At 40.9% G+C, this 233,040-nt stretch overlaps 5 protein-coding genes across 9 annotated transcripts; 3 read left to right on the forward strand and 2 right to left on the reverse strand.

Annotated features, from left to right (window-relative positions):
- Window positions 1-1,834: 1,834 nt before the first annotated feature.
- Window positions 1,835-148,080, reverse strand: cacna1ha (calcium channel, voltage-dependent, T type, alpha 1H subunit a). Of its 3 annotated transcripts, XM_046415589.1 has the most exons (40): window positions 147,908-148,080; window positions 145,208-145,293; window positions 115,756-115,875; window positions 104,727-105,169; window positions 55,993-56,104; window positions 55,262-55,395; window positions 54,320-54,417; window positions 49,020-49,179; window positions 46,133-46,457; window positions 42,667-42,759; window positions 41,200-41,438; window positions 40,016-40,557; window positions 36,072-36,238; window positions 35,567-35,761; window positions 30,564-30,715; window positions 29,907-30,092; window positions 29,713-29,830; window positions 28,034-28,189; window positions 27,434-27,521; window positions 27,001-27,278; window positions 25,914-26,273; window positions 24,756-24,859; window positions 24,399-24,522; window positions 23,791-23,859; window positions 23,425-23,609; window positions 23,102-23,228; window positions 22,460-22,585; window positions 21,281-21,370; window positions 19,901-20,093; window positions 17,010-17,161; window positions 16,631-16,740; window positions 16,231-16,364; window positions 15,894-15,964; window positions 14,257-14,335; window positions 12,105-12,226; window positions 10,276-10,434; window positions 10,012-10,152; window positions 9,655-9,823; window positions 7,554-7,711; window positions 1,835-7,438 (listed from the first exon to the last, which is right to left on the reverse strand). In XM_046415589.1, the coding sequence occupies exons 4-40, from the start codon at window positions 105,143-105,145 to the stop codon at window positions 6,029-6,031; spliced, it is 7,545 nt and encodes a 2,514-aa protein (XP_046271545.1). In that variant the 5' UTR covers window positions 105,146-105,169; window positions 115,756-115,875; window positions 145,208-145,293; window positions 147,908-148,080; the 3' UTR covers window positions 1,835-6,028. The 3 variants fall into 3 exon arrangements, with proteins under 3 accessions (XP_046271545.1, XP_046271544.1, XP_046271546.1); XM_046415588.1 differs by lacking the exons at window positions 115,756-115,875; window positions 145,208-145,293; window positions 147,908-148,080 and adding an exon at window positions 106,350-106,840; XM_046415590.1 differs by lacking the exons at window positions 54,320-54,417; window positions 55,262-55,395; window positions 55,993-56,104; ... (2 more) ...; window positions 145,208-145,293; window positions 147,908-148,080 and adding an exon at window positions 52,692-52,771.
- Window positions 148,081-148,169: 89 nt separating this feature from the next.
- Window positions 148,170-151,176, forward strand: b9d1 (B9 protein domain 1). The gene is made up of 7 exons (XM_046415595.1): window positions 148,170-148,386; window positions 148,550-148,618; window positions 148,994-149,105; window positions 149,267-149,363; window positions 149,450-149,512; window positions 150,064-150,131; window positions 150,612-151,176. The coding sequence occupies exons 1-7, from the start codon at window positions 148,324-148,326 to the stop codon at window positions 150,764-150,766; spliced, it is 627 nt and encodes a 208-aa protein (XP_046271551.1). The 5' UTR covers window positions 148,170-148,323; the 3' UTR covers window positions 150,767-151,176.
- Window positions 151,177-151,222: 46 nt separating this feature from the next.
- Window positions 151,223-173,644, reverse strand: epn2 (epsin 2). Of its 3 annotated transcripts, none has more exons than XM_046415591.1 (10): window positions 173,424-173,644; window positions 165,944-166,697; window positions 164,097-164,251; window positions 159,295-159,407; window positions 158,629-158,733; window positions 158,031-158,154; window positions 157,335-157,487; window positions 156,900-156,992; window positions 155,227-155,454; window positions 151,223-154,758 (listed from the first exon to the last, which is right to left on the reverse strand). In XM_046415591.1, exons 2-10 carry the CDS (start codon window positions 166,372-166,374, stop codon window positions 154,406-154,408), a joined length of 1,755 nt encoding a protein of 584 aa, XP_046271547.1. In that variant the 5' UTR covers window positions 166,375-166,697; window positions 173,424-173,644; the 3' UTR covers window positions 151,223-154,405. The 3 variants fall into 3 exon arrangements, with proteins under 3 accessions (XP_046271547.1, XP_046271548.1, XP_046271549.1); XM_046415592.1 differs by having other exon boundaries at window positions 156,963-156,992; window positions 173,424-173,643; XM_046415593.1 differs by lacking the exon at window positions 156,900-156,992.
- Window positions 173,645-181,521: 7,877 nt separating this feature from the next.
- Window positions 181,522-208,271, forward strand: grapa (GRB2 related adaptor protein a). The gene is made up of 5 exons (XM_046415818.1): window positions 181,522-181,943; window positions 186,898-186,995; window positions 188,122-188,241; window positions 197,527-197,695; window positions 207,027-208,271. The coding sequence occupies exons 1-5, from the start codon at window positions 181,866-181,868 to the stop codon at window positions 207,210-207,212; spliced, it is 651 nt and encodes a 216-aa protein (XP_046271774.1). The 5' UTR covers window positions 181,522-181,865; the 3' UTR covers window positions 207,213-208,271.
- Window positions 208,272-211,499: 3,228 nt separating this feature from the next.
- Window positions 211,500-224,285, forward strand: LOC124073451 (serine-rich adhesin for platelets-like). The gene is made up of 5 exons (XM_046415684.1): window positions 211,500-212,688; window positions 213,811-213,978; window positions 217,400-217,524; window positions 217,819-221,047; window positions 222,606-224,285. Exons 1-5 carry the CDS (start codon window positions 212,236-212,238, stop codon window positions 223,230-223,232), a joined length of 4,602 nt encoding a protein of 1,533 aa, XP_046271640.1. The 5' UTR covers window positions 211,500-212,235; the 3' UTR covers window positions 223,233-224,285.
- Window positions 224,286-233,040: the final 8,755 nt, after the last annotated feature.

Consider the following 233,040-nt stretch of genomic DNA (forward strand, 5'->3'; position numbering starts at 1 on the left):
ACATATTGGAACTGACATTGCTTTGCTAATAAACACTCGCGCACTCAAAGACATGCATGTTCTGGTACACACACACACACAAAGTGCTTCACCAGTAGAGGTTAGGGTCACGTTGTTCATCTTTGTATATGATGTTGAGCAGCACCATCTAGTGTTGTACTGGTGTACAGTCTTGAGGAAAGCGAGTGCAGCAAAATGATGTGAGTTAGAGGGCTGAAAATGCATCTTTGTAATTTTAAATGCTTTTTACTCATCTCTGTCCAACCTCTTCTATTACATATGTATTACTTTTATTTCTGATGAAAAATGTTTTGACTGCCTTTAGTTACTTTGGAGAAAGATTTACAAACATATCTCATGCAATCTCATTACACTAGAAACAAAACCGGGAAGAAACCCGATTTACATTTTACATCTAAAATCTGCAGTTGCCCTTGATTTACAAATTAGTACTTTGATGAAGACAATCTCTGCTGATGTTTAAAATGACAGCTCTGTGCGTTCTGCATGGGGCTTTCACCTACTCTCCTCTCGGACTCCTGACTTGACTATCGAACATCGCCACCCAGTGGTTGTGACACTTCCCTACAGAGATAAGGCAGGTTTAGGTATATGACACTATATATGTATAAAACTTATACTATTACCAAAATTATATACATACAGTCACTTTATATGTTTTACACACTCAGTTCACTGCACCTTACATTCTACTTTATTTTGCGCAAAATTACACTGCTTATTTGTTCTATATACAATTTTTTATATTGCTTTGTATGTTGCTATTTTTAACATATTTTATATAGATTATTGTGTGTAATGCTGCTGCTGCACTGTAATTTCCCAGCCTGGGGTCAATAAAGTATATCTATCTATCTATCTATCTATCTATCTATCTATCTGTCTGTCTATCTAAAACAAGGGGGCTTTCAGCAGCCTGGGGTCACCAAATGGTGTCCGAGTAACACACCAGATACTGAAGTCATTTCATGTGTAATTAGAATGCCTTTTCCTGGTTTTGTGTGTCATTTCAAACTATCTACTTTAAGCTTTTGTTGTCTTTTGGGCACAAATGTCCTATAAAAGAGATGTATCAGGTGAAAAAGGATAAAAAGCAAACGCAGGACTTTCACATAGTGCGCAGAGGTCGCCAACTTACTGCAGAGTCAATCACTACAGACCTCCAAACTTCATGTGGCCTTCAGATTAGCTCAGGAATAGTGTGTAGAGAGCTTCATGGAAAGGGTTTCCATGGCCGAGCAGCTGCATCCAAGCCATACATCACCATGTGCAATGCAAAGCATCGGATGCAGTGGTGTAAAGCACACCAACACTGGACTCTAGAGCAGCGAAGACACATTCTCTGGAGTGACGAATCACGCTTCTCCATCTGGGAATCTGATGGACGAGTCTGGGTTTGGCCGTTGCCCAGTGAACAGTACTTGCCTGACTGCATTGTACCACGTGTGAAGTTTGGTGGAGAGGGAATTATGGTGTGGCCTTGTTTTTCAGGAGCTGGGCTTGGCCACTTAGTTCCAGTGAAAGGAACTATGAATGCTTCAAGATATCAAGAGATTTTGGACAATTCCATGCTCCCAACTTTGAGCAAAGACTGCAAGCCAGGCCTTCTTGTCCAACATCAGTATCTGACCTCACGAATGCGCTTCTGGAAGAATGGTCAAAACACACTCCTAAACTTTGTGGAAATCCTTCCCAGAAGAGTTGAAGCTGTTATAGCTTTTATATACAATTTATAAGTCAGGCTCTTGTGCAAACAATAGAACATAATCATGAATGGGTAAATCAACATAAGAAACAAGGCAGACAACATGTGTCAGGAATAAAAAAATCTTGTATTTTTTAATTGACAGGGAAACATCCTTCAGGACAACGGTTGGTCATCACACAATAATCAGCAACGATACAATGTAGAGAGTCCGACTGCGTGTCAAGCCTTAAAACACCTCCTCTGTCCCCTCACTTCTCCCTCTGTTACAGGGAATAATGGAGGGCTTATTATTGCAGACACATTGGCTCTCCTCTGACAGACAGAACACACCTCCTCCCCTCCTTGTAAGGCTTAGGGGGTTTGGGGGTGGGGGCGCCTGGGCCAATCACTGAAGGGTTATAAAAAAGAAAGAAAGAAAGAAAGAAAACACAAGGCTTCTGATTCATCAAAGTCAAGTCCTGTCACAGTTTGAACTTTCTGGAGTCTGGTCTTGTGGCGACACTTGTGTTAGGAGTGTGATCGGCTTCAGCGCGAGGCCGGACGCTCAGTGCCAAACCAGAAAACACAACTTATTACCATCTTTATTTGTCCATTACAGAGCATCAGGGCTGAGGCTACTCCTACATACAATATACATTAGTTAATTAGTTCCACCAGTACCAGAGTTCTACCATGTTTAGAGTATCAGGAGATAAAGTGAAAAAAAGGTTCACCTCAACATTAAATAACGTTGGTTCTGAACAAAATAGAACCAACTAGGTTTCCATTTCTCTCTATAAAACTGTATAAAGAGGAGTTCTGTCCTCATACAGTAAATAACCACCCAGTATTGCATTGGACAATAAAGAATAGGGTCACTTAATTAGTATTTTATCAGATACCAATTAATCAGAGCCCAGTGCAATTAGGTAGTCAATCTACAAATGGAAACGTCTGAAAATGCAAATATCAAAATCTCTAAAACATCCAGATGATTCTTTCCCAAAAGATTTTTTTTCTTAAAGCAGAACATGCAATAGTCAAAACTGTTTCCTCAAAAACAGGATTTAAATACTAAGATCCAAAGATCTGTAAATGGTAAGAACAATTATGCAGTCACTCTACCAAACTGTGTTGATTAATATGGCAATATGCAGTAGATTTGGGTTGTCTGCACTGAGTCAAATAAGAGTGAGACACAAAGAGGCTGTCTTCAGACAACTTAAAACCTCCCATTGCTGACAATCTGTGCAGGAAGAGGACATGAAACAAGACAAAGCATTTGCACAATAGCAGTGTGTTCAAGCACATACCGTATCAAAATTATTTTCAACCAGGGAACGGCTAACTGTGCCATGTACAGGAGGGAGGACAACATCCAACATCAGATGTGCTTCTGCATGTCAGAACTGGAAGAAGAGTGCTATCAAAAGATGAACCAGTCATGTTCATCAGCAGCAGCATTTTCAAATTGTGATTTCATTGTCCAAAGACCTCTCATTTTGCCTTTGCAAGATGCAAACCATTATCCATCTTTGTTACTTTTGCCTCACTGTCACCTGGACTCACAGCAGCAGCCACGTCCTGCTGAATGTGGGGCTGCGCTATTATATACAAAAGTCAGAGGTGTTGTCCTATGGCAAAATGAAGCTATAAGACAACAGTATCCTTTTATGTTTCATCTAACAATTTCTCCCTCAACATGTATACTGCCTGGGAGACGTAAAGTTGATGAGTGCTTCAATGGAGAATGATAATCTGATGATAATCTCTGACAACCTGGACATCCATCTGTTCATCACTAACTTCATGTTTAAAAGGGTTTCTGCAAGTATCGTCGCTCTCTTGAAGCCTTTTAATGTGATGTAAGGCCAGTTTTACATTTGAAAAAAATCACACAAAAATCATTATTATTGAATGCCCTCATATTAATAAAATTCAAAGCTTTACTTGTCGCTAAACTCGTTTAATACTATTTCAGAGTTGTCAATGACCTCCAGAGACCCTTTATCACCCAGCTAATCAAGCACAAACACTTTGAATTTGGCTGGTATTACCTATCAAGACGGATACGATTTTCTATTGCACAAGCAGAAGAAATATGGGGCAAGTACAGCATCAGAGCACTTTGGTTTTCACTCATGTTACTGAGGAGTTGTGCATTTTACATGCTGATCAGGAAAAAAAATAGACACTGTTCCAGCCAGCTGCCTTTAAAAGGGGAATCAGAAACAGCTTACAGGCATGCTTCTAGTGTACCTGTGCTGAACGAGACTGTGCACAAAGTAGAATAAAATAGACCTTGTGCTGTGTCAGAATAAAGGTATGGCTTGGTAATAAAACATTCAACCACTGGAAGAATAATGCTTATCTTTGCCATTCATACACTGGGGGGGGGCGGCATGATTCAATCGGGAATGGATTCCTTATACATAACTGATATGTGTTATGTTGATCTAATGTGGTTGTATAAAAAAATAAAGTTGAAAAGTGATAAGTGGGTTATTAAATCCTCAGCGAAGATGCATGTCACTCTTCTGCTTACAATAACACCATCAGCGGGTGGGCCTGAGCTTTTAGAGAAATCTACAATACCTAACACTGCATCCAGCCACACCCACGCCACCGCAGCCACGAGGGAGGCAAGTACCTACAGTAGCATGAACACTAGAGATAGAAATACTCTCAATCATCATATAAAAATGGGTTTATATCATCATATATAGTAGCTCTACAGTATGTACGAACACAACAATGTGGTTGGCTTATGTAGTGTGGATGTTACTATATTTTTCACAAGTATATATTATTATTGCACTCTGGCTACACATATTTAGTAAGTAAGTTAGTTTGGTTGTCTTTAGATGTACAGAACACTAAGTGGTGTCAGAGCTGATCCAGCTTAAAAACAGATGCAGAAGCAGGGCTCAGTGACAGCAGATCATATGTTCCTTTTCATGAGGCGAGTACTGGATTTTGATTAAAATATATTTTCCCATGGCCGGCAGCCCACAAAAATTTTCAGCTGCTTGCAAGCTGTTATACAATTATGTATTTGGACAAATAAATAAACTTAAGTAGACTAGCTTCATGATTTTATTTTTTGAGTGTGTGTGTGTTGGATATTGTTTTAACAGCTACATTTAGATCTGAATTTTTTGCAGGTTTGCACAAAATGATGAAAATGTACTCTCTGTAGGGATGTCAATGTAGAAAAAATGTCCTAAATTTGGCTTGCATCACTGAGCCCCCTTCTAAAGACTGTTATATAGACATCAAATACATAGAAATCTGAGACAAAGCTACAGAAATACATCGCACCCCGTTCTCGTCTTTCTCTTTTTCAAAATAGAAAAATAAAATGCCTCTCCTCAACCTCAGCTAGCCTGTCGAGAGGAGGGTTGATCTCCACTGTTTCTCTCTCTGTTTTCAAAAGAAACATACATTCACAAGAGGACAACAGAGGAAAAAACAAGCAAGTTGAAATTCAAATCTGTGTGCAAAAAACATTTTAGATCTCTATAAAAATATGTGCATATGGATAGAGCTATTTTTAATCTCACCAAATACAGTATTTTCCTTTATTTACACTGCACAGATACACAGATAAACATACACTACAGGTCTGCCCTGCTTCCCCTCTCTGTCATTGCAGGTGTAAGAATAACATGGCCAACATCAAAGACAAAAGATCTGACAATACACACACATAGGAAAACACACACACACACACACACACACACACACACACACACACACACACTTCTGCTCTGATCAATGTGATCGACGAGCAGAGGAGGGGCAAGCAGAACTTCTGTAGAAAACCTGAAGTTGCATATCCCACAATTCCCCCCACGTTCGCATTTCACAAACCACTTCCTGTAAGGGTCAGAGGTTATCAGCCAGACGCTGCTTCCTGATTGGCTTGTGTGGGTGGGGACAGTGTGTCAAAAAAAAACTTTGGCTACGGAGTTAGGTGGCTTTAGTCCTGGTGTGTTATCAGTGTCCTAAACACACCATGTACAGTGGGAACTGTTTGACTGGTACAGCCTCAGTGGATCTGCTGTCCTTAAAGCTGGGTTTAGGAAAATTGATCCGTTGTCTATTATTCTAGGAGAGGACTGTACCAGTGTCTCTCTGGAAAGAATGATTAATGTCTTTTCAGTATTCATGTTACAAAAAAACAAACAGAAAAAGTAAACTTCTTTCGCTCATTTTCTTCCCAGCACCAACCTCTGCTGCAGTCGGCAGAGGGCCCTCTATTCCAACTTCAGAGATTTTGGACCAATTAATTCACATCCTGAAGGCAATGCTCGATGTTCACTGGGCGGTCCTCCGATTCTTTGCACTGAATCCTGCACTGCTTCCCAGTCTGTTGTCGAAAGGGGAAGAGCATGTGGCTGTTTCAGCGTCTGATAGGCCAGCTGACAGGCCGCTCATGTATCTGGACTGTGGTTGGTCAAAGGTGAACTGGGGGAGGGGCACGTACTCCCCTGTGAGAGGGGAGCGCCTTGCAGAGGGGGAGAGGGAGTGCGTCTGCGAGAAAGGCATTGCGTTTGGGAGAAGAGGTGTATGGGGCTGGATGAAGACGTTTGGGCTAATCGGGATATGTGGATGTGTAGGTGTGGGTGCATGCGGCGGAGTGTATGTTGGAGTCTGGGATGGTGTGGATGCCCGTGAGGGTGTCAGCGTGTGTGTCGGTGAGTGCACACAGTGCATCAGTGTGTGCGTTTGGGAATCTGCCGAGACGTCCTGCGTGTTTGACTGTGTGTGCGGGGTCAAGTCATAGGACGGTGTCCTGCGTCTCAGCATCATGCTGCAGTCAGCCAGTTTTGGAGGTGAAGCAATTTGAGCGTTTTCCCTCTCTGAGGGCGGGTGGATGGATATACAAGGAGGGCTCATCTTCTTCTTTCTGTGGCCACCTCCAACTGACTGCACCCTTACTGGAAATGCCTGGCTGCCCCTTTCCGACCGGTGAGCCTCGCGTGTAAAGTGTTGGTCATCGCTGCTGCTCGCATCCTGTGGGAGACAGACTTCGATAGAGTGGCGCCTCTGGTCCTCGGGAAAGCCAGCAGACAACGATGACGGCTTGTCAAGGAAGCCCTGGCGGTCAACGTTAAAACCTTTCCTAAAGTCACGGTCCTTCAATCCCACCCCAAGCAGACTGAGTGCACTCCTTGAGGAAGAAGGTGGTAGTGGGGGAGGAGGAGGGGAAGAGGTGGAAAAGGAGTCGAGAGAGTAAGGGCTGGTGTAGGGGGAGAGGGAGTGACTGCGGCTGGCCTTCCCTCTGCTCTCCTCCTTTCCCCCCTCCTCGTCTCTCCACCTGTGGCGGGCTGAACTGGTGATGTGATACACCTCTTCGTCGGCAGGGTCGCAGAAGGAGGCAGCAGAGGGCGGTCTAGGTCTTCGAAGGCTAGGAGGGCGCAGGGGAACTCGGGGGGAAGGAGGGGGAGGGAGAAGAAGTGAGGGGGAAGATGGTGGAGGAGGGAGGGGAGAGGGGGAGGACAGTAGAGGAGGCAGGGGAGAGGGAGAAGGGAGCGGGAATGCAGAAGGGGAGCAGGGTGGGAGAGACAGGGCTGAGGGAGAGGAGGGAGGAGGGGGAGGCAGGGGAGATGGGGAGAGGGTATGAGGAGAGAGAGGAGAAGGGGAGGGGGGAGGCAGATGGATTGGGTTTGGGCGTTCCTGTTGCTCACACCCCTGGGACTCCACAGAATCCACTTTAACTGCCACCTGCAATACAAAAACACACCATGACACTGTCATCAATACATCTGAATGGATGTTGACTTTGTAATATGGGAATGTGTCTGTCTATGTATGTGTGGAAGCAGCCCAGATCTCTCACCTGTCTGCGCAGGGCCCGCGGGGAGAAGGTGGGCGAGGGCGGCGCGATACGTGGAAGGGTGAGGGTCGAAGGTGAGCGGGGGTGAACAGGGGAAATGTCTGGTACCTGCAGCAACGTGCGACTATCACATGGCTGGGAGTGGATCGACGTCACTGAGCCTGAAGGTACAAACATAAAGCGTTTGAATCATATGCGTGATATGATCACGAGCACTGTACACACTTTCAGTGCAAACCATGCATTTTTGCAGAAAAGACATGCATATTTGGGCGTACAGACTAGAAAGACTATTTCCTTTCACTTTTGGTTTAATCTAAAATATGTTTAAGCAATTTAACATCACAAACACTCTATTTTGATAGGATATTTGGATGTGAGCAACAAGAATTCAATTATATTCATTCAGTTAAAAGGTTTTTATATTCATTTACGGTTGCCTGAAATTTGCTATCAAAATAGAGTGTTTTCTGGACGAAAAACCTTTAGCACACACAGGTTAGTCATCAAAACAGAAATTCTTATCAGCGAAGGAGCAGCACTGAGCTGACTTGTCAGTGATGGAGTCATCTAAGGCCAGGTTTGCTGGCTGTAACATTCTGCATTAGATCCTGGTTACATTTCCCCGCTCTCCCTCTATTGTATTCAGACAGTCATGGCAGGCAGCATTAAGGTCCTGAAAACTTACAGCACTCAAATGCAACATGGCCATCAAGTCCAGAGCAGACAGGTTTAAGTATACAATTGTGATTGCACAAAGATGAGGAGGAAGCAGCTCCAATTTAAATTGAATCTGTGTTCTCTAACTGCCGTGAGATTGTGTGTAACCAGGGTCTGAGGCACTCTGCACAAACAGGTCCAGTACACCTGTGAGTTCAGATGTAATCACAATAAAACAATTAACAACACTGCAGCAAAGTCAAGAGTTCATTTCAGTTTTTACTTTCAGGCCAAGCTGTAAAGCCAGTTTATCATATATCTATAAATCCATAAAAAAGTGAACAATCAACAGAGCATTACAGCTGTGATGATTACATTGTTTTTGTATGTAGTTTTCTGACTTTGCAGCTTGGCAGCAGTAGTATTCAGCCATTCCACAGCTGAGCAGATGAGCCTGTGTGAAGGTTGCAAAGATTCACATGAGCCGGCTCATCCACTACAGTGAGTACCTTGGGACAGAGCAGGGCCTGTCCACAGCCTGGCCACAATATGCCATTAGAATCTGACTGCAGATAAAACAGTGCTTGTGAGTGCTTAGAGTAGCGTTCTCATCATATTTGTTAAAGGCTCAAGCCAGAAATAGAAAGAAAAGTGCCACCGTCGTCATGCAAAATGAAAGCGGTGTGTATTTCTCACTTAACTGAAAACTGAAATTTGAGGATTTCAATCTGACTACAAACAACAGAGCTCTGGTTTTATGTAGGAGCGTTTTTGCTGGACAGTTACTACTGCTGATGAAAATGAAATTGTTTAACACATATAGAAAACATGAATATATAATTACACAGCAAACAAAAAATGGCTGTGTAATTATTCACCTCCTGCTATGACACATTGGGATCATCACTGTTCCATCCAGCAGTTCAATTTAATTTATTTGAAGTGTGACAAGGGATTTTAGGTTAAAAAAAAGTACCTGGAAGGTCCAGCTGTTCAGTTCTTTTACAAATATTAGAAATTTTATTTTCTTCATATTTTTCACATGACGTGCATCATATTATTGCACGTACATAATATCTACATGTAATGAAAGTAGATAAACAGTTCTGGGGAATAACATAAATTTTTCTCATTCGGCATAAAAGGATGCGAAACTTGCACATTGGGGCTCGTAACTTAAGAGCTACTGGGGAACCCAAAACTCCATACAAACCACATACCTGAAACTTCAGTCCTTCGGTAATACTCGCATTAACAAGCTGTAGCATTAAGCACTGATTTTAGTCTGTCACCAAAAACATGCACGGATCACTGAACAGTTTTTATCCATGTCCAAGTTTATTGAAAGGATTAAAAACCATGTCTGTTAGAACAAATGAATTGGCTGTCGAGTACCAAAACTCCATCTCATGTCTAATATTTAAAGCTGTAGCAGATAAGTTACCTGAATGCTGGTGCTGGGGACTGCGGTCTACCTCCTCCAAAGGGTAGGGGGCGCTGGCGGGCCGTACAGGTCGGAACATGTAGCTGTCATTAGGCAGAGAGTGCATCCTGGATACAGACATCTTCCTTGGCGACAGCAGGTCCTGATCACTGTACTGCAGCTCTTCCTCCTACAGGGGGAGACAGAGACCACGCAGCTGAATGCAGTAACACTGCCTGTTGCAATGCATATTTTTTTTCTTATAATGAGTGAGTTAAATGAAAGGACATATTGAGAAACACCTAGCACATGCAGCCTAATTTTCTTCCATTACACCCCTGTTTACATTTACCTGAAGTTTCTTAATGTCATTCCTACCTGTCCAGGCGAATGTGGACATGGTCCAACATAAGTCCCTCCCACCGAACTGTTGTTGGAGGTTGTGCTTAATCTGCGGTCCCTCTCCATCGCCATTTCCAAGGCGATCTCTGCATCCATCTCTGCATCCTCTTTAGCCTCCTGCAAAAGCAGATGGATTTTACATAACTACAGCTCGACCACATTTTATGAGAATGTCCCCAAAAAAGTACCCACATAATACCCATGTTGCTTTCTTGATGCTGGCTTTTCAAGTTACTGTACCTTGTTGCTTTCCTCTAGATGTTTCATCAAAACAGCCACCACCACATTTACCAGCACAAACTGGGCCATGAGAACAAAGGTGACAAAGTAAATTGGAGAGACCAAGGGCAGGTAGGAGAGACAGTGGCGGTCCTCTGGAAGGCACTCTCTTAACGTGTCCTTAAAAGGCACAAGGACAGATTCAGGAAGAAAAAGGGACAGAGTGGACAGAGAGACAAGAAGAGAGAGTGAAGTGAGAGTGGTATACTCACAAACACACACACACAGCACCAGTTATTGCAGGTGGACATGGTTAATTAAACAAAACCAAATTTAGAAAGTGCTGAAAGTTGAACTGTTTAGAAAACACAACGGTGTAAGGAACCTCATTAAGAGCTTTAGGAAATTAGAAATTTGGAATTTAATTAGAATTTAAGGAGAAACAAGGACAGTGGGAGTGATGTAGAGCAGCAGAGTAAGTGCTGAAAGTGCAGCTGCTGTAACTCTTTAACTTATGCAGTGAAGGTTGTCATGTACCAAACTGATCTGATCTGAAAAAAATAACGGAACAGCTCTCCCCTGTGGAAAGTCTGCAGCTTGCTAAATGTGAGTGAAGACAAAGCAGTTCACTGGAAATGAATGAAGAATGTCGAATTTTGAAAAATGTGTATCAAAGATCAAGTTTGCACAGTGTGCCTGTTGCCTAATGATGCTGCAGAAGATCAGATGAATAACCAAACACACTTTGTATAATAACTGTTCCAACCCATCGCTCCTATCAAATTAAATGTGTGCTTAATTTCAAATCTGGGTGATATTTCATTGGTTTAATAATTGTTCTCGGTGTTTCGTCGCGCCTCAGCATCCACAGTGAACAGGTGTCATAATAACAACAGGGCACGGCTGCTGCACATCCAATGTTTGACTGTTTGACTGTTCTGAAATGAAACCACAACATAGCCAAACTGGCCAGTATGTGCACTTCTTTGACGTAAATATGAACATTATTTTTAAATCAGGGTGACCTAGTCCTCAGTCCTTCAGTACAAGCTGCAACAGCCCCCCTGCTGACACTCTGGTGCAGCAGCATCATCCTCACCCCAGGATGGGGAGGAATAAATAGTAAAAGAAACATGGAGGTTAGGAAAGGAGAGGAAAAGTGCATATAAGACTAATGCTCAAAAAAGTGAATGGATGTGAGGTTATATATGTGGAAGCCCGTTATTTAGCTGGAGGTTAGCAGTAGCAGAAGTGTGCAGCTTTGACTGGCCAGCTGTGACTTCCCTCTGCTGGAAATTAAGAGGTATGTGATTGGATTGTATCTACGTTTACGTCACATTATAAACTATATCCCCAAATGTTAGAAATCCATATCAAAAATCAAATCACACATCCATACAAATTCAACATTTTGTCATGAAAAATCTGCCTGAAACCAACTCCAATATTCTTACGATTCATATTATTGTGGTCATTTAACATGAATAGCCAAACAAGAAAAGGTTATTCTCATTGTCCTCATTGGTCTGCTTATAGATATTTAGATATTTTTTATTTGAGTCAGCTAATGATGATTATATCATTCATCACATTTTTAATAACGTAAAAGTCAAGATGTGAGAGTGTTGACATTGCTCAGCTCTAAGCCACTTTATTTTTTCATAATTGGTTTTAGAGGTCATTGCTCTCTCTTTGAGATAATCTTGTCATCCTCTCTCTCTCTCTCTCTCTCTCTCATTGTGTGTGTGTGGCTAAGACTGAAGGCTACTTTCAGGGACTCAGACTCAGAGTCTTTGTAATTTCCCCCAAAATGACAACAAGCTTGTATGTTTGTGAGTGTGTGTTCATACTTTCATAATCCCATTCCAGTTGTCTCCGGTGGACACTCGAAAGAGTGTGAGGAAAGCCATCCCAAAATTCTCGAAGGTTGCATGACGACTCAGACCCTCACATGGGTAGTTGTCTTTGCACACTAATCAACACACAAACACACAAAGACATTAATTACACTGCACTGTAGATATGATGCTTAGAAAAAAAAAACAGGGATAAAAGTGAGTATAAATGACTGTTTAAACGTTCCATTAAGAAGGTTCCCTTGCAGCGAAAGCAGTGCGCACTGAACACACAAACAGACCTGACAGAGGGGAGACGATAGCCTGTCCTCTGGAGGACAGGGAAAGTCCTCACTCTCAGGGTCAATTTGACAGAAATCCCTCAGGAGTGTGTTAACAGAATCAGAACAGCCACAAGAAGATATCTTCTCTTGTTTTCAAAGCCCAGGCCACATTAGCAGGAAGAGATGGACGAGACGGTCCTTGGAGGATTATGTACCTTGTTTCTTACTGAGTGTAGTGCAGTGCTAGTGAACACTTTGTAAAATGCAAAATGGACTCAAACTTTAAAGCTCTTTTCATGTGAGACCGAAGCACACAAACAAACAGTAGCCACAAAATTAAGAGAAAAACAACAGTATTACCATATATCATATACAACTGTAAAAAGGGCACAGTGAGAAAGTGGGCTACATTAATACAAAGTAAAACCAGTATGATAAAGTATTTGAATGTAAATGTGTGTTATCTACAGATCATCCAGTAGGCAGAAATAACTTCTTCTTCCCAAGTCTGAGTCATGGCCCAGCGGCGAGAGGACAGGGACTCATCTGACCATTAGGTTTCAAGAGATCTGTGATTTGATTTAAATTCAACTTCAAACTGAAATGCTCAAAGCTTGAATGGAAAGCTGCGAGTATTAACATTCAAGCCCTCATTCCAGCTCCTTTCATATTTCTCTTGCCTATGACCTTGTCTCCGTTCAACCTTCTACAGCCACCACAGTCACAGAGTCCAGACTCCTGGCGTGCCAACATGCAGTATCAATCGTCTCTTAGGTCTTCCAAAGGAATTTCAGATCTTACTGCAAGTCTTTGTTCCTTTTTAAGGGAAGAAAGATTTCATGTGCTAATTAAGACAGTTATTGATGGCCAGTTATTTCACAACACATGCACAACCCCTCCAAAAAAGCTCACATGATTGGAGGTCTTTGGAGGCCACCGCTTTATAGGTGCTTGCTTTGTGTTCTCTGTCAACTTATGCATAATCACACACATCATCCGTCTGACAGAAAAAGCGAAGTTCAATTACTAAAAACCTTTCCTGGGAAAGAGAAGTGTTTTGAACTACCAGGCACTGCTTGCAGCTCAAAAATGTCTGCGATGAGGCCCGACACACTTAAACCTGCACTGAAAATTGGTTCAACGCAATATGACTGTGGATGAAAAGTAATAATAATGTTTACTGTTCCTCACCAAGCTGTACTGCAATATTCTCCACCAAAATGTTCTTCAAGCCTGCACCAAAATATGAACCAATCCTCCAGGTTTGCATGTTTTTTTAAAAAAAACAAAAAAACGTGTGCAGTCAGGCAGGCAGGGGGAAAGAAGGCGTTAGGAACATCCAAAAGCTTCTGTCAGCAGCTTGACAAAAGCAAAAATCAGAGCAAAAAATGGAGAGATTTTTACTTCCTAAACTGGAAAACATCCACTGGTTTTACAAAATGTGTTGAGTGGAAACATCGCACAGGAAGCAACCTCTTCATCACTAAGTTGGTTTCATTTTGTTTTTTTGGTTTTTTGTTTTTGCTAATCCTCTTCACTCACACATTGTTGCATTCTCAGAAAAAAAATTAATTGGTTGGAGCTGGCCTATGGAGGGATAAATATGTAAATAACAGTGATCATGCAAATGTGTTTTTTTTTTCTTACTTGAAACAGGTCTCTGATGTGAGAGTGGTGGACAGAGAGAGACAGCGAGACAGATGGGGGTACAGAGTGAGGACTCAGCAGAGACACTTCAGGCAGGGAAATCTGCTGTAAGTCGAGTCGTGACGGTTGTAGTAATGAATGCATTCAAAAACCTTTTTTGCTGAAGCTTGTAGACCCTGGTATGTGTGTGTGTGTGTGTGTGTGTGTGTGTTTTTACTGCCAGTAGTGTGACTGACCCAGTTTGCCAAAGAGCTCCACTCCCAGCGCAGCATAGATGAAGAAGAGCAGCATGAAGAGGAGTCCAAGATTTCCCACCTGGAAGGAATATGCATGTTAGAGCCTCCTCTGCATATAAACACTGCAGTGTACATGAATTTCCCCCAAGGGTTCAAATAAAGTAACTATTAAGAAAACTGTTATCAAAAGAAAACCCTTCTTATTTAATCCTGTGGGGAATAGAAGACATTAACAATATTATGTACTGTATTTATTCCATTTGACACTAACCTAACCATCCATGAAAAATGCATTTAATGAAAATGTCTTGCACCAAAGTGAACCTTTTGCTGTTGCTGTGTGCTCTGAATACAGACTGGCAGACATTAAAAATGGACCTGATACAAGCTGCACTCGGTCACACAATGACACAGCTCCAATTCAAACAGTGCTGACAGGTGTATTCAAAGCTTTACTTCTTCATCCAGTCTTTGTTTGTCCTGAAAAACCGCTTTTACAAACAATACTACCTGAATTCAGTTTTATTTTAATTAAAAAGCAAAGACGTTTTCTGTGTTCTTGCCAGTAAAAAAAAAAAAAAAATCACTGAAAGCTTTAACATCATAAATCTGGTCTGAGTTACTGGCAGCAGCTCTCTGCTGAGCACACTGAGAAATCTGCTGGTGAAGCTGGAGTGTTCCAGTATAAAAAAAAAAAAACAGTCATCATGAAGGATGTCTGGGCAGACTCTGTGAACTTTATGCACTTCTTACAATTACATCTGGATCATACAGTCAGAAAGATCGTAGCATGTTTTCTTTTATCCAAATCTTTTAAATCTGTTCTTGTGCACTCTGTGCCCTGACGGTTATATGTGTACACTTGACATTTAGAAAACAGCCGAACGATGGAGTCTGTCACTGCATGTGCATCAAAGTCTTTGTTGCAGCTGTTCTTTGCCTCTAAGAACTGTGCCAGGCAGAGGGAGAGAGACCTGAGGTACTCCCACAGCATCCGTGGACGTACTTTAAAAAGAGTAGACAGAAAAAGAGCACTGAGTAACAATGCAGAGGAAGTCAGCCGCACAGGCTGACTCGTAAAGACAGAGCAGCTCCATCATCAAGGTCCATTCCATCCAAAAGTGCTGTATGAAGTGAGTCGCTGAATCATTAATTTAACTGATTTCTTTGAAGCCTCCACGTCCTCTGCAGCACCATCTGCTTCTATTGCACCTTCACACATTTGAGCACATTAATACCACAACAGATCATTATTGCCTCATTGTTGAAAACTGTCACATTATGTCAGATATTTTCAGATGTTAAAACACCAATAGCAATAGCTTTATGTGCTTTAATTTTTATTTGATTGCATCAGATGCTGTTCTGTATTTGGCATCATTATCATGCCCATATGGCAAACCACACAGAGAAGCTGTAGAGAAGTAGGAGAGGGAATATATAAAATGAAACACTTTAAGGTCAGAATACAATTTGTATAATGTGGACAGATATAATTTGATTTTATTATTCATCAGCAAGAATAAATCTTTCACAGAGCTTGGTATTTACTCTGCATTCCTACGAAATAAATCACAAATAAAGAATAAAAATCAAATGAACCTTTCGTGATTGAGACCCGCAAAGTCTGTGTTTACCTGTGGCAGCGCTTGCATGACAGTATCCAGCAGAGCTCTCATCCCCGTGGCCATCTTCAGAAGTTTCAGCACTGCAAAGGGACAGAGGAGCAGTCTTAAACAGCCAGCTGTGGTGGGTTTCAGCTGGCCTCACATGCTGCAGAAGTTACGGTGGCGCGGCATGATGCTGGCACAGCAGCAGGGCACACAGATTTGTAACTGTATTTATATGTAGAGTCTGGGAGGAATCTGTGAAATATTCCTTTTAATGCTGAATTCACAAGAATATGTAAATAGTGTGTGTGTGTGTGTGTGTGTGTGTGTGTGTGCATGCGCGCACGCGTTTGTGTGTTTCTACCTCTTGCTATTCTGAGCACTCTCATGATTCTAATGATGGTAGGATTTATTGGCAGGGATGCGCTCATCTTGAGCTCCTCCAGGGTGATGCCCATGATGGACAACGCCACGATAGCTATGTCCAGCTGATTCCACCTAAACACACAAACAAACAAGAAATGATAGATAAATCTCGGGCACATGGCAGCAAAAAGAGTCATTATCATGTGTTTCTATAGTTCATATGACAGTGTACATATGTCACCAGCATACTTCAATAGGACTATACGTGCAGTCATGGAGCAGGAACTATTATTTCACACCCCACTATACTATATATTGCAATTAGAAAATGATGGTATAAATTCAACAAATAATTAACATTTTCCAGCACTGGATGTTACCTCATCCTGCTCTCTTACCTGTCTTTGAAAAACCTGTGAATGCCGAATGCCACAAGTTTGAGCAGGGCCTCGATGATGAAGATGAAGGTAAACACGTAGTTACAGTACTTCAGAACCTCCTCTAAATACTAAACACACAGACAAAGAATTATTTCATAACATCTCTCACAAACCGGATGCTTTTATTCCGCAAATAAAACAGGGAACACTTTTGATGGAAAAGGAAAATAGATTACAATAACTGAGTTCATCTTTCCAGGAAGAGTGTGGCATCCCTTCTGTTTAAGAAAGTGGGCCTTGAATGCCAAGATATTTCATCTGATAAGTACTATGTACATTAAAGTTTATTTTACAGTGGGCACAGTGAAAATGCCAAAATGCCAGGCAAAAACATTACCTGTGGCTGATTGTAGTGCTCAATGCTCATGGTGAAGACATTGATGCAAATGATGAAGGTGATGAAGAGGTCCAGGTAGTGGCTGGTACACAGTGTGTGTATGGACAGACGCAGGGGAGAGTAGTCCGCATAGTAAGGCCTCTGTTTGGCCTCTGGAGCGCACACACACACAAGCACACACACAAATAACACAATATCAAAACACAGACAGACAGAAAGAAAGAATGAAAGAAAGAAGGAAAGATTGCAACTGTGAGCATCTGTGCTCTGAACACTTCATAACATGTTTAGTGGTGTGCACAGGAAGGTGCGGGGCCCAAGGGAGGGCAACTGCCACTGGTCTTCACGCTCAGGCTGCGAAACTTTACTTCACACGCCTTTAGTCAACCAAGATATGACTGAGCCTTAATGGGATTCCACTCTTTTTGGCATCTCAGGTACTATTCAGCTGTGAATGAGTCCTGACTGTAACTCTGCTCACTGTGGCAGTGTCCCTTTTTTCCATTATCACCCCCACCCTGCAGACACTCTGTGCACACCATGGCCTGTGTGGAATGCTTAATTAAGAGAGGACATGAGAGTCACAGGTATGCTGTATTATTAATTTCGGACTATGTACGTTTCACGGGGATCAAGTGTTGTAACGGATGGCAGTTCATTATCTCAAATGACTCTGATTCTTGGATATGTATTACATCTTGTGTATGAAGAGTTATGGTACATGACCATAGCATGTATTCGATGCTAGCTAAAATATCTTATTCTGTTGTCTTATTCTAAGATTTTAATTTCCCATGTGCAAACACAAGAAGAAACCAGGTGTAACTAAAAACACCTGGGAGTAAAATGCAGTCGTTGGTAAACAGACCGCCGTATTGGACTAAAAGAAGGAAGGAAGGAGGAAAAAGGCACATTTCTGAAAAATAAAGGAGTGCTCCTTTAATGGAAACATTTTATAGGATTACATTTTCTTCTTTTTCCTAATTTTATTTCTGTCAGGGTAGAAAGGTCTCTGCTGTATATAAATGGGAGAGTAAAAGTCTCCATTATAACCCAGACTACGGTCTATACTCTTTGACAGGTGAGATAGTCCTTCTCAGAAGGGAACAGTGAGATTCTGCTTTTGAATACTAAAGCCACTTTAAGTGTGTCTGTTACCACGAGTAAAGCTCAGAGATGGACAGTCTGTAGTAGTATTAATATCTGACCTTCACTAAGAGGCACTTAGTGCTCAAAACAGTGTGTATCTACATTAAGTTTTAATAGACTGTGCACTCACATGTCCATATTTGACATCTGATGATTTTATTTGCATGTGTGCGTGCATGTGTATGTCACCCTCTCAAGTACATCATGCTTACATGCCTTTGATGTAAAGGGTAATGTCTGGTTGACAGGTGCCGCACAGGGGACGTTCAACAACACAATTTTTCACAAACATGGTCACTAATGAATAGCATGTTTTTGGGTAAAACTCTTCGGATCAGTGAGTATTTATTGCTTTTAACAAATGGAAATCCATTCACATTTCTTCACAACGTAAGTTGCTAATCAACTGTAAAAGCTGCAGAACATGACTGTGATGTTGAACGCACACTGAAGCCACACTTCTATTTAATGATGTCACTACAGCTATTTTTAATCCATGAGAAAAATCTCAATAGTCTAAAACATTTTTTTTTTTTTGATTGATGAGTAGACTGATTACATGCCCAATGGCTGATGAGATTAGTCTTTGTTAACAGGATTTGTCTGGATATTAAGCAGTTTTAGACCAGTGAGACATGTTACTAACACAAGATGAAAAGAATGGCGCTCTGCTCACACCAAGTACTGCCTTCTAACATCATATTTTGTTCAATGTGTCGGGTTGCTGGATATAATTTTTGTGCCGTGGCCAAATCTTCAAAGTTTCTGCGTACTTCTACCAATTCATTTTTCTCCTTGCTTCAGTTCAATACATTTCCACAATAAAGAACGAGTCCTCACAGAATACTGGTTTGTATCGCAAGCATTTGGACTCGTTCTTGCAATAGATGGTGTGTTTCTGATGTCTCTGCCAGCATGTACCACTAATGTCTACAAGCTGTATGTAACTTAACAATGTTTTACTGCACTATCACCCAAGATATTTGCAGGTATAGCAGCCAAAACGTCTGCTATGTTTCTGAGTCTGCCAGTCAAAGCATGTTAAGAGGAAAAAGCCCTTCTTCTACCCGTGTCGAGAGACGCCTCAGGGTTGTGCATGCACTCAGGGGAACGAAAGGGGGCATCATTTCACTCATCATGTTGTGAGCAAAATTTCCCGAGACACATGGAGGAAAGCGTCAACCTCGATCAGTTTCACATGCAGAAAGGTGCTGCAAAGGTTTCCAACAGTAATGTAATCTATACTTGTTAGTGCTCTCATTATGCATTAGAAAAGGTATCAAAACAGGATTTGGTGTTAAGTGTTAAGAATTTCAAGAGAAAAACAGAGATTATCAAATACTGTACGATTGCTTTTTGCAATTTTTAAAACTACAGTGGTGGCAGCTCTGTTGTTGCGAGAGTGAGCATTCGAATGTTCAGATAGGTTCATACTAATGTAGAGGTTGGCTGGTTGGTTTCAAAACTTCTCCATGCATTGTTAGGGGAGGGTTGGGGGGGGGGGGCTGCAGTCATGCAGTTACATGCAACAGACTGACGTAGCCTACGCCTTCTCCCAGTGACCAATCACTGTTTGCGCGAGCTAGCCAGTCTTTCAAACTCTCCCTCGTTTTTATGTTCAAGTCTGAATACATTTCCCTGTTTTCTCTCTTTCTCTCATTCTCTTTCTCTTTTTGTCAGGCTCTGAAAGCAGGCAGTGCTCAGAAAAATAGACTACCGACCAGCCCCTCCATTCTCCTTACTCCTGCGCTTTTTCTCTATCATTTTGAGCCTCTTCTCCTCCCGCAGTCGGGCCTCCTCTTCTTCCTGGTCCTGTCTGCATTTGTGGAAGTTCTCCACCACAACCCCGACAAACATATTGAGGACGAAGAAGCTGACGATGAGTAGGAAGGAGATGAAGTAGAGCAGCATCCAGGGATTATGGTTCCTTACAGGCTGAGAAAAGAACACAGTAGAGAAGATAAAGAGTTTCAATATTTCCTGTATGTGCATCTTGCTCAGGAAAGACAAACAAAAAGCACAGAAGACAACTGCATTTAATCAAAACTACCATACTGCTGGTGCACACCCTCACATATCACAAATAGGACAATAATAAGTTCAAGTTCTCTTTCTTTATGATATCATGGATAAAGGGCAGCACGGTGGTGCAGTGGTTAGCACTGTCGCCTCATAGCAAGAGGGTTCCAGGTTCAAATCCCGGTCTGGACCCTTCTGTGTGGAATTTGCATGTTCTCCCTGTGCCTGCGTTGGTTTTCTCTGGGTACTCCGGCTTCCTCCCACAATCCCAAAGACATGCACATTAGGTTAATTGGCTACTCTAGATTGCCCCTAGGTGTGAGAGTGTATGGTTGTCTGTCTTTGTGTGTCAGCCCTGCGATTGACTGGCAACCAGTCCAGGGTGAACCCTGCCCCTCGCCTGTAGTCAGCTGGGATAGGCTCCAGCTCTAGTGCGGTATAGAAAATGGATGGATGGATATCACAGATAAAGGTTTTAATCCTTTGGTTTCTAATCATTTGATTTATTATGAGTAACAAGATACGACCACGATTACAGTGTTTCAGCACATTACACCACAGGCAGTCCTGGATTTGAGAAGAGGCTCATCAGTTGAAGCTTTGAAGTTCCTGTAACAAACTCACCTTTTGAGCCTCGCTTTTGCTTGGAATCCGTTCTACATAACATTCCGCTGTGATTTATCTGTGCTCTTTCTTTTCAAGAAATATAACTTAACTGATCACTTTCTACGCGGGCTCAGTGTATTTGACAATTCTTCCACTAAGAATGGTGGTTCTGCAGTTTGGCTGTTTTTAAGCCAGGTATTTGGACATGTTGATGTCAAAATTTCAAATGGAGATTGCAGTGCCGCTGTTCTGTATCACACGTCCAATAGTTTCCTGTATTGATTTGCAAAGTGACAAATAATGTGTTGTACACATTATTGTAACATCTGAATAATAATATGAAATGAATAATAAATTGTTGTAACATCTGAATAAAATGGGTTGCAATACACACGGAACTGGAAATCAGTCAGGTTTTATGTAGCTGAGGCCGAGCCATCAACAAATGTTTGGCATCAGTTATGCAAGATGGCGCATCACACTCCCCACATCATTACCTGTTGATCCACTCCCACAGCATCCAGCCCATCATACATGATGTTGACCCAGCCATCCTTACAGGACAGCACAAACAAAGACATCAGAGCCTGGATTGGAAACATAGACAAATAATTAATTACACAGGATTTCCCCAACTGTAATATTATTACACCCAAAGACACTGATATTGGATTGAATGTAAAGCTTCTATTTCAAAGATTAACCACTTTTTAACACTATAGAGACAATAGTACTGGGACAGATATCTTTATTACTGAATTCAGGAGTGGTATGGGGACGTTTTCAGGGGTTGGGCTGGGTCCCTTACTGCTTGTGAATTCAAATCTTAATGCTTCAGCATTTGGACAATGCTATGCTTCAATCTTTACTATGCTTGCGGAAACAGTTTGTTAAAGGCCCTTTTCTATTCCAGCATGACTGTGCCCCAAAGCACAAAACAAGGTCCACAAAGACATGGTGGGTAAGTTTGGTGTGGAAGAACTTGACTGGCCCACACAGAGTCCTGACTTCAACCCCATCCAACACCCTTGGGATGAACTGGAACGGAGACTGCGAGCCAGGCTTTTTTGTCTAACATCAGTGCCTGACCTCACAGGAAGCTGTCTGTCTTAGTATTTAGAATGTGCTGTCATTAAAGTCTCTGTTGGTATAATGTCCCAATACTTTTTGTCCACAAAGAGTATATCATGTTTAAAATCTTCTCAGTGAAAATTAAGTTAATCAAAAGAACCCAATTTTTAATGATTTTTAACGGTATTTAGACCACCATCTGAGCGTCTTTATACTTGAAGTGTGCTGTACTAGAATGTAAGACAATCCAATTCGGTCTACATCATCTATGTGGGACAGTAGTTACTCAGTGAGGCAATTTGTGTTAAATATGAACACACCATACAGAAAACATACATCACCAACTGCATTGTACCTCTCCTGTCACTATAGATTCTTATGAAGAACCTAACTTTACCATGTGTACTGTTGTACTGCAGGTTACAATGAACTCATGGGCTACCACATTTGACGAAAATTCCTTAAAAGTGCTTAAAGACACGGCCTATACTCTAAATGTTGAATGACTGAAATGAGTCAAAATAAGATACTTATTAAGTAGTTTTCTGTCTGGTTAATTTGTTTCCCCTCCTTCCTTTTCTCATCCTCAGGCCATCAATCCATACCTGAATGAGGTTGTCAAAGTTGTACTTCCTTCGTATCCAGCGGTAGTTGGCCTGTAGACAGTCAGACTTGTTGGTGATGTTTTTCGTGTCCAGACCTTCACAGTGGTAGAACTTCCCTTTGAACAGCTATAGAGTGAGAGAGAGAGAAGAAGCTAGAGGTCCGTATTTGGCTGACACTTACAAATTATCTCTATTGCACCGGAGCTTGTGGCTTTTTAAACAACCAATTATTAATGCCAGGAATAAAAGGACATTTCATAGAGCACAACTTATCAAATGGTTTCCTGAGTGCTCAGCTAAAAGCTGGCCTGGGGGTCATATTGTCCCTTTTCACACTTAACATAATTGTCATTCTTTCCAAAGTCATACTCTTAAGGAACAAAAGCTTCTTGTTCATTGGATATTTGAGACACTTGTAATGCTGGCCTAAAGCTACAACCACATAAGGAGCCGCTCAACCAAGAATGACATTTAAGCTACAAAAGGTTAAAGGCTCAAGCTCAGAAAAAGCAAATGACAAAGCGGAATAATCAACAGTCTGCACTGGATCTCTACCTCATTTACATATCTGTGTTGTGAAAGTGTGACTTGTTTTAAGCGAGCACCAGTTTGTGTGAGTGACTGCATGTGAATGCAAACTACCTGCACCCCTAAGATGCCAAAGACAATGAAGAAGGCGCAACAGATAAGAACAATGTTCCCGATGGGTCTAAGAGAGGTGATGAGCGTCTCCACAACCAGCTTCAGTCCTGGAGCTCGGCTGATCACCCTGGATAACATATCAATAACATGTAGATGTTAGTGAGTCCCAGCACATACAGTCCAGTACCTACAGATGCAAATACAAGTTATGCAAATATGAAATAAAGTGAGATGCTCCTGTACAAATGGTACAAACAGACATGCAGTACATACGCATCTGCCCAAAAACATTAGCATGACACACACTCAAAGGCACTATGTACCTCAATGGGCGTAGTGTTCGCAGCAGGCGTAGGACTCTGAGTATGCCCAGGATCCTGTTTCCTCCCGTGTAAGCCAGAGAGACCAGAATGTCGACTAGAGACACAAACACCAACAAACCATCGAGAACGTTCCAGCTGGACTGGAGGTAGGTCTGCTTCCCAAAGCAGAAACCAAGCGCTACAACCTGATAAAAACAACATTAAGGAATTATTAAAAAATCACTAGGAAGTCACTGATGCAAAAATAGAATGTTGGTAAGAATTACGCAAATGGTCTGGTTTGGTTTGGTTTGGTGGTGGTTTTAAAGCACGTATAAACTGCACCTTTTTCCCCCACACAGACTGAAAGAAAACCATGATGTTTACCTTAATGGCCATCTCTGCCAGGAATATCACAGTGAAAACATAGTTGGACACGCTCAGAAACACTCGCTCCTAAACAAGAGAATGAGATTAATATAAAAACATATGAAGATGATAGAGACAATGTCAATGATTGAACATTTTGTTTTCACAATGAACCTGCTGTTATACCTGCGGTTGCTTTATACACCTTTTTATACAGTTTATTAGCCTGGCATCTTAGCCAGCATTGTATTATTGCTAGCTTTTAGCTTTGATGTTGCTAAGCTAGTGAGTTTCTATCTGTGTGTCTACAGTTTTTCTACTGTGAATCATGTAAATAATGTAAATCAGCCCCAAAAGCCTCCAATCAGTTTAATGTACAGGAGGTACAAGATATTTCTGCTTTAACGTGGAAAATGGTGAACCCAAACGACACCCAACAGCCTTGGAAGCTATAATTTTTCAGGTTTGTTTATTTTTTGTATGAGTGATAACTCCATTTCAAACAATTTTAAAACAGTTAGTACAGAAAATTGGACTGAATATTGAGGAAATTTTGAAATTTCTATCAATTCTGAAAGACAGGCATGTAGCTTGTATATAAGTGTGTTTGTGCGTGTGTGTCTTACCGTGCTGTGAGGCTGTATATCCGGTCTCTCCAAAGCGATGGTGATGCAGTTGAGGAAGATGAACACCAGAACCACATGGTCGAACAATTTGTGAGAGATCACGCTTTGGCACCATGCACGGCATCTAGGGACGGACACACACACACACACACACACACACACACAGAGAGTCATCTATAAAATGTCTATGGCCGTTTAAAACTACTGACCAAACAATTTGCAGTGAGAAAGCAGTAAATGGGAAAAAAATGACAGAGGGAACTACAATGGCTAAATAAGAACAGGAAAGAGGGAAAAGGGAGTAAGACAGCCACCTGATATCGGCATTTTGTTTGTGTGTGTGTGTGTGAGACTCACTGGCTCTCTGGAGAGAACAAATACAGCGTCCAGTCTTCGTGCTCTCTGCACCAGCGGGGCTTCATGTTCCGGAGCTTTTTTTTGAACCAGTTGCACAAAGAGCTCTGCAGAGGTCAGAGGTCTAACGTTATTATTATTTATATTACATTTCTTACATCATATTCATGCAGTCACTAGACCAGTCATGGTGAAGAACAGTAATTTTGAGTCTGATGAAAAGATAACATACACCATGCCCAGTTACACCATAAAAGGTATTTAAAAACAATACATAATTGAATCTCAGTTTCCAGTGTTGCTGATGAAAGCCCTTCCACAATGAAGTCTATGGGGACACAATAAACAAGTGTTTTTTTTTCTTGCATAAGTAGAGATGGAGGCAACTGGACCATAACAGGCAGACTCCCAACTTAGCAGCTAGAAAGTGTTGTGAAACTCATTAAAGTTTATAATACAACAAACATTAGAAAGCTTAGGTGTGCAGCTTCTGTATTTCAGGATTCTAATTAAAAACAGTCCAAAGTCAAGCCTCTGAGGCGCTGATTATTTGGCAAACTGCTGCTGGTGTAAGCATGTGTGCATCTGGGTGTGTCCTTCTGTGTGTGTGTGTCTAATAGTAAGTGTGTGGGTAAACTGGATAAAAAGAACCTACTGCTCAGATATCCTTGGAGCTGTAATCTGTAATCCCTGAGACAGATGTACAAAGAGAACCACATGCACACACACACACATCTCAGCTGACAGGTTACACACACACATTGACGCATGGTTTTGCACATACACATGCAAACACACACACACGCATACTGGTAGAGTTTTAAGCCTCTCGTATTCAGTGTGTCCAGGGAGAGGCCTTTTGTTATAGTGGATTTCATGGCTTTGTAAACTCAATTTGGAGCCAATAAAACCAGCAAGACAGACTCAACAGAGGTCATCCAAAGCCAACCCTGAGTACACCCTACTCCACTTCATACAGACACACACACACACACACAATTTCCATCACTTTTGACTTCTGACATCACATAGACTTATATATATTTTTTTTGGATTTGCCAAAAATATCATGGAATATCATGCCGGTTGACCTTTAAAACCCGTGAAGAGACCCCACATTTCCAACTGTTATTTTGAAAGTTATGATTCATGATAACTTACGTCATCATCCATGTCGTCCTCAGGTGAGGAGTCTTCCTTTGGGTCTGAGTTCACATTGAGGTCATAGGTCAGTGTCCTCCCATTACAGTCGCCATACTCTGCCACAATGGAAGGGCAGAGAGTAGAAACCTGCAGCAGCTCCAAGGGCTCCAGCCGTAGTCTGTTGCTTCCTCCAGCCTCCCCCTTATCCTCCCCGCTGTCTTCCTCCTCTCCTCCCTCCCCCGACAGCAGGCTCTCCCTTTCTCCGCTGGTGTCTCGCCTTTTGAGGCTCGGTGCTCTTCCCAGACTGTTCCAGCTGGAGCGCCGACTTCCCCAGGAGCGTGGAGGAAGGGGGGAGCGCCGGCCGGGACTTGAGAGGCTCTGGAAAGACAGCAAAACTAAGTAAGCAGAGTGTATGTGGATATGAAAATGTCTCTGTAGTTTAAAAAACAGCATGAGACCAACTAAAAAGTCATCAACAAAAGTTACGGTTAATATTATTTAATGATGTTTCAAGGTTCAAACTGAGTTTTAAACTGTAGATTTTATTCACCTGTAAAACATTTGATGTCACTCTCTTCTTTCTAGACAAAGGGCACATTTTTCAAGATATTTGCCACAGGGGTTCAACATTATCCATGGAATAATAAAATGTAGGCAACGAACGAGCAAGAACCTCTCAACTGATTGCTGCATTTTTGTCTCTAACTGTTCACATGCTAGTTGGCTACTAGATCAAATTTTATGCATACATTCTCAGCTTACTGAATATGTTCACTTCAAAGGAATTCCCCTTGCCCCTGAGCTAACAGCAAGTAATTATTGGCTTCCTATAATTCCAGATTTTGGTTTGCTCATCCATGATTCACTTGTGGAATAAATCACTGTCTGCATGGTTAACAGCATCCTGCAATAAATAGTTACATAGACTGAAGCTATAAAGCTGCAGTCTTTGGTGTTGCTGTTGGCAGCCATCCTCCTCCTCCTCTCTGCAGGTTGCCGAGATACAGAGGTTTAATAATAAGGTCAGAAAATACAATATAAATACAACATGCTGGGCTGTGAATGGACAGACAAACGGCCCCTGGGTGTGTTTGATGCAACTCACCAGAGAACGCTGGTCATACGCTAAGGGGTCCATGGAGGTGGAGCTTCCACGGCGAGACTCTGTGTGACTAACTTCTGCCTCGGAAAAGCCCAATCCCGCATCGCCAGGTGCCCCCTCTCTGTACATGAGATCTTCTCCAAGCATAGACTCAGGTCCCAGGGAGCTCTTCGGAGTAGGCATGGGTGTGGCGGCTGTGCGCATGATTATAGGAGGAGCCATCGAGCCACGAGGGTCAACGTGTCCATTGGCAGTCATCATCAGAGAGTACATTTTTAGCTCTGTGGTGGACAAGGAAGAGAGATTCATCATTATCTTCTTGATTTATTCATTCAGTTATTATGTTTACAGTATACAGTTTTTAATCGGTCATTACACAATCAGAACAGAAAGACAGGTAATTTGAATTGAAGATCTGCGCTGTCATTTAACCTACCAGTGTCTCTGAGTTGTTCCACCTTCTCGTCCTCCTCAAAGTTGTCCGATTTTTTCTCATCATCTGACTCTGAACGATTAGCATCACCCTACAACACGCACACACAAATAAGCATTTTTTTCAAGGCTGGATGAGGAAGAGCTGATGATCTTAAACAATCAGTGGGTGTGTCAGGGTCTCGTTATAATTCTGATTCCCTCATCTTCTTTAAAAGCAATAATGCCTTGCATGACGTGACAGTTTGGTAATTGAGAGTCCAGACCTGCAGCCCTCAAATGGGTCCATTGGGGGTTAATTAAAAGCAAGAGAACATCATCATGCTGCACTCACACAATTGTGGATGAGAGATGCCGTTAACAATTAGACACTAATCTTTATGCCATTTCCCTGACACTGAAACTGTAATTGGATTAAACCAACTTTTCCAGGCAACAACATGAGTCCAGTGGTCAGAGAATGGATAACTAAAGTGATACTAACTTTGACAATATGGTGTTCAGTTGTTTTCAGTTATGTTGGCCAACAGTGATGTAAAATAAGCTGTCTTTAAATTGAAAGACAACGAATTAAAAGAAAAAACAAAACAAAAGTTGTTCTCACCTCAGCCTGAAAGCCCTCAACTAAGATAGCCACGAGTAAATTGAAGAGCACGTAGTTGCCAAAAGTCATAAGGGCAACAAAGTAGAGAGCTGCCCATGGAGAGGTGGAGGCCATGCCATTATACAACACCACATTCCAGTCCTCCTGAGTAAGAATCTATAGATTGAGTGAAACACAGACAAGAGACTTAGGCATAAATAAAGAAGAAGTAGAGCTCAGAGGGAATATTCAGTTTAGTGAGGCGCAATTCAAAAAAAGAAAAAGAAAGAAAAACAGGACAGGCCACAGAAATGAAGACACCAAGAACAAGAAGAAAAAATGGTCAGAGGTTAAAGAAAAGATGGCACAAATGACAGAGAAAGTGAGAGAGATGGAAAGAAGAAGCAAGAAACTGAGCTTTATTGCATATATTAACCTATAGTGCTGTCAGGGGTTCTCTATGCTTTGTAAAACCCAGCAGTGGGCTACTTTTATTGACATACTGCCACAATACTTTAACTTCATTCACATAGTTAACATGCAGTGCTGTGTGTGCCTGCATGTGCCCAAATCAGTGTGAGTGATGAAAGCATTTTTAAGTAGGACGGTGTTCATGATGCAGCATGAATGCTCACTCCATCTCTGCCCACTCAAAACGCTGTAGCAGGAAGGCAAGTCACTGTGCTGTCTATGTGAACGCATATATGCATGCGGGCGCAGGTTTGTGTGTACTGGAGCTACTCCACCAGCAAACTATACTGAGTACAGAGCGTGTCTGTGTATGTGTGTGTGTGTGTGCTACACCTTCACATGACACGTCAGTTCTGGGTAAAATGCCTTTTCAGCATCTTACTCCTAAACACACACCAAAGCGAGACAGTCCACTGCCTTCTGTGTTCTAGCTTTGTGCTGACACATCCAGTATAGAAAAGAGGACAGCCTATCTGGAGCGATTGAACAATATATCCACATAAGAAGAGCAAAAAATAGAAATAGTAAGAGGGTGTGAAAGAGGGAGTGCATAAGCAGAATTTCTCATTTCACAGCGTTTGAAGGATGAGCAGAACACATACACACACTCACACACATACACAGGTGCACATACGCATAAGGACACGCTAGGCTAAATTTGACATTTTGGTTTGGGACATGCTGGGATAAAAATGTACATACATTAACACTCTGGCCAGTTTATCTCTTACATGTACACTGTGTGAAGGATGTGACTACAGCTGACGTTTTTCTTACAGTCATACATTTCCACTAATGTTCACTCTGTTATAATACGAGCCAGCAAGAAGCTTGTTTGAGCTCTCATTTTGAAGTTAGGCAAGTAACATATCTGTCGACCCCTGCAGGAAAGTTTTTCTCTCTTGATGGTTTTGCTGTACAGGTCTTTATACTGCAAGTTCAAATAAGTCAGCGGGAAACGTTCAAGGACATTTCTTAAAAGCAACGTCTTTCTGTCACAGGTATTAAACATTCGTGTTTCAGGTCACAGGTTTGCCAAACAAAAAGAAGAGAACGCACTTTTGAATCACATCATCATCACAATCTGTAAAAGTACACAAATCAGTTGAACTGCAGATAGACAGAGCAGAAATTAATTATTGGTAATACATACAGATCTAACAATATTAATACAACTAACACAGCAAAAACCCTAACCAACAATATCACAGTTTAAAATGAAAACTAACCTGGAACACAGTGACGATGGCCCAGAGTAAAGTGTCAAAGTTTTTGCGGTCAGGGATGGTGTCTCCGTTCTCTGTCCGAAGGCTGAATTTACAACCGAACAGATGCATACCCAGTATACTGTAGAAAACAAGAAAATGTTTTTACCATGATTTTAACGGATGCATTTGGATGAACTTGATGAATTTGTGCATACCTGAATGTGAAGATGAAAAGCATGAGCAGCATGCAGAATGTGGCCACGTTGTCCATAGTCTTCATCAGCACCACCAGTTGTCTCCTCAGGGCGGGCAGGAAGCGAACCAGCTTCAGAACCCGCAGCAGACGAAAAGTTCGCAGGACTGACAGCCCGCCATCTGCTTGACCAATTATCTCCCACACACTGAGAACAATCACACAAATTTGTATTAAACCACTATTGAACATTTTAAAAATTGGAAGTTCTATTATTATTTATATAATATATATTATACTATATTATTATGACATTACAATATGTTGCACACATTTTATTTTGAAAGGGATTCACTTTGAGTGAATGTGGAGTAACTACAAAGGTAATTCCCCCTCAGTAGCAAAAAGTAACATGATCACACATCAAAAGGTCTCCTGATCCAATGACAGCCACACAACAGCCCTCGACTCCTGACAGCGTCAAGAATCTGCTGTGGCAGCAAGTAAAATTGCCTGTGTGTGATTTATCATCAAAGTGCCAATCTTAGCCACTGTAAAGATGGATAGCGTGGCAGTAAACCTGATACTCCAGACACAAGGATCAGAGGAATTCAGAACATGGGGTGTCTCTGAGCTTAGCAGTGGTCTACTTTGTGAAATCTACATGGATTAATATTACCTGATAATAACAATGATGCTGTCGAAGATGTTGTATGGATTCCTGATGTATCCAAACAAGCCAAAGGCCAGCAGCATGAAGCCCATCTCCAGGACAAACATACTGGTGAAAACGATGTTACTGATCTCTAACACATCAGTCAACTCTTCAGGCTGGAGGGAAAGAAAGAAAGATAGAAAGAAAGATAGCAAGAAAGAAAGAAAAAAGACAGAAAGAAAGAAAGAAAGAATGTTAATATCTCCACTTTACTATCACAGGGTAGTAAAACCACTCTGGTTTTAGTGCCCCTAGTGCAGAGACGTTATCAATTTCAGAGTTGCGGTCAGGCTCAATCAATCAAATAGGACCAGCAGCACCGATCCATCGCTGCTGATCTACTCCACTTACCTCACAGTACAGTCACTCATGCAGCAAGATGTGACTGAGTCCCTCTCACAAAGCATCTGGTCAAGTCTTTTATGAAAAACACAACAGCTTTGTGTTCTGGTAAACACATTATGTAGCCATGTAATCTGAATTTCTTGACAGAAACTGTTTGCTAGAGCTTCATCATTGATCAAAATGTACCCACTCGGATCAAAATTTGTAACCTTTGGCTCTCATTGTGGCACATTTGAGTTCAGATGGTGAGTTTCTCTCTTGGCCATGTAAATCAAAACATCAAATGGTTCATTAAATGGCAGCAGATTAAGTTTGATGCTTGTCTACAAGGTGGAAAATGTATTGTTCCAATGATCTCTTGCAATAAACATAAAGCTTTCTAGTACTCTTTCTTCTTTTTATTCCAAGTATGTACCACGTTTCAGTGCTAACAAACTTTGTGCATTCACAAATACGTATGATCCCCAGACAACTAAATCATTCTAAACTGTAAATTTGTATACTCTCTAGTGAGCCTTGCAGTTTGTAAAGCCCTTAAGCCTATAACTTTTATTCTCATGTCATGCATGGCAGTCTCAATAAAACTGTGGCTCTTTTCACGAGGATCAACAAGCAACATGCTCAAAGCCCATTATGTGTCCTGGCCCACAGTGTAGGAGAGCAGGCAGTGCACTAACAAACACAGAGGCAAGATTAATATATGAAATCCCAGATGTCGTGCTACTGCCAGAGAGAAGAGTTAGCCTTCAGCATGGGCTGCTCTGCACTATCAGCAAATTGCAGAAACATCCTGAGTTGTTTCTGTGTTTACTGCTGTTGAAAATTCTAACAAATTATAAATTATTTAGTTATATTTGTATAGCGCCAACTCACAGTTATCTTTCCAATTAGACCGGGTTTAGACCAAACTCTTTAATTGAACTGAATGGAATTTACAATTATATGTTTGATGACAACGAGCAAAATAAAACATAATATTAAATACAGTTACATAAAAGGACATTTTGATGAAAAACAACTTTTCATTTCAGCTGAAGTACAACTGAGGATGATGATCACAGATCACCTCGCTCCATCACAGACATACAGAAACACAGAATATCCTATGGAGAGTTAAATGTCAAAATTTTGTTCGCCACCTCTCAAGGAAAGAGGTGTCTGTCAGCTATGCAGTAGTTACTGACTCATACAAAACATATGAGCAGTTCATAGAATGCGATTTTAGCCAGCAGTTGCTACAAATACCTCAACCAGCGTCATAATAACACACACATTAATGGCCCATTCTGCATTCATGCAAAGTGGATGTTATGCAATGAGATCCTGGACCTCACTGCATAACAAACTGGCTTTTTGTACCTTGCAAGGATATTTAATTTGTTGTTAGAAAAATACATCACTGTCTGATTACTGACAAGTGTTTCAATTTTATGCTGTCGTTGCTAAGACAAAACAGCCTGTTGGACATTCTGAAATGGAGCTTGTCTAATCCATTTCATCACTGGCTTTATCAACTACAGGAAAAGGTGTGTGTGTGTGTGTGTGTGTGAGCCATGCCTATCTACTGATCCAATAATAACATTACAGCATTGGTTTGACAGCAGTTCAAAGATTGACTGCTTTTGCACTGGCGACCTCACTGTCAATATGAACTATGTGGAGTATTCTGTGCAGTGCAAGGACACTATATCTCTCTTTCTATAACTTTATTGTTTTTGGGTGATAGGCTCTTGAGTTAACTGGGACAGTCTTGAAGCTTGAACACCGAAGCAGAAATGCCTGTGCAAAAATAAAAGGGCACAGAAGCAATATCAGGGGACTGGATCGCAGCTTTTGTTGTGAGAATGAGACTTTTTTTAAGAGCCAGACAGACAATACAGAGACTCTTTCACCATCCAGCCAAAGCATAAAAAACTTTAAAACACTTCAACAAAGCCTTATAGGAGCCCTTAGCCAGCTATATCTTAAGAAGTCACAGTACAGCAGGCTCCCATACATTATTATTTAACAGTGGACCAGTGACATTTTCATTACCTTTTGGCTCAATGTCATCACACCAGGCAATAATTTTCATACAAAGCTGCACAGTCCTTTTTATGCTGACAGGACGACAAATTTATTTTTACTTACTGCCTTACAGAGTGATCAGTGGGCAATATGGCTGACAAAGTAGGTTTAAACAATACAGTAATAATAAATACAGCAACAGCTGAAGGTATGGTGACCCTGACAGCTCAATGCACTGAAACAAGTAGACAACAGTAGTAGTAGTATATCAAAGATAAGTTGCAGTGAGATGAGCTCTCAGGGCCACCGTATGAACGCATCAAATTGTGAGCTGAACATTTGAAATGCTAAATGAGGCTGCATAAGCATACATCAACATCTTCTCTGGTATTGTATTTTGATGTTTGATGTTAAAACAAACTAACTCAGCACACTGACTTTAAGTTCCAGTTCTGGCTCGTGACAACATTACGGACAGCAAGGTGGAAGGAAGCAACAGTTCAGGGGTTGTAAAGTTTAAGTGTTAGAGAAGCAGGTTCTATTAAAGTCTTGTGACCACAGATAAAAAATGTGGGAGGGGAAAATGAAATGAAACACTCTTCCCTCTATTAATAAATCCCCTCAAGGCCACCTTGAGTTGTCTGCTGTATCCCATGTTATTTTATGGGAGCAGTTCTAGATGGCCATGATCATTAGCAACTAAGTGGTTTCAAAATAACTAGAAGCTCTTAACCATATGTCAATATGTACTGCAGTCCCAAATGAGCTTTTTGAACTATCGCTTTATATGTAGCTTTGCACTTCTGTTATTATGTGTGACAGGCCAGGTGATCAATCAGAAGTAAATATTGTGTCGGTGCCTGGTAGAAGACATTTCAAATGAGTCTTTGGGTGTTTGAATACAACAGTGCATATGACCTTGGCATTAAGAGTAAGATGAACAGAACAGAGATTTGCACTGACACACGTATGCACACACACACACACACGCACAAATGCAGCCTCTCTGGCAGGGAAGAAGAGCAGCCTTCACTATAAAGCAGGACACCCACATAAATAACCAGAATTACCTTGCAGTCTCCGTCAGCCAGTCGAGGTCTAGTTTACATCCATGTCTGTCCAGACTCATATAATAAAAGTAGTGAAGGAGTTTAATAAAAGAATTAAGTGTATTTTTGGCTAAATTTATCACTACATGAATATATAATTCCAGTGAATAATTTCCAGCGAGAATCTTGCCTTCCTCATTTAGAAACTATTTTCACAGAGAATTTCCGAGGACTGAAGGAGAGCTTCGTCACACGGTGCAACCACAACCCCTTGAAGCTCAAGATCATCAAAACCAATGATCTTGTGGTGTATTATGATGCTTTAAATATTGCTGTTGCTGCAACGAAGCCACAAATTCTAAAAGATCGATGTTTCACACACATCTTCAACCCAGCAGCAGAGACGATCTACACAATCAGCACAATTTCAAGGTTGACACCCATGATTAGGATCAATTCAGTATCTGACCAAACGTGAAATATGGCCAAAGTCTACCCTTCCTGAGCTATGGTGTTGAATAATGAACCGAAAAATGTTTTTGCTGGCTAATGATATGTAATGTCAGTGTGTTGAGATGTGTGTGTAAAGAAAATCAGATTACCGAACGATGTATTTGAGATCAATTTTTACATATCAGTTCACACATGGACTTTTAATTTCTATGCAGATTTGGTAACAGCGATCTATTCCCAATCGGGAATTAGTATAAACGTAGACTAAACAAGCATCGTCCCTCTCTCTCTACACATACACACACATCCACACGCATTGTCTACACTGGGCCACCTACATTTATACACCTCTTCACACACTCACACACACAAAAAAACTCATCCCATAAAGTTTGGCTAGATGTCACATAAGAGGGATGACTAGTGGTGAGGGGAGGAGGAACTCTTACATAACATTTCAATCTGTGTGTGTGTGTGTGTGTGTGTGTGTGTTATTGGCCCAATAAGGCCATGGCTCTCCCAGTCGTTCCTTATGTTTATACCACAAAGACAGAAACACACACACACGCACACATCCCCTTGAGAGGGAATTAGAGACAGAGAAGGGAAAGGAGGAAATGGACTGTGTGCATGCACTAGAATCTTCTCATTGGATTTTTTAGCCATTTCCTGCACTGGTGGGAAATGAAAAGGTTGTGTGCGTGTGTATGCATATATAATACACCTACTTGGGTGTAAAAACTCTGTTGATGAACGTGTGAATGTGTGTGTGAGGGAACGGGGAGTTGTATTATTAGGCGGATACTTCCCAGATGTTGGCCACACAGGCTAAAATAGAAACATAATCCTGGACTGTGCGTGTGTGTGTATGGGTACCGCTCCTCCACTCCCCCTCTCTTTCGTCGTTTCCTCAACCCAGTCCACCCCTCCTCCGCATCTTGCCACACTCTCATTTCGACTCTCAGACAACCAAATGTCATTTCAACAAACAAAGGGGCATGTCTGACGGTCAAAACTTCTCATCACACTAGCTCCTCACAGCCCTTACAGTTCTGAACCATAGATATGAACCAATGAGGGCTTTCGTTTATTCATACATCTTATTATTCTTACCTGCTCGTGGTATTCTATCCCCATGCTGAGAGTATTGACCAGGATAGCGATCATGATCCCTCGGTTGAAGTATTTACTTTCCACAATCCTCTTCAGTTTTTCCCTGAAGCCTATCCAGGCCCCAACCACTCCGTTTTTGTATTCCACAACCCCTCGGCGTCTTCCGCGACCTCGCCCACCTCTTAGATCCCCACCCTATAGCAAAGATAGGGGAGTTTCACTTAGCAGTTATGGTAGCTTTAGAAGATATTCAAAATAACTAGTAAAAGCATTAAAAAACAACAGTATGTTTATATGAAGCATAAGGATTTTCAAATACAGCTCCTTAAAAATATATATGTTGCATTATTTTTTTGACAAATCTATCATAATTGGACTTCCATCAGCCCTGAGTTTTTACTTGGCCACCATCGCCACCAGTATTAATGCCAAATGCCACCACTCCCACAACCTTCACCCCCACTGTATCCCGTCTTCATTAGTGCATCGCCCCATGCATTCTGACCTGGGGGAAGTCATGCAGTCCGTCAGCCTCTCCCCTGCCTCCCTCAAGGTCTCCCAGTTCCAGCTCCAAGGTCTCCAGGCTACGGGCACACAGAGGGCAGCTGAGTAGCTCCAAGAGCAGAGGGCTGGGCACCACGCCTGCCAGCTGGTACAGCAGCCTCTGGCGTCCTGCAGGGTGGAGACGGGTGGGGATGGTCAGATTTTGCAAAGGGTTTTTAATTTTAGAGCTGCTCTAATGTGCTGCTGCTGTCTCGTTATCTTCGCTGACAAAGACAAACAAGTTAGAAGTTCTTTTTTCTTCAACCAGTCACCTGTTGCACCATTCCCCACTGTGAGAAACTAAATGCAAAGTTTGCTTTAAAAAAATTATTTTTGATCCAAGCCAGTAGTTCACATTTTGTTCTGTTTTTTGGGGGGACATCGGTTTCATATTTTTATGATTATTATAATACAACATCTATTATTAACTTTTAAATAATAGCCTGATGTCTTTTCCAGCAAGCTCCACCAACAGGGCACAGTGATAAAGAGGCCAAACAAAGGACAAAAGCAATCGGCAAATCATTCGCTACTGCTCATTAAGCTTATTGCTTCGAGCACCAGAATAACTGAAGGTTACTCAAATGAGTACACAAACATTTTAATGAACTTCCCTCTTCACTTATTTTGAATATGGTGGCCAGATAATCAGAAAGATGAAAGATTTTAGCAAATAAAATCAAAATCAACCCAAAAGAATATAAACGAGGGTGGCAAAAACAGTATTAAAAAAAATAAGGAAGACATGTCCTCTTCACCAACAGCATATTACACCCTTGGGTGTTTGTACTTAGTTATGACCTTTATCCATCCACATTGTAGTTTTATTTGAACTCTGCATTGCCATCAAACAGAGCAAAATACTTGCGTTTTATGTCAAAGAATGACAGAACGTTATAACACTCATTAAAAAGCATAATAGGAGACAATGGAGACAGTGAGACATCATGATATGTAAATAAAGGTAAAGCTGGAGGATTCTAAAGTGAAATTTTGCAAATTTCAGTGTCCTATCTGAGTAAGCTGAGTAAGCCAAAGTAAGCTGGTTTCTGCAGTGCGTGTTATGAGCTCACCCACAGCGCTGTACGAGAGGCTGGCTGACTCCTTTCACCCTCTGTTCTCTGACTACATCCTCTTAAAATCTGTACAGAGGAACTGCAAAAACACAACATGACTTCTGGAAAAATCTGCTCTTCAAAAGCTCATTCGACATGTTGTTTACAACTCTATCTAGTACCTCGAGCTATAAAAAAAGGGATGTGAGGGTTGTCATCGTATCTCATCGTCTTTCCTGTTGTCTTGAATATCATCACTACAAATAAATTTCCATTTCTATTTGTCTAATTTTTGACAGATCGCTTTTATTCTCACAAATTTCCTCAAGGGGACAACACCTCTGTCTGGCATATAGTTTTATCTCATTAAGTTATATGACATTAGATTAGATTAGGTTACATTTATACTAATAAATGAAAAATGTTCTCAAGAACATTGGTGCTCTTACAGTAGAAAGGGGCTTTTCAGCTAAAAACAGCATTTAAGCTCATTCCATTAGAAGGTTTAGCCAACACTGAATCATCTGACAGAGCTGAAAGCAAACATTTAGAAACTCCAGATCAAGAAATGCCAGACCGTGAATGGAGACGTTTACTCATTTAGACAAGAGCATTCAGTCAACTGCAAAACATTAAATCCCAGTTCATTAAAGTCAGTTTAAAATGTGTGATCTTTAACACACATTCGTAGCAGAGGTGAAGAGTTACCCTCACTCCCCAAAGGAATCATACTGACTGTGGGCAGATCAGAGGTGTATTGACTGTATTGACAGTTTAACACATTAAACAGACCGGTGCTGTTTTTAAGCCTTATTTCAGCACTCCTCCTCATTGCTGTCTTTTTTGTATTTATCACATGTCACAAAGTAACTCTTCACTCCAGCAAGGAGCTAATTTGTGTGTGCTTAATTAATTTTGGAGTGTCGGCAGCCATTAGGTGTTAAATATCTGTCTGTGTACGGCGTGTGTGCTTGTTGGCAGACAGTGCTTTTTCATTTTCCTTTGCAACTAACACAATTTTATGTTGTCTCCTCTCTGTCCCCATGCTCTTGCCCTTGCCTTCTGTCTTCTCTTCTTCCCATCTCTCTCCATGTTTTTTCTCTCTTTTGAACAAACTTATTTTCTCTCTGTCTCCCTCTCCTATCCTTTCCCCTTCTGGATCTGAATCTGTCATACTTTATGCTTTTCTTCTTAACACCTCCTAACACTAACTGTGGAGTCTCCCTCAATTCTCCCCTTTACCCACCTTTCTGCACTGATGACTGCAACACTTGAGACATGGATTTCCTGTCAGGACTCACTAAGTGCTGCTTGAAACAGGTACACACACTGTGATGTGTGGTCAAGGTAGGCAGAGCCTCAGCAAGACTTAAAAGAAATGCTGAGATTACACGATAGCTGCATCTGTAAATCAAAATTTGGATTAAAACTAAAAGCCAGGATAGTTCCTTTAAAACTATAGTATGCTCCCACCTCCACAGCTTGCTCCTATAACTACTTCTCCTGAACGCTGAGGCAGATGCTACCTGTTCCTCTGTCTGTCTTAGGGTCAGGAGTTTTCGTCAACGTGCACATGTAAACATAGTGGAGTGATCAGGGTTGAGGCTCAGACCGAGTGTGATGTGGCATCCGCCTCCTCTCGCTGCGGACCCGGCTAGCAGTGCGCCTGTTACAGATGAGTTTGTATGACCATCTGCCTTGTCTGAACTAATCAGTTAGCTTGTTACATGGCATCCATGGAGTAATGGATACCAGGTTTTAAAGACTTTTTCCAACAATTTAGACAATTTAACTATGCATAATGGAATTCTTTCTCCCAGCCTGTAGAACCTGTAGGATCATACCCAGCAGACAGGGAAAAGATTACACAAACTTTCCAATCTGACTTGTACCAGAATAAGGAATGCCATGGTCATGTGTCTGCTGCAAGGCTTCTTTGCTTTCCATTCCAAGCTACTCTACTCCTCTGGCAGCAACAGCCTGAAGGTGAGTTGTGTATGATATAATTCTTTGTATAAAACATACATCAGGAATAATTTCCCACATTTTCTTTCATGACTCTATCTCCTCATTTGTGTTGATTGTGTTTTTATAAAGTGTGCAAAGATATGTCCATTGATTAGGTTTGCATTAGCTACTGCAAAAGCAGTCAGCTCCAGGCATATCTGGTGATTTAAAGCCTTACTAATGTACACTATATTTTGCCTATCCATGCATGAATGAACTAAGGATGCTGCCTTAATTAAATGTAGACATATGTCACATTGATCGGTCACTGCAAAGATTTCACCGCATGTTACTGCACACACAAACATAAGAAACGTAGCCAGAAACTACCTCGGGTCAAACTTGGGAGGAGGACAGACATATCTGTTAAAAGAAAGAGCACAAAATGAAGATGAAAACAGGAGATGAAAGTGAGCGTGGAGACAAAAACATAATGGAGCCCAGGGGAAATCCAGGGCATGAAGCACAGACTGTGAAGGGGAATTAAAGGACAGTGAAACCTATTAGAAATGCAGGTAGAAGAAAGAAAAATAGCAAGATAAAAAAAAGATTAGTGTTCCAATAAGAAAATGTAAAAGGACTACACAGTCTTAAAAAGGTTAAGTTTGGCTTATTTTCTTAGTGGTTATGTGACTGAGGTGTTTGCTCCTTCCTCCTGCCGCCTGAGGCTCCAGTAATGTAACCTAAATTGTGACTTTATGGCGATTAAAAGATGATGTTAATCAGTAAACTCAAACTCAACCAGAAGTCTTACTGTCCCACACATGTAACAGCATCTACATTCATGTCAGTCTGTGGTCCTTAGATGTGCTGAGGGTGTGTGTATGCGTGTGTGTCCTCTTACTGTGCTGTCCCATGAGCTGGTAGAGCTTGTTCAACGTCTCTGTGTGCTCAGACACTGGGTGGTTTGTAGGGTGCTGCTCCGGACTGGGCCCACACTGCTGGGAGTGGGGGGGTGGCGTCTTACTGCTGTAGCTGCACACAAATGATGGCAGAATGGTCGGGTAGTTCATCCCCCCGTTCAGTCGCCCGAGCAATGACCCCATGCCCTGGCTGACAACGGGCGAGTTGCTGCTCCCGCCACAGCTATTTCCATTTGTGCTTCCTCTCCGGACAGAAATCGACTTCATCTCCAGCTCCTCCGCTCCTCCTGCCCGCCCTCCTTCTCCGTCTGTTCGCTCGGCGGTTGCAGCGCTGATGGTGTGCTGTCCCCCGTTTGTGAGGCGACAGTGCTGGTGCTGATGGTGCTGCAGGAGGTTATGGATCGGTCTCAACCACAACGCGTTACCTGGCCCGCCGCCCCTGCTGGAGCCATGGCCGTGTCCATTACCACCGCCATTACTGCCTCCGCCACTGCCATTGGGATTCACCTTTTTACGCCTTTTACTGGTTTGAAGTGGATAAAAAAGGTTTCAGTACCAGGTTTAGATAAACTTCTAATATTTATTCTTTGTGTGTTTATGTTTGCTTCCTCTAACATGGCTCTCAGTAACTTTGGGGCTTGTGCACAATATATGAGATCCAAAGCTACCAAAGAACACTGACACAAATGCATTGAACAAAAACACATTTTGGTTGCCCCAAATGGCTCATACAGAGTTGGAAATACACACAAGAGGACCATCAAAGACTATGACCTGTCGAGGAATGCCCTGATGAATTTAATCTGGGGAAAAAAGTGTGATTATAATTTCAATGAAGAGGTAATAATAACAACAATAAGGGATTATAGTATCACAGAAAAAATTCAAGCATGTATGAAATGGGTCCACTACAGGCCCAATATGTTTGATGTCTCAGGGACTAGCGGGTTTAATTGTGCTTCCTGTTATATTGTTGTCTCTAATATGACACATTACTCCCCCTTTGGATGAGGAATCAACCCAGGTGCAAAATGTTATGTTTAGAAGGAGATCCTGACTCTTTGGAGTCTCTTGTAAAAAAAATATTGACTTACTTTCTTGCCAGCTATGTTTGACTAGATATTCTTGGACATAGAAATAGAAAAACAAAAAGCTCATGTCTGACCTGTGCCATCCAGAGTATATCCTCTGCAGTCTGCGTGTGAGCTTGCGATAAAGGTGACTGATGTAACGCAGCATCTCCTCATAGCACGAGCCCGGTTCGCTGTAACTGGCGAGCGTGGAGTCGTTGGACATGTAGCGAGCACGCTGCTCCCTCATGAGAGCGTTCTCCCTTTGCTTCGTCTCGGAGAACTGCGTGGCGATGACCACGAGGCACAAGTTGATCATGAAGAAAGAGCCCACCTGTTTGGGGAGGTAAAGAATAATTCGAGTGATAAAACGGTTCTGTAAAAGTACTCTCATATATGTGAGTGAAACCTTTCATCTTGCTGTTAAAATATTAACATTATTTTATATGAGGAGCAACGCAGTGTTGATGTCATCCCCCCTCAAGATATTAATAAAACACTGTGTAAACAGGAAACCACATTAAGGCTTATATATTACAAAAAAGCGGCCTGTTTGGCCAGACACTGGGTTGATTAAAAAAACGACTTTGTTTTTATCACTAATTACAAATTCTGATTTAAATTGTGCTATGATAATGGGGCCTTGGCAGGAAGTTAGAAATATCTATCAAGTCAATAAAGAAAAGTCTATTTTATGTGCCATTACTGTGCGTTACCGGAAGAGCACTTTCTCCATCTTTTTTACTGATGTTTTCAGTTATATTAATTTCTGCCTCACTCATTTTCTATATGAATCATTTTGTTTTTCCTTTGAGCCTCCCTCCAGTTCGTTCTCTCCTGCTAACTCCTTCCTCTCTCTCTCTCTCTCTCTCTCCTTCTTGCTCTTTTCAGAATGCATAATAAGCACTTTTACATCAAACGACAGGCAGGCAGCGAGCTCATACAGCATTGTAAAATACAGCCGAAGCTGGGATCTTTGAAAACCCCCACAACAGCATGATGAGAGCAAAATTATACACGATAACAAGTCCTCAAGTTTCAACAGAGGGAGGTTATGCTTCAAAGGTTATTCTGGTTCTCCAACGCAGGAGTGAAAAGCAAGTACACAAAGATATCTTTCAAGAGCAACACATCACACATATTTGTTGAACACCATAAATCCACAATACTGCAGACTGTGTAGAGCTGTAAGGTAAGGAGCAGTATTAAAGAAATAGCTCTGAGTTCAGAGTGGTTCTGTTGCTACGTTTTCTAAAACAGAGCACATAAACAGTTTGTTATGGGAGTAGTAGATTGAAATATAATGACAAACATAACTTCACATTCTGAACAACTTTTCACTGGCAATTCATGTGCAAAATGCCGTTTTTTCATTTGCTTGAGTCACATTCAATTAATACCCATGTTGATCCATGAAAGTCTGTGCCAGATATTTTGGATCCAATCAAAAGTGTTTTTTTTTTTTTATGAATTTTGTTTCTATTTTGGAGCTTGATTTCTGAGGCTTAGCAACACACTCTGCTAAAAGATTAACTAAAAAATAAATATAAAAGGGTACTTACAATAATGAGCAGTATAAAATATATAAAATTGTAGAAGGAGTGAGCATCCATGACATAGTACATGATATCTACCCATCCTTCCAGTGTGATGACCTGGGGGTGGAGAAAAAAGGACACAGAGAGATGGAAAGGGAGACACTGTATTATAATGAGCAGGGAAATAGAAAAACATTCCTCCATAGCTCTGCCTGTTGTTTTTTTCTTCAAAAACATATGACAAACACACCCACGTATGCACACACAAAACTGTGCACACGGGCATCCAAAGCACGCAGTGCTCGGATGCAGTGCATTCCCAATTCTGTTTCTAATGGATATTCCTCAGAAGAAAGCCTGTGGTGTCCCTCCAACTTCTTCTATGTGCGTGTGTGTGTGGGTGGGTGAGTGTGTGTGTGTGTGTGTGAGTGTGCCAGGGCACCGATGCGGCTCTTTCATGTGGCCACTATGCTTAATGAACAGTGGAGATGCCGAAACGTGAAAGCAATGGCTCAGCTCAGCCAAGCCAATAATACGCTCACACCTCAACATTTACACCTCAGCTGGCATAACACGTTACAGATGCCAGCACACATGCAACAATGACACAAGCAAACACACACTAAACACTAAAGTGTCTGAACACTGTCCTCATGTACACACACACACACACACACACACAGACCCAGGGGAGACTAATCCGCTCTCTCATGGAATGCTCTCCTTGCACCAGATTAACACAAGAGCCGAGGATTCTCTTTCCAAGATTAAACACACTTGTAATCATTATGCATCTTTTTATCCTACAGAAACAGATAGAGTACAAAGCCATCAAGCAAACAAAATACATATTTAGGTGAATTAATATTCTGGCAGCTAATATAACAACTAGAATGCAAGAGAACCAAGCAGCTATCCATTCATACAAATCAACAAGAACTGGAATTTTTGTGTTTATTGCAAATAAAACCACACATTCACGAAGGACCATCAACGCTTGAGCAGCAACTGTTGCTATAAATCATCTCTGTCAAGCAATGTTGTGAAAGTTAATTATATAGATCGCTGACGTTAATTATATAAGAGAGGCGTCAAAGGCGACAACCTCAACAAATCACTAATTCCCAGGCCATCCCCTTCCTCAGTTTGTGACCCACCTTCAGAGATAAGACACCGGAGATCGGAGGTCAGAGATCAGGGATCAGGGATCAGGGATCAGAGCTAGCAAATCACCACATCCTGTAATTCATGAGTACATGACATACATGTGGAGTAGAGAGCACGTCCTCAGCTGTCACTGGAGAATAACTTAACCTGCACATTGTTTTTAAACCCTAATGGACAGTCTGGCAAAGCAGGTGTGTGTGTGTGTGTGGTCAACAGTCATTAACCTGTAGGTAGGTGTTAACATTGTCCTGATAGCCCTAAGATGCCTGCTCTCTTCCAGTCATCCTTTATCTCTCTACTCAGCCTCCTCTTCATGTCACCTCTTCTTCTTTCTCACCTTTTCCGCTCTTATTCTTCTTACTCTTACTAATCTGTTTTTATCAGGCTTTGAGTGACATCCTCCTTTAAAATTAACTGACACCACATACTACCGGATTCTAGTATGAGCCTTGACGCCATGAAAAAGAGAAAAAAGAAAAAAAAAAACCAAGTAGTAAACTAGTGGAACTAACTAACCTAAACAAACCTAACTTCTTAAAGATGGCTACATTGTATAATTAGCAAAATTGGAGATACTTTCAATTTCAGTCAACAAAGGGAAGGGGAAGCTGCCATGCTATATTTGGCATATGGAGAAACCCTTTGCAGGACCCAGCATGACATGTTAACAGCTTGTTGTGCTCTGCAGGAGTCCCAGGGTATCTCTGAATTAACTCAATTTGGAACCAAGGGCTGAAATGTTTTCAAAATCCCGCACTGACATATATAATTCATGGTCCTTATATTTACAGACACTGACAGAATAAAGCTGTAGATTGGGATAACAAGCCACAAAGCTCATTGAGCATTCAAAATAGCCCTATATTTTATGTTTTTCAACATACTCTCTCGCTTTCTCCCGCTGTATCTCAACCACTGCTTTATCCTCTCTCACTTTGGCTCTCACTGTTCCTATTCCTGTGTCCATCCACCTTTCAAATAGTCTGTGCAATGTTTAAATTGTTTTGCCAGGTGATCAATGCCTGTGCCATCGTTAGTGTAAATGTTTCTATAACTACATGCCATTTATCTCGCATGCATTACATGTATCACATATCTTGAAACTTTTCTCTGTTATGATCACAGATTTTAAACACACATAGTAAGAACCAGATGATACAAACTTCAGCTTTAAATTTCTTCTTCTCATTCCTGCTACACACGAATGTTACAGGCAGCAGCCAAACTAATCGTATCCAAGATTCAAATTGATGCTTGCTAAACAATCACAAAAGAAAAAAAAATCAGCAAAATCCAATCTTTAAGCCTCTGACTGTGAGCTGAAACCACACCCACTCACTCACTCACACACACACACACACACACACACTCACCGAAAAGTGAGTATGGATGTCCTTGTGCGCCTTTGTGCTGTTTGGGGTAATTTGAAGGTAAGACTCTATTTTGAGAAAGTAATGTTGTGCAGTCTATTAGACACGCAGTCAGATCTATCGTTACATCCTGGACAGATCTATTAAAAGAGCTGGAATCATATCACAACAGCACAGACACTGTTAGCACAAAGAGTGTGATAGGGAAAAGCCTGTCACGGCTCCTGGGGGAGCTGGAATCAGCAAGAGAGAAAAAGAAAAATAGATTTTCACAACCAGCGAGTGGGGGGAGAAACAGTTTTCATGACACATGGCCTCTGATGGCCGGAGTGGAGAAATTTCTAAAAAAAGGCCATTTTGAAATTTTAACACACCTGAAAAAAAAAAAAAGGTTTACAAATTTTTTGACTGATGACTGATTTGTATATGCAAACAAAGAGCATTTATACTGGCTCGCGGTGTGGCATCAGCTCAGCATCATTGCTTTGTTGGTAAACCCTTAATTATACCAGTTAATGCATGCAATAGCAGCTTGTGTTTATCCTCATATATATATAGAACAATCTCCTTGATAGCTTTAGTTTTTAGAAACTCATCTCACGTCCCACTGGGCTTTCAGCCCAAAGGGGCCTATAAAACCATGAAAAGTCACTTCTTACTTTTAGGAAATTGTAAGCTCACAGTCTAGTCGGACATATTATGTTCACAAGCCATGCTTTCTATCAAAGTTAACTTATGACACACGACTTCTTTCTGCATGACTGGAACCAAATGTAGCTCACTGTTTCTCAGTGAGATGATTATGAAGGAAGATCTCTCTTCACTACTCTCTCATCTTTCACCACATCCATCTCAACTCAAGTCTTTAAATTAAAATCTGGATATAAATTCTTAACACCCTGCTCTCCATGCTTTGCCTACACATACAAATCTGCACATTAATCCCATCTCACCTGGAATATGGCTATCCAGGCGTAGCCGATGTTGTCGAAATTGACAGCTCCCTTGTGAGGGTTCAGGTCCCCAGGGCGACACACATTATAGTACTGGTTCCAGTTAACACAGCCGTTAACACTGGCCCCACCCACCACAGAGGCTGATCCAATCAGAGCTGAACTTTGGTGGGAAGCAGCCAATGAGCACTCTTCCCCGCCCTCTGTGTGTGCCGGCACATCATGGCAGCGCAGCATCCCGTTCTCACGGGCGGCCGAACAGATGAATGGGCTGTCTTCACCTTCCTCGGACATGTAGTAAGGACTTATGGACAAGTTGTACATTCTGGATTGACAAAGCATAACAAAAACAGATGACTACTTTGTTACGATCTATTGACACATTTAGCTTTTAGACAACTCAATAGCCTTTTTAGCTGTTTGGATGCTTCTTTGCTTTTGCTGCTTGTTCTATAGTAGGTTGTATTAGCAATATACTTTATATACATTGAAAACTGACTGATTGCTGTTTTGTGAGGAATGAAGCAGTCCTTTGAAATCAGTCAGGAATGGGTTTGTCATCATCGAAAAGTGCAAAAGTTCAAAAGTGCTTGTAAAAAAAAAAAGAAAAATAAACAAATCCTCCTCAAGACCTTGACTGCAAAAGATAAAACCATCTGGCTCCTCTCAGAAAACTGCATTACTCGCACTGAAAATAAGCACGATCAGATTATCCTTAGCGTCATTTAAGGTGAGCTCCCACATAGAAAGCTGGTTTAGATGTTAACTAACAGTGTAATCAGTGAGAGCAGATGTATAACTCAACAGGCATGCATGTGATCACAGATGTTATCTTTGAATTTGCCACAAAACACCTCCAGCAACAACCACCAACTAGTACTCCCACATTATTTTCTCACTGCATCAACACTGTGTTCTCTTCTTCCACAGCATATCAGTGATTTCCATTGTAATAAGAAATCTTCTGAACAACATAATAATGGGGTGGATTAACATTCTGTCTTACAATTGCTCAGTATATAAAAAAAAAACCAAAAACAAACTACAGCTGCAACCAAGAGTCTTATGCATTTAACGCATCTTTACTGGAGGCTGTGAACAGCGTAACTGCTCACTTCTGTCTTAACTGTCATGAAGTTATGGCTACAATCATCACTGTAGTCTAAACTGCAGCTTGTTATTTAACAGGAGCCTGAGGAGCTTTTGCAGCCTGTAATCCCTTGGAGACAAATCTCTATCATCAGATCTTTTTATTTTAATCTTTGTTGCCTTGGTCGAAGCTGTCTCTATCCAGTCAATTCTCTTCCTCAAACAGTTAGAGTTTATAACGGGGAATTCACACTCACTCCGTCTCATTTTGGCTACAACATCCTCATCCTATCCACTCCACCTGTGTTTGTGCATTTGTATGTAGGCTTTGTCAAACAAGAGCTATCACAAAGTGGGGAGTGGAAGTGGCCCCTTCATCAGTGTGTCTGCACTGGTGTTCACTGCTTGAATGAAAAATAGAGGAATAGAAAATGTGAATTTGTTCTTGCTACATTCTCCCTACACAGACAGATGTCACTGAGTATGTAGGATGAGGGAAATAATCAATGAAAAAACCTGAATGACTTTTTCTTTTAATTTGAATTTGCAAGCCTTACTTAAAAAGAGAAAACATCATCTAGCACATGGTTATTACTCTGAAGATAATTTGCCTTTAAAGTGAGACAGAAAAATCTGAGCGAGCAAGGCATCTATCAGTATCAGCGCCGACAGCTGCTGGTAGAAAGTGGTGAGCGCATCCTACAGTTTACCTGCATATTTATATCCTCCCCTTTAAAGTGGAGAGCCCTCCACAACAGTGAAAGCGCCTTTATGCGGGGTGACATTCACTCTTTGACTACTAGTGGGAAGCGACCAGTTTGGGAAAGAATCTCACTCTTTATGTTGAGTATCGAGTGGTTTACTCTCTTTATGCCTCAGCCATTTCTGTCTAACAGAACATGTTAGCTTCCTTTTGATCTCTGAAAACTAAACTAGTAAGAGCTAATGCACATGCTATGCTGCATTGCATAGTCTGGCTTCATGTTGTACTGGAAGTCAGACAACTGTTTGTTCTGTGAGAGAAAACACAGCGACCTTGGCCATGAAATATTAAAGTGCTGTGCTCTCTTTCTGTCATTCTCTCTCACACACAGGAAGGATTCAACAATATTAACTCTGGTACAATTTGTACCATTACATCAAAAACAGAATTATTTTAAGGATGTCTAAGGGACAGTTTTGGCTTCCTGAGGTTGTGGACACTGAAGAAGTTTTTCTTTCTCCTTTGTAAAATTTAAGCATCTACTCTGTCACAAGATAAACCTTAGAGAACAGGTTTATTTAATGATTTCATAATGTGCACTTTGTAGATGGAAATGCAGTTTTTTCTGTCTGTCATGTTAACAAAGTGTGCATCTTGACTGAATTTTCTCTATTTTGGGTCAGTCCCCATGTAGTTGCCCATTTTGCCAGCCCAGAACAGGAGCGATCACAGCCTCTGGGGCTGACAGAGGCCTGTTTGACGATATGGGACACAGTATAAAGGTGATTTACAGTGGTTTTGAGTGTACATGGTGGAGGCAGTGCTGGTCACCAAATGGATGTGGAGAACAGCAATTGCAGAGCAGAATGAATGGTATTCCATTTCTGAGAGGAGATTCAATATTTATTGCAACTACCCTGAATGGAGTGTATTTGACTAATCTTTGTTTTGCCGAAAAAGAACTCAGATCTTATTCTCACCAATCTAACACAGATTCGACCATGGTCTCAAAGAGGCAATTTCTAGGGGTCATTTTTTGGTACTTCCAGCCCAAAAGAAAAGGAGGAAATGCAAACATTTAAGCAAATTCCTTACGTTCTGATGTCCTCTCCCAGGAAGCAGCGGTTGCGCAGTAGCCCCGCCCACAGCTGGACTCCCACAATGCCAAAAATGAAAAAGACAAAGAAGCAGAGGAGAAGCACATTTCCCAGCATGGGCAGTGTGTCCAACAGCAGCGTCACCAAGATGCGCATACCTGCATGGTGGGACACAAAAAGTACAGATGTCTCACATGCATGAGCACATACACGTTTAAAGTTCACATACATAAATGACTGTTGAGTTCTGCATGTGGCATAGCAGCCAGCCTTTTACTTGCCCTCTGGTTACCATGAAACCTGACAACCTTTATTGATTTTGTGAGCATGGAACCTGCAACTTCATCCCCACAGCCAATATGATTACAAGTGATGACAATACTGAAAGTGACAGTTTGACGTTATTTTATCCTCTGGGATTTGAATTCACAGCTTCCCTGTGGCTAGTATTATCTAACCACATGCATTCAGCATCCATCTCGAGTTGTCAGATGTGTTTAGCATCAGCAGAGTCAGAAATCCAGTCCCTGAGGTCTTCACAATGTGTTCCCTCCCCTTTTGCTTATATCACAGCTTTGTCACATTGACCGCACTTACAGTATGACAGTTACACAGTGTCCCAGTTGCTTTTGACCATAGCAATACTAGCTAAACTTTCGTAACTCTAAAATTTAATCTCCAGACTGTTTGCGCTGTGCAATTGCAGGAGAAAGTTGTTTTTGAATCCATCTGGTGAAAAAAAAAAAAAAAAAAAACGCTCTGATGTGTTTTATCAGAATGGGCCTCAACTGCACTGAGCTCGCTAGTTAATTATGTATTCTAATTAAATTTAGTTCCAGAAGCAAAATACTATCAAAGTCCATTTCCACTAAGTGAAATAACACTCACGCTATTCTCCAGAAGAGTATCATTAATTATTTATGCATGTTTGGAGGCACAGATAAGCAAAATATGGATAATATTGTTTTTCTTCTTTCTTTTCTCCACTAGCAATAATTTCAGAAAAACAGTGAAAATTCTATTGGAGCCTTTACAAGACAAGATTTCTACCTACTGCTGTCTGTTTAGTGGAGACAATAAAGTAAATACTGGACATAAAATTAACAAGATCTTCACAACAACATCTTCTTTTTTACAAGTACAGAAAATGTCATGAGGTTGGATTTTGACGTTAATTGTCCTCTCTCAGGGGGGCATTTAGTGTTCTTCATCTTATTTGTCTTTGTCAACATGTGCTTCTGTGTATGCTCATGACCCACAAAGCTGTTGTCCAAAACATATTTTTAAATACTGGCACAGCATTACATGTTCTGTAATGGATTTTTGGTAGTGAATGCGACATAAAAATCTACTGTAAAAAGTCCTTCCATCATTAATCAATCCATTCAGTCATCCATCCCTCCTTCCTTAATGACTGACAGACTCACCATTCCACAACATTAAAACAGAGGAGTTATTGATTAAATGCCCAGTTTAAATTATTGCCTGATCATTTATCTGTCTCATATTATTTTGTGTTGCTACTGAGGTATCCAGTTTTAACATACCTGCCTTTTATATCTGTTCTCTTTTGCTGTTTCCTGTTTCTCAAAATAAAGCTTATGTAAGGGCAGGGGGTAAAATGAGAAAACCTTGCACACACTTGCACGATGAAGTGTGCACGATATTTCTCATAATACTGAATAAAAGACTGCATCTGTGTTCACGCTTGAGGTCGACAGCAATACTCCAGAGAGAGTACTGCATACAGCACATGGAAATATACACATACACGCGAGTAAACAGTACACAGATGCCTTACTATAGAGGCAACTGTGTGCAGTGAAGTCTGCTCAGCAAACACAAACATTTCACAGCACTGACATCCCCTAAGCAGAATACTAATGGATTCTCCATACACCATTTTGTGATGGGAATATTATTGAATTTCAGAACAAACGTTTTAGAACAAAGGGACGAAGGGAAAAACAGGCAATCTAGACTGATACTGCGGTCGCTCCCAGAGATACAAGGCACTCTAATAATAATACCACAGGCTTATTATGAAATAAAGAATCTCTCCAAAATACATATAATGTAGTATACTGTAAGTAGAGTGGTGACTAAATGTAGCATTACCGGGGTTATATTGATCTCTGATATCTGATATGGGCGACGATGTGATCTTGAAGTGGTAAATAGTAAAACATTACCCTGTTTGTCGCTCATTAACCATGACCAACAAATATTCAGTATTTGTACCATAAGTTGTTCCAGTACTTAAAACAATCTGCCAGCAAACTTTGGCAACATTAGCATACAAAGACTGTTAGCTGGATGAGTTAGCATGAATCAGCAGTGACTGCAGTGTTTTGGAGCACAAACATGTTAAATGGTAAGCTACATATTCATACAGGCAGGGTTCAACACTGTGGCTCTGACAGGCCGGTATGGATGCTGATAACACCTGCCATAACGGTTATATGGAAGTTGCAAAATCTGGCAGATCTATAGAGTCTGTGCTTGAAAAAGTAAGAAACAAATTATTCCAAATATATCTTTTGAACTATTAGTGTCTGTGCTCTCCTGATGGTATAGATGAGTGTATGCACTGTGTCCTGAGCCTTTCAGCAATTTTAAAAAATTGGCTAATACTGTTGCTTATTCAATATTTATGTCTTTTAGCTGCCTTTAATAAACACCAGTTCCCATAAGCCCAAGACATTCAGAGGCTCAATGTCCTCACTCAACAGAGGAGACACGTCCATGTGTGGGACGAGGTGTCATGGCTAGTTAAGACATGTCCTTAACAGCAGGATGAAGAGGACAGAACACTGTAGACATTTTTCAGATATTTTATCTTATAACAAGAGATTTGAAAAAATACCCAACAATTTTGGTGAGCTTAGCTTGCTGTCATTTGCACATGATTTAATGAAGGTAAACACCATAGCAGAGCCACGTGTAACGGCAAGGAATGCAATAACACCATGGTCTAACAGTGCACATGCTGCCGATTTGTCAACACACGTGTCCTGCTGCCTTCAGATTTCTGCAGGGGTTTAATGAACTGAAGGAGAAGCTTGTCAAACAGTGTAAAGCAGCTGTGCACAGCAGATACTATAGGGATCGCTCATATTGATTGTTAATAAGACAGATTCACCAATGTTTCCACTTTAATCACATCACATTAGTTCATTTAAGAGTGTTTAATTAAAATGGTTTATTTACATTTTGAGCATTATTTCTCACTTATGCGCATTTGCTCTGCACTTGTTGTTGCACTGCCATGAAAATATAGAGTCCAGTGTGGTGCTCACCGTATCCAGGCTACAGCACAAAAACACATAAACATCTGTCTAGCACTGGAGGCTTCCCATCCACTTAAGCAGAAAGAAAAACAGAGAGACTGAGTGATAGCCAAACGGTTAGAGACAAACAGAGACGCCGAGAAGAAAAATTTTAACCTGGCTGTTAGCCTGGCTGGACTGGATCCACAAACACTCCATCTCTGATCACAAATCAGATGAAAAAGAAAAGATGAGATGGACTATAAAAGAGATAAAGTAAAAATAATAAAACAGAAAACAATGAAGGAAGAGAGCTGGTGTTTAGCACCTCAGGGTCTCTTCGAATTCATGTACCTGTGAGTCTCTGGGGTATGTTTGTGTGTGTCTCTATCGAAACTGACCTTGAGTTTCCAGCCCCAAGTAATACCTTTCATTGTCACCCTCATTGCACTTTTCTCCATCTCCCTCCCTGTGTCAGACCCTTCGGGGAGCAACGGAAAACTTGTTACAATAATACAAGTTTTACCTCATCTTGTCCTCGGCTGTAACGATTGCTTCTCAGGGCTGCTGTTAGCTTGACGATAAGGTTAATGTTACATTTTCAGTCCTCACAGAGGTAGAACAAAACAATGAATGTGTACATGTGTGTCCATGTGTGTGAGAGACTGTTTGTGCTGATAGCCTGAGAGAAACAGACAACCTGCCATGTTTTATGATAGTGTTTGGGTTATGTTCAGTGTCTAATGCAAACCAACCCACACACACACACATACTAACACTGACTTCCTGGAGGCTTAACCGCCATCTAACCATAACAATAAACATTACTTGCCTAATCCTAATTTACCTTAACCTAACCCTAACCTCAGCCTAACCTTAAAGCAAGTCTTCACCCTAATATCTAATGATTTATGTTGTGAGGACTTGCGTTTCGACCCCATAAGTAAGGCGGGTCCTCACAATGTGACTGTGTAAACAGATTTTTGTCTCTACAACTACAGGAATACACGTACACACACTCACACATACACAAACTTGTGCATAACATCATCATTGGCATTGGAGAATCTTAGGTCACCCTCTGTCACATGCTAACATCTGGCTTTTTCTGGGAAAGTGGGGTATTCATTCAAATACACATATATACACACACACACACACAGTAAGACAGCCAGACAGCCAGACAGCATCCAGACATCTATTACACAACATGCTTAGTCAATACAGTATAAATACCATCCATGTACCGATAATACCCCCACATGGTTTCTCCACTGTTGTGAGAATAGATTTTTTTTTATAAGAATTTGTGCTTTATAAACAATAAATTCTGTTTAGCTGGTTAAAATATTTAACAGGTTGAAATGAGAGCTTTGTTTTGAAGAGAGGTGTATCAAATGAAATGGCTGCCAATAGTGGCAGCCTGAACCTGAAAAACAGCTTGGCCACTTGCCTAATGTATGCTGGTTAATAATCTTGTACGTTGTTATGACACCATTGTCTGGTGATCCTCTTTAGCTGTAGATTCATGGCCACTGCTGTCACACAGCTTTTAGGAGAATGACAAACTATGTGCAAGTTCTCTCTCAGCACTGGTGCAGTATTATATTATGTCTGGAAGTGAGACGAAAGCAAACAACACCTCGTGGGTAATCGGTCAGCTTACCGTTAAGTAGTGAGAATTAAGACACCACAATATGATATATTTTTTTTTCTGTTAAGTACTGCTTATTGTCAACTTGTTTAATGATAACAGGTGGCCAACATTACACCGCACATCATCACAAAAATCTTGGTTAAATGCATATGCCTCTTACACCCTGTGGAAAATTATAAATCCAATGCGAAAGTTTTGCGTATATTGAAAGAAATGAAAAATGTTCACAAAAATAGTAAAAAAAAAAACATAAAAAGGAGTCCCATCTCGTTAACCATATGTTGTACTAATGAGTATAGACAACATACAAACATGTTTCTCAACTTATTCCTTTTCAAACCTTGTCATCAGGGTGTTCAAACACGGACTTACTTGGTACCCTGTTGATGGCTCGCAGTGGCCTGAGCACTCGGACGGTACGGATGGCTGACAGACTGGCATTATGGCCATCCAGAGAATATTCCATCACTCTGCAAAAACAGTCAGAGAAAGGCATGAAGACAGTTTTACTTTGTGTTCTGTATGTAAAATAGATTTGCACACACAAACAAAAGATATATCTACACAAAACAACAACTAGAAGACTAAGAACAATATAATGATGCTTATTAATGGCAGCTACCCACATAATTGCTGCACACATGACATTTAATTACATAGAGTCAGGAGCTCTTTTTCCTCTACACAGTCGGTATAGCAGCACCCAAACATCATAAATGTACAAGTAGGCTTGGTGTGTGACTGCTGGCTGCATGAGGAAAGTGTGTGTGTGTGTGGTCACACTGGCTCAGCACTTGGAGCGTGGGAGCATCTAAAGGGATGTCTGCTGCTGATTGGATCCTGTCCTCACCTCAACCTGCAGTATACAGGCATAGTACCCCCTGACTTAGGTGAAGCTGACAGCAAGAGTCACACGTTCTCCTCCAGGATCCAAATTAAAAATGTTGGTTCCTGATAAGTGCTGCTGAAGCTGAGGCTGCTCAGATTGTTGAATCGCTCTTCTCTCAGAAGAAGTAAAGTAGTAACTTTTTCTTTACATCTGCTCTTCTCTTACGCCTCTCTTTGTTTTCACTAGGTTCAATTTTCAACTTAAATCTGGAGGCTTTTGCTTGCCCTCACCCTATCACCCTGAAGGTAAATTTAAAGGTTTGACTGCAGTATTCTTACACTTCTGAACAAACTCATGCTTGTCTGACTTTATTTCCTGTTTAATAAAATGTTACTTAATGCTGAGCAGACTGCTAATATCAGGCTGCAGATGACAGAAAATGGAGCAATGTGTGGGGATGAGCAAAAGCATTGTGGGATACAAACCCTGCCATGACAATGACGAAGTCAAGCTGGTTCCACTTGTCACCAAGGTAACAATTAGAGCCAAAAATTCCCAGGGCCACCATCTTGATGACCATTTCTACAGCGAAGAAAGCAAATATACAGTCGTCCAATACCTGAAGAAACATGGTTGGGGGAGGGGGGGAGGGGACAAACATGCACAGAATTAATGTTTCACAAAGGCAACAATAACTAACTTTTTGTCAACAGAAGGTCAGATCCTTTGTAAGTTTCCCCATCAGTATGGAGAGACATTTTGGAACAATCTGGGGAAGCGCCAGTGGAACTTGTCTCAAAAGAAATCCTTCTCTCCATTAGTCTCATCCCAGCAGGGAATAACTCTGGCTTTGCATGGTTATGGCTGTGTCTCAATTAATTAGACATCTACCACAGTGGAAAAAAAAAAAAGTCTGTATTTGAACATAATGAGCACATCTCAGTGTGCCAAGAAGAAACAGTATACTGCAACAAGAGCATGTTGAAACAAATGAGACATAGGAGACAGTAGAAAGAAAGAAAGACATTTTGACCAAGAATATAGCATTTTAGGTTTGATGATTGTTATGGCTCTTCTACTCTCTTCACAACAACAGTTAGTTAGTTATCCAGCCTTATTTAAATATGTCATTGAGATTTTATAGAAACACACAAAACTTGCAATAATATAATGAGCTTATGGGCTGCACTTACAAGGCTGAGGGCATGACACTGACCTGTAGGATGCGGCACCACTCTGACTGGCAGCTGACGTCTTCACAGGGCTGGAACATCCCCAGAGTCACGCAGTTGAGCAGGATCACCAGCATGGATATGTGTTCGAACCACGTGCAGGAAGTGGTTAAGGTCAAAACTTATCAGATGTTTTTAAATCATTAATGATACAAGGTGTAGGATTATGTACTTAACATGTACAGTAGGAAGAATAAGCAAGCAAACACATCCTGTTGTTACATAGCACCGTTCGCCCCAGGTCTCACACAATGTCCTTCACAGAAAAGCAACTATTAAAGAATCAGATGGCCTTGAAAATGAAACAAAATGTTTTCAGTCTGCTGATGTTAATGTTGCACAACCAAAGCTGAACAGCTTTTTCGGTAGCAGGGCCGGCCACAGGTGCATGGAGGGCAGGCATGATCAGGTGCAAGCCACAAGCAGGAGCAACATGGTCTAAGCAGGCCAGCTGACCTTTTGCAGAGTGAGACAAGCAGTGATGCTTGCAGAATGGGAACTGGCTGAATCGGTGAGCAAAGGGAACAGAACACTTCCTTCTACTTTGTATCTACGTAGTCTCTTACACTGGAGGAACAAAACAGACCAATGTCTTGTTCTTCATTACAGCTGCCTGAAAGCGTGGATCCATGTGAAGTCCCAAATGGTTGCTCTCAATGAGTCATCTGTAGGCATGAAGGGGCATCCTTATAGATTCAGCTACTGCATCATAGAGACAAAAGTACTGGGACACACCTCTTTAGTATTGAATTCAGGTGTGGCATGGGGCTGTTTCTCAGGGGTTGGGCTGGGCCCCTTACTTCCAGTGAAGTGAAATCTCAATGCTTCAGCATAACAAGACATTCAGGGCAATGCTATGCTTCCAACTTTGTGGCAATTTGGGGAAGGCTCTTTTCTATTCCAGCATGACTGTGCTGGTTAATAAAAATATGGTTGGATGAGTTTGGTGTGGAAGAACTTGACTGGCCCTCACAGAGCCCTGACCTCAACCCCATCAAATACCTTTGGGATGAACTGGAATAGAGACTGCAAGGCCCCTCCCAAACTCCATGCCAATACTCATGCACTTGAGATGTCACCAAAGTAAACAAACACACTGGAAGCAGATGCCAATATAAAGTTCTGTGTGTCGAATGCACGAAATGGGTCTAATAATGACTCAGTGGGCATGGCGTTTTAGCTGTTAATCTGCTTACAAGCCTTTCACAATTGTTCACATACACATGTTGATGGGTCCATGTCTGCTGTATATCCTGTTGCTGACATATCAGTGACAGGAAACAAATCCTTCGGAAACAAAACTATACCACAACTAGAGATGGGGAATTTATAATTTGACATATTTATGGCAATGGATTGCTATCTGAAAGACACAAGTATGGCATACTATATATGTATTACAGTGCGTAGTATTCATGCAAATCTTTGGTGTGCCTGAGATTTTGTTCTGTGAAAACCTCTAACTTTATTGTCTCAAAGTGGATGCACAGTTTCAGGGGTAGTGACCTGACTAAAATAACATTTTGGAGTACTCTGCTGTTGATTTCTGTTGCATGTGTTATCCTTTCTTTATCCTTTTTGGACTACCAGTGAGCTTATCTGTTGAGGACAAAACAGCACAGAGGGCACTGTCAACAGAGGATTTTACAGCTTCTTTGTTCACATTGTAAGAGCTCCAAATATAATCTGTCTTTAAAGAACGTCTTAATAATGTGGCCCATTGGTGACTCAGTGCATCAACAGACATCTGATGGAAAGAGTTTCTATCTGCCTGGGTTTGTTTAGGGATTCCATTGGCGTAACCTGAGCGTAGCCACATGTGATCTTTTATGTGGACTAAAAGTGCCAAAATCCTAACTTTTATATTAAGTCTCAAATCTTCTAGAGATGCCCTGCACAGTCATTTAAAACAAAGAGATACTAATCATGACAACAAACATGGATGGGCACATTCTTGCTGCTATCAAATACAGAATGCATCAAAGTAGCACTGACATGTTTCAACATGATGTGATATTTAAGATATTCCTTTATCATGATGAGAAAACAATAACAGATACCAAGTAATCAATGAGAGCAAAGAGAATATGAGAAGAGCAGTTTTACATCATGTCTGCTTAACTCGCAAAAGGACATTCATGTTGCTTTTTTCCCTACTTTAGTTTGGCTTTTGTCCCTCATGCACACACACAGTAATCTGGTGTGTGCAGTGAGCTGCGGTACTGAAGTATTCCCAGGGTGAAGTACTGTTCTAATTAGAAAGGCAGTTAAAGTAGAAGACAAATGGTGATCACTCTCTTCTGCACTGCACACACACACAGAGTTGCAACAAAGCAGAACTGTAGAGACACATGTGTTGTACACAAATGACATGATAAGTGTGTAATGTGTAAGTCCCACACAAAAACAAGGGACTTACTGCCAGGGCAGAAGGACAGACGTTTGTATCGGAGACCTAAAACTTTTTTATTTTTCTCCAGCAGCTGTTTCCTACAGCCATGGCTACAAACATTCATTTATCCTTTACTGTACTGACAGCTGTGTTTTTTCCCATATCTTGAGCTAAATACATTGCTTAACTAAACCCTGGTGCATAATGCAGAACCACAATGATAATATTGAACTTCTGAACACATCTATACCAAGAAACCCATGAAAAAAACTATGACACTTTGCTTCTTGGGGCAATTTACTTCCCATGTGATCAGCAATAGACATAAAAAAGAGACTACTGTCAATGTCATGCAACTGCACGCTGAAAATGTATTTCAACATGTCTGGAGCTCCTGTAGATGTGAATAAAAATCAATTCAAAAAGCAATCAGGCGCTCAAGACTGAATACAAATGACAGAAATTAAATATCTCAATCAGACTGCAGTGGCAATACAAAAGCAACTTCCTGAATATGCATTTTATGTCTCAGAACAAAAATGTAAGAAAAATTGGCCTGTTCTCTTTGCTCTGCTCCCGCCCACATAACATCTATCATCTGTATGCCGGCCCATTTGCAAGTCTGACGGAGAATTTCCTGATCCCTGGCTGCCACTACTCACCTATGTCAGGAGGCTTAATTAACCAATCCTGACACATCTGCAATGTGCTCTGCCAAAATGCCACGTCTTTATTCTCTCCGCTGAGAAAGGCTTCCCTCTGTGCAGGGTAGTTAAAAATATGGATCTCCAAAAAGATAAGATATGTAGACTAATTAAAGCTTAACTTTATTAAGCTACTTTATATGCAGACCATGTCTATCCAGGGCTGCTATGCCTACCTGAGCATGAAACTTTTCATAATCTCATGTACTCACACCGCTTATCTCCTGTTTCTAACAAGTTGATGTGATGATATCGTGATATTGAGTAAAACTGGACTGTCAGTGTGTCAGGCTCCTATTGCTACACTATGCAACAGCTGGATATTCAAACAGAAGCAGTACTACCGAGGGAGGCAGGCACATCGAAAACCCTGCCACTTATCCTCTGCAGACACATTTAAAATGAATGACAGGAACAAATAAACCAGGGAGATCTGAGAAGTTAACATTTGAGAGGGTACAAGGTGCAAAATGATTGAATTCTACCAGGCAGTGTGAAATATGAGAGGTATGTTGGCTGGAAAGTCCAGTTCAGAGGCCATGTTCACACAGGAAGCAACAACACCTCTGAGACATGATGGCTGCTCACTGCGACGCATGTATCCAGTCTACAAATGAGCTTGATGTGTATTTATCTATTATATCGGTGTTAAACATGAACTGTAGTGCCCTCTGGGGACTAGCAATAAAGCAATGCTGATAGCATTGTGTTAAGTTACAATGTGTTGTTGTTGTGAGTATGAATACAAAGAGAAAAAAAAACACATTTTCAATCACTGGAAAATGCCTCAAGCCAGTCTGTCACTATGCATCTTTCAAACCAGACACACACACACTAATTCAAACAACCTAAGGTCGATCCTTCCTTCAGAGATGAAAGATTCAGTAATCTTCAGCAGAATTAAAATGAGAGATTTGAATATTCAGAGAATCTCTCTCTTTCTCTCGTGTTGCTCTGTGACTCCCTCTGCTCCGCTCTCTCTAATTCCTCTTTAATCTCCACAGTCAACACCTCCTGAGCCCCCTTCTGTCTTCAGCTCTCCCACACACGTACATTCATACACACACACACACACAGATGCATGCATGCATAGACACACACAAGTCCTCAAAGTAAAGCCAGTCTGTCGTTGCAAAGCGAGCGCAGCATACGCATTGATTTGCAGTAAACAGAAAACAACAAAGATCCTGGTGTTTTTAAACATTTTGTTTGCTCTCACTCATTCTCTCTCACACGAACTGAAATTCAGAAATAAAGTCATGTTTTCCCTATGCTGCTATGAGCTAGATCAAAGATAGCGTACATTGGTGGGTTATCCTCCTGCGGCAGAGACAAATCCAGCCCTTGCCCACAGTACCCCCCAGTTTCACTTGTTAAGGTCGATTTATGCCTCAGCATTGTGAGGGGGAGAAAAAAAAATGGTCTGTGTCGTGTCACACTGGATGTAGGGGGATTGTGGGTATTCATAAGTCTGATCCAACTGTCTTTATTTCCATATTACATTGATCATCTGTATATATAACAAGGCTCTGCACACACTAAAAATCACTGGGTCAGTACAGCACAGACGTATCACATAGGTCCACGCTTTACCTTTAGCTTTACCCAGAATGAACAGGATGTTATTTGCCCAAACTAGAATATGGTTGTTTTGAGTAAGTACTGATTGAGTATGATTATTACCTTAGAACTGTGTTATGTTTTGTTAGTTGTGGAAAACAATGTGCATACAACAAATTATTACTTTTTATTTTTTATTTTTTTCCACCAATTGAAGTGAATGGCTGCTCTTTGTTAAATAAAATTAGTCGACATAACAAGAGATGGGCAATTAAAAACAAAGCACTCTTCTGCCAGACCAGAGTTCCAAGATTACTTTTCTCGACCTTGACTACTATTTTTTAGTATTCTATCAATGGACACAATATTTGTTTACAAGAGCAATGTGGGGTCTTACTTAAGGGCAAGGGTAAATAAATGACATTATTTATCTTTTATGCATTCATAAGAGTATCTAAATAAACAAATGATAAGGTAGCCACACACATGCATGCACCACCAACTAACGAGAAACCAACTCTAGAAAATACTGGAAAGCATGCAAAAAAGACAGAGACATGGCACATCAATTACATTCATCTGTTACTGTATAATAGGTACTTTATGAGTCAGTGTTTATCTTTAGCCTCTGCTGTGCAAGTATCTAACAATATGAGCCTTCCAAGGTAAACAAGACCCAAATATCACAATGCAATCTTGTGTCTTTGTAAGAGGCTATTAAATTTGTACTATGCTCTGTCATTGCAATGTCTCACACCTACAGCAACTGTGATAACACTTACACACATTAAGTGAATACACACACACGTGCACGCACACAGAGGAATGCATAGTACTGGTATATACATGCACATCCAGGGTGAAGCCTGGTTTGCAGGTTGTGTTTGTCCTCTTTCTTCAAATGGACATGAGAATCACAGTAGTACTGCATCGGTCAGAAACATTGTCCTAACACACTACTCTAACACACACACACACACATTTAGACACAAGCGGCTGCTGATGCAAGACAACAATAACTCCCCAACACAACCTCTTAGGCATACACGGATGCACACAAGCATGAGTACACCAGAGAGCTCTGAAAGCACACACAGAGTGTCCAAGCCCGCTCCACAATGCATACTCCAGTTGAGTTGTCAGGTTGGTGTCAGCGTATGCAGAGGAAGAACAGAGAGGGAGGACGGAGGGTGCAGCAAGCAATAAAGAAGCACTGAAGCACTACAACCAATTGTCCAGTTGTCTCCCATCACCACAGTTCACCTACAGTCTGTCCACTTCGGTTTTATTAAATTAATGTTTTGTTTTGTGTTCTTACCAATTTCCAGCTCTTTCCTCTGTCTCCTTTTATTCATCCCCCCTTCCCTCCTTCTCCCCCCTTCCCTCCTCCATTCTCCCATGGTTCTCTATATGTGTTAAAGAGGAGCTGCAGTCTCAGCTCACAAGCAGAACTCATCCCTATCTGCTCCACAGCTTAGCACTCTTTTTTTCTGCGATAAACTACAAATTTGACCTGTCACGTCTGGTTAGTGGATCTCAAACTTCCCTTTGCTTCAACATGAGGAAAAGTTTTCTGTCTGACCACGTCACACACTAGTCCAAGTTTAATTTGAACGGAAAGCACAAAAAGAAACATTTAATCACATCACTTCTGCACCATTCCTTCACCCCACCGTCAGCCAGTACAACCAGAATATCTGGCTTTTAAAAAAAAAGGCAGATGTCATCGGTCACAGTTGGTGGTCACGATTTGCGGAGCCTGATGACTCCTGCCTGCAGCTTGCTGGCTGTCGCTCTCTAGTGTCAGGTAGCATTCCTCAGCCAAGCAGATGAATTTCAACCTGTCTGCTTTGCCTCGTTTGCCTCATCCCACTGAATTTGGAGCTAAAGAAGAGGCAATTAGTGTGAGAGGTTCAGATCAGTGACCAGTCACACAGCACTTAAGTCTGCCATGGAGACAGATGGCTTTGGGAAAGCAAACCTGAGCATCCATGTAAACAAAGACAGAGAGATGGGAGAAAGACACAGACATGTCTGCACCACTGAAGCACATTCTTAAAGTGGTTTGGCAGTTAATGGAGCTCTTAGAGTAACTCTGTTGATACATTTTAGAGGAAGAGAAAGCAGGAAATGGAGAGGGAAGAAGAAACTGCACTCACATCTTCATGTGTTAACTATATGTGAAAAAAATAGAGATGGGCTACATGTTTGGCTGTAAACTGGTGTTCCAGTGAGTTTATCAAGCTTGAATAAAGCTTGCATAGTCCCAGCAAAAGCAGTTATACTTTTTGCCTAGGTTTTAGGTACAAAAGTTAAAATATTTCTAAAACAATTCTTTCCTTGTTTGGTCGCCTTACAGTGACAGTTTATTTGCACACATTCTCATACTTTGAGTCTGAAATACCTTAAACACTGATTCATCAATGCAACTGTGCCAGACTTCCACACACTTTGCCCTTTGCCTGTTTATGTCTGTGGAGACATCTGCTAACACACATTACTTTGAATTACTTCAATAAGCATAGCTTATTTCATTTTCAAGTATCACATTTGCTCAGGAATAGTCATCTAAATCCTGCTAAAAACAAGGTCAACCTTTTTCCCTCCCTCTGCCACTCCTCTTCAACACCCTTTTCATCCCTCCCTCCTGCCTCACTTCCTTGGCTCTCACCTTCACCCCGTTCTCTCTTTTTCCCCTGCTGACACCTTCATTTCTTTACATTTTCCATCCTCTTAGCCTTTCACCCCCTCTTCTTTCTATCTTACCCTTGTCCTCCATATACGTTTTTTTTCCATCCTCTTTTGCAATCCATTTCCTTGAGAACCTCCTCCCACCACCACCTCATTTTTCATGCTCCAGTCCATCCCCCTTTCATTAGGGGAGAGCAAACTCAATCCCATCAGATGTAATAACCTAATCACACTCTCTGCTGAGGTCAATCACACTGATGTGTGTGTTTGTACAGTCACTAAGAAAACAAGCACATGTGTGCATGTATCTGTGTTGCCTGTAACGCTGAGCATACCAATTTGACTTTCAGTGTCCTTTGTCCTTTCCATATTTGCTTTGTGTATTATTACTTTGTACAAACTAGTTTTATTATGCCTGCCAGATAGTGTAATACACTTTGTCAGAGGCCAAAATACTGCACAAAAGTCACGGGTTGGAGGCTGTAAAACCGTTGGGTGTACAAAGTACAGGATGTTAACAGAGATCAGGGTTTATGTCCTGGCTGTGCTGCTTAACCTTTAGTTAAGGTTAGGAAAAGACTTTTTGTTTTGTAAAAAAAATCAGCATCAATCTGATTAATATTCATCCAAAATCCTTCCCTAAGCAGAACCGTAACTGCTTGTAACTGCCTAAACGATAAAAATATAAATCATGCTTTAGTTCTTATGAGCAGATACTGCAGGGACATAAGTTCAGGATTAGTAAAGAGTTGGCGGTAAACACTGTGCAGGTGTGTTCCATATAAATTAGTTATGGTTTGTTTTTGGTGACAAGCTGTTGATAAAATGGCCCAAACCTGCTAAATAAATGAGTTATTGCACCATCGATCAGCATCATCACAGTTTAGGTTTTTGAAGAATGCTGCTTTACCATACAACTTAAAAAGTAGTTTTCAAGTCAGTTTCAGCTATCTATCTCACGAAAATAAGAATTTTGCCAAAGAGGGCTTTACAATATTTAAAGCATATTGCACCATCTATCCTTAGACCATTTTGATGTGGATAAAAAAAAGGCAGGAAACTGAGCAACAGAGGAGGAATCCCTGGATGGACAGGATGGACAGACGTACAGAGAACAAAAATAATGATGGTAAAATACAATGAATACTAAGATACATAAAGAGGCTGTAGATATTTAGATATTGTAGATGCACATTTTCATTCTATTTGTCCAATTTATTGTATTTCAGAGGAATCTTCAAATTATCTCTAATATATAAAATACCCTTATTTGACAATAACTCAAAGGTGTTTATCTGTAATTGCGAGTTCATGTATAACCTATAGATGCAGCAGCTATGAAAAGTACTGCTGCGTTCAGACCATCAGAGGCTGTTTGTCCTCTTTCCTTCATCACTCCATTCACCGTTAATAAGCTCTGTTCCCTCTCTGCTGTCCTTTATTCCTCTATTGCTCATCTCAAAACTCTGTGGTGAATCTCTGCTTCTTCTCTCTCCATCATGGTTTGTCTTTCCCTCCTTTATTCCCTCATCTCTCTCCTAACTCCTCCGTCCTCTCCATCTCTGTTTCTCCTTTTCTTCGCCTCCTAGTGATCTGTCTCACTCTGTCGATGTGGCAGTGGAGCGTTTCCAAACCAGATTCCAAGCCATGTTTGATTGGGATGATTGTTCATTTATTTCACCATCTGCCACAGAAAAGACACTCTCTCTCAAACACACACACACACACTACCATTACCTCAGACATTAAAAAAATGCTACCACCTGCTGTGATCACTACTTTGAGGATTTTGCCAACAGAATGACTAGTTGCAGAATTGCACGTGTCTCGTGTGTCTCCTGCCTGAGCCTGTGTGTGTGTGTGTGTGTGTGTCTGGTATGTGTGAACTCCAGATCGGCTCATCTCAGTGAAGTCCCCGAAGACGTCACGATTCAGAAAGAGAAACTCATAAATCAGCCTGTCCCTGAACTCTCTCCCCTTTCCCTCATCTCCTCATTTCCTCTTTCATCTCTCCATCCCTGCATCCCTTCATCCATCCTCCTCCAACACCCCTGAGAGGAGGCTGAGGCAGCAGTGACGCAGTTACACCAGGATTCCCTCTGTCTTTCTGTTATGACTCTCTGCTGCATGCTCTTTCATCTCCCACTTACTTTCAACGTCTTTTTAATCTTCCGTGCTGGTGCCATTTTTTTTTTCTGCGGTGAGAAATTTACATCAACCATCAGTGTCTCTCTGATGTTTATTTCAAAACAGTGACAGAAATCTGTATGTGCGATGAGCGGCAAAAGAGGAACCGTTCAGAGAAGTGTTGGTTCTGTATAGAGCCGCAATGTGCAGATGATGCACTGGACTGAAACATGCCTGACACACAACACACCTGAACAAAAGACATCCCAAGGTGAGATTCTCTTTCCTATGGCATCTGTGCCATCATGTGCACGTGTGTGTGTCTATGTTACGGTGTGTCGAAAAGGAAAAGGGGAGGGGGAAATACAGAGAGCGCCCTAAATAGAGCAGCTGCATCTGATGGGGCCTGCCCTTAAACCTCAAATCTCTCTCACACACACACACACACACACACCGGAGGCTACCTTACATCCCCTGAAATTGTGCAACCGTTCAGCTCGACCTTGACATATTGGCTCCTCGTGTATCAGCACCAGACACACACACACACACACATACATTGATGTCACCTCTTCCTTAAAGGATAACGCTATCAACAATTTAAATCTACTAACAAACAATATCCGTGCAGTCAATTCTCTAGAGAGAATGCAATTTTGTGTATAAAAAAAACACACACCCATCATTGCACTGGGTGATGTGTAACTTGATTACGATAACCATGTAGTTGAGTCAACACAACATCAACACGAATAGGTATATGAATTAGGGTTGGGTACCGAACCAGGTACTTTATCGAACAAATTATGTCAGTACTGAGTACCTCTCCATGGTAAATTGCTCAATGCCAAATCTGAATTGCAACCTACTTACTGTGAAATATTACAGCATGTGAGTACTGTGGTGGTGATGACAAAAACAATAAAACCGACAATGTCGGTGTGGCGTACAGCTGCAGTCACTCTCGACAGTAATTCATGTTTTTTATTTAGTCCTGTACTGGGCTGATATTCCACCAGTTCTTTCATTTTAGTCCAGTAATCCCAGTTGGGTAAAGTGTGCGCAGAGAAAGTTTCTCCAGCTGCTTCCAGGTCTTTGAACAGCTTCCTCCTCTGAAGCAATTCTGGTTTCGGGACACCACTTTGTAATGCAGGATTGAAATTTGAAGCCTAAAGTTCTTGTCAGAGAGACAACTGTTTTCACAGGCTGAGGACTTGTGACCAGTGACCTGAACTGTATAAAATCTTTTTTTTTTTTTTTTTTTTTTTTAAAAAAAAAAAGAAAGAAAGAAATTGCGAATGAATATTTATGGCCCAATTTAAAGATAAAATCTTCAGGAGAGACTAATGGCTTTGGGGCTCAGAGTCACAGACAGGATATGGAAGACAGACAGAAAGACAGATGGACACATTGTTGGTTTGGGTCTTTTCATGGAAGTATTGTCAATAAAAGGCTATAACATACCATTCTGTTCCACCAGCACTGTGTGGAAATGGATTCCTGCAGGCCTGTGTAAATAATACTGTTGGTGTATCTCAACGCTGACAACATGGCACATACCCTGGAGTACTGTCAGACATAAACATCCTGACTGATCATGGCGATTAGAAGGGCCACTTTTATCATGCATGCTTTTCTCTCTCGGTCTCTCTGACACAGTTTCGACAGGATTCTGGTTGCTTGGTAACCGACCGCAGTCTGGGGATTGCAGAGAAAGCAAGAGGAGAGTTAAGGACATGAAGGTGGAGTGTTTTGTGTCTTTTGTCTGCATTTTGGATACTGTTTACATTTTTCTCTGATTGTTTCCTCTGTATTTTCTAGTCTTTTGACTGTCTTTTTCCTCCCCCCCTCCTCACCCTTTACAAATCCCACGCTCTATATTGTCAAGGGAAAAACGGGGAGGAAAAAAACATCACCTCCCTCTTGTTTCCCTTCCCTTTACTACCTTTCCCCCTCTCTTCTCTCTGCCTCTGCATGCCAAATACATATCAACAATACATGTCACATAATCCAAGTTTAATCCATTACATATGAGCCACCTCACACACATATGAAAAAAACTGTAAGGCTCTCTCCATGTGTTCTCCAATGTATTTTTCCATTAATCCAGTTAAACTGTTATGTTAAACTTTCCAAAGGACCATTCATTACAAGCAAGTCCACATTAGTATAAATCTTTCGCTTTCAAATGACACAAAGGCAGGCCAGTTCATGATGTATTGAAAACAAGCTCCTGCAAATTTCCAGTTAATGTGCGTCAGTGTTTCAGTGCTTGTTTGGGAGGTTCAGAGGACCATACTGCTGACCCCACACTATCTATTTACTGCTTTAGTGTGTTATAGATCAGTCCTGCTGACTGCGTCACTGTTAGACGTAACTGTACCTGCAGATGTTATTTAGGATAAGATACTGAGCTGGACACTGACAGCTTTCCAATGCTGAACACATAACTTCTTGCTGTCCAATCAGTATTTACAGTGTATGTGGGCTATACCAAGGTACACTGTAGCAGCAAATTGTACAGATGAAGAACGCAAGAGAGCATAGCCGCTGTGTTCAGAAGCGAAATTAAGGATCAGAATCATAAAAATATTCATATTTGATAGTTATTTTAAACAAGCCATGCATGACCACACAATAAGGCTTAAGGAATTACTGCATGGGGCACATTACAAATGTGAAGTGACTCTTAGACTGTAAAATTTATTTCAGAAAACTGCTACTTGGGGAAGTATGATTTTTTTATTCTTTTTTTTATATATAACAATAACATAAAGAAAGAGTATGAATGAACTGAACTGTGTGAACCAAAGAGAGAAGCGTGAAATATAAGATGGTCAATGAAAAAAAAAAAAGTGTAAAGCAGAATGTTTGAAATATGTGGTCTTTCATAGGAAATACTTTCAATGGGACCGCGACCAAATAATATAATAAGAGATACACAGTACACTACTGTACATAAAGCAATCAGTGGCAATCAGTGCAAATGAACAAACTGGCTTTAAAGAGACTGACATGGGAGAATCATGTCAGAACAGACTTGATGCTACACATCAGTGGATTACACAAGTCTCCCATCATGCATCTGTCCTGGATTCCAACTTTTAAATGCGGTCTTAAACATTCTAGAAGTGAAAACCCAACATTCATCCCATCACACATCACTTAAGCTTTTTTTTCCCTCAATAACGGGGGATGTGAAGGGATGACATGCAGAAAGCACAGGGCTCAGCATCAACTGAGCAGAACATATACAGGCCTTGTTACAGAAACAAAATCAGAAAGGTCAGAGCCTGTTGGCTGTATTTCTGTCTCCCAACAGATGGCCATATGCCCTGCCCTGCCTGGCAGCATATGGACATCTGGACACATACCAAGGCATGAGCTGCACACACGCATACGCACACATAACCACACATATATGCTTACACATGTATATGCCAAAGAACATGTTTATAAAGGCAAATATTTGATCTACATTTATAATTATGCACCTCTCACACAGATAAATGCACAAACAAATGTGCAACATACGGATGGATTAGGAAATTCAATCAAACAAACCAGGTGTCCAAGCCACACACACCTGTACACAACATCCGAATTAGTACTGACAAGCTGTATAAAAATATGCATGCATTTGAATATCCTGTGTGTGTCCACCTCTATGTGTGTATACCCATGTGAGCCCTCCAAATGAACCTGTGTGTCTACGTGTGTGTGTGTGTGTGTGTGTGTGTGTGTGTGTGACCATGCGTATGAGAGTGTGTAGCCATGTGTGAGCGGTGCATCTTGGCAGATTTATCTATGAGCTCACCTGATGCACTAGCAGGCTACAGCCTCTAATGGCCGGGCGCATTAGCTTCATGGATAACTGTTATATAAGACCCCCTTCAGGTTTTTATCTCACTTCTGTGCTGAATATAATCACTGTGGAACATTATACAGGGAAGCCAAATTAGTATTAGCTAGTTTTGCGTTTATGTAAAAATGACTTCAAAGGAAAGAACACAAGCTCCAGCGTTTTGCTTGAGTTCAGTGTTCGTCCTGCAGCTGCTTAGATTTAGGAATTACAGCAATTTTCTTCCTAGAGAATATTTATTTTGTTCTTCATTCAACAATCATTTCCCACAAAATTTGTTCAGTTGTTGGAGTACAGAGCCATGTAGAAATTGAAAGGGAAAATAAACCAAAAAAATGAATAAAAGCATATTTTATAGCAGACAGATATTTACTGCTATATGTGGTTTTTAAAGAGAGACATGAAGGATGAAGAGAGGATGATGTCAGTTTTGTATATTTCTCATAAGATATCAAGAAAACACTTTACTGGTGGATAATGTTTACTGTCTATTTTTAGCTGATTTATTGAAGAGACATTGGTCAACACAAGCGTGATGGACAACAAAGAGAAAACAGTGTGCTGCAGTAAGAATCGTTCTTTACAACCACTGTGAAAATCAACCTTGCAAAACTCTGGACTGAAATCCAATTCTTGGATCGGTTTTCAATGGTGCAGGATTCACTGGCACAGAATGTTAGTCATAAAGAGCTCCGTTATCTGTCCATGTGAGTACTTGATTCCTCAGTACTGCTACTCTGTAATGAATGTAGATACTCATGATGAAGATAACATCAGGCCCTTCTCGAGAATGGAAGCAAAAATGCTGCAGTGCGAGGTACAATATGTGGTCCACTTCATGCAAACAGCTGCTGTATAAAAGAATAAATTTGTGCTAAATGGCCTATTCAGACCCTGACAGGCTTTGGATGTAAAGATGAGTTTAATGTGTGCCCAAACACTTATCATTTTGTATTATGAATTGTTAATGTGTTTCCTCACAGTAGGAATTCATGCATACAATTTGTGCCCCCAAGTGCTGCATTTGCATGCTGTGCAGGCTGCCGGTTTGGAGTGTGAATCTTCTTTATTCCAGTTTAGGCGCTGGTTGTAATGGTAATAAGAGGCAAGACACCAGTTTTCAATGACTGAAAATAAAGAGAACTGATATTTCCACTCTGAATCCATTTCTGCAGTAGTTTGGCAGGTATGAGGTATAAAAAAAAAACTGAGTCACACATTTACAAACAGTGAATACTGCAAAAATAAATCCATTGACTTAAGCTGATGGTGTAAAAACATGGGTCTGAAACTGACTAGCAACAGAAATTCAGTTAAAGAAAGTTAACACAATCTTACTGGAAGCTATTCAAATGTGCCAGGATCTGACGATGCAATATAGGTCTGGCAAACTGCTTGCCATTACATCAACGACGCTGAGTATGACAATAAACACTTACAGCGCTCTGTTCTGGCCAATAAATGTACAACACTAGTCTCAAAGAATCACTATGGATATTTAGTTCACATTGTCATTCTTTTTTCTGTCCAGCAGCTGAGTCATAATTGAAGATACCTCGCAATTGGTTTGAAGCAAATATGTGCCAGAACAGTCAAACAATATGCAACTACTGATCATCCCTCTGTGTGTGTGTGTGTGTGTGTGTGTGTGTGTGTGTGTGTGTGTGGACAGCAACCTTCACCTCTCCTTTATCATGAAGAAGATACACCTCCTCTGGCTTAATAAAGTCCTTTTCATCACAAGCACACTGAAAGGAAAAACTCGGGGCTACTAAAAGATGATATTTGTCTTCCTTCCATAAAACTTTTCTGTCAGGAGGCCTCTTTTTTCAGAGAGGATCACTCCGGCAGAGGAGCTGGAGGACTTGAAGAAGGGAAAAAGACAGAGAAGAAATGGAGGACTAATAAAAAAGGAATGACAGGAAAACAGTAGAAACTGGAGGAAAGAGGGAAGAATAAAACAAATGTGCAAGCCGACACTGTTTTAAGGCTTCCAACATGCTAACGCTGTAATGCCTCATCTCTCTCTCTCTCTCTTTCTCACACACACACACACACGCTCTGTCCACAGCCTAGTGTGGTGCAAAATTTTCTGTTTATTGCCTCAAAGCTGTAAAATAACTCCTCTTCACTGCGCTCATCCCCAGTACAGCCAACCATGCACAAACAAACAAACAAATACACACACCTACACACACACACATATAGACCGTCAGAATCTGACATCGGACAGATTGGTAAATGTGCTGTTTCCCCAGCTTTCTTTCATTTAAAGCCTAAATATGCTGCCATTTAGACGCAACGACTTCCTTCCTCCAAATCACCTCTTTTACTGAACGGCAGACAGAGCGGGAGGAAGAGTGAGCGGCAGAGACAGAGAGACACAAAATGGAGATCAGAGACGGTGAAGGGCAAAAATCAGGAGAAAAAGTAATTGAATTTGTTTCCACATTTTCAGGTTGCGTTACCATAGGAACTACATTTCCTTGTTGCAAATCCTTTATAGAGTGCACACACATTACACACACACACACACACTTTCTTCCTTTTTTTCTACAGAGTTTTGCCTCCCCCGATCCAGGGGGTGTTGGATTACAGAAAAATGTTGATGACAGTCCATGGGGAGTGGAGGAGGAAACTGCAGCACACGGCTCGTCCTGTAATTGTTATTTATTAGGTGCAATTAATGCAATTAAATAACGAGTGTGCTCCAGTTTCCCCCTGGGCTCCACTAACTCAGTGAATCTGATCTACAATGGCCTGGCCTCTGAGAGCTCCGGTCTTCAGACGAGTAGTGAAGTGCAAGATGTAATGTTGTATGATTGCTGTGCTTCATTTATTTACTCCACAAGGCAAATGTAGTTGTTAGCTTTCTTTTTTATCACGAGCAAAGCCGAAAAAGACAAGTCAAAATGAAATCATCAGGATATTTGTGGATTGAAATTGTTGGTCAACAGTGAAAAAAATGGACCAAACCTTGTACAAAGTTGGATTTTCAATGATAGTTCATGTTATAATGTAAAGCTATAATATTAAGAGTTAAAAGTGTATTTTGTCATTGCATTAAGTAAACAGAATACAATATTTAAACAAAAGCCTTTCCCCTACCTTTCATATTAAAACTAATCTGAATATCCAGAGTGAATAAACAGAAAAAAAAAATTAATAAGAAACAGTAATGACAAAAGTGCAAATCAGCAGCACTCTGGATACATATTTAATGTATTCATTTATTCCTGGGAATTTCAAAACAAAGTAGTTTGAAATGGAAAAAGAAAAATCTGTGAACATTAGCTGTGTTATTCTGATATATTTTATTTATCATTTAGAGTGAACCTGCCTGTGCCCTCCCCTTCAACCTGATAACCTCTAATGTTCAACTGCGTTTAACAGTGAGGGATGCGCAGAGCAACGCTTGGCTGAAAACACACCCGGCCAGAGGTCCACAACCTTCTTACAGCACATCCACAGGAGAGTGGGCAGGATATTTCTCTGTGTGTTTTATTAGCTGAGAAAGCGGGAGACGCACGAGACCAGCTTTTGTGGGATTTGATCCAAAGTGAGGGCAGGTTTGTATGGACATCCAAACTCTTCTCACAGCATGAAAACAACCGTAAACATAAGCAAAGGAGGAAAGAATAACTTAATCTGTTACTGCTCCAAAATGTGCATTTTAGTACATTAACAAGTGGCATAAAACATCCTGTTACATGTATAAAAGGGATAATGATGCCCCTTACATTCATGCAGCTCGTATTAATATTATTGGACCATTGCAAAGCTTATAATGTTAATTTTTTGTTGAAATAACAAACAGGTATTGTGTAATTTATATTTCTTGCTTTATGTTCGATCCTGGGCCACAACATAAGCCCTGTGCTCTGTAACTTAAGCACCTAAAGGGCACTACAGCATTTGAGCAGATTTTATTCCAATGAAATCCCAAGATTGCAGACTAGATTTGGGTAAAGCCTCTATTACAAAAACACTGTCTGACATAATCACCCATTATCTCTTTAATTGCCTTCATAGAAACTTAATCTGGATGTTTGATGAAAAGTGCTGTGTATGAGAGTTACTATTGTTGTTCTGGGATAAACTGTAATATTTTCCAGCAAAAGGATCCAAAAGACTCCTGTGATAGCAACATGTATGCATCAGTACTGCACCACATTAGACATAATATTTTAAATCAAATTTGAACTCTTCTGGGGAGGAAAAGGGGAAAGAAAGGTGGAGCCATGGTCCTGATCTGCTTCTCTAAAAAATTCATGTGTCACACTGGACCCTCCCCACCATCTCAGCTCTGGAGATATTTCACCCTGAGCGGTGACTCGGCTGACTTTCATAACGCACCATCAAGGTTCACCAGCCCACAATGATTGGTAAACAATAGTAATAAAAAAACTATATTTACTGTAACCAGGGCAACAGGCAACAACAACGGATGCACCTGGGACAGGTACCACGGATTTCCATAGCAACCGCACACATCATCTACACAGGAAGTACAGGGGTTAATATTAACTAGTGTAAATATGATACAGAGACCTTCAGAGTGTTATTCGGTGAGGAACCAGGTATAGTGTTTGAGTCCGTATTCAGAATGAGCAGATTAAATGTATCCTTCCATCCACATCACTATATATTCCATATTAACCAGCAGACCATAAAGCTATGGAAAATTACCATGCAAACAGAGCTTATTTTGTTCCCAAGAAGGAAGTGAAAGAAAAAAAAAACATTTCAGTATCACAGCCTAAAATCTGACAAACCTTGTATACTTCAAAGACTCTTAGCTTTATTATGTAAGCCTGTACCAAAAAGCAATCCAATACAGCTGTTACACCATAAGGTCCACTTTTATCATGTTGTATCTTCAGGTTTTGTTGACACTGTCACAGGGGTGTTAATTCACTTATATGTTGTGTAACATTTCTAACAATATCAACAAAAACCTGCATATTAAAAACTTCATAAAATTAGAAGGAATATTTTACTGAATTGCAACAGCCTGTACATGAACCTGACTAAACGGCAGAAATAGATAGCTGTATTTGAGCAGAGCGATTGCACTAAGATGTGAACAACGCTCAGCCGGAAAACCAGAGAGGCCATTTGGGTTTAGAACTCTGAAAGTGTGTGTGTGTGTGTGTGTGCATGTTTAATAGCCCCACAGCTGAAGGATTAACAGTGTTAGCGTTATTTTTCTAGAGCCTAGTGAAACAACTGATCATTTTGGCCTACCATTTTGATTGTAACAGAGACACACACATACACACTTATTAAAGTAGCATATAACACTAATTAACTACTTGAAAAAACATCAAGAACATCAGTGGTGATTGCTTAAACCTTAATTGTTTGCACACACAAAATTAAACACACACACACTCACGTAGGACATCAGAGAAAGATTCTTTTCTCCATTTCTCTGTCTATCTCTCAGCTCTCTGTATTTCCTTCAACTCCTTCTCTACTCCTATTATTCCTATTTATTCTGTACTTTATACCAGTTTTCAATCACCTGACCTCAAGCTCCTTCTTTTCCGCGTTCTTCTACTACAACATCAGAGCTAAATGAGGTAGGTAGTGTTTCCTCCCACGGGAGGAGCGCAGTGATGCTTCAGTGTGGCAAATAGAAAGTGACAATACATTCATTACTTATGCCCACACTCTTCCTTGCTCTCTCTCTGGCTCCCACACACACACACACACACACACACACAGTCCACCTCTTGTCTCACTACAACATGCACACTGTGAACAAACCCTCTAATCAAGGGCAACAAGGGAAACGTAAACCATTTTACCAGGTTCACAAATCACACTGGACCAACCCTCAAAGCACACAACGACTGCCTTCTACAAACACTACAGTGCACTCCATGCATGTGCTATTGAAGCTATCTGCATAACAAAATATATGCAAAATGGTTTTCAAAAGCAAATGCAATTTCACCTAAATGATAAGCAGAAGAAATGGCTGGTCTCCTCAATTCGGCTGTGGGAAATAACCTGATGACAAACTGAAAGGAATGCTTGTGAGATTAACTTTCTGTTTTGAGGCAATTTTAGCCTCTTCACCAATACGGAGAAAATAATGTGTGAAATGTGAGGCAGGTTGCTAAAATACTGTTGACCGATCTGCCTCTGAGATGAGGCAACACTGGACTGCACTGCTGCACCAAATCTGTCTGCAAAAATACTCAAAAACACACGCACACACACAGTTAATGTACGTTTTTGAATGTTACTGCGTGCACATCTGTACCTGTTATATCTGTGTTGTGGTCCATGCACATTCATACATACATGCTGTTTTATCTACAAAGAAAAGTTGACCAAGACGCAGGTAAATGTCATTGATTTCGTAGTTGACTGCGTCTCATGTTGCGGTTTCCATGGAAACAGATAAAGTGTGTACAGTAGCCTCTCTATCTGCGTGAATGAGCCATACCATAATACTCAAAACTGGTGTGGGTGGACAGGCACCAAACTGCAGGAGTCTTTTCACAGTGCAGCACAGAGCTTGTCCGCATATCATTGCTTTCAGAAGATGGGAACCGCTTCTTTCCAAAATGTTTTTTTAAAAATATATTTATTCAAACATAATGGAAAGCAAAAACCAAATGTATTCTAGAGCCGGGGCTGTAGATGGCTGAAAATTGCTGTCAGTGCTCAATTTGTTCTTCTGTCTTGTGATAGTTAAAATATTTTTCTGATAAAATTGTCTTTTTTTTTCCATGATGGAAATGATACCAAAACAGTATTTTGTCCATCATAGAAGGCTTCTCACAGAAAGACAATGTTTTTGGGGCCATCCATTTAGTAGTCCAAGTAGAGTGAGCCAATACAGCCATTCAATGAGAGATTGTAGCGTTACTATAACATTTTATAACATAACAGCAACAGAAAGACACTCGCTGGTAGCTGTAATTTATTGCAGGTTTTTGTATTTCTATAAGACACGCTGAAGGCAGTAAAGAAGAAAAAAAAATAACATCACAGTGAATGTTCATGTGTCTGGGGTCAGTAACAACATGGTTGGCTCACTAATGTACTCTAACTGTAGGTCAGGAACTCACGAGGTGTCCCATAACCATTACACTGCTGCTTGATGCAATTTCCTGTCACAAATGGACATACTGCCTGGAGATATACAGCACAATCATTAGCTAATTTCTCAATTAAACTGTTTGACAACCATAAAAGAATAAAAGATTTAAAGAGAATTATTAAAGTGTAATCAATCACTGAAAATCCGGCAGCATTTGCTAAATAACATTAACTACAGGATGCCTACTGGCCTAAGATGCATCTTTAAGTGGTTATTAAGTATTTACAAACATTAATGGAGTCACTTGCTGTACAAATGGCTCCAAAAAGGCTCTTGCTGCATGCAGAAAATTTGTCTCCATTAATTCTTTAAGAAGAAATATCAACTTTGTCCTGTTCTCTGATGCAGTTAAGTGTGATGTTGTAATAATGTAACACAACCCTCTAAAAGGGAGGTTTAATGGCAATGAGAATATAGAATTTGAGCTTTGCAGACAACCAACAATATTATTTCTTCATGTGTTTTCATTCGGTATCATCAGGTTTATCTTTAAATCTCTACGTTCAAATCCCTATGCCCATACTCTCTGATGACAAGTTTTCCAGAAAACTGGCTATTTGAGAGTCCTTGTGACTTTTGTGTAAAAGGCCAGACTTGCTTGCAGCTTGGCAGGGTGAACCTAAATAAAACAACAAAAAAAATTGAATAAGAAAGTAAATTTTTCCGCTTAAGTTCTGGCCAAAGAAAACACTGCTGGTGTGAAGAGCTGAACTCTTTCAGACATCATTAAGCTGGTCAAAAATCAAACGTTCCTGCTCTTCTACACAATGCTATTACATCAGTGTCAACACATAGATTTACGCAGCCTGGTGCAGTGCAGGATATTTCAGCCCTTGGGGAAGCTAATTGACCATAAAAGCTCCCCTTGACTGAGGTTGCGTTGACCGGATGACTTGGATGAGTCTTGGACCAACGCGCCGCAATGCGCTCAGCAGAGAATGTGTGGGCAGATGTGATTTTCCAAACACTGATTCACTCTTCTGTTACCTTGGTGTTTACAAACGCACACACCGTCTATTTATCTGATCACACTTGCGAGGACTCGCCGCTGTAGCCCACCAACCCTCGACCCTGACCGCTAAAACTTCTCCCAGCATGCCTGACCTCGAACTCCTCACGCCGTCAATATTTCAAGTGCAACTTTGACAACCAGGACTTTTAACTTCAAGATAGCATTAACATTAATAATATTATTATTCTCACTTATTAATGTGTTAGTCTTGGTGATTTTATGTCTATACAAGTTTTCTACTTACATGCGTGGAAGTCCTGTCTTTTACTTTTACTTGTTTAGCTTTGTTTGTATTTTCTTATTTCAGTGAAAGCACAAGGAAACAAAGGGAAACCTGGAGTCAAATTATTTTTTATGTGCACACCTACTCGGCTAATGAAGCCAAATCTGAAAACCAGAGTGTGGGCCCTTTTATTCACTGTCTTCAAATTTTATGGGACAAATGTTATGATACAAGTCAACGAATAGCCATTGTAACTGGTTGGTATCTTCCCTGGTGATGTACTGCAGGCCTATATTACGGCCATCATCACGCCTTCCTTGTTTTTCTCTTCAGCCAATGAAACCCAGGCTGAGTTCACGCTGACTACAGACTTGGCCATTCAAGAAATTTCATTTTTAAGACCAAATGAAACTGTTTGGTCATAAAAATGAATCAAACCAACACAGGAATTTTTAAAGCTACTACTGCTATTGATATTTCCCCTTTAAAAATCTGACAAAGATAAAGTTAAGAATAATAATCATAAACCTTATGTATACAGCCCTTTTTCAAACACTTACAAAGTGCTTTACAGACAAAGTAAAATGGTAGACGATTACAGAAACAATGAAAAACTGGTGACAAAAGATCTATGCCTGCGACCCTGACGGATAAACGGTGTAGAAAATGAATGAATGAACGAAAATGATCTACGATGTACTTGATTACGAGTACAAAGCAGAACACTGATACACTCTTTTTTTCTGGTTTCTGCTGCATTCTGGACAAGCTTTACTTTGTGTAAACTCTATTAACTCAGCCACGTGTATAGAGAGTTACAGTAATGCGTAGATTCAGTCGCAAGATTACTGTGAGTTAAAACTGAGCTGATCTTTGAGAGTCACCTGAGGGATATGAGCAAGTGTATTTAACTTAAATTTGGCTTTTTACATGACTGTGAAGATAGTGAACAAACTACATAATGCTGATAAAGTAGTTTCTAAACTACATTAAAATAGCCAAAAGCCAAGACACAATGCATACGCTCGCTCTATTAATGATTGCTTTAGATTCTTGTGTGTATGTTGGAGATCCTTGTCCTGTGGAGGACTGTGTACAAAAGAGGAAACAAATCCTTACTGTTCACCCAATATTGATGTTAATGCTCCCGCCCTTAAAGCTGAAAGTCAGCACTTTAACCTCATAGTCACTGTTTCATTCCCAATCCATCCTGCACGAGTACAGAGCCAACAACATGCAAAATATATCTCTGCTGTGCTACAATGCTCTCCTGTGTATTTAACCTCCTCTCTGTCTTTTGCTGTCTCTTTTCTCTTTTGTTTTGTTCTCAGGCAGCCTTCCTCTAAATCCACCTTCTCTCTTCTCCTATCCGTCCTTATCTCTCTCCTCCTGTCTAGGGGCTGTCACATGCTTGAGGAAACTGAACAGAACACTACAGCCCTACTTGACAGCCTCCTGCTGTACGTGTGTGTGTGTGTGTGTGTGAGTAGAGAGATTACTGATGGTGTGTACAGTGGAGCGTGTCACTACACAACCGCCCCACTCCAATCACCATGCAGGCTGGATGATTTTTTTTGGTCATGTGGGAATACATACACCCACAAAAACACATAGTACAGAATCATAAATATAGACAGATGCACATTTAGAGAACTGCTCGTGTGTGTGTGTGTGTGTGTGTGTGTGTGTGTGTGTGTGTGTGTGTGTAGAGACAGAGAGACAGTCGTCCATTAGCTGTATCCCACTTTTTACAACTAGAGCTTAAAGACCATCTTTGATCCAGTTGAATACAACAGGATTAGCCTAAAGCCTTTATACACACAGACACTCACTTTGTTCCTCACGCTCACTCACTCACACACATAGTCGAAAAAACGGAAACACTCATCACCCACACAATTAGTCTCTTTTATTTTACCTATACTGAGTCAGTCAGATCGCTGAAAAGTGAATTCTGCAGCTCTGTTACCATGCAGGTGAAGCAGTATTTTCCCAAGGGGTAGTGGTTCTTTGCTTGTGCCTGATCAGTAGTTTGGTGACAACATGCCATGTAGAACATACACAACGCCATTTTATTGTATTGGCGCTAATTTAAGACAACCTCTGACAGCTGACTAACCCTAAAAGACACATTATAAACAGACTTAAAGAAAGCCACCAGCCTGATAACATTTTGGGTCCCTATAATAATTATGTTTGCATTGTTTATTTCACTTGTATTACGTGTCACGTGTTACGTGTAGCTTGCATTAACGCCTTTCGGTTTTGGCCGATTAACTCCTTTAACAGCCATCTGAAGGTGGCAGGTATGTGGTTCCATCAGTACTCTCCAGTATTGCTGAGTATTGTCAGTGTGTGATCAAGCATGCCAGATCCTCTGTGGTTACCTGACTTAAATCCTGCTCCACCAAACTCCAGGCTGGCACACTGTGGAGGAACACTCGACTGCACTTTGCATACTCTGACTTCATTTGTGATACTTATGTGCACTCTGAAAAGTATTTAAAGTATTGTCTGTTACAGTTCTTTTATGTACTTAACTAATGATAGCTGGTGTTCAGTGATATTAATGCATCTCTGTGATTTGTCTTCAAACCAGATTCCCTTTATTAATATAGTATCATAGTGACATAGTATGTAACAAGCTTGTGTATATGCTCAGAGTGGTATCAGCTCTTTCACAGGAAGTGCTGGGTTTCACTACATCAGGTTGCATTGTAAAAGACAGTGAACTCTCCTCCCTCCTTCCTGATCTCCTCTATCCTTTTCCTCTCCCCATGATTTCCCTCTCTCCCTTCTCTGCTCCCAGTGATGTTAAAGGTCAGGCCTGTCTCTGCCTCTGAGATAAATCAGCTCCCATCACATCACTGTGTGTACATCTTTTTTCCTAAACCAGAAAACACACTCTTACACACACACACACACACACACACACCTGACAGGAGTGGCATTCACTGTAGAGTTGAATAAAAACAAAAAACACTGCACTCAACATGATACAGGGAGTCATTTTCCATGGTCTTTCTGGCTCACATGTTCATAGGTATGCACACACACACACACATGCACACACACACACACAAAGGTGGTTGTTTAAAGCTGTAGCAATACAAAGAGTTTTAATGTCACATTTATCTTCTCTGTCCCAGGCTCTTATTGCTGAATAAACTGCTTTTTCACACTCTGTCCCCTCTCTGTGATGATCTCTCTCTCCCTGCAGAGTGAATAAAGGACCTGCTGCATTTTATGGCGGCAAAGATTATCGCTGTGCCCATTACCTTAAAAATTCGAAAGACTGTTGAATGCTGGTGAAAATGTTTGTACGTTGGCGCATGTTTTGGCTGCTGTTATCACAGCAATATACTGTACAGCCTACCCCATAAAGAGTGAAAAGTTTAAAAATGGTGAAAGAGACAGAGGACAGGTGGGTGGGCGGACAGATGGCATGAAGAGGAGATACATGTAGAGACAGGCAGAGAGAGATGGGCGCATAGACAGGTTTAATGTGGTTTTGACTGAATAATGGAAAGCGGCATGTTATCCTCTCAGAGTTACTGTGCACTAGTAAAACCAGATACGTCCCTGCTGCTTCCACACTACATTGACAGCTGTGTGTGTGTGTGTGTGTGTGTGTGTGTGTGTGCAGGCTTGTTAGCTCTAGGTGTGTGTTTTATGGTCAGAAAGAGATGAGGCACAGACTGATACTCTCTCCTGACGGCGCACATTCAACCTTCAAAACCCATTACTTGTCTTCTCTCTCTCTCTCCAAATCTCTCTTCAGCGTCTCTCCCTCGTCCTCCTCACATAACCTCAGCTCATCCTTAATGTAATTAACCTGATTCGCTCCCTCTGCTGCATTCACCCTGACTGCCCTGCCTGCTCCTCTCCTTTTCTGATTCTTACATTTCCATCCTCTCTCATTCATTTCTGTCTTGCTGCTCTCTTATCCCTTGTGACAACCTTAATTTATCCTTTCTTTTCTATCTTGACTTGACACGTATGTAGATTTACCCCAGTGTATACCACAATTGCTTTAATTAATCATTTGACTGACCAATTTTCCTAGTGGCATTTTCACTGTTATTACTTTATCCACCATATTTATTATTTTTTCTAAGAAACTTCTGGGAAAGAAGTATGTAATTTGGCACTAAATATAGTTAAAAAAAAATCTTCTATGAGAATAGTGAAGAAATGATTAATTGCACCACCATAACCTGTGAAGAGTTTAGAAACAGATGTTGATTCCCTTTAAAGAACTACTGAAAAAAGTATCAGAGAAAAACCTAATGCACTATAATTTCAAGAATCCTTTATGCAGCCTGCACTTACAACCACATTCAAAAACATGAAACACTAAAACCTGCTTTGGTTTTGGTCAGCAGTGATGTAAAGTACACTTTGTCAACGGATGAAACAGTCCTTCATGCTGTCTGCTCCTGTTGAGTAGGTTTGTGTTTTGCGATACTTTAATTGACCCCAGGAGGGAAACACTTTTTATTTGTAATCTCTACTGGTAGAAATGGAAGGGAGTCACTGAAGGGTGAACACTAGACCTCCTACAGACAAAAAGATTTCAGCTAGAAATAGATTCCAGCTTTTATGCTAAAATTATTTTGATTTTCTTTTTCCTCCGTTGTTGAAGTCTTTAAAAAAAAAAAAATACACCATAAACTAAAACTCTTGACTGAACCAAAGACCGGAAAGACAAACGGTAATGCATTCCTGCTACTCCAGTTAAGATGGTGTATTATAACCATGGTTCGAATTATGTGGGAGCCAACAGGAGCTTAGCGCCCATGGAGAGAGGACTGGCTCCCATGAAGGCAGTAAAATCATACATCTGTGGGGGTCGCTAAAAGTGCAGCATCATTATACTGTAATAACAATTAAAGCTCTTTTCCCTTCAATATATTGAATAATATTTACGCTAAAGATAGAGAAATAGCCAAGAATAAACACGTTTTCCAAAAGAACAACAAATTACTGTTAGGTACAGCCTGATTATACATCAGCATGCCACTACGCAGCACAGGAGAACGCTGAGAGTTTGCAAACGTTAATCCTTTCAGAAGAACCACTTGCTCATGTTGGTTTTGTTCATTGGTTTTCAAGACAAAGAATTATTAAGTTAGCCTACTGGCAGCCACGCCAATGAAAAAAAGGCCACTGCTGCCAACACCAGATGTCATCGGATGTCATGGGTTCCAGGAGCACAACCACAGCCTGCTGAAACAGACCGCTTTGGTCTATTTTGTCTGCATGGTGGTAAGAGGATGGCTTTTACTTTCTGCTTATCTCTTGTATGCATTCTCCCTCTGTGTAAAGCGTAGGCTACGGGAGAAAAGCAAAAACAATATGTTTAACAAAATAAAATAAAATACAGGCTACTCTGTTTGTGCAAATATAATGAACCACATTGCCTCTCACTTATGAAAATCACATTATTTATATGTATTTATTTACTATCTGCATCCACACATCACCTTCATTTTTTAAAGAGAAAAAAAAAAAGATCAAATCATAATTCGGACCCTGATTATAACCAGTCCTTATTAAGGACTGTCCATTAACACACAGGGCAAACTGATCAGTATTACAGTACATGTGCAATCATACCAAGCATATCACAGCTGTTAAATTAATGGTGGACGAAACAGACTGGACAGAATTCAATATTTTATTAAAAGGCAAATTATCAGCCAAGATAATACACCAGTAGGTGTGCAGAGATAGCAGCACAGAGAGCCAAATTTACAACCTATACTGACAGTATTTCAGTTCAAACTGACAGATTTAAAGGCCAGTCGGGAGACTCTGAAATGAGTCTACAAATATTGGCTTATTGCAGACTCTCCCTAATACTCTCTGTCTTTTACATCTTTCTCTCCAGCAGTATTTCTAAATCCTTATTTCTGTCAATTTCTATTTACATGGTCCTCATCTCTCTTAAATCAAATGTCAACAAATCAAAATCCCTGCCCTGCCACTTCCTCTCTCTTGTTGTGTGTGTGTGTGTGTATTTGGAGCCACTTACAGAGGTCCTCTATTACTCCTAATGAGAGAGCTGCGAGCGGCCTGTCATTCCATTAACCTCATCAGGACTGATGATCACATGCACATGTGCTTGCATTTAAAGAAATAATGATCTGCAGTGCTCTCATCTGTGATTGATTACGTTGAACTCTTAGGCATAAGGTCAAATGACTGAGACACTGCACACATGGGCACGTGGGCGCACGCACACACACACACACACACACACATCACAATACAAAAAGATGACGGCCAACAAAAGTCACAGTGACTCCTAAACTTGCCTTTTTCATTTCCTTTGACAGGCCTATACAGTGTGTATTAAATTGTTTCAGCTCCTGATATACTTTTTAATAGCTGATCCACACCTAACCTCATGCATCACTTCATGCATGTTCTTCTAAAGTTCTGATGTATTTGTTATATTAGCATTATTTATTAATATAACTTTCCGCTCTCAGCTACAATTAATTTTACAAAAGACTGTAAGATAATGGTCTGTGGGTTTGAACATGGTTTGGATGAACAGCCCAAGTCTGCAGTGGGCTGATCAGTGGGGGCTCATGCTCTTCAAAAATAGCAAAAAGTTTCTTTCTTGACTCACAGCTTTGATGACACTTGATGATTCAACATACAGAAGATGGTTGGAAAATGAGCAGATAAGAACTGATAGACCAGAATGCAATGCAGCCACATGACATGTCAGGTTTAGTGCGACATGTATGACTCACTCCTCCTTCACCTTTATGGATAACCCACAGCTGAACACAACAAGTTCTGAACTGAATCCTAACATTTATGAAATCAGAAATAGCAAATTATCTAACTGACAAGAAGTGAAGTATTTTAAACCCAAAGTTCTCACTAGAGTAGACATAAAAGGATGCAAACACAGGCACAAATGTCTTAACCTGCTGAGCTTCTGCTACAATACAAGCTGCGCCTTTTTGCCTTAACCACAAACATATTTAAACATAAAAAACAGATGGTGTCTGTCATTATAACAAATGGCTTCAGTCCTGCGGTGCTGTGCTCTGGCAACTGAGACTTGAGGACCAACGGGATAAAATCAAGGCCCTATTTTTAACTTTTACTGTCTTCTTCTGTATGACCCACTGCAGGGCCTGAGCTGTTTTTCACATTTTGCTCTGCAATCTAATTCTTTATCTGGAAGAGCTTGGAGGAGCTATTAGACATCTATCTGGATTTATCCATCTTCTATTCTTCCTCATGTCCGCCTCGTTTTCTCATTCTCGTCCTGACCCCGCCCTTTTGGACTCTCTTTTTCTCTCTGTCCTTCCCCTCATCTCGTATTCGCCTGTAAGGGTGCATTTTGTGTGTCTGTGTTGTGTTAGCTCTTGGCATTTTCATGCTTCTGCATGCCTGGGTGCTTCTGTGTATCTATGAGTAGATATCCACAGAAAAAGAGTGTGTGTGTGTGTGTGTGTGTGTGTGTGTGAGAGAGAGAGAGAAAGAGAGAGTGCGTGTGTGCCCCCTAAGGCAAGGCTCCAGATGGCCTTAAAACAATGAACAATCTTCCTGACCCTCTCATTATTCTCTCAGATTCAATTAGCAGCTGATCAAACCAAGCGGGAAAAGCTGTTCACTTCTAGAAGCTTTGCAAAATCACCTCAGTGGCGGAACACACACACACACAGACACACACGCACGAGAAACCATAGCCACTGTAAGACAGCAACAACAAAAAAAGAAAACGTTTCTCTGGTCCACATCTCTTGCAAAAAAAAAAGAAGAAAAAGAAGTTTGAGTTTCAATTTTAAAATCATTTAACAGCTGTATGCAGTTAAAGCCATAGAGTGACACATCTCTTGGTCTTGTGTTCCACTGCAGGAAACTCACCTCTCACCCATCCTCCTCCACCTGCTCTGTTCCTCTTTACTCTTCTCTGTTTATTCTCCTCATTCTTCTTTCCATCCACTTGACTTTTGATTGCTTCTCTCTGTCTGTCTTCTCCTCTCCCATCTTCTCTTTGTGTATTTTCTCCTTGTCCCTTGTTTTTTCATTCTCTTTCTTCTCCCTCTGCGCTGTTTACACTGTACTCCTATAGTGTTTGAAGGTCTTTCCTCTCCTCACTTTCCCTTTCTCTCAACAGCTCTCATTCTCCCCTGTACTCTGCTTCTTCCTCTGCTGCACTCTTATTAGCTGTGTTTACATGGAGCCTGTCCTACCATTAACAAACAGAATTACAGCTCAATCAGAGCAAGAACGCCTCATTTAACCAACTCGATCAAAATAAAATGCCCACTGGGGTTAATGTCATTAACATCTGTTCTGTCTGACATTAACTCTTGTTCCTGTTGTTTTCTGGTTTCAGAATATCTTTCTGCACATGGTCAGTGTAGTCAAAGAGGTTTGATTGGAAGGCACATGAGTCTCAAATACTGTTTTATGATTTACAAGCTCTCTTTTCTACTGATGGGTCTTCCCTGGGGAACAATCTGTGACTCAGTGATGTTTACTAATTTCCAGGAGGGTCTAAATCATACAGTATCGTATGTGGCTCAACTTTTCTGGAATGGTAAACTCAGATATACCTGTTGCTTTTGCACAGCATTTAAATGACTGTACAGGGCAAGTCCATCTTTTTCAAAGGTTTGATCAGTCATATTGCACCGGTCATGACTCTACTCTCTCATGGAGCACATGAGCAAAGCATTATATAGCACCATAATGAGTTACACATCTACTTTTTAAAAATCAAACATGGTTCCATTTGATAGTTCTGTGGCTTCAGGGTGGATGATGACAGTGCAAAAGTCTACAGTGATGCTAGCAGCCCTGTGAGGTTGTACTTAGGTGCAGCAGTGCCTTGAGCTAAATGCTAATGTCAGCATGCTAATATCTTCACAATAACAACGCCACATGCTGATATAAAGCAGGTACAATGTTTAGCATTTTCGCCATCTAAATTTAGTGCGTCAACATGCCAACGTTTGCCAATTAGCCTCAACACAAAGTAAAACCAGGCCGAATGGGAATGACAGAAAAAGGGGGTTGGATCATCCTACATATGTGTACCGGATTACCAGATGTACCAGATTTCTTGGTGGAGCTACATGAGGAGTCAGGGGATCGCAAAAATATTCATCCTCTGGGAACCCTGAACGTTTGTTTCACCCCAGTCCATCCAGTTAATGAGATATTTCAATCTGTACAAAAGCGGTGGTCATTAGATAGAAAGCTAATGTTCACCTCAGAACTGTTAACAGTGTGCAGCACAATCTGAATTAAACCAAGCAACACAGTTTTGCTTCAGTGTATGAGTAGGACATGGCAAGTGCATACTAAGATTCTTGTACTTATTCTTTTTCCCTGGATGAACAATTCATCGGTGAAAACGATATCATGTTATGAAAACAATTATGCCACGCAAAAATGCTTCCTCATACACTAAACCACATTTTTAGATGATTTTTGTCTAAAAGTACGAGTCCACACGGCCCTCCTTCCAGTCCAAACCCTGGATGACAGCCTCCTCTTCAGATAAGTGTGCACTTCAAATGAGCACAGACACGAAGCTAGGTGGGCTAGGATGAGTGTAAAATTAGCAGCTATCCACGCTGGGCTGTTAATGCCACATCCCTCCTCCCACGGCTAACGTTGTTTTATCCATCTCAGTGGGTTAGTATCAAATGTTTGAACAAAGGCAGACACATTTTCAGGTGGAGGTCATTTTGTATTAGTACAAAATCAAGCATACTAAAGTTATATCACCACTCATTGCACACAGCTTGGTTTTAAGAGTAAAATTCATATTGTGCAACTCCTTTTTAGTGTCTTTCTCCTCCCTGCTGATATATCCATGGAATTTTTCTCCCACTCTCAAAGGTCTTTATGTTCTCTCCTTTCTTCACCGCTCCTTTCCTCTCTCTCTCTGCTGTAACACAGGAAGCAGGATTGCCTCAAAACAATAACACTCTCAAATGTGTGAGCACACACACGTTCACGGCATCTACTCCACCTGATAGTAATCATTCAGAAAAACGATAGATGCGTACACACACTCTCTTTTTCTTTTCCTGTCCCTCTGTCTCTCTCTCTCTCTCTTTCACACACACACACACACACATGCAGCATAGCTCACCATGTCAGTTACCAAATAAGGAAATAATATGCAAGGTTGCACAAACATCATGTTCTGCTTAGTCGGGAAACACACACACACGTGCACACACACAGGTGGTTGGCGTTTCCTACATTATAACACCAAGTAGCCAACTTACATTCATATCCTGTTTCAAAATAGCAATATTATATGTAGAAAAGTTTAACTGGATGCTTCTCATGAAATTAACGTGACATAACTACCAGGATAATGCGTTCCCACTCTGTTGCGATACTGAACTACAAAAACACAATTCATTTGTAGCTGCGCTGTGGTGTTTCAGCCTCAAACTGACACCAGCTCACAGAGAGCATGTTAACCAAAGAACTGTTGTAAAGTTTCATCACAACCCTGGCAAAATTAAGGTTAGGCTGCCACAACAGATTCAGCTCTAACCCGCCGTGACCATCGCCAACAGGCCTGCTGCCTGTTACCACAGAAATAAAAGGTTCAATGAGAGGTTTGTTTGTCTCTGAATTTAATGAATATGGGCATTCTGCCAGATCCAAAGTAGAAGTGGCTGCTGGGGACTGAACTTAACAGCCCATCCAAACCAAAAAAAAAAAAATGACAACACTGGTGGATGGTTTAAGTGGCCATAACGACAGCTGTTTACATCAATAAAAGCATCTAACATTTGTGGCCCACCTAAAATCAGCCTGTGCGATGATACGGCTCAGCATTAACAGGAGATCTTGGGGCTGGGCTACAACAGGTAGTTACTCTCCATGAGCTGCAGGGGTGCTGATTCTGTGGCTCATCTCAAAAAATCTCTTTGAGCAATTAATACAGCATAAAAAATTGTGCTGTTAAATATTTCTGACATGGTGTTCCTCCTCAATCATCTCCAAAGTCCATTTGATTCAACTGCACTGCAGTCACTGATGGATGTTTCATGAAGTTCCTTTTTTTAAAGATGGGTGCATTTTTCATTACACTGACTATATATTTTGGGTGGAAATTTTGTTCATTCTTCAAATAAAGACTGGGCTTTAAAAAGATTTTTCTCTCTGCATCAGCAGCTGACGTAGTGGAGGATAACAAGCCAATATGGACTTCAGTTTTGCTCGTGTGAGCTGGGTTGACAGATGACACTCCTATCAGACAAACACACCAGCACCAACCCACATCCTCCCTCTCATACACACACACACACACACACACACACACAAACACACACACACACACACACTGGCGCTCAGTCCACCGCCCTATGATCTGCTCGTTAGAACAACGCCTCGTTAAGTCTCTGGCCTGGCGATCGGCTCGCTAAAGGAGAGCCTGTCCAGCGCCCATCGCTGACACAAAGCTGCCAACCGGAACAAACCAGATCAGAGCTCGGTGTGTGGGAGGTCTGTCACACACACTCATGTTAGCACTTCTCTGCCTGGAGTGCACTATGGCTCACAAACGCACCGTTGGAACTCCTAGCAGAGGCCCATTAGACACACAGTGACACACATGGAGACACAAATGCTAACTACCGCACAGACTCGTGACAACTGTCCTCCTGCTGCATTATGCGTGAACGCCCACAGACATACACTGCACATGCACATATACACACTCCATAGAGGAGCGACTGATGTCTCTTAATTACATCTTTATTTGGTGTTTGTCAGGTGAAACACTGAATCACTCTCCTTGCTGGGTTAATTGTGAATTAAACTGACTGAGCAATGTTGTTCAAGAAAGTTTGGCATTTTCAATTTGCCACTAAATGGCTAGCGGCAAACAGATAATGCTGTTCCCCAATTAGCTGTCTGCGAGCTGCACACATTTACCACAGAAGAAGAAGGAAAAAGAGTTCATAGCAAGATTTTGATATTTACCACTTGCAGAAGATTTTACAACTCACTGAAATTCTAAAATGGCACAATAAGCATAACTTCACTGATCTCCAGCAGGGAGTTTTGTCATTATAGCAGCAGAAAGAGAGCCGTACGTGTGAACAAGGAGTAAAAGGCAGTAAAACACATTGTGGCAGTTTGTGCGATGTCTTCATTTCCCATAGGCTTCCTAGAGTGTTCCTATAGCTGACAGTGTTCCCAAGTAGATGCCAGCGACCTCTGACCTGCACATTTATCACAGAACAGACAGGTAGCAGTGCATATAAAAAGTTATTACACAGCTTACAAGAGTTGTGCGCTCTATATAGATGCACAGAGTGCAGATGCAGACAAAAAATTCTCATCCATTAAATCCGAGCAGATTTTGAGTATGTGATGCGTTGACAAGAATCCTCCTTTGATATTTCTGCACAAAATTTGATTTAGAAACCATGTTTCCATTTATCGTATCTCTTCCGTTCACAATTAAAGTGCCATCAAGTGTAATGATTGTATTCTTCAGTCAAACTGTGTAAACACAAATTGCTACTTAAATATCTGTACGAGTTGAAATCATGACAAACCCACAATCACACATTTCCCTTTGCAGAAGTAGATTGTAACTGTAACTTTCAGAATTGTGCTGAAAAGTAAGCAGCATCATGAGATCTTTTTGACTCTGCATTCAGCGTTAAAGCGTTTGGTGACGTATGTCTCTTTGCTCTCCAGACAAGTGCATAACAGCACCATTATATAGCTACTTCAGCTAAAATCAGGCTGTTTAACACACACCAGGCCGCCTGCACTTCAGCAGGGTCAGCTGCCTCACGACGCCCTTTCATCGCATACAGAGGCACTGTTTGTGTGTTTGTGTGTGTGTGTCAGAGAAAATGCAGTGTGGGGTGCAGTTTCCATGTGTGTTTGAACTGTGATAATAGAGGTCCATTAGGAAGCAGACAGGAGGCCAGGAAGAGCAACGTTCCTTCATTACAGCCTAATGGATATTAAACAGAAGTCTCCTACCACACACACACACACACACACACACACACACACACACACAAATACACACACACAAACAAGCAAATAAGAAATGCTTTTGATAAGGCTACCATTACCCCAAGAGGCAATTAATGATGATCTGAACTGTCTGTGAAAGATTAATCCATCAACATTTACCCACTGCCTGTGTGTGTGTAAGCTCTATATCCTCAAGCTCGATCCAGGGAACAACAGATCATTTACAGGGAGGACAGTTCATTGGTCTTTGGTTTAATCGTACTTTTGGGGAGAAGCCTAGACTGCTTTTCCAACAGATCTCATTTTAACACAACTGCTGCTTCAGTGGCTCCAACCTTAGAGCAGGTTGGAGAAGCTGCATGTGACCGGAGGGTCGTCAGTTCAAATCGCCCCCCGGCTGGCAGGAAACATTTGGGTGTGGTGGAGTGATTAATAATGATGTGACTGATGTGCCCTTAACTCCCAATTTGCTCCCCGAGCGTCGCCCGCGGCTCCTGTGTGTTGCATGTGTGTGTGTTTCAATCAGTGATGGGTTAAATGCAGAGAAGCAATTTCCCAGCTTGGGATTAATATAGTAAATAAAATTAAAATGAAAAAACATTTAAAAAAAAAAAAAAGTGTACATCCACTCGGTATTTAACACATGACTGTTTAGCAGCTCTACTCCTGTGCTGACTCAAAATGATGATGATCAGTAGGTGTCTAAGAGAACTACTGAGCGTCTAATATACATGGAGTTACTTTGGACACATGCACACTTGAAAGCTTCCACCTGACTGTTCCATCAGAGACTTCACATGTAAATGACATTGCTTTATAAAATAAATTCCAATTTCAAACAATTTTCACTGTGTGTGAAATTATCTTGTAAAACATTTCTAGTCTCTTGGCTTTACTTTTATTTTTCCTCATTTGGTAAGAGAAAAAAAGTGGCAGAGTGTTGTTCCGGTGCACTCCGGCGGCACTACGTCTATGCTGCTGGGTTGCTACATGTTCCTGATCTTGTAAAATGACTAACAGAGAGAAATCCACACCTTGGGATGAAGACCATTTCAACTATGACAGAATAACTGAGAAAAATCCCATGCTGAAAATCTAAATTTATCTACATTCACATTTAACTGAAGGTGTCACCTTTTAAATGTAATCAAAACAACACTTTTTTGACAATAATAGTCTGCTGCTCTGTTTTGACAGCCTGATAAAGACCCATGTCAGTGTGCAGAACTTTGACAGTGAAGGTAGTGAGCTGTAACTGAACCTCTGACTGAAGGAAATGTTACAAATTGACACATTGTAATATCATACCTTCATAAAAACTTTCTTCTTGTGACTCACGATGCAGCTGCATTGAGTTCAAATTCAGACTTATTTTGTACTTTAGCACAGTGTAAAATATTTCCTAAGGTAGTGCACATACATGCACTTTAGATTTCAAACTGTGATCTGCATAAATCTTGGATAATTCAACAAAGTAAGACAGACTATTGCAAAAGAAATAATAAGAAAACAGCAGCCGGCATGGTTTTGATCAGATGCCTAAATTCAATCAAAGCAGATGTGATGCCTCCTCTTATTCTGCACGTCTCTTTGTGAGTTCACTGTCAATTCAATTTAGTGTGGGTTACATTCTAAAATGGACATGAAGTCACCCAAAAAAATCAGATATGAGCAACAATTCAGTGCTGAGCGTGAACGCTGGGTCAACTTAGCCTTAGTCTTTTCTTTCCAGCAAAGTTCAGCAAAACCAAGCAGTTTTTGAGAGCTCTGTGTAGACTCAACAGCTCCTCTGTCGTGCAGTAAATACTGCCTCACTGCCTTTCAAGTTGCTGCCAAAGCTGTTCCAGCTTTGCCTTCACCGTATGACACCAAAATAAAACACTGGCACATACAGCCTCTATGAAACATCTCAGACTCACAAACACACTGAAATACACCCCCAGTCTTAATTTACCCTTTATTTCCCCTCCCCCCCTCGTTATGTCTGGTACCTTACACAATCACCACCTCTATAAAATAATCATAAACAATGTTGTTATTGACTCAGCACTCAAACAGGGACGCTCACACACATGTTGTAGATCGACATCCCCCCCTCCCCAATGCTCCAATGTGCAGCAGTGCTATCCTGTTGCCTAGTAACCAGGTAGAGTTTCTAGTAAGAGCCTATTCGCTGAGAGAATCCAACAGTCCTAGACTTCTCCCTCTACCTCTCTCTGCCTCACACGCTCAAATTGCAACACACATTTGTGCCGTTTGAAGTTGCTTTCATTATGCAGTTTAAATTCGCCCAGCACTTTTCCTCATCATCAACCTTCAATCACCACTCTGCTGTAAAACTAGGTTGCTGTAACTCTTATTCTTCACATAACACTTATCTGCACACCTATGCTCGCTCTCTCTCTCACACACACACAGTTACTCCAATCCTGTAGACAAAGCAGAGACACGTGCTGCAGAGCCGAGAGAGGAAGAGGCTGCAGTTTTCAGGTCTCCACGGGGTTGCAGTTGAGTATCAGGCTACATCCATTATACACCACTGCTGTAAAAGCATCTCTTGTACTTGTACTCTTGAACGCACAAACACACGCATGCAAGCACGCACAAAGACAGCCAGCAGATAAACGTGTAGAAGTACTTGGCACAAGACGCAGCCTTAAAAGAAACAAGCTCACGTTTCCTCTGCACTTAATTGCAAACATATAACAAAGTACTAAAACTATTGCAAAATTATTTACTTCCTAAATGAAGCAGTGTATAAAATAAACAAATACTAAACCCTGCACTGCCATACAAATCACTCCACTCAGTTTGTTTCTTCACGAGTGCAAAACAGTTGTGTGATGTTCCTTTTGCTTGCTCTGAGGTGTGTTCAGACGACACTGTGCACAGCAGAGATGATGAGAAAAGTGGCTGTTCTTTGTACTAAAGAAGGTCTGAACTGAAACAAAGTTACATACATGCTAAAAACTGAGTGACATGAGCTCTTACTACCTCTCACACACACAATCACAAACACTGTGCTGTGCTGACCGCATTGCCATGACAACCTTGTGTGAGATGCTGATGGGTTTCCCAGATCTCTTATTTATTCATCCATCTCTGCATTACTCTTTCATAGCAGCGCGCGCACACACACACACACACACACACACACACACACACACACACACACAGATGTGCATTCTAACACATGTCTCAACACGGTTCCTAACACACATAAACCGTCATTTACAAGTTGGTTTGATCAGAGTTTGTATCACGGACAAAATCGGCATCTGTCAGTGTCAGAATGTGTGCCTGTGTTTAATCAGGTTGGTGGGAGCGGTTTTTTTATTGCCTCCAAAACAAATGAAAAGCTGTCTATACAAACTAGGCCATTACAAATGGTGTGGCTCCTTCTCTCTTTCTGCGTGTGTGTGTTTCTTTCATTTCAGTCATCTTTCAGACAGTAATGCGATCAGCGGCAAAGTGAGGGCTGCTGTGTAATTCATGTGGAACTTGACTGTGGGGAAACGGCTCAGAACAGCAAGAACACACATGCAATACAAACACACACGCCAACAGCACAAAAAAAAAAGCTCATTAGGAACAGCAGCGCAGCTACTAAACAGCAAACGCAACGAGGCAATATGACCTAAAAACATAACTGAATACTAAGCACCCTGTTGAAGACAGGATGAAGAAAAGGATCTCCAGTTGACTGGGAGGGTCCACTGATGATCCCAACCCCAGCACGATGCACAGCCCCTGGGGAGCCCTGTGCTGACCTCCCCCTCCCAGCACCTCCTTCAGAAAAAGAAATACATTATCGCCTTTTCAGGTCATTTCTTGCATCTTGAGGATCCTACTGGGTGTGTATGAGTGAGAGTGTTGTTTGGAGATGAGGTACAGTGGTCCCTCTTGAATCTGTGTTGGCTCAGTTTTCAATTATACCTCCTGATTCTCTGTCTTTCCACCTCCTATTTTTTTTTTTATAGCTGAGATAAATCCACTTTTACTGAACTCTATTCCTCTCCAGCTCAATCCCTTGGCCAACATCACGCACCAGCACACACACATACACTCATGCCGATAAATCAATACAGCTTTGGAGTCAGTCAGTCCATGTCAGATGCAAAGACACTGAGAAGAATGATTAGACAGAAATTATTTCAGCAAGTGTTCTCATTACTAAAAATGCATCTCTTTGCTGAGCATGAGTGTGTGTGTGTATGCAAATACATATTTCATACTGCAGTACACTGAAAAAAAACATACACAACCGATCCCTGTCTCCAATGGTGCAACAAATAAATAAATAAATAAAATTCAAGTGTTGCAGTCAGGACCCACACACCTTTTGCCAGCTAGCATTGAGAAAGCAATGAGAGGAGAAGGAAAGAGAAACAAAGAAAGAGCACACATTATTCAGCTGCAGCTTTTTTGGAGAGAGACACGATGAGGGTGTGGGAGGAGGGGTTGGTTGGGAGTAGTTGTGTCTTGAGGATGAGAAAGCCACTGCATCTTCACTGCAGCAGCAATCAACCAGCAGCTAAAGACAATAAAATCCACAACAGAGTTAGAAAGGTCAGAGAGCTACATGCTTGTCATTCACACTTCTGATTGACTGAACGCCATGTCCCATTGTCAGACAAGAGAACCGTGGTAAAGTGCCATAGATTGGATTTAAATGACCAGTTTCGGTCCTTTTCATTTCTCCCAGTGTTCCTGTTGGTCTTGTGCAGCTCTTTTCTTTCATCATTCCTCTCTGTGTCCCGATTCTCCTCCCCTTCATCCTTCCCTTCACTCATTGTTCTTGTCTAGACTTTTAACTGTCATCTTTTTCCAACATCCTGCTTTTCTACCTCCTGTCCTCTCTCTCTGACCTCCCCCGTCTGTTTTCCATCGCAGACTTCATTTACTTCCTCTTTTCCTCCATCTCTTGACTTCTGTTTTCTTTTAGTGTCATCCATCCATCCTCGTCGCTCCTTCTCCTCTCCTAAATTCTCTCTTTCCATCCTTTGCCGGACAACTACCTACCACCTGCTGCACTCAGAAAGACAGGCACACACACACACACACACCTTTTGTCAAATGTATTTTCATTAAGACAAAATGTACGAGAGTGAGAGTGACAGAGCACGTTTTGGGTGGTAGGTTGATCCGTGGAATCACAGAACACACTTCTGGACCATTATCAACATGATACATAGCCATGGCAACAGCTGCCAAAAAGCCCTCCCACGGCAAAGCAGGGCCAATCAGAATGGCACTACTGCTACAAGGAACTTGACTGGCAGCTCTCTGAGTGAAAAGACAAACTGTGCAGACAGATCTGAGATCACCATCTTCTCCTCTATATACACAGAAAGGAACTATCAAACTCTCTTCTGCCTTCACAATCGTTTTGCCTAATATCACACATGGGAGCCTTACCTTTTAAATGCTTCTAAAATGAAGAATGCTCGGGGAAGCCATGGCCTAGAGGTTGGAGAAGTGGCTTGTGACCGGACTGGCAGGAAAAATTTGGGTGTGGTGGAGTGATTGATAAGAAATGCCCCCCACCCCTCCATTAGCCGGCTGATGTGCCCTTGAGCAAAGCACTTAACTCCCAGTTTGCTCCTTGGGCGCCTGACAGTGGCAGCCCACTGCTCCTGTGTGTGTTCACTGCATGTAATTAGCTGGGTGTTGCATGTGTTTTCAACCAAGGATGGTTGAAATGCAGAGGGAAAATTCAGTGTATATATAAATACATACTGCCAGTAAAGTTGATTTACATATACTTTTACAAAAGCAGTGAAAAAAAAAAGAAGCAGGACATGTGTCCTGACAGCAGCCAGACGGCAGCAGGTGAAGAAGTGTGTGGCAGCACCATGTGTCACAGAGGTGACACACGTCTGTCGGCAGCTCTCCACCGGCCAACTGTCCATTTAGCAGTGACAAGGACTGCAGCACACAGGGAGTTGGTCATGCTAAACTGAGAGAACAATTTCATAGCATGTTTTAACAGTGATAAGACCGACAGAAATGTCCTGTCTTACTGAGTTTAGACAGCAGAGGCACGTTCAAGAACTCAATTGTCTCCTCTCCTCAGCTGATTAATTCTCTGACCCTGCACACCACCAGTTACTGACTTCACTTAGACTGACCTTTAATTCTTGATACAACAGACTTATCAGTATGCTCTGATGACACACAACCTGATCGACTGACAGAAATCTCTGCCCTCTTCCATATTTTTACCTTCATGGAATAATAATTTTGTGAAAGATGGTTATCCACTTCAATGCCAAGAATTAGATCAATACTATGCTCATGTCTGTAATGGTAACTACACCAGGCAGCTGGCTCTGTCCAGAGGTAACCTCTAAAGCTTGTGAATGAACACATTATTCCTTTTATTAAAAAAACATGCAATAACCTCCACAAGCTGTCAAGTCCCCGTAACACCATAACTTGTTGCTCTTTCAAAGTTTTAAAAAGGATTTCAAATAAGATATTGCATTTTAGTTTGTCATATACCTTCCCCATTTTCAGTCTGAATGCTAAGCTAAGCTTTAGCCTCATATTTAAAACAATCTTCTTATCTAACTCTCAGCAATAAAGTGATTAAGTGTATTTCCCAAAATATCAAACTTTGAGCTTTTAAGCATGTAATGTAATGCAATCAAAGCCCACACACAGCAGGCCAATCACAGGGTTCCTGCCCATAACCCTGGTGGTATCCATAATTTCTCAGGCAGCAGCTACCATCTTGCCAGCAGCACAAACATATCAAAATTCACACACACACACACACACACACACACACAGTGAAGTGCATTTTGGAGTCAGACGTTCAGAGCCTGAGGCGGGAGAGGGTCACTGCTTAAATACACAGTGTTTGTGAATGCACACAAACACACTCATTGAGTGTATGCGTTGAGTATACGCATACACACTTCGGAATGCACGCGCACACCCTGCGTTTACACACATGAAAGCCTGTGCTATTAGTTCCAGATCATTTTGCGAAGCAGCCTGCAAACAGTGAGCCTGGGGATAAACAAAGATCCTACTGTACTGGAAGTAATCCCACGACACACACAACTTAACACCCTGTGGACACATGCACCTACCTGACCACAACAACACACACACACACATACCAGATGATAGGAAAATGCACCAACTGACTTGCTCGCGCACACACACACACACAGATGAATATTAAAAAACATCTGGAGTGCCAATAAACACTGTTACACTGAAATGCATATTTGTTTACTTATTATAGTTGGCTAAAATAATGGATTACAAATTAATGATTCACATATCATTTGAAATGTTACAGCTATGATACCAGAGTTTCGCCATAAAAACAACACTTTCATTGATATGTAAAACATGTAAACATGTAAAAACATGTAAAAATCTAAATCCTTCTGTAAACACGTCTTCTAAACCTTTTATAAAAAAGTGAAATAAAAGCGTAAACAACGGGCATTCAGTTACAGCATTCGTGACTTGACAGTTTTCAGTAATCTGTGGTACGAAGCAGAAAATTATGAACAGGCCGTCATACACTGATCATCCAAAACATTAAAACCAAATTAAAATATATTCTGAACGTCCCCGTTGAACTGCCGAAACGTTTTGAAACGTTTGAAACGTGGTGTTGTGGCTGATCAGTGTATATGCAAGAAAGAGCCTGTGAATGATTTGTTGCCATACAATACAATCTATGCGTGCTGGTTTTTGATGTCATATCTATCAAAAAATAAAAGTAGAGTGCCATGTCTAATGTCTTGCAATCATGTGCTAAAATGAGGGACCCGAGAGGTTTGGTCCTCCTTTACAAGACACAATGCAGAATTAGACTCACTGCACATATACAGCACACATATATGCACAAAGATACACACAACCACACACGCTGTGCAGGTTGTGCCAGGACTTCATACGTCAGAGAGACAGGATCCCTCTGTCTCTGCAGCAACACACACCTCATGACCCCCAATCTGCTGTTATCATGAGCACAGGCCAAATAAAATGAGTCACCAAACGCAAATGCACTGTTCAATAAAAATACAGCGAGACAAACAGTGAGACTGGCAGAGAGTGAGAGATGCACAGAAGCTTGTCTGTGTGTTTAAACAAACACACGCACACACACACACACACACACACTTCAGGATGCCTGTTGAGTGGCAGCAGGAGGAGGACAACCTGCTGACATCAAGGCCAACTCACACTGCAGAGATGAAGTCATTTTAAGACACAAGCGTGCGCGCACACACACACACGCACACACTAAGAGAAAGAGACCTTTAAAATGGCATCACTGTGGGAGTTAGAGGAAGTGTACGACTCAAACTTCTTGCCCCTGTGACAGAGCTTGTGGGTTATGTAGCACTGCTGTACCATTGGTTATTAAAGTCGCACCTCAGCAAACAACGACCTTATCATGAAGTCAAGACCTGGTCTAGGCTGCATTTTTAAAGGGACAATTCACCCAAAAATCAAAGATACACATCTTTCCTCTTACTTATGGTGCTATTTATCCGTCTTGATTCTTTTGCTGTGAAAAGCAGAGTTTGGGAATTATCTGGAGTAGGGATGTCTGTCTTCTCTCAAATATAATGGAAATATATCGCACCCAGCTTGCAGCGATCTAGCACCCCTCTTTTCAGAAATCATGACCTGGTTATCAAGATAATTCACAGAACTTGTTGTAAGCAGTTTCACGTAGGAACTGTTGACTTTCTACGAACCTGTATTTAAACATACATGTAGTCATGGACAATGAAAATGAGACCTCATAAAACCTGCCCAAACCGCAAATGGCCAGAGAATAAGTAATGGCTAAATAAAATTCAGCAAGTGTGCATGTGTGTGTGTGAGAGAGAGAAAGAGAGAGAGAGAGAGAGAGAGAGAGAGAAAGAGAGAGAGAGAGAGAAAGAGAGAGAGAGAGAGTCTTTGCGCTGTCTCATCTGTATTCATTTATGAAGGAAGTACAAGAGGCCCTCTAAACATGTTTAGAGTATAGGATGACTAATGGAGACAGATAGCACGATGAATCCACTCATCTGTAATGGATTAACCTTGTCTAGCCTTTGAATCTGATCTAATCAGTCTGAACAGGCTTGTTATTCTATCGCCCTGATCTCACTAGCAACTCCTCGACATTCAGTCTTGTGACAGCGTTGCAGGAGGTATTAGCACTAAAAAAGTCGATTCAGGTATAATGGACTACATTATCTACTGGACAGAGCCCTTCTTAGAATTCAACATGTTTTAACCTGTACCAACAGATGCTTTCTAGTTCTAGTTTGGCTTCTGTTTCATCTGTAACATATCGTAAAAAATGCCCGTAAAAAGTTTCTGTAGTCCCAGTTGACATTTTCAACTTGCTGTCCAAGCAACAGCTCAAACCCTAAGGAGATAGAATCAACTATCACATTACAAAAACTATACTAAAATTCTTCACAGTTTAGGGACTTAGTTTTCTCAAAAATTTTCACTTGAAACATAAACATTTAATCATTAAACGATTATCGAAATAATCAGCTAATAATCAAAGCCTTCAGAAGATTAGTAATTAGTTTAATTGAGATGGACAATGCCTGACAATCAAAAAAAAAGGCTGATACAGCTGACAGTCTTGAATGTGAAACTTGAATGTATCAATGATGAAGTATCTCAACACGGACCCTCAAACACAAAAACCCACAAAAGCTCCCTTATTGAAAAGTGTGGCTTTTGTCTTAAGCTGGTCATTGGTCTTTGTGACTTATTTGAAATGAAAGCCAGGAAAAAATGTAAATTTGATCTTTTGATTGTATTGTATAGTGCACAAGTCAAGAACAAAGCAGTTAATAACTTCAATAGCTTTGCCACTGCAGCTTGAGGAAAGACATTTTTGGGCACATCCTATAGATGTTCATCTACAGACGAGAAATCAGGATGGCTGATAAATGATGATGAACATAAACAATGAGTAAAAATGCTGATTTTATTGTTACTATTTATTAGCACCTTGCCAAATACAGATTCAGTTTCTTGCAGCAGGCAGAACTTGGCTGCAGGCTATCTGGATTTTATACACTACAATTTTCTACATAACAGTTTGGCCTCTGATTTGTCCAATGTCCAGCATGTATGCTGAGAAAAGATACGGCTGTAAAAAAAAGATTTGGGTTTCAGAAAGGAAAAAAAAGGAAGGTAAGGATTTAACATAACATTCCTTATCTCTTTGTCTCTCTTCTCCAGTGCCAGACTCTATTCACAGTATGCATGCCTTTGTGTGGTCGAGTGGCAGAGCATTTATGCTGTGAATAATATTTACATATCCCACTGTGGACCACCAACTCTGCAGTGCTTACACAGTGGGTCCCGCACGCACACACCCATACAATCACAGACACTGAGGAATTAAATATAGAGAGCTGTCCAGAGAGATTTGCTCTTGTGACATGACCTGGTTGCAGTTTTAAACAAGTAGATACAGTGTCATATCGAGCATGTGATATTGTGGGACTTGTTCATTAGCCATGCTGTCTTGGTACAAACAGTCCTCACTGTCGCCAACCAGTCTTTTACTGTCATCATTCAGCTGGAAATCAGAAATGTGATCAGGACCCACGCTGGAAAAAGCACAAGTGTTGACCATAGGAGCATCTGCTTTATGGTATTATAACTCAGTAACCACTGCAGTATTATCCCTGCTACAGTGCTGTGAACAAAACATACATAATGAAATGCAACGTTAACATCTGCCAAGCAGCAGGCTGCCAAGCACATATGTCTTATGTGCTTAAGCCTACATGTCCAACTGGATAAGATTAGATCATTTTTGGACTTTACCCCTCTTAACCCCTTTCCTCATCTTGCTATAATTTCCACTTTTACAAAATAAAATCGCTATATTGCTTCACCTTCATCTTTATAGTCTCAAAGGACGTAGATGAAATGAACAATACCTCAAATAAAACAAATCAAGTGATAACAAGTTCAAAAAGAGCAAATCACGAAATTCTGTGTCCAAACTTTGAAACATCTAAATACATCCTCAACTCTTGCATGGAAGCAGCATAAGAAAAAGACAGACTTGGCCAGAATCCATTCAGTTAAAAACAGCCAACAAGATGTGCATTTGTATGATTTCCAAAATGCCTGCACAGGTCTGCCAATTCACTCCCCTTTAAATTATTTTCTAACTAACTTGAAAGTAACGGCTCATTGTGGACGGGTCACCTCCCTGAATTGTGTAATATATGCAAAAATCATTTTCGCATTTTTATTCAACCGGTGAAGATAGATGCATAAAGTCTTCTGTGGCTCTAAAGGGAGCTTTTCCAATTACATCATCAGGGTTACCTTGAGTTTCTAGAGATTTCTACTACTTGCCACAAAACTTAAAAAAAAAAAATATCTGCACATATTATCTTATTACAGGTATATCTGTATCTGTGTCATTTGATATTAAAGCTGAGTAATCATATTGCAATAATGCTGACAGATTGCAAATGTGATATGAGTTTGGATTTTAGTAGGAATGTAATTTTTTGCATTTCATTTTTATTGAGAAAAATAGAAAATCAACAAAGTGATTGTTGATTTCTACACACAACATCATGTTCCTTTATATCTGCAACATAATGCTTAAGCTATAATGATATGTCATGACACATTTTACTTTCAGCAAAAAATTGTAGCTCCTGCCATTTGGAAATTGCATTCAATAATGACTAAATATGATTTAGAAATATAATTATTCTACTCTCTATAACAAACAGAAATGCCAAACTAGGCTTGAGGTAATTGAGAAACAGTCTTACCGTCCTAGTATTATGACATAGTTTGTCCAGCAGAGAGCACTGAAAAATGTATTTAAAAAAAAAAAAAAAATAGACAAGAAAAGAAAGAGAAACGAACACGAGATCTGTGTCAAAATTGATTGTTTATGTTATATGTTCATATGTTCTAAAAATGTATCAGCTCGTATATGCTGGCAGATTTTTTTTATATTTTTATAACATACATGTGGGGTAGGCCTGGTGCCGTCAATAATCTCGCATAAGCTGGGCTATAATTAAGCTCTTTTCAAAATTGCCGCATAATATGGACAAAAAGTCTGGATATCTTTTAACATATCATTCAATAGCACAGGGCAGGACAGAACAAGATCACTCAGATACTCATTTCATTCTGGAGATGTGCATATCATCAAAACACTTTCCATCCCTGAGAGAAACTGCCGTTCACCAAAGCCAGGTACCATCAGATCCACATTCACTTCTTGTCGTGAGAAGGGTCATTAATGAGAGTTGGCTGTCGCGCATTGACCAATTCAGACAGCCCATTGACGTGGGTTTGACCTGTGTCATTGTCTCTGTCTGAATGAGGTATGAATCATCAATTCCACTTCCTGGAGCTGACTATCTTTTGTGAGGAAATAAATGCATTTTTGCATGCAGCTTTGCAACTATACACTCATGAAACAACTGTGCATATCCAACTATTTATCAACCTGTCTACAGCATGTAGACTTAAAACACCTTGTCAAGATCAATTTTCAAAATGATATACTTCCATCTCCAGGCTGCCACTACCATTTGCCTATACAAGACAAAGACAAGATACCAAATCATCATGCAGTGTTGTTACAATATCTGTGGTCTGCAACTGGTCAGAGGCTACAGCAGTCAGCCAGCTTGCACATTGGCTGTAGTCTTGCCATGACAGTCGAAGACAAATGAAAGATACCAGGAGAGAGGATAAGTTTGTATTTCACAAATTTGTTCATATTTTTACTCTCAGTACACAGCAGATTAGATTCTAGGTAAACAGGAATGTACTTAGAAAATAAATATGACTCTGGGCTTGATTTTGTTCTTACACCACCCACCTCCCTGCATCAGGAATGAAAATCATTGCAGTGGTTCATCTTCACGTTCTTTTCATAGTGCTTGGATTTGGATGCACATTACGTTCCTTTTTTGTCTGTGTTCCAGTGTGTTAAAACATGCCTAAGATGAAAATTATCCAAGATGTTCAGCTGAGGGGTAATAATAGACACCAAAACAGTCACAAGCAGCACAGATTTAGTTTGGACTATTTGGCGTCCTTGCATTAAATTAAAACAGATGATTCTTAGCACAAAATGGCTGACTTAATGATAGTGCTACACATGACAGAATGAAAGTTAATCCAGAAAGCTGAGATACCTGACAGGCATACACAATCAGTGAAAGGATGCTGCCAGTTGTGACCAGAGAAGAGTATCATTGCCTGTGTTGGCACTCAGAATCTGAAAACGTCAATATGGACAAGGAGTTCTCACTTTGTTCTCTTGCTTATATTAACAGTGACGATCAACGCAAAAGTCCAAGTATACAACAAATGAACACTTGGAAGGAATATCGCTTGGCTCCAAGTGGCCAACATACAAAATTTAAAAACACAAAAGCGGTCACGTTTGCTCAATGTGTCTCCCTGAGGTGACACTTGCCACACCAGTGTGGCTCAGCCTGACCAAGTGAATGACCTACTTGATGGATTTAGTGACTAATAGCATCTCTTAGCCATTCAGAAAAGCACAGACCAGTACACAAGATCAAAATATAAACCATCCAACTCATGGAAAGTAACATTTACTATTCTCCCCATGAAGTCAAGCTCAAGAAAACTACAGCAAGACAAGTTAGTCTTACATATACATCCACACCTCATTAGTCATCTCATATGCTCAAACAATGGCCTTCTAAAGAGGTTCATTCCAAGTGGTTGAACAAATTACCTGTCAAGTTTCACCAGTGTGAGGCCATCTAAAGCTACACTTACAGGACTAGCATAAAACTTTAAGGGAGCCGCAACAGCTGACTACATTATCAAGTTTTGATGAGTGTTTTGGACTGAAAAGCATATGAATTACATACCTTTTAATCAAGTAAAATGTGTAAGCTTGACAGTACTCACACATACAGGAGGGAGGATGCTTTTGGTCTTACCAGGGGTCAGAGTGAGTTAGGTTTCCAGAAAATGAAAGGATATGGGTTACAGACCATGCGAAGACACCAGTTGCGAGGCCTTGTTGTTTGCTTTAAGCAGAAAAAGGCCACAGGGGCCAGGGCCGGGTACAGCTGCTGCTCCTCCTCCTCTGAGACACAGTCTGGATCGCGTATAGGGGCCGTTATGCGAACTCCCAACGTTGGTCCAACTTCCACTTCCAACTCCGGTTCCTGGTTTTCATGCTCCTGAACTTCAGGACTCCATTCTCCTCCTTCACCCAGACCACTACTGCCCCTTCTCTGCCTCTCCACCTCCTCACCATGACATCCTCCAGGGTCGACATCATGACCCGGGGCATCTTTCCTGTAGGGCGTAGGTATAGCAAGCCTCACCTCCTCCTGCTCCTGCCCCTCCGGGCACTCTGCGTACTGAAAGCGCGCTCTCCCCTCGCCATCAGTCATGATAGAGCATCAGGCAGAGCCACTCTGAAGGGAGGTCAGAGGGAGAGAGGTTAGAGAGAGGTGGGAAGTGGGAGGGGTGTGAAAATGGAAGACGGTGTGATTAGAGAGACAAAGAAGAACATTTGCAAAGATTTATAGAAACAGTAACAGAAAAGCTAGAGGGTTGCGAGACTTATCAACTCTGCAAAGAGCAACTGGAGACAAAACACACAACAAGCCAAATAAACACTCTAACCGCTTCCACGTCTGATCCCTCAGCTTCAAAAGTACTTGCTTCCAATCAATCCAGACACAGATTTTCAATATTCGTATACCAACCTGGCAGCGCTAGAGGCTTTCCATGAGCCTTTATTTCACAAAGCTCTTTGTCAGTTCAAACACTTCCTCTTTCTGTGACTCTCTTCACCTAAAAATGAACTATACCCATGATTAAAAATAAACACTAAGAAATCTCTGTTGGAACATCAAATAAATACTTATACTGATATATAGGAGACAATAAACTCACTGCTAAGCAACACAGTGCACACTATTATTTGTTGTTTCAGTTACTCAATTAAATCCAAAAATGTGCTCGGTTACAATTTCCTAATTCATTCGATAAGCGCCACAGTATTAAACTGTAATATTATGGGAATAGTGAGGATTTTTTTCCACTCTTTCTCCTCGCTTTTCTTGTTGCTATGTGATGGAACAGATGGACTCCTCAGTCTCTGGTCTACTGGAGGTTTTTAGCTCACACCACGCAATGGTGGGCAGGGAATGCGCAAAAAGAAAAAAAAAAACACAATACATGCCATACTAATCCTGATTATTCTAATAAGTTTAATAACATCGAGAACAGAACATTAGTCATCATAATCCAACTAGACAGACTTTTCTCTTGTGAGGGCTTTTAATGGGCTTTGTTGTCCATCGTTTGCCATTATATGGGAAAAGCGCATCTTACGAGTGAGGCGTTTCTCTGCTCTCCTGAGGGGACTGTATGACAAAGAGGGCAAAAAATATTAAACAAGCTCTCATCAGAATAGCTATTACAAAGTTCATTCATTACAAACGTGTCAAAGGAAATAAAAAAACCGCCTGAGGGACTGGAGCGCCCATCACCTGTGTTTTTGTTTAATTAAAAAGTGGACTCAGCCCTGGACTCCGTAAATATTCAAATATTACATGCAAACGAAGCAACTTTGTTCTTTTAAAATACCTTATCGAGACGGAATCGGAAGTTCCCATAAGCATGATCCGTGACTTTCCTTGTTTCCAGCGCACCCAGCCTTTCTCAGCCACCCGGAGCTTTCCTTTTCTCTCTTTCTTCCTTCTCTTCTCTCTCCTCAACAAAAAAGCCTCCTTACTTCTTTTGTTTTTCACAGATCAGATGTAATCCGACAGCCGTTAAAAATCACAAGAAGTAATCAAAGAATCACTTGAAGTGGTCTTCATTTGCGCGTTCGGTTAAACGGGAACCTCTATCCAGATCCGTGCATCCGTCCGTCCGTCCATCCTCGCTAACGTTGGTTACGCAGCATGGAGCGGAGATGCGCTCGGGAGGGTCGGACCGTGTGGGTCGTCTAGCTTGAAGCTCCGTGGATGATCTGACACGGAAAAACTTGGCCCAGGACCCAGGAGCCCTGACACGTGACGTGGTGCCCGGCTATAGGGACGTAGCGCACAGTTGGAGCCACACACATGCGCGCGGAAAAGCTACGGAGAGCCAAGCTGGGCGCGCACGCCCCGCGATGCTTTATGCATCACTACTGCGTGTCAGCAGTAGATAATGGAAATGATATGAATCATATATTAGCCCATACCTTCCGTGTAAGTCAGTAAGAAAGGTTGAGTTAATTGTGTCGATATCCGAATGTTTTATATTTTTCTTTCATCTCCGTTTTATTTTACTACTTTGTTTACTGTGTTATCAAAAACGCAGTTATGACCATTTTATGTTATTAATCAGGAATACTACTCATTAGGCATGTCCTTCTAATTAGGCCTACATAGATCATTGTTCAAACAGTCACACACCACCCTTCCTTATGGGTTCCTTTAAAAGTTGCAGGAATTGGAATTGGATTGTAATAATGGGTTCGCTCGCTGCATTGTGTTGCACAGGGCTGAAGGAGATGTAAGCTACATCTTACTGGTGTGCTAGTAAAGTGCTCAGACCACAAATCTCATTTACAAGGTGTGAAAATGATGCATGATGATGATAAATTGTTATACATACACAAATGCATTTGAGAAATACAGGCATGGTTTGCTTTGCGGGATACTTGGGTAAGACGAGCTAAAGTCAGTTGTCAGCCCTCATCTCTGTTTAGCCTCCTGGAAAACTAGCTAAGTGTATAGAAGGTGAAATTCGAGAGAATTAGGGGATTACTTTTGGAAACTTCCAGACATTGCACAGTGTCTGGAAGCACTGTCGCCTCTCAGCAAGAAGGTTTTTGGTTCAAACCCTGACCAGTTTTGGAATAACTTGTGACTCTACTCTTTGCCCCTCGGTGTGCATGTGAGCGTGAATGGTTTACGTTGTATCTCACCCAAAGTTAGCTGGGATAGGCCCCAGTGACCCTGCACAGGATAAGTGGCGATAGGTAAAGGATGGATGGATCTTACAGACATGAAAATCCTACGCTACACTTTACGGTCAATGGGACACACACTGCTATGTGATGTCAACACAGTTTCATCCGCACTCATGCGGCTTCATACGCTTTGTGTTGGAAATCACAGCTATTACCATGTTGACAGGGTCCTTTCATCTTTGGCTTTCATATCTGTGCTCTCTAAATTAATTTACATTGTGGACAGCCTTTCTATGTGAATTTATGCTCCTTTAGAAAATGAGATTTGGCTCTTTTTCAAGAGAAGTGGCAGCATATAGAAGCTACTGGAGAAATGAGTGAATGCCATTTTCAGTAACCATAACAGCATAAATAACTGACATGAAAACCTCTACATAAATAATCAGTATGGACGCCAAGTGTTAGATGCTGAGCTACAAAAACTGATTTAGTGAAAATAATTCCCCTGAAGTTTTTGAATAGAAATTACATAAAATTGCATCATTCTTTTCTTTTCTGGGGAAGGTAAACCCCCCCCCACCATCACCGCATACACACACACACACACACACACACACACACACACACACAGACACAGACACACACACACCACCCACTTTAGAATTCTGGCTTGCATGACGAGTCTTCTGTGCTGCAGATGACAAGATGGATGAACAGTCCTTGAACAGTTGACCAGTCTGTCCTTTGTAATTCCCTGGGAACCAGCTGTAACTTGGGATAACTGGTTAGCTTAGTTATGATTTCACGAATGTTATCAGTAGCGATGCAATGGAGGTAAAGATTTCATTCTTTCACTGTTACAAAAAAAGAATGGGAAAGTCAAACAGGAAACTCCGATGCACTTCTTTCAACTTGTAAAACTCCCATCTTAAGGGTTTTCATTTTTGGGTGTGCAGCTTTTCCATTTTCTTTTGTTGTTTAGAGCTATTTAAACATAACTTTACTGCCATTAATGTAATATTAATAACGAATTTTAGATAAACACACCCACAGCCACACATTCAACAAAGGAAAAACATTGCCCGATATTTGAGAAGAAAAAAAGGAACAAACTTTTCATGTTACAGTTAAAACGTAAAATTAAAGCTTGAGATTCTGTGTGGCCTCTTCAGATTGTTTGTTTATGCATTTACTCATCAACATTATCATTCGCATTTTGTTCAGCATATTTGTCACGGCTCAGTAGCTTCAATCGCGCAGTGGCTGCTTCTGTGCCGCATCAATGTCTTTATAGCCAATTTGATTTGACAATCAATTTAAACTCCCATGCTACCCGAGGGATTGATCACAAATACATGCACTATATTTAATGAAGAGTGTTTTAGTGTGATAAGGTGAGGAGTGGAGGGAGAGGGAGAGACAGGGTCTGGACAGAGGTTTGTACTGAGATTTCAGTTCTGTACTCCAACCCTGCTGACATCAACACCATATGAAGAGGCTGAAAAACTGGACAGTATTGCTTGAGTCCTTTGAGTCACTTGAGTCAGTATCACCAAGAACCTACCAGTGAAACCCAGCTCCAAAGTCCTCTTGGGTCATGCAAGTCCAAGTCCACAGATTTAAGTGTGCAGACAATATCCCCACCACTGTAAAACACATAACAGTGTTTCACTTCCAACTAAAGACTGGAGCAGAGCATAGTGCTATAAAATGTTTGCTTCCAACATAACACCAAAACATCTTAGCTACATATTAGACTGTTATGTGGTGTCATGTCTTTGGGAGTTAATTAATAGGGGTATTAAATAAACATAACGTAATGTAACATTACTGCTGACAACATATGTAAATTCAAATTTTAAACTGTGTCATTCATTGTCCTTAAAGCCTATTCCATTCCTTCCAAGTAGTGGTTAGCAAGAAATTGTTGCAACAAATAACTAAAATTAGATGGACTAGCAGTGGTTGCTACCATATTAGTCTTAGGGAACTCAGGGAGCTGAGTAGCATCAGACTGCAACTGACTTAGCCAAGTGAGTGCACAGGGCTCACAGCGGCAAACAGATCTGGATCCACAGGACCTGTGACTGTAACCGACTGAGCCAAGTGAGTGCTCGTGACTGTAATCGAGATTTACTTTCACTGATTACAGTCACGAGTCCCGTGGATCCAGGCCTGTTTGCCGCTGTGAGTTTCACACACTCTCTTGGCTCAGTTGGTTAAGGTAGCAACCACTGCTAGTCCATATAATTTATGCTATTTGCTGCAATGGTTTCTTGCTATCAACTACTTAGAACGAATATGGTAGATTACTAAGAGATTATGAATGTTGTAATTTATTCATTCATTTATTTTCTATACCGCTTATCTGTCAGAGTCGTGGGGGAGCTGGAGCCTATCCCAGCTAACTTTGTATTTATATAGGTTGTTAGCAGCAAGTGTAGCCAAGGACTCAATAGATCCGGGTTAATGAAGAGGGGGATACCTGAATCTCTGTTATTTTTAGGAGCCGAGTGAATTAACCGAGTGACTCAGTACTCATGCATATCTAAATCAGATCAGTCAGAAGTGGCCACAGGAAAAAGTAGGATGTTATTCAAATGCACCAAATGTGCAGGAGATTTGGGGAGGGGAACAGGATCAGAAAATTCATCCATGTGTTAGATGGCTCACTGCGATGCTCAATGCTAACACAGGAAAACCAATAAAACTGCTTAGAACTACCATTACTGCTTATGCTCCCACTAGACAATGGGAAGAGGGAAACAGTGGAAGCCTCCAGCTCAAAGTCACAGCACAGAGGAAATATCAGCCTGCACAGTTACTCATTTGACAAAATGGTCGAGCACATACACTGCAAAGATAAGGGTAGAGGCTGTTTTATATTACTTTTTTTTCCCAATAAAAATAAAAGATAAAAAATAAAATGTGAGGTATTCTATATTGAAATCAGCTCAGGCATCTATTTACAAGGTTAATGGTTACATCTGCTTATTATTTCTACTGCAAAATGCCATTCACCCATTCCTGTACATTAGGTGACATAGCATAAACTAATCCTGTAATCTTGGTGTGTTTACATACAAAGGAATAAACCTATAAACTACACACTCCTGATCATGTTGTTGCTGTCCTCATGTACGTATATAGCCCACTTATGCTTTAAATATTTATATTACCTAGTAAGTACAGCCATCTATTGAACTAAATAAAAATATTTAGTTAAACGTAAACATTCAGTAAATAATGATTAAATTCAACAAGTTCACCTGGAGATCAGAAACCTGCTTTGTCAACTGAAGAAATGGAGGCAAAGTAGCAACGTCAGCTGAATCAGACCAGATATGAAATGTCAGGCCTTCCCAGGGCACAAATCCATTTTTGCTAATTTGAAATGCCAGCACTCAGCCTCCTAAACACCTATTCAAGACACCAAGTAACCCAAAACCCCCAATCCATTAAAACTTACACAAGAGAAGCAGTAGATATCTTTATAAATATCTTTCTGATAACAGATTCTTGGCTGTGGTTAGAAAATGTTCAAAGTTTAGTCAAGCAACATTATTGCAGCTGTACTCATTGATTAAACCAACATGTAAGACTTGTTGATACCATACTGTCAGCAATTCGGTCTTTTATTGAACAGCATTGCCCTGGAGTGATCTTGTCCAGTTCACAGATCACTCTAAAGCATCAGCTACACTGGAACAAACTGAATAAATGCTGGGCAAGCGGGTGTGAGGCTGCTGCCAACGTTCTTATTGCACAAGGCTAAGCTGATCGAAATAATAATTTGCCAAAAGCTTGATGTTCTTCTTCAGTACCCCTGGCAGTGAAGCCATGTCCCTGAAAAACAATTCAGGAGTCATTTAGAGCAGTAAAACTGAAAGGACAATCGAGACACTCATTATTTAAAAACTCTCTCTGCATCTTGATGGTCATTTTCTAAAGTAATGGTTTCCATTGAATTTGAGCTTCTGTGGCAGTGACTAACACAGATGGGGTTTGCTTGAGACCCCAGTCGGGTTGAATCACTTTCCTGTCTGTGGAGATGGGACATTACATTATCTAATACCCATCAGGACGACTTGATGAAGTGATTACAGGAGTTAAAAGCTTTGTGCGTGTCTGTTTGTCTGTGTGTCCATTCATTCTCAGCTGTGGGCAGCGAGCTGACATATCGAGTTCTACAGCACACACCCCTCTGACACCTGTCTTTCTCTCCCACTTGTCTGCCACCCCCGCCCGCTCTGGCTTTCCATCATCTACAGAGTTGGAGCTCATATCCTCATTACCACAGGCTTGGCCCTAAAATGTCTCCCATGAGGCTTTTGCTAATGTTGGCTCCAGTTTCACTCCACTCTCAGCTGTGTGTACAAAGCCTGGAAGCCTGGTTTGAAATTGCTCAAGGCATCTCTTACTAAATCGTGTCTCCATACCAACCCTCCAGCACATTTTGTTTCGGGGAGGCAAAATATCTGATTTTCTCTGCTCATTCCTATTTTTTTTTCTTTTTTGTTTTTTTATGAAAAAGTCACTCAAAACAGTCATACAGTATGCAGACAATACCATTTGGTCACATATTCCACAAGTGAACAAACGCAGAGTGTGTTATATCTTTAGGGAAGAAAAACATCTCTCTTCACACACTATTTCTAATTCATTTATACAATATGTATTGCCACCAGTCTAAATCAATAGGAACGTGTGTGCTTCCCACAGATAATCAATAGTCCTCCACCAGCCTGGACTCTCTGTCTTCCGCTCCCTGGCTTTCCCAACCACTTCCCCATCCCCCCAACCCATCATCCTCCATCCTCCCTTCCACTCTAACTCCCACGCTTTCATCATCCAGCCTTCTCTTCCTGCTTTTCTCATCTCCTTCTCATCAGCAAAAGCCCTTGGACACACACACACACACACACACACACACACACACACACACACACACACACACAGAGGGATGTGTTTTCATTTCAAATCCTATAGAAATATGAAAAGCAAAGCATCCGATCACACATAGACATGGACAGATTCAAATTCACAGGATGATCATAAACATATAACACAATATGTAGTTTTGAAAAGTAAACTTTCATGTGAAGAATAAGTCTTTCACATCTGGTTTCAGTTTTATAGGAGACAGAAAAATACATCACATACATTGTATTATATAATGGTAAAGGACAATATGAGCAGCCGAGCAAAAATGGCTGAACATGCAAGAAAACCACAGCATCCACAAAAACTTCTTTGACAGAAGCTGCAAGGAAAATCATGTCTACATCCTGACTGCACTGTTTGATTGATAGGCGATCTCTTGAGATGCGCAAAGTAGAAACACAACAAAGACATCAAAGACGTCTCCAAAGTAATGAAAAATAGAGAAAGTTGAGGAATAGTTGTTAAAAAATTTCAGCATTGTCTTGGTTTCTCACGACTCTCTCACGTTGTACTGTGATCTATTTTAGTTATGTACATATTTATGGCCCATCTCCCTCCTCCGCATGTCTCTGGGACCTGGAGTCTCTCATTGGGCCTGCTGACGTACGTGAGGAGGGGGAGACCCTACATGTCTTCCTTCAGGGGGCTTCCCCCAGCAGCAGCAGCACGGGCACTTCTGTACTGTACATGTGCAGTGCGTGATGAGTGTATTGCACAAAGCCACTGAATTATGCATATTCATGATGTATTATTGAAATCTATCTAAGAAAAGAACAGAGATACACAAGAAAGTGAAAGAGAGACTGGCATGGTTAGAAAGAAAGAGAAAATGAGAGTTTTTTGGGGGGTGTTTTTTTTATCCCTCTTTCTAGCTGCATGCCAAAATAATCATTCTAATTAGGGAATGGAAGAGGAAAAAATATCTGTGTATTCAGAAACACAACAGGAACAGAGGAAACAGTTACATAATCACACACAAACACCAGCAGACCACTTTACGCACATACACGCCAGTATGGAGCAGCATCACAGACAGCTTTAAAAGGAAATCTGTCATGCTGCAGAGTGCATACAGCCATGCAGCTCAGTCATATATGTTGACATGTGAACGACAACTGTGTGTGAGAGGCATAAAATCATGAGATCTGCTGTCATCTACACACAGCCTGTGTATACGCATCATCTGTTGGCTCATCTGCATTCACTTGCATGTAAATACATTTGTTATCCTTAACCTTCTGTGTTTCTTTGTGTCTATGCTATGGGGGTGCTGGGAGCTTGGTGACACAGTGACTAGCTGAAAGGCTCCTTTAGTTGGCAGTCTACTTTAGCTGGGCAGCTAACTGTTACCATACCAGTTAGCTGGCAGCAAGCTGTCATAACATCTCTACAAGCTTCAAGCTGGTTTGGTTGCTAACATGCTAGTATTCCTGCCATTGTATGTTTATAGAGAAATCTGCTGGTGTAATCATGTACCAACCCTCATGAACTTGTTGAAATTTATTCCTGTGGTCAGTCCAGGCTGTTTCATACCTGAAAACATCATGTGTGACTGATCAACAATGATGGGAAGAGGTGAATAGCAAATAATTAAAGTGTGCAGACCAGATATAAATAAATATAATGATAATTGTGTTTTATATTTTGTGTTTAATCACCTGAAAGTAAGAACAACTTTGTTTTCATTAGGCTTTGAATGAAGTAAATTGAAAGTAAAAATTATCGTATCTGTCTGTGTATTTCAATGAAACTCATGTCGAACTATCCTGACATACATGTAGATCTGATTCCTGATTGCTGTTATCTTCTCTGTTGTGATTCTGTTGTGTCTGCACTCTGTCTGCTTTCATCTATTGAAAATGAAAAGGAATACACACACACACACACAGGCACTGACTGACTGCCTGTTGGCCTCTTGAAAAACATAAAACTCATTTTCAATACAAAGTCCTGCAGGTTGCAGGGTGTCCTCACCCACACACACACACCCCTACTGGCAGACTTCAAACCAGCTCAGAGAGACACAGAGAGGCTGAGACCAGAACAAGGGAGAGAGTGAATAGAGAGGAATAAAGGTATTCAAAGAGAAACTGAGATTGAGGGAGGGAGGGAGAGGTAAAGAGAGAGATACTGCTGAATACAGGGAGAGTGAGACAGCATGATGTGTAAAGGAAGCAGAAAAGACAGTAACATTTGGATTATAATCTGGTGTTTTATAGCAGTGTCTGGTAGCCTTCTGTCTGACATTTTTATCACATACATGGCATAACTGTTTTACAGCAAAATCTCTTCTTATTTAGGAATATCTGCATACAGTGACTGGAGCTGTTACCATCTTTGATGATGAGAAATATTGACACACAAACCCAACAACCTCAGCAACATGGGACAGAGAAATAGTTTTAAATGTCTTGTCTTGTGTACCAAGTTGAGTCTCTGTTACTTGGAACGCTGTGGACCTGTTAAGACCATTACTTCCTTCCCATTGTTTTGTCTAACAGTCCTAGATAGAAGTGACTACGGTGTTTCAGCCAAGCATACAAAGTGTCAACTTTCTGACAGCCGTATCAACTCAGTGATTTAATTTTCATTACAAAATGCAATACATTCTAAATGCTATGTAATTTAAGGGTTTAAAAGAAAATCATGTGTAGGTTTTCTACCTAATGACCTAATGATGGTTTTGAACCAATCATCCTTATAGTGCAGATCCATGCAGCTTTCTGCATGGTGTGGATCAGATTTGAGTCACATGTGAGGAAAAAGAAAACTAAACTGGGATGCATTCATCACTAAAATATGATCACTTTATAAAAGTTATGTAGCAGAATATATTAGTTGCAACTTTCTCTTAGAATTCAATACACATAGTGGCATGAGCCCCAAAATGATTCGATTTTGTCTAATTTTTGTTATTTTTCTTATGTCACTGCCAATGATTGCTGGTTGTTTGGTGTCCCTATTTCCACTGTACTTCTCATGGCAACATAAATTCAACATCACATGTTTTATGGCATACAATTAATGCTTGATACAAGTGCTGTTTCATTGTGTTTACCTCATGGATGGCTTGAACTTTTATACATTTTTCTCAATTTGGCATCGCTGCTATATGTGCGGGTAACATGTTCCAGATGGGTTTACCTTTCTTCCTCACACCATCTGTCTTTCAAACCCATCACTGTGGGATTCTGCTCGCAGACTTTCCACTCCATTGAGTGTGTCTGAAGCAGTTGTGAGATGAGTCTGTCACATCATGACCTCCTGCAGAGAGACAGACATAAAATGAGACAAAGTCAGTAAATAAGGCACCGCCGTTGAGAGTGAGCGTGAGAGCAGAACAGAGGCGCACTAATAAAGGAGAGCTGGTGAAACAGAGACAGAGGTAGGGGAAGGAGAGGATGAGATAGAAATGACAGAGAGATAAATAAAACGATGGGCAGACAGACAGAAGGGAAGCAGACTTCCACTGCTGAGTCATACAGCTCTGCGAAGCCCCGCAACACTTCCAGAAACGTCTGTGCAGTCCTCGCATTCTCAGCTGTGTGACGGTATGCATGTGCATGTGCGTGTGTGTATGTGTATGTGTGCTGATGCAGCTGTGCATTCCAATCACAGAGATTTAACCCTCTCGCCCCCACACAGGGACCCACTCCCTCATCTCACCCCCCCCCACCCCACAATCGCTCTCACATTATCCGCTAATACCCTCTGCTGTCCCACCATCTGGACCAGTCACTGCTACCAGTCAGTATGTATGTGTGTTTCTGCATCTCCAGCCTCATGTCTCACATTCACAGGAAGAAGAATTAGCTGGTTTATGCTATACCTGCTACACCAATATAAAGTCAAATTAAAAGGAATATTTACAAAGAGTACGGATGCTACTCCAATAGCTGAATAAATGCTGACATCAGTCTGCAAACCACAGATATGCTGAAACTTTATGTTTGATATGATGATACTTTTTGTTTGCTATGTTGAAACTTTATTTATGTTTTAGTTTTCATTTCAATGTTTTGACAATGCCATGTCTAAATTCTGGTTAGTTTTGGCACAAATACCACTTGGTTATGGTTCGTGAAAGATCATATTTTCGGTTAAATGTTCTAATGTCAAATGTCTCAACAGTCAGAACAATTGGCTGGTTTCATACACTGTTCTCCCACGAGAGCCACCTTGCCCAGGTGTAATCTGGACTTAAAGATAAATATTGTAAAAATATTGATTTGTTTATGGAAATTTAATGTATGCATGGTTTGAAGAAATGTACAGTGCAAACATTTTATTCTGGGATGAATAAGGATACACATCTACTACATTTTACTACACTGAGTGAATATAAAATTGTATAATAGCATTCAGAAAAAACTGGTGCTAAATTTTAGCACCAGATTTAGAAACAATCTGTACTGTGTTCATAGATGTATCATCAACAAATGGTATTAGCTCTTGAGATAAAAGTTCCATCAATGCAGCAATACACATTTTTTTTAAGGGAACATAAATGTGTGCAAAATAAACCAGCATGAAATACTTTTGGCTAGTTTGTCAAAATAGTTGGTAGATGATAACAGCACACGACACAGAAATTACTAGCTGTTTGGAAAGTCAGGTTTCCCACTATAATAGTGTGTGGCCAGCTGCTTCACCGAAATCTCTGCACTACAGAGAGATAAATAAACGAGTTTTGCTGAAGGCTTAACAATCGTGACAACTTAAGATAACACTAAAACACACACACACACAAAAACACTCACTTTTATAAATTGTCATTTGAAAGTAGGTCATCCATTTCAAGTTGACATTCTGGCCTGCTCTATTTTCAACAAATTCAATAAAAATGACAAACAAAAATGACAGTATGCCTGTGGAAACTAATTTCTCTGAATTCTTCTTTTCTCTATAGTTTGAATGAAGGTACAGTAAGTCTGGATTAAAGTTTAATATCACTTTCTTTTTAGTTTTCTTGGTATACATGTATGATGCGATACAATAATGTAACTTAAGCTTTATTTTATCAACCACATGATAGATAATGATTAAAAACTAGAGTTAAAAGTTCAAAGCTACTGTGAACTAACAGGAAATGTTCCCTCTCATTTGCTATCATCTTTCTGTCTCGGTTGCTTTGTTCTCACTGCACTTTCAGCTTAGTTTCATCATTTGCCTTTCTGTTCACAAAGCAGAGCGCTCGCACACACACACACACACAGAGGACCTAAAACCCTGTATATATTGTAAATATTGCTCGCTGAGATTGTGTATCATGAGGTTAGAGGAGAGGATTCCTAATGAGGTCTGTGGTGGCATCGCCTCCATGGAGCTAGCCTGACTTCTCTAATGAGAGAGTGACACACACACACACGTACACACATATACAAACACACAGAAGCAGCACTCTAAAACTCTCAGAACAGACATGGTGAATCACCATTTCATCCGATCTGCCTCCAAACAACCCTACTCACTAATCCATCTCCTGGGTGTGTGTGTGTGTGCAAGGCCAAAAGGTTCTTGTCCTGACAGCTTCTCATGGTTAATCCTCCCCATCTCCCCCATCTCTTGCTCTCCCTGGGGCACCTCACACTTTTTTTTTCTGTTTCACTGTCCACATCTTTTTGACAGAAAAGATCCCTTTTTTTTCTTTTTGATAGTGGGGGGAGGGTCCAAGTGGTATATTTTGGTACAGTTTACAGTTTACAGTGTGTGAGTTGATGTGGGTGGGTGGGTGTAGGATTAAAACATATGTTCATTAAAGAAGGATTACTGTCCAGTGGTGTGATCTAATCTGAATACAGCCGTCGCAGGAGAACAACCTGCTGATACTCATGCTACACCCACCCACACACACACATACACACAGTCACAACCTACAGAGGTTATGAGGTTGTCTGTGCTGGGTCACTGGACCTGCACATAACCCAGTGATAATCACCCTCCCCTCCGTCTAACCCATCAGAGAGCTGCTTCTAAGAACAGATGGCTTCGCCTCTGTAATCTCAGGGTATGATTTTGTCTTGATATCTTGCCTTAAAGAATATTTGTGTCAGTCATGTATGTTGCCTCTCATTGCCGTCTGGTGTTTGTAGAAAATATAGATGATGCATGGCCATATCAGGAAACTGTCTCAGGAATTTCCTGTCATTAACTCTTATGCGCTATGGAAAAACTTGTGAAGGAGGTGGCCAATCTAGCTCAGGAAATATGCACCCTTGCCTGACCATTTGCTAAGTCTCATGTCCTTTGCTGCCATGCGACCTCATTAGGAATCCTCTCCTCCGCTATCAAACTGACAGTTGTTGCTAGCATTTTACTGTTGTTAGCTAAGTTTTGTAGCTATTTGAGATGACCCTGTTGAACCATCTTAAATGCAGACCTGATGGCTACATGCACACTATGATAGCATAACCACTTCAGGTACAGTACCGTAGTGCTTCTAGATTATGATGAAAAGGGATTGACAATTCTGTGGCCTTAGATAAAAGGAGGTGAGTTATACAGGTCTTGTTCCATGCACATTCAGTTCAGCTCAAGTTATACAACAAGTTTGAAGTTAATAACTTTTGTGGCATTTCTCTTTCGGGGAATTGAAAACTGCTAAGAAAATGGGCATTGGCCTTTATGTCATCATACACTCCCTCAATCTCAAGAATTTATCACCCTTGGAGATCCATGCAGACACGGGGGAGGGTAGCACCCCCAGATTCCCCAAGATGAAGAGGGAGCTCAGTGGTCACTATTTTGACAGTGATGATGATGTTATCACTGCCGTGGACCACTTTGGAGGTCCAAGATAGCTGACTTCGACAAAAAGGGATCAATATGCTGGACTAAGTGTGTAAATATGGAAGAGGATGAGGCTGAAAAATAAATGTGCTATGTTTCTCTCCGTCTACCATAAAAACTCATCAACCAACCTCCGTAAATCACCTGCTTTGTGATTATCACTCTAGAGACCTGTACCCACCATGTCACCATGTGGAGAGTCATGGTTGCTAGCTATGGTCAGACAGTCACTGTAGGGGGAGGGGTTTGGTCAGAATACTGAAAGTGCAAAGGAGGGAAGGAGGCAGCGGTGGAGTAAGCACATGGGCCAGCTTTTATTTACGTTATTGTATCACACTAGCTATGAAATATTCTGTCAAACTTCCAGTTTTATCATTTTATTGGACCTGACTCTGCGGCTGACTGGAGTGTGTGCAGCACTTACATGGTACTTTTAAACTGAGAACAGAACAAAGCAAATCAAATCACCAAACCAAGTACAAATGGACCACCCGCCCTACCACCTGAGCCACGGCCACCTCATGCTTTGTAAAGTTATTGGGTGAATGTAAGCTAGACATGGAAAAAGATAAACAGGTAATAAATCTACCTGACACCAGTGTTCTTTAACGTTATGCCAATTCATGTGTGTCCGAAGTTTTCCAATGACTTTGTATGCACTTCTACTGTTATTTATGTTCTCATCACTTATAGTATAAACTGACCAACCAGCTGCTCTACCTAAAACTTGGTGCATTCCTTTGACATCGGTAACCAATGAGTGTTTATGTAGTGAGAGAGAAAGAGCATCTGTCAGTTGATTTATGGGCTTCTGGGAAGCTGCGCAGTGCAGCTGCTGTCATACCACAGATCAAAGGGGATTCCTGGACAGGCTGTAAGGGGGAGACGGGGGAAGGAAAGAGGACATGTTGGATGGAGGAGGAGGATAGAGGTTGATCTGCAGTCAGGAGAACTTAATGAAGCTCACTGCACTGATGTCAGTTGGTTTGAATCTCTGAACTTCAGAAGATGCTTCTACAGTAACAGACCGATGAGGTTAGACCCATCAGACCACGCAAGTCAGTTTGTGACTGTCACAAAACCCAATGCAGCTCCGTATATAAAAAAGATAAACCCCACTGTACTAAGCTTGCACTTGTGATCTTGTGATTTTGTTGTTTCACAAACATATTGATTCAACTTTGGATGTTGTAGTTTGTGATTCAGTTGAATTGTACTGTGTCATATTGAGATGTGTTTCTAATATTTTGTCCACACAATGAAGAATTAGAGTAACTGTGCTGTAAGAAACATGTAGTGGAGTATATATTCCTTTCCTGTCAGCGTAGAGTATATTCTGTATATTCTATTGTGACTTGCCTTCCTGAACTGTAATGTATTTGCAGCAACAACCTCTTACATTTTCACAGCAATCATTAATCATCTAATCTAATCTGCAGAGTGATGTTGCTCCACCCTGCTGATGGTTATGTAGGCCTTGTAATCCAATTGGTGCGTCAGTCACTAATTCTTTGAAACAGCAGACGTCAATCCAGATGGCATTAAAAAGAACCCCAGGACACCAGTTACTGTTTTGTTTCTTGAGTCTACACATCAAAATCTACACATCAAAATCTGCTTTATAGCCCAGTTGTGCTAGTATTTATGGAAAAAAATTCACAACCATTTACAAGTTGTTAGAGGTGTAAAAACAGTCAGCCAGAATTAAGAATTAAGATTCTGGACCAAAATGCCAAAAATATTTTACTAAAGTGATACAAATCTGTTTACAACCATATTGTTATCTGCTTGAAAACTGAAGAATATAAAATGCAACCTTAAGAATGTCATCTTTAATATCTGAAGAAAAAATGTGAGGAACTTATGGTGTTTTAAACACCTTAGTTGGCCACAAATACCAGTTTTCAAAGTAAATGTGGTGAAATCTGTTGCCCATTAAGTATGTCAAGTAAGAGTTTTACAATAGTGAATCTTAGGAATCTACTATAGTTTTGACATTACAAATAAATGTCCAAACAATCTGTGTATTTTTCCATTTTGTGTAAACAGGAAATAAGACAAAAAATGCTTCAAAAGACACAAATTTTCAGCAACTTCCAATGAAACAACTGAAACTCACACAGAGAAATCTAAATGTTTTGCAAAAATCTAACACCATTTTGTGGTTTGAGGTTTTCTGGAGTTGTCTCATAACCATCTGCAATTTGTTTTATTGTTTTCAAACTGTGAAAATAACTATGTACTCAGAAGATTTAAAATTGGATTACAGGTGTGATTTTTGGTGGATCAGAAAAGGAAACCATTTTGCACTAGACGTGTTAGTGTGTTTATTCCACAGTGTTCCGGATTGCTTTTCAACAATATGCAAAGTTAATAATAAAAACAGCACTCTCATCACTGCGCTTGACTATATGATAATATTCCTGGCTTAGTAAATAATTTATTTGATCTTCTGTGTTCCTTCAAATGTTGACCTTACACTGTACGTTCAGTTTAAAAAAAACTTCAGCTGTAGTCGTTCATTTCAGAAGTTAGAAGTTCATTTTCCTTTGTGCAATGCATTGTGGGACAATAATGTCCATCAACAGTGTTTGATGAAAACTAATCACATTCATTCTGTCAATTAACAGTAAACTTGGCAGTGTACATGACCTTATTGACTCATGACTTGATTTTCATCAATCAAATCAATCAAATATCTATCTATCTATCTATCTATCTATCTATCTATCATGACCCACACTGAATTATGTAGCTGTGTTAGCCTGGAGCAGTGCTTTACAGGATCTGTATGAATAGTTTACCCACAAACACTGAGCACATGCACTGATAAAAAAAAGTAATACAGAGCTGAAACACATCGGCAGAAGTGATCACTCAGAGAAAAAAAGATAGGAATGAAAGATGATCCAGGAGAGAGGGATACGGAAGAGAAGGAGGAGGAGGAGGAAAGGAGATGGGCGGATGCCAAGCGTCAGGGTGTCTGTCGAGACAGAAACGGGGCTGTGGGACAACTTGTGATCAGCGAAAAGAGGATGAGTCAGAGGAGGAGGGGGTGAGTAGTAGTGGGCGTTAAGGAGGTGTTTACGGACAAGCCTGGGTAAAACGGGAGGAAACAGTTAACATTACTCATCTAGAATTATTTGAAATGTCAATGCATGTGATTTACTTACAAAGTGTGAAAAGTCTATGGAAAGTCTATGAGTAATTTCTCAAATATTTCATTTTGATTGTCTGATTTTCTGATATACTGTAATATGCAACTCCGTCCACTTGGCATTTTATCTCGATTACAAGAAATTCCATGGACTCAGGTCAGGAAAAATTAAAAGGAATGTCAGTTTAAAGTTGTTATGGTCCTTCATACATTAAATAATGAAGAAACTATATTAAAAGAAAATATTTAAATCATCTTAACAAGAAAGCACAGAAGTGCTGCAGTAGGAACAAGCTATTGAAGAGAAATCTCTGTTAAAATAAGATGAATTTAATAACCTGCATGACATCAAATAAGTCTGAGTCATACAATGTGCAAGACAGCAACTAAACGAGGGAAACAGCAACATTCATAAGTAGCTACGGAGACTGAGGCAGGACTGCAGGACAACTGACAGCCAGGTCCAATTACCAGGTGAATACTCCTTCAGGCAGATGACGCTGTGGGTAAACACTGGTCTGGTGTGTGTGTGTGTGTGTGTGTGTGAGAGAGTGCGAGAGAGTTAAAAGAAAAACTGAGAGGCTGAGACTTGTGTTTGTGAGTGTGTGTGTCTCTGTGTGCTGCCATTAAGAGAGCAGAAGCTGTGCTCTCATGTATTGGTTGTGATTTTAACTCATTGCTCATGTTCTGTTTGTCTGGCACCAAACTGTTAAAACAATTTCCTACGGCCGATAAATGCTCTCGGTGAAATAAGGCGATTGTGATTCAGAGCACAGCTCGGGACTGTATTTCTCTCCAGCAGAGAGAGAAGTATAGCAACACTGGAAACACACGATATCCAACCTGGCCTCTGACAAATTATGTTTGTCTGTTTGTTTCATGTGCACACGAACCATCCGGACTCACATCTCACCACTGTTGGTTCTAAATATTAAAAAAAGTAATCTGAGCGGTGGGTTGTTTTTCCCAAAGAATGTTTTCCTACTACAAAACAGTTTCATGTGAACATAATTTGTCCCACTGCTGGTATTGTTTTGCTAATTGTCTTGGCACCTTAAATGAATATTTGTTTGATAACTGATCAGTACTGTTCCAACACAGCCAGACACGTTTGTGCACTTATATTTGAGTCAATATTAAGCTGCGGCATGAAGAAAGACGCATGAATCCGACAAGCTGTTTAAAACTGTCAGATGTCTCTAAATGCATATGATGACAATATTATCAGAGACGTCAGACATCATTTTGCGAAATGTGCTTACCGCAGTTGCTTTAGATGGGATCTCTCTCATGTCTGTATGATAAATATGAAACTATAAAGTGACAAAGTCCTCTTCCAGCGACTAGTTCACTAATTAATTTCATATCTTATCTTTTTTTAATCTGTACAAAACCCAGTGTAAAAAGTGTAAAAACGACATTCTGCTGTATCTTTTCTTAGGACAACAAGGACTTTCACCAGCACATGATATTCAAGTTCACACTATCTCCCTCAGGCCCTCTATCAGACCCTACTCCACCACAGGACAGCCATGGTGACCAACCAGTAGAAATCACTGGAGCAGCAACAGGGAAATGATCGCGTGCCTTCCTCAAACCACCTACTGTATACTGCCGGCTGAGTTCAGTAGAAGCCCCCTTCCAGGCTGAAACCACTGCTGCTGGGAGCTAAATTTTGTTTCCCGGTATACTTAGTGATCCCTTATAGCTTTATGTTCGACTCAGTAACTCAGTGACACTAAACAGACCATTAAAATTAAGCAAGATTTTAGTGATCATTTTAAAAGCCTCTAAACATGCTTTATAAATGTGAGCGTGTGAGAAGACGAGCTGAACTGCAGGCTGCTGCGTGACAGAGAATGATGGTTTTCACAGCAGCTTTGCAACAGTTAAGTCTATCTTTCTCAGCCTGGAGTAACCGTCAGTCTGCTGTGATACAATGCTCCTTGAATCTTGAAGCACACCTGCACACACACACACACACACACACAATTCATCCACACCATAAAATGCACAATCATGTGCAGACAGAAAGTCCACACAAATACTCATAGTTAAATCCCTTGACCCAGTGTTTTCCCTTTCACCTTGAGCGTGTTTACGTGTGTTATTGTACGTTCAAAATGTATTTACTGCGTGAGTGCCCATCATGTCACAATAGAGGAGACAGACTGTAGGCAACATGTCACTGCACAGGGACACAATGAAAAACAAATCTCTGTCATTCAAATGCCCCACAACTGTGACACTGTGAAGCGATAAGCTCTGCTGAGCAGAATTCAGAAGAGTGATGTGTGCTGACTGCTTGTCCTATGGAGCCCACTGCAACACACTGTGCCTACAAACGTAAAACAAAAACCCCACATCGATCATCTGTTCCGACTTCAGCTCGTTGCCACTGTTAAAGATGGACAATTTTAGACTTTAATTTCAGGCACAGTTTGCAACCTTTACTGCCTTAATATGAGGACACCTGTTTATACAATGACTTCAATCATCCTGGTTATGACAGCATGCATATCAAACAGAACAAAATATTTTGTTTTGTTTTGACTCTCCTACTACGCTGACATCATACACGTCATGGAGTGAGAGGGTAATAACTGAAATTTCTTTTTTATTGTGAACTGTTCCTTTTTAAGGCCATATGCTTTTAATCAGTGATCTTATACTTAAGTGTACCTTGATTTTGTTTTCTGATAAATCTTTCTGGTCATTTTGAGAACAACTGTCAGTAACATATATAAAATATCACTCTGAACTGGACCATTCCACTGCTGCATCTCTCACATTACAAGACCAGAGAGCTTTTTGTGTTCTAGTAAAGCAGATTGAAGGATCAGTCTAAATTGTTAAACTATTCACTCTTCATACTGACAAATTTTCTTAGTCTGGTTTCTTTAATGCAAACACAAAAACTTTCCACACCAAATTTGAGCTAACTATTCCTTTTGCTGTTACCTCCACAGAAACGTGGATCAGATATTAAAAAAAACAAGCACTGGTGCAGGTATGTCACTAAGTGGGCACATCCATTACTGACTATTCGTCGAATAACCGCCATGACACCACTGGGAGACTTAGCTGTAAATTAAATCTTAAAAGTTGTGCACTGTGAGTCAGGATTTAAGGGATTTGATGGTGAAGTCACCAGAGTTCTGACAGCCATCCCTGCTCTCACTGGCAGGCCTCCCCGCCTGCAGTCTTTTTATTTATGTTCCTTACACAGTGTCAAATAAAATCAATCACTCACTTATTCGCTCTCTACGTCCTCTCTCTCTCTCTCTTCCTCACACACACACACACACACACACACACACACACACAGACCCAACAAACAGAGGTGGGTGATGTCATTAGGGTTTCTAGGCGACCTGTCATTGAACCCTCGGGCCTCTGGTTACAGTAGAGCTGGAAAGATGTGGTCACTCGGCTGTCAATAATAAATGAAGTGTAACTAACTGTGTGTTGGTGTGTAAACAGGTTACATCCAGCTAAGTGCACAAAAGGAAGGGGAATACACTTGTGTGCACTGTATGCATGATTGCAAATGTGTGTGTGCGTGTTTTAAAGGTTTGGGGTAATTAAAGCGGGAGGTTTATTGTGTGTGTGTGTGTGTGTAAAACAGTTCTCGGCACAGTGGGACAGTAAAATCTCATACGTCAACACATCACTACCTAGATTACTTAAATCTCTTTAATGGATGTGTGTGCGTGCATGCCTGTGTGTGTGTGTGTGTGTGCATGCCTGATAATACGCATGAGTTTCCATTAATCAGGTGGTGAATCTCACCGGGAAAGCTTTAGGATTTAAAGGGAAAAGAAATAAAGTCGGCTGTCCAATAATACAAAAAATTATGTATTATTAATGTATTGTATCTGAAAGATCTGACCAATACCATTGACTCAGCAACTATGTTTATAAGGCAGGCAATATTTAAGATAGAAAGATAGGGCTGGTCCAGTGTTTCAGAAGGATTTTCACTGTATTTGTAGAATACCTTCTCCTGTTGTCTACCTGCCTTCCCGTGTGTATTCTAATTGAGAAAGTGCAGCCAAAACGTCTCAATACTAACATGCTACACTCACCTTACATTCTACTGGCACCTTACACTCTACCTCTACTTTATTTTGCTCTACATTACACTGTTTACTGTTGTATATATACTTTTTTATATTGCCTTGTATATATATTTTATATATGCCACTTTTTATTTTGCTATTTTTAACATTTTGTTTAGCTTGTTGTGTGTATTGCTGCTGCTGCACTGCAATTTCCCAGCCTGGGATCAATAAAGTCTATCTATCTATCTATATTGACAGTTGTGAGTGCTCACAATAGCCATCTTTGATCATAATTGTCACAATATTGAATAAGACATGAGGTAGTTGGATATGGTTTAAGATGCAAATGATGTGCTGCAGGTAAACCACTTAGCATCACAAACACACCCACAGCAGAGAGAAGTAACTGCTCAGTCAGATTGAGTTATATTCAGCTATTTTGTATGGATATCATTGTGGGATGTGACAGAATTGTTTATTTATGCATTTATTAGACTAAAGAATGCTGAGAGGGCTTTTTGAGCGTAGCACACTTGCCGCACACACTCATAGCTACCAGCTGAAGCTACAGGCAGTGAGGCAGTGCACGTTCATGTGTATTTGTCTTCTCAACCCAGAGCTTTTTAGCTTTGTTGTAAATACTGCATGTAGCTGCAGCCAGAAGTCAGTTAGCTTAGCTTTGCTTAGCTTAGCTTAGCACAAAAACATGCAGTTGTTACACTCTGGCGTTTGTACAGCTAAACAAATGGGATATAAAATGTTAAATGGTGCTGGTAAGCAAATTTTGTTACATTTGGACAGGACCAGACTCGTATTTTCCCTCTGCTTCAAGCCTTTGTACACAGCAGTAGAACTGATCCTCTCATCTCGCTCAGTATTAAAGCAAATAAGCATGTTTCCAAAAATGTCAAACTCGTGAAAATCTTACTGTTTGATAGAGCATTCCACATACACATGACTGCTGTTTCTGTCTTAACTATTCAGACTGTCAAACTTATTCCTTAAACACAGCAGGCGTTGCCACCATACTGGTGCTTCCTCTTGTGAACATGCTGGGGTCACGAGGAGAGGTCAGGTCTGAGTATAGATTATTGATGAGGTGATCAGAGCCCAGGTTGGGGGATGGGCTTCATTGCCTTAACAATCCACTAGACCTCCAAAAAAAAGTGCTAATGTGACACAGGTCTGCTGTAAATATAACTGTATTATGTTAAAATTATGTTTTAAGCATTTGAATGAGCCACTGCCATGTATAGTATATCTGAGATTGTATTTAGCACCGATTGCTAAACATGGAATGAAATGAGGTTCATCCAGATGAAGTATCTAACTACTGATCCTGTTAGCAGAAAGTCTGGAGCGACTCTGCATGATTTCTTTTATAAGTTGAGCAGCTATGCATTCTAGCTGTTGATTTTCTGTAATTAGTTCTAGACGAAGCAGCTTTATGTCATTACTCTACTCCATTTAACTGTCAGAAGACAGAATAGGACCAAACACAGGAGACCAGGAAATCTGTTCTTTGTTCTTCCTGCTGTCTGTGACAATGATTATATAACCCTGCCCTCCATTACATAAGTGTCATCAGTCAGCAGTAAATTTCAAACTGTTAAAATGTGGTAGAAAAACATTCGGCCTGCATTCCTGGTGGCCTAGATTTAAAGTTTAAACATAAATATTTTTGTCTGTGGTGACAAATTGTAATCCTACAGACCATCTTTCTAAGTCGCAAAACAGCATACATTTATTTGTCTATTTCTTTATTTGTTTATTTAAATGCATGTGTATGCCATATGATGACGTGAATTCAATTAATAATGACTAAACTGAAAAGCTTATTAAAACGACAGTGGGTAACGTCATTGATTAGACAGCAAAAGGAGCACATAGTGGAAGACTGGAGAAAGCGGATCTCAGACGTCATGTACTCTTTCCTTAAAACTCTTCCTTTTTCATTTCTGCTCTTCACCACTTTCATTCTGATCTGATCTGTGGATCGCCGACAGCGCTGACAACACAGTTCTCTGACTGAAGGAATCGAATGGCGCAGCTTCACACCACATGTCAGTACAAGTCAGTAGCCACTTCTCACCAACCTTGCCAAGGCTTAGACATGACCAGCTGGTGCAGAGAACATTATGGCCAAAACTGTGTGGCCGAGCCAATTTGCATTTGCACGTCAAATGATTTAATTCTGCTCCCCAAAGTGCACTAACACCATAAACCAGTAACAATTACGTTTAAGGCCACAGCACAGTCAACCTGGGAGGAGTGTAAGAGTACAGAAGGCTATTAATTCAAACAGATGGACTGTAAAGTGATTTGGGGGAGAGTTGTATGTCTACTGTGCCATCTTAAAGTTTAGACTTACTTCCACATCACATAAATCAAGCTTTTGGGGGGATTAACTTTGTGCATAGTGTATCATAAGTCAAGTCAGTTTTATTGCCTAAACTCACACATCACAATACCACAATGGGCATCACAACGTGAACGACTTACAACAGCCTCGGTCCTCAGGCCCTTGATTAGAGTGAGGAAAATATGCTCTTAACCCAACCCCCAGAAAAATGGAAGAAACTTCAGGAAGAGCGGCAGAGGAATCCCTCTGCCAGAACGGACATGCAATAGACGGTGTGTCTAAGGCAAAGCAAATGTGTAAAGACGGAAATCTTTCAACTTCAAAATGAACAATCCATAAAAAATTTTAGCACACACATACATTTGTATGTATTCACAGTAATATCGAGCTTCTTAATCTGCAATAGCGTGGCCCGATTCTCATGAGGAGGAAGGAAAAAGCATCTGTCACTATAGCGCCAATAATCTGCTTTCTGCTTTCATTTTGTTCAGGTTTGGGAGTTCTTAGACTCAACTCGCTGGCAAAAATCCCCTCTGAGGGGCTGTCGCAGTGGGGATTTGTAAATATGTGACTCTTTCTCACGCTGTCAGTCTCTTGCTCTGTATATCTTACTGGGGAAAAAAAACTCCTCTTGCTTTCTATTTGTAGTACTTCTCTGTTGCATGACCACAGATTCACGTTATCAGGCCCCTTGGTCATTCAAGGTAATGAACCAGATTTCAATGTAGTCTTTTTTTTCCTTTTTTTCATATACGTAAAATACTGATGGAAGTATTAGTCAGGGTCCAGAACAGCCTGGATGTTGTCCTCTCATGTCTTTTCGAGTCAAAAAGCTGCACAGAGAAACAACAGAGGAGGAGTGTGAGAATATGTCTGTGCATGAAGGTGAGAGACAGAGCCAAACCAGTGGCTTAAAACTCTGTTTCTCTCACTCCTTATACTTTGCTAGAGCTTTAAAGGGAGTTCATGCTTTAAGTTGAAAGGGTACAAATAAAGAACATCTGTGTCTTCTGGGTTCAGTACATACAATCTCTTTCTTTCTTTCAAGCTCTCTTATTCTTCTGGGCACAAGTGGTTCAAAAAATCTCCTCAAGAAAAGAAGTATGAAAGAAGCCTTGAAGAGTTTACTTAAACAGTACAGTCTGGATTTTTTTAAAATGGGGTTAAAATGGGGTATGAGATACTTACAGTACATACAATAAAAGGTGGTTGGAATGGGCCCGGTTTGGAGAAGCAACCAGGAGTACCGGGTATATACTGCTGAGGATGGGGGCAGCAGCTAAGCATAATTTAGGTACCTAAAAGGTCCACCTTAAAAAAAATCACTCTGTTTACATGTATGCAATATTTAGAATATTTACACTGTATTATCTGGCTGTCAGGGAGCTAAAACTATTATATCCATCTATGCTCAGACTCCTTTGATAGAAACTGTAATTTTAAAGGCTTTTATAAGGTAAGGCTCAAGCAACCCTGCAATCTCCTAAGTAAAACTACTCTTCAATAAACTCATGTTGATTTTTTTCTACTTAGGTAGCAAAAATATTGCAGCTGGATAAGTGAGATGAGCGATGGATGGGGAAGGAAAAAGATGGAGACAGTGGGAGGAGTGATGTAGGGAGGACATACATGTGAGAGGAAAAAAGATGGAGTGATGGTGGAAATGGTTTGGAGGGAGGAGAAAACAACATGTTAGTGTAAGGCAGGAGTAAAGAACAGATCATTCTTTGATCTGAACTGAAGGCACAAACAGCAGAGTGGAGATAGAAATGTGTGTCTTTATGCCTGTGCGTGTGTGTGTGTGTGTGTGTGCATGTGTGAGTGAGAGAGAGAGAAAGCCTGCTCACTCCTGCCATCATGCACCAATCCTGTGCAATATGGGTCAGTGTATCCCCCACATTTACCGAACGGACTGCGTCTTACATATCATGCTACCAAAGCATTAAGCCTCTTTACCGTCATTACATTTACATTTGGCAGCATGAGAAGTTTTGCATTGTTTGTTCCAGGAAAAATACACTGGACACTAAATACACACAAATTATCCTGTAATATGTCTCTGTTTACTATCCAGCCTGCTCCCTATTAATTCCTGTCACACTCTGTGTATCATACATTCATGCGCATTATATGCGCACGTTTACTGACATGAAGAGAATGATGTCTCTACAGCAAATAACCAGCTGCTGAATGAAACTTAGACTGCATGCAATGATCATTTTGAGGTTGGGGGACAATGTGAGAGGGAGGGAAAGAGGCAGGGAAGGAGAAAGAAAAATGAGGAGTCACGTTATGGGTGTGTTGAAGTGAATATAAAACCTGTCTATCTTTCTCTGTATACTTTTGTCTCATCATATTCCTGCAGCTCTGATGCTCGCGTGTTGAACAGAACAGGTGCAGAGGTGATGCTGAGACAAATACACATAACGTACTTGTGCAGACTTACACAGACTAAGCCCTACATAAGACCTTTGCAAAAATGTCCACATACGGGAAGCGTGTAGCCTTTGAACACACAAACATTCACACACAGACCCACTCTTGTATCGTATGTGCAGTGTTGTGGTCAAACCTGCCTGGCTTCCCACAGTAATGGATACTAATTCACCCACACATCCTCAGACCAGTCCTGAATTCTGTGGGCTAACAGCTGCAAAATGCTACAATCCCTTACCCAGCACACACAGCCTGACACTTGTGCATAATGAACAGGCTGTCTGACAGACTCTTACACATATAGTCACATTATACACCCACTAGGGTTGAGATTTTCTGCCAATTCCAGGGACAGGTTTACTCTAAAAAATAGAGTAATTACTAAATCAATGAAGACTGAAAAACAGTGTCCTCTCAAATTTGGAACTGATTAAACTGGGGACTCTCGTACACACACTCATACGCATTAGAAGAGGACTGAATGGTTGTAAGAATCAGTACAACAGACGGGGTGATTAACTCATTGTCTAGTTGACTGGCAGGTTTTCAAGTTCCTGTATTGTTTGTAATTAAAGTGCTGTTTTATGTTGTTATGTTGTATATACTTCTGTCAACAAACGAATGAGCTACATGTCAAAGTTTACAATTTTGATCATTAAAACGAAACCACATCTAAAAAAAAATCTGTTCATATATTAGAACATAATAAAAAGAAAAGTGAAGTATTTGGATTTTAAGAGTAGCACTACAGACAACAAAAGCTGTCAGTGCAGACAATAACAGAAACTAGTAAGCTGTTCTTCTTTGTGTACCAGAGGAGTGATAGCTGACACAAGTAAGCAACATTTTCTTTGATAATTACTCAATTTATTTCACTGATGCTTGAATATCACTTAGTTTAAGTAGTTCATGTGTATTATCTAAGCTAACACACTTAGCTGTCTTGAAGGAGCTCCAGTTTGGTTATGTTTAATTCATGAGGCACCATCACTGTGTCTCAACCAGACAGTGTCTGATGAGTATGGATCCACACATTCTACACACACACACACACACACACACACACACGAAAACAAGGAACTCCTCAGTAACTGGAGCTATTAGAAACCTTTCCTGACACTAACTGTCCTTTTTGCAAGACAGATTTACCTGTTTTTCTTTCTTTATTTTTTTTTTTTCTGGGGTCAGGTGGGCGTTTCAGTGAAAAACTGTCATCACAGGAAATGAGACAGTTTGCAGTTTTGGCAGGAACAGCCTGAGCAGTTTATGCCTTTTTTGGTGCTGTGGGAGAGACATGGTGCATTCAGTAGATTTAATACATACAACATCAACACTCCCTTCCTGCTAGACTTGCTTTTATCTTTTCATAATCTACTATTTTTCTACTTTTAATAGAATATGAGCTCAGCTAACATGGACGTGAATCTCTTCCTGAACTCTTTGAACATTAGCCCTTCATGATGCCTACACTCTTTTTAAGGACTTCTGGCTTTCTAGACTGAAACCAACTGAAATAGACACCCCCTTGTGGTCAAAGTGGGTAAATAATTACCAGATTTTTATTTGTTATTATTAATATTATTTTCCACAAAATCTTCTTGTAAGAGCTCCAGGGCATCACATTACCCACTGGTACTTAAACAACTTACTTGTTTAAACTGAAAAAGTGTGCTTACAGCCTTTGCTTTCAAAAAGAGTTGAGGTAAAACAAAACTATTATAATAGCTTATTGTTAATTTGCATATCGGAGAAAAATATTACCAGCTGATTTTCTGTGACTTTTGAGAAGGCAAAAGTCACTCATAGCTGCTTGCAGAGTTGGTTTCAGTGGCTATAAATTAACTGGGTGAGTAGCATCAGCAGCCTTAACCACAGGCAGCTGGACAGGCAAACAAAATATTGCTGTCTTCAGACATTCACTGTTCGGCACTCACAATGCTTGTTTGACAAATGATCTCTGCAAAGTGCAGTGCAAAAACGCTCCAGCCCCAAAACTGTCTTGTAACTTCAGTGCAGGTTGCTCACAAGGTGACTCTTGTGACAGCAGAGAGAGGCTGTGGACAGAGAGAGAGAGAGAGAGAGAGAGAGAGAGAGAGAGAGAGAGAGAGAGAGAGAGAGAGAGAGAGAGAGAGAGGACACAGAGAAGCAACCTATGCAATCAGCCAGGCCAAGATGGTTTCCGAGAGGTTTAGATGCTGAAGTGACTCTTCCTCCTCCTCTTGTTACATCAGCCGTTCTTCCCTTCCCCATTTACTTTCCACACTTGCTCCCTTTCCCATACCTTCCCTCCATCACCTGCAGCCCTCCTCACAGCAGGGATGTTGTTTCGGGATGTCAGAACTAGTTTAAAGTCACCCTAAGAAGGGATAAAACTCCAATCATATAGAACATACAATATAAGACAAGACCTTAACATATATCTAAACTAACCTCTGATTTAAAACTATGAAGAGTATGAAGAGACTGAGACCAAGTGACTTGTGTTCAAGGTGAAGAGCCAGAAGAACAATACCTGGATTTTATAAGTAACAGAAACAAGCTGTAAACACCAGACTAACATGTTGTCTATTGTCTATTTACACATGCAACAGATATGGGGTGATAATAGCCTTCATTTGGAGTCATGTTTGTGTTCACCTTGTGTCCAAAGTTCACTCCCTTTTCAACTCTGTCTTGTTTTTTTTCAGCAACAAAAATACCTCTTCTAACACCCAATCTTAAGTCATCATCTTGCATCCAGCAGGTGATATATTAAGTTATTAAAACAGCACCAATCATTTTTAATATGGTAAGATATGAAGTGCCTTTTATCTGGAGTTGCTGCTCTTATGCAGAGCAATGCAGCTGACAGTATTAGCATTCCGCCAACCCTGCTTTGTTTTGCCTTCCTCTGGCAGGATTTAACTTTTTATTAATGTTTGGATTACTGGGTCATAACAAGCTCACTGCCGGCTGCACAGTGAGATACCACATTACAATCGTGTTTATCCAAATCCAAATCGTCTCATATTGTTGAATGCATAAAACTGCATACTGCCACAGCCAACGCAAGGCATCGCCTTACTTCAACTCTTCCTGCACACATAAAACACACCTAGCAGGCACATGTAGTGAACCGTCTGTAAACACACAATTACACCACAGATAAGTCTAATCTGGAGATGCAGTTGTGTGGGATTGCCGTTCTGAACCATGTCCATAATTACATTCCCTGTCATGATTACTCTTCAATATGGAGATGCTGCCTCTAGGCTGGATGTGTCGCACACATCCATACATCAGAGCGGCATGTTATCTGGTGACAGTGGCAACATCAGGAGGGTATTTACAGCACTCAAGTGAATGATAAGACTCAGTTTTGCTGCATCTGTTACTGCTGTGAATTATCTAGTGTACTACTTTAGCTGCAGGGGCAAATGAAGAAGTTATGCATAATTCTCTATCTAGGCCACAGGGTAGATTGGGAGGGAGAAGGGGGTGGTTGTTGGGAGGGTGGGTGTGTGTGTGTGTGTGGGGGGGGGATAATGTGATTGTCAAGACACACAGAATTCCCACTTTGCTGTGAAAGCAGAGACTCTGTGTATGAGAAGACAGAGGAAAGAGGAACAGAGAGGATGAAGGAAGAGAAAGAAAGCAAGAAAAGAAGAAAGTTAAAAAGCTACTAGATATGAGCAGGGCAGACTTTAAAGCCCTCGCTGATATTCAGAGTGAAAACATCAATATTCAGACACAGTATAAAGCTGAACCACTGGCTTCATTCGAGTTCCCCGCTTCTCTCTGTCAGTGATACCGCAGAGCTGGGAGGAGGACTTCTTCCTCTCTCTTCCTCTTTCATGTGTTCGGCTCTGTGGGATCCATAGATAACAGGCATACGTAACACACACAGACACACGCACACCAACACACACAAACACACACATGCTGTGGTGACGTTTAAGCAAGGAGGCGCACTGGGATGCAAGCGTGTGACAGCATTAAGAATGTTTTCAGGTTACGCTGTAAGTTCAAACACTCACACAGAGGAAGAAGAAGAAGAGGGAGAGGGGGATGGAGGGGAGAGGGGTGAGTTTGTTGCTATGCAACCAGACAGTGCTGTTTGAGAGCATAACCATCCACTCTGCAATGAGTTAATGCATGCCTGCGCACACACACACACATGCATGCACCCACGCACATGCAGGAAGTGTGGGACTTTGCACAGACAGGGACAAACACTCCCATGGCTGATTCCCACCAAGTGTTCAGACACATCAAAATATTTGTTATGTGGATGATCACGTCATATCAGAATATCTCTGTCTCTCTCTCTCTCTCTTCCATATGCATGTTCCTGATTTCGGGGACTGGTTTGCTGATTGTTATCACAGATCAAGTCCTTTCTGAAAGTGGTCAGAATAATGCCTCTTTCCTCTGACAGAATTTCCCTATAGGGATAATAGTGCAGAAAAACGACTGAAAGCATATCGTAAATTCAGCGAGAGCGTCATTCTGCTCTCCTGTGACCCACCAGGACAAATCATACAAATGCATGAACAGCACTTATTATTCATTTCTATATTAACCTCCTGTCCCATGGTGTTATCTTTCTGGCATAGCAAATGCCTTGCATTTGCATGTTTCAAAGATTCTCATTGTCAGTGGGGAGATCATCTGAACATCTTCCACACAACAGCTCACACATCTGCACTCACCCCATGTACTGCACATGAGCAGTTAGGTGCTTATATCTGTCAGTGCCACTAGCCACTGTCCGTTTTACCATCAAGAGGTTAAGTTGTCCAAACCCACAAAATAAAAGTCACACAAATCTGCGCTACAGATAAATGTTTTTGTGGTCAGTTTTGTCCCCACTTGCGGTACTGGGACTTTTCCCGACAAGTATAATTAATATCGACATGAACTCTTGTCTATAAATGTTTTTGATAGTAACCGAGACCAATGTTGAGTTGCCCTCTCTGGCTGAAAGTTTGAAACCTCATAGATGTGGTTGGTTCACATGCGCTCTCGTACACCTGTAAGCATACCCAAGAGTGATGCCTCAGAGTCCTGGAGTCCACCTGCACATCACCGCATGGGAACAACCATTTTATGTCATTCCACTTCTACCGAGGGAATCCTTAAGCACATTTATTATTATAAAGGATACTGAGAAAACAGGTAAAATCAACAAATTAACATCGTGAATGAAGGACTTAGGTCAATGGTCAGCTTCTTAAAACATTTTAAACAAGAGTTCTGAACTCCTTTCCTTTTCAGTCACAATAACAACTTACTGCAGAGGGTGGGTCTTAGTCTATACTGCATAGGATAAGAGTCGAAGAAGAAATTAATGACGAAGGCACACAATGTTAGGCTAACCATAAATGGAAAGAATTAGACGTGAAAAACCCCATCAAAGTAATCCTAATATTTTGTGTTTTTTCTCATGACTCAATAAGCTTTTATTTGATTATCTGAACTCCTTTGGAATGAGTCATATGCTGAAACTTTGGAAGTCAGTCATCTGAAAGTTTTTTTTTCTGTCTTACAGCACTTCACTGAACAATGATGCCGACAAAGAGTCATTGATGTATGTGGGAAATTATCTTGTAAACCCTGTCTGTAATCCATGCCCCTGCAAATGTTCAAAGTGTGTCGAGGGGGTCTTTGTAGACCATGACAATGAAGGGACAGTAGATAAATGAGTCATAATTTTCATTTAATCTCTTCTGTAATTTGCTGAGCAGCAGTGTCTGATGCCAGCTATCACGCAGAGCATTGTTTTCCAGCATAGGATCTGGCAGCATTGTTTTACCAGCACTTGTTCTTGCTGCGTGCCTCTGGAGATTATGATCAGTTCACATATTTTTTTACTCTTTTCCCATCCTTCTCTATTCATTAAATGTGTCATATTCCCCCCAGGCCATCTCTTTCTCTCCAGTCCTTGGCCTCTTCTTCCAACCTCCTTCCCTTCACCCCCCACCCCTGACACACACCCCCTCCTTCCTCCCTTCCTTCCTCCCTCTCTTCTAGTACTCCTCTTCAAAGAAGTACACAGACGTCTACAGCATCTCTGCAGCTCTTGAAATATAGATTTTATTGCCTGTGGGACCCTGCCTGCTGCTCTGTACATTTCTAATAGAAACACACACACACACACACACACAGTGATACAGCTTTATGTGTTGCTGTGTACATGGTTCCACTCACACACACATACACGCAGTTTTTCATGATTTCACATTAACACAGACACCTAACATCTATCATTCCTCTGTGTGTCTTTTTGTAATCAAGTTTCTACTCTTGCACTGGTTCAACAAAATGAGCTGATCGGGGAGGGATGAGCCGCAACCTTTGCTAATATGGTTCTCGCCTCCTCCACACTTCTCTATATGGTCTGCTGTAATCAGGCTGATAATTATCTGTTTGCTCTCTAAATAAAAGTAGACTCATAGTCTCCTTATGATGTGAACTTGCCAAGAGGAATATGTTCATGGATCAACATCCCACATTGGGTTCCTGAACCAACACTGCAATAAACCAACAGGCAATAACTAACCAGTAATAAAGTTAGCTACTCCATCAGCGTGTGCATCGTAATGATTTGTTGTTTCACACTTTTGGTTCAGATGACAATCGGTGTGTTCACTGATAAGCCGTAAAAGTGTTACTTTGTGAGGCGCTGTGTAAACCTCAGGCTGTCTACACTTGTCTGAAGAATGGGGCAACCTTTGTGTTATTTCTGTGGAGCCTGACATTTAAAAAAAATCCACCCTTCCTTTTCAGGGGCCCCTGGGCACACGCACACACTGCCTATATGGTAGGTCCAGGTCAGCTTTTGACCCGCCTTACAGTAAATATGAGTTTGATCCTGAAAAACATCTTGATCACATCTCAGTCCATCCGTTTATGATGGAACATATAATCTTACAGCAGAGATGCTTTCTGGGAAAATGGATAACTATATAGTAACTACACTGTATTGGAAACAACTCTCATGAGAGGGCTCTCCATCACTCTCTGTCTCTCTCATTTTCAGCCACTCACCGTTTCCCTCCATTCACTCACTCTGTCTTTCATTTCCCATCATAGCTTCTTTCATTATTGATTACTTCAAAAACCTCTCAAATCCCAGAGAGTTGCTCTGCCCAAGCTGAGTGAGTGAGTGAGTGAGTGAGTGTGTGTGTGTGTGTGTGTGCGTGTGTGTGTGGATAGGCACTCGCTCCAGCCAAGTGGGACTTTGGGACCCACTTTACTACACTGACATCAGCAGTTGCCGGGTGTGTTCATAACTACAGTGACCCTGTTTTCTGGGCGACGGCCATTATGTTGTCACAGAAGCACTCAGGCTAATGGAGGAGCCACATAAATGATGATGATCTGTCCCTCCACCCTCTTTCTTTCCTTTCCTCACACACATACAGATGTGCATACATTACTAATGAGCTTCCATAATAAATGCATTCTTCATTCCTCAGACGCCAGTCATAAATCGATGGCACTTTTACCTGACCTGCTTTCTTTTACTCATGCCGACACACACTCACACACAAAATTGTGCAGACTGAGACACAGCGCTTGTGTTTACCTGAGTCATTTCATCTACCGATTAATTATTGAGGGCAGATACTCGCTGTAAGCAAAAAAAAAAAACATGCAGAAGTCCGCCATTTTAATCAACGTGATCTGTGACACACACGCAAACATGCTGTACACAGAGCAGATGGAAGTCATTATCAGTCATGTCATGATTTTTTTCTCTGTCGGGGAAATGCTGCTAGAGATGCATGTTAAAAAGCTGAAATTGACAGTAAAGCACTACAGTGTTTGTATATTAAGGTTTAGCATGTGTGTCTGAGTGCACATACGCTCACCTAATTGTGTTTGTATGCAGGCATCAGTTTGTGACCAGCTATTGCGGTGACATGCTCACGTTTTGATCAGCTAAGTAAGAGCCTTTTTTAGATGTGGCATCACGTGACAGCTTTCAGAACATGGCATAAAATTGTTAAACCTGTAATATCGAGCTAACCGATTCCCTGAGACAAAGTGTGCACCGGCTCTTGCTCTTAATGTACTGTGATCCTGCACAAATCAGAAAGACTGGAGATAAGATTATAGCTGAACAATTTCAGCAAATCCTAAATATTCTATTCACAGCAGCCGTTACTTGGTTTCCACAACATACTAATGTCACATTGGCATTTTACAGGATGGGTGCTAAATATGGGAAAGATTCCCATGTTCAGGGCTTACATCAGCTAGACAACAGCTAGCTCAGAATGGCTGTGTGCCTGCAGAATTTGATGGTGGAAGTTAAAATATAGCAATTAGCTTAAAGGAAGTTCTGTTGTTGTTGTTGTTGTTGTCGTCCATATTAGTTTGGTTTCTGGGCACTGCATTATGTCACTGTATATCACTGCATTCTCAAACGCAAAGTTGGTTATTTCAGAGGTTTCAGAGAAACCCGGGTTTCATAATTATAATTCTAACCTACACACTGACATGAACACTACAACAACTAGTCATTAAGGTAACTCCATTAGGACATAAAGGTAGCATAACCAACAGAATAAACTTATGTCAAAACCAAAAATTCCCAATGTTGGTGTAGACAGGACACCTCTGACACTTAACAGTGAGACAATCACTCCCACCTTACACAGCAATTGGAAAGCTGTGTGGGGTTAGCACAGCATATACACCTTTTCTTTCTTCATACAACTACATCTGTCTTGTTTCAAGTGAGTTGTTGTTGTCATCACCATCATTTAAACAGTTATCTCAATATCTCTCTATGACAGTGGTTGGACAGAACAGTCATACACTTTTTACAAACTATTGTGTTTCAAGCATATGTCTGCATCTTCAACTCAGAGTCAAGCAATACTCAGTTGAACAAAATCTCCAAAATTAAGAAACACGCATTTCTCCAGATCTCCGTCACTTCAGAAGAAGCTTGGTGAGCCCCTAACAGTGTTGTAGCAGCACTTAACTGCTGCTGAGTGTTTGAATATGTGTAACCCAGCCTCCCTCTACAGCTACTCCCCTCAGGCTGTTCCTGTAAATAAGAATAGCTCCTTAAACAGCTTGCCTGGTTAAACGAAGGCTAAATATCCTACTTGGGCTTCCAAGTCCTACAGCAGAGTGGAGAGAGCACTCCAGGTTTCATCATTTCCCAGAAAATTGAATTTACATTCAGATCAAGTGACTGGGGAAGTCATTCGAAACCACTCTTCTATTAGTTTAGCAGTGTATTTTATATGAGAGCATCATGAGGTAGTCTGTGTTCACGCTGTTTGGTGCACCTGGTACTGTAAAATGTTCCTGTTGTACTTGGCTGCTTCAGAGCTATCCTGAGCAATAATGGAATCTGATGATTTCACCAAGATGGCATCTGACCAACTACAGATCATGTTTAACAGCTGGGAACACACTGAATGAAAGGCTGTCCTCATTTAGCAAAAACATGAAAAGACAACGATGAGGCCAAATGTAGAGAGATACAGCTTTGTTTATTTTTTTTTAATAGCTCAGCCTTGCAGATTTTTTTAACCTTAAACATGAATGCACTGCATTTAAACACTGAAAGTTCCTCGATGACAGCACTAAAATTTATACCATCACTGAAGCCTACAGCATTCAGTGGTAATTTTTCAAATCTGTCACTTTGTTACGTCTAGCAGTTTTCTTGATGATTTTCTGTTATTCTCTGCGTGCCTATCAGCTCTGTTGTGAGAGAGTATTGTTATTCTGAATCAATCCTGCACAAGTTGTTGTGAGTTCCTGCACCATTTCCCTTACCACATTAAAAGATATGTTTGGAAACTGGAAGTTATCACTATCACTTCACAGAGGAAAGAATGCATCTACTCACGGACGAGAGGCTAGCTAACCAGCTGAGCAGGACGCCATTGATGTGTATGGCCCGACCTGTCATGACGAGCACAAGCAGCCCAACACATTTCCTTCTGCATGGTGCAGCTTGGTAGAAGTTAACGTTTTCCATCAAGTATATTCCTCCAGGTGCATCTCTGTTCAGTCAACAATTCAGATGTTTTTGAGAAACTGCCAGGTGTTGGAGCAGCTGTGAGAGATTAGCACATAGAAATATACAAGTAGATCACAGCACCTCTCTGGTCTTTCCCCTCTACCTCCTATTGGCTGTACTGTAATCACAGCAGCAAGGCTGGATGCTGAGGCTTTCTGCATTTGTGCATCATTCCAAAATTGTTATGACTTTAGATTTTAGACCGTGTCAAATCTAACAAAGCTACATGAGCACACGAAACCAGCTGGTATATGATAGCCCCATTTAAAAAAACAAACAAACGATTGCACACAATTGAAACATATGAATACTGTTTAAAATGTAACTTTTATATGGTTTGGTTGTGATCATTCAAGATTCAAAAAATAACATTAATTTACATTATAAAGCACAAGATCGTACAAGGAAACCATAATTTACTGTGCCACAAACTATATAAACTAATGAATAAATAATCACATCAAAATGTTAACATATTAATGGTGGTTATTACAATATGACAGCAGCTTATTTTTTTTTGACATGACAATATGAAGGATGTGATTGTGTGACTGGATTGACACTCGAGCACTAAATTTATACCAACTGTACATTTCACATTGCAGGTATTTAGGTCATAAACGTGGCGCCCTTTGAAATCTGTCGTAATTTTTTCCAAAGTCTGTTGTATTTTTTCGCAAATTCTGTGTTTTCCATTTAAATTTTTCTGACTGTTGTACAATGTCATAAATATAAATGAATTCGATGTAGCACATGACTTGTTTTTTTTTTTTTAATTTGAGAAAGGGCTTCAATACAGCAATTAACAAAATCATTTGGTAAGACAAAGTGTTTCACAAGTCATTTGAAAATTTCTGTGCTCTAACTTCTCTAAATTCCGTTTTTGTGATGACTGAGCTGTCCCAGAGGGTCTCGTCTATGTGACACTGTATGAGTGTGTGGCTGTAAACGTTTTGAGCTCCAGCCTCAGTGAAACACCAACGCAGAGAGCAAAGGAAAGAAGCAGCGTGCCCGTAAAGGAACCAAAACATAGTGGAATAGTTTGATTTTTAGGTTCATTTAGCCAAACCCACATTTTGGCAAGGTCTGTGATATTCTGTGTTTTAGAGTAGTTCAGGTTTTGGTATCAAATATGCCATTCTGTACATGTTTTCAGCTTTGCAAAAACGATTTGGCCCTTTAGACAGCAGCTTCCAACTAACTCAGGAAAAGCTTAATTCCTAGATCGACCACCATTACAAGAAATCAACAGTACTGCACAGAAGACTAAGAGCTAATTTGAAAACAGATGTACAAAATAATCTGGGAATGAACAAGTGGCAGTGATGGTTAAACACGGATTTAATATAGCAAATGTAACACATAGAAAGTGCTCCTGTCCAACAAGGTGGAATACATTAATCTCCCTGGTGGATTTTTTTTTTTTTTTGCCTTTAACAACCAGAGCCAACAGAGCCATGACTTATTACTTCACCACTGGGCAGCTCAGTAGACCAGGCAGACCTGAAAGACTCACTGCAGTGATGAATATCTAAATAACCTCCCCTCTGAGTTCTTCATAGCCACATCTCCTTCTCCAATCCCTCCCTCACTCCTTTATGGTACTTTAAAAACAGCTGTCTTTTCCCACCAACATCCTCCTTTTTCTTTTTTGGCCCTGTAACTTGTGCCACCTTGTTCCCTCCCCTCTTCCCTTGGTCTCTTCATCTCATCCTCAGTCAAGGACAGTAGAGGTTACAGAGCAGCGTGGTAGCCTGTGGGCACAACAGGCCCTTGGAGAAGACAAGGTTGATACTGCTTGAAAATTTAAGTACCTCTCTCAGTGAGCCCTTATTTTATTGTCAATTGAACACATGTTGAGTTTTGTATTTTTGTTTTGTTTCGGCAAAGCAGCACAGCTTTTTGATTTGACAGGGTAAAGCAATCGTGATTGTAGATCAATTTCCTGTTCACAGAAGACTCATTTCCACAATGACAACAGCTTATACTTGGTAGTAGCCTGTACATGTGTGCATGTGGTACTCATCTATTTTGCTATGGCTGTCATGACAACACAGTCTACATAAAAAGGTAGTGAGAAATAATCCCACGACATGTGATTTTACACCTCAGTTTTTTCAATTAAACAAAACAATCAAGATATAACAATTTAATTAATGAGCTTTAAAGGAGCTAGCAGGACAGTCTTGTTACCTTTGAGCAGAGCCAGGTTGGCTGTTTCAGTTGTTTCAAACGTTACCCTGGCTACAATTTTCTCATGTAACTCAACCAGACAGGAAAACAACATATTTCCAAAAATGCTGAACTAATTTCCTTTGAGGCTAAAATTATTGACTTGAGCATGAATAAAGTTTGTTCTTCACTGGACAACCTGCTCTAATGTTCATGACAATCAGAAGAAGCCTTAAGCCTAATCAGAGCAGCCTGACTCTGGACACATGGGCCCTTGAGAGTCAAGAGTGAGACTGAGGCAGAGAGACATTTGGGGAGAGGTAGGGCAAGGGGGGAGGGGTGAGGGGGTGGGGGGAGAGCAGCAGTTTAAAAATATGATGTGGAGTTTTGGTGCCTCTCCCAGAGGGAATAGAGGATTCAAACTGGGCCAAAGACGGACCACACACACACACACACACAGACACTCACCCACATGCATGCACCACACACAGACACACATGCACCAAACACCAAACGGTACAATTCAGACACACTGGAAATCAGTTGAGGTTAGGCAGACAACTTAGACAAGAAACTTCTGCAGACAGTTTAGCCAGAAACAGAACGAGAGACGGAGACAGAGAGGAGGACAGCTCATTAAACTGAATGTGAGGGGCTGCAACAGACAGGCTGAATGTATTGACTGTCACAGGTATCATTACACAGGTAGCTATCTTCATAAAGCCACTGAGAACAGCTGGAGTGGAATGAGTGCACAGCTTAAATACAGGAGTAGTGCAAAGGAATCTTCCTTGTTAGTTTCTGAAGGTAGTTTATATAGTCTGAAACTCTTTAATGGCGGCATGCTGTTATCTGTAGCAACAAAACCTCAGGAAATATTTCTTCTAATCCTGTCAAAACCATACCTGTCTCCTCTCTACTTCTCTTTCTTTACCTCTTTTGCTCTCAGGCTGCACCTAGCTTACTAATACATGACAGTGTGACAGTGACATCATGCATAATACCAGGAGGCCTCAGAAAGTGAAGCAGCTAAATGTCATTCAGCGATAATTCTTGTTATCATTTACACTTTTGCTGCTGTGATGGGTAAGAGAGAGCTTTAGTAACAAAACTAACAGGAGAGTGAAGAAGATGACATCCTGACAGGAAGTCTAATGAGGCAACACACCTGGTGAGTGAGTGTGCAGGTTCCCGCCTCTATTCCTCTTCCTCCTGCTCACCCCCTCAACACACACCCACATATGTATTTTCTACCGATCATGTGACCCGGCTGCAGGTTACGTGTCGGGGCCTCCTCTTAGGGGGAAAAAATCTGTGAACCAGCGGTCATGGACCATTAGCCAAACACAGTTTGAGACATTAACCTCCATCGCTTGTTCTGCGTGTGCACCCGTTTGAAAATTGGATAATTATGACTTGAATTATGGCTGTCATACATAATATTTTGTGACAGTTCCTTAGTGATCTGTGGGGCGAGTGCATGCGGCTAAAACAGACGAGCCATCTTTCCCAGCATACCTCGTCATCTGTCGTTCTGTTGCTCTCTCCATTGTCCACCTCTGTTCTGGATGAAACACACTCACCCAGCAGACACTGTGAAGGCCACTTCAGCGAGATGATTTTATTTTCCAAGACGCTGTGACCTCCGGACATGAGATCACTACATGATCTGTGACAGACAAAAAAAAAATCTCATAAAATACATAAAATATACATGTACTGTTACTTCCAGTCACAGTCAGTGAAGTGTGTGTTCCTGCCTCCAATAGCTGTTTGTGGACAAAGCTGGATTACTTCTAAGGTATATAGCGCAGTGATTTTAGTTGTGTCATCAATGGGATGGAAAATAACAAATTCACATGAAATATGAACAAAACAAAAATTATGATTACATGACAAGAGGGAGAACATATGGCAACGTTTTTATTTAAAGAGATTGAAATAAATTATTGGGAGTAAAAATACAAAACAATCTCTCATGGGTGGCTCAGTATACATCTTTCTAAAAGACTGATGAAGATGGCAGGAATGGCTGGAACGCAAAGGTTTTTTTTTTATCTAAAGACATTCTCGAGGTAATAAATCATAGTCTAATCTACAGTCACATTAATTATTGCTGCGCAGTGTGCGGCGTGCTGCTCAGAGAGATCGGAGGAGACTGCAGATCGCACTAAACAAGGCTGCAAGAAGGCTCTTAAGGGGTGGGTTTGCAAAAGGAGTGAACAGCATAATATAGTGATATGACACACAGTCCACAGACCTTCTAGTGCATTCATTTAAAAAAACTCTATTTGAAAAGTCGGGAGAATATTGGCAGGTTATCAAAACAAATGTACATCAAGATGTGAATATATGTATGTTAATATGTGACCAAATGTTGGTTCAGATTGTGTATGAATGTTTGTATGTTTGTATGAATATGAATGTCAGCTAAAGTTGTTTGAAGAATTGATATTTTGATACTTTTCAATACCAACAAGACAATATCGGCATTCAGCAGTATCATTTTTTTATCGTTTTTTTAATTTTCTTAGCGTGACAACTTTATGAACCTTTTAAAGCAAGTTTGAGTTGATCTAATTGCTGTCAGTGTGGACACTTGGAAAATTAGCCCATGAGCTAAACGAGATTTTTTTTTTTTTTTTAAAGTGCAATAGGAGTTTTGGCTTCGTTTTTTTGAAAGGAAGGAAATCAGGAGGAAATCACTCTGTAGTTTTCATAATTTGAATGAGTTTTCAGTTCTGGTACAAATGAGATCCCACACAGTCAGATGACCCCTTTTGACTGGCCACTCCACGCTGACTTTAATTGGGCCGCCAGTCGTGAGGCTGTCTGACTCTAAATCAGGCATTTGGCAGGAAGGAGGAGGACGAACAAAAGGGGGTCAGAGAAATGGGAGATGAGAAGAAAGAGGGACAGGTAGCCAGTGGGAAGATGAGACAGAGAAGAATGAGAAGAATGAAAGGTATGTTATATTCTCAAAAGAGGAGGAAGACATTGAGTCGGTTCTGAGGAGGAGGAGGATAAGAAGAAGAGAAAATAGGCAGGACATTGCGGATAAAGAGGTGGGAGATGCTGGTGAGAGGAGACAAAGAGACGGGAAGATGACTGAAGATGAAACCAGGACAGAGGGATTGCAGGAAGTGCGAAAACAAAACACACACAGAATTTGTGGGTGGAGAGGATGGAGGGCCGGTGGGATGGGGCTATGCTGGAAGGAAAAAGTGATGGGGTGGTATGCACTGGAGGAAGGGGACAGATGCTGCATGGAAAGAGATGAGAGAGTTGGAGAAAGGAAATTTTGAGGAGCTGTTCAGGAGCATTTACTTGTCTCAGACTGAAACTTTATGGATGGCTGATGGTCTGACTGCTGACCTGTGATTTGTTTTACTAATGACAAGATAATACTTCCCTGACTTTATTATAAAGAGAGAAAAAAATGGAGGGTGGTTAGGGGTTGAGATTGGAGAAGCAGAGCAGAACTGATGCAAGCTTTCAGCAGGGCCAGTGAACAGAGCAGTGAAAGGGTGGAGGATGGAAAGAGAGCTGCTGTTTAGGCAGTAGCAAAAGGTCAGAGATTCAGGGGTCCCGCTGCTGTCTGACAGCAGGACACACAGCAACCTATCAGACAGACAGAAAGAAAGAGACGTGAGGGTAGCGGGGAGACAGTGAGACAGACAGACTGACACAGAAATAAATGATTGGTGTATCTGCCAAAGCTGATAGAAACAGCTGATTTTGCATATCAAAAGTAAAACATAATTGTCTGAACAAAGGCAGCAAATGGATACATTTACCCATAAGTGCCCTAAAGTATTCACCATTTTTAGCCCAAAGTCCTTTATGATAGGCTGCACACCTCTCAACAATATACTGTTGTGGGTAAATCACACATGGCCTCCTGTAATTATTGTTTCCAACAGGACAGCATGTCCTCCAGACGTGTATAAATGACATCATACTGTGGCTCTGGCTACAGAGAAACAGAAACTCAGGGTGGATTTTAGGAATACCGATAATATGAGTCAAAATTACCCAAAGCAAATAACTCTGCCAACCCAAGTATAAAATGTGTGTGTGTGTCTTTTAATTTATATATTTTACTGTCTCCTGTGAGTTTCCTAATGTGACCTATCAAAATGTCTGCTTTGCAACCAGTCCACTGAATCAGAAAAACTCAGAAAAACAAACAAACAAACAAACACCGTCTTCCCGTTTCTCCACACCAGCAAAACGATGTCATTTGCTTTACAAAAGTCACAACACACAAAAAAAACACTTACTTTGTATTTCTAAAGCTTTTAACCACATCTCGAGGCCTTCTTCTGGGTAATTTTACTCACAAAGAGGCAGACAATCTCTTTCTCCACGTGGGTTTTGAAGCAGTTTCAAAGCAGCCCTGTGACGGTGTAGATCTTATCTTCCGGTGCCGGTGGATGCAGCTTCAGGTACAGTCTGAACGGCGTTGAATTGAGCTTGGACCACTGCTGCCATCTTGCGGATATTGTGGATTATTTCAGCACAGCTTCGGCGCTTCTGTTCAGTTTGAACCCTGCAGGTAGCCGTAAGGAGGAGCAAACGTCGCCTTAGCAACGGACAGGGTTTAGATAAATGATTCGCAGCAGGACCTTTGTAAATTGGATTGAATTACTCGTGAAGCAAAGACGCAATACATTTCTTGTTTAGTAACCGAAAGGTGATGGCTACAAGCAATCCGTCAGTGTTTCTTCTCACAGTGAATGGACAAATTGAGGGAGCGAACGTGAGTAGTGCTCCATAGTTTTAGCCTAGCATAGCAGCTAATTCCTGCTAGCATGAGCAACAAGCACGTAACAGTTAGCCACATCGTGGGGTGAATTGGCCTGAATTTTGCGTTTTTGTATCATTACTCCTGGGTATGAATGTTATATTTTGTTTCATTTCAGTTTCCAGAGTATGACAACTTGTACTGCAAATATTGCTTTGTGTACGGGCACGACTGGGCTCCTACTTCGGTGAGTAGTTGGTTACTTGGCATTAGAGCTGTTTAGGTTTAATGTCAAATTAGTATTTTAATGCTCTGATCAACCAGTTATATACTGCTCGTTAGTTGAACTCAAGCAGTGCATTGCATGTTTGCATTTAGAAACTCAGCAAAAATATAATTAAACCCTTCAACATGTATGGTAAAGTTTTCTGTTTTGTTTTTAGTCAAGCTGCATTTGTTAACTCTTCAGTAAACTCTCCAAAGGGTCGAAAAATATGTGTATTTTATAATGTTCAGATGTCCAGATAACTTAGAACTTTCTTCCCATGCATGAAAATCTTAATATTAAAGTACAGAACAGTTAAAACCATGTCTGGTTGTCTTACTTTGTGTTTCTCTTTAGGGGTTGGAGGAAGGCATTACTCAAATAACCTGTAAAGGCAGTCAGTCTTCACACAAATTAATATGGAACTTCCCCCTGGAGACAACATTCAAGAGTACAAACCCTTCTGGATGTGAGCATTACACACATACACATACAAGAAGTTTGTCACTGTTGCCTCCTTTCATTTTATTGATTAACATTTCTGAGGTTCAAATGATGCATTCTGAAATCATGTTACATGAAAGTTATGCTGTGGAAGACACAAAATATGACTCGATTTTCATTTCTCAGGGCCTCAGCTTGTGGTGAGCGTGTACGGTCCGGATGTGTTTGGCAACGATGTAGTCAGGGGCTATGGAGCGACACACATCCCCTTCGCACCTGGACAGTCAGTATTCACTCTATGCATTTTCTCTTTTTTGGTCATTTCCTTGTCAGTTTGAGAAGAAGCTGTTATTTGCTATTATTTCACAGGCATAAACGAATCATCCCCATGTTTGTTCCTGAGCCCACATGGAGACTTCAGAAATTCACAAGGTGAGATGTATGAACAGTCCAATATTTGTGGGTTTAGTTTTCTGTCTAAGCAGCTGTGGTGTTGCTGCTGCTGCTAAGATGTGCCTGCAGGGAGAAGCAGTTGACATCTGAGCATTATCAAATATTTACCGCTCCTGTGTGTGTGTATGTGAGTCCTCTGTGCTGAGAATACTCCACATCAGTGTGTATTGTTTTCCAGCTGCTGTTATCAGCAGTGAAAAGACACACACACTTCCTGTCAGCTCCCACCAACATAATAAGCTATTAGAGTTGAACATGTGCACATTAAAATCTTCAGATCTACAATTTAAATAGCAACAACAGCTTTATCTCATGACATGTACATCAGTGAGTAATTTCCTGTACTCAGGACAAGATTTCTTTATGAAAAAGAAAGTTAGTCAGAAAATTACTTTTTAAAAACTCATCAGAAACAGAATGAGACAAACAAAACAATGTCCATCTGTCTACAGTATATAGTGTATATAAGCAGCTGTGTCAAGTCTGTCTCTCTCGTCTGGAGTTTTAACACGGTTTTTCCTTTCTTTTAGCTGGCTGTTAGGACGCCGACCTGAGTACACAGACCCAAAAGTAGTGGCCCAGGGTGAAGGCAGAGAAGGTTTGTTGTGAGCTTATGTCTGTATGTATGTATTTATTTATTAACATTGTAAAGACTAACAAGTTGCACAACGGTTCCCTCCATCTCAATATAGAAACACATTTCAGTTGTACAAAACTGTGTGAAAAACAATGAACTACTTGACCTTCATTCATTGTAAAATGAGTCACTTATAAGAACCACCCCAGAGAATTGTGGTGTGAAAGCAGGGACTTGCTGTTCTCACCAGTAAATACAAGTGGACACATGGAACTTTGAGTATAATGCTCAAATGTAATTTATATTACCTCTAAATAGGTACAAAATTTTACAAAAACAGTGACATTACAACAATTATGTCTGTTATGCTGTATACCATAGCTGATATACAAACCACATGGCTTTTTATTCATTATATTGCACAATAAAGTACTTTTCTGAGTTTTCAAAGTAGGCTGTTGTTTTACAGTATAATATCTATCCTGTATTTGTTTGTTGCAGTGACGCGTGTTCGTTCCCAAGGCTTCGTCACCGTCTCATTTCAAATCATGACCAAAGACATGAAGAAACTGGGCTATGACACAGGACCATCAAACCCTGCGAGCACACAGTATGCCACATCCGGCTGGTCGACAGAGGAACAACCGAACATGTAGTAACATAAGAGACTGTTTGATTCCCATAATGATAAAAACCCAACAGTCATGTTAAATCTGAAGTGATACTTCTACTTCCTCTGTATGGAAAGTACTGCAATACCAGCGTTTTTACAGAAACAAAGTGGGAAGAATGCAAGGGGTAACAACCTACATACACACACTCCTGTGCCTAATGTTATTTTAGTATATGTGGTTTTATGTAATTTTATTAGAAATACAAGTTGCAGATACAGTATTTATATGGTATTGACTTTTTAATTTGCTATATTTTTACCTTTTTTTTTTTTTTTAAATAAATGTGGATTTAACCTCTGAAGTGTTCCATGTTTGAACGAACTGAGCATATGTCATATACACAAACCACTGTTATATGTTTGGGTAGACTGTATTTAGTTTAAGGCCAAAGACCCAAAGAAAAAAAAAAAAATAACGAGCACACGCAGGACACTGGAGTTACAGAGCTGAAGTGATACACATTTTATTTTGAACCAATGCAGCTACAGTTCACCTCATCCAACAGGGTGCGGCCCCCGCTGCGTTCGTTTGTTTAGATGCCGTTAAGATACCACGGTGACTTTTCCTACAAAAACCCATTACACGGAATAATAAGGTATACAGAGGAACACTATGTTACAATAGTACAAATGATAAATTATATTATACAGTTATAATGCCAACAGGTAGAGCACGTATCCAATAAAAAAGCAGCCTGCTCCCAGTACTATGAGAAGGGTAAATAGACAGACATGGAAAAGATTAAAGGAGGCTGTTTATGCATATAAAGACAGACAGTTCATAAGGTAAGTTAGTCCTCTTGATAAAAGCATAGTGAATACATAGTAACACGCAGAGGAGCTTGCTACACACAGGCCACATGTTCACTGCACCATAGCCACGACTGTGAAACTGCTGCCAGGGATTAAGAAAAAGTCTTCAACTGCAGTGTCATTTCACTGTTTGGGAGTGCTGAATTTCTTTTTTTTTCTTTTTCAATGCATCAAAAAAGAACCTTTTCCACAATCGCTGGAGTGAAGTTAAAGGTCAGGCCGCAGTGAAATCAAGGCCAGTGACAGAGTGACATGTCTTAGCTAGAATATCATAGTAGCATTTCAATAGACAAGAGTTTTATTAGCAAATCTAACTTTGCAAAACACATCAAATGATAAGTCTTCTCTTTACTTTTACCAACTCCAATTTTTGCATATATTCAGTTGAGATTAAAAATGTCTGCTGGTCTCTGCAAGTCAAGTGTTACATCCATTCATTCAGAACCCCAAGCATAACAAAAACACCCTTAGCATCCACATCAAAAAAAAAAAAAAATCACATACACATTTCGAGCTGCCCCTCCTTTTGCCTGAGAGAAATGAAGGTCTGCCGTTAGTGGAAATAGTGAGGGTCCTGCGGTGTAGTTATCATACCACAGCAGACCAGGAGAGGGCACCAACTCGCACCAAAAGAAAAAAAAACAACATAAAAACAAACCCTCCACAGTAATAACATTGGCAGTGATAAACAGAACTGAAGAAAAGGGATTACAGTGACCTAAAGAGAAGAAGGGTCTATACACCATCTGCTGTATTTCATCAACCCACACCTCTCAACCAACAGTCTTAGTAAATGTGCCAATATTCAGCCAACAGTAACACTTTCTTACACAAACTCCTGCACATATAGCTCTGAAATATGTAAAAAAAAAACAAAAAAACAAAACCTAAACTAAATAACGGCGTCTCTGATATCATGGCCATCCATAAACAGAAAAAAAATGTCAGTGAAGTGTGTTCCTACTATTCAAATTACAACGTCCTCAGAAACAGTCGCTATGACTTTGGTAACAGTTGTGCTTCTAAGAGAAGAGAATTACATAGCCTACCCATAGGGTGAAAAGAAACTAGTATGACAGAAAATAGATCAAAGAGAGAATGTAGATGATACATGCTAGTACACAGCTCCAACACTCTGAAAGGCTTGGCTATGGATTTACATCTAATGAGTAAATAACAAGTAACCAAACAAGACAAAATTAACAACTGCTTGTTTACATGACATGTCTCACTGTTGTTTGCTGCAGGATTCCCTGTGCTATCAATAGACTGATCCTGGAACAACCCCTGTGTGTGTGTTTGTGTGTCCACCCTGTAATGTTCTTGTAAATAGATTAGCCACAGTAAATCCACTCGAGGTCAACTCTCTTCACATTGCTGAGAGGCTGGCATGCTCTTCAAACCCGCAGCTTTCTTTGCAACCCTGTAAATATGGCTGCACACACACGCACGCACACGCTCAAACACACCTGTTCTAACTTCAGAAGCTAATTTAAGCACTTTCTACGTCACTTCCACTTCACTGAGAAATAGAAAGACTTGCTTATTAAAGTACACTTGTAAGCTAAACTCATCTCTCATGCAAACTGCACACACACACACACACACACCCCATCCTCTTCCCTTTGACCCTAGAAACAAACTAAAAAAAAAGGCCCGTGATGACTCACTGCATCCATATGTTCTGATAGCAAAATACTGATGCCATCACAGTTTGTCTTCTTCTCTAAACACACACACTGGGGAGAGACTCAGCAACAAACACATCAACATGTGGCTGTTAGTATCCGAGCATTAACAGTACACCTGCACGTGAGCACACACGCACGCAGACACGCACAAACAACTATAGCGTTTGCACATCTTTTCAACCTCAACGACAAGGGGTTCATCTCCTTTGATAAGTGTTCATCATCTATCCCATGACGCCTGGAGGTCAAAGTTCATGTGGAGAGTCAGGAAAGATCCAAGTCGACAGGAAGTGACCAGACAAGAGTTGTGACTGAGTGGTACCGAGAGTTGCGGCAGTGTGTGCCGCTTAGCGGTTAGTCTCCCTCCCTTAGCTAAGGTGTAACGGTGAGCCCAACAGTCGCAGAAAGAAAACAAAAAAAGAAAAAGAAAAAATTGTGCAAAATTCCTAGTCATACACACACACAGTATAGTACAGTATAAACACATCTGTACATCTCTCATCCGTATTCCAGCGTGTGTAAGAAAAACCCACTGGAATATACACAGTGTAAAAGTACTGAGATGTGTGCTCACGCTCTCACCCACACACACACACAAACACACACCAGCTGAAAGGGCTTATAAAAGATTAGCTCTAGTGAAGAGATAAAGATCCTGGCGTTAATACAGTCAGACTCTCCTGTCACTCAACCACAGAAGAAGTAAGGAGCAAGCCTAAGGGAGGAAGTACAGGAAAGGAGATGAGTGAGTGAGGGGGGGGCTGGGGTCCCATCCCGCCTCTGTGGAAAAACTGTAAACACCACTGCTACTCTGTAAGTCTTTAGAAAGATGCAAACTCTTTGTGGTCATCAACATCATTGTCAGATCAGTATGGAACACACAGGACTAGGCAGCTTGTAGCACTGAGAGGAAGAGACAGAGGAGGAAGGAATAAAGGAGTGTGTTACGGTAGGAGGCCAGACTGGGACTATGCCCTGGCTAGGAGTTGGTTATAAAAGGGACAAATGGGATAAGACATCTCCGTGTTCATTTTGAAGCTTCTTAAGGAGCCAAAGTGGAAGAGAGCAAAAGAGAAAAAGGAGGGTTACTTGTGGTCAAGTCATCCCCTCCCACCCCCTCACAAAAGGAAGGGGTTGGTGGTTCCGGTGGGCTGCGTCCCAGCCTGGGGTGGCATGCTCATCAGGGGCTGGGGCATGGACATTGAGGCTGGGATCCCTGCACTCATCCCTGTGTTTGCCCCTGCACCTCCAACAGCGCCAACTCCCATTCCAGGCATCATTCGGCCCATGGGGGCCATCCCCGCCAGGGGGACCATGGTGATGGGCTGAGCAGGCATGGAGGAGAGGGACATGGGCTCCGGCACACTGCCAAAGCCAGCGGGCATGGGGCTGATCCGCATCTGGTTGAGGGTGGGAGGTGTTGGCTGGCTCACTTGGAAAGGGTTGGCATGGGCTGCTGGAGCAGAGCCACCTTGAAGAAAGATGGTTTAAGGGACAAAGGAAGAGAGCAAATGTTACTGAGCTCACAGACTACCAGTACACCACTCAATACATGTTGAGTTGCTCCACAGTGAGGTGAATATTATTATGATAGAATTACAAGTTCATATTTCTATCTGTCTGCTCTCAGAGTTTACAGCCAACATAAACAGGGCACGGTCAATGATTCAACACTTAACTGTGCAGATGGGTGCGCCTGCCTGTGTGTGTTCAGGCCTGCACATATATGTCCAAGACTCTTGGCTTCCTCGCTACACGTCCTGGCTAACACAATGTTATCTGATCAGTGTGCTAGTCAGCTTAAAGAAGCCATTCTATATATAAACTGTTTATATACAGTCAGAAAATTGGTTTCTTAAACTAATATCTCTAAAACATGACATAACACGTGATGTGTCAAAAAGAGTACATTTCACGTTTTTCATCATCATATCCCCACCTGTTGAAGCTAAAAACGGATTGACAACTGCTGCAGGCTGGGCAGGCATGGACACCAGAGAATCCAGATTGACGAGGGCAGCATTGGGACCCAGGAAGGACTCTGGAGTCTTTCTAGTTGGGTTTGTGGAAGTAGATGAGCTGGTGGGCAGAGGGTCAAAAAGGTCCAGGCTGCTGCTGCTGGCAAGGCTGGCTTGGGATGGGACGGAGGATGTTACGCCTCCATCACCTGTGGAACAAAGAGCAGTTGTATTTCACCGATGAAAAGCTAAACTTGTGAACTTCTCTTGAGGGAATATATATATTATAAAATGCTGAGACATCCTGCACAGAGGATGACTTCCTTATGCCTGAATTGCAGAAGGCGTTTAAGCTTTTTCATTCAGACTAAAATGCAAGAACAGCAGAGATACGGCTAACAAAGTAAATCCGAGTTTTACATGGCTTTATTATGTAAAAGCGCAGTTTATATTTGTTAAACTGAACTGCTAATACATATTCAAAAATGTAAGTATATATAAATCTTTCAAAAGTATGCTAAACCCATGCTTCACATGTCAGCTACCCCCCCAGGACATCCAAACACAGTGCCCACCTGAAAATGAGTGCATACACATTCACATTTCCTGGGAAATTAAATTAAAATGATGATATAAAAGGATCCAGAAAGACTTTTGTAAGAGGACATCAGAGGCAGACAGCCTGGCTAACCCAGCCAGCAGTGCTGCACTCACACAGACACTCACAAACCCCAGCATGCCCGCTGCCACACACACACACAAAGAAGAGTCAAAGACAGAAATTGACATGTAGCAAAGGCAAAAAATCCTCATGATGACACCAGACAGGCTTAGTATAATGATGATAATACCCCCAAAATTCTGTAGCTTTCAGCCACAGCTGATTCAAATAATAACAGTACAATAATAATAACATTTCTACAGCTCATCCTGCAGGGGGTTGTCTCCTTAACACTGCTGAAGTTTCTGTATGGTGATAAGATGGTGCTTTAAGTTTTCCTTTCTGAGAAAAGTAGCTTTGTATGCCTGTGTTTGTGTTCCCTCTCACCCTGCCCTTGACTGTGTCAGAAATATGTTGAGTAAAAGGTCAGACACCAATGTCACCCTCCCACGACCAGAGACTGCCAAACCAAGTGGGGGGAAAGAAAACCACTCCAGACCCACGCCAAACTGTTCACTGGAAACCTGAGACACACCAACCTGAACGGACTTGTGAATCGGTGTCATTAAATCTTCAGGGACATTTGTTGTTGATTTAGATGCACAAGATGCACAGCAGATCTAAAGAGGGATTCCATAAACAGAATGGCCCAGGTCTAGAAATGTATTTAGTAATCAACACATAAAAGCTGCATCAGATTATGCCACACTGACATGGAACCAGACCAGAGCAAGCAGCTATTTTTCTACCATTTAATCTGCAGCATTTGATTGCATTTGCAATAGAAAGTTATCAACTGTTTAAAAAAGCATGACTCTGCTTGTTCTAACACTGACTTTGCTCAGGTCTGGTGACATTTACATACCAAGACAAGACATATATGTGTCCGTACCCTGCAGAAAAATTGTATCTGCAAACGGGCATCATTTCAGACACTGAGGAAAAACAACACAGACTCCGTGTCAACAGAGAGACAAAGACATGGGTGAGTACCAGTGGGGACAGAGGAGGAAGAGCGCAGACTGTCAAACTCTGAGAAGTCCTCTTTGGACGTACCGTTGGATGCACTGAACAGGTCAAAGTTACCTGAAAGGAACAATGTAGACACACAGAGACAAAAATCACATGAACAGACAGCAGACACACACACAGACAGATGGAAACAGACAATACATGTACGAATGAGTATGGATATTTTGGTAAATTAACAGGGACAAATGAACAAAATAAGCGAAAGCATGTAGATGTGCATTAGCATCTGTTACTGCGTGTGCCTTCTGACACAAATGAGTCTTTGAGATGGTTGCCAACCCTCGAGGAGATATTTCATTTTTTAAAAATGGAGAGATATCAAAGAGGAATAAGTATGACAATATAATTTGGCAACTGATGCCTTTAATAAAAAGCTGCTTTTTCCTTGATGATCACCTGCGTTGGAAGTCTTGGGGCGGGCAGCTGCAGAGCTCCAGGGATCAGAGGCCGGAGTGGCGTTTGATGCCCAGGGATCATTGCTCTTCATGGGTGGGACAGACGGAGGAGCACCCCATGGGTCCACTGGGGCTGCTGGCTTAGGGGCAGACCCTGAGGAGAGGGGGGAGAGGTTCAGTGTTGGAGAGGACAGGGCAGCTGGATGAAGCATGCAAAAATGTAAAGCCAAACTGGAAAAGAAGGGGAGGAGGGACCAATGAAGTGAGCAGAAGAAAGGTGAGAAAGGGAAATTAGGTGAAATGGTAACAGGCCCAGAATGCATTCTTAAAACCACTGCTCATCTATCCTCTTGCAACATTTACATGTCCAACTCCCTGCACACTCATTTCCTTCATGATAGCTTCCTCTAACATCCTCCCCCATATCCTCCTCTCCTCTCTGTCCAGTAATGCCGCTGGGCCAGTGGAGCAGCATTCCTGATTAACAAAGAGTCACAGTACTACCAGCTGCAGGTGGAGAGCAGAGCAGAGACGACCGACACACTCTCTCTCTCTCTCTCTCTCTCTCTCTCACACACACACACACACACACACACAAAAACTGCCTCTGCCTCCATACACAAAAACTTCTCAATAATGACAGTGAGTGTGGAGAAGATCATCTGATACAATCATTTCCAGTGAAGAGTGTGTATACCATAAGGCTGCCAGGGGTCTTCGGAGACAGCAGCAGCTGCTCTAGCCCCAGAGCCTGCACCCCAGGGATCAGCACTGGCACCAGGCTCTGGGACATCCATCAGATCCATCAAAGATGACTGGGGCTGGAAAGAGACGGAGAAAGTTGGTTATAGAGACAAAGAGAGAGGAATAAGGAAGAAAGGTGAAGACAGAGGAGGAAATGGACGAATTCAGATTGAGAGGAAATAGACGGAGGGAAAAACGTTAGGAAAGACCATCTGTCGGTCAGCCATTATCCGCTACACCGCAAATGCTATTTAAATATACCGACGGTGGTCATGTCATTAAAACATAAAACAACATCACGATAAAAAAAATGAGCCACAGTCATGTAACCGTTCTTCATCACTTCAGGTCTCTGTGGCCTCGGACTCCAGTCAGCCAGCAGCTCAGGCAGAATAATGAAGAGCAAATCAGGCAGTCTGATGCTAGTTAGTGGTTTCATTACTACTTCTGAAGCAGTCTGACAGAAAAAGAGGCTGGGGAAGGAAGGCTATTTTAAAAGTATGGTCATAATGGAATAACAGTGTTCCTCCATGTTTGTGTTTGGGTTTTACCTCTTTCTTCTTCTTGGGGAGTTTTACTGAGTCTGAGCCTTCTTTCTTACTCTCCTCCAAGGCCATCTGTAGTCTCAGGTCATCCCCTCTGCGTATACGCTCCTCCTAAACACACAGCATACAGCACAGTTAGCATGAGAAGCCAAAGTGAAGCTTAAAAAACTAGACAGTTGGTCCTGCTACTGTGGATAGCATGATATTTGCAGAATGATGCAACTAATCGATGACACCTTTTAGCAATATCTTTACCATCTGTATTTGTGCAAATGAAGTTGAATAGTTGGTGTTGCTGTTTAAGTTTATTGTCCGGGAAGCGGTAAATAAAAACACAATGAGTCACACAGGAAACAGTGTCTTTGGAATATCTATATATTTTCATGTTACAAACTGAAATATGATACTGAAATATATAATTTCAATTATTTGTGCAAAAGCATTTGACTGATGTATAATATGTCAGGTAAAAGGCAGTAATTTGATTTCATAATTATTTAATAACTCAGAGACTTAGAAGAACCTTGTGAATTAAAAGAAAACAAAAACAGATTAATAGTCAATATAAATGATAAACAGGGTGTCAGAACAGTTTTTACGAATGTGTACTCGCGGGACAACCACCCAAATTACACAGGCACCAGGTAAGTACAAACACGTGTTTAGGTGTACCTGCTCTGCAGCCTCTCTGCTCATGGCCAGAGCCAGTTGCAGCTGTAGCTCCTCCTCTCCGCTGGTCTGAGGTCTGGCCTGCTCCAGTTCTGAACCCGCATTGGGAGATGTGGCTACCAGACACATTCAGAACAAACGTTAACATACCTGCCACATGGGACGCCATCATATAAGGTATATAATGCTGTAAAACTTAAGTGAAAACCAGCACCACTGGCTATGAAATTTTTTTGCATTAATCCTATTAAACCTGGAGTGTATAGTTAGTCGCACATTTGAATTACATTTGCACTGTATAGAAAATATTGTTTGTGTGTGTGTGTGTGTGTGTGTGTGTGTGTGATTAAAGGTTTCTTCTGTGGGACTCAAAGGGACGACAGGTCCATTCAGCTTATTGGATTAGATCATGTGGCAGCACAGAGAAGACAGACGCAGCACGTGGCAAACACACATGGTGCAGGAGAAAAAGAAGCCTCCATTCCAAAAGACAGTCATAAAGTTAGCTTACAGCTTCAAATTGTGACTGTGCGTCTTTCCGTTGAAACCGTGGCGTGGGAGGTGAGAACTAGATCACAGTGACATCACCCATTGCAATTCTTGACCTCTATGTATATCATTGCATCTCTATTTATACTTCAACTTTTCTCAGCAGTCCAGCTTTGTGCAGTTTAGTACACGTGTGAAAGCTGTGGGTGTAGCTGTGGCTTGATATAAGAGTTTCTATCCAACTGCAAGTAAGCAAGTATTAAAAAAAAAATGTGATGTGTGTGATGTTTGGTGTGTTTGTTTTCCTGGGATTTTTGGCCAACCTTAGACAATTCCCGTCAGTTTCCAACTGATTTTATGTTCCTCTACAGCTCTACTATTAACAATAAAGACCAGTCATGACATGCTCTGCTGCTAAAGTGGACACTACTGCCCCCTCCACAAACACTTATGTGTATGACTTTTGGTGGGAAAAATGCAAAGGTATCTGTATGCAAAGGCTAGAAAAGAGACAAATTATGTAAATGCCTGAATGGAGAGACAAAACAACAACACTGACACAAATATGACACACTGGAAACTGATGCTCTGTTTCACTATATGACACAATTAACCTCACACTCTGACAAACATCCTCCTGCCGTGTAGGAAGTAAATATCACGTCAGCAGGTTTTCTATTTTTTTTTATTTTTTTTTTACAGAGTAAATTCAAAACATCATGTGTTTCCAACACAATGTTTTTTAAAGGAATTCTCTGACATTTAACAACAGATAAAATGCTCAGTCTTGGTTGAAATGGCTGAAGAAAGATAAAAATCTGAGGATATGTCTGTATAAAAACAACTTATTAAGTCCATTTATGTGCTAATTAAGTAGTGTTATTACAGCCTAATGTCTGTAAGACTCGGACTCCAAACTGCCAAGTTGTGCAGTTCCTAAATGCAGAACTTGGCTATTTGCTGGGACCTGTCTACATTACCTCGGGTTGTCTATACAAACATGCATCGCTTCAATTTATGAAAGAAAATGACAAAGCAGGGTGCAAAGTATATGGGAAGTTACTCAGCTGGAAGTCAGGTTGCACAACAAATTTGGCCAGTCACTGTGCTGTTTAGGGCAGCATAGTGACGATCTAAAGGTCAGCTTTAAAAGACTGAATCAACATATTGTGGTCTAACAGTAAAAGAACTACTAAATTGGAATCGATAAAAAGAAATGGAATTGATGCGATTCAAATGATAACCAATAATGACAATATACATATTTGCGATAATTAATTCACAGCATCTCTGGCAACTCCAGAGTCCTATCTGAGTCCTTGCCTTCTACCCTCTCTCCTCGACTCCTTGATGACTTCTTAGCTCATTTCATGCCTTGCTTGCTCCTTGTCAAACCCTGGCTCCGTCTCCAGGCTATGAGACTCCAGGGAAAGTGACCAAAAGTACCAAGGGTTAAGGTGTGTTTGGTTAGCTGGTGGGACTTGAGCAACGGCCTCAGCATCACATGTCTACATATCTGCCTGAAATAGACAGTGAGCACAGTCATACTAAAGCCTACACAAACACAATGTACCACTGCAAAATATGCCGGAATGAAATTGCATAATGTTTAACTTTCAAAAGGAATATCTTTTTCTTGAGCCCTCTTTAGAGAAAATTTCTCCTAAAACAACTGCAAAGTAAACGAAGCCCAAAGAGAGACTTAACTGGCAACAAAATAACACACAGTACAACATATTATAGTAGCCGGTCAGAAAGCCAAATAAACAAAACTCAAAGCCAACACACTAGTATCCTGCCCAGAACCGTGGGAATGAACCTTACATGGATAATCACAGTTTCTTGGCATTCCTCAGAGAGCTCTGCCCGTTATCAAAAAAAATTCATTTAAAAAAAAAAAAAAAAAAACGCTTCAAAGTCAAGATGCCAAGTGCACAATGCAATCCAAGCTCTCAACAGAGAAACAAGTTTTGAGCTGATGTCCACCAGTGTCATCTGTAGCAGATTTATGTGGTGATAATAACGCACAGGGTTTCTATTCCAGGGTGTCAACCACTAACTATGCCGGCATTTGCAGACACTCTGTCTCTTGTCTCTCTCTAGATAAAAGATTTAAGTGGCTGTTAAAAGTGTGGTGACTAAATGTGCTTCTGACATTCTGAAATCAACACTATTTCATCATAGATCTAGTGTGACACAAAATATATAGCTTAACTGTTGTAAGGAAAAACATTAGGGAGCTTGACTGAGCACTGGTCAGAAGAAGGAGAGACAGTCAAAGAGGATGAATTATGATAAATCTCCTGTATTTACACGGTGGTATTCAACTGACATAACACAACTACTGTTGTACTGTGGTTAGCACTGCTCCCTCACAGTAAGATGGGTTCAATTCCCAGCTGGGGAGTTTTTATGTTCTGAATGAACTGCATTACACTCACTGATGTGAAGTAAATGAATTTCATTTATTGTTTTACATTTGCATTTTGTACCATGTACATTGGAACTCAAACTGAGCAAAGTATTTGAGCTTGTACACCGAAATGAAAGGACATCAATGAACTAAACACAAAAAGGGAGCACAAACTGCTTTTACTACTGGCATCCACTGCCTATAGAGAAACACTGTAACTTGTAGGTATATAATAAATGTAGTATGATGAAAAAAAAAGAAAACAATTGCCACAAAAAATGTATTGTATTTAAGACATTTTAATGCTTGAAATCAAGCAACTTTCAACCCTTTCCCATATTTTTGGGACTACTGGATATGCTAGACTAACAGCAAACACTTACACATGCATGGCCAATCATTCACACCCTGTCTGGACAACAATACTCGGAAAGTTTGACTGGAATCCCAAAAATCCCGCCTGGCGATGCCCACAGAGACAGTCCAGCCTCACTCCTATAGGCCAGTCTCACCTTCAGTTTCTCAACTGATGACTCAGCTGCTTGAACGTAGCCTCTGAGCACACACAGACTCAAACATAACATACATGCAGGAATGTGGGCTGCAAAGTAAAAGATGAATGGACAGCTACATGCTCCAAAATCCACGCAGGCTGAAACCACATATGTGAAAACACACACACACACACACACATCCTGCTGTGTACAAAAGACAGGGAGGGGTCAGAGGATGAAAGGAAACGAGGCCAAGGTTCATTCTTTCATTTAAACTTCTCCATTCTTCCCATCTGTCCCTCTCTGCATTCCCCCACTTCCTGACTGGATTTCTGGTTCTTCTCAACTCTAACCCTCTCTCACTCCATCTTTCTCTCAATCCATTTGAACACTGCTTGAATGTCTCCAGTGTCTCATGCTCTGTTAGAATGAGTTAGACGAAACAAATGCTCATAGAAATACAAGCACAGAAAGACAACAGCAGGAATGTCTTAACAGCAAATATGTGATCAAGTATGAGGTTTCTTAAGCCATTTACTTAAAGAGGAATACATTTGATAACAGGGCAGGATTTACACCACAGCCAAATGTCCAATACTGTGGATGCCCTGCAGTGTGGCTGTAATGAAGACATCTACCACAAAGCCAGTTTGGCATGCTTTGCTTCCAACTGGCCGTTGTGCTCTCAAAAGAAAGCTACAAATCTTAAAATTGTATGTGACACAGCAAACAAACAAACGTCATAGTCACAACACGTGTGTCTTTAAGTTTACCAGGATATTGCTGCACATTGTTAACTGGCCAGCCTTTTGCTGCTGGTGAGAAACTCAAAATAACTAGAACCTTTTTTTTATGATGTTATATGGTGTCACCGCATTTTCACTTGACTAACATACATATGAAATAGGATATATTCCCTTCATACACAAAAACATTTCTTTTGTCTCCTTTTTCCATTGAAGGATATTCATTTAATTCTCTATTCAATTTTTTCTTTCCATCATGTATCTTCATCTATTTAAGTCTCCCTTGTTGTCACCATGTGCTTCTATGTCTGTCTACCTCTGAAGGGGCGATAGTACCACTGAAAAGAGGAGCAGATTCCTCTGTCATGTGGATGATAGAGACTGTGGGGTGAGCTCTGCTTCCTCTTCTGTGTATGAGTGTGTGTGAGTGAGTGTGTGTGTGTGTGTGTGTGTGTGTGTGTGTGTGTGTGTGTGTGCAAAGGAATGCAGCAGAGACAGAACAGGGGGAGGGGTGGGTTTCAGGATGTAGGCCAAAGTTACACCAACTGGGACACAATACAGTGCAACTGAATATTTTGTGTTGCATGTGTTGTTTAAATTTATGGAAATGATCTTTTAAGTGTGTGTGTACAACCTATGTGGTAGCTATAAGCTAATACTCACAGCCATGGTAAGAGGCAGGTGACCCCTCTGACCTGCCATACTCTTCACTGTAGGAAGTGGAGAGGTTGGGCTGAGACGAGCCTCTGCCAAAACCCATCTGACTGCTCCCTGTGGACACTTGGGCCATACGCTCTTTGGTCTTCAAAGCTTGAGACCTAGTAGGAAAAAAAAAAAGTATTCAAAATTCTTAGTTAAATGTCCAAAATAATAATAATAATAATAATAATAATAATAATAATTAGCATGAGGAACAAACTGATGATTGCTCCTTGGAGACTTTAAACAAAAAATGATGTCTATTACCAAAACCACCCTCAAATAAGGCTTTCAAACAGTTTCAGTTCTAAAACGCCACAGTAAAAGCCATTCACTAGAATGAATCATGCTGTCAAACAAATGATAAAACATCCCCGGTGAGCCAGTCAGTTTAATTCTAGAAATAATTCTGTGCTTTAATTTTTCAATTGTGATTTTTATTTAACATTTGTCATTGTGTCAAAAAAAAAGATAGGCATATAAATAAACAGACTAATGACTTGCGTGGTGGCTGCTTAAAACTGTTACTCTGGGTAGACACTCGTAGCTGGGTAGCTACGTCAAAACTGACTGGAGACACTTCGTAGCTACTATTTTCCCCAAGTAAAATAACTTTACACTTACTTTTTTAACAGTGATAAATATCCACCTTAAATAGCTACACAGCAGAAGAGATATGGAGTAACATGACTTCTTGTGGACCAAACTGTTGGCAACCAACCGGTGTTGAAACACAATGAGCAGAGTCCTGAAGTACCCCAGCTTCTGTGGGATAACAAATTAACAGTACGACACTCTGAAGGTGAAAACCCATGGTAAACCCCTCTGGTGTTTTATCATGTGAATTTGTTTGAAACTGAGCCACTGAGCAGCGGGTTCAGCTCACTGCTGATACAGCATCATAAAATTTAGACCTTTTATAAACAAACCTTAAGTCATGGTTTTTCTTTGGGATTTATTTGTTTTTATTTTTTTTAACTCATGAGATTATGTGCTTCACGGTCAGCTGTAATAAAATTGGACACACTGACAGTACGAGACACTGTTTAATAGGTGAAGTGGTACTAAGGTCTGGTTTGGTTTAGGGCTAGTTTGGCTAACCTCACTTGCTTTCAGCACCACAGCTTAGAGCAGCAAAGTAGAAGGCAGAAACAAGAGTGAATGAAGTTTGATGTTTTAACTAACAGCATACAATTTGAACCACATGCTCTTCCACTGATGATATCCTGCGACAGGTATGACTTGGTAAATTCTGAGTTGGCCAAAGTCTTACGCAGTATATCAGAATAGCATGTCAGCATTATACGTGAATCATAAAATCACTCCACACAAAGTGACTGAGAGGAGTCCCCTCAAGTCTGAAATGTGTTTTTCTTGCTCCTACAGCTGCGTGTTTGTGTAAAATGATGTATGTGCAGAGTGTGACACAAGAAGGCTGTTTTCACATTCATTCCTGCAAGTCTACATTTTCTCTGAGCTCACTGATATGTGATTTTAAGTGGTGAGCCTACGGAGATGATTTGTGGCAAATATTATCACCAATATTTGTAATTTCCCAGTAATGGGACTGATAAAGGATTATCTTATCTCATCTTAAAATATTTTGGAAGCCAATCCTGGTCCAATATTCTGACTACACAGGTGAAATAAACTTTAACTTTAAAATTTTTTTTTGCATATATTCTTGAATTTTCATGAGGGAGACAGAGAAGAAATAGGTTTTTTAAAGAATTTTAATACTGCAATTATACTATTTTAAACCCTGTCAGACTACTGCGTATCTGTTCACATATAATTTAAAAATCTCTTACCGCTCTCCTTTAAGGCGGTCCTCGTCTTTGAGCAGAACCACTAGCTGCTTGCTCTTCTCCCTGACATTGATTCCCTGGTCTTTGCCGTCTCTGTCAATATACTGGAAATCCTTAAGAGTCTGGATGGCGAAGATGTTCTCTTTGCACTGCAGCGCCACTCGCTCTGAGCCAGTCTTGATCAGGTAGTCGAGCAGGGTGAGCGCCTTGTAGACATGGCGCCAGTTCTTGCCGTGGTCATTGAGCCGCTTCCAGATCATGCTCATTATTTCACTGAAGGCAACCACGTTGTAGGTAAGGTCGGCGATTTCCGACATGAGAGAAGACGACGGGCCCCAAGGGTCATTGGAGGTGGCTTCTCTGACTTTCTTCTCTGCGTCAGAGTAGTTGTTCACCATATTCTTCATCTGTCGGCGAATGGTAGAGCTTGGCATGGTGGCAGCGGAAATGGACAGAGGGTAAGAAATACAATGTACACTCTCACACAGGAGAGGAGCTAGATCTGTAAATGTGTGTGTACGCGCTTCAGCTGAAGCTTGCCGTATGTATCCGTGCACCTGTGTCCTTTGTCAAGGCACGGCGGTGGTGTGTGTATATATGTCTAAATCTTCTTGATGTACAGGTGTGTTTTGTAAGTGTGTGTTTGTTTATGAGGCTTCTCCAGGCCAGTGCAGTGTTCCTGAGTCCTCCAGAACAGCATCTGTTAAAATCATCTTCACACACACATTGCTGGCTGCACACATGACCACGCCATCACCTAGAAAGGACAGACAAATAAGAGGTTAGTGGAAGGAACAGGAGAAAAAAACACATATAGGAAGGTAACAGAATATCGAAAGAGAACATTTCTAAATATAGTCAAACTAAAAGTTAAAAAACCACAACACTTCCTTGTTGTAATCAGTAAATACCCAAGTGCTGACAGCTTCATGTTTGTTTTAGTACAATGACAAGTTAAACTTCATACTGTAAGCCAATGGTCCCAACTAATCAAATCCCCCTTCCTTCAGTTGTCACTTTGAACAAATGTAATAATTAATTCAACTTACCTTTCTTTAGAGAAACTTTGAAAAACAACTGGCATACTATGAATCTGATGAAATCGATCTGTTCGTTAATGTGTCATTGCAATAGCAATTTCTACACCTAAACAATAAAATCATTAAGCCAATTTGTATTTATAGGGGCAGCTTCCTTTTTGAAACGAAACAGAACAATTGGTTTCATGCTTTCACGCTTAGACAAGCAATTTCCATGCACTTGCAGAGAGCCTGCCTTCTTCATATTATTCAAGGCCAGGGTGTTGTGACCAAGAATTATTTCCAGTTTTGTAATCTCACTTGAGTTTACAGTAACCTGACTCAACTGCAAATTACATAGCAGGATGGTGAAAATGAATAATTTCAAAGGAATCTAACATGTGGTGGTAATGTTGCTCATGAGGTGGTCTTGAAGTAAAAGAAATCAGAGAAGAAAATAACACACCATGCAAAAACAAACATGATTATTGCAAATCAATGAGAAGATCAATGGAATGGAAAACAACATAAAAATCTTCATTTTAAATGCATCAAATAGTGCCTCACATGATAACAATGACCAACAATGTCTAACAATAATCTTCCTAGACAGTGACATGTTTTGTTTGCCTGGTTGGGGGGGGGGAAAAAATCTGATCAATACCAAGCTTCAAATTGCATTCAAATTGTCTGTTTTGCTTAATTTTGCTTTCTATAGCCCAACATTTATTAAATGGTAACTAAATGGTTTATTAAATAAAATACAAAATCACAAAAGGCACAAGAAGTGCCTTCCTTTTAGTCTGGTGTGCTGCAAGGTTGTGTGCCAGACAAAGAGGCTCTGAGAGCGGCATGGACTGAATCTGGACTGGACTGCATCTCCCAGTCATTGATAAGATGACTGGTGGTTGTGATGTGGCGTCTGTGAGAGCTATCCACCAGTCAGTTGTTGTCTCTTAATTCATCATTTTTATCCTTGAAGTCTTTATGTGTCAATGTGTTCAGTCACTGTAGCTCTCAATGATACAACATACATATGATATTAACAAATGTGTTGGTATGTGTTCAGGTACTTTTCTGTGCCAGCACTTTTATATGGTAATTAAAAAAAGAAAAAAATAGATCCCATTTTGTCTGCCAACTGAGGTATTGACAAAATAAAAAGTGATCGCATTATCCTTTTTCTACACTAGTATTGTATCAGAGTTTAAAATTCAGTTATTGTGACAACCCTGCTATGTATGCAAAGACCACTACTGCTTAACTGCCAAAAATACACTCTCTCTTATCCAAAGAATGTTACAATGTTACATGAGTAAAACCCTCTACAAGTTCCATTACCATTTCATTTGATACACTGTCAATATCAAATCAATATTTATACTATCAGATGCACTCCAATACATCAGTCATTCCATAAATTCATTGTGACTAATGTTTTGTGTTTATTTTTAATTGACTGCCATGTAAATGTGAGCAGACAAAAAACTGCGGGGCTGCAGGTGTACTGAATACACTGCTTTTGTAAAATGCTGATTTTTCCAGCACTGTACATGAAGTCTCCTTCTGTAATTAAATGTCATGCGACAATGGAGTTAAGTCCAAGGAAACATGAACAATTCATCCAAACATCAAACAAAGGCAATAGCTGATTACAGCAAAGCTCCATTCAAAGTTTTGTTGATAATTTCAAACGAAGTCAAACAAACAATTTAGATAAGCGTGTATCTGCGCTATTTCCCATCAGCACAGTATTAAGTATTCTGATACGTGAGATGCCAGAGCAATGACTGAGTAACAATGTGTTTCCACCCCATGGTGGGCGGCGGGAGAGATAAACCATTTCCACTCTGACTATGACTGGAAGAGTGACTTATGACTCCTCTGTCCTGTTTCTAACAAATCAGTAGCCCAGCTACTAATGACTTCCCGACCAACACACACAAGTATGGAAAGTGTGTACTGACACACAGCTGTACGACCTACACATCACAGTTCCTTATGCAAAACAAATATACGAAAAAGTCACATTAGCATGCAACATGTAATTAGCAAGTAATGAACCACACATTTACCGCCTATGTGTCCTTAGGTTTATGTGGTATGGGCTGCCTGGAAAGAAAAATAAATTTTACTGGCACACAATACAGTAATAGTTTGAGTTCAGATGTAAACATGCCACAGCCGGATCTCCTTGACTTTATCATTTAGCCAGATTAGTTGAGAGGCTGGTCTCCTTTCATTTATTCAGTGAAACTTTCTTGAGCACACGCAAACACACACTCTTATCCCCCACTGTTGTCATGCACCACACCGGCACAGTTTCATTGATTTAACAGAAACCTTAACCAAATCCAATTTAAATCATTATTCTCAGGAATAAATAGCAGTGTAGATTTACTCAAGTCTTTATGTGTGCACTGATCCACAGATTGCCATCAAGGAAAGCCCATGAAGACTTACCCTATTTGGTAATCTCTGCACCAAGCGTGCTTTAACATGCCCAACAAACAAGCGCTTTCATGAACAGAAAAAGAGTGTTAAAAGTGATTAGCTGTCTATGCAGACTTTTACCTGTTGCATTTAACAAACGTCAAAAGGTGGTGTGTACATTTACTCGTGTATTCGTTTGTTTCAGGGACCTTCCTGCCTAGCAATGCCATGGAAAGACAGCTGAGGGGATGAGGGCAAGGAAACGAGAAGTGTGAGTGTATGTGCTTGGGGGGAGGGGGGTAAGAAAACAACTTGGCACATCCCGTAAATTCACTTAACGCCAATGAAATGTGATTCCTGTGGGGCATGCCCTACCCCCCCTCAAATGTTCCCTCGTCACCCTGCATCCGCATGAATACAGCTCAGACCTAATGACACATCTGCTGCTATAATCACCTATTCACCCATAGCAGACAGGAGGAAGAGAGGAGAGTCTGTCTTGTCCATCCTCCCCCCCTCCGACACAACTCCTCCACACACCCCGGAACAACCCCCCACAACAAAATACCACTGGCCTGCCTTTCTTCAGCCCTTCTGTGCTTAGATCACTTGAGCCCCACAGCCCAGAAGAGATGACACACTGAATTTTTGTGTTTGTGTATGTGTGTGTGAAGAAATACATATTCCTGTCAGTGCAAGCTCATTATGCCTGAATGGCCAAGCCTGTCATTCTTGTCAAACTGCCATAATGCTTTGTCCCTACTAGAATAGGAGGATAACCATAAATACCATTTAGTCCAGGGCCTACTTCTTGCAGCTTTGTATGAACTCGCATACGTCAGATCTGCTGCCACCCTGTCAGTCTCTTCCTCTCTCTGCTTGTCTGTATCTTAACAACATACAAGACTGAGTGAAGTTTGCAATAATCTACCCAGTCCTGTCCTGTTCCCTCATTTATAATAATACGGTTTATAATTCTGTCAGCAGTCCTACTCCCACATTGTTATCCAAAGCACACATTATTTTATAGTTAGTGAACTAAATCTTGAACAGTGATATGCAACGATATGCTTCATCTACTTGAGCACACTTTGAAGTACAGAAAACCTTGTGGTTATTCCGGTGGTGTTTTTGCAGCCAAGAAAACAACTGCATTGCCATCTTGCCACTGCTAAAACTAACTGATGCCGATGAAGCAAAACACACAAAATTAAACTATGAGCTGAAGTTAGCCTGCTACCTAACAACTGTCTAAAATTGCTAACTAACCTGTTGAATACTTTAAACACAGAACTAACTATAACCTCAGTTTTATTGGAGGAGGGAGAGGGTGGAGCGCAGGGGGTGGTTGGTGACTTAAGCTGCCTCCAGCTCAGCCACTCACAGAATTCAGTTGTACTATTATTAACTTTATTATTATTATAACCATTATTTTTTTCCATTATTATCACCATTATTTGATTACTGTACTTGTACTCTATTTCTAGAGTTTAGTATATGGATACCACAATGGTCTATCAGGTCACATTTGTGGAGCATGTCAATTATTAGCCTGTCTCTGCAGCCCCTCAGTGACCTCAACTTTAGGCTTAGTCGCTACAGTACACATTTAACTCACAAAGTGACAAAATTTGCACTGAAATGCCATGTCTTTCTAATCAAATGTTGCCTTAAAAGTGAGCATCTGTTCCAATATTAACAATGGCAATTGACTGTTGCATCTAAGATGGCACTGGAGAACGTGATTAACAATTTAAAATGGCTCTTACACCCTATTTTTTTAAGACAATGTTTAACCTTATGGACTAAATTATGCTCAACTTTGACTGTTTTATTACTTTCGCATGAGCACAGTTTCCTTGGGACCACAGCTATTGGCTTTCTTCATAATCTAAACTAAATCTTCAACAATCTACACGTGAACTCAAAAGTACACATACATTGGGTTCCTTTGATCACACCACAATGTCAAAATCTATACAAATAATGATATCAGAGTCTGTAATAGATCTCAAGAAAAATAAAAATGTATTTGAAGGTTTCTCTAATCTATCCTTTCTGTAGCATGTGAGATGTGTAGCATGTGATGACATACAGGAATTTGCTACCGAGTTCCACAGCCCTATATGACAATAAATGTCAATGATCAAGAAACAAGATCAACAAGACAAAAAAAAAATAACCTGTGTGTGCGAGCACAATGTCTGGGTGTGTCTTGGCAAAGAGCAGTTCACTGAGAACAGGTCTACCTTGCTAGGCCTACACAAGAGTGACACTGATCTGGAGATAGAGAGGGCTTGCACAACCCGGTGTCTGTGTGTGATATGTGTGAGTGTGTGTGACTGTATCTTTGAGTGTGTGAAGAAACGGGGGGGCAGTATAACATCCAGTCATCCAGCTGGTTCCTTCACCACTAATTTACTTCCTTTCAGCTCACAAAGAACATATACCAGTAATTAATAATAAACCACTCAGCTCCTCAAGGATTAAAGTGCTGCAAGACAAACCAACAATCGCATCAAGTCCATCCCAAAGAAAATCAAACCACTGACACGTGTTCCACAAGCCCTGTGAGTCTATGTGAGGTATGATGTGTGTCACGTCTGATGAAGGAGGGAAAGGCAGGAAAGAAGCAACCTTATAACCGGCATGTCACCCCACCTTTTGTCCTCCCGGGCAGCCTGAGAGACAAAGCCAAATCAGGGAAGGGAGGAGGACGGTGATGATGCATCTGTCACCCACTGTGACTGACTGATCATCCTGACAATAGACAAAGCCCTGCCCCTCTCTCAGGCCACGTTTGTGAGGGCTCAGTGAGACTCCGAAGAAAAAGCTCATTTCGAAAACACCATCATCCCCGACTTTAACGTGACCCCATAAAATAAACGCTACCACTATTAACTGTCTTTCTGCAAAAGATTTTATGTACCTACCTAACAGCCGAGTTAGTCGATTAGAAACGAAGCGAGTAACGTTACACAGACAGCGCCCATATCGTAAAGAATTTACCCAAAAATCTCAACAAGTAGCGCTATGTGGAAGTCACATATTCCCTTAAAGATTCATAATGGCAGGATCTCACTTAGCAATCATCTCTATTAAAGCACAGTGCATCGGTGACGTTACCTAGAGGTTATAAAAAAAAAAACTAAACCGGTTGCTCTTTAAAAAAAATCACTGCGTTTCCTTGAACTGTGATTGATAGCACACAGGCTAAAACTGCTTTAGCTAACAATAGTTTGTGTTATATGAACAGCTTCAATTGTATTTCCAAATATTAAGTCATATGACCCGTTTCAATTGCGAAACAATGTTTGCAGATGTGTAGCAGAGATCTAAGTTTGTGCAACGTCACTTTAATACATCGGGTGGAACAACTAGCCCGCTTGCTACTTGGGGATACCGCTAACGTTAGCAAGTTCATTGTAAACTTGGGACAAGTAGTTATGGTGAGCTAGCAAAATAAGCTAGCGAACAAGGTTAGCGTTAACTTGCTTGTGTTGATTTAGTTGAGTTAATTCAGTTGATGAGAGAAGCACATAACCTAAATAAAGTTGGTTTTAATACAGACTCTGCACGGCCTCGTTCTGCCACAAACTGATATTTTCGTTAGGAAATGCAGTCACTGACTGACGGTCATTTCTAATACGTGATCAAAACTTGGCATTGAAAAAAGTTGGCTCGAAGCTAGCAGGGCTTACGCTGGGTTAGCCAGTCACAGATGTCCTCTCTGCTGTGGTTTAGCTTTAAATTCAACTGCTGACCACTCAACATCTAAATTTAAGTCGTTGGTTGCATTTATTGGACTGACAGTCATCCGTAAACGTAACGTTAGATACATAACCATTCCGGACCTTTCCAAAACGTATTTTCTGTGCTAATACCCTCAACTAGCATGCTAAGCTAGTTAGCGATCGTCCAAGCTAGCCAAGACGGGTGCTCGGTGGAGACATCACCAGAGCAAACTGGATTACAGGACACTCTGGAAAAACAAAACAACCCGACTGTCTTGAAATCTGATGGTCACTTACCATATCTTTTGGGCTACTTTCAGGTTCTATTCTCAGTCCGGGGATGTAAACCCATAAACAAGTTCCACCAATTCCGAGGAGAAAATGTAGATTTACTACTTATTTCGGTGTTCAGGGTGCTTGTTGCGCCTCAGTCAGGCTATGTGTTGCTAATGCTAAACCAGCTAAAGCCAGGCTACACGTATCTCCTCCTCCAGAACATGGCGGGCAGAGTGGGAGGGGAGGGAAGGGAAGGGGGGGCTGGGAAGGGTGTGTCCAAGACGATTTGGCTTGCCAGGGGCACAGAGAGTCCCTTCAGTCTCCACTTAGAACTACTGTACAGTCACGTCATCCAACAAGTCATAAATGTAACATTACACCGACAGGGGTGCCCTGTTTCAGAGTACCATATAGCTCCTATCATGATTATTCATATATTTCAAGTTTTTACAGGAATGACATGCATCAGAGTAGGCTTGGGAGAGTATGGCTTGTTTTTGCTGCTTAGTCAGCAGGTAAATCAGGTTCTTCTCAGGAAAGTACTTGCATTAATTCTTTCCTTCTTATTGAGAAAAAGTCCAATCAGCCACAGTGATTAAAATGCATAGGCTTATTATACAATCGAAGGCAAAGGATAGCTTGGTGTGCGTGTGAATATGTGTGTTACAGGTGTGTCAGAACAAGCCACAAACACTGCAGGACAGCATTCCATCACTCATTTTTCCACTGTCTCTGTGCAACCGTCAGCAGCAGGATTTTAAACAGGGGGAGGGACACAGTCTTCACACATTTCACACATGCATAACACATGATTCAAATCGAGTTCTATGAATAGATGTGAAAGGTTCCCTAAAAAGTGTACAGTGAGCTATGAATAGACATCTACATGCGTAGATGGCGAGTGCGTTGTTTAAAAATAGTGGTAGGGTGTCACAGTTTTAGCACAGACAGCTCAGTGCAGACAAACGTTGCCAACACCTGATCTGACCAACAGTGTGTAGTTGTGGAGTGTTGTGTGTTTGGCTTATTATTGCCATATCTCCATATCTCTATGCCTTATCTCCTGTCTTTTTTTCCTTTTTATTCTTTTCTCTATCCATATCTGTATGTATCTCACCAGACCTTCACTCTCTCTGCTATGTTCAAAGAACACAAACAAGCCAAAGAAAGCTCAAGCCAAACTCATTTCAGTGTGTACATTAGTCTTGGAGGTCCTGCTGCAAATGACTGTTTAAACAAAACCTTTTTGTTATCAGTCACACCAGTTTTACTGTTTGAAACTGAACTGAGTTGACATTTGCAAGAAAGGATGTTGAAGTGAATTGACAAAGATGAAGTTCTGTTTCATGGTTGCCGATTACTAACTAACTAAACACCTTAGCCAAAACTGATTTTTTTTTTTTTTTTTTGTCTTGAGGAATTTGCACTGATGACTCATCACACCAGACTTAAAAGCATCTACATTAGCAGCACAATTCCTGAAACACAACAGTCAATATTTAGTTTATATTTAATTTTAGATATGATTTTTAAGAAGAGTATTATGTACCAAAGCTGGGTTGTTCAGCGGCTAGAGGTGACCGTTTGTGTTTGCTACATGTATAGATATATATTTCTTTTAAATACAGCAGAAAAATATAAAATGTAAACAGCAGGAATTGCTTAAGATAAGATAATCCTTTATTAGTCTCATTACTGGGAAATTACAGTAAATTAAAGATATCTGATAAATACTTTCTTCCTTCACAGCATGTAATTCAAGGTAACTCCCAATATAAAGTTGAATGGTAGGTCATACTTGAGATTCGAGAAATTATTTTCCCAAATTTCACCTTGACTATTAATCATTGCCTGATATCGCATTGTTTCATATTTAGTGTTCTCTTATCATGTTTGCCCGAGTGCATTATCAAGGTCATTCAAGCTTGTGCAAACCTTGATTGTGCAATTCCACGGAGAGAAAATATTTGAGTGAATGAATCAAAAAATGAGGCATGTTGTACAATGTGTGGGTGCCTCCTGCAGATCGGGTCACATCATTCCCCTGCAGGTCCAATTTCAGCCAATAGAGGTCAGCAGTGTTCTATTTTTTAATTATACGACTTCTCATCAGAAGGTTTTATTGCAATCTCAAGGTAACTTCGCAGGTCCTTCTAACTGAGCCCCTGCAGTCTTTTGTATCCTTTAATATGTAATTAGCACTGATGACCTTTTATTTAAAAAGTCATTAAAGCTAATTAACATTAAACACCACAGCCTGCCTGCATTCATGCAATTACCCACATTCGCAACACTCATGCCCTATTGAACACTCATCGGGCCCTCAGCTTTTCCTGCTGCACCCTCTGGTGTGATGCACTGGCCAAGGTTGTTCCTGGTTACACTGGAATACAATCATTGGGTTGAGTAGCATGAAACACCCGGTAGTCTCATTTGCATCAGACCAGTATATTTCAGATATGTAGGCATTATCTGTACCTCATGAGCTTTCCAATCTCCATTTCCAATTAGGTCTACCAAGCGCTCACTATAAGTCATCTTTTGTCAAGTCTGCATTTGTGAACTCACTCCTAAAAGATCTAGAGTGGACCCGTAAGTTGACTGGACCCATAACTGCCTTTCAAGGGGATTTATGTGGTATGTGAGGAAAACAACACTACTGAATTAAAAAAAATAAACAAAAATACTACCCTTCACGGTCCATCTCATTTCTTCGAACTTAGATTAATTAATTGATAGGTAGATAGATAGATAGATACTTTATTGATCCCGAGGGAAATTCAATTCATTACAGCAGTGAAGGTTAGTCAAAAAGTAAGCAAACAAACAACCAAACAAGGCCTAACTGTTAGTAGAAAATTGTTTTTAAAAAAAAAACAAAAAATTACTGAAAATTACTAAATAAACTAACATATGCTACATAAAGTACAACAGAGTGCAGAGAAAGCAGATCGACCAGATTGACTGTGTGTATTAAACAAGAGACTAAAAAGCCACAGTGTAAACATGTGTAAACGGATCGCTACTCAGAAATGAGTTATAAAGTGCAGGTTAATTGTGCAAAAACATATAAGGTAAAGTGCATAGTGGAATAAATGTCCAATAAATAAATGTGATTTTTATGCCTGATGTGACTCAGGCACAGACTGTCTCTGGGATCGTGACCCCTGAACACCCGGAGATGTGTTGTAGAGTCTAATAGCCAGGGGGACAAACGAGTTCCTGAGTCTGTTTGTGGAGCAGGTCAGAGACAGCAGCCTGGTGCTCAACACACTCTTCCGACTGATCAGAGTCCTGTGCAGAGGGTGGGAGGCGTGGTCCATTATGGATAGGATCTTATCCAGGGTCCTTTTTTCTGTTACTGACACTACAGAGTCCAGCTTTGTGCCCACCACAGATCCAGCCCTCCGCACCAGTCTGTCCAGCCGTGTTGAGTCCCTCTTCTTGATGCTGCCTCCCCAGCACACCACAGCATAGAAGAGGACACTGGCCATCACAGTCTGGTAGAACATCAGCAGCAGTTTTTTGCAGATGTTAAAGAACCTCAGGAAATACAGACGACTCTGTGTTTTCCTGTGGATGGTGTCTGTGTTCACTGACCAGTCCAGGCTGTCATCCATCTGCAGACCCAGGTACTTGTAGGTTCTGACCACCTCCACCTCCGTGCCCTCGATAGAGACCGGTGTGGGATGGGGTCTGTTCCTTCTGAAGTCAGCCACCAACTCCTTGGTTTTGGATGTGCTGAGTTGCAGCTTGTTAGCCCTGCACCATTCAGCAAAGTCCCCCACCAGGCTCCTGTACTCCCCCCTCCTGTCCATCCTCAATGCATCCCATTATCACAGTATGGTCTGAGTACTTCTGCATGTGGCAGAGCTCAGACTGGTACTGGAAATCAGACGTATAGAGAGTGAACAGGACAGAGCTCTAATCTATGTAGTCCAAATAACAAAAGCACACGAGAACGCAGCAGATCTACAGTGTATACAAATTTGGAGAGGCTCATAATGTTCAGTCTCTGTCAGAGATTTGCGATATTGTATCTACTGTACACTGAGCAGTGTGTGTCACAGTGTGGTTCATCAGGCACCTTCTGCAGTAAATCACAGTTACAAAGACAGCAACACATGTGAGTCATATGGATTAGAATGTATATCGGCAGAATGTGCAAAACTCAGAAGCGTACAAAGAGGCCCATTATGAATAACTGGTGCATCAGTTTCGAAACCTAGCAAAGTTATGTAACATTGAAAGGAGGAAAGACTGTTTGGCCTGCAGTAGAACATGCGGTTCCAGACAGAGCCGAAATCAGCCGAAACGCAGAGGAAGACAGAAAGCATGAAACAGGATAATGTATAATACCTGCCATCCCTGCCAGATTATTAGCTAAATCTTTTCACACATGCAAATGGTATTATGCTTGCTAGGGGTTGGTGTATATTTTACCTGGAGAAGGTAAGTAAGAAGAAAGCGGTACTCAACAGTTTTAACAATTCATAGTCACTCATTTTTGTCTCACATGGCCTACACGAAGAGTTCATCGCAAATTTTAATTACCAGCAACCATCAGTAACAACTTTTTGATTTTTCCACTTTCCTCTTCTTTTAACTGACCATGGAAAACATACAAAATTACATGTGGAAATGAGCAATCTGCAGACTCTCAGGGAACCAGTCGGACACTCTTCTGTAGTCTTTAACAGAATCTCTTGTGTCACTTGTGACAGTGTTTATTTTACTCAGCTGCAAAGGAGTCATATTAATTCATTTAATTAATTTAACTGAGTGCCAAATTTGATTTATAAATGTTTAAATCATAAAGATAAAAACTTAATGGTATTTACATCTATGTTCAAACTTAACTCCACAGAAATGCCCTTGAATGCCTGCTCTTGAACCTCTATGGTAGATAAAACATGATAAAGTGCCCTATATGTTTGGCCAGCGTGCAAGCAAAAGCAATGCAGGCTGCCATACATCCTAAAAAACCAATTGGCCTCTACATCCCTATAAATGGTTAAAGAATTAAAGGGTTTTAAGTGTGTTTTTATCACAGAGGTGTCACATAATAAAATATTTATTATCTTAATCAGGGTTTCAAACTTTCTCTGCATCATAGCTTTTTGTATGCTAGTGCACCCCACGCAGGTAAATGCCATGCTGTTTATTTTTCCATCCCCACCATCCACAGAAGGAGTCCTCCACTGTAGTCTTTTGTAAAATATGTGCATGAGAGTAGAGAAGAAGTTGAGGTGTGGACAGAGACAGCAAACCTTTTTTTCCAAGTGTGGAAACAGAGAAGAAGAAAAGAATGAGTGGCACAGAAGTTCTGAGAAACTAACATGACTGTCTTTTTTTTTCTGTGAAGGGAAGTTGAACAACTTGGTGCCTTTGAAAGACTTGGTACCCACCTGCTTTTCCGCCATTGCCCCCTTGCTTCCGTTCACACGTGCATAAACACACACACACAGCCACGAACCTGTTCACCAACCAGTTCATGGCCTCTGCATCGGTGCCATGACAGGATGACACGTTAGTGTCGCTCATGCAAAAAAACAGTGGCTTGCATACTAGATGTACTTATGAGTCCACAGAATTTTGTTGATGTAGACAGTGCATCGCTAGTAAAAGATTTCACACAGTAGCTCACGTGAAGAGGTAAAAAGTGATCAGTATCATTGGCAGTGATGATAAAATCACTTAATGTTCAAAACATCCAATGCTGTCTTGACTGGAAATGAGCACAGGGAGTGATGTAATTACATCCAGTGAGTGACTTGAAAATGGTGAACGCCATAGTGGCTGCACAGACAAAGAAGAGAACCGCCTCCAGAAAATGCAACTTGACAAACAGAAAATCCAAAGAAAGAACAAAAGCACCACCTACACTGCTTGCTGGGTAAGCGAGGGAGGACAGTGCCACACAGAGGGGAAACGCAACCTCAATGACCAATCAGCACAAACTTACCTACTGAAATGAAATAAATAATTATAGGTGAATGTCAACGTGTTGAGGTCAAACCCAGTGATATACTGTATTTTCAGAGAACATGGCTTCAATGCAGAAATTACGTCTACATTATATTTATCCTTCTTGAAATTAGTAATTGCCATACGTGTCGTCAATATGTGGGAACTCATGACATATCATCACACACAAGAAGGGTAAAAGTAAAGGACCAGATTGTATTTTGGCACTGGTGCTGAAAGCCAGTTGCACTTCCTCTCTTCCTCTTCCTCTTCTATTCTTCCATCAGCGCATACCCAGCCCTCTGCTCTTCCTCCTGCAGCCCCTGCACTCATGGCTGAGTCAAGTGACCAGCTGCCTGGGGATTTCCTGAACATGTCATGCACTTGAAACCACAGTTCTGAGCCTACCTCCATTTTACCTCTATAAGTTTTTCTCTTCTCCCTTTCCCAAGTATATATCAGCTTAGCTAGTTCAGTTTTAAATCAATTAGAATTAAAGGAAATTATATCTTCAGTCACAAGAATTTTTCTTTTGTTCCACTATTGTACTGCAGGATGTGTGATGATAACGCATCACATAACTCAGGTTTCTGAACAGCTACACACAGCAACAACATGTCTCATGACATATTTTGACGGGGCAAATAGGTGAATGCTTCTTCATTCTGTGACAGCTTGTGAAGTCAATGTGCAGTTTTAAAAAAAAAATTTAGGGCTCATAAATAAGAGAATAACTAAGGTTGTAAATTATAGAAGTTTATGTGGATGCTGATGCAAATGCTTTGGCAATATTCTGCAGTTTTCAGAGCAAATTTCAATGACTTTTTGGGCTGAGAAAGTCACCAAAAGTAGAACAAGAAGCAAAGCTTTTAGTTCATGCTCCCTTCCTGTGGAATCATCTTCTGACTTCGGTCCAGGAGGCAGACACCCTCTCTCTGTTTAAGAGTAGACTTAAACTTTCATTTTTGATAAAGCTTACAGTTAGGGCTGGCCTAGACTGGCCCCTAGTTGTGCTGCTATAAGCTTAGACTTCGATCTCCCATGATGCAATGAGAATCTCTCTCCTCCTCTAACTCTCCTTCCACACACATTCATGTCCCATCAATGCATAGATAGATCGATAAATAGATAGATACTTTATTGATCCCGAGGGAAATTCAAGATGCATGTCACTAACTCGAAGTCCTTGTGCTTTCTCGTCTCTCAGGTTCCCATGAATCATGTTTGGACCTCCTACTGTGGTCCGACTTGACACTGACGACTGTTATCACCACCCGTTGTATTTCTGCATTACGACTATTATTGCTACTACTACTAGCATTACTGCTAACACTATCATTGTCATTCCAATACCCCTCCCACTCTCTTGCCCTCTCCCTCTTTTTTCTCTTACTCCCTCTCTCTTTGCCCTCGCCACTGTCACCAAGTGCTTGCTTATGGGGGAATGTTGGGTTCTGGTGGATTCTCTGGGTTGCTCTAATTGGAAAGTGTCATGAGACAACTTTTGTTGTGATTTGGCGCAACCAGTGGCTCAATGACTACACCCAGTGGCTACGCCCACAGTTTGTCAGTGTAATTTTCTCTCAACCTAAGTGAATCCATTCAGCACTGAAATGAAAAGAAACCTTTTTTTTTACAGTCCACTCTTTGGACTGTCCAAATTTGCTGCTGCTGCTGCTGCTGCCGGCCTCACATCCATAAGCAACAATGTATCCTCCATCCCTCCTCTATCAAGTCCCAGAGGTAGGTGCTGGCCCACAAACTACTTGATATGAATTTGAAAACTTAAAGACTTCACTGGGGTTTCCTGAATGTCAATAAATAATCTAAAATTTTTATTTGCGGGTGAATTATTATTCCTTGACTTCTCACCTCGTCCTGATCTTTTGAGTCTTGGTCTTTAAAGGTGAGAGAAACAGCAAATATGAGCTCACTTTTCACTTCGAAGGTGTGAAAATAAATTAGGGTGAAGGAAGTACAATGACAAACCACACAAAGACACACACACAACAAATCCACAGAAGCCACACTAACTGTGTGAGACAAATATATACACAGGAAGTGCCTCCCACTCTTTGCCCGTACTTGCGCTCTCTCTCTCTCTCTCTCTCTCTCTCTGAGCGTTACTCATGGTTGTGTTGCTGAGCAGCAGCCAGTAGTGTTTTTCCCCTCGCCGAGCTCTCTCTCTCTCTCTCTGTCTCTGTCTCATCCTCTGCTCTGACTCTTGCGCGCTCTCTCGCTCAGCGGACGGACGAGACCTCTCTTCCCCTGCTCCTCTTCTTCTCTTCCCATCTGTTATTTCATTACATCCTCTTCCTTTATCTGGTTCTTTTTTATATATATACATTTCTCCCTCTGTGTCTTCACCTCTTGTGCCAGGTGCATTAGTGAGAGTCTCAGCGTGTGTGTGAGTGTGTGTGTGGGTGGATGGGTGTCAATGTGTGTGTGTGAGTGAACGTGTGTGTGTGTTTGTGTGTGTGTGTGTTGGGTTTCGACATGGAAGCAGTGGCACTTTATACGTTTCGTGCCACAGAGGGTGATGAACTTAGTTTCAACAAGGGAGACATGCTCAAGGTAAGACTTATCTATCTATCTATCTTTTAGCCCTACTTCTGCATGAGAACAGAGTGGACCAACAGATTAACCACCTCTCCCTCCTCTCTATCTCTTCTGTCTCCACTGTGATAATTACAACAATTATAACTTCAGTGTGTACAGCTTTTGACACTTAGCGTCCAGGTGCTGCTGGTACTGACTAAAGATAGAGCAGCTTGAGAAACAGCCAGGACTACTTGAGCTTGTGTTGATGGTCTCAAACACTGAAACGCTTTCGATTGAGAATCGATACTACTCACATGTCTGTATGCAACTGCAGGCGGCAGCCAGCCATCTTCACATAGCATAAAGACTGGAAACAGTGGGAAAAGAGTTGTATTCAAAGCTAACAGTACCCATTTACTAACATGGTTAAAACTCACTTGTTAAGACATTGCATCTCATTTGTTTCGTTTGCTCAAAAACCTATATGACTGATTCTTGGTAAGCAACAGTAATCTCCTGGAGATTCTGGTCCTGGCCAACAGGGAAATGACATCCTTAAGCTTCAGGTTTGCTAACTTCCCCCTGTTTCCAATTTTTATGTTAGGATAGGCTAACCAGCTGATGGCTAACTCTCTTTTTTCTAAATAACAAACTACTCTTTTAACCTAGTCTAATTTTGGTTATAGGATGCAAAACAAATATTTTCCTAAAGCTACAGCTGTTTTCTGACAGATAATGACCCAAGTGCAGTCCTGAGATTGTTCCTGCACAGCTGGAAATTACTGTAGTAGAAAATTGTCCCTCTAAGACAAAAGCAGTGAAGAACAAGACCTCAGATTTAAAGAGCAAAGCTTCTGTCTTCACTTACGTTACGGCACCAGCTATTTGATGGTCTTACAGTACATGGACAAATTAATGGCATAAGACACAACACAATCAAATTTCCACTGGTAGAAACTTCAGTAGGCCAGAGTGCAATTATGCCGTAGGACGAATTTCGTTTTATGGACAGCTGGAACATTTTCGAGACTGGGAAAATCCCGGTATGCTTGTTCTCATTATGATATTCCAATGGCCACATGACCATAGACCATTATTACTTGTATGAGCAAAGAACTCTGGGAAATGTTGGAAATCACTTGAGGGTCAAGTAGATGGGGCAGGTGGAGGAAATGACCTCATTACAAAATAACCCAGGACATGTGTCTGATTATACCTGATGCCTAAGGGTGGAATGTACTTTTTATTGTATGCAGCAGGCTGGTATATTATTCATCCCTTGTTCCAGTATTAGATGACATTTGACTAAAGCAGCCTCTAATTTCTACTGTCTGCAAAATCATTTTTTTGGAGCTGAGTATCAATGTGTGACGCAGTCAAAATGAGGTGGCACTTAGTTGTGCTGTGAGTTGTAACAGTAAATAAATGTGATTTTCTATTCCCTACAGTATTGGAGAGAAGATATCACTTGGTAGTGTCTTTTAAATGTACCTGTAAATCACAATGTAATTAGCTGTTGGCTTTGGTCAGCGACCTTTGACATAAGACTGCACTTGTTAATGGCCAGGTCAATAGCATCAAAGCGAACTCAAGCTTTACGGCCACAGTGACATATCTGCTGTCATTAAAAGTCTTTAACATGTGCCACTTTTTCTTTTTTTGTCCCACTGGAATAAATTACCCCAAACAACTAAACAGCTCCAGTTCAGATCTGGGTCAAACGGTAATTTTAACTTGTTCTTTGCGTTTGTTCATTCCTGAAGCACCAGATGGCCTGAGCTTTAAAATGTCATAACAAATCACATATAGCCTCATGCATTTCAAAAAAAAAAAAAAAAAAAAACTAAGCTGATGTCCCTTTCTTTTGCTCATTTATTGTTCTTTTGCTTGGTCAAGAAACACTATCTAATAGGCTTTCTTGAGGTCCCAGAGCTGCTTCTTTTCACACCTTGCTGAGTAGAAAGCAGGATGATTTTTGTGCATTATTCTGTTGGGCTACATTGTTTTGGTCATGTCCTGTTGTGCAGTAGCTATGTGGAAAAGGATCAGTCATTTTGTGTGGACTCAGAATGAGATAATTAAAAAAAAAGTGGCTTCATATTTAAATAAAAAAGTAGCTGCTCTGACATTCTGTTTAAAGCTGCGGCCAAGTCTAACACAAGGGACTCAAAAGTAGAGCGCGAAAACACACGTTTCTTTTGTTCTCCAAAGCCGACACATGATTGTGTGACAGTTTGGGATTTAAAGTGGATTTGGATCGTGTGACAGACTCCTCCATCACTGGCAGCAGCTAAAATCCAAAGGAATAGTCAGGCTGATCAAACTAGTGTGGTTTTAAACACTCCAATTCCAGCACCTGAGCTATGTATTATCTGATAGTTTAGGTAGAATGAGAGAAGATCATTCTAGTGCTAGTTTTGTTCACTTCCAGGGGCCTCATTTATAAAATGAACTCATGATCAACTTTTGCTGTTGAGTATGATCATTGACCCGCACTGAATTGAAAATGATCTTCTTTCTAAACAAAGCCTACACTTGATATAAGTGATTTTCCTGCTGAGCTTTATGGACAATGTTACAGGAATAGATTAAATTATCAATTAAAGGTGTCGAGTGATTAATTGCCAGACCATTTCTTTATAATATCAGTCACAGTTCTGTCTTTCCGCCCACCTCGTTCGCTGCGGCAGTCACACACTCCCAAGCTGTTACTTTGGCTTTGTGTGTCAACCCAATATTTAGTCCACTGAATAATGCATGTGCACTGGCTTCAATCTCCTCTGCCATCACAGTGATCAAATCTTCCAAAAAGTTTGATTTTCTCTTTTGGTTCATGGCTATTCCCGACTAAGCCGTCCTTTGTCCTGGAATCGCAAGACAAGTGCTGTCATTTTAAGTTGATTTGAGATTTACAGATCACAGCTGTGTAAGTTACACATGAGTGTCTTAGAAACTGTTTTTGCTATATGTTTTTATACCCCATATCTTTTATGAATCAAACATTAGCGCACTGTTGGAGACTAAGAACATTTTTGTAAAAGAGGTCTCTGGAGTGTCAAAAATGAACCAAGTCCAGAAACAGGCTGTCTTCCTGAGTGCTTGTGTCAGAGCTGCTTCACATATTTGCAATCTAGTGCAGATGTTCCTGCTGGAAATTCTGATGTATTTGAGGCTTGCATGATTGCTATGTTAAGGGTTAATTATGTAATTGTTAAATCCATTTGTATGGATTGTCTGGAAGGGGCTGAGTCAGTCGCAGCTGAATCAGCAGGGCCGCTTGTGGATAAACATCCTAAACACACATGCAGGGGAAAGAAGGAAATGATTAATGGATTCCACTTAACTAGACTGTGTTCTTTCCCAGGAAGCACTATGAACAAAACAAGGATCGTTTGGGATTTTCCCCATGATGCAGGACCTTACAAGAAATTTATTACTTAACATCAGTGAGGCAGCGATAATGCAGTGTCATGTCTGCAGGAAGTAACAAAGAAGAGAAGTTGATTTTATTGTAAATTCAAGAACTCTATCTATTTGTAATCCAGTCACGGCAAGGTAGAATAAAATCAACAAAAAGGACAAAGAGTTGAACTAGAATGAAATAAAAGGAAAGGGGAAAAGGCGTTTTATTTTAAATTCAAATTTATTACATTGCCTAAAATATAGCGAGTCATAGTTTGAGAGGAATTTCATCTCATTCAAATAAAAAGTTATTTGCCTGACACCAAAACCACCAACTGATTTAAAGGGCAATCATTCGGTTTTGTAACTGAACAATGATTGATGCTATGAACAGTAACTCAGGACACATTTGAAAATGCTCGTACAAATGGGTAGTGAAACCATAAAAATAGGTGGTGCATGAAGTTTCTAAAGGCAGAGAGAAGGCAGGAGACATTTTTGGCAGGGGGAAATTTTGCCAAAAGAGTTTTCTCCCATCACAGTTGCGTGGATGTCTTTACTTGTAGTATGTATTTCAGTTTGAGTTTAACTTATAGAACATAGCAAAAGGCCTCTGAATGTACCTGAAAAGAATGTACCTCTGAAGGTAGAGACAAAATAAAAAAAAAAGGTTTATAAAACATGTCCCTGCAAACCAAACAAAACAAACAATGCAACCGCTTAAATTCTAAAATAACAAAGAATGTCCGAGCTGGATCGGAATTCAGAGTGAAAAATGATCAGAGTGAGCAGCGACAAGAGCAGTGAGGTGAGAAAGGATAAAACATGTGGGCCAACAAAATGTTTGGATTAATACCAACATGGCTTCGTGCCTAAATGACAAAAGGCTGATTGCCAAAAGCCCCCAGACTAACATACTTGACTGTAGGAGAATATCAGTGACAGGCGGACTGGACCTTCGCTATCACATGGTTAACGTTGTGAAACGGTTACAGTTTGCTCACTGCTTAGCGGTTTGTGGGTACAGACCGGAAACAAATGAACACTGCTCATCTCAGCCTCCCCTAATGAAAAGAGTGAAAAATGTGAAATGCACTCTCCAGAGCCTGTGTTTGGTTTGTTCGTTCTGTGCTACCACAGAAAAGTGATATAAAAGGTTCATTCAAAGGTAACAAAAAACACAACAATTCTTGTTTTCAGGTGATTATACACTAATGAACACATAATTATGAATCTGATATTTCCTCCATTCAGGATCCCCCTGAATCTGACATGCTGCAGGTGATGTGTCGCTCGTATGTATAGTCACAATGCATAGCTTTGTGTGGCATTTTGAACTTGCTCATAATCTTGTGTGCTTTGGAAGCTACGAGAGCTGAGGGCCTCAGTCCCCACAAAGATGAATGAAAGCCACTGTACCGAATAATAGAAGAAGAGAGGCCTGGCAAGGAGACTGATAAACAGCGAGCCAGAGAGAAATGAAAGTGGCCTTTCGCCCAATAGTAATAGCCTGCGTCCACATCATTATGGGCAATATTTCATCTTGTGTATATGTGTGCGTGTGTGTGTGTGTGCTTGCTCCTAGATCACAAACATGGAGGATGATCCCAACTGGTACACAGCTGAGCTCCACAACAGAAAAGGCTTTGTACCAAAAAACTACATCAACCTGCGGCCACATGCGTAAGTGCAAACACACGAACACACACACACACACACACGCTCGTCTGTGAAGCACGCAAATACATTTCACACATCTAGCACTGGTCTATCTAAACAACTCATCATTGAGCGTGTGCAGCTTTAGGGCGTTTTCTGCTCTGCTTTGGACATCTGCACTCCAGCATAAGGCTGCCTACCCAAAGGGACACGCTCACTCGCTGTCTTACGTAATTACACATGATATGTGTGTGTGTGTGTGTGTGTGTGCGTGCATGCACGCGCGTGTGTTTACAGTGAACCTGCTGGTACACCCTGTATCGCCATCAGATGGTCATACACCAGCTGGGTTCTGCTTTTTGCTGTGACAAAACCCTAAAATAACAACAGAGCCATTACAGCGGCTCTGGCTCATTAATGCACACTGATGTACGGTCCAGTTGGAACTGCCTAGTTGAGTTTGTGTGCAACATAGGGAGATGTGTTGTCTGTTGGGATGTGCATCTGTTAGTGTTTTTATTTTTTCTCGCTTCACGCCCCTTTAAAGAAACCATGAAATACAAATGCCATAACTGTGACTCGGTGACCCTAACCGAGAAGGTCCTACAGTGTTGCCACTGAATCGAATGTGTTTTTACTTCATTTGAGACATCAAATTGACTTGTCAGAGCACATGTTCATGAAAGCAGAACATCATTTGTGCAAAGCTTGAATCCAAGCAAACTGCTCTAGTAGGCAAGACTATTGAGAAAAAAAAGAAAGGAAAAAAAAGAAAAAGAAAAATGACTCTATTACTCACGCTCCACAGCCGACAACTGAAATCCAGCCTTTTGGGATTTGTTTTGCATGCATCTTTAGCAGTGTGTTTAAAAATAACTTCACAAATGTGCTAATTTTACTTTATACCCTCAACCCTCAACTTCTCTTCTCTCTGTCAGCATTGATCTGTATTTTGAAACCTTACAATGTTAATATTTTCCACTGAAACATTAAAAGTTATTGAACATTCAAACAAATTTTCTCTCAGATTTCGGTGCGCGACATTGTATTGTAGCTGCACAGACCCAAAGAATAACACAATTACATCCATAAAACATAGATGTCTGTCTTTCTTTCTTTCCTACCTGCTTTTTTTCTGTCCTTCCTCCAGCTGGTTTGCTGGTCGTATATCCCGTGGTGTGGCAGAGAGTCGACTCAGGCACAGGGAGTGTGGGGCTTTTCTGGTCAGAGAGAGCGAGAGTGCCCCCGGAGAGTTCTCCATGTCTGTCAGGTAGGACATAACTGATTCTTCAAGGATCCATATTTTGTACATTTTAGAATTTTTTTGCACGTGAATATGTTAAATTCTTAATACAGTATATAGGCAAAAGTACTGGGATGACTGACTGTTACCCTAACTTCTAAATACATAAACAGCTTTGCAGCTATAACAGCTCCCACTCTTTTGGGACGGCTTTCCACAAGATTTTGGATTGATTCTGCAGTTATTTTTGTCCATTCATGCCATAGAACGTTGGTGAGGTCAAGTGCTGACAAAAAGATCTGGGTCACAATCACCATTCCAGTTCATCCCAAAGGTGTTGGATGGGGTTGAGGTCAGGGCTCTGTGTGGGCCAGTCAAGTTCTTCCACACCAAACTCATCCAGCCTTGTCTTTATGGACTTTGCTTTGTGCACTGGGGCACAGTCATGCTGGAATAGAAAAGGGCCTTCACCAAACTGTTGCCACAAAGTTAGAAGCACAGCTTTGTCCACAATGTTTTGGTGTGCAGAAGCATTAAGATTTCCCTTCATGCGAAGCAAGGGGCCGAGCCCAACCCCTGGAAAGCAACCCCTGTCCAAATACTTTTGGGTTTCAATTTATAGCTTGTTTTCTGTACATCACTTTGATCTATGGATTCTTGACATGTTATTCCTCATCTCTGTGTGTCCTCTTATTACTGCAGCAGTGCTCTTTCTCCATGGGGATCATTAAAATTTCATTTCATCTCTTCTAATGCAATCTAATTCAATTAGCACATCTATATAAACACATTCTGTATGCGGAGATGCACGCATCCCTGCACATGCAACATAACTGTCCCTTATTTATTCCCTTATTAATCAAATTTTAAGTGTGTGCATGCATGAATGAGTGTGTATACATGGTGCTTATGTTGGTGGCAGGGGATCAGAAGAGCAGGCAGAGGAGGAGGGTAAAGAGGATAAGGTGTGGGGCAGAAGGAAAAGGGAGGATCTGCAGCCCCTCTGGCCTGATGTGAGCTAATCCTGTCTGGCACACTGCATCATCTGAAGCTGCTGATTGGGCCCGATCGGATGACTTGTCAGGAGATGACGGTCAGGGATGCAGCTGAGACTTGGTGCTATGCTTCTGGCGGTTGTGTGGATGTTGGTGGGTGGAGAGTCGGGGGCTTGTAGGGGTCTGGAGTCAGAATTTTGGCACTCAAGGCCAGAGTTGGAACTAATGCTCTACTCTGGGCTGCTGGAACTGTAAGGGGAGCTGGCTTAAGTCAAACGGTTAAGGGTTGGATTTGTTTCGGGTTGTTTTGCTGTTAGTTGCGATAATGTCTGGGCATGATACTTCTCTCCTAGCAGATTTAGGATACATTTTTTGGAAACATTAACACAGGAAAGGAAAAATAAGTTGTCAGCATAAAGGGAATCAAATGAGGAAATTAGAGGGAAGGAGGAGAGGGTGAGTGCTTTGCGCAAAACAGGTTTGCCAAGAGGGGACAGCGACAGGATTTTGGTGCTGCTTGTTTCTCTTGGCTGTCTGCTGATGTCTCCCTGGCTGTTGCTGCTGGATGATGAAGCAGTTTGAAAACTGGGTCAGGTGTGAGTGTGTGGCCATTGCAGCGCTGACAGCTCCCTCTGTCAGACGAGACGTCCTGACAGCAGCAACTATGAGAACTTCAGTCCCAGCTCAGCTCGGCTCAACTCAGTCCAGCTTTGACGTCAGTACGTGAAAAACTGATCCAGTTTCACAGCGATGAACGGGGCCAAAAATGGAATTTGGTTGTTAATATGCAAGAAAACTGTGGGTGAAATTAGAAATCATGCAACCCTGCAAATGTGGAGGAAGGTTAGACTATAAGTTTGCGTTTCATTTCTAACTATTGTTACCTTGGTTGTGATGAAAGGGTGTACTTAAAGACTTTGAAGTCAAGGAGAAGTGCGGTGATTCACTGTCACAGAAGTGAATGTAGCTTTAATTCCCTTTAGTCTATTGTGTATTTCTTGGTGTTAAAGGTCTGTGTCAAGATATTAGGCCAGGGTGTCACTATGACATGTTGTTGTGGTGATAAACAATTCTATTACCACAAAATTATTCATCATGAAAAGTAACCCACCATTTCCTCTTTTATGCTTTAATTTGTTCTGGTGTTGCATTTCTCGGGCTTCAATTTCAGCAAATAAATAAATAAATAAAATTTAATTAGCTATCAGAGAGCAGTCACTGGGTTATCGAAAAACAGCAGCCTTGTTTATCAGTCCAATGCATTCAAATTATGAAAAACGCTCACTGTGGACAGGATTTTAGAAAGTTTTTGCTCAGAATACTTTTTGAAAGGTGGTTATGAAAGAATATTTGGCAGGGGACTGGATTCAGACTGTGCCACTGAATCTGTCCCAATGGGTTATTTAGTAGCTTATTTTTGGAAAGTAGAGCAAAGTGATGCCAACTTAGACTTTTATAGAGGAAGATGAGGATCCATTTTGCTTTGCTGGGCTTTCTTTGATTCAGCAGCAGGCTCACCCAAAGGACATGTTTTTCTGAGTCTTCCACCATGCTATGATATAGATGTGTTTTGAAAAAGCAAATAAAAGGAGCTGGGGTACATCAACATAGTTAAAAGGTGGCAGATTGTATTCCTGGTGCCTTCTTTTTTTTCTTGTTGTTGTTGTTGCTATGTCTGAGACTCTCACCCAGAAGAGACACAACTTTTGTTTCTCAAATGTCTCACTTCCTTGTTGATACTCTGCTCCTGTCACTATCAGTATCAGTTTTTTCCCCAACACCTCCAACTCGCACTCGAATGTAACACCTGTAACAACTGTGCACAGTCTCTCAAAAGACTCTCTAGGAAATCAGTAACTGAAGCAAAAGCAGACACTGAGGGAAAGTAAATACACCAGAGAATTGTAATAATCTATATGCGCTTTGCCGCAGCTTTAATTATTGTTAGTGTACATTTGTGTGGTCATTTTGTTGGTCTTGAAACAATACCACATATCTTCTACCAGGCAAACTACAAGAGCAGACATCACTGTCCTTTTGATTGCCGGACGTCTCGTGTCAGGACCTTGTGTAGAGCTCAGGGTTGTGTCACTACAGCTCGGTCTTCTGTGCTTTTCACACCTTTTTTTTTAACAGTGTGGTGATGAGCACACAAGCATTTTCTTTGTGGTTTCTTTATGGTGTGAGGTCATAGAAAAGCAGACTGAAGGCTGATTTGGATTGTCTGATCCATCGCGTGTTAAGCATGTGTGTGTGGGTGTGACAGCTTAAGCTCTGTGCATTCACTCTTCTTCTTCAGTAGAGACGAAGATGCCTGGGATTATTATTGTTATAAAGTGAATATCTCTTATCCTTTACGACTGGTCCATAGTGCTATGACAGCAAGGTGAAAGCAGACACATTTGAAACGTTGTCTGTTTTTTCTTCTGGTTTTTGTCTACTTTCAATCCACATTTTCAGCCACAGTAAAAATCCCCCTGCCCACCCAAAAGTGTTCCTGAATGACGGGCTGAAAATGCCTATCTCTTACTGTGAAAAGGGGAAATGGAGCTCTGCTGCTTGCTGTGTGAACAACAGACTTGAAAGGGTCCGCATGCCCACTAAAACAGCACAAACCTTGTCTGTTGTTGTGTCATTTCAGTGTGGAAACCACCATTTTTGACATGTCATCAGATATCACTTATTAATGTTTCCAGTGGCTCACACAGCAGGTGCTGAATAAGGCTGTTCGGTCGCTCAGCTTCCCTGTCATCAGTCCTCACTCGTCTCCAAAGAGGAACCATAAAGGGAACAGACCCTTTGGGCTGTTTATTTTATAGTTTCGTGATCGTCTTTGGGCTTTAACACAGTGTAGGTTCAGGTTCCCATGATTGTTATCATGCAGGGAGAACTCTTACGAAAAAGTATGTTAGTTGTTTAGTGGGGCAAACACATGCATCTGGAGAAAATGTGGCAGACAAAATGCATGAGAGAGTGAAGGAGTGAAACAATAAATAAATTCCATATTGGATCAAGCCCACGATGTTGGCAGCAGTTAGCTTCATTTCATCTTTAAGTTGTGTTCTTGCTTTATGCATTCTCAAGATGACTGAAGCAGCAGTTTGATTTGATTGATGGGAAATACCAATTGCATGATTTTCGTCTAAATATGAAGGGGTGGCTGGCTAATGGTGACATATTTGCAAACTCTTTTTCACTGCCAGTACTTTTGAGACCAAAATGAAAGTGCGCTGTTTTTTTGTGTTTTCTTTCTCAATTGCCCAGTTATGTTTTCACAGCTTAGATCACTGCTCAATGATGCACTTCAACACCACTCTACAGTGTCCAAAACACAACTGTGAGCGACTTGGGAGAGACTGAGACATAAAGACAGAGAGAAATAGAAAGAAGAGGGAAGAAATATAGAGAGAGATGAAGAGAGACAGAGGGAAAGAGTACTGCAGATAAAACAGGCAGCTGAAGGAAAAGCTTATGGCGGGTGTAGCAGGATGCATGATTTAACTCTTTATTTCTCTGTTTTCTCATATTGACAGTGGAAGTGAAATAAGACCAGCCAGCCCTCTGGGAGATAAAACATTCAGAGGGCTTCCTCCTTGTTTTTCCTCCTCTGTTTTTCTCAATTTAGAATATCCTTACTCTGTCCTCTGCCTTTTCTCTCTTTCCTTTTCTTCCCTGCATATATTGAGGGATATAAAAGGTTTTGACCCCAGTATAAAAGCAGTCATAAAATCATGAATGGGTGATTTTGTTTAAAGGGCCCCATCTTTATTACTCTGTATTGTTGTAAAACAAACAAACAAACAAACAAAAACAACAACAATGCAGAGTGGTATGATACTGTGTTGGTGGTGAGTTTGGTTAGACTGGCTTGGCTAGTCTGAACTCAAAAAGCCAGCTAGACAAGCTAAGTAAGGTAGAAAATGTTAATTTAACAAGGTTGAATGAGACTTCAAAAGTGTTTAAAATCATAATATTACTTTTTTCTCTCGCTTTCGCTATTTCTCTCCGCGTCTTCAGCCTGGCTGAAGGGTTTGTCAGTCTAACTTTAGCTTTAGCTATAAAACCTGTGACTCTGGTTTAGACTGACTTTAGATTTACCGAAACGGATTAAATTATTTCCTTGCTACAAGCATTCTGACTCTGACAAACCATTATATAACTACTCAAATCTATATTTATTACAGAGATTCCTTTATTGCAGTTAAAGCTAGCCAGTTGGTGATATGGACCCCGCATCCTATAAGGGGCTGAAGATGATTCAAGTTTTGCGGGTGGTGCCTTTTTAAAAGCAACAAATTTCGGCTTTTTTTCATATGATCAATGTTAGCTTAGATAGAGGGTTGTTTTCTTTATGATGATAACTGACTTGAGAAGAAACTCTATATCTCCCTCTGTCAGACTCATATCATTTCTGTCTGAGAGGCTTACTGAACCATCAACACACTTTGAACTGAATTGCCTCCACCAAACATCTTTTATCATTCTTCCCGTCATTCGCTCCATCTCTGCTCCCTGTCTATGCCCACAAAGCACCAACACACACGCCCGCACACACACACGCCCGCACACACACACACACGCACACATACACTGGCTTGCAGATGTAAACACTGATGTAATCAGTGATTTGCAGCAAGCACATGGGCTAACACACACACACACTGATAACTCTTTGACATGGCCATCGGTTACTAACGCACACACACCCACACCCACACACCCTGACTTGGATTGACAGTTGGAGGTGTCAGTGTGTATTTCAGACATCTGCTGTGGTTTAGAAACCAAACAGCAGATTGGGGGGAGTTGGCACTATGATAGACAGCAAGAAGAGGGAAGTGAGAATAAACTGATGGAGAAAGTGGAGACAAAGATGGTCGGATGACCTGCATGTGTCTTCAGTTGCGCTGGCACACAGTAAAAGTTATAAAAATAGCTTCTCTCCTATCTGAAGTGTATATCTCTCGCTTTGTGTCCTATCTTGACATCTACTTCATTTTCACTCTTTCAGTCTCTCTCACTGCTTATCTCTCTCTCTCTCTCTCTCTCTCTCTCATTTCCTTTTACTAGAAAAAACAAAATAATCTCTCTATCGCTTTGGGCCTTAATTACACTGGATCAGGCAGATGAGAGGGCACATGGAGAGTGTGCTTTGTGTGTGTATGTGTGTGTGATCAGATGCTGACAGATGCTGTCTATGTTACGCACTCTGGTTCTCTAATGTCTCTGGGTAATAATTAATAAAATACGTCTACATGACAGCATCTCACACTGATATAAATACAACGTTACATCTACTTTCATTCCTCCTCCTCTTCCTCCCCCTTTGAAACATTTCTCCACCTTTACAAGCCACTGCTCGCAAAATAGTTTGTTGTTGTTTGCTGACCTTTAATTAGCGACTATAAATAACTGCCAGTGTGAGAAAAAGTCAATACAGCACAACTACTATTACTAACATTTTGTGTTTTTTTATTATGAGCATTTGCTGTAAATTTCCTACAGTTTGTCTTTAATAGTGAGGTTCAAGGTTCATTAGTTTTATTTGTTTTTTACCCCTCTGATGGTACGCAGGTGGAGAGGTGTTTTGCAATGCAGAGAAAATCAATTATGAAGATATGATGTTAGTTTAAGTGTTGCTCATTGAATATTTGAAGCGACTTCAGACTTTGTCCCAGCTGGAATGTGTGTAGAATTGATAAGCAAAATTGTAGAGTAAACATTTCATACATTTTTTTTTTTTTTTTGTCTCATGTCTTAAACCCATGTTTAACAGTCAAGTACCCACAATGCTCTAATAAAATGCTCTCATAAATTTTAGGACAAAATTTTAGATTGTGTGTCTTGGATAATCAGAGTTTAAAACAAAACAAAAACAAATTGTGCTTAAAACTCTGCTCTGCCTACACAAAGTAACAGTCTATTTTACATTTATTGCATGCATGTGTGTATGTGGCTTGATGCATTGTGTTATCCTCAGCTTAATGTCAATCAACTGACAACCACTGGACGACATGGAAATCTAAAAAAATAGGTCAAACCACTGATATGAGCATGTGACCTTAAACCTTAAACTCATTGACATTTTTTGACTTGGAACTTGACTTGTAATCAGTAAGAACAAGAGAGGTCAGTTGTAATTCTAAAATACAAAGGCATTGTTACTAGTACAGCTGCAGGAAATTCTGTTTCCCTTTTCCCTCTTTGGAAGTGTCTAATGTGTTTTATTACATTATTGTGAATCCCCTAGAAGTAAAGTCCCTGCCCTGTCTACCCCCTACTTCCATATCTTCCACAGGATACAAACTCTCCTTCTTTTTTCTTTGTCATCCATTTTTCCATCCGGTGAGGGTGCTGGCACAGCTCACAAGGGCAGCTGGTGGCAGTAATGAAGCCCAACCAGTAGGGTGCAGCAGATGGCACAAGACAACTAGGGACAACAGTCTGGCTGACAGAGATCACTGACAGAGACCATCACGATTTTTGTGCAGTGTGCATATGCGTGTTTGTGTGAGTCAACAGAAGGAGAGAACTGAATCTGGAGAGGGGATAGAGACACAGCAGAGGAGATAGGGACCAAAAAGTTAGATAGAAGTCAAACAAATACAATGCAAATACTGATCCAAAGCAAAAGAACGAAACAGCACTGCTGCTCACACAGAATAAGTTAATGTTCAAAGGCTCATACAGTGTTAATCCAAAACAAAAAAAACTTACCTTTGGCTTTAAGGACAGTTTTCAAGTCACTCTCTATTTTTCACACTTCACTACAATGTCATCATTTCTGACTGACTGATGGGGAGAGGTGAGAAATGAGGACACGCAGGGTGAAATGGAGAAGGCAGAGAAAGAAGGGCAGGGTGGAGGTGTAGCTGAATGCCATCCAGTCATCAGGGAGTAAGCCCTGCTCGTTCATAGAGCTCCACGTCTGAATAGAGAAGGGAATTCTGGCTGAAACGAGCCAATGCTCATTTACTTTCCTGAGACTGGACTAGATAGAGGAGGAGTTTGGTGAGATTAAAGCACAAGTGCTGTATTGTGTTCATTCAAGAGGAAGGACATCTCATTTACAGGAAGAATAATACACACCAATCATGTCAGTAATAATAAAAAATGATAAAGAACAGTTTTCCTCTACAGAAGTCAAATCTTTTCTTTTTTTTTTTTCCAAGCATGTTTAACAATCATGAGCACACATACCCACTTCTGTGATGTGTTTAGAAATATGGGGGAGTTGTTTTGACTTCCGCTGCATATTAGATGCAGTTATATAACAGTATGATCATGGCGAGATGTCCAGATTTCTAAAGATAAGCTGGCAAGTTACTTAGCAACCACCACAGAGCGGGATAGGGGAGCAGGTACGATTGCCAATGAATACTGGCCAAACTCTTTTAATCATGACAACAAGGCATGCACTCCAACACTGTGGCTATTTTTGTTTGCGCCATTGGCTTTATTTTATTATTTTTCAGCTACACTCACACTTATTTTGTCCTTCCAACAAGCTTATTTTCATCAAAATATGATATGAAATGTTACAGAACAGATTCTCACACATAAACCACAATGCTGCTCATTTTCTAATACAATACACAGTGTGACATTTTTTTTTACAGGAGAATACACATACAAACCCACAGAGCAGCTGATGTAAATGTCACTGTCTGCTCTTTTAATTCCAAAATATCACTATTGTTTTTCTTCCTAAATTCAGTGATTATATGAACTTTTAATCTATTGTATTGTTTGTCTGTTTTAGTGCTCATCACCTGTTTTGGCCTAGTTTTAAAAAAGGACTGTGCTGTACTTTTTTTTTTTTTTTTTAAAAAAAAGTTTAAATAAAATAGGAAATATGTGGTGACTAAATGAGCAGGACTGCACCGAGAGGCATGCCAGCCCCAGCAGCTGACAGCTGTGGGGTTGGAGGGGCGGCTTTGAGGCCCAAAGGCCAAGACTGTTGGTCTTGATCCAAAGCTGATCCAAATTAATTGTATGCTTTGAGCATTTTGTGATGGTTAAAACACAAACGCCAGGACTCAGTCGGTCAGTCTCCACTATTGCAACAACATCCTCAAGACAGATGTTACTTCAACTGCCCTCATGCCACAACCACCGCTTAGCTTTTAACCTGAAAAGTGGTTGCTATCCCATATGTTGTTACATTCATGTTGAGAGGAAATGGCTGTTGCAGTGTCAGGATTATATTTCATTTACACGGTCAAAACTAAATGCTAAGTGGATACAAATTGTTGTAACTGAGTTTTCTTTGAGATGAGACATAACTTTAATCTTCTCTCTCTCTTTTATTGCACAGTTATGGAGACCATGTTCAGCATTTCAAGGTGCTGCAGGATCGCTGTAGTCAGTACTACGTGTGGGACGAGCTCTTTTCCTCTCTGAACGAGCTGGTGGAGTTCTACCACGGCAACAGCATCGCCAAGGAGAGGACCGTCTTTCTGAGGGACCCTGAGCACTTCGCCAGGGTGAGCATGTGTTTCCTCATCCATTTGCTTCTTTCTTTCTAATTGTCTAACTTTTCCAAGAAATCACCTGAACTCCTGGAGGTTATTTATCACTATTTATCTTGCAATATCAATTTTAATCTCCCCTCTAAGCCTTTTAAAACACATCTGTTCTTGGCATCCTCAGTCTCCTATGTTTTTCCTCTTCTATCTAAGCCACTAGAGATTCAGTTAAAATCTGATGAGCCTTAGAGACACACTGAATCTGTGTTTGTTCAAAAAAAAAGTGTAGTTTGTTGTCAGACCGGGGTGTTTTTACACACATAACAAGCTACCCAGGTGTTCATATTTCATTTCGCTGTGACTTCATAGGCATCGCCAGTTTCTTTTTGATGGAGCTGGCAGCTGTGGGAACACTCCATATGTTGGTGAAATTTCTGGAGCTGTGACTGTGGCAGCAGGGTTTGACGTAGAGGTGCGGCTTGTAATGACAGATCGCAGGACTGCCGTCAGTTTGTAGCAGAACCAAATCAGTCATCTCAGGCAACGAGCCAGAGGGAGCGAGCACCGCAGCACTAAAGAAAACTGATTCAAGAGGCAATTATGATATATATCAGTCATGATTTAGTTGCTACATATGAAGTTTGGACAGGGCATTATTTTTGTGTTGTGTTTGTGTCCAGTTTTGATTTAGAATTCAGGCACATAATGAGTCTGGTTGTGTTTTGTTTGTTTTTTACTCCTATTTACACCATTTATCAGCTAATCCTGTTTTTAATATACTTCTCTGATAAGTGATAAGGTGAACTAAGGCTGAAACTCTGATTATTTTCATTATTGATAAATCAATAGGGTTGCGGGGGAGCTGGAGCGAGAGGCGGGGTACACCCTGGACTGGTTGCCAGTCAATCGCAGGGCCAACACACAAAGACAAACAACCACACACTCTCACACTCACACCTAGGAGCAATTTAGAGTAGCCAATTAACTTAATGTGCATGTTTTTGGTATTGTGGGAGGAAGCCGGAGAACCCGGAGGAAACCCACGCAGGCACAGGGAGAACATGCAAACTCCACATAGAAGGGCCCAGACCGGGATTCGAATAGTTCATCACAATTTTCCAGAATAAAAAGTGAAATCTTCAAATTGCATATTTTGTCCAACCAGCAGTCTGAAACATTAGCGTGATATTCACGTCCGAAAGGCGTAGCCTATTCACAACACGGTCTGGCAGGTTTAGTGAGACATGAAATGACAGGTAGTTCCCATAATGGTGTCATTGTGGGAGAAGGTGTTGTCATTGCTATTGTGAAGTCATTAAGCAGACAGGATCACATTGCATGTTAAGTGTTCTGGGGATTGACAGGCGAGCCGTACCTGCAGGCAGGAAGCGATCCACAGGGAAGTGATCCACAGCCATCCTGACATGACAGCATGTTCGTTTCGCTGCAACACCCGCCGCGTGCTAACACTCGTCACATCACATTCACTTCTGGAGAGAGCTGAACATCCAACATGTCACCTGTGAAGTGATAAGAAAAAAGTGCCACATGGAGAGCACGTTCATATACACCAGGCAGGAATATCAGGAATCCAGCAGTGAGACCGGGATGTATGAGTTTAGGTTGGGTTCTACAGACATTCATGGTCCCCAGAAAGCATCTGACTTTTCCTTCAGCAACACCACAGGGTCAAACATTTGTGTCTTTGAGTGGAATACCTGGATTGCCCTGAAATCTGGCACATTTATGCCTGGATAAACTGTATTGACTTTTACTGGAGGCTTGCGACTCCAACTTTGCAGGATAAATTGGTGCAGCTGTGGCAGATGAAAGTGAGTGGGGTAGCTAAGTGAGGGCTGGTTTCCCTTTGTTGACGTGGAACACCAGCCTTTGAAAAATATTATCTAAAATAACCCATGTTTGCTAATACCAGTTAATTCATCACTGGCCACTTTTAAATTCTGTATTTTTTCCATTTGATTTTGCTGTGAACATTGTAAAAAACGTAATTCATCATGAATGTGAGAACTTTCTCTGACTCTTTATGGAGCGCTGAACATTCAGTCATATAATGCTGAGCAGTAACTTTAATTTGTCCAGTGCAAAGTGAGACATTCATTTTGTACGCATTCACACACGCAAGCTCTAACAAGTTGTGTGCTTAAGTTAAAGATTAACAGGATGTGAATAGTAACATTTAAGTGACATTACTCATTAGAGATGCACCTCATCAGCTGTGGCAACAAGCCCATCGATCTCATATATATTAAACAAGATTAATAAGTGATGTGAGAATCTCTTATGACCTCCACCAGTAACGCCGCTCCCCTCCAGTTGTGTCTGTTCCATTTTCATTTTGAGCATAAGATTTAAATGTCAAAAATAAAAGCTGATGCTTTTTCCACTCAGGAAAATATTCCAACATTTACAAAGATGCAATTTGGATAACTGCCCACAGCCAAAAAAGCAAAAAAAAAAAAAAACCCCAAAACAAAACAAAAAAAAACCATACAGCTTGAAGTCTTTTTGTCTTTTGGGTTTTTTAGTCTTCCTCTCTTGTGAATGGTCATTTTAGAGGGTATTGGAACATTTGAATTACTCACTGTGAACTGAAACATCAAACCTTGTACTTAACTATCAGCTTGCATTCATGCAAGTAAATACAAAGTAGTGCAGAGACATTGCTGTGGAAGGTGCTGCCATGCAGATAGCTGCCACTGCTGCTTTGGGGTATGCTGAGTATGTCAGAAGGGAAGTTTAGTGGCCAATGAGTCAGAACCAAACTGAGGGAGGAAATAACCCACATGCGCATACATCCTCTCATGTCCAGAAGGTGCTTTTTATTTAACTTTTTCAAGCAGATATTGGTATTCCGGCATTGTGTTGCTTTCACTTTTTCACTGTCTTATTTGTATTCTGCTTCTAGACAAAAGCTTTGTAGTTGAATGACTGCAGCATGTCTATAAAATGAAGCAGAAATAAAACCTTAAAAAATGGACTCGTAGTAAAATGTAGTAAAACGGAGTTCTCTTGTTCATTTTAAAGAACATGCAAAATATGTACCCCATTATGAAAGAGCTAAAATGCATAGCAAAATACCAATGCATTTGAATATGTTCACGCCCATGTGATCAGCAGAAGCTGCACTGAGTACGTGAGCCAGTCTGAGTCTCATGTTCTTTTGAAGATGATCCACATTTATTGATCTGTGATGTGTGAGCTTTACTTAAATAAATCTGGTCTTTCAAATGCTGGGAGCTCTTCTTACCTTCTATTTGCTGTTGTGCGATGGTTTAGTGTGGCGTTAAAGTCTGCAGGATTTAGGCATTTTCACCAGCTTTTCTCTCCTGAAATGTGATTTTATAACTCTGATGGATACGCTTTATCACACGATCTTCATTTATTCAGAGCCGGTTTGTTGAGCAGTCAGACTGCTGCTGTAATTCAAAAGGTGGAGTAGAAACTTTCTGATGTGGATGACAGGTTTTGGTCCCTAAAAATAGGTTTTAGTTTCACAAAGCAGCTTGTCACAAATTTAGTTCTCGTTTAGTAACATCCTGCTTCACACCTTAACAGTTTCATGCATGTTATAAATCATTGGGGACATTGCACAGAATGTTCGGTCCTCTGAACAAACGCAGCTGCAGCAGGTGCATCTTAAAAATTTTGCTTCAGGGTGTTATGATGGTGTTTAAACTGAAGACAGTTGGAAGAATGAAAAACTATGTGACCTAAATACTGACACAATGTAAATTCTCTTTAACATAAGCAGTTAACCCACAAAAACAAGGCCAGGTCTTTTGTAACATTACAGTTTTCTCAGGATTTTATTTTCTAGTGTTCACACAGTAGCTTATGTAGCTGCAATTACTGTAATACTGCTCAAATGGATGATTCATAACTCATTCTGCCAGCATCCACATCATCCTCTGCACTACTACTACTACTGTCGCTGAATCTACTGCTCTGCCTTGACTTCTGACAAACTGAAGAAAAGTAAAGCCTTTAACTTTTGTAAGAAATATAAACATAGGATAAATAATTCAGACAGAAGCTGCATTGTTTTCCTGTTTTATGGGTATTTACAGCTGTTTTAAAACAGATTAAAGACTGCAACAGACTTAATGGCAGTTAATTTCATTGTTATTTTATACTCCATTTATTCTCTCCTTCCTTTTATGTTGTGTCATTTTAGTGTGATGATGTGCCAATTAAACAGGTGTTGGCAGTCACTGGTGCGGCCTGGTGCTTAAGTCTGCATCTTATAATCTTTAGGCTGCTATTGCTCTTCTTACGGTAATAACATTCAAAGTCATTATGTTGTAATTGCGGTTTATTGATTTTCAGTAAGTTAATTGTAGGCTTGTCAGCAAAATTTAGGAACCTTATTGGCCAAATTAAGAAATGAATTTCACAAAATAATCACAGCATTGTTGGTCAGTACATGGGCCCAGCTTTAGATGGAATTATACATCTAAACATTGTTATTTTAATTTGCTATTCCTTTGCTATTAGTCATATTTTATATTTTATCACATGACCCCCAGGTCAGAGCTAATCCTATCACATCAGCGGTATACTTATTTAAGGTTCATAAGGGCAATATAGGATATTTATTCTTTATTCTAAGTTATTCTCCCTCGGGTCTGAATGATGTGGTCATAGATCGCCTTGCTGTTCTGTATTAATATTAAGGTCTAATAAGGGTGGCGTGCCAGGCAGGCCTCATTTACATACATGACTGCACAGTCCTGTAACATGTTTTGTGTATCCATTATTGGGTTGCCTATACTGTGTTATGGAATTGACAAACCTTGGACAAATGATGCACCGATATGTTTGACATCTCTTATCCACATATCTCAGCAGTTACAAAGCTACCCTATATTTCCATATTATTGTCATAAGATTGACTTGTCTGCACAGCCTTTTAACTGATAGAACATGTGGATTTGTGTATTGACTGTTACAAAAACAAGCAATTTTAGTTGATTGGAGCTAACTGTTGTCAGCCATACACAGTACTCTTATATCATTCCAACATTAGCACGCTGGCTGTGACTTTTCTTGTACTGTAGGTCACTGGGTTGTTCTGTCGGGGCCTCAAGGTTTTATGTATCTGCATCACAACATGCCCCGTGGTGGAGGGTGGCGTGCTGAAGGTGCTGTGTTTACCTACATACTTATGTAGCCTTAGAGAAAATGTGTCATTTCACATCAGATCACAGCAGCTTAGTCATGCATTTATGTCTGCAGTCTTGTTTACTCTCCAGCTGTTTTAATGAGAGTCTTAAGGGGTAAAGTTGTACCTTTAATGTTGTCTATTTTAACTGCACAAATAGACAGTGACTTCGCAACAAGGTAGTATTAAACAATTTGCAAACTCACTGTCTGCCAAAACTGAAAACCTGTTCTTCATGTGCAGGAAATACTATTCGATTATGTCACAAGATATTAGTTTGAAGCTTAAATCTAGAACTTGTGCCACACATTATGAAGTTATTCTAAACTCTTCTGTGTTTTGAATCCATTCAAAATAGTTAGATTAGTTATAACTTTTAAAAAATGCACTAAAAGAAGGCATTTTCGTTAATTAATAAGGATTTTTACGTTTTGTCTAGCAGCAAAACAAAGAGACAAGGTCAAATAATATCTTATTATTCTTAGCGCATTAATGTAAGTCAGCAGGTCTTCATTACGCTGTCGGTAGGTCTGCAGGCTAGAAGTAAGTTTAGCCTGGATCTGAGCTGTCTTTTTGACTGTCATATAAAATCAAGGTCAGCTGGTTTTCATGTCTGCGGGGCTTCGTCTTGGCCTTCGGCATCAACAAAACTCAAACACCCACTGGATGTCCCTCAGCATCTCTACAAACCCTACAACACAAACTTCACTCCATTAAGGTTTCGCTTGCAGAAACAGTGACGTCAGACAGATGACAAGACAACTTCAGTGCGAAATGCAGTAAACCCTTTCCCGTACCGTACATTATACTTAAATTCTCACCAAGTTATTCCACATTTCCAATCTCTGTCTTAGTAACTGTGTTGTGTGTGCTCCATGTGTATGTAAAATATTAATAGTATACCCACTTCTTCAGTTGCCAGCAAACCATTTCTTTCACTTCTCCTTTCACACAAGTGTTAGGCAGAGACCCTAAAAGCATAAAAACACGAGGAAAAACTAGTTCTCACATCGCTCCCTTTAGACCTTTAGATTATTAAAAGAATGTGTGAAAACAGAGTCATAGAGAAATCGTGTTAACTTCAGCCCAGGTACTGTAAATGTTTCATGAAAACATTGCCTTAGGCTGAGTGCTCACTGACAGTTTTTTTCATTCTCTTCCTCACTGTGTCTGACACATGATCTCAGTTTCTTCTCATTTTTGACTATATTTGTCAGTTTGACAGACACGAAGATGTCTGTTGAGGACTGGCTTAATCTGATTGCAGCGCTTTTTGTGTTTATTGCTTATTGTGCAGCTTCCAAACCAATTCGTCCTCAGGTCATTACATAGCTCTAGATTGCTTCTTACTCACCATAGCAGGAGGGGAAATAATTCTTTGTTTTCATCTTTCCTGCCCAACATATCCCTGATGTCCTCATGTCTAGATACTTTCTCCTCAAACAAACAAACAAACAAACATAAAGAACAGTCCATGCAAAACTCTGACCCCTTTCTGACACCTCGTCATTTTTGAGTGGAAACAGAGTTGATGTCAGCGCCTATTTCTTCATCCTTAAATGCTCTGTGAGAGAGTGTGTGTCCAAAGACAAATCCAGTACAAAGCTGTGGTACATCGATGTTACAGAGTAATTTGTTCCGCTGTCAGCGCTCGCTCTCAGTCGAGAGCAGGCGTTGAAGAGGATGATGGTCACAAAGCAACCGAGTGCTGCTGATACAGTCAGACCACATTTCTCACTCCAAACTGTTTCTCCTCAAGAGCTGGCAAGGAAAAAAAAATGAATGGGCTTTCCCCTCGGCGGTCACACACACATAAGCATGTTCACAGAAGATGCAGGGCTGCCCATGCTAACTCACTGAGCAAATGGAGGCCTGCACACACACGCTTGCTAACACCCATATACACACGCGTAGAGTGTACGTGCATGCAGTCTAACATGCACAAGAGGTCTAGACAAGATCAGCCAAACAATAAAAGATAAATCTGTGAGGATTTTATAGATTTGTGAGGTTGATAGATTGTGTCTGTGTCTCTTGATCCTGCTGTCTGGTTGGGGTGTGTTTGCACCTGCTTCTGCCTTGATGCTAGTATATTAGGGCTTGGTGCAAGACAAACAGTGAACAGCAATAAAGTCAAGAACTACAACTTAAATACCTACACACACACACACACACACACACACACACACACATACAAAAATACAATATTGGTATTCCTTCCAGTCTCTCAGCTCCCTCCCAGCTCAAATCACATCCACTTTTCTCCATGGAAGTGCAACTGACAGCTAGGAGAGGTTAGTTAAGTTCAAGACGCTCTCCTTAAAATAGCCATTTTTATTCTGCTGCTCTTAAACTGCTTTTACTTCGCGAGTCAACAGAGATCAGAGGAGGCCAGCGATCAGGAGAGACGAAAAACACTACTTTTGTGAACTCAAAGACAAACACAGCGAGACAGAGAAAGCACAATCGCCTGCTGACAGAATTGAAAGCAGCTCCACTTGCCATCAAAGTTTTACAGTGCTGTTTATAGGAGGTGTGTGTATCTCACCCTCTCACATGTCGACCTGCCTGTCTCGCTGTCTTACTTTATTTTTCATTTTCTCTCTCTCATGACCTCCACAATTTACAGTTTTGTCATTTATCTTGTTAAATCTTCTCTGGTTAGTGTCCAAAGTGCTGTGATAATCTTAAAGATCTTATCTTATTAAGAGTGGTCTATTTCAACAAAATACACAGACATACTTAAAATAAAGGTAAAAGAATGACATCATGTCTCATTATGTCTTTTAAACATAGCAGGGAGTTGATTGTTGTCACATGTCAGAATTTCATGCCAAAATTTAGAGCAGACAGCATGTCCAAAACTGTAGCTTTGACGTTGTATGCAAAATTATCTGTCTGCCTGTTCATCTGGTCTTTCTGCCAACTTGTTCCCCTCACTAACTACCTTAGCATTTAATGTGTCAGTAGTATCAATCTTCCCTTGGTGAAAAAGCAAATAACAATGCCAAAGAACTATTATTTTTAATTAAATTGACCTCAGTGAGGGAGACGACGTGTTTCCTCGGCATTACTTTAAAATAATGTAAATCTAAACAGGCAACTTTTCTTTTCTGCAGTTTGTGCAGACCGGTTCCCCAATCAGCTGAGCAGCACTAATGTTTTTAACTAAGATCAGTGAGCAGAAATATTATTAGTCATCATCAAATATTTACTTTCACGCCCATATTGTTCTTGTGCTGCTGGTCAGGCCTTTACCATCATATTTATATTTAACATGAATGGACTGACTGACCATGATCTGGCTATATAAATGTTAAATGAAAACCCTAAATAAAATATATTTGTACTTTAAAGGAACAAAAACTACATTTATTATTAAATGGACACATTGTCAGCTGGTCCTGTAACCAGAATGCAAAGGGTGCATTTTGGAGCACATATCTGTGAATTTTTTTGCTATTATTATCATTCCATTTGGTGTTGTAAAAAATGTTTTTTTGTTTTTAACACAGTCATGGAGAAAACAAGTGCAATGCTTCATAGAAACACCCCTAAAAATTTTATTGTTGCTTTTGTTGTTGAGCTGAGAAAAATCCATATGAACCACCATGAATTTTTCAGTTCATTCAATGAGGAATTTTTCAAGACAACAGTATTTCATTATTTTTATCCATGTTGACAAAGTATCTGAGAAAAAAAAAATGATGCTTTATATAGAAAGGACAATATAAGAATTAGAAGAATAAAATGCAAGCACACAGAAATGTTGCTTAGATTTATATAAAGGTGGTTAATTCTGAAAAAATACAAACTATTTTTCTATTTGATTGCTAAAATATCAGGACTTAAAGTACAACCTAAGGAAGAGTCATTGAGTTTCTCAAATTCTGTCTCAAGACTCTGAATGTTTTTGCTTTTACTATTGCTAGCTAGCATAGCAGCACACCAATTTAAGTTCAAATTAATTTCTGCATAAATCGCTCATAAATGCCCATGAAATTATATAATTATTTTATGTATTTGGCTAATTTGCAAATGCTCCTGGTAGCCTTTAAGTCCAGAGCTGGAAACCACTGGCCTAATGCTTACTTTTCCTATGTTTACTATTTACTATATTTATTAACTCTCTCCTGTTTTCCTCCTTCCCCCTCCCCTCCCCCACAGCGTCCCCATCATGCCCATGCTCTCTTCGACTTCACTCCACACCACCCCACCCAGCTACGCTTCCTGCGTGGTGATGTCATCGAACTCCTTGACTGCTCTGATTCACTGCGCTGGAGGGGCCGTTGCCATGGACACGTGGGCTACTTCCCCCCAGAGTATGTCCAGCCCATTTACCACTGCCAATGACCTGAAGTGTCAATCAAATACACATCTGTCAACCCCGCCTCTCACACTGATTCCCTGCTCCACACTTGACCATTCATTTTTGGAGCAGACAACTGATAAGCTGTAAGTTGCTGTAACGGCTCTTTAAGGCACTGACTCCCCCATTTCCACGTGATGTCACCTGTCAATCACCAGTCTTGTCCAATCAGTTTTTCTCTTGACCCCACAACTTCACTTCTTTTCAGTCATGTAAAAAAAAGACATTACAGTATGGACCTACACACTGTGGAGAACTCACATAGTCAAACACACACACACTCCCAGGCATAATCATTTATTACAGCTTATCAGCACCGGAGCAGGCTGAATAAAAACAACACACACACACTAACCTGATGACAAAAAATAAAGTGTGTGGCCCATGATGGGAGCTTGTGGAGAAAGGGCAAGGGTTTTCTCTGCTGCAGATGAGTTGGGATTTGTTCCAGTATTTTCCTGTCAGTCCCACGAGGAGATCCGGTGAACCGAGCAGAGAGACACAGAGTCATTGTGCTGTGAATATTTGGACCAGACACTGCAGATACTGACACAGCAGATTCTCACTGGGCTGGAGTGTGTGAGTGTGTGGAGATTTTGAAATAAAATGTGAGTCCAAACACATGTAAAATTGCCAGCTTTATGAATGTGTGTGGTTGTTGTGTGCTCATGTGAATGCATATGAGTATGAGCTTGTGTGTGTGTCCAGGCCTGTGCTCCGTAGACCAGTAAAAGAGAGTTTCCATGTTAAAGTTATCAGTGAGATTAACGCTGCCCAGATGATACACAGCCTGAACTGTAAGAAGCTCAACTCAATATACTGATCATTTGTTTGTTTATGTGTATTTATTCTTATTCATGAGTAATCTTAAAATGCATATATCACAAGTAAAATTAAACGTTGTAAAAAGGTTTTGATTCTGTTGCAACAGATCATTTAAAAAACATACACACACATTTCATGTGCTTAACAGTAAAAACTTGGTCTTCCTTAATCTGTAATGACAAATCACTTAAATAAAGTGATACATTTACTTCTTTGAACTTCAAGCTTGGTCATTATTGCTCACAATTAAACATTTTGGTCTATTTAACTATACACAGTGTGGACAAACATATTGGAACACCTTACCATCACTCCAACAGGGACTTTAATGACATCATATTCTATATTTGTTTATTATTTCTGTGGAGTACTCTAAATCCTCTAAAACAGTTGTCCTTTATGCATTCTGTACCTGTCTGCCTAAACTGTGTGGAGCTTTAAAGATACAATATATAGACAAAAGTATTGGGCTACTGTGACCATTACACCAACAAGGACATTGGATCTTGCTTTGTGTACTGGGACACAGTCATGCTGGAATAAAAAAGGGCTCCAAACTGTTGGCACAAAGTTGGAAGCATAGCTTTGTTCACAATGTCTTGGTATGCTGAAGCATTAAGATTTCCCTTCACTGGAAGTAAGGGGCAGAGCCCAACCCCTGAAAAACAGTGTAGAGTATTACATACATACAAAATATACTTTGTGAAGGAGTACTTCAACTGTGAAATAAATATATTAATGACTTGAAACACTGAAAGAAAGGTGGGTTATTTGTGTTCTATAGCCCCACATTTGTACAGTACATCTGTCATTTTTCTGCACTCAATTGTGTACCTCTTTGCTGATAAACTTTATGTGTGTTTGCCAAAAGATGTTGATGCAAGTTTATTTTGTTGGTTTTTAACCTCTGCATCGGCAATTTTAGCCTGGATTTATAAAATCATAACGCATATTTTGATTTTTTTCAGCAGTTCAAATTAAAATCATGGCAAGGCAAAAAAAAAAAAAAAAAAAAAAAAAGCATGCACAGCCACTTTGTTTTATGTGTGAACTGCAATTTCTTGACATTTACTTGACACTCTGCACCACTGAATGTTGCTTGATAACATGATTTCTGTCCATTTTGTGCATTAATGTACAGTTGTACAAATTGAAATTGCCCTGCACTTGGTCCTGAAACAGAAGGTGAAGTCACCTTACTGATGCGCGTTATGAATGAATTTCGATCAGACAAAATAGTGTGAGAATGACACAAAAGTTTGTAGTCTTACTAGACTACAAACTTGATAATGTACTAATTACTGGGCTAAAATTTGTCTGAAAAATCGTTTAAATTTCCACAGTGTTTTTACAGGCTGACAGAGAACATTTGCCCGGTCAAAGTTGAACAAAAGGAAACTCTGATCTGTGACTGCTGGAGCCGGCATTTACTAAATTCTAATTTAAATCAACAATGCACAAAATTCTCACCAAATGCCACTGAAGTGCATTTAATACCATTTAATACTACTGTCGTGTGACATACTTTTAGTTCTAATGACTTTACCTGCCAGCAGAGATCTCACTGGTGTATGGAAAGAGGCATTACGTGTATTTTTAGGTGAGTGAACAGCACTTAAGCCGGTGACTGACACACACACACAAAATATTGATGGCCGCTGACTGGTGCTATGTGAAGAATGCAGCAATGCTTCTCTCACCAGGATGTGATGCTTGAAATGAAGCAGGAAACAGGGTGACATCCTATAATTCCCCCAGACTGAATCACTTCCATTCTCTTTTATCTTTTGTCTCTTCTAATGTTTTTTACAAACAGCTTTTCTCATTCCTCCTGACAAGAATCACCACTGGCTTGCCAATGACATTTGGTTAAGCCACTGGCATCCAGCAGGGGTGAAGAAGAACGGAGTTAAAGGTGTACCAGAAATAGTACAGCTATTTTCTTCCTTGTTGCTGTGTCACTGTGAAGTGTGTGTGTGTGTGTGTGGCAGATAAAGAGCAGCATGTGTGACACAGACCAACACATTTATTATGACACATTTGTGTCACGCACTGGAAGTGAGACAGCATCACTGACACAGAAAGAGAAGACCACTCGGTGAAAAATAACACATGAGGGATCGGAAGGGAGATATAGACAAACAGGTGAAAACTGAAGTGGAGATGTGAGGTAGCACCAAAACCAGACAGACTAGAGAATAAAAGACCAGAGAAAACGGGGAGCAGCGAGAGTTAAGAACAGAGAGGAAGAGGCACAGGGCTTTGGTTGAAAAAGGTCAAAAGGTGGACTGAAGGTGCCTACATATGAATGAAAGTGACAATAAAAGAGCAAGTGTCGGAGGAAGGTGTGTGAGCTGTGACATCAATGATACTCACAGGCCTTAAGTGCAAATACAACAAAACTGTTGAACCAGTTTGACCAACTAACAGCCTCTGGCTGTTAAGGCCCTCACAGTGAAGGGAGAAATAACCACAATTAGCCTGAAAACCAGTTAGACACCCTGTAAAGCAGTTTATTGGATAATAAGTCATATGAATCAGCGGTTTAATATAACAAAACATGAGATTGGCATGGGTTGATGAGTCAGCAAGGTACCAGCTAGTGAATCACTGGACATGTGATCAGCAGGGACAGACAGAGATGGTGTTGGAAATATCTGAAGGTCTCAGGACCCCCACTGTGCCGCGATGAGGTAAGTGTCGCTGTCTGTCTGAACACACTCCTCTAACCTTTGCAGGAAATATTTCAAGCCAGTGAGTCCATATGGTATTTCAAGTTCCTGGTGAATAAGAGGCAATAGGTCCTTTGTTGTTTCTCCACACAAAAGAGAGATTTACATTTTAATTATCTGATTACAACTGGGTTAGCCTGTCTTGTCTCTTTACTGGAAACAAACAAAGAAAACCCAAACAAAAAACAAAAACAAGACAAAACTGAAAACTATCATCCCATTATTGTGTTTCTTCATCAAAGCCACAAGCACTAAACTAAAGGTAAATGTTTTCTTGTTGTTAGCCCATGAAGACCACATCCTGTATAAGCACAGCAACAGAGTCATTTATGCACATGTAAACACACTGACAGATGAACACCTCACAGTCACAACTTCCCTGCTGTCCTATGGAGTATCTAATGACAAGTTGTTACATCACACACAGCTGCACCAATCAAAACAGGTGGAGTCATGTGACTAACCATCATGCGAGGTGCAGTAATTTAAGTTCAAAAGGGGTTACTAGAATATGTTTCATAACTTGTGGCTTCGTGTTTGATTTGGCTACTGTCCTCGTGAAGGCTTGTTTTGCTGTCTTTGTTGCGTAAATTTAATTGTAGTTACCTCCTTGGTACTATTAGTGGAATTCTAATCTGAGACATGTTGTTTTCCTCAGATTTCAGGCTAATGCTAAAGAGTTCAAAGGTCATGTGGACTGTTCCCTGTTGGATCCCATCAATCCCATCAGTAATCTCTCCATCTTCTTTTTGCCTTTCTATAAAGTAATTATGTGCTTCAGTTTGATCTTTTCAAAGCACAGTCTGGCTCTTCTCCCATCATGACAGGGACATTAAGAAACATGACTAAACGAGTAAATCAGCACAGCAGGGTTGCGTAAGAGTCTGTCAATTGTTTTTCACGTGTTGTCTCATCTGTTTGGACAAAAAGCTACTGATTTATTGTGGTGTGACAATGACGAGATGGTTTCGTTAATGACTTCTTTTCTGCAGTCAAACTCAGACACATCTTCATTTGTTACTCCCCAGCGCACACACAGTTGGAAACCTTGACGGGTCACGTGACAAAGGTGTGCATGTTTCTATGTGTGGGTGGGTGTTTTTGCCTGTCAGGATCACACCTGTCGGGAGGTGCCGACGGCGGGATGTCACTCACTGTCTCAGTCTCTCTCCAGTCGCTCCTCCAGCTGGTAACGGGGATGATAATGGCTGAGTGTTAGTTCACCATGGCCGCTCAGAGGAATTACAAGGCTGACCAAAGAGGGGGATTACATGAAGTAATGTGTAACAAGTCTGCAACTAAAGTGCTCAGCTTAGACCGCGAAGTAGGAGTCAAAACGACTTTAAGCAGTTTTCTTCAACAAAAGTCTGAAGAAGTTTGAGAAAGAAAGTGTCCCGTGAAACCTGGTGGATTTTTTTGGAAGTTTTGTTGTGTTGTTGGCTCCGCAGGCATGGCTCTGTCACAGATACAGTGCCTGGACGATAACCACGTGAACCCGCGGGTGAACGAGTCCAAACCGGAGTTCCTCTACTGCGAGGACCAGCGGCTCGCGCTGGAGGTTTTCCTCCAGGATGGTCGCGAGGCGTTTTTTAAGTTCTTGGAGGCTCGCGGCCTGCGGGGCTTCCTCTCGGACCCGGAGCTGGAAACTCTCGCCGGGGTAGTGGAGCCCTATGACCCGGGCTCGGAGCTCTTCCCGGAAAGTGTCGATGACGACGAGCCTCCGCTGTCACTGCATTACTGGCCCGAGCTGTCGGACACGTCCATCCCGCAGACGGACCTGGGCTGGCCGGACACCGAAGCTTATCGTGGGGTCACGCGCACTACAGTCTATTCGCAGCCACCGCTGGATGGTCAGGCGCATATTAAAGAAATTGTTCGAAAAATGATTGCGCAGGCGCAAAAGGTACGTTGGGCCATTACTGGATGAAGTTTGGATGTTTACACACAATCCACAATGTTCACCTTCGAATAAAATTAGGCTCCTACAGCCTGCATTTACATTAAAGATATTCATCTCGGGTTGACTCATCTTAGTCCACAAGCTTCTTAAATAGTCTGATGGTTTGTAAATTTCGGGACTCATCAGACCTTTATTTCTCTGATCTGCTGCACCCAGCTTCAAAAGATGAACTGTATTGTTGACATATTGAGCAGCCATGGTTCTCAGTCAGTATGAGGTCAGAGTACAGACTGTTGACCAAAAGAGACAATCAAGAGTAAAGTACAAATTGATTAAGCTGCTTTATCAGCGGCGTGACAAAGTGTTGCTGTGTGTGTCGCTGTGCCAGCAACCTGGGAGCATGTGTGTTATGTTGGATATTTGCATGTGACTGCATTACCGCCAGACAGCATCAGTACATATATATGTGTGTGTGTGTTTGCTTGTGTCTACTCATGCAGCTGACTTATCTGAAGGCACAAGTTTATGATGTGTTTTATTTCTTAGCAGCTGTTCACAGTGGCATATGTTATTTGAGTGAAACATCTCATGGGAATTTCCCTGAAAATGTGTTCCCTTTGCCGTAGGAACTAAGATATATGTGTCAGATAAGTAGAGAGCTGAGAGAGCACGCATAACTTCCCTCAGTTTTAAGTTTTCTGTTGCAAAGGAAAAACATGTGTGAGATCCTTCAGGCCTACACCCCAGTGGAAAAACTTTAATCTTATTTGTTTTAGCAGAGAAGTTTAAGTGCTAATCTAATATTTGCAAGTAGTGAATTCTAGCTTCACTGTATTTTTGTGTGCATGTACATTGTATAGAAGAAAGTATTAGAACACCTGACCGTTATGCCAACAGGGATTTTAATGATATTGCATTGTAAATACATAGACAGCTTTGCAGCTGGCTTTCCACAAGATTTTGTAGTGTCTCTGTGGCAGTTTTTGTCCATTCAGTATATTATTTGTGAGGTCAAGAACTGATGCTGGACAAAGAAGAAGTGTGTCTAAATACTTATGTCTATATAGAGTATTTACTTATTTGCACACCTCATGTTTTTTTTCCATTGTGTGTGTTTGTCTCCAGGTAATAGCAGTGGTGATGGATGTCTTCACTGATGTTGATATCTTTAGAGATTTGCTGGATGCTGGTTTTAAAAGGAGAGTTTCTGTCTACATCCTGTTGGAACATACAGCACTACCTCATTTCCTGTCCATGTGTCAGAGGGCCAACATGCACGCTGGACACCTCAAGGTGAGCCAGCGTCACGATTATTTTACATTGTGGTGTTTAGCATCAAAGAGCAAGACTTAGTTGTGCTTACAGTTAAAAATTGTGAGATTTTGTTTCTTTTGCACAAGTGGAAATGACATGTGACCTGGTGGTTGAAACATTAACTTTCCCCTGTCTTGGAGCATATCCAAATTTCATGTCACTCTCACCAGAAATGATATGACCAGTATACCAATATCACATTTGTAGGCTCCACCAGGCTATCATAGGTCACAGCAACCAATATCATAAGATGACATAAAATGAAATGTTATCATCCGATGTGTAAGGGCAAAATGTTGTAGACTAAATGTTTCTCTGAGGGAGAGTGAATCTTTGTCCTTTAGATCGTGGGGGAATTTCCAGATGTTCAGAAATGATACATTCATTTTGAGATTTAAAACACATTTGTAAGTGACTGTTGAAAGAAAAACAAGCAATTGAACACACGTACACACCCACACATACACACCCACACACATGCACACACACAAACACTCTACCATCCAGCAACCGACTGGCACTGTGCCATGGATTAATCTTTTATCTCACTTTGTCTATCACCTTTCACTCATGCTGAAACACATTAAAGTGCGTTACAGAGAACACAGTAATATTGCTTTTGATTAAACCGCCAAACCATGACTGTTTTGACTCAAGTCAGCCAATACAAACATCTCAGGTGAACAATACATAATAAGACTTTAATGGTTAGCCTTAAACAGTGCAGCGTTTAGTGGGTGGAAGTCAGATTTGGTTGCGTTAGTGCTGCTGCCTTGCTCCTCCATCCTCTGAGGAGATCATCTTAAACAATTTACATACAGAAGAAGTAATGCTGGATCATTTCCACAAATTTTCCCAGTGTGCCTAACTAATTATGTTCAAAGTGATATTTAATGTTGGTGTACAGTGCTTTCGATCAGTATTTGGAAGGCAGAAGTGAGTCACTGAAGATGCAGGAAGACCTGAAGAGAAGTGAACAGAAAGATATACATGAACACAAGGTGTTTGCACATGGGGTGTGCACAGGTGTGTGGACGGACATGTTGACATACACATATGCAGATACACAAGAATGGGGAGGCACATGGTCACCCACACACATTCTCTGCCAGTTGTCTTAGAGGAATTAGCCCCAGATCCGTATACAGAGTGAAAACCTGTCTGCAATAATAAAGCTGCACAACAAAAATGTAGCCTTGAGTTGCTCTATGTTATTCAAATATTTTGTAACAGAATGGCTGTGGATTAGGAAAACACAACATGTTCAGTGGTCATTGCATATTGATAATTCTGTCAAAGAAAAGTGTTTTACCATATGTTTATGGTCTAAATGGTCCTGTATCCTTCAATATCTCTGACTATAGCCTGTTACTTCGGTTATTATGTGGCATCCCAGGAAATTTGGGTGCAGCTGTACAAGTGACAGTTATGACCGGGAACAGTGATGAGCAGCTAATGCAAAATCTGTGACGAGGGAACAGAGCCTGAGCTGCTGAATGAGACGATGATCGCCAGGAAGAGTAGAAGACAGGTGTGACAGCTTGAGGACGGCTTGAGTTTTTACTGTAAACCGTGTGACAAGAAGGAGTAGGTAGGTGGAGAAGTGGATAGACAGGATTGGAGCTGGCGAGTGCGGAAGCAAGGAGGTGCCAGATTCTTTTTGCTCTTCAGACATCTGAGGACAATTTGTGTCAGATGTGGACTTAATATTTTTGTAATTTACAGTGTCTTAGTTAACTGGGATGTTGTTCTATGCAGAAGCTCCAGTGTGCTTTCTGATTAAAACTTGTTTTGCTTATAAAATTCTTTCAAGGACAGCACAACTACTCATCAAGCACAATTTAGAGCTGAATACACACAGAGAGAAAAATGCATTTTGTTGATTTTATCTAATCAGTCAGCCAAAGGAATGCACTGAGGGACAGAGAAAGTCAAGGGTGGGACCAACAAGCTGTGAGATAAGCCGTACCAGGAATGATCTGCTGCATCAAGACATCTGGTTATGCAATTTTTTTGGCTGCATCACATGTGACTTGTGAAGTTGCTTCTTTCGGAGGACATAGAGGCCGTCTCCAAACGAGATGATCTAAATCTAAACTCATAACAACTAAAATAACGGTGTGCTAAGTCAAAATGTTCTAATTTATCAGGTCACTAATATTCACTATAGGTCACCATATTTTGAAATGATAGTAATTTGGGTTGCAGTTTTCATTGGATGGTTTGAAATCCCATATTTCCCATGTTTTTTTTTTATTAAGAGACAAAGTTAACTCTGTATTTAAGACATGTGTGGACAAGCAATGGATCATGGTTTACCGGTCTCTATGGCACAAGAATTTGAAATGTTGACTTTAAAGAATTCAGCCCCAATGTTGTTATGCAGTTTTTGTAATTTGGAGATCTGTTAAATGCAGATATTGGTAAGCACAGCCGTCCTCAACAAAGAAAGAGAGACTAAGAAATGAGACGTGTGTCAGAATGAAAGAAGTGAAAAGGATTTGATTGGGAAAGTGTTTCGCTCAAGGTACCTTTCATATATAATATCTTATCTGAAATGTTGTTAGGTTTTTATGGCCAGAACACCATCTACTGTACCACCCATTCATTATTATGAATGTTGGTCATTCCTTAACACTAACATTCACTGAAGACATTGTTGCTCACACTGTACAGTCACACATGTAGGCCTGTCAGAGTGTTTACATGTACACAGTGTAACAAAAAAGTTAGCTTTAAAATGAGCAGAACAGGCAAGTTCCAACAAAGACCTACAAAGTTGGTCCAAATAGTCTATGGTGTGGTGGATCAAATCAAGTAAAGACAAGACAGAGATTAAATCAGTTTGCAACCGTGGCAGTTAACATGATGTTGGATGTGTAAGTTTTAATCACACTATTTACATTGGATGTGGTGTGTGTACAATTTGCTTCAATTAAGGGTAGCAAGTTAGTTGTACTGCTCATACTGCATATGTGCCCCTGTGGGAAAAACCTGTCCTGATTGGTACCTATTAACACGTAGTTAATAGATTTTAGCATGAAAATGCTTTACAGTGTTAGAGGATGGTCTGAAGGTCTGTGTCCCTGCCTTTTTATTTTTGTTTACACAAGCCCTGACCATTAATCAGCCAATAAATATTCAAAAGGCAACAAAAGGCCACCTCCTGATATCATAAAAAATAACTTTTGTTCTTTGTATGCTTAAAACTAGATGCTATGAATATTTATTGCAGTTGTAATTTCTGGTCAGTTTTTCTCTTCTCGTCAATTGAAATTCAGAATAAAGGCACAAGAGGAAGTAACCTCACCTCACGGGCAAAGACTATAATGTCATCTCTGAATCTGAGGATGGGAGGCATTCTGTAATACTCTATAATGCATATCTGTGTGTGTTACAGCACCTTCGTGTACGCTGCACAGGAGGAGTGGAGTTCTACACTCGGTCCTCCACCAGGGTGAGAGGGCAAATGGGACACAGATTCATGTTCATTGATGGAGACAAAGCTGTTTCTGGGTCCTACAGGTCAGTGCACTTTGTGTGTCTGTTGGTTTGTCAATGAGAGTCTGAGAAGGAGTTAAAAATGTGAAAGGAACAGATTATCTCTTTGTGCTCCACCTGCTTTTGTTTCTACGAGTGTGACACGGAGAGATATGAATAAAGAATGCACTGTGCCTATTAATGTTCAGTGACATTCTCTCCATGCTAGACAAACAGGTCGTAAGTGTATCCAGTCTTTGCTTATGTTTTCACTTTTGTAATGTGGTGTAATTTAATTTAAAGTAGTCTAAGTTTTATTATTTGCTCTGTGTTCTTTAGTTTTACTTGGATGTCATCGCGGCTGGACAGAAATCTCATCACAGTGGTTACAGGTCAGGCAGTGGACGCTTTCGACAGGCTGTTTCGCGTCCTGTACATGACCTCCAAGTTGGTTGACCTCAGGCAGGTCGCCACAGAGCGTGAACCTGAACCGGAGCCCCTTCCACAGCCAGTCTCAGTGGCCCCTCCTTCTGCCGCTGTTGCAAGGAAACTGTATAACCCCAAATATGCCCTGGCTTTAGGCAACTCCAGCCCCAGTCCCAGCCCCACCCCCTCTGCTGGCCACAACAGCCCCCAAAATGCACAGAGTCAAGAGAATTCTGGGAACCCAGACGTCCCAGATGCTAAGAAGAGGAGGCGAAGGAGGGGTAGTAAAGAAGCCATACAAGAGGCTCCTCCCATTCATCCTGGACTCACCAATCTAGAGAAGGCATACTTGATATCATACCTGCCCACCTGGCCAGAGCCTGACCCCCCCAGTGACGTGATTGGGTTCATTAACATTCGGGATGCCAGTAAACCAACTCAGGTTCATCTGCAGAGATCTGAGATGTTTGAAATCAGCCAAGCGATCAGGTTTAGCAGTCCAGTCAGCATACCCAAGGAAATCCCACCAGAGGTGGCCAAGCCCAGACAGCTTACTGTTAAATATGACGAGATGAATAAACTCCAGCGAGAACAAGATACAACCAAGGCTAAAAAGTCAGTGGCAGCCAGAGCTCAGCCAACAGAACTCAATGCATGGCCTGATGACATAAAAAATAAAGCAGAGGCACCAGAACAAAACTCACCTGCATCCGGTCCAAAGTGTGAATCTGACAAAGACACTGCTAAGACTCTCCACATGGAGGAGTCTCCCTCCAACCAGGATGCAGGCCATAACAGCACACAACCCCAAGCCAGCAGCGAAACATCCACTCTTAACACAGAGAGACCTTCACACACTGTGCAAGCTATCATCACAAACATTCCAGAGCCCAACAGCCTTCCTGAATCCAACAGTGAGAAAGAAGACTCTATTTTAAACGCACAAACTGCTGCTGTGTACAGGACACACGCCTTGGAGTTGAACAGTACCTCAAACTGCTATGGTCACCCTGACACGAACACAAGTCAACATACACACACAAAGACAGTGCCACCACATACAGACTCACACACACAGGCTGTTCACTCGCAGTCAGAAAACTCCTCTGAAATCATCCCTAACATCCAGACTCCCACCGTTGACAGCTGTGTGTCCCCCTCCTCCACCTCTGAGTCTGAGAGTTACACCTTCCTTTCTGAAAATGACCACATCAGTACAAGCATGACTCCCAGTGCCTGTGCTCCTGTGTCCTCCATCAGCCCACCTTTTGGCTCCTCTACAACTCCCAGTACTCACCTCGCCACTTCCTCAAAATCTTCGTCTTTGCCTCCTCCCATTCCTAAACCTCGTACCATCCAGCTGGTTGTTAAAGATGATGTCACCAGTGATGGCCAGAATCTACCAGAGCTCAGTGTCATCAGGAGGCTTGAGACCAACACCAGGCTGCAAGTGGTCCACAGTGAGCCTAATGAGGAAATTCTGGTGCAGGAAGAATCACTGGAAAAAGAGTGTGAGATTGTCCCTGAATTGCAGGATGACAATGGAAGCAAAACAAGAGCACAAAAAGATGCACTGAATACAGAAATACAGAGTGAGACTTCCCAAGAAGCAAAGGACGTAGAAGTGGTTGGGCTACATGATGACAGAGTGGAAACAAACCCAGAAAATCAGTCAGATATTTTGATCACTGAGACACCAAAGGCAGAGAGTGTGACTGTACAAAACATAATTCCAAACCATGTGGAGCCTGAGACTTTGACATCAATAGACTGCACATTACCCCCACAGATAGACAGCGCAGCCCCAGTACAGGCAGGACCCAAGGTCACCGACAGAGCCCAAACAGACAGCCATCTTGCTGAAGTGCCAAATGTAAACAGTAAGGATGTGGCACAGCGCAAAACATACCACACCAGTGAGCATGAGCTTCAGAGAATACCATATTATGAATTAACTCCAAAGGAAGTAGGTGTATTAGACACTATGGAGTCTTTAAAAACTCCACCACACGCTGTGGCTTCTGCCACATGCGGCCTACACATATCTGAAGACATTACTGGTGACAGCAAGCACACATCTGATGGCCAGCAAGGTAACCCAAGTTACACAGCAGCACACTGCGCTGAGAGCGTGCCAAATACTGAAAAACATAATACACACACTTTTCAAGAACTAATTCCTAAAGCACAGGCAGGCACACACACACCTGAAAAATCCCTACACTTAAATCTCTCTGACACACACGTGCCAGAGTTGAGTTCGCCGACACCTGAGAAAGAATTGCAGTCTCTCACAGCTCTCGTACGCACCCCAACTCCAGAGGGATTTCTTCCACGCACGCCCACCCCAGAATCACAAACGGGAACACCGGATCCACGTTCACACACTCCAGAATTTCGAACGCCTACATCCGATGTTAGCGACGGGAACGTCTCACCAACAGATGATTCCCCTCTCTCCTCAACCTCAGAGGAGTATTACGAATGTAGCGACTCTCCTTTGCATGATCGTGTTTTTGACCGAGCTGCTCACCGAAACCATGGGGCCACAGAGGATCGTGTCAGCCCTGCATGCATAAATTCTAACACTCGTGTTGCTACATTAGCCACTACTGTCAGAAGTGTAACACAGAGTTTATCTGGGCCTGCTAAAGCCTCCTCTTCGTCTTCTTTAATTAAAAGCAAAGTGAAACAGGAGAAGAAAGCGACGAATGAAGAAAATGGACGAGAAGTGGATGAAAAGGTTAGGAAACTGAGTGTGGGAGAGAGGAGGACACAGCGAGACTCCAGGGTAGCACAGAGGAGAAGCAGTGAGGAAACAAAGAGAACAGCAGACCATTTTAGACAAGGTAAAGACACAGTGGACAAAATCAAGGAGACCCAACCACAGGCTCCAAAGAGAAAAAGGGTGAAACAACAATCGGGGGAGAGAGTGACCGACAGAGGAGTGTCTCCAGGAGAGTTAACCAATGAGGGAGCGGCGCCAAAGCAATTGTCGACAGGTGACTTCAAACCAGAGAAAGTTCCTTCTGAGGGGGAGAGACCAGGCAAAGAGAAGGCTGAGGATGGGGCGGCATTAGGACCCAGCAGTGTGGAGAGGAAGGACAGACCCCAGTCAACCAGAGAGACTGAGGGACAGAAGGTATGAACAGCAAGGCAGCAGATGTCTTTACATTCAAATCACCACCATCAGACAAAAATGACTTTAAAAAGCCACCATATGTGTGGATCTAAATAAAAATATTGGTACTTTTTCATTTTCTAACATCATTGCACTTCATTTTCACAGTTTCTGTGCGTTTTGAGGAGACATGTTGTAAAAGTAGTGTTATCTGTGTTAATTGAAGAGGAAGTATTTTAGCCCTCTCATTAGTGTTTCCACAATCATTTAGTTTGTGAGTTTTATCATTCGTCCTTTTGTTGTGTTGAATACTCAAAAGGTAAATTATGTTAATAGCTAATTAGTATGTTTTAGAAGTGGTGGTAACTGGAATTTGGTACCTTTGGACAGACGCAAGACTGTCTGTCTGGTCTTTGTGCTAAGCTACATTTTCCATCAGCATACAGACATATATGATATCAATCTTCTTATCTAACTCTTGGCATGACACTGAAGCATATTCCCCAAATTAGTGAGTTCAACTCATGTTGTACATAATTTAAACCAAATTATATAGTTAATATTTCATCATGAGGTTCATAAATATTCATTACTTTTTGAATCATACTAGCTCTCTATCTATCTATCCATCTATGCAGTTTGCAATACAAGCTGACCATTTCTGTTCTTGTGTGTGTGTGTGTGATCTGTAGAATATTCACCAGCAGAGCGTCACTAACAGCACTTCTTCATTATTGAACAAGGAGACTGTGTGTGGGAATTAAAGTGACACTCTTTTAATGAAGCTCTGTGTGCGTTCACTCCATCTGCAATATTAACTAGTCAATAAAAGATTGATAGTTTCACATTCATTGCTGTAGTTTAATTCGTTCACCGCTGATCTGAGTCTACGCCGCTTTTTATCCAACAGTCATCTGTTCAAGCCAGTGAGGTGTTGTTGCCATGTTTTAACTTAGTGCTGTCATGTAATATTAACTAGCACGACAATAAAACAGATCTCACCGATTTGCACCCAGCTGCCTCTCTTTTCCATGTGCAGCAAAGCTCCTGTGTCCCTTGGCTCTGCATTTGCGAGAGTAAAAATGTAACTCTGCATTGCTGATGTGTTGCCAGCACACTGACAGAATGCAGTATGAGAAACTGAACTGGTGTCTGCTAAACAATGTGTAGTTCAGTGGTTTTTAAATCCTAACACTGTTGACCTCCTCTCAGACAAAGTTTGAAAAAAGATGCCCCGTCGCCCCTCCTTAGTTTATGCACTTAGTTTCCCTCAGTTCCTGGATGCCTATGGGGTCATGATTGTGTTATTTGATCCCACTGATACTCAATAGTTGAACCAAGACAACCCCATTTTGCTGTGTAATGTAACTTCAGACAACACCAAAGTCTGTCTGTCAAAGGCATTTATTTATTTATAGTGCTAATGTTGTATTTTTTTCACCATTCCCTGAATCTCCCCTGAAACTGAGTCCCGCCTCCCACTGTGAAAACCTCTGGTGGAGTAAAATGCAAAGTTCTAATAAGATATTATACTGTGCATGTTTTCTAATCTCCATTCGCTTCCGTTCTCTTTCCCAAGCTTTTACATACTCCTCCCAGACCTTCACGAGGACAACAGCAGGATCACAGACCACCCTCCCCTTCTCGACCTTCAAGATCCCCTCGACTCCTGTCAGGACCTCGTCCCTGTGGAAGCCATCAGCTGAACCAGCCAGAAAGCAAGGCGCTCCACAGTAGTTTTCAGGTTGTGGAAAACACCTCATCTCCTCGCAGACTGCCAATGAGACCACCTCCTCCAGTAGCAGCAGGTGCTGCTGGGATAGCAGCTGGGCAGAAGCAGGCTGAAGCCTCCAACAGCCAGCAGAGCCAGCAGAGCCAGCAGAGCCTCCTCTCTCGACAGTCTCCAACAGCGCAGCGCAGGGCGAAAGCTGGACAGTCGCCAAGTCAACCCCCTTTCCCAAAACCCCAGGCTTCCTTTCTCCACACGCATGCTAATGAACTGCTGCAGCTCCATCCTCAAACCCAGAACCAGACACCACCAGCACAGGAGGCCCCCTGCCAGGTAGAAGGAAAAGGTCCATTTAGCTTCACTTTAAGCAGACTGTACAGCCTGAAGGGCTTGAAGGACAAGATGACCAAACTGCCAGCAAACAGCAAGAGAGGCAACACCAGCTCTCCAGTACAGGGACGTAAGAGCACAAGCTAGTCTGGTACCATCAGTCACCCTGGCATCAGTTTTTATATTACTGTTAGCATATCAAGCCAAAGAAAAGGCTAGTTAACATAATAAACAATAATCAGTTTTCCAGCATCTGTTGTGTTAAGACAGCCAAAACTTTGTTCTGGTTATGCACCAGCTTTTTCTGTCCAGGCTTATCTGGACTTTGACTTGTGGAGGATGTACTTTTTAAATTTTCATGTGGAACCACTTTCTTACTGGACCAAACAAAGTCCGACTGGATAAGTGTTTTTCTCTTTGATTCTCATTCCTACACATTAGTCACTCTTATTCATTTCGCTGCATCTCAAACATCTGAAAGTCTTTTCGTGTTGGAAATACAGTTCCCTGACTGGCTGAACGCTGAGCTTTTCTTCTTTAGGTGGTCATGATCACTGATGTTATGAACGGTTTGGCCATCAGAATTTGAACCATAGATGCCTCTCCTGAATTGTTACATGGTTTATTACATAGTTTTAGTTTCAGCAGTGCTGCTTTCACCTGGATCATCTGTACGTACAGTGTGTATTGAGCAATAACACAAACAGTTGTTTCCTGGGTTAACTGTGATACATTTTTACCGAAACATCTTAAATCAAGCACTTCCTCTTACGTTTTTTGAACAGCACTCAGGTTTTACTGTGTTTTTGCTCTCCTTTTTTGTCATTTCACTCACAAAGGTGTCACACGTGAAACATCTTGTTTGCCAGTAGTGATCTGATATCTTGGGTGCAGTGCCGTGTGAATGTGAATTCAGGATTTAGGATTCATATGTGCTTCCATTAGGATCGTGTGTGTGAGTGGGATTCATTCATAAAAATGCACATTAATAGAGTTTAAAATAGGTACTATCACTACATGTTTGTATTAGTATATGTATGTACATCTTTTTTTACCATAGAAACGTACACACATGCTGTTTTTTTACAGATGTACTGTATTTTGTGTGATCACAGACTTCTTCCTCCAGCATGGTGTTACAGGGATCAACTGTTCTCTTTGTAGTCTGTGAGCAGACAAATAAATAAATGTTCAAGTGGATGAACAACTGGTGTTTCCTCTTCTGTGTATTCACAAAGCGCTTTCAATACAAATTTGAATGATTAAACTGTTGATGCAGAATCTCATCTTATTGTCTTTTGAAGTGCTGGACCTTCATTTTGGTTATTTTGTATTCTTCTATTGTGCACCATACATTGAAAGACTAAAGCAGTGAGGTTATGTATTTATTCTTTGTTTGCATTAAATCCCATTTACATTCAAAATGCTTTTTGTGCAAACAACAAAGTCACAGTGTGTGTACCCACACAATGCATAAGTTATCTTCAGTGATGAGTGAAGTGACTAGCACACTGGACAGTCTCATTACCCTCAAGACAGATACAGATGTCCTGCAGATTATAACAACAGTGTACAAGACGGCGTCCTTCAGTGTCTCTGAGGGAAAGTGAAAATGGGCAGGACGAATGATGACATCGAAAAAATTCACATAATTAATACGTTAGACTGTAACAGCTGTCTTACAAAAAAAAAGAGAAAGCCATCATTTTATTGAGATAAACAAGGAATTTGTGCATTTGCTGAGTGTTTGTCTGTGTGTTTACTTCTGAAGCAGCCTTATTTGACTGCAGTGAATTCCCATATCACTGTTTGGCTCTGAGCACTGTTCATTTTGTTTGGGGTGGGGAGGGGGGTATTCAGATATTTTCCTAGTGCAGACTATGATTGAATTCATTTTTTAAATTAAATATAGATTGGATGTCTGCCTTTTGGAGCTGTGAGAGGCTGCTCTGCATGCCAGTTGATGTATTTACAGCTTTACATCATTGAAGCAGAAGAGAAGATGCACTAAACATCTGATTTATTTCTCTGCATGTTTCTTCCAGCTTCAGTCCTGTCAAAAACATCAGAAACAAGTGATCAGAAGTACTGAACGGTCCCACGATGCCTTTGTGGTTATGGACGCCTCAGTTATCTTTCGCAGCGTGTTGCAGTTCTCCAAACATTAGTTATCATCCATGTCAGACATGGTTATGAGTAGTATAATCAAAATGATTAATTTTTGTCAGATGTTACCTAATATCCAGCACAGAGGCTCTTCGTGATAATGCGTGAGGTTGTGTGAGCTGCAAGAAATCCTCAGCTGACGTGCGCTGATTTACAGTTCATTTTCACAGTAGAAGGACTCGCTGCTTTAACACTGCGAAATGTCACGCTTGGTTAGCTAAAAGTTCTCCTCTATACACTGTAAAAGCTGATCACACTCCGGCAGAGAAAAGTGATATATCCAACACCTGCTGACTCATCTGAATTTGCATGCTTAGGTAATAAGAGGAAGAGAAATTGAAAGAGATATCTAAATGTATAAGCAGAGTGGTGTGCGAGCACACAGCTCTATGGGAACACATGGATGAAAAAAAATCTGAGAATTAATATTAAATTTAACCATTCTTTACAAAATAAAACAAGATAATTTGTTGAGAGTATGGTGCATGTGTACAAATACATTAATGATAATGATGAAACACAGTATAGTTGCCAACGCTGCTATAAAGTTTAATCGTTCATTTTGGGAAAGTGAAACTAAAAAAATAAAAATTAATTTTTTTTAAAAAAATCCACCAGCACCTCTTACACTCCCAGATTAAATATTGCATCTCGTCCATCCATTCTGGGATGGATTTTGTGTTGGACCATTTCTTGGTCCAGGACAGTGACTTCCTAGATTCACTGTGTGCTATCAGGAAAGAAATCATTTTAACACTTTTGTATGGATTAAACAAAAGCCAGGCTAGCTAATTCCAATGTTTTTGCAAAGCTAGGCTGACTGGTGGCTTCATATTGTCGTACAGACATGAGAGTGGCAGCCTATCAATCTTCTCACATCACAGCAAAAAAAGGCAAATAAGTGTATTTCCCAAATTGTTGAACAAGAGATTTTAAAACAACATGAAACAGTACTCCACAGAGCTGCAAAAGATAGATTATATGTTAAGCTTTTGCCAAAAGTTGCAATATGCTGTATGCAAACTGTAGGAACAAACATGTTGTGAATGATGTAATTTTGTCTGCCTTAAGACACAGAAGTGACAGATGATGGAGCAAAGCAAGAATCATGTGGTCATATGGATGTGAGATGAAATATGCTTTATGAATAGCTTTCTGGGTCACAGATTTTAGAATGAGTCAGACACAGTCACACACATGTGCGCGCGCACACACACACACACACACAGGATGGGATGCAGAGCAGTGACTGAGATGCAGAAAGCAGATAGATAGCGCAGGAGAGGAAAAAATGCAAACTGCTTCCTTCTTATCTGAGATGACTCAGAGGCAAACGACAGGGCAAACTGAACACTGCAAGAGGCAGGGCAAGATGGAGAGACAGTGATATACATGGAGATACACGAGATCTGCAAAATACACTGCTCCAGCTTCCACTCTGCGGACCTCCTCCCAACCTTTCAATCAATATACGATTGATATGTAACATTTCAGCATTGAAATATGTAAAAACATTTTTGTTACATATTGTTGAGTTGAGTTTTGTACTATCCCCTATGTTTCCAGCAATATTCAAACACGGAGAAATCCATAATCTTATATTTCAACGTGTTTCATTTCATCGTCTATTGCAGTAACTTCTGGTAGAGAGTGAGGAAGGGAGGGTGACAAATGTGACTAAAAGTAATGTGAATACAACTTTTGAAACATGTTCTCATCTGTGATCATTTCTGCCTGAGTCAAGATGGATTTTCAACGGCATTGATGGTAGTTAAAAACAGCAGCTCCCAGGATCCCACGCAATTTACTTCTCAAACAGAAGGCATATTGCATTTTCTGGGGATTATTTTCAGCCATGGATTAATGCACATTTGGTGCTGTGCTATTTACATCAACAGGACTGTGTATGTGAGGCTGACACAAAATAGCCTACGACGAAGGATGAAGGTACAAGTCAGAATCCATTGCTGGTTTTGGGCTTTTCGTGGAATTGTTGACACCAAGAGAAATACAAAACATTACCAACTATATTACGCACTGCACAGTTTAAAAAAGCTGACATACATGTTAACACACAATTCCGTTTCCCTTGAAAACGATTCAGTTAACAATTGCAGTGACAAAGAAAAAATTGCTAAGAGAAAAGCATTGTATCACCTGTTTTCTTGCATGGGATTTGTGTTTACTGCTGCCTGTTAGTGAGAAATTTCTTGTCTGATCAAGAAGGTGGAGCCTGGTTGGTGTTTAGGTGGGACAGACACGTAGGAAAACAAAAAGAAGGGAAATAGGAAAAAGCCACCTGTAGTGTAAATGTGTGCCACACTCAGGTAACCTGCTCTGTGAGAGCGACACACTCCCAGGCTTCATTATCTCACCACTCAAACATCATGCAAATCCCTTTACCGCACACACACACACACACACACACAGAAGTCTTGTGATGATGGTTTTGTTTTTGTGCATGATTGGACTGTATTACAGTGGTGGCTCAATCCCACAATATTTCGCCATACACATTCAAACACTCGCATCTAAATAGAAACCATCCCCTCTCCCTCAGGCCATTTATATGGAGATGAGAGACTTAGGTACCACACAGACACACACACACACACACACACACACACACACACTCGCAGGGTTCATCCTAACATCCTCCATTCAGCTCAACCCTCCAAGCTCATCATAAATGATAACACCAGTCTTCCATTCAGCCTCAGGGATCGCGATACAGACAAGGATGACACAATGGGCTCACACAACACACACACACACAAGCATACACACAAATACAAAGTGGTGACTCAGCCCTCTCTTGGGTCTCTTGCTTTGTGGACAGCCCTTTGGGTCCTTTAACTGCCAAGCCGCACACACACACACACATAAATATGTACAATGTTTGTTTTGTAGATGCACAAATATAAGTGGTGTGTGTGAGTGAGTGTGTGTATGTGTGTGGGATAGTAGCGGTCGAGTGGAGTCAGGACATTGTCTGATGTCAACAATTTCCATCACATGATGTGAGTCACTCCTTAATTAGTGTGTTTTTATGCTCACTTGGTTCTCAGGGTAATGAAGAGTCCCATTAGCCTGTTTGGACTTGATTAAAGACACACACACGTCTTTTCAAAATTCTTCACGTGCCAGTGGGCGATTACAAATTTCATGTTTCTTCCTGGTCTCTCAATTTGCCTCGGCATCGTTCGTGTGGCAGAAGAGGAAGAAAAAGATGTGGTGCTGGAGATCAGTAAATCTTATGGTTTTTGAAGTCTGGGAATTAAGTAAAATATGGCTGAGCAGGAACTGCGTATACTAATTTATCTTATCTGTGCAGTCAGTACAAACTGAATATAGCTGTTCGGATTGTTCTTTGTCTTTCAGCTGTTTAACAGAAAGAAGAATCAGTTGGAAGGCTAAAGTGCCACATCGTGACTCATCATTTTGGGTGTTTTATCTTTGCTTACAGTTCATATCAAGCTAAAGTGTTTTATGGGACATGTTTCCCCTTGTCACAAGTAACCGCACTGTGGGCCTGGCAAGGAGCTAGACACATTCCACTAGGACAAAAGCCACATTGCTATGGTTAGGGAAAGGGATTTAATTTTACATGGTTGGAAAATGTCCTGATGTCTCATTAAAAATACCAGTTTGCTATGACTTATGAAGTAGGTCAGTAATTATTATTGTAAGTAAAAAAAAAATGTAATTCTGAATGTCACATCTTAAACCAACAAAACATGAACCTGAATGAATGAATCTGCATGTAGAGGGTAGTAGTGGGCAGTAATTGGAGGAAAAGCTGATTACACGTAAACAGTCAAAGAGCAGATTCAAGCTTTATATAAAGTCGGTATTTTCTGGGTGTCTGTGCAGTCACAGCCAGGCGTCTGTTGTTGCGATCTGATGGGAAGAAATGTGGAACAGCAGAGAGGCCAGTGAAGCAGTGTGAAATCTCTGGAAAATCAAGACGATAAAATTTGTGGTGGCAGTTAGCAGAAGCTGCCGGGCTCGCCCTGTTACACAATTGTTATTGCTGTTCAATAGTTTCATCACCTGGCTGTAGGTGCAGTTTGTCTGCTTTCCTTGGGGAGCCACAAGCACAAAGCAGCGTGGCTTCAGACGCCGACTACACAGCCCTCATGAAAAACAATTCTCTCACAGTCTCCATTACATCAGGAGGCCCTACAGTTTATGATACCCGCTAACAGGGTATCAAATGGACTTAGAGAAACACTGTGTGGTACAGGATCAAACTCCGTATCTGAGTTAGAAAATAGAAAATAACAAAACTACAGTGAGCTGCACCTCACCCAGGTGAAATATGTGTCTGGATCTGCAGTGAAGGGAGGGTGAGAAGTAGTTTACATATTTCACAGAAGAGTCAGATGCATGGGCTTGTTTAAAGCCTTCTAAAGGTCAGATTTTGGTGCCAGCTTCTTGTTTGGCTTTAAATGTCAAATCAAATGGATGATCATTTGGCGTAATGTTATTTTGTGGTATGGAGGGAAATTCTATTAATATCTTGACATAGCAGAAAAGTATTATAACTGGAATTAGTGCTTGGAATTAACCTTGTTTCAGGACAAGAAATATAGAAAATACAGAGAATGTTTACTCATTTTGCAGTCGAGTAGGAATGAATCACACGCTCGATGCAGTCACTTAATTTGGAAGAAATAAATCTCAACCGGCAGAAAACAGACCTGTTTCACAAGACTCAAAAAATCAGACATTAGTTTGTCAGTGACGAAAAAGATCAACAGGAGTTTTTGATGAGAAAAACCCTTAAACAGAAACAGGATTGATCCTCTGCATGTAAAACGCACCTTTATGACCTACAGTTCATATGAAAGCCCTATTTCTGAAGAAACTGTTTTTTCTTTCTTTTTTATTATTAGATGAGTCTTGCAAGAGAAGGCTGAACTTTATTGATCTATAAAGAAAGGAAAGCAAAAATAAATATACAGTCCCTCAGTTTAATATTCATTAATTAGCACTAAAGGCAAAATATAGCTGAGGCTTATTAGTTTTGCTGATAAATAGTGCATTGATTTTGGCCTGAAATGCTCGATTTAACTCATAAATCAGCATTCTTTGCTTTATTATGCAGGCTTACTTTTTCATCTAGAAGAATAATATCAGCTGCTTGCTAAGCAGAAAAACATACTGCTTTAAAAAGAAAGAGATTCCCTGTATGGCTTCAGTGAGAAAGAAGGCAGACTAAACCTGATTAAAAAAAAAACTTTCTATTTTGAAAGTTAAAGCTGCATTTTGTTTGAAGCTAGTGCCTGATCACACTTGATTTTAGAATCCAAGGTTCTGAAGTCCATTGAGAATTAAAAAATGATTTATTACATCTTAAAAGTTAAGAGTGAAGCCTTGGCTTTGTGCTTTACAGCAGACACGTCAGTTCTCGGCTAAATGCTAAATAACATCAGATGGGCACTTTGTAGGGTGGGCCACCTGGGTTTAGAGGATGAAGAGTAAATCTGCTCCGACATCTTAGCTCAGGGCACATTTTGAAAGGCGTCTCAGATCTGTCTTTATGGTTTCACTGTGTTGTAACAGGATATTTTAGTCCCAGTCTAACTGCAGATGGGGACATGCAAGCTCGATCAGCTGCCCTGCAAACAATCAGGCACACTAGCAGAGAACTATGATTTTTGTTGAGGCAGAGCAGCAGGGAAAAGAAACAGTCTCTCTCTCTCTCTCTCTCTCTCTCTCTCTCACTCACACACACACACGCATACACACACACACACACACACACACATCATTCTCTGGCCCACTCCCTCCTCTGGCATGCAGCTGATTGTCGGAGTGCCATTTAATTAATCCTCTCAGAAAAGGTTAGGAAAAAGAAGTGAGAAGTGAGGCAACAAAATTAAAGACACTGACAGATGAAGAGAGACTTTGTAAAGGCGCTTCATCTGTCAACTGAGAAACAATTGATTCTCTAAAGCAATTTAGTTTACCTTCACTCTGCGCACAACTGAATTAGGTATACCTCAACACTTATTTGCCCAGTTAAGTGCTGAGATATTAAAATGCGCTGTAAATCTGCAGCATGTCATTAACAATCGACATTCATCGTTCATGTTCTGGATTTCTGTCCTTATAGGTTGCTGCTTTAAATTCAACTCCAGGTGGGTGAAAGTATATATGAATCTCCTTCCTTTGCTGTTGTTATCAAGCCCTTGAGCAAAGTATTCAAGCTGTGCAAGAGAAAACTTGTGCAGTATGCCACGATCTGTCCCAGGGGTTTATATTGCTCCAACATGGCAGTAACGCTGTACCTGCAGGGGCCTCAGGATCTGCGCTTTCAATCTCTTAAAAATGTTCATCCACTCATTCATGAACAGTTTGCCTGACATCAGACTGAATAGTTAGCTTGTTAAACCCTATTTCCATCTACAGTCTGGCATTTCCGACACACGATTGTTTTCCCTATGGGAGGGGTTCGATTTCCCCTGACCAATCACTGGAGACCAGCGTATCTGGCTGAACAAGTTATTTTAAGCTGACAAAGATGAGTAGCCATGCGAACATACTAGCTTTGCCTGGTTATTATAATGTAAGCTAGGAAAAAAACTGGCTTTTATGGGTGGGCCCTGAACAATCAAAGTTTTTATTTTTTTGGGACTTCAAAAAGCGAACAACAGCTTTATTAATCATTTACAATAATAATGTTAAAAAATTATCCTGCAATGATACACTTATTTACTGTATTTTAAAGATGATTATAAAAGATGATTAAAACTTATAATTTGGTTCCGCAGATGTGAATTAATTGTGACCCAAGGGTTCAGCCTATTATTTCTGATTTATAAGAAAGCAAATCATCCTAAAAACTGTAGTCACACCACACTGCAAGACTTTGCAGTTCAGTTCATACACAAGCAGTCCTTGGGCTAAGACAGACAGCAGTACACATCAAACAAGAAACACTAAAACAGTGTGCAGCTTAAGGAACTTTTTTTTTTTTTTTTTGCATGACCTAATATTTTTGACTGACTGATCAGGAGAACAGCAAGGTCCACATAAATATCATGGATAATATGATTGTGAACTCCATAATAAACTGGTTTATTGGCTCAGGCTGGGTGTAATAAAGCTCTATCTGGTGTTTTCCAGATCAATGGGATGTCTTCAGTGTAATCCATGTGCTAACAAAAAAAAGAACATGTTTCTTCCCTGCTGAAATAGAAAACTACCCAAACTACCTGCTTTGGTTTATCCAGTCTGAGGCCATCTGGAGATGAATTGCTTAATTCTCCAAGATGATGGTTAAGAGAAGAGCTACCTACAGATGCACAACTGTCAGCTGGTTCTGAGGTATCTTTGCTTCTGAAAATGGGCAACCAAAGACGTGGTGGGAGAGAAGGCACAGTGGTGGCTGTACTCATCCCTGCTGTGGTTGTTAGCTTGGTGATGTCATCAAAGCCATTTCATAAACCCAATTACTGAAAGAGGGACTGATTGATTGGTTTGCACCTACTGAGTGACCATCCTCATTAGATGAGCTTTTGTTGTTGGTAAACCACTTTTTTTTGTATCCATTTCCACAGAAAATATGATTGCTAATACTGGAGAGAAACATCACACTTGCAACACAGAACTCAAAGGCGGTCTAGCAGTTGACCAGCAGAAGATGTACTCAGACCATATGATCAGGCTGAGCCAGTTCTGTCAGATTTTCCGATTTGCTGTCATCCATGATATCCAGCTTGTCTGGGCGGGCACAGATGACATGCTGTCTATGAAAAAGCAGTATCTTGGTACAGAACAG

This window comes from Scatophagus argus, chromosome 16 (genome assembly GCF_020382885.2).
Source record: "Scatophagus argus isolate fScaArg1 chromosome 16, fScaArg1.pri, whole genome shotgun sequence".
NCBI classification, from domain to species: Eukaryota; Metazoa; Chordata; class Actinopteri; family Scatophagidae; genus Scatophagus; species Scatophagus argus.

Bases quoted from the DNA above. Each gene is read 5' to 3' on its own strand.
- cacna1ha (XM_046415589.1), bottom strand. From the start codon at position 105,145: ATGACTGATGGCGAGGGGAGAGCGCGCTTTCAGTACGCAGAGTGCCCG. The intron at 46,458-49,019 runs GTAAGGAATTTG...TTGTCAATCCAG, and splicing joins CTGGGAGAGGACATCAGAAC to AATGTACAACTTGTCCATAA. The intron at 15,965-16,230 runs GTAGAAACACAC...GTCCCTTTGCAG, and splicing joins AGTGCTCAGAATAGCAAGAG to TGCTGAAACTTCTGAAGATG.
- b9d1 (XM_046415595.1), top strand. From the start codon at position 148,324: ATGGCTACAAGCAATCCGTCAGTGTTTCTTCTCACAGTGAATGGACAA. The intron at 149,364-149,449 runs GTCAGTATTCAC...ATTATTTCACAG, and splicing joins ATCCCCTTCGCACCTGGACA to GCATAAACGAATCATCCCCA. The intron at 150,132-150,611 runs GTTTGTTGTGAG...TGTTTGTTGCAG, and splicing joins CCAGGGTGAAGGCAGAGAAG to TGACGCGTGTTCGTTCCCAA.
- epn2 (XM_046415591.1), bottom strand. From the start codon at position 166,374: ATGCCAAGCTCTACCATTCGCCGACAGATGAAGAATATGGTGAACAAC. The intron at 157,488-158,030 runs GTATACACACTC...CCCTCTCCTCAG, and splicing joins AGACCCCTGGCAGCCTTATG to GGTCTGCCCCTAAGCCAGCA. The intron at 154,759-155,226 runs GTGGGGATATGA...TCTTTCTTCAAG, and splicing joins TCCGTTTTTAGCTTCAACAG to GTGGCTCTGCTCCAGCAGCC.
- grapa (XM_046415818.1), top strand. From the start codon at position 181,866: ATGGAAGCAGTGGCACTTTATACGTTTCGTGCCACAGAGGGTGATGAA. The intron at 186,996-188,121 runs GTAAGTGCAAAC...TCCTTCCTCCAG, and splicing joins ATCAACCTGCGGCCACATGC to CTGGTTTGCTGGTCGTATAT. The intron at 197,696-207,026 runs GTGAGCATGTGT...CCTCCCCCACAG, and splicing joins ACCCTGAGCACTTCGCCAGG to CGTCCCCATCATGCCCATGC.
- LOC124073451 (XM_046415684.1), top strand. From the start codon at position 212,236: ATGGCTCTGTCACAGATACAGTGCCTGGACGATAACCACGTGAACCCG. The intron at 213,979-217,399 runs GTGAGCCAGCGT...TGTGTGTTACAG, and splicing joins TGCACGCTGGACACCTCAAG to CACCTTCGTGTACGCTGCAC. The intron at 221,048-222,605 runs GTATGAACAGCA...CTCTTTCCCAAG, and splicing joins GAGAGACTGAGGGACAGAAG to CTTTTACATACTCCTCCCAG.